The sequence below is a fragment of the Ostrea edulis genome, chromosome 5, assembly GCF_947568905.1.
Source record: "Ostrea edulis chromosome 5, xbOstEdul1.1, whole genome shotgun sequence".
NCBI lineage: Eukaryota > Metazoa > Mollusca > Bivalvia > Ostreida > Ostreidae > Ostrea > Ostrea edulis.
Genome location: NC_079168.1, coordinates 1,633,631 through 1,892,520, shown reverse-complemented (window position 1 = coordinate 1,892,520; position 258,890 = coordinate 1,633,631). Strand labels below are relative to the sequence as shown.

Below are 258,890 nucleotides of genomic sequence, written 5' to 3'. Positions count from 1 at the left end.
TAAAACCGAATAATTTCTAATATATTTTTATCTTTTATCCATTCGACTACTTACATGTCATTTACATAACACGAAGATAATACATCACAATGTGTATAAAGATACTGAGTGTCATTTTTCTCATGGAAAATGTCTCACGAATATAATACATCGGATCTCGCTGATGTTATATTAGTTGCATTCAGAATAACACTGAGGGATTTTGTAGCTTTGAACAATATTTCACACTATAACTTGATTATGAATAGGACACACAAAAATAAAGCGGCATTCAACAGCAATCAATCAATCATCATCTACAACATATATAAAGACAATTTTGTATTTCCTTCTCAGCAGTGATCTGCTGACTGTAACCCATCTCAATCTGAAGACTAGGCAGTGGCGGATCCAAAGGGAAGGTCCAGGAATGGCCCTCCCTCTTTCGTCAGAAAATTTTGCTAGAAATGGTAAAAATAACGCATTTTGAAGGTGGAGTTCCCCCTTTTGAAAACCAGAATTAATCGTAGATTCATCCCCTTTAAAAAAAAAATCCCTGGATCCACCCCTACTTGGGGCACCTAAGTTATAAAGGTGTATTTCTTTTTCTTTTTGTTTTACCTTCTATTTAAATTCATATACCGTTTTTTTTAAATGGTACAGTGAAATGATAGTTTCCACTGACTCTTATATTCTATTCTCAATTTCCATTAAAATCCCTTTTCTCGGAACCTTTTCAGCTGAGATTTCAACCTCTTCTGTTGAAACATTACCCCGTTCATTCGTCCAGACAGTTTTTATTATACTTTTAGTGAGCTTGTTTACCACGGTTCTGTATCATTCCTATTTCAGTAGTTCATCTCCAGTAAGACCGATCCGTAATCAAATCTTGTTTTCCATAGACGAGACAAACTTGAGCAGTCTTCCATTCAGATGGGACAATTTTTAACAGTGTTCCATAATATCTAAAGTCACCAATTTGTGTATTTGATAAACTACATGTACTAGCAAAACTTCTAATTCAAGCCACGCAGCCAAATCAGTGGATTAGATGTTGTATTGTATCAGTATTTGACAAGCAGCGGGTTTTTTTTTTCCTTTTGCATAATATCTATATTTCTGAGGTGTAAGTTGATATAGGTAAAATGGTTGCGTCAAATAGTTTCGATAAAACTTAGGTGAACAGTTGCAGATACCTTGCATGTTTGATTTTAAAGTAAAATAAGATTTGCGTGTTCTACCTGATAAATTTTTAAATTGCATGCTTTTCCTTTTCATTACTTTTAAAGATAATACCAAAGTATATGTGCTCATCACCACTATCAAAGGTATCATTGTGAAAAAATGAATAAAATGAAATAAAAGTGAAACACCTTTCGTCACGAATTTTCTACTAAGATTAACAAAATATAGACAAACATTCTTACGTACATCGTGTTCTCCCAAAGTTTTTATTTTATCTATTTCTTATTAACCAAAGTTAAAATTAGCTGCACGTACTTCTTTTCACATTTTGGTCACGTGGTACGACACCATATACATGTACAAATAATTTCAGCTGTCTCTGATTACGAGAAGATATATCCAAATAAAGAGATATCTTCGTATGAATTAGAGACATTTTTAATTCAGAGAGGATTCGTTCAGGGATATATGTACTGTGTACATGCAATGAGAGAGAGAGAGAGAGAAAGAGAGAGAGAGAGAGAGAGAGAGAGAGAGAGAGAGAATCAAAGTTCTGTATTTTCATAAACTCTTCAGTAATATAGGCCCACATGGAAAACTAAATGATGGAAAATTAAGCGGAAAGACGATATCTCGGATCATCGACATGCTTGTCATGTAAATCATTGATAAAAGGGATAAAAAGTTATATTTTCAGTCTCAATATCCAGGACCGACAATGGACTCAAGAACCTGAAAACAACATCTTCATGTTTAGAATAGCCGCATTAATCACGCGCCATTAAACGATGGAGAATAGGGATGGCGTTCAGTGAAATGAAAAAGAGGGTCGCGGCTTTATCCAATCTTCCTCGGAGAACGATCAATTCCTTGATTGAAACCAATCCCCCGTGAACCTTAATGAATTACAAAACGCCAATTAGAGGTGCACCAAACCTTGTTCCGTCCGAACAATAGACGCCGTAAAAGACCAAACTCTGAAATTTCATCTCTTTTGAGATTTCTTGGTAAAGATGTCATGAAAATTCGGACTTCCTGTTAGCCGTGGGTAAAATGTCCCGCGTGTTGTCAGACTTTGAGTTACAGCAGACGAGCTTTACTGAATACACGGTAAGAGTTCTTTTTTAATGATCCCAATCGTAAGAACCGTGGCTCTTTAAAATTTCTCTATTGTCAGACCTTGTATTTAGATGCTCATGTAGTATTATAAGTATTACAAGACTCTTTCATGTACATGGAAAGTAATCTCACTGAAGGGTTGCAAAAAGTGGAGAGGGTTATTGATTTTCGGAATCCCTCCGATAGAATCCTTTGATTATACGCCATGGTAATATGCAAATGTGCATTTTTCTCCAATACCTTTCTTTCTGCCTTTTACAAGATACATGGCATCGCCATCTTAGATTATCATCATCATCAACAACAACAAAACTCTTTTAAAGGAGAAAACTACCATTTGTTTAAATGAAAGAGAGTTTTCTCAAATTTGGATAGATAGAAGGCGAGAGAAGAATTGCTGCTCTTCTGAAAACAAGTCCGCTTCTCGTGGTGGTCCGCTTCTCGTGGTAGTCCCTTCTCGTGGTAGTCCGCTTCTCGTGGTAGTCCGCTGTGGAAGACAGAGGATCTCGCGGAGACAGGTGCCCCATTGATTTCACTTGGGTCGGCTTTAATACCCGATTTGCACTTGCCATTGTCCACTTCAGTTTGTCTTTCCTCTGCGTTGCCAGTTGTTTTCAGTCCGTTGAAGATCCATTCTCATGGCTTCTCATTTCCACTGCACATCTTCTGCCAATACCCAATTTTTGTACTAGACATCAAAAAGTAAAGAAGATTGAAGAATGTACTATTTCTAGATATTTTAGCCCCATCCATAGGAGCCCAAAAGGAAATGATCACAAAATTCACAAATCTTGCTCTCCTATTCCAAACGATGCATTATCATCTAGGTGAAACTTGGCCATGCAGTTTCCGAGAAGTTAACAACATTCAAAATATTACGATGGACAATAATTTCTCAGAAACGACGCCTGGCGGTTACTATGGTAATAGGTCACATGGAATGACCAAGGCGACCTAGCAAAGCAATCAAATACACAGATTTGCTTAATTACCTCCATTTCATTACAGTTTTCCTTCCTTAATACAAAAATTGTAAATATTTTTTTCTCTCACCCTGCAATTTGTACATCGAATCAATATGATTCTGAGTGAGTACCCTATTGCCTCTATCTATATGTATAGTGTGCAGGAACTCACAGGCGAGCGATTCCGACCCCGGCTCATAGTTTAGTGAACTGATTCTACTGTTCGTTCAAATTCATTTATAATGTTAATGATTTCTTGTTCTTTGAGGGACATTCATATCACCATATATTTTATATTTAAAAATGAATAGTTATATGTTTCACAATTTTTGTTTAATTAAATTCTTGTAAACAATGTTTGTTTACAATTTTTGTTTATTTAGATACTATTAAACAATTTTTGTTTATTTAGATTCTATTAAACAATTTTTGTTTATTTAGATACTAGTAAACAATATTTGACAGGGAGATATATTGGAATTCCCATCGAGGAAATTCATCCATGATGATGCATGCTGTTGATGACTCTGACTCTTGGGGTCAAGTCAAAATTGACGCTTTCGCCTAGGTATTGAAAACATTTCTTAGACTTAGCATTGTAGAGTGCATTGGTCACACCCACATTCCATTGTTTATCTTTATACAGCTTGTAATATTACTGCAGTACCTCTATTCCTTTTATTATTCTATTCATTTTGTTTTTGCTCTAAAATTGTGAAACTCGTTTTATTCTATATTTACCCCCCCCCCCTCCTAGAAACTCCATTTCCCCAAATATGATTAGTAGACCGTCTCTGTGATTTTATTATTCAAAATGTCAGACATTTCTAATTCCCGTGCACGATTCCCTCAAGCAATGTAAGAAAATATCGTCACCTTTAATAAAAGGGACTTGGACATGATTTTAACTGAAAATTTTCAAATTTCATTTTTCCATTTTTAATGTTTACAATGCTTAACTAAGGTATTTTTAATGGTCAGCAAAGTTTTGAAAGTCAGTTGTTGAGTTACAAGTGGGATACAGCACTTGCAATTCTTTGTAAACAAGGTTCGTGCCATGTTTTTGTTTACATATACATGCATAATGCTTAATAAAAATTATTGTGTTTAAAACAAAATGAGATGAAACAAACACTAGACACTGTATAATTGTGTTCAGAATGAACTAGTAATCTGCACAAAAAAAAAAAAAAAAAAAAAAAAATGCTTTAAGCGAAACTTTTACCAGTAAATGTATATTTTTAAGCTATGGTACGAGCCTTGTTTACACAACAAATAATTGTGAGCTCTGTATCTCTCTTGTAACTCGACAACTGATATTCAAACTTTTGCTGACCATTAAAAATTCCTTAGTTAAGCATTGTAGACATTAAAAATGGATTCGCCCTAATCATCGGTAATTTTAAAAACACACCCTTCGTCTCCGTTCTCAAATTGCTGGGCATCCCTCAGCAGACGAGCGGAAGAGATCATTAAAAACAGAAAATCTAAATCAAAATCCACACAGTGAAACTCTCATTTTGGCCAGGGTATCTATGATATCCCACTTACTCTCGTTCCATTTCCTGATAATGGGCTGTCAAAGAGCAAACTCGACCGATCTTTCTCGATGCTTCAATGTTTAATTTCTACTTCAAATATTTATCCTAAGCATCCTCTCAATGAACGCTCGGTATCCCGGTGCTGATTGAACGATATTGATTTGAACAGGTTGTACATGGGAAAATCACATTACCCCCATGCCAATATACTAACATTTTAAAATCCCCAAATTAGTGTAATTTCAAAAAATAAAGAAGAAATAATTTGCACATGTGATCAATATCTAATTTTCTAAAGTACCGTGCGTAGACAGAGCGTCCCTGGTGCGCTAAGGTTTGGGTTTCTGATAAATCTCTGTTTCAAAGCTGCCAACTCTGGAATACTGGCCGTGTAATAGTTTTGAAAACGAGTCTCAAAATTAGTACAACAGTATTATTTCACAATAATCTACTTAAGCTAATGACTAGAGGAATTGATTGCCCTGTGGTAAAATAATGAGTCGAAATTGAAATGTCATACGTTCCGGCGATGGAGGAATTATAACTGTCCTCTGGTTAACACGATTTATGAAATTAAAATGACGTTATGTCAATTTAATTAGTGTTGTACTACACCACCATTAAACACTCTAATCGTCCTACATGCATAGTTGCTAATTTTACCAAGCGCTATTTTAAAATTCTCGGGACAAAGGATGATGCGTGTGTGAAGTTTTTGAAATACTCTAATTTGGTCTGTCTGTTAAGCCTTATCTATTTACATATATGTACCCTATTACTTTTCTTTTGACTTTTAAATATCTTATTTACATTTATCAATATTTATTGTAACTTACGTACCATTGTACACTGTACATGTATATACAAGCCGTAACAAGGGCTGAACGAATATAAGGTGATCTTCATCTTGCTATTTTTCTTGTGATTAAATAGGTATACTGTAATTTGTATGTGATTAGACAGAAGTCTTACAATGCTGTAATTATATGTAATCAGACAGAAGAATTATAATATGGTTTACTGTAATTGTTTGTGATCAGACGGTAGACTAGTATGTATGGGATCAGACAATAGACTTGTAAGACAGTATCTATGGGATCAGACAGTAGGTTTGTAAGGCTGTGTATGGGATCAGACAGTAGGCTTGTAAGACTGTGTATGGGATCAGACAGAAGGCTTGTAAGACAGTATGTTTGGGATCAGGTGGTAGGCTTGTAAGGTAGTATGTATGGGATCAGACAGTAGGCTTGTAAGACAGTATGTTTGGGATCAGACAGTAGGCTTGTAAGACAGTATGTATGGGATCAGACTGTAGGCTTGTAAGACAGTATGTTTGGGATCAGGTGGTAGGCTTGCAAGGCAGTATGTATGGGATCAGACAGTAGACTTGTAAGACAGTATGTATGGGATCAGACAATAGGCTTGTAAGACAGTATGTTTGGGATCAGACTGTAGGCTTGTAAGACAGTATGTTTGGGATCAGGCGGTAGGCTTGTAAGACAGTATGTATGGGATCAGACGGCAGGTTTGTAGAAAGTATGTATGGGATCAGACAGTAGGCTTTTAGACAGTATGTATGGGGTCAGACTGTAGGCTTGTAAGACAGTATGTTTGGGATCAGGCGGTAGGCTTGTAAGACAGTATGTTTGGGATCAGACGGTAGGTGTGTAAGACAGTATATTTGGGATCAGGCGGTAGGCTTGTAAGACAGTATGTATGGGGTCAGACTGTAGGCTTGTAAGACAGTATGTTTGGGATCAGACGGTAGGCTTGTACGACAGTATGTTTGGGATCAGACTGTAGGCTTGTACGGCAGTATGTTTGGGATCAGGCGGTAGGCTTGTAAGACAGTAAGTTTGGGATCAGACGGTAGGCTTGTACTTGTTGTGTAACTGTGTAGGATGGCGTGTCTGTAAGACTGTATGATTTAAACTTTTAAGGTTACGTTCTTTGTAACAGGTGAACACGAAGGCCAATGAACCTCTCTTATTCTAATTTCATATTTGCACATGTTTATTATATTACGACTAAGTGAGTATTTTCACATTTATCTGAACGAAAAGCTTCTGATAATGATCTGATATACGGTAATAATGTTTCATGTAATGTGTGATGATTTAAAGTAGGAAAAATTACCCCCTAAGAGAAATCATACACCTGACTTTCAAATGAACAAATGCATTTATTTTCACTGTTCGCTAAATAAACGATTCTATCTGTAATAAACCATAACCTAATTGATTTAAAGAGAAATCGAGGGCCAGCTGTTGATGTAGACTCAATTCTCTCATCATCAACTATTCCACCGCTCACTTCTCATTCTTCTCAGCTACCTTTATTCATCGCATGGACAGCAGGTCGACATGTGTGTTTAGAAATTCTTTCGTTAATCGTTTGATAAAACAGTGAACGTTTCATGTCTAATCATATAAAAGACGGGATCTGCCATTCCGCTACCACAGTGAAAATACACAGCAAGCTACAACATTCAAAGTACGCCATTCACACCGTAAAAATTAAAAGTGTTTAGTTACACTTTAATGAAATTGAAAATCTGATTTTTACTCCAAAGGCATCCATACATACACACTTTTTAAAGATACGAAACCAACTGACTATATTGCTGCTGTATTGAAAGAAAGAAAGAAAGAAAGAGAGAGAGAGAGATTTCATTTGATCTACCACACCGTTGGTATATCTGTCTTCTGAATTACACACGTGTCGTGTTTAGATGAGAAGAATTGACAGAGAACTTGTAATATGCAGATATGTCTTTGTAGGGAGATCTACGTGATGAAGTCTTCCTTAACGTAGGAAACACCGAATACTCAATAACCTATCAAGTTAATTAAAGATAATTTCTGGGAAACTGATGAAGTCCTGCTAAGTATGGGATAACGATTCCATTACTCCGCTAATCCCGGGAAAACTCACTCACTAGACCCCGTCACTATCGGAATCAGAATGACCAGAACTCGACCACAAACCTGGTCAAAAGAACACCAATCCGTCATCCACAACCCAGAGAACGAGCCTGGAATCAATTCTAGCTAATGGAAAACTCATATTCTATGTGTTCAATGATAGTTTTTCTCTCTTCTCTTTAATATGCTCTTGTATTGTTTGAATGGAGGGCCTGTTGCCATTATGAGTATGCAAATTCCCTAGTGTCTTCTCCATTAATTTTCCGAGGCGGTTGTTAGCTTTTTGGAAAGTTTACCGCATGATTTCATTGATTGTAACAAACCCTGATTTTCTGGGTTTTTTTTCCATCGTTACCAGAATTTGCCAGTATCTATCCAAATAAAGATTGCGTCTTAATTGGTATATCTATTTCGGTATAAAAATGATTATTCCGCGGTTTGAGTATTCTTTCTGCGATGAACAGATGGGTATTCTTAGAAGTTTTAGCAATACTAAAGATGTTACAATATCTGGTTTTGGTAATCCATAAAAAAAATCCATTAAAAAGAATCGGATCAGAACTCCGTTACGATTGGTTTTGGTTTGCAAATATGGTGTAATTAATCGTATCTGACTACAAGCAGCACATACACGAGATGCTACAGAAAAATTAATATGACTTGATTCCCAAATGCTACAAAAACAACATTAAATTACGCTTTTAGGATTGTGATCAATGTTTGCTTTAACTTGAAAGACGCGTGTTTAGTGAGATCTTAACTACCGTTAAAAACGTGCAGGGAATCTATTGGTAGTCAAAGATAGCATTTATCATTTGCAAATTAATACATTTAAAAAAATATATTATATGAGGCATCCATGGGCATCGTACCTCAAGCGTTACTACTCGACCATTTCCGTGACCCTCAGCCATTTCCGTGACCCTCAGTCATTTCCGTAACCCTCAGCCATTTTCGTGACCCTCAGCCATTTTCGTAACCGAATTATCCAGTAGTTTTTTTCTCTTGCCTCTCTTGAAATCCAATTCTTTGATCTGCACATATAATTCACCAATCAAGACATTGTTTAGTGTTATAAATAAACGTATCAAAGAATCAAATTTGAATCAAAATTCAAAATAGATTAAATTCAATTTTGTATGTATAAAATTTGAATATAATAGGTTGGTATAATTAAATCGATATGTGTCATGGAAAGCCTCGTATAAAACAATATTCGATATATTTTGTACAGCGTATAATCGCAGTGCATTTCTTGTAAACAATTTCTAGCTTTCCGGAATATTTCAGATCACCGTGTTTCATGTTTAATGATAATGATTGATCAGCGTTCATAAACATTACAGAAATACTTAAAATCTTATCACAACTGTTTCCAAGTCAGTCTCATCTTAAAATCTCTGCTGGAACCTCTGTAAAGCTAACGCTTTCACTGAATCAAAGGCAGGGTAATCGTAAGTGAGCATGCGCACAGAATCGCCAGAATCCTGCTTCGAAATTCAAAATGGGACTGTTTAGAACATGACCTTCATCCGTTTTTGTAAAGAATATGTACTGTGATCCACTTAATGAATTACAGAACCAACTCAGCGCTTTTGTATAGAGAACGTTTTAGTCGAGTCTGTGTAAAGAATTCCAGTAATGAAGCTATGTAGAGAATCTCAGTAATGAGTCTGTGTAGAGAATCTCAGTAATGAGTCTGTGTAGAGATTCTCAGTAATGAGTCTGTGTAGTGAAATTCAGTAATGAGTCTGTGCAAAGAAATGCAGTAATGAGTCTGTGTAGAGAATCTCAGTAATGAGTCTGTGTAAAAATCTCAGTAATGAGTCTGTGTAGAGAATCTCAGTAATGAGTCTGTGTAGAGAATCTCAGTAATGAGTCTGTGTAGAGATTCTCAGTAATGAGTCTGTGTAGTGAAATTCAGTAATGAGTCTGTGCAAAGAAATGCAGTAATGAGTCTGTGTAGAGAATCTCAGTAATGAGTCTGTGTAAAAATCTCAGTAATGAGTCTGTGTAGAGAATCTCAGTAATGAGTCTGTGTAGAGAATCTCAGTAATGAGTCTGTGTAGAGATTCTCAGTAATGAGTCTGTGCAGAGAATTCCAGTAATGAGTCTGTGTAGAGAATCTCAGTAATGAGTCTGTGTAGAGATTCTCAGTAATGAGTCTGTGTAGAGAATCTCAGTAATGAGTCTGTGTAGAGAATCTCAGTAATGAGTCTGTGTAGAGAATCTCTCAGTATTGAGTCTATGTAGAGAATCTCAGAAATGAGTCTGTGCAGAAAATCTCAGAAATGAGTCTGTGTAGAGAGTCTCAGTAATGAGTCTGTGTAGACAATCTCAGTAAGGAGTCCGTGTAGAGAATTCAGTAATGAGTCTTTGTAGAGAATCTCAGTAAGGAGTCCGTGTAGAGAATCTCAGTAATGAGTCTGTGTAGAGAATCTCAGTAAGGAGTCCGTGTAGAGAATCTCAGTAAGGAGTCCGTGTAGAGAATCTCAGTAAGGAGTCTGTGTAGAGAATCTCAGTAATGAGTCTGTGTAGAGAATCTCAGTAATGAGTCTGTGTAGAGAGTCTCAGTAAGGAGTCCGTGTAGAGAATTCAGTAATGAGTCTGTGTAGAGAATCTCAGTAATGAGTCTGTGTAGAGAATCTCAGTAAGAAGTCCGTGTAGAGAATCTCAGTAATGAGTCTGTGTAGAGAGTCTCAGTAAGGAGTCCGTGTAGAGAATCTCAGTAAGGAGTCCGTGTAGAGAATCTCAGTAATGAGTCTGTGTAGAGAATCTCAGTAATGAGTCTGTGTAGAGAGTCTCAGTAAGGAGTCCGTGTAGAGAATCTCAGTAATGAGTCCGTGTAGAGAGTCTCAGTAAGGAGTCCGTGTAGAGAATCTCAGTAAGGAGTCCGTGTAGAGAATCTCAGTAATGAGTCTGTGTAGAGAGTCTCAGTAAGGAGTCTGTGTAGAGAATCTCAGTAAGAAGTCCGTGTAGAGAATCTCAGTAATGAGTCCGTGTAGAGAGTCTCAGTAAGGAGTCCGTGTAGAGAATCTCAGTAAGGAGTCCGTGTAGAGAATCTCAGTAATGAGTCTGTGTAGAGAATCTCAGTAATGAGTCTGTGTAGAGAGTCTCAGTAAGGAGTCCGTGTAGAGAATTCAGTAATGAGTCTGTGTAGAGAATCTCAGTAATGAGTCTGTGTAGAGAATCTCAGTAAGAAGTCCGTGTAGAGAATTCAGTAATGAGTCTGTGTAGAGAGTCTCAGTAATGAGTCTGTGTAGAGAATCTCAGTAATGAGTCCGTGTAGAGAATCTCAGTAATGAGTCCGTGTAGAGAATTCAGTAATGAGTCTGTGTAGAGAGTCTCAGTAATGAGTCTGTGTAGAGAATCTCAGTAAGGAGTCCGTGTAGAGAATTCAGTAATGAGTCTGTGTAGAGAATCTCAGTAAGGAGTCCGTGTAGAGAATCTCAGTAAGGAGTCCGTGTAGAGAATCCCAAGAATTTAACTCCTCCTTGTGAGCACAACAACTATAACTGTCTAGTTACTGGTTCAATACTTATTTCATTCGTCCAAACATAATTATATATTTATTACTTAAACCTATCCAGTTGAAAAATTTCATGTCGATTAAAATGTTGAAAGGGTTTGGAAAGGACTATATTTTGTGGCGGAAAGATTGTTTAATCAAAAAGTCCTAAATCTGCAAGATTTTACAGTTTCTGTTTCTGTTTTCTCTATAATTTATGATACAGGTAGTAAAGGCTTTCAACGAATTCAAATATTGAAAATTCATTGATTTGGTTGATATTTTTCCAAACAGAACACCAAGTTTTAAAAATGTCTATGTTAATTTACCCGAAATTTGCATAAAAATTTAGTACTTTGGTCAATAATTCAACAAAATTCATAACCCCCACTTTTAAAAGACTTTGTATGTGCAATTCTAAAATATGACAATGCTCCTATGTTCTTTTAAACTTTCAAATTCTAGATGATTAGTTTTTCCATATATTAAGTGCAAAAAGGTCATTATTTATTTCCCTTTTACGGTTAGAAGTCATGAGTATGTATTTATTTGATGTAAAACCAAAAAAAAAAAAAAAAAAATATCTTTCGAAAAAATTGACAATGTTCCAAAACTCAGGAGTGAATCCCTTTACTTTCACGGCTCTTGTGCGAGTGATTGATTGATTATATATTGTTTAACGTCCCTCACGAGAATTTTTTCACTCATATGGATACGAATGAAAATACGAGTAAGCTAAAATTCAAATGCAGCAAAAAAAAAAAGAAAAAAAAAAAAAAAAGAAAAGAGTCTAGATATAGTACCTTCATTAGTTTCTGTAAGTTTATGTAGAATAGTTACTTACTTACAATCTCTATCAATATACAGAGAGCGAATAAAAATAATTCTGGATATAGAATGACCTCAATAAGTCTGTATGGAGTTGATAAGTTAACATATTGAAAATTAGATATACTATAAAAAGACTTGTATACAAAAATATATTATGACGGTGAGATAAACATTTGTTTTAAAAGATGATACGTTTACAGTAGTATTCGTAGTGAGCATTGCCGAGCAACCTTCAGGGGCGGATCCAGGAATTGTGGTTACAGGGGGCGCCAATTTATGAGACCGCCATGAGGCCCCCAGTGGGTCAAGCGAAGTCCCCGGAAGCTCCTGGATTTTACAGATTTTATAGGGCTTGAAATATGTCTCCTATTTAGTCATTTGTACTATTTTCTATCATTTTTGATAAGGTGAAATTAATAAAATGACGCAAATCTTAAAGAAAAATTATTGCTTCTTTTATCGTTTAGTTCATTTTCCTAATCAGATACCACGATTTACCTTAAATTAAATTTTTTTAGTGGGGGTGGGTGGGGGGGGGGGTCCTCTTAAATCCGCCACTAACCTTAACAGGTTTGATTACATCGGGTAGTTGACGACTGTATAATAAGGTCACGTGACACCTGCTTGCGTTTGATTCAACTTCCGGTGATGCTGAGCACGCATGCCCCCAGTTAGTACTCCGACAAAAAAGTGCCTTTTCTAGTTACATTATTAATATTTTTTTTGTCTATTTCTGTCGTTTCAAAGGAATAAAAGAATCAGAGTAAATCTGGAAATGATGTACGCAAAATTTACGACAGCTATATGATTTTCAGATGGTTAATTTGTTTTCAGGGAAAATAAGTGATGTTTATTTTGATTACGATCTTATAATTTGTTGTTGCAGATTAAATATAGCAATACCGGAGGATCAGAAAGACTCTCCAAGTAAAACAACGTTACCCCGTCCTGCAGAGAGTGTTCCAAATTCTGCTGACATATTGCGGCATAAATCACGGCCGACATTTCTGGATTGACTCCAGTGAACGGAAAATGTTTTAACTGATAGAAATAAAGTGGAAATTCTATAAACTTCAATCCTCATCATTGAAGACATGGTCTGCTTACATCGACCGTTATGTAATTATAGCGAAGATGCATTTATCAACAAATGACTTAATGAGCTAAACGAGAGACTAAACGAAGCTTTGCCAAAAAACATCGGAAAAAACGCAAGATCACAATAAGAAGATTGTTCCTGAGTGGAAGAATTTGTCTTACTTTGTTGTACTGGTGAAGATAGCGGAATATTTTATCTTGAACTTGACAAAAGTGTCAATTGTCCCTCTGTCAAAGTTCAATGGCACATGTAAATTAAAATGTGTCTGCAGGGCAACACAAGGATATGATGCAAGATATATCTCTGAAGGTTGACTTAATGACGTGTTTCTGCGTGAAGGAGATATTTCTGTAATGACGAGGATTTCGCACACTATGCGATATGTAGAGATATCGTGCGCTATGTGATGTGTAAAGATATCGCGCGCTATGCGATACGTTTTTATCCATAAAAAGACGTGTATTTATATTTGTTTGCCTAAAAAAGATATCTTCTAAAATAAAAATAAAATATCCGTAAAACGAGAGAGATATAAAGAGATACCTTGTCTTGGTGATAGACGGTGACTTACCATACAAATCCCTCAATTCATGAAAGTACGCGATATTCAAAAGTTTTATACCGAGTTCCTATCTAATATGAGCTGGTGTGGCATGTCTGCGACATTGAACAACATTAATAATTAAGCACAGAAAAAAACCCACCCTAAAATCAACCAATAATATAAAAACCTCACACATACCAATCTACCGGTAGTTAAAATTAGATATGTGACGAATACGTGAGCGGATCTAATATCTAATTTTACAAAAGATTGTACATACACACATTGCAATATACACCGCCCCCATAATCAAAGTAAAATAAAAACTTAAGTTTTAAAGTACATTACCTATTAATTTAGATGCAGTTACATATGTGAATACCTCAAGATAGGAAAATAATATAGGCGGACATAATAGTCATGTTCATATACTCGTTACCGAAACAATTATATATTCAAAGTTGAACCGTCTCATTAATCAAACACTTATATGTGTGTACGCTTTACCGCAGCAATTCTCTTTAGAGTTGCACTGTTTCATTAATCATTAATCAGACACTTATATGTGTGTACGCTTTACCGCAGCAATTCTCTTTAGAGTTGCACTGTTTCATTAATCATTAATCAGACACTTATATGTGTGTACGCTTTACCTCAGCAATTCTCTTTAGAGTTGCACTGTTTCATTAATCATTAATCAGACACTTATATGTGTGTACGCTTTACCGCAGCAATTCTCTTTAGAGTTGCACTGTTTCATTAATCATTAATCAGACACTTATATGTGTGTACGCTTTACCTCAGCAATTCTCTTTAGAGTTGCACTGTTTCATTAATCATTAATCAGACACTTATATGTGTGTACGCTTTACCGCAGCAATTCTCTTTAGAGTTGCACTGTTTCATTAATCATTAATCAGACACTTATATGTGTGTACGCTTTACCGCAGCAATTCTCTTTAGAGTTGCACTGTTTCATTAATCATTAATCAGACACTTATATGTGTGTACGCTTTACCGCAGCAATTCTCTTTAGAGTTGCACTGTTTCATTAATCATTAATCAGACACTTATATGTGTGTACGCTTTACCGCAGCAATTCTCTTTAGAGTTGCACTGTTTCATTAATCATTAATCAGACACTTATAGAGGACACACAGGGAAACACCTTGATCTAGAAGTTTCTATGATTTTTATCAATGACATCTACACACTTATCAATAGCATGATTAACTATCTGAATTCTACAAACGTATAAATCAATTACATCGACGAACGCGACACTTCAATCACTTCAATAGTTTTTTTGTTTGTGTGGTTTTTTTTGTGTGTATGGTTTTTTTTTTTTTTTTAGAAAAGCGCGACAGAAATTAAATGAGATCAGCTTAAAAAAAAAAAAAAGGTTTGCTTTAAGTGACATTCCTGTACGTGTTAAATAACTGCAGAATTATTGTATATCACAATTCACTCCTAAATGTAAAGTGGTTTAATCATGACCTTTACGTGTTACAGTCCTGAACTTTGACCCATAAAGCGTCCTATGATCACATCCTTTATATAATTAATAATCAGTGAGATCAATTATGAGACATCAACGTTATTAAAATAAATTTCGAAAACACCATGAGGAATAATTTTGCATTTATTGATTTTTTTTATTTTTGGCAAAATCTGAAAAACAAGGAAAAAAGGTGGGAAGGTCTCGACGACAACGAAAAGGTCAATGACCTGATTCCCATTGCATCCCAGTTAAATGCGAACTACACCTTATCTATATTCCAACAGAACGGAGTCTCTGTCAGAAATGTCTAAATTTTGCCGTTTCTTTGATCAACATATTTCATTCAAATGATATGTTAATCAGACATAACACATCCTATTACGCAATTTTTGTGAACCTCAAGTTTCCTCCACCAGAGAAATAACGGGCACCTGTCGCCTTTGTTTCTCAGCTTCCTCTGATCAATAAGGTCACATAAATCCCGTTCTATAGATGTCCTCTAACTTAGAGTCTAAGGTGCACACTTTTAACTGTGATAACGATTAGATAAACATTATTTATATCCACAATTTTGCCCAAAGAATGTAAGAGAAAACAATTCCTGTAATTCACAGCTTGTTATTGCTGTACATTACATATGAAATTGTTAGAACTTGTGCCTGATCCCTTTGTAATTATATAATTATATTACAATAAAATACGTTCAAACAAAACCAAAAAGAACAAGAAAAAAGTGTTATTTATTTAATAACAAAAATTGCATGTGACATAATCTTATATAACAATGAATTGGCTGGGCTTAAATCAGAAAATTGACTTATAACTACAGATTAACTATCTATGGATGAAGATTTCATCTTGAACAGGAAGGTCCAGATCAAATGTTTTTAAATTATTCTTGATTGATGATCGATAATCTCCCCAAATTCAAGGAAAGGTTACCTTAAGGTCCACGAGACAAACAAAGAGAAAAGTTTTATAAGGTTTGATAAATATTTTTCTACTCTAGCTTAGACAATTTGCAAAATCATTTGCAAAATATTTTCAGAGTTTGAGAACATTGTAGTCTCTTTTCATTGTTTTTGAATTTAAGGACAGATTTTTTTCTCTTTCATTTTTTGTTGTTGGTGTTTTCTAAGACTTTTTAGCTCACCTGAGCCGAAGGCTCAAGTGGGCTTTTCTGATCATTTGTCCGTTGTCTGTCGTCGTCGTAAACTTTTCACATTTTCATCTTCTTCTCAAGAACCACTGGGCCAATTTCAACCAAACTTGCCAAAAAGCATCCTTGGGTGAAGGGCTTTCAAGTTTGTTCAAATGAAGGGTCATGTCCCTTTCAAAGGGAAGATAATCACAAAAATGCAAAAATAAGGTGGGGTCATTTAAAAATCTTCTTCTCAAGAACCACTGGGCCAGAAAAGCTGAAGTTTTCATGAAAGCTTCCTGACATAATGCAGATTTAAGTTTGTACAAATCATGGCCCCCGGGGGTTGGATGGGGCCACAATAGGGGATCAAAGTTTTCCATACTAATATATAGGATACATCTTTAAAAATCTTCTCAAGAACCACTGAGCCAGAAAAGCTGAGATTTACATGAAAGCTTTCTGACATATTTCAGATTTCAGTTTGTTAAAATCATGGCCCCCAGGGCAGGATGGGGTCACAAGGGGGGATAAAAGTTTTGCATACAAATATATAGGGAAAATCTTTAAATATGAGCCAAGTGACTCAGGTGAACGATGTGGCCCTTGGGCCTCTTGTTATGTCTTGATATTGTGTTGATATTGCTTTTAGTTACAGTGTATTTTACTTGATTTCAGATATTTTTTTTTTTATTTTATGCCTTTTTACTCTGATTTCAAATCTGTTTTAAACAATAAATAAAAACATTTGATTATCTAGTATGTCTTTAAATTTCAATCATTGCAAGGAAGCTCAATAAACTATAATTGTATAGACACATGCTATTTTTGTATTGTGAGCAGAATTAATATTCTCACATGATACATACTAATACCAAATGCGGGAAATATCTTATCATAGGGAGGTAATAAGAATGGCGAGATTTGTACCTGAAGGTCACAGGTGCAGTAAAGAAGTATAGCGCACTTGGTATGCAATTTCGCTTACATAAATATTTTTTTCTTGAATATCATGTTTTACAAATATTCCGCTATACAATGTCAGTTTATACTAGTCTTGTGTTTATCCAAATTACTTAATAAAGATATCTCTATGTTGATGGTATCTTTATTTGATAAGCATGAATATCACCGTAATTATATAGAGTATATAGTAGTTGCAAACTGTTGCAAAAGGCCACCCTAAACCAGAAATAAAACACTGAAATTGTTTTACTTGAGTGTGACTGTACATAAGTCCATTTGAGGAAATTTGGTTTAAGGTGGCCCTCTTGTTGAAAATAGCTAAAATATGAAAAAATCGTTCTCAAAATTTACCTTGAGACTTAGTAGCCTGTCAAACGTTAAACTTGCATGTCTGGGTGGCCTAGTGGTTTAGGTGCTCGGTAATCTTACAATTAAACTATGCATTCCGAGTTCAAGTACAATATTTTCTAAATCTATTTTGGTTTGTTTGTTGCTTTTCATCTTTTTGGGTCATCTTCTTGAGGGGTGTGTGTGTGTTATAAATGTGATTACATATATTATAACAAATATTAGTCATTTTCATCATAACTTCCAATATTTGCAAGTTACAACTTAAAGAAAGGGAATTTATTCCGAGATCACTGTGGTTCTGTTTGTTTACACTAACCTGTTACTGTGTGCACAGAATTTTCAAACCGTAATGTGGCTGACGAAAAGCTAAACAAATACTACAAGAAAAGGGGCACAAATGAACAGCATGTAAAAAGTAAAAATAGGTCAAAGGAGGAAAAGAACTCTTATACAGTTTGACTTCTCAAAAGTAAATACAAAAACTCATGTAGCAACTGTCATATGATATTTAGGCAAAGCTAAACACTCGAATTATCAACCAAAGGCAAATGAACTGATGAAATCTATTAAAGGTGCTACAACCATGCCAGAAAAAAACAGTGAACTAAGTAATGCCATATGTAAAAGTGTTGTTGTATGATATGAATGCACCTATGAAAATATTGTACTGTTCATCATTCCACATAGGAAAATGATTAATTGATTAAAGAACGACTCATATAAATGTCCGTAATGCTAAACTGCAGCAGTAATTTATCTTGGTTAACGAAACATTAAAAATATTGGCCTTATATTTAAAAATAACACGCAAGTCTATTATTGGAAACCGGTGTTTTTCCTTTAGATTTCTGAGTCGGCTGTTTCGTCAGCAAAAGCGCTATACCTCTTCTATAATACCTGGTACCTGGTAAATTGTACAATGTAGGATCGTAAGTAAAATATGATATACAATTTAGAGAGCTTTATGCTCCTGAAACACACCAAGAACCCGTATACATCAAGTGTGCATTCACTTCAAATCACGTCTCCAAATTCTTTTGGAAGTGATCGTTTAAAAGATCCCATTTTTCAACGAAAATGATTGAACTTTTATTTATGCGCATGCTACTGGATAAAACGGTGAATTTCGTGAAAAGCCCGATCACGACTAACACAAAAAGGTTACGACATCGGATATATCCGAGTTCAAAGTCGTAAAATTGGAAAAACTTCAAAGTCATGACCGGGAGAAACGGAAATACAAGAGAGGCAGAGAACCAGATACCTGTCTGTCCAGGGTTAAAGATAGATATAATTACTCTTTGTAAATTACACCTACTTATATACAGTGCAACAACAATCGTAAATTCATCTGACCTGACATTCTGCACTGAGGTCATTAATCATGGCTGATAATAACATAGAACCACCAGGAACACGAAGACTCCTGATCCAACCATTGGCTGGGCTAAATATAGACACAGGGGGCATGGGTGGGATGCTTTTACTAATGATAGTAAGATTAATTATACACAGTATAAAAGTCATCGTCAAAATGTTTATCCTACAGTATTTAAGTTGTTGTTTATTGGTTTTGAAAGTTTTTGCAGTTGGTTAATATGCATATCCTATGTGACTTTCTGTATTCCGCAGTGACAGGCATTCCAGGGCCCCATAATAGAGGGTTTTATCTTAGGCAGTGGATGTCTTATCTATTTTCACGTTAATTAGCAGCTGTTTCTGGACTGATGATGAAGATAATTTCATACTGAGTCATTTCATCTTGTGATGTGCTAAAAGAACCCAGAAACAGACATATATGTCCCTTTAATTGTCAGCGGTCCACATTTGGAGGAGGAGTGCGCTAAACAGCACTAGTTCAGGGACATTGTCTTGGAGAGCAAATATAGCAACCGCAAACGGACCAGCAACTTAGTACACTGTATTTGATATGTGAAAATCACCATATCACCATAGTTAACACGTGACATCATTTTACCGTAGATATGCGCTTTTGATCACGAATTGTGTTCCTTTATTATTTGACCTGTTTTTATATTCTCATGAAGCAGACATTCAAAAGCTTCTACATTAGAATAAATGTATCTTGCTGTGACCTTCAATTCAACATTGAAATATCATTGATATGTTGACTCGATATATCCCAGTGAACTCGAAATAAAAGACACCACAGAGTCCTCCAAACGGTGTTGGTTCTATACGCGAGAGCATGTTCTGCGTATGACCAATTCTTAAAAAGAGGAAAGCTATTAACGTATACAATGAGATTACAGGGGTTTCGACAGTCTCGTTTGAAGTCAGCATTTCGCAAATTCTATGGTCGTTATAATGATTTTATTTGCAACTACAACCTGATGTGAGGTCGAATGTTGCAACTACAACCTGATGTGAGGTCGACTACAACCTGATGTGATGTCAACTACAACCTGATGTGAGGTCAACTACAACCTGATGTGATGTCAACTACAACCTGATGTGAGGTCAACTACAACCTGATGTGAGGTCGACTACAACCTGATGTGATGTCAACTACAACCTGATGTGAGGTCAACTACAACCTGATGTGATGTCAACTACAACCTGATGTGATGTCAACTACAACCTGATGTGAGGTCGAATGTTGTCAGACGTGTTTGATACCAGTTGTTAAGCAGATTTTTACATACTGATTTTGACTACGGATTGATCCGTTTATCTGATCAAGATAGAGGGCTCACAGCGGATGTGACTGGTCAACAAGGGATGCTTACCCCTCTTAGGCACCTGATCTGACCTCTATTATCTCCAGGGGTCCGTGTTTGCTCTACTCTTAATTTGGTATTCTTTATAGAATTTAAGAGATTGATAACTGTTCGTTATCTTCACTATTTCATCATAGAAGAAATATTTACAAAGTTCAAAGCGACAAGTTATATTTATCATGTAACCATAATTAACACGTAACATTCATAATCATCTTAATTAATACGTGATATTAATCATACCAGAATCATTAAGATGTGGCATCATACCGGTATTACCGTACAGGTGAACATTTGATCATAGAAGAAATATTTACAAAATTCGGAGCAACACACAACATATCACTATAATGAACACGTAACATCATATCACTATGATTAACACATGACATTTATGTCACTATAATTAACACATGGTATTTATCATGTCACTATATATAATTAACACGTGACATTGATCATGTCACTATGATTAACTCATGACATTTATCATGTCATTATAATTAACTCGTGACGTTTATCATGTCACTATAATCAACATGTGACATTTATCATGTCACTATAATTAACTCGTGACGTTTATCATATCACTATAATCAACATGTGACATTTATGATATCACTATAATTAACATGGGACATTTATGATATCACTGTAATTAACATGTGACATTTATCATATCACTATAATCAACATGTGACATTTATCATATCGCCATGATTAACATGTGACATTTATATCATCATAGTTTACACGGGACATTTATCTTATGACATTCATTACTGATATATGCTCCCAGCTATGTATTTGATGTTTAATGCTCCCTATATGACACACTATATCTAATACGCAAGTTCCGAGATATCAACTCTTCTGTGATGGAGGTACATTCAGTATTCCGTTGAACGCTTGGGTGGGTACAAGATGTATACATATGTATGTAAATAAGGATAAAAGTTATGAAAGCGTAAATTTTGTTTATATCAGCCGTTGCTATACATTAAGCTGACCATATGAAGAATAATATTTGTTTGAATTAGGCCATTAAATTAAATATGAATTTATTATATCCTCTTCTGCACGAGTGATACTTTAATCAAAGAAAGTATTTTTATTTCAGCTTTTTTATTATCAAATAATCATAAACTTACTAAAATTGTGTGTCCTAGCAGTTTGGGTGCTTGCATGATGTCTGATAATCATCCTTTAGGCAATATATAAAGGCAGCGATAAGCATTTGTACCCATCGCGTGTGGAAGAAAGTATGTTTTGCGTCTCACTGTGCGTAAGAGTTCCACAAAGGGAAATAAGTATTGGGCAACTCGGAAAATGTGTATTGTTTGACAGTGTGTCATTTTCTCGTGCATCCGTTACTGGGCGTAAACTGAATATATTTATATAATGGCAGTGGATGACACCTCCAGCTCAAATAATGATTGTGCCTCAGCTGAAACAGAGAGTGAAATTATCACCATTCCAAGTCAAATATAGAAACTGCGTTAATTAACTACATGTAATTTCCACATCCATGAAATATAGAACTTCATAGTCACCCTCACCTTTTAGAAAATTGTGGACACTCTATTGGTTCCTGCGACAGACATTGTCAGTCTGAATAGTGAGTAAATATATTCTTTTGTTTTAACTCTGGAAACAACAATATATATATACATGTATATGACAATGACGCTTGTGTTTGTCGACAGTTTGAAATGCCTAATAGGGTCAGTTGGTGTTTCTTCAAGCACAAATCGCTTACGAAAATTCTATTTCAACTAGATACAATTCTGCAATGTGACATCGCGTTTGTCCCCACTCTATACTTGTCATCTGGGGGCTTGAATAATGGATAATATTTGATGGTGTTTCAAGTTGTACAGAACAGAAAATAAAAAGACAAACAAAAACAAAACCCTCCCAAATAAAACAAACAAACAAACAAAACAAACATACAAATCAAAACGTGATGTATGAAGAAACACTCACATGGCATCACTGCTGACATGTATCAATGCATTTACTGATTTAGTGACAAACAGATTTTTCACATTTCAGATTATTGAGATACGTGTAATCTACTTGTGCATTATCTCTCTACGTTACTTCTAATAAAAAAAAATGCCCAAGCTTTAGAAACTTAACCTCCACAGTAGTTAAAGTTATTGAGACATTTGTGTTTCTATGCTGAAAAGAAAACCGATGAACTTTAATTGCAAGTTTTGCAGATTAATACTATGTTTGCTTCGCTTCACCGACACATATACAAGTTTCTTGCAATTCAACAACAAGAACATCAATTGATTTGTCAGTTACACCATGTCTCTGTGTGTTGTAGCATCACAGTAATTAGGAGCACCCTGTCATTAATGTACCACACTAAAAACAAAGGACTCAAAATCGATCCTTGACAAACACATATACATTGTACATGTATTAACATATTTTCATCTGATGATTTGATCCTTTGTAGTCTACGCATTGTCACAGATTGCAGTACAACTGAAATTAAATTTAAAAAATTCTCAAATATTTTAGATAGTACACATATACGCAATTAAACTTCAAATTAGGCTTCACTGAATACATGACAATATTCATTGGCATTCGTCATTGTCGACGGTATCCAGCTGTTTGATTACGTAGATTGGTCAAGGAGAAATTACTTTTGTTTTTTCATAAAACAAATGAAGAGTAGACACACGTGGTTTTGTAACCACCCTCCAATTGAAAATATTCGTACACAATTAAATATGTTACTGACAAAACAAATGACATTGAAAGGCATCACCTGTATGGCATTTGTATGATGTCATTCAAAAGAAATAAAGTGCATATTTCTGGTATTGTGTCCGAAGATAATATTTAATTAAATACTGGATATTTCAAAACTACCCTGATAATCAAAGTACTGAAAGTATTGAATACTTCCACGCGTGTGGATTCTGACACTCACGTGAAATGTAGCTTTACTTTAATAGCACTTTTACCAGCAGTTTAAAATGTGCAATTCATCACAAAATTGTTAAAAAGTAAAAGAAATTACAAGAAAGCATCTTGCACGCATACAAAAATCTGACACATACTAAATAAATGTATTAATGTCAGGCAGTCATATTGACCACGAAGTGACATTTATTCACTTTTTGTCGGTGTAGTGGAAGACAAGTTAGGCTATGAAATAGAGGAAAACAGCTGAAAATTTTCTTTGAAAACGCATTTCGTATAACCATTTTCAACTCAAAAAATACACACGGATTCAAATACACTCAATATGTTTTACTTCTTTTATTTGTTTGTTGTTTTACATCCCATATGAGAATTTTTCGTTCATTTTGAGGGACGTCACCAGCTATAGGTAAACTGCCATAAATTTTGGTCAGAGACGTAGCAGTGAGTGTTCTTTATCGTATTAAACCTGTCGCGACCGGGACCTCCGATTTAAAGGTCATGTACGAAAGGCCCAGCATTTAACTTCTAACGCCAGTAGCTTGGCGAAGAAACATTCACTACTTTGTGAAACGTCATAGGTTTGATGCGGCGTCGGGATCGAGAATCGAACTTGAGTTCCCCTAACAATTAAGCTACCGCGACGAATTACTCAGTTCATAAAAATACAACAACAGATTACTACGCGACAAATTACTCTGTACATACATTAACAGATTACTACCCTGCCGAATTACTCATTACATAAAGATAACAGATTACTACGTGACGAATTACTTAGTACTAAAAAAAAACCAGATTACCTCCGCGACGAATTACTCAGTAGACGAATTACTTAGTACATACAAATAACAGATTACTACGCGACATATTACTCAATACATACAAATAAGAGATTACTACGCGACATATTACTCAGTACATACAAATAACATATTACTACGCGACGAATTACTCAGTACATACAAATAACAAATTACTACCGTGACGAATTACTTAGTACATGAAATAACAGATAATTACCGCGACGAATGACTCCGTACCCCCCCCCCCCCCCCAAAAAAACAAAACAACAACAATACAAAACAAAATAAACACCCCCAACCCCCAAAACATATTACTACAGTGATGAATTACCAGGTACATCCAAATAACAGATTATTATATATAGTACTGACTCCCTGCAATGCATGCGGTCTTCTTCAGTAACAGTCAGTGCTAGACCGGACCAGAAGTACCTATGATTCGATTAAGAATTGACTGATGCCAGTAGTTGCTTAAAGATGCCTCGGTTTTTTTGTAAGGCTTTAGTTAATCTTTTTAATTCACCCCTGTAAAACATTATACATACAGTCATAATGTCCCCATATTTATCAAAGCGTTGCTCTCTGAAACAGTCTCTAATGAATGAATAAATGAATGAATAAATATAAATATCACGATGCTCGCTGCATACTACATGTAGAAGAACCCAAGCTCTCAGATAAGAAATGTTTTCAGCTATTCTTATATGATAATCAATCGATCTACACCTACCAACGCAATACGTTTCTTTCCCTCCAGCATATTTCGCGTGGTTCTTTCAGTAAAAATAAACAATAAGTTGTGGTTATTTAAATTGTGCATAAATACAGCTGAAGAAAAATTATTTTGTCATTGTCAAATGAATTTTTGAAATGTTAATTTTTGCTCATGCAAGTCATAATTTCATAAAATAAACATGATTTAAAATGACAGTGTTTTTGCCGCTAACGAATTCAAATTCATGATCGGGTTTCTTGTCAGAGAAATTGATGGTGACGTGTATTGCTTGTACAAGCATATTTTCCTTTACAGAAATGTTTAGTTATGACAATGTAATTAGCATGATATTAATTAACACGAGTCTTAATTTCACTCTGCTATCAGACACAGACATCTTCGTTGAAGACATTGCATACTAAATACAGTCCAGGCTTCCCGGCATTACCAACCATTACATACTTGTCAGGAATGTTCTGTACGCTAATTATTACTAAATATAGAAATTCAGTCAGACCCCTAGTTTACGTTCCATCTACCACTCTGTTTCCTAACTTTGCATATAAAGTGGCGGATCTAGAGGGTGGGATGGGCTCGCAACCCTCCGTTATGGCAAGAGATTTTACCATACAAAAGATACTTCGTGCCATTTTTGGGGATGACCTGTTTTCTTTTTTAATTAATTTTTTTGGATGGAAAAAGCGTCATCTGAGTTGGTAGTCCCTTTGAAAAAATTTCGAATCCGTCATCTGTCATCAAATTTGACTTATCAAAGTCAGTCAGATTCTAAGTAATTTCAAAATTCCTAAATGAACAAATCCTATTCGTGCTGTTACTTTTTTCTTAATAGGACTTCATGTATCTCCAGTTTTCTTTGAAGCAATACTAGTTATGCAATTGTCGGAGAAAGCAGGAAAGTTATGACAGTTGGTTGATTAATATTACATTAAGGATCCAAATATATTCTGTCTGTTCATGAAACTGTGTTTGATTACGTATTCTACAATGTGTTAATTTACAAAAATCAGCATTTGTAAAATGGGACAAAATTACAAAATGTATATGAATTTAAATTGACTGACAGATCTTGGATCACGAATTAAAAATCGTTTGACTGTATTATACTGTATTATAGGTAAAACTACAAATCTTGAGAGAACTGTTCTAACGGAATTACTGAGATGACACAAACGGAAATATAACACGAAAGGTTGAAGTTACAAGAAAACAGTTACTAGTAAATCGAAACAAAATTCTCGTAAACATGACGTGCATACATGAAAAAGATATTTTAGAATTTCTGATGATACATGCATCAATCGAGAAATTGATAATTTCAAATTGTTTATATTATTGTTTTACGTCCTTTCAATCCTATTGAGAAATCACCAGCTGTAATTATGTACAACAAATGTAGACCTAAGCTCGGCGTTCAGGGTCGTAAAAGTGAGGGTTCTTTATTTTGTCAACGCCTGCCGTGATACGGGGCCTCGATTGTAAGGCCTCATCCAAAAGACCGATTCTCACTTCTACATGTCAAGCATTTGGCGAAATAGCAATCACTCTCTATTGGCGATTTTCTTCTGTTGAAATAGCAATCACTCTCTACTGGCGATTTTCTTCCGTTGAAATAGCAATCACTATCTATTGGCGATTTTCTTCCGTTGAAATAGCAATCACTATCTATTGGCGATTTTCTTCCGTTGAAATAGCAATCACTATCTATTGGCGATTTTCTTCCGTTGAAATAGCAATCACTATCTATTGGCGATTTTCTTCCGTTGAAATAGCAATCACTATCTATTGGCGATTTTCTTCCGTTGAAATAGCAATCACTATCTATTGGCGATTTTCTTCCGTTCTCGGGTTCGAACTCGAGCTACTCGAGTTGCAATCGATCCGGGAGAGAGTTTCAATTCACGACGTATTGTGACATTAGAACTTTACCCTACACTAACCCTGCCTTCTACAAGAGTTGGTGTGGTAGCAATAGGGTGGTCTTGTAATTATATTGCGCATGTGTCAGTTTTCAAACGATGGATGTGATTGTCTGGAGTATTATACACGGGAGTAAGAGAGAACATTGGAACATTTATCTTCCTAACTAGGTATGCACTCGGGTACGAACAAAAGTCGCCCTATATTTACGTTTAAGGTTTGACACGGCCAAATTACAAGCGGTATTCTAATGCACTACCCCCCCCCCCTCCCCCCCCCCCCCCCCCCCCCCCACGAAACGAACGCTCCAACTATATCAATTCACCGTGACAAAAGTGAGAAGATGGCTGAGATTTCACGTAAATATAATCAAACAACCAAACATGTTCGAAATCTATATCTATAAACTACATGTACAATGTGTTGTATGCATTTTGAAATCATCAATTAAATGTTATATAGAAAGAATATGAAATACTTACAAAGCCCAACGAACTAGATAAATGGCACACTGATTTTGACTACGAATAACTCTGTTTACCTGATCAAGATAAAGGGCTCACGTTGGGTGTGACCGATCGACAGGAGATGTTTATTCCTCCTAGGCACATGGTCCTACCTCTAGTATATCTAGGGGTCCTTGTTTGCCAACTCTCTATTTTGTATTGCTTATAGAAGTTATGAGATTTATCACTGTTCGTTATCTTCGCCTTTCATGAATGGAAAATGGGCGTGGATCTCGACTGGAAACTCAAAGAATCTCAGCCTCCAGAAAAAAGTTACAGGTCGTTCAGAGAAGTAAAGACATAAAGTGCACTGTGCTATTCTATAAGGGAAGCCTTAACCTACCCACGAAGTTACAGGTCGTTCAGATGGAAACACAGACACTGAAGACGTGTCTGTTATAGAGAAACACAATATGAAGTGTGTGCTACTATCCATGCTATAAAACAGAAATATTATATATTGTTGAAATTAATGCATTCAACAAACAAGCATTGTCGAAACTCACGGGTTTTCTCTCCGTTACAATGCATTCATTGAATGGCCGTGTAACGGAGAGAAAACCTGTGCGTTCCGATAATGATAAACAGGAAGCGATGCACTTAATAATGCAAGATTGTATCATGTGGTATGTGAATTCATTATTTACTACTCAGATAAAACTTGGTACCAAAGGGTCTGGATTAGAATTAGGAGTCGCTTGTTCACCAAACCGGAAGTATATGACCCAGTGAGAGGAACCAGGGACTTTGATTGGTCCGTTTGCATGATATGGTTTTAAACATCGAGTCCGATCTGTTACTCTCTTGTGGACCCTTGGGAGATTTAGTCAGTTTTGTAATATTGCTGTGCAGCAACCTTTATCACACTCATTTGCATGTCATTTTTATTAACGAATGAGAACAATTACATATACTAAGACACGACTCCATGATGACCCAAGTTGCTGTCTGAGCAATATAGGAAATCTGAAAACTCTAAACGATCTGAGCAATATAGGAAATCTGAAAACTCTGAACGATTGTCGAGAAACAAATTTTCGATAACATGATATGCAGGTTTCCGCTATAATTGTTATTGTCTGTGTATAATTCTTGTTCACGTGGTCGTATTTTGACGCATTTTATTAGATGCGGATAAATTTTTTCCGCGTGAACTAAAATTCAATTTATTGAGGACGCAGAGCGATGCAGAATGGGAGGAACTGCTGCGAAGATGAGATTGAAAAAGCATAAACACGGTCTGTAACACGGATATAGTGAGTGAGGAGTTTGAAAATATTGCAAGGTACGATTCGAAAATATGACATAAATGTTTTCGGAAAGATAGACAGTTATAAAAGTATGGACGTAAAAAGGTAAATCAGAGAAATCCCTCTTTGGTACCGTATAGACATCTAGTAAAGATCATTAAACAGATTAAAGCTGGTGCTGATATTGAAAAAAAGACGTAATTAATATTATCATAGATCCATCATTAAGGCTAGTCATTCGGAATGTGTTTTACTGATCGAAACACCCGATGATTGCCGTCAAACAGCGCCAGACTTGTCTCGCATGTCAATATTGTAACAGATTAATAATTCCGACGAGGAAAATCACCGCGTTGACGCCGGATATTCAGAGAACGGTCTACCCGGCAGGAAAACGTCAATGGGCGTAAACAGGAACATTAACGTGGTATTTAGAATATTATTCTGTAACTAGACCAGTTTGCCCAACAGTGTAGTTTGATTTTAAAATTCATGAGGAAAACGATACCCTTAAAGTTTGACAATGTTGAATCCAAACTAATCCGAGATTCCTCGGACTCTTACTCCCGCATTTATATTGTGACATGTGATATTACATTTATATTGTGACATGTGATATTACATTTATATTGTGACATGTGATATTACATTTATATTGTGACATGTGATATTACATTTATATTGTGACATGTGATATTACATTTATATTGTGACATGTGATATTACATTTATATTGTGGCACGTGATATTACATTTATATTGTGACATGTGATATTACATTTATATTGTGATATGTGATACTACGCATAAAATCAGGAATAACAGTCCAAGGAATCTCGGAATAAATCCAAACTTGAGCTGCCATGACAGTTCTTTCACGGTCAACCTTTGCAGTGTATATAACATATTGTAATGGCTAGCGGTCTCTGAACTTTCTGCTTTGGAGTGTGTTTGGGTTAATTTAGCGAAATCTGCCTTCCGTTTTGGGAGGTATAACCTGACAGGTTGCCTCATATCCTATAATTGCTAATCAGTCCCAGCCTGCTCGAGGGCACGTTTGATGTCAGCTTCCTGATAAACCCGGCTTTAATGAAGTTTTCTTCTAACATGTATACGAGACTTAGGGTTAAGACAAGCAGTCAGTTCTTTTCAACGACAATGATTTGATTTCCAAATCTCTCCGACTTTCTCGATTTTTAAAGTGCGGTAGTTTTTTTGCTTGATTTAACGCAATGTAAGATTCAATTAAAGCTAGCATTCATAGAATATTGCCGGTCGATGAATAATCCTATGCGCAATTTCATGCAAATTGCTTAAATAAATCTTTTATTGGGATTTAGCCACTATCCAAGGTCATCAAATAGCAGGAAAACCTCAGTCTAGTGTAACCCCTTTTAGACGATTTTCTTCTTGATGGGGGGATCTGGGTCGCTTTAATGCTTTATATGATATAAAAGGACTATCAATATCAAAGTATAATTTAGAAAATATTATTCAATTTACTACAACGTCACACGAATGGAGTACACGACGATAAAAATCATGTATCGTAATGAATGCATATGTTTAGATTTTATATTCAGCGAAACTTCATAAAATGGATTCGTATTTCAATTCGTTGGTCTCTTATTGAATTAGAATTAATTAACGGTGCCAAAACAAAACAAACAAAATAATTTTCATCACCTCTACCCCGAAACCGCCATCTTTCAATAAATGAGCAAATATTTACATGGTTGTTAATTAAAATAGAACACTTGATCAAAATTGAAAATTATAGAAAATGCATCCTTGCCAAATTAGATTGCTTTGTTAATCATGCTTTGAAAAGTAAAGAAATCTATTTGCATTCAAACTTGAAGTACATGGGTTTTTTAATACAACACTAAAGACTACATGTATTTCAAAATTTGTCCAAAAATAGATCAACACTAAGTGGACTTTTGCGAGATGGGCTGACTTTTACAGTCAACGGCTGACTTTGACACGAGCATACTATACGGAAACCTATTCGTGACATATCTGTATACATGAATAAGTGATGTACAGAAATGGTCAAGTTGTCCAAACATTATAGAGTTGTTCCGGTTCATTTCCATACTCGTACTGTTTCTAAAACAGTAAAGACTATGTGACCTAATATCCCCATGAATATTTTTGGTAACCTGATCTAATGCAATTGGTCAGCATCTGTCGTGGTGCGCCGTGCGTGAGCACTTGACCATTCTTAACGTCTTCCTGACACTGTAACTGTCATTCAGTTTTTTTCAAATCTGGTATAAAGCATCTTTGGGACAAGGGGGTATAAAGTATAAATTTCAGGACATCTGCAAGGATGGAGCAAAAAACATTACATTTGTAAGAAAATCTGGTCATGTAGAGCTGGAAGGCCTCTACCGAAATTGTAAATTTCATGATATCCGGGTAGACGTTCTGACTTCAGGACGGGGCCAAACTGTGTACTAGTATTTAGTGTTTATGTGTAAACCATTTAAAAATAGCATAGATCTTCTTCAATGCTATGCCGTGGGCCTCTTGTTAGTTAAATATTTTAGATGAAACAATTCCAGTTCCATCCTCGCCAAGTTCTGTTTTTATATGTCAGTATTGAAAAGATTAATTGGAGAAAGGGAACCAGACTTATGGTTTTCATAACGCACTAGGATTACTTTTCAATATTTACGTACTTCATATTGGATACAATGAATAAATATAAAAATCAACGGGGTTCGAATTGACTGCTACCTAACATGGCTACCTCTACAAACATAATCAATTGAAAATATGCGTTTTCGGTTCACATGCGGCTTTAATAAATGTTTGGACAGAAATACGGTATACTGGGAAAATATGTTAGGAATATTTTGATATTATGATGCAAGAATACAACGACCTACGCCGTAAATTGGAAGTTTTTATAATAGGTGGATTTGTAGCTCTCTGGTATGTCCAAATATTCCCTCAGAGAGCTACATATCTGCATTAGTGCAGATGTAATTCCGAAGTAGGGAGAGGGCTGAAATAGGTTATGCCTGCTGCTGAATCCCATTCACTTATTAGTGAATAGAAATAAAAATTCCGAATTGTAGGTACGTTTATCATGTTCTGTGTTGTATCTGTGTGTGTTTAATTGAATAAAGTTGCGTAACAACGTCATATATTTTCATGATAAATTAAAATCCAAAACTCTTGCATGATAAACTTACATTTGATTTATCATGATGCAATGACTTTTTATAATGTTTTAACAAGGTGTCAGTGCGAGTTAAAAACTTACACCCAGGTATGCATACAAAAATGAAATGAATCAATAGCCATGTGTGAAATATGTTTTGATAATTGTCAGATAAATGAAAGAAGTTCAAGTGGTTTGAAACGTAACAGGCCTACCATAATAATATTGTAACGTGCAGCGATCTGAACACGTTCGTCGTTGCTTAGAGAGAGATTCTACCATATCACTAGAAAAACTACCTCACTAGCGAGGCCGTAGAAAATCCCTACATACTGTCTGCTACACTTCCCCTGCTCAGGGAGGCTTCGTCCCGAAGCTTAGCATGGGTCTTCTCTGATTTTTGGCACCTCTTTAGCAAAAGCATCTGTCGTTCCCGACAACAACCACCGTCGCCCCAGGACGAAACCACGTGCGTATAAGGACACACAGTCCCAGAGCTCCAAACATACTCTACCTGAAGCAAGTCACTGGACAGCCAAACATCTGAGTCACTACACTGTCACCATTTTGTAACGTGCAGCGGTTTGAACACGCTCGTCTTTGCTTAATTTGCGTGATCAAGAGAAATCACTATAAAGCTAGCTCAAGAGCGAGGCAGAAGTTCCCTATATTTTGTTCAACAAATCGACATTGCATATATTTAACGATTCCGTGCTCCCGTACAATACTCAGGTTTAAATGTCCAAGTCAGTCGTTGACCGTGAAAGTCAGTCGTTCTCGCAAAAGTCCAACTAGTAGGTAATTTATTTTTTTTTTTTTATAAAAAGTGAATATTTTGTAACACAAAACTCCTGTGGTAAATTTATGGTATCTGTATGAAGCATGATATATATTGGATATTGTTTTCAGTAAAAAAAAATTGATCGTGGACTGTAGCCGGTAAAATCACTGAATTCAGTAAAACCACCGCAGTCAGTAAACCACCATAGTTAGTAAACCACCGTAGTCAGTAAAATCACCGTAGTCAGTAAAACCACCGTAGTCAGTAAAACCACCATAGTCAGTAAACCATCGTAGTCAGTAAAACCATCGTAGTCAGTAAAATCACCAGAGTCTATAAACCGCCGTAGAAAAAACCTACCATAGTCAGTAAAACCGCTGTAGTCAGTAAAAACACTTTGACCTTGCCTTACAAGTCTCAAGACCATAATCCATTTCGTATACCAGATTTCATTTCATTAATGTTTTAACTTACTCATTAGAGACGCTTATATCTAACCTTTTTTCTCGGTTTAATTAACGATAATTTTAGGGGAATCTACGTTGCATGAAGTCAATTGACGTTCCCTACCAAATGTGAGCAATTTCAGTAAAACTACATACATGTATATCATTACCGAGAACAACGCCTTCGTTTCTATGAAGTAAACCGGTCGCGATAGCTCAATGTTTAGAGCGTTCGCTTCGTGACGGTAAAGTCATGAATTCGAGCCCCATTCATGCCATGGTTGTTCCAGCCTCCCACAAATGCTCCAGGCATTTAGAAATGAGAGTCACCGGTCTCCCACAAATGCTCCAGGCATTTAGAAATGAGAGTCACCGGTCTCCCACAAATGCTCCAGGCATTTAGAAATGAGAGTCACCGGTCTCCCACAAATGCTCCAGGCATTTAGAAATGAGAGTCACCGGCCTCCCACAAATACTCCAGGCATTTAGAAATGAGAGTCACCGGTCTCCCACAAATACTCCAGGCATTTAGAAATGAGAGTCACTGGCTTTCGGACATAACCTTACAGGTTTCCCATATTGTGACAGGTGTTGGTCTAAATTTGTGATATTTCATCTGCAGTTGTTGACGTCTGAATATGAGTGAAAAATTCTCAAAGGGACGTAAAATAAACAAACAAACAAAATAATATAAAAACGTAAAATCTTAAAAAGTTTACAATGGAATACATTTACAAACTGTAGCTTACTTGTGGCGATAAGTTTACTATTTGGTTTAGTTGAGTTCCCTTCTCTAATACTTTGTGCAATGTGAAGCGGTACTCCAGCCAAGTACTGACTCTGGTGAAGTGGTACCCCAGCCAAGTACTGACTCTGGTGAAGTGGTACTCCAGCCAAGTACTGACTCTGGTGATGTGGTACCCCAGACAAGTACTGATACTGGTAAAGCGGTACCCCAGGCAAGTACTGACACAGGTTACACTCTCCGTCCCATTGATGAGTACTACTTTGGTGTGGACGTCTGTACTAATGAGTACTATGCAATCCATTATTACATAAAACAAAGTCCACAATGTGCACGACCTTGGAAAAGCCATGACATGTGTCCCGAATTTCAAATTTCAATATGACATGGCATAGACAGAATACTGAAAACAGTGGATTTTTGTTTACGTGTTTTATATGGGGATTCATTTTTTAAAAATGTATTATGATGCTAGATATCTTGGGGTTCGAAACTAATTAAAGATGTTGATATCTTCAAAATGTTCCAAGTGCGTAAATTACGTGCGCATCAATATGCCAGAAATAGGAACAACACCTGATAAATCTGATATGGGTTGAAAGTAGAGAATATGTACAATAATATTTTGAAATTGAAAACTTTTAAATTTACCTTAATTGGTTAAAAATGCATGTTTTAGTAGAAAGTAATCTAGGAAAAACTAAAACCCCTGCTAGACTTGAACCCACGATTTACAGATCGATCAGCAGGTTAACCGGATGAGCCATTTAGGTAACCAAATGTAAAAAGAATATACATATAACGCTGGTATCTATTCATTTATCTTTCGAAAGGAAGTCAGCCGTAACGATTTGGTGTTCCTACTGCCTCCACTTAAGATTCAACGGTTGTCTTATTTTTTCCCAAAAATCATGCGGTAAAATTAACAATCTTCATAATGGTAATAACCGCTTTTTTAACACAAGTATCTCTTCTTATGTCAGATGTGACATCCTTGCACTTAAAATTCATTAAATCTTAAAAGCATTGTAGATTTTGTCTTTAAACTCTCCAAACTCTATATCATCCTGAAATACATGTATACAAGAAGAAAATGTAGAGACCGGTGTCATAATTACGTATTTTCGGGTTTAAATTGCTACATGTAACCATGCAGATTTTATGGCAAACCTAATCAGGACAGAGCTGCAATCCATGGCAACCAGAATAGGATGCAGCGGCGGTCCATGACAGCCACATTAGGATACAGCGGCGGTCCATGACATCCACATTAGGATACAGCGGCGGTCCATGACATCCACATTAGGATACAGCGGCGGTCCATGACATCCACATTAGGATACAGTGGCGGTCCATGACAGCCACATTAGGATACAGCGGCGGTCCATGACATCCACATTAGGATACAGCGGCGGTCCATGACATCCACATTAGGATACAGCGGCGGTCCATGACATCCACATTAGGATACAGTGGCGGTCCATGACATCCACATTAGGATACAGCGGCGGTCCATGACATCCACATTAGGATACAGCGGCGGTCCATGACATCCACATTAGGATACAGCGGCGGTCCATGACATCCACATTAGGATACAGTGGCGGTCCATGACAGCCACATTAGGATACAGCGGCGGTCCATGACATCCACATTAGGATACAGCGGCGGTCCATGACATCCACATTAGGATACAGCGGCGGTCCATGACATCCACATTAGGATACAGCGGCGGTCCATGACATCCACATTAGGATACAGCGGCGGTCCATGACAGCCACATTAGGATACAGCGGCGGTCCATGACATCCACATTAGGATACAGCGGCGGTCCATGACATCCACATTAGGATACAGTGGCGGTCCATGACAGCCACATTAGGATACAGCGGCGGTCCATGACATCCACATTAGGATACAGCGGCGGTCCATGACATCCACATTAGGATACAGCGGCGGTCCATGACATCCACATTAGGATACAGCGGCGGTCCATGACAGCCACATTAGGATACAGCGGCGGTCCATGACATCCACATTAGGATACAGCGGTGGTCGATGGCAGCCACATTAGGATATGGGAGCTGTCCATGGCAACCGCACGGAAATACAGTGGCGGCCCTTTGTAACCATATAGACAAGAGTTTGGGACCGCTTCAAGTCATTGTCCTGGAGTGAGTTTAGGGGGTGGGGATGTTCAGACCTCCTGGAGTGAGTTTAGGGGGTGGGGATGTTCAGACCTCCTGGAGTGAGTTTAGGGGGTGGGGATGTTCAGACCTCCTGGAGTGAGTTTAGGGGGTGGGGATGTTCAGACCTCCTGGAGTGAGTTTAGGGGGTGGGGATGTTCAGACCTCCTGGAGTGAGTTTAGGGGGTGGGGATGTTCAGACCTCCTGGAGTGAGTTTAGGGGGTGGGGATGTTCAGACCTCCTGGAGTGAGTTTAGGGGGTGGGGATGTTCAGACCTCCTGGAGTGAGTTTAGGGGGTGGGGATGTTCAGACCTCCTGGAGTGAGTTTAGGGGGTGGGGATGTTCAGACCTCCTGGAGTGAGTTTAGGGGGTGGGGATGTTCAGACCTCCTGGAGTGAGTTTAGGGGGTGGGGATGTTCAGACCTCCTGGAGTGAGTTTAGGGGGTGGGGATGTTCAGACCTCCTGGAGTGAGTTTAGGGGGTGGGGATGTTCAGACCTCCTGGAGTGAGTTTAGGGGGTGGGGATGTTCAGACCTCCTGGAGTGAGTTTAGGGGGTGGGGATGTTCAGACCTCCTGGAGTGAGTTTAGGGGGTGGGGATGTTCAGACCTCCTGGAGTGAGTTTAGGGGGTGGGGATGTTCAGACCTCCTGGAGTGAGTTTAGGGGGTGGGGATGTTCAGACCTCCTGGAGTGAGTTTAGGGGGTGGGGATGTTCAGACCTCCTGGAGTGAGTTTAGGGGGTGGGGATGTTCAGACCTCCTGGAGTGAGTTTAGGGGGTGGGGATGTTCAGACCTCCTGGAGTGAGTTTAGGGGGTGGGGATGTTCAGACCTCCTGGAGTGAGTTTAGGGGGTGGGGATGTTCAGACCTCTTCGGAGGGGTGTGTGTAGGGATCATACCCTTTACGTTAATTCCCCCAAATCCATTCCTCCTACAGATTAACAAATAGATAACCTATACGCATTTACAGATAGTGTTTTGGAATATTGAATGTCTGCATCCTTGTAGGAAATAAATCTTGATGATACGATTTACGACTTTATTGAATGAAACCAAGGAAATGTGGTAAAAATTTCTGTTCCGTAAAATATCATGTAATCATGTGATAAAACACCACGCCATCTAATTCTTTTTGGCGTCTTATCGGTCCGTATTTCAAACGACTTTAATTTCACTTATTGCACACCACTGACTAGTCTAATCTGGTTTTTTGTGTTTTAGGTTGATTAGCACATCGGAAAACAGACACACGCAAACGTATGATAGACAAAACATGATTATGAGTTTTAAATTCTGTTTTGGCTTTCCCTCCCTCGAAGTTCTAGTTCAGAGGTGAAAACAGTTACGTTTACATAGCCAATCTGTGGGTAGTCCATTCTTTTTAGATTTTAAGTATTATATTATATTTAAACTACTATCTTCATTCATTATCGCTCATTTCAAAGTTCCCAATTCCAAGATATTTCAATACGTATTAGATATTGATGTGTCATCCCACTGCCGGTTACCCACGGGTGCTTGTTATCGATTCTCTCCATCATGGAGCGTGTGTGGACTCAAAACCGTGGTTTGCGACGATGCATACTTCCTTAAAACAATGAGACAAACAATTCTTGTAATGTTTAACGTTAATGTGCACATTATACCTATGAAATTGAACAAACAGGGGCTGCTTATTTTCACTTTCACTTTCACTTAAAATCATCACAGCAGTGAAATTAACAGTATGCATCTATTTCTCTGTCAGAACGGACGTTTATTTCACATACCGGGGTATGTATTTCATAAAACAAAGAATTAGCGCATGCTGTTTGAGAAAAGAAATCTTACTGTCATTACACAATGTGTCCTGGGATTTTGTGGGTACTTTCATTTTAATTTAATTTTTGTTGACAAATACTCAGAAAATTTGAAAATAATTGTCAGAAGACGTCAACAAGGTTTTCATTTTCAAATGTGAAATAAAAAAAAAATATAGCAACGCGTTGTATCTTCCGAAGAGTATGCTAGTTCAAGTTTGTTTTATTCGCTCAAACCACATCAAATGAGGCACTTCAAATAATTTTTCATGAAATGAAACAAATAACATCAGAGGAATAAAGTGCTGAATAAATAAACAATATGATGGAGAAAAGGGTAAAATGCATATAATTAAAGAATTAATATATTGTGTTAAGGAGCCCAAACCATCTCACTGATTTTATTTTTAAATGAGCATAGGCCCACACAGTTTTTTAATTGTTATAACGTTACTGGGTGACATAACTTCATGGAATTTTGTTACATTTGGTCTTATGCAGTATTTACTACGTACGTATGTAAAATATAAATGTGCTGGACAATGGGAATGATCATAAAAAGCCAGAATTATCTCCCGTAACAACAGAGAAATTACGTCTGCAGCAGATTAATTGATTTTATAGTTGTTGGTCATTTTCTCTGAAAATAGACGTGCCAAATACAGAAGTAGAGTAATAAGTTTCTGAAGTGGAACTCTTCTGTATTTGAGGTGCAAAACACCAAGCCTCTATCTTCTGACGATGTTATTTTGAGAGAATTTCGTGATTATTAGCCCAGAATCAAGAATTCGGAAGCTATCTAGACCATATATAAACTCCGATTAAGTGTCGTAATAACATCTCAGCTAATGTTTAGGGATATTGAATCTTGTATGTTGTGTTTTTAATATCCGGAATTTGAAAAGTCAAGATGTAATTTTAGACGATTCGGAGGCTGCCTCTTCCTCATAAAGAGGTTAATTTAAGATCAATTGGGATACGCCAACATTCTTGGACATTGTTATGGTTTATTCCACAAAATGTAATGATTTTAGATAACGATGGGAGGTACAGACAAACAGACAGACGCATTATAACTCCCCACTACAATCAGTAATTTTATGGTTATGCTTTGGTAACTTTTTTTGGTCGGAAGGTTTTGTAAATACATATGTACCGACACGTCCTCTGATTTGTCCACCATACTGAGTAATCGTGTTGCTCTGTGGTTCCCGGATATTGTCGTGTCGCGAGTTTTTGTTTGTATATTGCTTTACGTCACATACGAGAATTGTTCACTCATGCAGAAACGTCATCAGCTGTAGGGGAAGTCATTCAAGTTGTGATCAATGCACGGCGCTCAAGACCATATAGCAATGGGGGATTCTTCTCCGTGTCAACGCCTGTCGCGACACGTGACCTCGATTTTGAAGGTCACATCCGAAAGACCCGTGATTTTCACTTCTGCGTCTTGGCAGTTAGCAGAGGAACAGGGATGTCACTTCCGGTATCACGTTTAGGAAGATAACTTCAAGTTTGAAAGTGAAATGTTATATTTGAATATTGAAAAACAACTGATCTCTGTAAATATTGTAATGCATTTATAACATAAATATGTTTACTCTTAAAAGGGTCATATGATTTTATTCAATCAATGCTAAAGGAAATACGTAACTACCGGATGTAATGTTATTCCTGGACAAACAGGGTTTGAGACAAAACGTGGTCGAAAAGCTATGAATACTTATAGGTTATAGACTTTGTATGGGAAATTATGACGACCGAGTATTTTGGCGCGTAGACGGACCGAACTTGCTAAGTCCGTCCTCGACAAAAAACGAGGTCGTCATATTTTCCCATACAAAGTCTATAACCTTTTTATTATATAATTTCAACTAACAAATAGTTTTATTTTTAACAATTTCTTTATTGGTTTAACTAAGTAAAAGTTGAAAAACACGAAAAACTTTAAAATTAACGGCGTAGAAATTTGATTGTGGTGTAATGATTGCGGGTCGGAATGCTTCCGGGCATATATCGTGTGATATATGCCCGCTAACTTTTAAAGAAAAAAAGAAGAGATGAAATTGAAAATTTATAATAATCTGAGTTATACGCATCGATGAGTATTATTTTTATGGTGGATCAATGGCATGAGTATTGAAATTACTGGATCAAAAAGAACTTTGGGGTTGGTGACGATAAAAACAAAATTCTAGAGGTATTTTGAATCAAAGATTTGAGTAAAAACTAATTTCATTCCTTGCAGGTTTTTTAATCAGGGGGTGGTATGGTATAGGCCCCTACTAATGAACATTATTACAAACATTACCGGTTCCTGTGCTGATTCTTACTTATTTCATATGTGACATGTCTGTGTCGGGTACACACTTGATTACCTACATCTCTAGCGGGTAAGTCCTTAGTTCCTTACCAGTCGATGCCAATTGCTCAGCATAATCGACTACACAACATTACAATGAAACCATATCTAAAATATAAGGACGAAAGTTTTTTCTCGTGTTCTGTGATTTTAGAAAGTGCAAACTTATAACTAGGACTTGTGGAGTAACACGCCATCTACAAGAGTAGAAATCTCATCCAAACAGACCACGCAGAACGAATACGGAAAAGTTTGAGAAAATTGACGAACAAAATCTGTTTTGTTCCACGTTCCCGGACTCTTTTGTCAGTCAAATACTGCTACATGTATTTCATTTGATATTTTGATTTGATCAGTCGATTCGTTGAATTGGCCAAAATATTTTCCAATAATCCTCTCCAATTGCACCATTCTCTTAGACCATAAATGCGCACAGAACCAACAAAAGGTTATCCGAGGATGCAGATTAAACATAAATAATTTCTGATGCAGACAAATTGCAGGATTCTCCTGGTCTTATCAGAGAGACTTATTCATACATCATGAAGATACAGCTAGAAGTCGCGATTGATATCGAGTTAAACAGATGTATCTGATCGCTTTCTCCGGGATAGCTATTCTGTCGAAATCGAATAACTGTGTAAAGCGTTAGGATATTGAATTTGTTTTAATCATTTATGAATTTTTCAAAAAGAACACAAAATGATTAAATGAACCGATTCTTATTTAAAATACATTTTCTGAGACATTTCTAAAATGTGATGCATCTTTCGTTGATATAAGCATGCCACATTTCAAGTCGATGATTTTTGGCAAATTATTTTATGTTAAGTGTGGGTGCCACTACTTAAATGTCATGTTTGCACTTACAGTGTCAAAAGTTTAAGACATACGATGTATTTATTTAAAAATCGGTGTCTTTACAAAATTTGCAAGGAATTTCAAGAATGTAAACTTCCGATCACTATCCACTTTTTTGACAAATGCAGCACCTGTTGCGCAAAAGTATAGCATTCTTCACGCAATGTTTACCAGCGTTAAACACAGGAAGTGGCTGGATGGGAAGGGAATATTGAAAACTGGGGATAAGATAGTTGAAATCGGAAAGATGTCATTGTCGTGCGGCATACGTGAAAATTGACCGCAATGGTATGTTTATTCCGAGTCCAACTGAGTGTCGTAACCTTGCCGCTGACAGCGTGTCACACGAAGATGTGTGTACTTAGTATGCATCCCCCCCCCCCCAGAAACAAGCCACACAGCGTTACATAACATTATAAAATTTTAAATACAATAAAAATGAGGGATTTAAACACTGAAAATTAAATATATAGACTATAACAAACAATCTTATTCACTTCTTTAAAAAAAAGTGTAATTGTGTTCAAACGTGAAAATGAGAAATATCCACAACAGATATAACAATGTCGCACAACTTCACACCACAAGAAAACACTGATTCAGATTCCTCTCCAAACATCAATGAGACTTGTATTCTGTAAGAAGTGTGGAGTTATCAGATATGATAAATGTGCAGTATATCTTAATTTTCCAAAACCTTTCGCTTCCTTTGAATCTGGACAGATTTACACTTGGTAAATGGCTGTTAACATCTACCCTTTGGGATTTCTCCATTCACAACGCATCGTTTGTTTAGAGTTTGATTATTATTTTGCGACATCTGTGGAAAATGAAACGTGTTTCCAGACGGGCCCGTCATCACTGTCGCCATCCCGGGTAATCAATTGTCTAAAACGCCAAATTTAAGTGTAATAAAACCTCGCTCACATAAATCTACTGGCCAATGATAAAACACTGTCGATAATAGCATAATTTGCCATTAATATAACGTTCGATAACGTCAAGTAGTCCAGATATGGGACGACTTGATGATTACACAGCATTTTCTGGCTTCCGGTACATGCTCACGTGACTAGAATTGATGAATTGTTTCTTCTTGGTAAGAAGTTAAATTCTAGCCATTTTCAAGTTGTATTAAACCCGCTATCACAGCTAATATGAAAATATTTAGAATGTTTGTTCGAATACTACTTCCGACGTTCTCTTTTAAAGGCAGCAACTTCTTGCTCTCTACAAGATAAAAGAATACAAAAGATTTAGAAATAAAGGTTAAATCCTTTTTTTTCAACACGTGCATAGCATTCATATAATGAATATTTCGAATTGGAACTAGATATTTCACGTTCAGATATAATAATTTAGTTAACAAATTGTAGTGCATCAGGACTTATATATAAATATGTATAATTAAACATTCCCTTGACAAAACAAACAACAGTTGAATGTCACATAATCTAAAATTATCCATCATCTGAAGTGTTCGACGACCGTTAGATAAGCATTTGATACTATAGAATAATATACTGATATTCCGCGTGGATCGTCTATTGGTAGATGTAGAGAATAACTAGGTGACGCCGTGTCACCATATTTTGGAGGGGAACCTCACGAGGGAATCGTGTGGATCGAGCTGACAGATTAGAGAGCTTCCCTCGGTAGGGGGCTGCAGGTGGATGGTTTGGGGGGTCAAGGTCTGTTTGTCTACTTGTCTCAATTGACCAACATTTCTCAGGAAGCGTTTAGATTTTGCCCTTTGAGTGATAAAACGCATAATATTCGTTTTTTTAAAACAAACATCCTGACAAATGATGTTTATACTACATTGGACTTAATGAGCTTAAACCTTAGATCGGACAACTAAAAAGTTAATAGCACGTGAAATGTACACACACCGGATTATTAGAATACGTAATAGTTTCCGGATGGGTCCTGGGTATAGATACGATTCATTATACAGTCGTATTCTGGATAACAACATTAATGGGCAATGTGAACTACAGGACCATCGACAGACTGCATGCATGCTAATGTTTACCGAAGACAAGAATTAACAAATGTGTGCTTACCATCATCCCTCCTCCTCTGGTTTTTCTTTGCTAAAAACAAATAACACAAACTTTGAGTAACTATGAATCACAACAAAAACAAAATAACAAATTTACATTTCAAAGTTTGGTTGATTGATTAATCTAACGTCCCTCTCGAGAATGTTTCACTCATATGGAGACGTCACCATTGCCCGTGAAATTCAATGTTTGGTATAAAAAAAACCTCGGTATTATTGTATCAATAAGACCCTAATTAATGTATAGTGTCTCCAATTTCTTAAAAAGCTACTCTTGTTTTCGGTGGTGGATCCAGCGCCGGTGCGATGAGTGAGCGCCCCCTTTCACAAATACAATCTTTTTAAAAAGAAATATGTCAAAAACACTACAATGTATACGTCTAAATGGGGGGTGGGGGGTGGGGGGGGGATTTGTCCTGGATCCGCTAGGACTTCAAGACACACCCATCATCCATCGACTGCGACATCGTGGAGAAAGTTTCGGATCCGTCACTGGCTTCGGTGGACCATGACATGGTCTCATTGTCCTCCTCCCACAAATTCAGGTAATTTGGAATCTTGTGAACGTAATAATAAGGATCGAACTGTTTGTTTTGGGTAAGTAATCCACTCTGGTTTCCAACATGAGAAACACCGTGTTTGATTCCCCAGGTTCCCCATGGGAAAAAAGAGTTTCTACCAAGTTTCTGTCCAATGGAAACCACTACGATTCCAAGCTTTATCAAGTGGTCATAAAAAAATCCACGGAACCCAAAGAGTTCCCTCAGGAAAACCTACATATAAACTCGGAAAACCTAATGAAAATTAGTTTTCTTTTGGTTTCCACCCAAATTCCCTAGCTATGGTAACCCGAGTTTTCTTCCAGAGCCCCACTTCAGTACATTGGTAGCTAAGTGTTATGGTCATTGTTTGAAGAGCTCTGAGATTTCTGTAAACATGGCTTGAGAGTCCACTGTTTAGTGTATTCTTTGGTGTTCGAATATTAAGGTATAATTAGTAGCTTTAAGATTCTGATTATAAATAATTCGGGTTGGTGTTTGAATATTAAAATGATGCTATACAGACACACGATCGACATGAATACTGTTTGGTGTATAAATATTGAAGAATCGCTGTGAGAACTTTGTATGATTAGGATTTTCTGTTTAAATATCACTTACTGTTGAGGATCATGACCTCCACGCTGATGGTCGGCATGGCGGTCTTCGGATCAGTATAGGTGGTGCTGCGGCAGATATACCGCCCTTGGTCCTCCATCGTGGTTCTCCTGATCACTAGATCACTCAGTAGTGAAAACGGATGATCCTCATTGATCCGCTTTGTAATAACGACTCTCCCTTGCCAATGCGAGTCCCGATTGGTCACAAGATTTCCTTCAAAGAACCAATCGATAGCATCTGGAGTACCACGTGATCCGGTGGAATTACATGTCAAGGTCAAGGGATCGAATAAATTGACGATTTTGTTGTCCTTCACGTCAATGATTTCTATGGCTGAAAGATAAGGATGTGTCAGAAATGCGTAAAACGCTGTAAAAATAAAATGGTGTTCACAATAGCTTTTTTTTTTATTCATGATGCCATGAATTGCATTGGTATTGTATTCTCGATAAATTATATAATTAAAAGCTCGATTGTTCATGGTAATAGAAACTTTTAAAGAGATTCCAAACTAATCTGTATTATAGACGAATCTATAAATTTAACTGTGTACCTGGAAGCTGATATTAGTTAAATTGTGTAAAATGTTCAAATTACAAAATGGCATTAACATGGGGAAGGATTTTAATAATGGATGTCTCCAGCGGCGCCTCGTATACACTGTACACTGGTGTTTTGTTTTTTAGGACAGAGTGTTTGCATAGAATTCGTCGCACATTACAGTTAAAGTAGTAACTTATCTATCAAAGTTATTCATAATAAATGAATTATTGTCGGATGCGGCAGAATGATAGATAAATATCATGGGCTAAAATATGCGTTGTATGACTATCGCCTACTCGTCTAAAATTGACAGGAGAAACTCAGACAGAATCGAATCATTTTAACAATAAAATTATTTTCCAATCCACCTGGGATGTTCATTATCATGAAGAGAGCTGTAGCGGTAAAATTACAGGTGAACCCAGGTGTTCGGTAAAATTTAGCCAATCGTCACCTTGGATTCATGTTTGACTATTTGAGGCAGATATTTAAAAAAAAACCAAAAAACACCATGCATTATTCCATTTTCGCCCTCAAACTGTTAGAGTCCTTCAAGAATTCCTGCCACATCAAAGTGCATACCTCATACACGGCGTATTGTAAAATATAACTCAATACGCAATAAATTCTAAATTAACTAGATCTAATGAAATTTAATCGTGTGATTGATCAAAGGAGTTTTTGAGATACTTTAATCCTTTAAAACCTTTTCTCTGGGGTATTCCCTGCTTTAAGCTACACTTTTAATGTGTTTGTCAAACCAAGAAATTTCTTGTATACTTACATGGTTCCAAAACAAGTGGAGAATCTGTAATAAATAAAACAGACAAGATTAAACATGGTGAAAATGTGCTGCAAATTTGTCTGATTGCATCCCGACCGAGCGCGAGATCGAAGTAGGGGAGCGCTCAGCGTGTTGGATCAGATAAATACATCAAACACAACATTATGTAACCTCAAATAACTCTCTCTCTCTCTCTCCAACAAACGTGTATATATATATATATATATATATATATATATATATATCAATGAGTGCAATACATAGTAAATTATTGTTCGCCATTGCATTTATTATACACAAAATAATATCTGGCAAATATTTCTTAATGGAATTTTATATATTTTTCTATTTCTACATTCAATATATTTTTAAAAAATGAAAATTATGCCATACCTAGGACGTGAAGATGGACATCAAAGGTGAGCGGTACGACTGATGTCACCTGACATTCGTAGATACCGGAATCGGACGGTTGCACATGCTCAATGACGAGATTCCAGGACTGGGCTGACTTGGAATGTTTTTCATGTTTTATTCTTATATTCTTCATATCTTGAACAAAGAGTTCAGTGTCTATGGAGATGGGAAAAGGGTTTGGTTTTTTTACCCAGGCCACCTGGAAAACGTAAACAAAATTTAACAACGTTAGATAAATTCAAATTATAATTCAAAGTTGAGCCGGTGTCTAGGTCGTTGCACATAGTTACTATAGTTTGGCGCTTCTGGACAAAATGAAATCTTTCACCCAGATAGATAACATTTTACAGCTGTGAAATTTTTTAAAAGGGTAATAAGAATTTCATGCACTATAATGCGAGAAATGTTGATCTCTAAACTGATTTATATTTCGCATAATTAAATTTATAGAGAATTTTTGCTACGAAACACTATTAATATATTCCGTGTCACTCAGATCGATCGCGAACAACTTTGAATTCGGTCGCTCGGAAAAATCAAAAGCACAGTGACACTATATATAATTTAATAATGTATCGCCTGAAAATGTTACCTCGCCATAAACGGAGATATATATGTTAGATATCCTATTTTCTACAATCTACAGCTGTATGCTGCGCACGCTGATAGATTCAGCCCCGGAGGATACGGTGCTCCATGAAAGAAACTAAAGGCGATCAAATGGTTAGGCATTAACTCTTAGGATACAAGAAACAGAGAGTGTGGTAATATCATTGCAAATGTTACGATTTCATTAGAATACATAAAAAAGCTAACTTCATCTCAACCGTGACCCCAGGGTATTGTGTTTCCGCTTTCCCCGTCACGGACAGTTAAAAACCCTCCTGCTTCAACTCGGAGATCTTCGGTGCCTAATGCGGCCGCCCGATTATTTTCGGAAGTTCATTAGGCAACTGCTATGCTCATTAAAAGGCACATGCTTTTTGTTGAAACATAAGTTAGATAAGGTAATTTGTTGCAATATTTTGGAGGGGAAACGTAAATTGGGCAGTAGGGATGATCTTATATACTTAAAGCGATTTCCATCATGTTCTAGTCGAATACCAGAACAGCAGATGTACAGATCTTCGTTGTCACTGTGTCATGAACTTCGATTTCTGTACACGAGGGGTTGCAGAAACTGCTTTTTACATCCTCCACTGATACCTACTGACCTTGACCTGCATACAGACTTTAATTTGACGTCTGAGTATCGCCTTACCTATTCTGGTCGTGAGTGATGTGTTGTAACAACGAGTTTATTGCACAGTTACTGAAATATTAAGAACCTTTAACATCACAGTATCGCAATTCAGAAAAATTTACGCGCTTTGTGAAATGACAGATCTTCCTTTAAAGAATTCAGTCGAGACATATTTGTTTACAGTAGACGTAGTAAATTTTTACACCCACGAGAGATTTGTGTTTGACCGAGAGGAAAGCTAACTTTGACATTAAGTACATTGTAATCCGAACATCCATTAAAACAGGATCGTGGTATCATAAAAGAAGCTAAATTTTATCTGTGGGGAATACTGAAAAGTCACTGCAAAGGAGATCATCACGATCACCATATCCAGCTTCATTTTGCACTCATTTCTAACTATTTAAATTTATAAAATTTTATGAAGGTCTGAGTTAGTTTCAATATCGAGGTCCTCCTGATCCTGTATATGTCACATGTCGAACAAACACTCATCTACGACTACTATAACCGAACAGAGAAATCTATAGAGTTTACAGTGTACTCTAAAATCCCCAAGTTTTACCATCTTAAACGTCGTCCACGTTTTCTTCACAAAGTATTAACATGTGCCATTTATCATACAAAATCTACGTACTACTCGTACGTCAACATTCTAATCGCAGCAGTTGAAGTTTGTCCTTACTTGCATTCATTTTTGACATTAATGATCTAAGAGCATACAAAATTGAAAACAAGTTTGTCCTTGTGTTTGTGCAAGCGCTTTCTATTTCACAGTTTGTGCACGCGCCTTCTATCTCACAGTTTATGCACGCGTTTTCTATCTCACCTGTTTGGGCCCGATGTTTTCTACTTTACACGCCAACTCGGCATTTTGACCTCTGTGCACTGTGATGTTGTAACCTTGACCCGTGTCCAAAAACCTTGGAGTATCTGTATAGTGATAAGTCGGACTGCAAAACACTGGAAAAAAGAAGCAGATATTATCAACCATTAATACACACACCAACATCTGTCTCTCTCTCTCTCTCTCTCTCTCTCTCTCTCTCTCTCTCTCTCGTTTGTAAAAAGAATCCAGTATGTGATACAGTGAATATATCCAATAATAAAAGTCAAGTGACATAAAACCCGAATAACATATATATATATATATATATATATATATATATATATATATATTATAATCAGTATTTATATCTTTTTATTTTAGTCTCTATATTTCATTTTACACAAAGAAAGGTGCTTTGCACTTTGGAACTTAATTTCAAACAAAGTATGTGTCAAAGAGATTAACGATATATGTTTTGCTTGGAATAAAAGAAATTAAACCTTAAATTCTTGTACGAATAGCATAATCATTTCAGAAAGGGTCATGTCCTTTCGTAAGGTATTCGGGATTACGAAAGCCGGACGCTTTGGTTTTATGTCTTGGTTTACTTTTAGCTGGAGATGCATGGATTTGTTCGTGCGGGCGTAGAATCAACATGTTGAAAAATGTCACAAATCTCAATTAAAAGGCAATAAAATGGGCTACATTCGTGAAGAAAAACAACGAAGTCCGGAGCATTAACCACGTAATGATATGCAGGCGAGATATATTAAAATATAATTTGACAGAAATTTTCAATCACAAGTCGCATCGGAAATCAGTAAGTCAGTTTAACAAGGGCCTTAACATTCAAATTTCCTCTCATTTACAAACATTTATAGACATTATCTGACCTTAATTAATGCATTTCTGTATTTAGAGAGGTGGAAATCACACAAGGTCCATATTACAATGATTTACATTGTATTGATTTTGAATGAAATTAAACCCTGCTAAGAATGGTTTTTGCACTCGACTTTTCTCAGGCATTGTCTATCGACAAAGAATGGAAAGTTTAATGCTGTATTAATTGAATCGCACATATCAATTATGACACAACCTTGTCGTCAAAATAAATATTTCATCAGTTTCTTTTTTGTGAAAATTCTCTGTAAATTGTACGCCTCTTTTTGTTGGTACAATCACACTGAACAATTTTCGGGTTCGAAAATAAACAATGATCCGCTGGAGGACTGTGTGCGTCTCACACATCCCGACTGATGAAGATCGCAAACAACCCCATATAGACGGTTTTCATATGGTAAGAGGTTCGTGGCAAAAAAGGGATGAAAACGCTATTTATTTTCTCTATTAAATGTACATCAGTAATACACAGGGATTAGAGGACCTCTAGACTTTCACGCAGTAAAACAGATCTTCAGACGCATGTTTACTTTTGGATTTTCGCTTTATCAACCTTTTACTAAATGTGATTTCAATTTTAACTCTAGTTTGAACAGAATGTTGAAATTTTGACAAATCTTGTTATTATAATCGTCAAGCATATCCCCGGAATTACGGAAATGATTCCCGAGTCCAATATTACCGATGAAAAGAGGTTTCCAATATACTGGAATTACCGATGAAAAGAGGTTTCCAATATACTGGAATTACCGGTGAAAAGAGGTTTGTTACACGGGATAAATACAGGTATAGGCTCTGAGATTAATACGGCGTTACCTGTCGCGGTAAATACTCGCACGGCTTACTGAACTGATACAGGTACTTATACTCAGTAAATATAAAAAATAAATTGTCTCCATGAAATACTGCAAAAACCACGCTCTGGGGTCATACGATGAAGACCAAATTAAATCTTATATCATACCTCACTTTTCAGAGGGGGAAATGAAATATAACTAAAATGACATCAAATTTGAGCTGCTCTCAATTCTATGGTCCCGTAGACCTAATTTGATGTCTCCTATCAGTCCCCATGTTTTGAGTAAGACACAGAGGAACTTAGGGAGTGATAGTCGCGGCATATCTCGCAGCTTCCGTGAATCTCCATCATAATGAAATCTGAAATTGTCGACACAGGACAAGATGACGTATGCTGATGTGTTGATTCAGCAGTTGCCGAGGATCATGACTCGTTTATCGACTTTCCCTGTTTAAGGATTAACCGGGGTAATGGAACCGAATGGTCTCAACGCTGACCTCGCAAACATGAAAGTGGAGTGCCAACACCAAAGCAGTACTGAATCAGTTAACACTTTAAGTAGCGTTTTATTATTAAGCTTTTTTTTAATTAATGTACTCATTAGTGTCATTACGAAGAGTGTCAATTATTTATGGGAAATATATTTCGTGTTCAAAAGTTCGTGGCTGTGAAGACCAGCGCCCGCAGAATCTAAACAGTGCAAATTCCAGGCAAAATTCCTACAGTTGGGAAAGGGGCGTGTCGGCAATGTCGACTGTCAAAGAACCCACTGTAACGAGGAAAATAAAATACATATGTCTTGGGATTTATAAGCAGAAGGTCTCATCCAGCTATCCGCTTTTATCATTAGATAAAGATTCCGCATGTGGTTGTACCAGGAGAATTAAAGACACAATGCGAAAGTTCATATACTTCTAATCAAAACCACGGAGAATATGATTAAACAGACTTTGGCAAGCTCTTAAACAAAGGAATTCCTTCTTTGAGACCTTTGTCATACACATAACTCTAGTTATATACAAGACACAGATGGAGTATGAATATAAAAAATATATCGAATGATGTATATTTCCTCACATCATCAAGAAATATCGTCTCCATCTTATTTTTCTTCTGCGGCAACGTAATTAAATCTATCATCACTAACACCAATCTTTCTTCAGTGTAAACTCAAGCCTACCCAAACCGCTCTGGGAGGTCAAGCGAACCGCTCATATAGAACCCTCCAAATCCGAAAAATGATCAAGATCTATGGAAAGTCGTGGTTTCTCCAATAACTTTTTATTAGAAATGATATCGAATAATCTAAATGCCACATTCCGAATGGGCCTATATCCTGACAAAATTGACATATTTCGGTAATTTGAAAAACAAGTTTTTTCTCCTCTGTTCTCTCTTTGATGAATGAACAACGCATACAGATAGCCGAATATAACAACCTGCAATCAGACACTTTGTGAATTCAATTCTGTGGAACCCGTGCTGGGATAAATTTATTATGCATACTAACTTTTTGGTAGTTCAAATTTCTCCTTTTGAAATAAATTTTTATCTTTTTGTGGGATTCGCGTGTGAATTCTCTGTAGGACAAAGAACAGCATATCACACATTATAAAGTGATAGTTTAATCAAATTAAGTACCAACTTACCTCCTAAATTTAGCACAAAGATCAATGAATAAATATATTTCCATGCTTCCAATGTACATATCATTTTAATAAATCTTGTCGGGAGAATTCACAGAGGTAAAGTTTCCAGGAATAGAAACAGAAATACCCCGTCCTTGGCGGAGGGGAAAACAGACATGTTCACAATACAGCTACGGATCTCGTTCTCTGCCGGGTGCCCACCCGCCTGAAATTAAAGAAGAAAAAACCAACTGAGATAACATCAAAACCAGTAAATATAAACGTCCTCAAGAACTAGAATAAACAAAGAGTTCTGTGAGAAGACATGCTTAATCTACTTAAGGGCCTAGTGTTTACCCAGAAAGCGAGTATTTGGACTGTGCTGTATCATAAATCATATCCCCAGAAGTTAAAAAGGTCTCCCAGGGGCGTATTGAACTAATGTTACATATTTCAGAGAGATCGAACTCATCGATAGGACATAAACCGGATCATATGCAACAGTTTTTTTTCATTCAAAGAGTATTTCGTTCTTTGAGGGGGCAAGGTGTCCTCTGTTTCATGAGCCTCTTGGAGAAGACAAGTGTCTCTCGTCTAAAGAGCAAAAGTAAATTAAAGCCTAATGATAGCCTTAATGATTTCGGAATCATTGAATACCTACAGACACTATGACCCCATATTAATCCCTGCACGTGGTTTCAGAATAAAGGGATACGATTTTAAGATCTATGAGAAAGAACGAGAAAAGAATAAAAATCCATGGTCCTTACCGCGTTAGATCCAGGCCGTCTATGAGGCTCCGGGAAAATCCGTTTTTTGAATCCCACAATGTTCGTAAATAAGTTATCCCGTTCTATGCACGAATAGAATGGTGCTATGTACAGTAAGTGCTATTTGCGTGTTGATTCATAAGATACAATTTAAACAGTGCGGGAACGTTTTAATGATTGCTCTATGACTCGCGCAGGGGGCGTTCTTATGAAATGTCAATCTGCAAAAATATATTCACATAACATCGATTGTTGGACAATGTTAAAATATCGCCAGTGGACCGCTGAATATGACAGCAATAGATCTACACCTTTCTACACAGATGTTTAAATTCAATTTAACTAACATGAGAAATATTTAATCGTGTCCCAATCTTTTTGTACGCCAGCTGCCAAAGTGTTTGTACGCATGCATACAATGGGCTGACTAGTTATTAATAGGATTAAGACATTTTATGTAAACTGTAGGACGGTGATCGTACAGGTTTGATGTTTTATCACAACAACTATATCAATTACAATCACAGAACTCCGGGTACTGGTTGCTCGCCGGAATGGTGCTACATATGATTTACCTTTCGAAATTACCTGGGAAAAGAAGGCGTTGTTTCCCAGTGCACATGTAGAACATGGGACATTTTTTTTTTATATTTTTCCAATCAAGGGGCAGCATGAAAATACATACAAATGTATATCAGCAAAGAAAAAGAAGTTATTGCATGATACATAGTTAAATACTATGTCAATATTGTTAATATATAGCATATAGTGTTAAAAATATTAAGAAACTACTTCAATCGATGCATGCGTAGTAATTCGGAGAGAGAGAGAGAGAGAGAGAGAGAGAGAGAGAGAGAGAGAGAGAGAGAGAGAGAGAGAGAGAAGGGGGTGAGAGAAGAAAAACCATGCAGGATGTTAGTTAGATTAATGAAAGTCCATTTAGAGACGATTTTGTGTAAAGTTTGATTTTTAGATATTGGACGATAAGTTCTTCACGCACAGGATAGAACGAGCCTTTCCCATGAACACAGAAAAAAACCCAGTGCTTTTATCATACACACATATTTAATAAAAATACAATTTCCCTAAATATTTTACAGAGATTTTGCAACAAACGGGCACGGGGTATAGATTTATGACCCCTGCGTAAAGGTGTTTTGTATTATCGATCAGATTTTTTTTTTGTTAGTTTACTTTTTACGCAATCCTGTCACTAAATCTGTTATCTTACAAGCTGAATAAAAAAGAACGGATTCAAAATAACTCGCTCTCCCGACATGCGGTTACATTAACCTAAAAAACAGCGCCACTGCAATTGTTCAAATGGAGTTCTTAAGTCCATAAATATTGAACGTCGCCCAATATACTTACCGCAGAATATATTGATATCACTGAGAATATTTAATTTTACACCGTCTTGAGACATTTTAGTAGACTAGTCTTAAGAGTCAACAAATGCCTAATCACAGTTGAGTACGTGGAGACTTTTATTTTCTATAATCTGTACTGTGGGTCAACGAAATACTTCACGTACACGTTTACTAATATTCAAACCATAAATTTCCATATTTTAACTTCAAGGTCAGTGGATTCGTAAAACTTCAAATATCTTCATAATGTAAATTAATCATACATAAGAAAATAAATTAGACTCATAAATATACCAAATTAATCATAGACACACGATTTAAACTAAATCCACCACAGATACATAAATATACCAAATCTATCATAGATACACGAACATACCAAATCTATCATAGATACATAAATATACCAAATCAATCATAGATACATAAATATACCAAATCTATCATAGATACACGAAATATACCAAATCTATCATAGATACATAAATATATCAAATCTATCATAGATACATAAATATACCAAATCAATCACATATACATAAATATACCAAATCTATCATAGATACACGAACATACCAAATCTATCATAGATACATAAATATACCAAATCAATCATAGATACATAGATATACCAAATCTATCATAGATACATAAATATACCAAATTTATCATACATACATAAATATACCAAATCAATCATAGATACATAAATATACCAAATCAATCACATATACATAAATATACCAAATCTATCATAGATACATAAATATACCAAATTTATCATAGATACATAAATATACCAAATCTATCATAAATACATAAATATACCAAATCTATCATACATACATAAATATACCAAATCTATCATAGATACATAAATATACCAAATCTATCATAGATACATAAATATACCAAATCTATCATAGATACATAAATATACCAAATCTATCATAGATACATAAATATACCAAATGAATCATGGATACATAAATATACCAAATCTATCATAGATACATAAATATACCAAATCTATCATAGATACATAAATATACCAAATCTATCATAAATACATAAATATACCAAATCTATCATAGATACATAAATATACCAAATCTATCATAGATACATAAATATACCAAATTTATCATAGATACATAAATATACCAAATCTATCATAGATACATAAATATACCAAATTTATCATACATACATAAATATACCAAATCAATCATAGATACATAAATATACCAAATATATCATTAGATACATACATCGGTTTTTAATATGTAAAAGATACGATCGCGTTTCTAATTCACGTCAGAGTTAATTTGAAATACAACACATATCTGGAACAGGTGATGTTGGCCAAGTCAATAAACGAGTACGGTGTCAGATGACTTGCCCCTCTCAAAGTCTATAAGCATTTTGACTTGCCCCTCTCCTAAGTATATATGTATTTGAAAACTTGCCCCTCCTAAGTATATACATATTTTGACTTACCCCTCTCCTAAATGTATATGGTTTTTTACTTTTTAAAGACAGTATATCTGACATTTAACGACACTTACTACAAACTTTCTTTTTCAAAAATGAAATGTTAATTTCTATTTTATAAATAAAATGAATACAATATACCGAATGAATTGTATTTTATTCCCAGAATTTCTCAATTAATTCGGAAACAGTGTGGAAAATTTATATTAGAGTTTTATCAGGATACGTAATATATTTCAACATTTAAACATCATAGAAAATTTACAAGTCCCTTGGTGGGTTTTTTTCCCCCGGAAGTCTATTTTCAGTTAGTCGATACTTGGGACTATATACTAGGAGTTAAATATCATACGTGTATTCTAAGCATTGACATTTAACTTTTAAATGGTTATATACTTGGACTTTTAAGTCAGAATGTTGACTTTTAAAGTTATGAACACCAGGTAAATATTTTCGACTTTAAAAAAACTTCATTTTGAATTTCAAATCTACAGATATTTATTTTGACTTTGTGCTTCTATTTTGATTTTTTTTTTTCAATCTATTTAATTCATATGTATGTCATTTTACTGCAATTTATCATCTATTGACACCTTTTAAAATTCAATCAAGTCCTTGTTTCCCCTCATTTAAAAATAAAAATTGATTAAGATTCATACGCGCATTGTTTACAACTACATAGCGTTCACGAAAAAATGGCTATCATTACTAATTTGTAGAGATATCAAAGGCAAAAACATTGGACAAGTAAACATCGTGTTGCTGATACAGTCTGTGGTGGAAATGACAAATACTGAATAAATAATGGTTCCTCTTCAACATTTGGAGTCGTTTCGTGCGTTCTTTCCATCATTATGTAGAATTTTTTAAATAGCAATTTACTCTTGGGTGAGAAATCCAAATATTTACACAATATGAATGAATAATTAGCGACATCGCCACCGATAATACGGATCCTCTGTAATATTTCATTTGTATTGTTTATACCCAATCTACATAATACTCTAACTCCTCCAAACCGTCATCCAAGAATAAATTGGATTTTTTTTACTTTAAAATTTCGCAAAGTTTTCCATCTCGATATCAAATTCTCATTACTTAAGATAATATTTATATAAGAAACTCGCTTCCGTTCATCAATTTTCTTTAAATTGTTTACTCGTTTCATCTCTGTAGCTCTTGAATTCCAAATCCATTAAAACAAACCCACCAATTGGCCGTGCATGCACATCCCCATACAACAAAAATCAACATAAAAACATCTTCTTAAATTTTTCTCATCATCCTAAACACTTTTAACAGTTGACCTTGATTTCTGATTTATCGCGGTATTGTCGGCAGTCCCTTTTAACATGCAGACGGTATTTTTAACATTTAAATTAATCAGGGCTTTTACGGTCATTATCATTATTAATATGTAGGTCTTGTACGGTTAGTTATTTCTGCCTGGATTATTGACAGACTGACGATAGTTATACTTCGATTGCGTTATCGTCTTTAAAAGTACTTATGAAGCGTTTAATTTAAATAGTGCACTTATTATCTAGTCATTAAATTTATATAAGGTTCTTGTTTTGACTATAAATAGCGATAGCAGAATGAGGTGAAGAAGTTGACGAGATAGCTGAGACGGACGTCAGAGAATTGTCAAAATTTTTGCATATTATTTTCCAAAGTATGCTACAATGCCTACCATGTATTTGACGGAAACAGCTCAGAATATGAGAAGCATTTGTCACAGGACCAGGTAAATGGGTCACCAGAGACTAACACAGAATAAGTGGACATCTGTCAGCTATTTACTATCGAGGTCAACGCGAACGAATCAATGTACTCAACTTAAACGTTCATGGAATGATCGGAAAACAAAATTATCAAAACTATGTGGTTTTTTGGTCGTGCAGGATAGTAAAACGCCATTTAGAGCCATTGTGGCGTGGTTCTTCTAATTCGGCATTCCATGTCCCTGTGTATTTGTATTTCTTCTTAATGGTCATTTACTGACCGTTCAATTGAAAAAGCTTTCAAACTCGTCCGTAACAGGAGTGTTTTGATATTCACATAGCATGCTTCCAATCCACCGGGACAAAGAGGACCGTCTTATGCCGATGACCTCCTACGTGGCTAACTGTATTAAATTTTGTCGCCTTGACAACTGTGTCTCTTAAGAATTGCTTATCAAGAACGGCAAATGAGAGACTGTGCGGACAGTTTATAATTCACTACAAGTCAATAAAACGGGGGCATTGAATGCCGTAACTATATCGAACGACTGATTTAGAATAATTAAACTAATAAACCCGAATTTGTCTTTAAATAGCTGAAATTGGCACTCTCCCGCTGATACCGTCTTTGACGGCCATTTCACGGTTCGTGGGGTCCTTTGGTCACTGTCGAACCTGCTCATCACGTCTTTGAAGTCGCCCATCCTACTGACAATACTAACAACACATGCTGGTGACAAAAATGGGGGTAATCTGGGCGGGATCGAAATATCTCCTTTATGGTTGACGTAATCTTTACAATCGGTCCCCGCTATTGTTGTTGCTCACTACGATCCCGATCGATATTTGGAAGATTGTTTGATAACCTTAAACAGCATGTGCTGTTTACTTCTCAATTCATCACACTATGAGAATCTAGATCGACTCTGTGATATCAGATCTTACACTTCGCCACTACATTAGTTAAAACCTTGAACGGAATTCTTCCGCTGGGAATGCTTTATCCTCATATTGAACTATAATGACAGTAAAATAAAGCATGGCGTTATCAGAATTTTCCAAGATCGGCCTCATAGGCAAAATCGCTCTTGATACCAATAAGTGAATTGCCCTAAAAAGGATGTGCATTATAGAATTGCATCCATGCACTCGAGTGCAACATGCCTATAGGAAAATTGTCTTTGACAAGAATAAATGGTCGTATCAAATAAAAATGTAAATGCCAGAAATGAGACAAATCGACCTTAATTTCGCCTGGCATTGTTACGTCAGCCTAGGCCTGGTTTACTCGTCTGTTTACTGAAAAACACCATCACAAACGCGGCCAAATTGGTCGTGCAATTTGCTGTATATTTCTAGCCAGCCTGACTACAATATGATTCGTCTATTAAAAACCTCCACACCGATCACCTCTGTACAATAAAATGACAAGTAGTCAGTCAGTAGCATACAGTGATGTGTTCATGTGTGATACCATTCAATAACAAGAATCCGTCGTGATGTTATCCGTTCAATAACGAGATTTCGGAGTGACGTTACCCGTTCAATAACGAGATTACAGTATGACGTTACCCTACTCGGATCACCTCGGCCGATGTAGGGTACCGGAATCTGCCGAATGACGTTACCCTTTTAATAACGAGATTTCGGCAAGACGTTATCCGTTCAGCAACAAGATTCTGGCGTGACGTTATCCCAAACTTCCGCCAGAGTTCGTTTCCTCACAAAGTCTATCAATCGTAACTACTCGGCTATTTCCGTAACCGTAAATGAACCGGTGACGAGCGGAAAAAGACGAGCGCGTGATCCGATTGAAAATCTATACGTAGATGAGGCCTCAACGGGGAGTTTAGACGTTATTCCGGCGTGACGTTATCAATTCAATAGCGAGTTCCGTTATGACGTTACCGTTAATACCGAGCGAAGCTCGGACGGGCCGAAGGCCCGTCCGCGAAGCAAGGCTCTAAAGGTAACACGTATGTAAAAGAAAAAAGTCAAAATTAGCAAAAGAAAAAGAGATAATCTCTATATACGTTCACTGAAATTTTCGTGATCCATATGGGCGCCGCCATTTATTTTTTCATCACCTGCTTCAACAGTTATTCGTGTTTTATTTTGAATGCCAATAATAGAAGACTCTAACGTGCAATTCGTAATTTAAACACTCAGTTTGTTCAAAGTGAATAGTATAATTATAATTGTAACAGGTTTTAGCAAATAAATACATATAAAATCGTAATACGACTAAATAGATGAACGAGTTCATGAGTTTCTTTGAATAAGAATATACGATAAAATTACGGTTACTTTTTTACCATTTTCAATTTATTGGTTAATTTTGTTTAGTTTTAACGGCCTTTTTCATTGCATACGGAATGTATTATTGTTGTTTATAATTGTTTGCTTTGAAAAAGAGAAAAAAGTCGAGGCTAAATGTGACGTCACAATGCACAGTTTACGTCGCCTTGCGTTTTATTTCCCGCGTTCACTGAATAGGTGGATCATGTAAAACTGTTGTCCCCATATAAACTCCTTTAATATTGAGATGTTACTGGGTGTTTAGCGCAAGGAAATTTCATTCAAAATATATATTTTTAAATGAATCATAATCTACCGTACTTAACGGAATTATGATTACCACTTGGGACACTCCAATGACCATTACGTACTTGCTTCGCTCGGTCTAACGGTCACACCGTATACATATTAGCGAGCTCGCTCAAATGATTACGCAATTGAGTCACGTGGTTTGCTCTTCATCAACTGAAAAATGATGAGGACTACCCATAATGCCTCCGGAAAAATGTCGCCGTCACTGCGGTATACTTTATTGACAATCCCGTAATTTAAATAATTAGATTGTTTAGAAAGTACAATTAACGTTTTTAAATTCCAGACAAGCTTTTTCATAGCTTCAAACGTTTTGTTTTTGCTTGGTTTGAGAAGAAAAAACATTGCCGCTAATATGACGTCACAATTTGTAACTGTTTACACCAAGCGCGTTATATTTCCCGCGTTAAATGAAGGGGCGGATAAAAGTCGTGTTGCAAGATGTTAATGGCCGGGCTTCGCTCGTCTCAACGGTCACACCGTACAGCATATTAACGAAATTATGATGCAATAACAAGGTATGACATCCGTTCAATAACGAGATTTCAATGTGAGGTTGTCTGTTCAGTAACATCATGGCCTGACGTTATCCATTCAATAACAAAATTTCGGCCTGACTTTATTCGTCTAACATTTATTTTACAAATAGCATTTTCCTCCATGAACCAACCAATTTCAGCACGCGACACAATCCGTTCATATTGACCATGAACGGATCATGAACTAGTTTTTAAAGCATGTGACTGAAAATTTGAGAGCATGGTCATTTTAAAAAATGCAACATTTGTTACGGAGATCTCGCAAAGTCACACTTTGAATGTGAAGTTACGTGGATTATCATCCTAATCTTGTGGTCTCCTAGCTACAAAATACAGTGCACCATTAGGCATAATGTTTAACGAAGTGCAATGTTGATAATAGGCAGGGTAAGACGATGTGTGACGTCATGTCGACGTTTTGACGTACGGCATTATACGACTGTGACAGAGGAGATCTAAGGAGTTCGTTTTACGCAACAAAAAATTAAAAAATCTTAGTTTTTTTCATGTCAAAAAATAAGAACTGCACAAATATATTTACCAGTTTCGCATCCTTGACACGCCCCGCTATTCAGACCGAACAACGAGCCTTCGCAGTACCCAGGAGTCACTTATTCAGGATAAAATATTAAAGTTACTTTTAATGTGAAGTTTCATTTTTAAAATTTTATTCCTCAATATTAAGAAATCACTTACTCATTAAATTTGTTGAATTAACAATGCATTTTGTTCAGGCAGGCAGTCTCTGTGAATCGCTAGTCTATATGTGACTGGCCAATTTTGGGCAAGGTGTCAACAAATCCCAATAAGAATATTAGTCTGTCCCATAATACATCTATTTCTATACACCAACTCAGTGGTAGAGCGTTCGCTTCGTAACCGGGAGGGTGTGAGTTCGAGCCCCGCTTGTGCCATGGCCGCGTCAAACCCAGTAAGACGTTAGAATAGGTAGTGATTGCTCCTTCGCCAAACACTCGACATTTAGAAGTGAAAATCACAGGTCTTTCGGATATGATCTTAAAACGGAGGTTCCATGTCGCGGAAGGCGTTGGCAAGTTAAAGAACCCTCACTGCTACGGCCCTGAGCGCTAAGCATACTATAGGTCTGAATATGTGGTACTTCTTCTATAGCTGGTGACGTCTCAATAGGAGTGAAAAATTCTCGAAGAGACGTAAAACAATCCATCAATCAATATACACCAACCTCAACAAGGCCATCATCCCACAGTATACCCATCTATGGATACAATTAAATGACACCGTGTAAAGAAGATTTGATGTCGCCCACTCGGCGAAAAACAGCATACAATCAATAAATTTTATCAACTTGCACAAAAATAAAACACTGTAATACGTTTACGCTAACGGTGATATTTCCTGTAGGGCCATTACAATCAGTACTAGTTTAGGATGTGAATCTTTTTGTCGTTGCCATATTGTTATATTTACATTACCAATGTTTTTGCCTTTGATATCTTCACAAACTTTAATGAATGACAAACAGCTGTCGCGTATGGTTCTTGATAAATATTGAACGTCTATTCTACCGGCTGGAAATTCCAACAGGAATAAAAGTAGAATGTAAATATAAAGATTAAATATCAGTTTTGAAAATACATGAGGGTATGAACAGCAAGGTTATACGTCAGCATACCCTTTCTAACGCTCTTCTTGAAGTAGGCCAGCGGGAAGCATCACAGCTCATATCGCATGCATTTTCAAAAATGAAGTTTCTTTCTTTACACAGTCTTACGACATCTGTCGCCCCATATCTTCTCATAATATAGTGTCACGTGATGTTAGAAGAACCAATGAATTTTCTACTTTTTTGTCTGAGGTAGGACAAGACGTAATCTTTTCAATAGCCGATTTCTCGCGTGACTTTATCCTTTCACTTTAGTGCTTAATGCGACTCTTGTACATTAAAACCCATAAGAATAATCAGACATATAAAAAAAAACCAAACTATGGAATATGATATGAAACAGAATTGTTCCAATGATTCACTTCTTTCACCATGTAAATAAACTACATACTATATTTATTCTTCTTATTTCAGTATTTTAAAATTCAAGTAAAAATAATTTAAAAGTAAAGTTGAACAATCACGGCTTTGAACATCATTTCCAAAATATTTCTTATTTCTATTTCCCAAATTTGGTCAAAAATGCTTATTATGATCATTGAATAAGCCATTCTAGCTATTTGAGTGCATATAACTTGATATATTCAGAGATTTATAGGTTCATGTACATTGTACATGGTCATTGGAGGTTTATTGTTGTGACGTGTATCCCGAAATGTTAATTTTTTAACATTAAATACCACAATATTCAACGTCATATTAACAAAAAAGTATAGAATATATGAAAAAAAGAAAAACATTTCTAGAAAGCCTATATCCCGAAGATTATTATATACAGAAATTATCAATATCCCAGGCTAGGCCATTTTTCATGGTTCGTGGGTCATGTTTTTAAGGATGATTACGTTTTCCCTAAATCATTAGGGGAACAGAGCTTCATGAAAGGTGATGATAACGATCAGTGATCAATCTCATAACTCCTATAAGCAATACAAAACAGAGAGTTGGGCAAACACAGATCCCTGGACACACCAGAGGTGGGATCAGGTGCCTAGGAGGAGTAAGCATCCCCTGTCGACCGGTCACATCCGCCGTAAGCCGTATATCCCTTTTTTTGGTTCAACATATTTATTCAATTCTTTTAGTAAGGAATTTTACAAGTGCCCCTACATCCTAACCTGACCAGCGGGTATGGGGACTCAATGTTATTTACACAAACACTCACTTTCACACTTATAATATACTTTCATACAAAAGATAGAAGTGAAGAGAAATAAGATATATAGAGGGAAAAATTACTCTGATTGCTGAATAGATACATAAAAATAAGGAAAAATATTGCCAACATAGGCTATGTTGTTTTATTTACCCTGTGCACAATCTAAGAGTCTTAAAATTTTGGTAACAAAATCAGTAAAAATATATATTCATGCACAAATGCTGATGTACCATTTATGCCTATGATCCCTATATCCTGATCAGGTTAACTCGCCAGCGAAGATTGCTGAAGGGATTTTCTTTGCAAAATATCTAGTCACATTTTAACAGACCATCCCCCTCATTTCCAGATCATCTTGTTATATCTTAAGCAATTTTGCTTAATATTTTGAAACTCAGAGAAAAAATAGCAGTGTCCTCAAAATATCGACATAGGATTTTATAAAGTGTAACATGCATAATGAAATATACAGAATATAAAAGTACTTTATGACATGAGATAATCAACCCATCAAGCAAATTCAAATACGTGATACATACGTTACAACTAATCAAATAGAAAAAAAGGCTAGAATAAAAGACGGTTGTCAAAGATCGAGAAATCAATTTACAATTAACATTTCATATTGCATGAAACATCAAAGTAGATTTAATTCATGTCAATGGAAAATGAATGTCACAGTTTCCCTGTCAAAATTAAAAACGTTGTTAGGAAAACAGTTCTGATATCTCGCCGTACCACGGCACATTAATCACACGATAAGACATCATGGCGACTCGAGAACGGGGGTGTCGTTAATAAACATCGGGTTCGAAATTCGTGGGAGAAGGGTGGGGGAAAAATGACCGTAGTTCACGTATGGAAATAAAAGTGTCATATATCCTGTGCCATGGCCGCGTCAAACCTAAGACATTAACATAGGTAGTGATTGGTCCTTTTGCTAAATCGCCCGGCATTTAGAAGTGAGAATCACGGGTCTTTCGGATATGACCTTAAAAACGGAAGCCCCGTCTCACGATAGGCGTTGGCACGATAAAGAGAGCATATGCAACGCTTCACATCGGCGTACTTTTCATGAAGCGCGTTAGAAATGAAGTTTATTTTTTTATTACATTAGATATTTTCATTTCTGTCGGAATTCCCAGTCGTTGAAATAAACGTACTACATTTATCTGCATTCATACGCGCATTGTTCACAACCCCAAGACATACTACATTTATCTGTATTCATGTGCCCGTTGTTCACTACTGCAACGATCTCATGGGGATCCCGGTTAGAATAGGAATTTAGCACCCCTTGCTTGTCGTTAAAGGCGATGAGACCACAAAAACCGAGGTCCCGTTTCACAGAAGGTGTGATACGATAAAGAACCCTCACTGCCCAAACACCGTAAGCGCCAAGCATAGACCTAAATTTTGCAGCCCTTCACTAGCAGTGTTTACGTCTCCACATGAATGAAAAATTCCCGAGAGGGACGTTCTAAACAAATACAGTCACAATTGTGGAGAAAATGGCTATTATTATATATATCCAAGGTAAAAACAATCAGGAAGGTTGGCTCAGGGCGGCGTATATCTTTCTCAGATACTATTGGCAAATGCGATATCAAATAATTGTGTATAGTACCGATTGAAGTTTTTATCGGTCAGTAATTGGTTGATATAAAAGACTGTTAAGTACAATGCATTTTTTGTATTTCCTCATGCAGGTGAGTAATATAGCCTCTTGTTTAAAGTAAGAAAGAATGAATTGTTGATTTAATTATGATATCGTTTAATGCCTGTGTCACATTACTAGCGGGTACCGGGCGAGGTATAGGTATCGGTGGGGGACCTGTCAAGATCTAACACCGTAGGGACACATTTCCAAGTCTGCCGGGTGATTAGCTCTCCTCATATACCGCCCGCACCTCGGGCGGGACAAGGAAGGCAGCCGTATGTTTACCGGGCGGGGAGCGTATGGAATGATGGTGTTGGTGGCCGCCCGATATCCGTAAGGTTATCGGTAGGTAACCAAGAGGGGTACGTCCGGTACCCATACGGACATCGTACGGACTAGGTACCCCCGTGCGGTCACCGCTCGGACACCTGAGGGGTATCGGATGAAGCCCGGACGATGTCCGTTCTGAGAACATCCGGGTATCGTTCGGTGACCTTTGCCTTTTCATGCGTGTTAAGTGCAATTAAGGCAATTGCAAACTGGTGTATAAATACCTATCGTCATCGTCATCATCTCCAACATCATCATCGACGCTGTTGCCATCAACATCGACATGGCCAATCCTCCGAGGCATCTGAGACTGCCGTTCCTACGTCTACAACTCGCTGAAGCACGTGAGCGTTATCTTACGATGGGGTTGACATCGCCAGGATTTAACTCCGCGCTAAAAGCTGCCGGTGGGGTATACGGGCCCTGAATGGCGTGTTCTCACCGCATGGTCCCCGGCCGGACACTTTTCAGATTTTGGCATTCTCAGGCCGCTCAGAACCCGCTACCTAGTCGGATACCTAATCGCAGTGTAATGTGATACAGGTATAAAGGCCGAAGTTTTCAACCGGTCGGTTTTCCTCAGGTAAGTAAAGTGTGGGGCGGAGCTAATTTAAGGCAGGTGTGAAGCCCCGTGCCCGAGGAAACCCTGCTAGCTTGTATATACCGTCCCAAATACACAGGATGTTATCTGTGTTACCTGCATTACCTGTATGTTTTTGTAAGATTGAAAAATTCATGGTAGTCATTTTTCTTGTGCAAGTTAATCGAAACGTTGATAATTAAATCTAATGAATGAAACATGTAAAAATTAAAACTCAGTTTTATCTTATATAAATGAGAACGTTAGCCATTGAAAAATTAGGCAGACTATTCTTTATTCTAAGTTTTCTTGTATCCATTTGACTTCCTCCGTCAGATACCCGGTATCCGACGATGGGCTGCCAAACATACAGTTTCCGACGGGAGTTCCTGCGTACTGCGGTAGATTTTCTGGCAATGTACAGCTGATGTACCGATCATCGTCCCACGCCCCGTGATGACTACATATATTTATATTCCAAAACTGCTCATAAAGTTTTATTCAGTTTGAATTAGTTTTTCTGGACGGCACACCAGAATTCTCTGGTTACCAAAGTTGTCTGTGTGACTCGTCCATAACGCATGGCCTACAAAAACAGTCAGGACATTCGGATTTTCCGACAGTTCCTTCGATAACTGGTCCAGACGAAGAATTCGTTCTTCCTCTGGATCCCAATTCCAACCATTATACGCAAGAAAGAGCCCTTATAGCGGCTAACTTCTCTTCGGATAAGTTGACAGATACATCAATCTAATTAAAATTAGATGTTAGATCCGCTCGCGTACTCGCATACATATGTATGCGAATAGGCGAGCGGATCTAACATCTAATACATATGTATGCGAATAGGCGAGCGGATCTTACATCTAATTTTAATTAGATTGCAATAATTAGATGTACGTTTATCGCCATGTTTCGAGGGAAAATTACGCTTATAAATTTTCAACTGAGTGTAAACAAAATTTCATTACCGTACAATGTATTTACTCATAATTAATCTGTTTAGCATAAAATCATGTCCGTGTAAATTATATTCTAACAATCCATATTATCAATCGTACCCATTCCTAAGCATATCCTACTATATTCCATTATAATTGATGTAATTGTATGCAAAATTTACTACTATTATTGTATGACTATCTCTACATGAAAATCCCCTCTACAGTTGGGTTACGCGGTAAGCATCAAAAGATTGCACGGGCGCCTCGATCACCAGATAAGATAGATAAAGTATACACAAAGACTAGTAACTAAATGTCCATCAATTTCTAGCATCCAATGTGAAGCTCAATTTCTCCTGATTGACAAGGGTTCACAGGCCAGGTAAATTTGAAGGCGGTGCTTATTTTCACGGTCTTTAACGTCCCACTCGGGAATATTTCACTCATATGGAGACGTCTCAAATACCTGTGAAAGGCTGCAAAATTTATACCTATGCTCGGCGATTACGGCCTTTGAGCAGGGAGGGATTTTTATCGTGGCACACCTGCTGTGACACGGGGCCTCGGTTTTTGCGGTCTCATCCGAAGACCCATTTGGTCGCCTTTTGCGACAAGCAAGGGGTACCGAGGACCTTATTCTAACCCGTATCCCCACGGGATTGATTTAATGTTGCTTCGGAGATGAGACTACAGTAACAGAAAGCAACAGTTAGCTATATGTTTAACATGTAAGGTGAAGATAACGAACAGTGATCAATCTCATAACTCCTATAAGCAATACAAAATAGAGAGTTGGGCAAACACGGACCCCCGGACATACCAGAGGTGGGATCAGGTGCTTAGGAGGAGTAAGCATCCCCTGTCGACCGGTCACACCCGCCGTGAGCCCTATATCTTGATCAAGTAAACGGAGTCATTCGTAGTCAAAATCAGTGTGCCAAAAACGGCCTGACAATGTATTTAAGCCTTATATCGAAGATATTTGGAATACTAATATTTAACGTTGCATAATTTTCTCTTTCTTTCGAATTCTGCTGAGACCTTGACACCGGGCCGAAATTAAACTACTCTATTAACTATGCGACAGGCTCAATCACTGAAATCATTTTGACATTCAATGGAGGAGTACGACAAAGTGTTATCATAATTCAAGCCAAGTTCGATAAGAAAACCAATGTAGGAAACCTGTACTAGAATCAACTCAAAGAATCCCGCGGCATGTGATGCTAATATGAGGATAATCGGCTTAAACTAGACAAAACATATTAATTAGAATCAGTCACAGTGCTGTGATGCAGGAACATAATTATCATCACTCAATGGAAAGTTGATTAATATTAAATTAATATATGGAGTAATACCCGGATGATCACGATTAAAGACAACGACGAACAGATTGATGGACATTCGCCGCCATTCAGTGTAATTATCTGTGTTATTCTCCACACTGCAGATGGTTGCCATGAAGCGATGCCAATATTTAGACAAACAACATATGCAAATATATATTAGCAAGCAGGCATAAATAAATGCATAAATAAATAGTTTAAATTCTGAAAAGGACACAGTGTTATAGCCTTGTAAATATTCTGCATACTCTTTTTAATATAAGGGAATGAAAACCTTTAAGATATTGAATTTTTTAGGGTGCATTTTTTAGCAATAAAAATATTGGATTGGTGGTTGCCACAATATAGACGACTATAAAGCCTTAAGAGAATTTGGATATATTTGACACTTTCATGACCAGATTTAGTTAAATATCCATTGCTTTATCACAACGAGATACGAGACAAAACCTCTGTGCATCTTGCAATCAGGTAGATTTGTGTCAGCTTGTGAAATGTACCAAAACAGGACCCACTCAAAGATCCTCGCCCGCCTGGTATTCCTGTGATGTCTGTAGGATGTCAGATTGACTATTCTAATCAGGGTTTTTTTTCTCTCAAAGCACCAAGAAAATAGTCTAATATATTTAAATCAGATTCATATTTTAGCGTTTTGGCCAAAATCTTAGCAATCTTGAAGTACGAACTTTATAACGGCATATCAAAGATAAAAAGAAAACCCCTCCCCCTCAACCCCACCCCATAAGTTGGAGACACTTCACAGAGGATTAGGTATCCACGCCTTATTTTCCTAGAATTGGGATCTCCGCTTTTTCTGTGGTGTATAGAGTGTTCAGGCCACGGGTTAGGAGTTCCCACAATGGTCTTGGGTGTGTTTCGACATATGGAGGACGAAATCAATGTCACCATGAAAGATTTATGATTCAGATTTAAATTCGTATTACATAAAATCTGCACGTTCTCCGGGTTATTATTCTGGGTGACAAAATGAATAAATATACAAATAAATCACAATCGAAAGCTCTCGGGCGAGGCTTAGTGACGGAGGTATTACGAGTGGATTTTCTGTTTACAAAAGTTTATCTCGGAGAAAAAATATTCTAAGTCAATATAATTAAAAATGCATTGTACTTCCTTGTTATTTCCTTGCAGTAATTTCAGTATATTTAAAACAAGAGGACAGGAATGACCTTGACCTTTGTCAGTCCATCTCAAGATGAAAGAACTGCCGGGGTCTAGACAGAGAATGGGTAATTCTGTGCAGGACATTTGGTGTGTATAATGATATGTTCCATTGTGCATGCAGAGAGTGACAAAAAACCTATGTACATTTTATACATGCATTAACATTTTGCACCCAGGAGTTGGTTGTACGGGACAAGGTGGATGCCTAAGCAAATAATAAATCTCGGGCATGGAATGCCAAATGTTTCCATAATTTTAAAGATGTAAGCAACCCAGGAATACATGAATTCTAAACTAAGAAGAAATTACAAAGTGTTGTCATAGGTTTGTCACTTCTTCGCCGGACTGGCGCTGAGATCAACTAGACTTCTATAAATTGCTCTGGTAACGTTATAAATTATGCCGTGTATCAATATGATAATTATCATAATTAAATCAGTCCGGACAACATACAAACAATTCCTCTGCTAGTATATCACGTATTAATCGTTTGGCATTTCTCAATGAGAGAAAAATCACCGCTTTTTCTTTGATGGTATCAATTCTATGTAAATTCTGCAAAACAATTTGAACTAGCTGGCCTATCCTTAAAATAGTGGATCAAAAACTGAGGCAACCATTCAGGTGAATTTGGATTTGACATAACAGAGAAGGAATACGGAAACCGACAACTTGTAATTTGACGAAACCAATATCCGCTCTGTGCATCAGAGGTCGGACAAAAATAAACCAAGGGCTGGCTGATTACATGTACATTTAGTGCAAGGGAATTTTCTTAAACAAGTTGTACAATTAGAGTTTTATCTCTGATAATTAACTTCCAAAAAAGAAGAAACAGGAAAAAAATCTTTTACTTCTTTGTATTCTTTTGTTTTGTATATCATAAAATAAACATAATATGAATTTTTTAAAAATCTTCCAGACTCGACCATATCGTGGAATTTAATGAAAATACATTGAAGTTGCAGGTTCGACTGCAACACATACAGAGAGGGTTTTAAATCAAAGGACATGTATTGTTAATGCTTCCGTGATGTTCACTTGGCCACGAAATTTAACACTAGGTTCAGTACAAAACACAGTTATTTTTGTCTGCAATACCCGATATTCATGTTCGATAACTCTAAAATAATGGATTATTACATTCTTGAATATCCCTCTAATGGTCTACTAATCTACGTACATTAATCTATTCAGTGACGCTTTTTCATTAACCTAGTTTCTTTCATTCATTCTTTTTATGTTTTTACATTTCAAACCACTTTGAGAGTAACTCAAAAATATTTTGCAGAATTGGATTTGGAACTTTAAGGTTTGAAACTTTCAAAGTTTTTCACAGAAGTCAAAATAAATAAAAAGAACTCGCTAATCCGAAATGATTTTGACCGGACAGAGTAGATGAACTTACTTCAAATTTCTAACTTGGATCAATCCTGAATTGAGGTTGATCTTCGGTAAAACAAATAAAAAAAATCCAAACAAAACAACTCGTCCCAAAATCAGAATTATAAGAATTGCACAAGGTATCTGTATCATACGTGAGTAATCAACATCTGCGTGATTCGCAGGAGGCTTCTCTTACGAAATATAAAATGTCTAATTTTTTGTGTAAGTCCATACTCCGCGAATTAACTTTGAGAGGGAGAATTTCACCAAATCAAATATGAACAAGGTACAGTATCGTTATTTGGAACAGTTCTAGTTGGGGAAGACAAATAAAGGCGAACAATCAATAGGTCAATGATCGATGTTTCTTTCGGAATACGAGGCTTTTTCGGAAATTGTGGAGACATTGTAAATCAAAAAGACAAGGAAAAAATAAAATCACATAATATAAATCAAATTAACAAAACTCCTAGTTTCTTAATGGTCGATGTAAATCACGTCAGACAACAGCCACGGCAATTTTTCAGAGGAGCCTAAAATCAAGGTATTGTAATCATTCATTGTTTTTATACTAAAGCATTAGTTCAATAACAGGCAATAACCCCCAAGCACAAAAAAAACCTAAAACAAATATACAAAAAATACCAACAACAAGAGGTCCATTGGCCATATTACTCACCAGAGCAGCAGTTCCTAGTAAAAAAAACCCACCCCACCTTGGTTCAGATTTTTCTTCTCAAAGATAACCAATAAAAATTCCTTATTTAATTCTTATCTCCTCTTAAAGAGGGTATGACTCTTCATTTGAACAAACTGCAGCTAAGGATGCTTTGTGTCAAAGAAGTAGGTACAGTTTCTATAGTCATTTGGCCCAAAATATCGATTATTTCACTTGGAGCTCAAACCCTGACATTAAAATAAGGAATGGATTAGCAAACCCAAAATCTGCTCAGTTTGATCATCACAATGATTTGTGTCATATGACGAGAGCTAGAAGTTGGCATAAAATTGCAGAAATGCCATTTTCAATGAAAATATCCACAATTTCAGGTGGTTTTCCTTTCAGGAAACATACAGCGCATGCGTCGAGCAAATTCATATTGAAGTGTGTTTTTCATCTTAAAATAATGCACAATATGTATCATTTTCATTTTGCTCGACAAATGCGCACATCTTTTCCTGAGCAATAATCTGTACGACATTTGACAGTTTTCGGGCTTATTTTTAAATCAAGGCGGGAAATGTCTTATTCATGATGTCATAATGTTATTCAATTAGGAATATCATTATGATTTTGTTGACATATTATACCTGGCATATATTTTACTTTTTTAAAACACTGAATAAGGTTAATTCCAGACACATTTTATAGAGAGAAAATTTTTGGGCCTTTTTGTGTATACAATCGTACCTTGTTCTTTAGTTGAAATTGGCCAAGTGGTTCTGAATTTTGTTGTTGAAAAAGTTGTTTCTTGAGAAGATTTTTTAAGATTTTCCCTATATAGTTGTATTTAAAACTTTGATCACCCATTGTGACCCCACCCTACCCCCAGGGGCCATGGTTTTTTCAATCTTGAATCTGTACTATGTCATGAAGCTTTCATGTAAATTTCAACTTTTGTGGCCCAGTGGTTCTTGAAAAAAAGATTTTTAAATGACCCAACCCCTTTTCGTGATTATTTCCCCATTGAAAGGGGAATAGTACTTCATTTGAACAAACTTGAATCCCATTTACTCGATGATACTATGTACCAAGTTTGATTGAAATCGGCCCATTGGTTCTGAAGAAGATTTTCTTATAAATCAACATGTAAACATTTGATCCCCAATTGTGGCCTCACCCTACCCCGGGCAGGGGGACATGATCTGAACAAACTTGAATCTGAACAAACTTGAATCTACTCTATATCAGGAAACTTTCATGAAAATGTCCACTCTTCTGGCCCAGTGGTTCCTGAGAAGAGTTTTAAAGATTTTTCTTTATATATTCGCATGTAAAACTTTGATCCCATATTGTGGTCCCAACCTATGGCATGATTTCAACAAACTTGAATTTGCACTGTGTCAAGAAGTGACCCCATTCTATTTTTTCATTATTGTGACTATTTCCCATTCATTTGCCAAAACAAAAAATTAAATCCCCTTTACTCAAGAATGATTTGTACCAAGTTTGATTGAAATTGGCCAAGTAGTTCTGGAGAAAATGAAAATGTAAAAAGTTTACAACGACGACGCTAACTACAGATAACGGACAAAGGACCTCCCCACCTTAGCTGTGACATACGGTCCCCGATGATTTAGTAAAACATCAACGTTTGAATTGCCCCAAGATGTTCATTAATGTCTTAACTGAGTGGTTTTGCATTTTATTTTACTGAAAAGCTCGTTAACATTAATCTATCGACAGGGGATGTTTACTCCTCCTAGGCACCTGATCCCACCTCTGGTGTGTCCTGGGGTCCGTGTTTGCCCAACTATCTATTTTGTATTGCTTGTAGGAGTTATGAGATTGATCCCTGTTCGTTATCTTCACCTTTCATTCATCGAATGACCGGTTTTTAAAGCCTTTGTTTTTATTGAGCACAAAGTTCTCCAGATTTCTCTTTTCTATTAGAAGTCTTTTTTGTAATAAAGAAAATTATATCCAAAAGGCAAGAATGGACAATCTTGTGGTGGTGATGAAATTTATATTTAAAAAAAAAAACAACCCATAAAAATCTGCAAAAACTATGCTTTCTTTCTATCTCATTTACCTGTATTGACCTCGGGTAGAAATTCTATAGTTTTAGGGCTAAGGGTAGCCATTTAAAACTTAGTTTTGTACTCTTACCTTCCAATAGGTACACTTATTGGAGATACATCAGTGTTAAATATTTACCAAAACGAAAAATATATAAATCAATGTTGAGATGATAAAAAGGGACCACAAGTTAAGGCTAAAGTGGGGAGGTCCTTTGAACAAAAAAGCCCACATGAGTTTTCGACAAACAGACAAAAAACCAATAAGAAAAAACCCAAACAACAAAAACACAACCAAAAAAAAAAAAATCTCTGACGAAAACTAGTGATTTACTAATACCTCTGCATCGTCAATACCATTCATGTTAAACTCCATTCATTCACTCGGGTAACTGTGACCTGTGGGTATATATGGCGTGCAGCCGTAACACACACGTACAACACAGTAAGCATTGAACCTGCAATGAATGTCTATCTGGACCTCAATCTCTGATAGAAAAGATTACCCCTGATCACGTTACCGCGAATTGATGTGTCAAATTTAGCGCCTGATCAGGCCAGAAAACGGAATTTTAAATCGCCAGCTAACAAAAACCGAACTCTTCAAACAGAACCGTAAGCCTATCTCACGGGAATCAGACACAGAGAATTTCTTAGGTAAAAAAAGATCCGTTTTGTGCTTTTTGGTGCCCTTGTTATATAGAAATGCAATTCTACGTAAATAGAAATGTACCAGACATTTCTTTCAGACCTGCTGTATATTATGGGTTGTTGCACGCTGAAGTCTCTATAAAGAAAGGAAATAGTTGCACCTTTAAACATTAGCCTTTGCATTTATTCATGGGATGTAGCGTGATTAACTACAACAAGAGAAGAAAAAAATAATGTTTTGTGATTTTTTAAAGGTGTGTTTGTATGCAGAGAGCTGAATATCATATTTTTGTAGAAATATACTAGTATACTTTGTCAGTGAAATGTCGATGTGTGATGTTTTTGTGCACAAACTTTGAAAAATTAATGTAGGATTCATGAGTTAAAATGATGATACCCATGATTCAGGGTTTTAATTAATTCATGTTTTAATTAATCACGGGTACAAAAAGGATATGAACATGTAAAATTACGAGGGAATTCGCGAAATCAAATTAGTTGTAATAAAATGCATAAACAGACTTCGCCTTGTGCACAGTTTCAAACTACACACAATAAAATGTGATAATTGACCTTGGGGCGGCACTGACTATAGAGCTTCTTGAAAAGTATGCCAATGTGAATCGTTGCAATTCATACCCCTATGCATTTTCAAAAAAGGAAATTTATTTCTTATATTTACATTCCACTTTCCTTTCTGTCAGAATTCTCAGTTGTTCAAATATATATAATACATGTATCTATTAAGATTCACATGGGCGTTCTTCACAACTGCAACACATTCATGAGGAAATGGCTATCATTACTATTTGTAAAGATATCAAAGGCCAAAAAAAAAAAAAAAAAAAAAAAATGAAATGTAAATATTTAGTTATGAATACAAGTATATTTCAAAGTCATGAAGTTATACGTGTATTTGAACATCTTTGATTTTCTTTTCATGCCAGATTAGTCATGAGTACAGCTATTCTCCATAAGACATGAACATGGTTAAAATCATTTAAGACTTCTACCGTTGCTATAGTAAAAGTTTTCAATAGTTACATTTGTACGAAGCATGTTCTGACGGTTAACCAAGCAGCTTTTCCGTCGTCATTTTTGTGATAAGATATTTCTAAATTTTTAAATAAAACGAAACAATGAATGTTTCTAAAAAGATTCGGCTTTCGTTCTGCATTCGATATTTAACTAAAGAGAGGGTGGGGGTGGGGGACTGAGGTATTTAATATAACGGAGGACTTTCGTGTGTTGTTGGAATTTCAGTGTACAAATCGGAAATCGTAAGTGACGCCATCTTACACAGCTTGACTGATCCCTCAATCCCACACCCAACTTTGAGGAGACAATGCTATGATGGTTGTGTAACAATGTCAGCGGAAGTTTTGAGGAGACATTGCTATGATGGTTGTGTAACAATGTCAGCGGAAGTTTTGAGGAGACAATGCTATGATGGTTGTGTAACAATGTCAGCGGAAGTTTTGAGGAGACAATGCTATGATGGTTGTGTAACAATGTCAGCGGAAGTTTTGAGGAGACATTGCTATGATGGTTGTGTAACAATGTCAGCGGAAATATCCAGATTACAGAGAGTTAGAATAAACTTTCTGGGCACTAGATAATTTGCATATAGCAGGCCACATCGATTAAATCTTGTTATTCTAAACAACAGTAATGCTGTATCGCCGTTTGACGTGTTTCATACCAATTGTTAGGCCTTTCTTTACATACGAAATTTGGATACGGATTGCTCCGTTTACCTGGTCAAGATATAGGGCTCACGACGGGTGTAAGTCAACAGGGGATGCTTACTCCTCCTAGGCACCTGACCCCACCTCTGGAACATGTATGTTCAGGGTCCGTGTTTGCCCTGTTCATGATTTTGTATTCTTTATAGGAGTTATGGGATTGATCACTGTTCGTTATCTTCACCTTTTCATCGGATACAAGAAATGTAAGGATAATCCCCCGACTTCTTCAACGCTCTTCCGCTGTTTGGAGTACACTAGAAACAATTCACACAAAATTAATTCACATGGCCACACTACATCTGATCCTTCTTCCTGCCATTCTCCGAGATTTAATGTCTTCTTGTAGTGCTATTATAGCGGCCAATGTTAGTTTCTATAATCCGTAAACTGTGACTAACCTGATGAAATCACTGAAGGAATCACAGAATCTGCTGAATAATTGGTGATGTGATTCATAACTTAAGTAGTGTAGCGCTCATGAATATCAAATAATTACATACACGTGCAGCTAACAGATACCAGCTTAAGGCGAGCGCTGCTGCAACGCGTGAACAATATTAAATTTACTAGGTGAGGTTTTCTTTTTCCTCTTTGCCTTTTTAGGGCTTTTATAAATCCCATCATAGCTGACTTGTACTCAAAATTGTCAAAGAACTAAAGCCTTTGATTATGGTTTCCTTAATATTTAGATAAAATTTCTCCATTACTTTCCGTTAGGATCAAAGAAAATGGAGAATGCTCTCGACATGCTTACCCTGATAATCCGCCCCAACAAATCGATAGGTGGCGTACAAAATACAGGTTGTGAATCACCTGGCTTCAATCTCTTTATCTTTGTGATCCTCCAACTGTTGCTCAAGATACCAGTGGAGTCATATTCAGCTGAATGGTCATTTTCAAGCTTAAAGAATACTGAAACCTGACCTCGTACATTGGCTATTCTTCACATCCACAACAGTGACCGGGCAAATGTGTACAAGTCGATTCGCTATCTTTTTGTACAAAGATCTAAAAACAATTTGGTTTTGAAATAAACTTTATTGATTGGATCAAGATCTGAGATGCAAATTTTAAAACAATGTAGTTTTTCATACATTTACGATTACTTTTAAATTCAAAGAGGTTGTCGACAAGGAGATCCTGTTGCCCTGGATTTATTTCTTCTCTGTCTGACAAAACAAAATAAAGATACGATAGGTATATCGCTATGAATGATAAATCTGTCAATATACTGATGACACCGCACTAGTTTCTGATGTAGCTGCAATAATGTAGGGCTCTCTTCGATTTTTTGGGAGAGGGCTACAACTCCTTAGGATCTTCGTAATGATGCAGATGCGGGAGTGATTCACTACCGCAACATTTTCGATCATTCTAAACATTTGCTGGCTTTCTTTACGTAAATAAAATGGTATTATAAGTTTCTTAGTCAATATATAAATTTACGACATGCAACTCACGATTTGTGAGACTCTATTCTACCGTTTTTGACTATTTCGAAACATTTCGATTTTTCGATTCACATTGTGCGCCATGTTTGATGGAACATCCGGTTGTCAGGTTATTTGCATATGCTAAAATAAGGTAGTGTTTACATCAATGGGCGAGTATGGAGGAGAAACGATTTCGTCGGTATTGGAAATGTTTAATTTTGATATCAAGTTAAAAAAAAAAAAAAAAACGAACAGCAGAGTGTAATTTTTCTGCCACAATATGATTTTCCTTTCTTTGTCGGAATGACTCAAATAAAATTTTACATTTCGCGCTGATTGCCAATGTTTAGATTATTCAGTTGATCCACTTACGAGATCTCGCGATGACATGAATGACGGAGCAGACGAAGAATTTTGTATGTTGTACATGCTATTTAATGAGAAACACCTTTATTATACATGCTCAAGCTCTAAGTTGGTACTATTTTTGGTGTAAACAACATCGGCGGCATATACACAGAGCTTAAATTACAGGTTATTCCTAAAAATAGTTTGCACCATTACGAAGATCCTATGAAAATGTAGCTCTCCCTAAAAAAAGAAATTAAAAAAAAAAGAGGAAGAAATCTGAGACTGCTACATTATTACAGCTATTTTTAATGGTTTGCCAAGATCCTTATTTTCCGTTCTCGATACAAAATTTCAAACTGATCGGGGTTAAAGATTCAATTGTATCTCAAAAACAAAACTTCATATGGATGAGTAAAACAAATTTCAAGCCAAAGCCATCACCACTGTAAATGGAAAGAATTTTCTGTTTACTTGGAATTCATTTCTCTGTATCACTGGAAAGGGGGGGGGGGGGAAATCGCAAAAATTATACATTATCTGGACGCTTCATCTATCCGGACGATTTTCCTAAGAAGAAAGTGTCCGAATTAACAGGGGTGCACTGTCATTATGATATTCTCTTACCAAAATTTATTTATTAATTCAGCAATAAAATAAAACAATTATTGTGAAACACACATTTAAATTCAAATGAAAATCAAATTGTGACAAGGTCAGAAGTGTTGTAGTCACTCGCGATCATTCACACGTAGGCTTGGAAATGAAAACATTGACAACTTGGTGGAACTTCTGAAATGATTGTGGATTAAAAAGGTGAAGAAAAAGTGATATGTTACACCTAGACATATTTATTGCAATTAACATTAACGATGATATAAATATTGGACTTTAGGGGTGAATTTATTTCCAGTTTTTTAATATTCCCGAAGCAATGATGTTCGTTGTGATGTTTTTATTTCATGGCTTTATACTCGTATTATGAAAAATACAGAGCACTATTTACGTATGGAGAACAATATTACTTCTTAGTTCAATTCCGGTGTAAACGTTGATGATAAAAATATTTTCTTTTAATATGATATCAGAATGGTGTAAAAACATCTTATCTGATAATTGTATTTTTATATTAAAAAAACTGTTTTAAACAAAAATACATTATTTTAAAATGTGCATTACAGAACAATAGTGTTAGTACGTGTACATCCCCAAATGCCTGAAAACCTACAGCTCCTCCGGGCACAGAGGGTGTCTTCCATATTAATACCTTTTCAATTTGAAACCATTTTATCAATAAATGAAAAGCGTACAAAAAGCATATGCATAATTGTATAAACACAATGGTGATGATATTTGCAGCGATTCTTGAGGTATCACACCACTAATCTCATATATTTAAAAGAATTTTTTTTTTTGGATGCGCGATTTTTCTCATCACTTACTCTCCGTATCCATGATTAGGTAATTTTGTGTAATTTGTAGAAATAATCAATTGTTTACAAAGGGACTATTCAATGTTGGTAGCTGAGGCTATTTCCTGAGGTGCACTCCGGTTGTTTTCACACATGTGGAAAAACACGTGGATTTTTTTTTTATTTTTTTTTAAACCGTGTAGGGTTTTGTTTTTCTGGGGGTGGGCAGACGAGACAGGTAACATAGACTGCGTTATTTGGCATCAATTTAGCAAACTGAATTTTAACGATCCCCCGCTATTGTAATACATGTACATGTATATAGTGGAAATAATTTTTAAACAATATTTATTCAATAATTTGCTGGGGTTGGGCAGCAAGCTTAGTCTTCTGAGCCCTCTCCCTAATCGTGAAAACAATAACCTCTCCCTAATAGTGAAAATAATCACCGGTGTGATACCTTAAAGAGGCTCGCACCTGAGATTTGGAGTAAGGTCAATATAGTGTATTTTCGATTTCTACAGTGAAGGAGAATTAGGAAATCAAAAAGAAAAGCTGGGGTCACAATGCTTCTTATTGAGCTACAGTGTTCTATCAAATTTTTAAATTATTGGCGAAAATAATGATTTTTTATACAAAATGCGAGTAAATTTATTAATTCAAACTTTTTAAAGTATCGGTGTTCTGTTTGGAAAAATAGATCAACCAAATTAATAAATTATAACATTTGAACTAGTTCCAAGTTTTAACTACATGTACTTGTATCATAAATTATAAAACTGAAATACACGTATAGGTCTAAGGAGTATAAAAATAGAAGATATATACATAATGGATGAAACAGAAACCGTAATATTGTAGATGTAGAACTTTTTGCTTAATCAATCCATCCGCCACAAAATATAGTCCCTGCCAAACATTTTCAAAATTTAAATTGCACAAAAATTTTCAACTGGATAAGGTTCAGTAATAGATGTGTAATATGTTTGCACCAATGGGATCAATATTGAAGCAGTAAATACTTAATTGTATCACCCTGTGCATTTGTGTTCAAAAGCTTAGGAGCCAAGTTCCCTAAGCAGAATTTAGAGTTATCTCCCCATGTACGTAGCGATGTTATGTCTAACCTTTTCTGTACATTTGTTAAGATAAAAAATCCTTCCTGCCAGTTATTATCTCGAATAATTAATATAAAATAAATGAAAAAAAAAAATTGATAAAACAAAAATCGAAATTCACCATCTTTCGATGTTGAAAGTATAGATCGTGAGGAAACATGATAATTACTAATTACATATTTGATTTAATGATCTAATTCAAACAATTTCTTCTTGATATAAATTTTTAACTGCTTTAAAATATATACAAACGACTGATAGAAATAAAATTCACGCTTTCAGTTTTGACTTTCTCAGTTCGCCACCATGTTTGAAAATTTCATATAATCAGTCTCAGTTCAAAAGTCATAAGTTTTATAGATAGGTCAGATATCAATGTCATAAGGAATGTGTTGAAAAATTCTTGTCACAGGGTTTACGCCCACTAAATACTAAAGCCCCCCCCCCCCCCTTGAAAAAAAAACCAACCACCACAAACCATTATATTGACACAGACAGGGTACATAAACCCACTTTTAGTTAATCCGCAGACTTTGTGAACCGCAACATAGACGACTCAGATCGGACTAAGCAGGAATTTGCCATCTAAAAGAAATATTTTCGATATACTTAGCAGGATTCAACACTGGACTATGTACAGTCTCTTGCCTCGGTCAGGTGCCCCCTCTCGCCATGGTATGCCTACTGTTTTGTCCAAATCTGATTAAAATGAGATCTTTTACGCTCCACGATATAAATTAGATCCTTAGTATAGCGAACTACATGTAAGTGAGCGGATCAAAGGATCTAATTTTAATTAGATTGGTTTTGTCCAAGAATGTCTACGTCGAATGTAGTTTTGTTTTTATTTCTCACGGTTGTGGCCTTCAACTTCGTGATTTAATTTGACCACAGCTGAATATTAAACATTTCAATATCTGACTAGTGGTTGTTACGGCGCGGACCAGTTATACTGACGCTATTGGTGGGTTCGGGGCATCAGGAATTTTGCGGTTTCTAATTTCATATTTGTGATGAAAAAACTCAGACAAGAGGGAGGATATTGTCTATCTCAGTACACTACTATATTACACATATTTCGCAGTGCCAAACTGTGTCATAACGGAATCTGATTATAGGATTTGCTATCTCAAAGATGATAAATTATGAAATAATTTTTACTTCGTCTTTGCCAAATTTTATTTTATTTGTTTGTTTGGTTTTATACCCATTCAATTGAGATTCTTTCGCACGTTTAGAGACGTCGCCAGGTTTAAAGAAAGTGAAGACAAATCCTAGGATATCCGAGGTTTTGGATGCATCAAATAAAGTAGGATTGTACTGTGTTTAGTAGGATTGTGCTGTGTTTAGTAGGAGATTTTCTGTCATTTATCAAACAACAATGTACATCGGTCATTAATACACGCACCAATAAGAAGACATTTATGAAGGATTTCAATTTTTGTGTTATGTTTTTCCATTGAATTTTCAAGTAAAGATTTATGAAGAATGCAAAACTAAAGGTGCATGGTTTCATAGGGAACTTTTGTGGTAAATATTAGTTTTTAGCGATATTAAAACATTTACAAAGAGTTTTACAAAATTCTGTAACAATTTAGGGGTGGGCGGGCTATCTTATGTCCTTAACCTTTTGTTAGCCGCTTGTGGACATTTAATCCGAAAAACCTGCAACATTCGAGCGCTTGGTAAAGTAACAATCGCTAACTTTGATCATTCCTCGAGTCTGCTACGACTGGGGTTCTCACCCATGACTCTCCAATCACGTAGCGAGTTACTCTGAGTTGTTGAACTGTTGAGTTAGAGACAATACGTGTACCGGCCTAAATTCACGTGAAGTTTTCGAGATATTAAATATATCTTGATAATATAATACTATTTTTGTGTGATAATATCTGTGACCAATCACATCCATATTTCGAGCATTCTATCGTCTGTAAGTTGTGTTCTAATATAGAACGTCATATTTCGTGTTCTTGTTGTTTTTTTTTAACAATTGGCCGAACTTTGAAAAATAAGATACATATCTAGTAACATATACAAGCCGCGTGCTCTTTCTTTGAGAAAAAGAAAATGATACAAAAGTATGGATTTTTTCATAAAATGTATAAAACTCTGAGATAAGGCGGATATATATATGAAGTCATATTACCAGAATATTTCTATAGTTATAAAACATTATTGGAAAGCTCTGCATACATTTAGAAGGAGAAAAACAACAACCAAAAAAAAAAAAACCAAACCCAAAACTAAACAAAACCCCAACAATCCAAAACCCACAAGAAAGAATAACCATGATGAGTCATTCTAGGGGGCCAAATTGGACCTCTGAAATTGCTGCTGAACAATAGTGTTCTGACGTTACCAATGGTTATCATATTACCCATCATGCACGGGATATGTGCCTCTTTGAAATATAATATTACGAGTAAAATATCGTAAAAACTATAGCAAGTATTAAGTTTTATTTCTCAAAATCTTCGATGACTACATTGAAATGGTAGTGTTCGTTTAATCCATCTAAGACATTCGTTCCTGTCTGGTTCGAGTATGCATGGATTGATGTGCGTAATGTTCGTGTTCGAATAGAATTCCAATGTACTCACTTTAGAAAGTGTTGTGAATCCTGCCGATAAGGAATGTGTCGTGCTGCCTGGCGTGTCTCGTGTTGCATCACAGCAGGACTGGATGCCACATGTCTGTGACAAAAATTCTTTCCTGAATATGCCGTGCACTTCCTTTGTAGGATTCTGACACATCGGGCGCGACATACAGCCACCCACGGCGGGGGTAATTGCTCCTCTGCCTGCCGCTTAATTTACTTTTAACATCACGGTAGACGGACGTTTATAGACGTTTATTGGCACCCATGGCTAATTGTTATTTCTGTTAATCGTGTAAATTTAGATAAACATCTTTAACTTGAATACTATCCCTCCCACTACAATACAGGTATATACATTTGTATACAGAGTTTGTTTGATACGTCAGTGACAGATATATGAGTTTTCCTCATTGCATTTATGTTGAAAAGTGAAATTCGACATGCGTAAAAAACGAACAACAGGGATTTGACATAAAAACTTTTCTGACACAGGAAATTAAAAGCAGTCATAAAAAAGCTTAGGTACCAGTATATTCTTATAGAATTCAGTCTTTTCGTGCGACCTTGTCCTGGATTGCCTACTAGTTGGCCCTTTGACTTCGGTCAAAATCCTGACCATGGATTCTCAGAGGATGTCAGTGAACTATTAGTACTTGGTAGTTAATCTGACAAAACCATTATACAATCTACTATAGGCATTCTATAAGTACTACTAGTTATGAGATCGTAGTGGTACATGTAGTCGTATCGATGGTGAAGTACAAGAGCACCGAGTGGTGGGTTGATTATCAGTTAATGAGAGAGAGAGAGAGAGAGAGAGAGAGAGAGAGAGAGAGAGAGAGAGAGAGAAGGTTTCAGGTTTTCTAGGTTTATTGTGAAGGTTACGACTATTTTCCTTTGTAAATGTAAGTGACCGCAATATGATTTATGAAAGTCCACTTCAGATCTACTTATATAACGTCCGTGTGAAAGTTCATCATTAATCGTAAATTATTTTATTTCATACTTTAAATGAACTCATTTTCAAGGGAATAACGCTAGTTTCTTTGACAATGTTGAATGCCTTGATTATATTGTTTTCTATTGATTAGTACATTCATTTACATTTCCAATGTTGATACCTTTGATATCGTTACCAATTGTAATGGTGGCCATTTCCTCATGAATGCGATGCAGTTGTCAGCTATGCGCGTATAAATGTTGATAAATATAGTACGTCTATTTTGACGGCTGCAATTCGCTTCGCACTGACGTATTTTTCATGAAGCCCTTTACTTCGTGAAGCCCGTTCATGTGAAGCGTCGCAAATCATACTCTCATATATTATCAAAAATTAAATTCATTTCTTAGATATACAGCTTTTTAAATTTGAACCAAAGAACGAGATTCGGTTTGTTAAAGCTCTCTCTCTCTCTCTCTCTCTCTCTGTCTCTCTCTCTCACAGCATAAGGACATAAAAATAATCTCAGATTTTATTACTCCATCTCGGCAAAGGTCTTGATGATGAGAAAACACACTTCTTGGTACTAGATCAGTGAATTAATGGTGGGCGTAACTATGAAATTGCATGGCCGGTGTGTGTCAACTGCGCGTGATATAAGCTACATTGGAAGTTGTCATAATTTTTTAACAATTCTAAAAAATATGTTGAATGTATACTAGCGAGCCAATTACTTCATGCCCAGACCTAGATGCAATATTTAGTGAAGTTATATGTTAAAATTCATGACAAGAGTTAAGGGAAAACATGCCCTGTCCTCGCAAAATATTCATCCGCCAACTTAAAAGATGTGCAAACTCTCTCTCTCGCATCATTAAAATGATTTATTACAGGTAACTTTGTCCATACAAAACACTAAATCAAATATTTTCAATATGAATTAATAGCGACAATTTCGAAAGAAAAACCGGAAGCGTCTCGCCGGCTCCAACGTCTGATTTGTATGCGCAGTAGGTCAGATGAAGTGACCTAAGTATCGTATATTATAGAAAATAAATAACGATGATCTATTTTAATCTCTCGGTTATATTATAAGAAGCTGAGTTTTTGTCATACCGATGTCAATGTTTCTGTTGTTTTAATTGTTGGGTTGTAAAACTGACAGGCGCGTGCCTTTTAAGGTTACACATGTCAATGGATGTATTTGACTCAAAGGCATAAAATTGCCTTTTTTTAAAATATATAATTTTAGGTGCTTTTTGAGGTCATGAGAACTAACTGTAACTTGCACATATGAAGAAGAAAAATGTTCTGTCGAAATCGAAATATAAAAGATTAGCACTCTATACTGTTTTATTTTTTATTACTTACAATTAAATCGTGTCTTTTGGAGATTTTATAAACCAATCGACCTTTACAATGATTTAAATTTTAAAATCAATAATCTTAGTTTAAAATATTTTCCTATTTCTCGTGAAATTCAAAGGTTTACTACGGACAAATTTACCAAATGACCAAGAACTGATGTTCGCCTTTGGATAAATAGCTCGTATGTAGCTTTCAATTGAATGATCACGCACCTAGCTCACGAAAGGGAAGTCTAAAACACTAACCTGCAGGTGGATAAGAAGCAGCTATCGAATTAGCTCACATACGGTAGTTTGGAAGCTGATAAGCGGTCCACTGTACTGATAAACACACTGTCTGACATAAAAGTATAAGAGGAAGATTAAAATCCCGCATTAGACATATTAAAACAAAAGTACGTACCATCTATCCTTCTGTGTTTAGTAAACCAGAAGTGATAAAAGAATTAGATAGGTTACATGAGGAATATGGGTTGGTTCCAGCTGACAAAGCTTGTAACAACATTGTCTTTCTTGTAAGGTTCATTATTACGACTGGATTTTAAACGAACTTGGCATTAACTCCACTTTTGGTAAACGTACTTATACTCCAACTGCCCTTTCCAAACATGCAATTCTTCAAAACCATGTTTCAGTTTTAAACACATTTAATATCCCAGTCAATGGGTCGAATGAATATGAGTTACCGTACCTATACTGGATTCCTAAACTACATAAAAACTCTTACAAACAAAGATACATTACTGGATCCAGTACCAAGTCTTTGCTCCTCACGAAAATATCAACAGCTGTGAAGGAGAAACTTCAAACGTACTGTGCGACTACATATGCCAAAAGTGGTGTAAATCAAATGTGGATTCTAGAAAATTCTAAAGAACTTTTAGTAAAATTGAAATCGCAAAACTCTTCTCAAATCAAAAACATCAAAGTCTATGACTTTTCAACACTTTAAACGATCATTCCTCAGGATAAATTAAAGACTAGACTTTATTATATCATAGACAGTTGCTTCTTCAACAAAAATGGAAAACGGAAATATTCATATCTAGTGATCAGTCATCCAAAAAATTACTTTGTTAAACACCACTCTGATTCCACGCACAAGTACTCTGAAGTTGAAATAAAAATATGCTAGAGTTCCTCATTGACAATATCATCGTGGTCTTTGGTGATCAGGTCTTACAACAGTTTGTTGGAATACCCATGGGCACGAATTGTGCTCCTTTGTTAGCTGACCTGTATTCATATTCATAAGAAGCAGAATTTATTCAAAAACTTCTACGTGAGAAGAAATATTCTCTTGCTGTGGCCTTCAATTCAACATTTAGATATATCGACGACGTTTTATCTATTAACAATGATAACTTTCATTCATATGTCGATTCGATATATCCCTGTGAGCTCGAAATAAAAGACACCACAGCGTCGTCCACTTTTGCTTCATACTTAGATAGTTTATTGAAAGTAGACATGAACGGCAAACTGATAACTCAAATTTATGACAAACGGGATGATTTCAGCTTATATCTCTAAAATGATTCGATACGCAAGAGCTTGTTCTGCGTATGGTCAGTGTTTTTAAATCAAGGCAAGCTACCGACAAACAAATTGATGGTACAGGGGTTTTAACAGTCTTGTTTAAAGTCAGCATTTCGCAAATTTTATGATCGTTATAACGATCTAGTTTGTCAATACAACCTATCCTTGGGTCAAATGCTGTATGATGAGTTTCATACCGATTGTTAGACCGTTCTTGGTACACTGATTTTGACTACGGATAACTCCGTTTACCTGATCAAGATATAGGGCTTTCGGCGGGTGAGACCGGTCGACAGGGGATGCTTACTCCTTCTAGGCACCTGATCCCACCTCCGATGTGTCCAGGGGTCCGTGTTTGCCCAACTCTTAATTTTGTATTGCTGATAGGAGTTATGAGATTAATCACTGTTCGTTATCTTCACCTTTCATACATATGCGCAGATGTAATAAACTTCCCAGATGATGATGACCTCATATGATAGGCTGCCTATAGATAAAGTAGTAGTCTGTGGAGAAGTTCAGATGGCAGCCTTTCTGTGAAAACCTGCCTCAGTAATCTGTCTGTGGATAAACTCAGATATTAATAGGTCTGTGGATAAGCTCAGATAGTAATATGTCCGTGGATAAGCTCAGATAGTAATCTGTCCATGGATGAGCTCAGATAGTAATCTTCCTGTGGATAAGCTCAGATAGTAATCTGTCTGTGGATAAGCTCAGATAGTAATCTGTCCGTGAATGAGCTCAGATAGTAATCTGTCTGTGTATAAGCTTAGATAGTAATATGTCCATGGATAAGCTCAGGTAGTAATCTATATCTGTGGATAAGCTCAGATAGTAATCTGTCTGTGGATAAGCTCAGACAGCAATTTATCTATGGATAAGCTCAGATAGTAATCTGTCCGTGAATGAGCTCAGATAGTAATCTGTCTGTGGATAAGCTTAGATAGTAATATGTCCATGGATAAGCTTAGATAGTAATATGTCTGTGGATAAATCAGACAGCAATCTATCTGTGGATAAGCTCAGATAGTAAACTTCCTGTGGATAAGCTCAGATAGTAAGCTTCCTGTGGATTAGCCCAAATGGCAGTCTACTTATGGGTAAGTTATATGGTAGCTTGCCTGCAGGTAAGCTGGGTTTTTAGGCTGCCTGTGGATTAGCTCAAATCATAACTGCTTGTGAATACACTCAGATGTATGGTTGCATATTTATGCCATCACTTGTCAGATAAGTATGTCGACTTACCGCTCTACCACTGAACTACCGAGAATTACAGAAAATCGTCTGATTAAGTCAACCTCCAATAAAACTATCGATAGTGACACTCCACAGACATAGCTCTATAAGAATTAGTTATGTTGAATCTTTCAGCAGCGTTTGATGTGGTCGATTACAAAATTCATTTACTTAGACTGGAATTCTCATTCAACTTACAGGAATCCACATTGTCATTCGACAGGGGATGCTTACTCCTTCTGGGCACCTGATCCCACCTCTGGTATATTCAGGGGTCCGTGTTTGCCCAACTCTCTATTTTGTGTTCCTTATAGGAGTTATGAGATTGATCACTGTTCGTTATCTTCACTTTTCTTTTAGACAATAGGACACAACCCATCGCCATTGGATCATCAGTATCAGATGTTCCAGAACTGTCCATTGGCGTACTACAAGGTTCATTCCTTAGTCCCTGAATGTTCTCTAAACCAATAGGCCAAATATGCAATAAAATCAAATGAGTTATCAGTCATGGGAATAATACCTAGCTTTATCTTTAATCAAACCCATCAACACCTGGAGTAAAATTGGCTAAAAGACAACAACAACTGGATGAAGAGCAAGCTACCCAAACTCAACCAAGACAAAAAGTTGATCCTAGACACTAAACCAATGACCTGACAGATGCAACATCATTCACGATACAAAAACACTGAAGAGCTGAGGAATTTTGGACGGAACATTCTGCTTGGAGAAGCAGTGCAACGTTGTCGTTGGATTGAGTTTCCTTCAAATTGGTCAGATAGGCCATATTAGGTTGCTTATTACCATTGACGCGTGTAGAAGTTCTTGTGAACAATTTAGTGACACCATGCATTTATTACAAAAATGTCCTTCTCTACAGAGTCAATACCTTCATAGTTACTGTGGTTACATCCTGAACCCGGGGACGCGTGTGAATTTATACCATAAGGGAATACTCGCATGCATGGCGAAAATTGCAGCAATGAAGATTATCAATTGCATATATATATATATATATATATATATATATAAAGCACTAAATAATCACAACTAGGTACTGAAAATTTTCGCCCCAGCCCGGGGTCGAACCAGCGACGTACGGCACCCACCGCCTAGCAAGATTGTCAAACCAGTGCGTAAGTCCACTCGGCCACAACGACTTCCCTTAGGGACTTACGCACTGGTTTGACAATCTTGCTAGGCGGTGGGTGCCGTACGTCGCTGGTTCGACCCCGGGCTGGGGCGAAAATTTTCCAGTACCTAGTTGTGATTATTTAGTGCTTTATATATTAATTAATTGATTTTCACATGTATCGTTTAGATCCTAGGGGTAAACGTAAGGTTGGGTGTTATAATTGTTTGTTTGTGCTTTATATATATATATATATATATATATATATATATATATATTAGTTCTCATGGAATTTTTGTGTGTGTAAAATCATGAAGTTCTATTGTGGGCGAGTCTTGACTCTGGGACCATGATTGGAAGAAACACTGCATACGGATGTTTCAAAATGCTCTCACATATTGTTTTCTTGTTCATTTCAAAATTTGAAAATAGTTTAATTGTATATAATTTAATTCTTATTGTATCCTTGTCTCTGATTGGTCAAATTCCAATTGAGGAACACAGGTTATTTTTGTATAACCTGGTTTGGTCAGCTGGTTTGGTATGGGGACACACCCCCTTGACAACCAGATGTCGGAACTATTTTTTTCTCTCTCTCTAAACTTCTATGGAATAGAAAGTCAACGTGCACAATAAGATACTTCGGTTTGATACACATGTTGTTTTCTCGTTGTCAATATTAGCATCTAGGCCTACTTGTACGCAAATCACTTTTGTTAAACATCTTTCTCTGTATGTATGGTCGAATAATACTATTGATAGATTAAAACAAATATATTATATTCGAATTAATGATTTTCCAAGTAAGCATTACCCTGTTCATTTTGAAATACATTTCTCACTGGGGAAAAGAAGGGGGGTGCGTTGTTTCATTCCTTGATCCGTCTTTCAACAAAGCAAGCAAAAATCCATACGTCACATTTTATCACATGACGTCAGACACATTGACATGTGGATGCTGTTTGTTACTTGCTTACATATTTTCTTGTGTCGGATTTACTATTAGCGATAACATTGCATACAAGGGTAAGTTTTCATTTAGTAGAAGTTTTCACAGAGTTGAAAGCCATTTTCTGATATTTGAAGATTTATTTTGGGTAGGCCTAAACAATGCAATTTCCCGTATTTTCTCAATCTGTCGGAGATGAGCGACTTCAAAGTCGATCTCCATCTCTAAAGGGCAGCGAAATACTCATTACATGGATAGTCTACACATATTTTCTATCATGATAAACTTCACTTTCGATACAATATTTTGATAAATGGCTAGGCTCCGTAGAACTAAGATTAAAGATGGCGACCTTTGGCTTCGCAGCTAGATCTAGACGCTTCGTGTCGCTGTTGCTAAGTAAAACATTGCGCGGCTTGGTTGACTTGTATTTTTCCGAGTGTATGTACATTTTGATAAACGAAGGTTAGCATTTTTGTCTTGCATTAAATTATAAGGAATGACTTTAATTCTGGGGCAAGTTATACGAGTATAACCTGGTTTGGGTCAGTTTACGCTTTTTTATAATCCGTTTCGCGGATTATAAAGCGTAAACTGACCCAAACCAGGTTATACTCGTATAACTTGCCCCAGAATTAAAGTCATTCCTTAAATTCATATATATTTGCACTTACAATGTTTTTAATATCTTTACAGATTGCAGTGATAGCCATTTCCTTATGAACGCGATGTAATTGTGAACAATGCGCGCATGAATCTTGTTTATTATAGAACGTCTATCTTCAACGGCTGCGAATTCAATCAGAAATGAAAGTAGAATGTAAATTTTAGTTTGAAAATACACAAGAGCGTGAACTACAACATCCCAGGCCGGCATACTCTTCATGAAGTACGTAACCTTGCGTTATGAAAAGTATGCAGGTGTGAAGTGTCGCAGTTCATAAATATCTGCTTCCGTTTTGTGGATCCTGCACTATGCGGATATACCTGTGGATTTTGTTTGTGGATTGTGTTCTTCGGACTTCCAAGAAAAGATTCTAAATGAATTTTTAATACTCCCTTTAAAACATTGGAGGTTACTGGGACACTGCTCCAATCTCTTCATAACATACATGTATAATAATCTGTGGATACATCTCATACTTCAATAGACCGCCGTGGTGGTCAAGAGGCAGAGCGTTCGCCCCGCATGCGGAAGGTCGGGGTTCGAATCTCGGCCGCGACAGACATAAGTCGTTTAAACAGGTAGTGAGTTCCATCGCCAAACGCTCGGCATCAGGTGTGGATGTCACGGGTCCTCGGAAATGATCTTAAAAACGACAGGTGTGGCACGCTAAAGAACCCTCACTGCTCAAAGGCCGTAAGCGCCGAGCAAAGGCCTAAATTTGAAGCCCTTCGCCGGTCTTGGTGACGTCTCCATTTGAGTGAAAAATTACCGAGAGGGACGTTAAACAAGATGCAATCAATCAATCATACTTCCACGGAAGTAACGCTTCCAGTCCTAATTCTTTGTTTGTGTGTGTGTGTGTGTGTGGTGTAAGTATGCGTATGTGGTGTTTATGTATGTATATGGTATATGTGTGTGTATTTGGTGTGCATGTATATGTGTGCGTATAATATGTCATTATACAGTATTTTATATTCGTATAATGTGAAGAATGACGTGTTGTAATACAGTATTATATATTGTATAACTTGAAGCATGGGTTCAGAACATGATATGTCTAAATACAGTATTTTATATTTGTATACTGTGAAGCATGTCTTTTATGTGGTGTGTCGTTTACAGTATTTTATATTTGTATGATATGGAACATAATGTCATAATATGATACAGTATCCAAGTATTTGAGTATATACACGTGACCTATGAAATGTATTTCTCTTGAAGGCATATCATCACGTGACATCTAACTCGTGTACGTCACTGGTTGCAGTTCTGTAGCTTTCCCGATGATGAAAACGGTCTGACGTCCAATCTTTACAACGGGGGAGCCATGTAACAATGAAGTAGGTGACGGACCGTTCAGAATAGAAAGGGGTAGGGTTGGAAACATTCTAAATTTCTCCACAAGTATGCCCCATTTAAGCATGACTTCCGGCGAGCTTGCGTGGTAGAAATGTGTAGATCTAATCATATCTAATTCAAATAGATTTAAAAAAAAAAGCACAGTCTGTTTGCTCTTTTTATATTGTAACAAGGATAAACGAATATAAATAATGCAGGAGTCCTCCCAGTTACTACAGCTGAATCTTAATGAATGCAACCGACTGACGATTGTTATGCACTTATCAAATATTCAGTGCCCGTGTAATTCTGCATAAAACTACCCACATGCAGACAATTAACAAAGACTGCGGCCCCTTGCCGAGAAAGGAATAAGCCTATTGTTGGGTAAGGATACCTGATATTGAAGTGTCTGAGAATCCAGACAAGGTAGTGGTGTTGATTGTATTAAACCAAAAATAAATAAAAAATTAATTTGAACTTTTGTGTATTTTTCTAAATTGAAAAAAAAAAATCAATTTCATATTGTTTGCAATAAATCAATAACTGAAAAAAGAGTACATAAAAGCGTATACATAAAAATTGAGAAAAAGAAAATTTTGGCAGCTATGGGAAAAGCATCTCCAAAAGAAAGTTGATGTATTAAATTTATACTTATCTGTAAAAAAAAAAAAAATTGCATGAAGTCGTAATGTATCGTTTGTTTGTGTGTTTGCTGTTTAACTCGTATAGAGAAGCCACCAGCTGTAGGTGAAGCGCCACTAATTTTGAGCACGGACTTCCGTTTTAAAGGTCATATCCGAAAGCCCCGTGATTTTCACTTCTAACCGGCCACGTTGGCTTAGTGTTAGTGCGTTCGCTTCGTAATAAAAGAAAAAAAAAGGGGGGGGGGGAGCGTTCGCTTCGTAACCGGGAGTTCGTGAGTTCGAGCCCCACTCGTGCCATGGCCGCGTCAAACCTAAGATGTTAAATTAGGAAGTAATTGCTTCTTTGCCAAACGCTCGGCATTTAGAAGTGAGGATCACGGGGTCTTTCGGATATGACCTTAAAAACGGAGACACCGTGCCGCGACAGGCATTGGCACGCTAAAGAACCCTCACTGCTACGGCCCTGAGCACTAAGCATAGGTCTTAATCTGCACGGTACTTCGCCTACAGCTGGTGACGTCTCAATGTGAGTTCGAAATTCTCGACGAGACATAAAAACAATCGATCAATCAACCCACTTCTAAATTTTTTGAGTGACTCGGGGTCGGGAATCAAATGCTGGACCTCTCAGTTGCACAACATACAAAATAATTTTTTAAAATGTACTACCCATAGTCCTCTGTGTATCCACACAGAGACACTACGCATGTTTAATTTAAAAAAAAAAAAAAAGATACCTGGAGTTTCATATATGAATTGAATTTGCAAGATACGAAATTGGAGTATATAGAAAAAAGAAGGAAAGAAAATTTCAATAAAACATTGCATTCTCTCACCAGAGGGCGCGTTACACAAGCTTCTCTTTTGTCTGGGTCATCCAGACGTTTGTGTATACGTCGACTCCCCAGAAACATTGTTTATGTTTGTGGGGAGTCAGTCTAATTAAAGTTTGATCCTATGATCCGCTTATCTACTATCGTTACTATGGATGCGTTCAGAGCACTACCGTTGGTTGACATAACTTACCATTGGCAAAATTCTTCACCATTGGTACGACAATGGTACCAATGTTTGTCAATAGAATTTACCAATGGTAAACATTTCTGCAGACAACCTAGAGCTCTGTTAGCATTGGCAACTCTATTTATGACGTAATTCACAAAGAAACCGATTTCGTTTCATATATTTCCACTTATAAATCTTCGCAGAGATCAACTAAAGACAATTTCAGACATACCCCTGCATAGACGGAAATGGGTTTTAAAAACATCAAGTGTATGTGATATGGTATAATAATCTCCCAGTCTAACCACAGGGGCTAAGCCCGTTTGGGTTCGAATTCTGTGATACTATAAATATGCCCCTGTGAGTCTAACCATTTCGTCCGATGATCTATACAAGAGAAAATACATCTTCGCATTTATGGACCGATAACTCTTGGCTAGCGAAGATGGAGAAAATAATCTACAGGAGAAAGTAATTAGCAGTTTTTAAAAACACATATTTCTAAACACATAGATGCAAAATTATTCACAAAGATAATATGAGCGTATATCTTTGACATTTCATGCTAACTGATCAGCTAGTGGTATACCAATGGTACCATTGTTGGATTTCTCACCATCTATAACCCAAACTCGTTCAGAGTACACAAGGATCCAATCGTACCAATCACTCAAATATTTACCACTGGCAAATCGGTGATGGTACCATTGGGTTTACTCTGAACGCACCCCGCGGTAGCGATAGTAGGTGAGCTGATCAAATGATCTAATTTTAATTAAATTGGTGGGGAGTCGTGGTATACACAAACGTCGGGATGATCCAGACCAGCTTCCCTTCCGAGTAGGGCACGGAACTCTAGGTAATGAGTTATAAATATGTAACTATTCTACTTTCACTTCAAGAAAAAACATGGATTTAGACACAACTCGTGTAAAACAGAGGGCGCGCTTGACTTGTTTACACTATTGCACACCCGGTGCAGTCGGTTTACACCTTATAATCAAGTGAAATTTGGTGTGGTGTAGTATATTCAATATGGACTTTCAGCAGCTGAGGACATCCTCATTGGAGAATTAACGATTTTAATAAAAATAAATTACAAAATGAATTGTCACTAGAATTTAAAATTTTATGTTTTACAAAAATGCATATTAATGTGCATTTATAAATACCTACACATGGACATGTGTGTATACATCTGAAAAATACTAGGTCATGCTACAAAATATTTGTTGATTTTTTGGGGCGCCGAACTTGTCTCTTTCTGATTGTATGAAATATTAATCGTTTTCATTTATTCTATAAAATATATTTTAAACTCTTGTAAATGACTACATACAATACAATGGAATTATTTTCTTACAACTATACAACTAACTAAAAATACGGGAGAAAAACATTTGCAAATTTTCCGTCTCACCATTTGTAAGGCAAATTGAATTTTTCGATAAATTTACCAACATATGCCCTGTGCAGGGTGTACTTTCTAAAAGGTGTACACTAAAGAGCGCACATCTTTGCACTTAATTACGGAAAGGTGTACACTTTGTGGTCGGTGTACACAAATCAAGCGCGCCAAGAGATTGAGAATCAAATATTTGAATTAAAGTCGGAATAAGTCACTGGACTTCGTGTCTTTGCAAAGGCAAGATACATTGTGTGCTTGCTACCAACTGGCTCTGGAAAAACTGATTTTTCAGCTGATGCCATTTCTTTCCGATCTTTGGGAAAAGTAGTTCGAAGGAATTGCGTATCCCACAATGCCTGCATGGAAGAGTTTGTTTTGTGCGCAAACGAACTCTGGCGGAAGTTTGGGTTTACACGCCGTAACTACTGGGGTTCCGTGACCGATCCCATACTATATTAATTAAATTCAGAAATGTAAAGGTCATATTATACAAAACATAGCGTATAGGCGTATCTCCCCCAATGTTTTTTTTTTTCAAAGACAGATAGTTTACAAAAAAAAGTACACAGTGTATGAATACAGAGTTGACTGTCGCAAACACTATACACGTAATGTGAATACAGTCTCTCTAACAGCATACATAACACAGTCTCCCTAACAGCATACATGTACATAACACAGTCTCTCTAACAGCATACATAACTCAGTCTCTCTAACAGCATACATAACACAGTCTCTCTAACAGCATACATGTACATAACACAGTCTCTCTAACAGCATACATAACTCAGTCTCTCCAACAGCATACATAACACAGTCTCTCTAACAGCATACATAACTCAGTCTCTCTAACAGCATACATATATGCTTGGTGGTTTTTTCTTTCTTTTTTAAAGATGGATTTGTTTTCTGTTGTATGACAGTTCAAGTACATATAACAATGAAAAGGTATGAATTTGCCTGTGTTTGACATTGTACCTAAATAATGAAGCCCATCAGCAATTTAGAATAACACAGCAATGTGCATTGAGTTGTAAGTATGAATTTTAAAATGCGATCCTGTGCATTCATTGTCAAAGACCCATCCAACATCTAAATTCTAACAAGAAATTGTTTATAAAACATATATTCCCCCCTCCCGGATGCAAAATTGAACAAGAGTACCGCAAACGGTACAATATACGCCCGTTGGACAGTGAGCCTTTGACTAAATATCCGGGCAATATCTGTATCCGTAATGAAAACAAGCATTCTGAGAGTATTGCATGGCAATACATAGTCCCCTACCGGTTGCAAAAATCACTGTACCATAACAATATTCAAAGTTCATTATGTAGGTTGTGGTAAAAGGGAAAATTGGGAAACCAGGATAGGAATGGTTGGAAATCAACTACTATTCGAGCCAAGACTAGACCAAGAAAAAAGACAAATTCATAATTAGGTTTAGGTCTTTAACCAAGTCAATAAACTGTGACATGTAGATGATCATGAATAATTTAGCTATATTGTAGTATTACTATGCTAGAAGTTTTAATGAGTGTAGTATTCTTAATTCTTATCTACAGAGATAAGAAACTTGGATGTAAACTAACAATTCATGCTATTTTTCTACGTCCAAGGGCCATAACTTAATGGTAAATCAACGGACCAAGATGAAATTCAAACTTGATATGTAACTTGTTATGGCAAAGCAATGTACCATATATCAAATGAATATCTGCAAGCACAACCAAATAAAGTCTGGAAAACTGATTATTCATGCTATTTTTCTAAGTCCAAGGGCCATAACTAAGTGAAAAATCAACGGACCGAGACGAAGTTCGAACTTGATCTGTAACTTGTTATGACAAAGCGACATACCAAAGTTTAAATAAATATCTGCAAGAACAGAGAAAAAAAGTGCGGAAAACTGGACTGACTGACGGACGGAGCCCAAACCTAAAGTCCCCTCGACTTCGTGGGTAGGGAACTAACAAGCATTTTGAGAGTATTGCATAGCAACACATAGTCCCCTACCGGAGGCAAAAATTGTTAGACCGCAACAATATTGGAAGTTCATTATGAGACCAAGGTTATGGTAAAAGGGAAGATTGGGAAGGAATATTAATGGTTGGAAATCAACTACTATTCAGGTACAAAGACTAGTCCAGGAAAACTCCAAAATCAATCTGTAACTTGTTATGGCAAAGCAATCATCATGATGTACTGAATATCAAATGAATATCTGCAAGCACATTAAAAAACCCCAGAAAACTGATAATTCATGTTATTTTTTTAAGTCCAAGGACCACAACTTAGTAAAAAAATCAGCGGACCGAAAGGAAATTTGAACTTGATCTGTAACTTGTTAAGGCAAAGCAGTGTACCAAATATCAAATGAATATCTGCAAGCATAACCAAAAAAAATCCGGAAAACTGATAATTTATGCTATTTTTCTAAGTCCAAGGGCCATAACTTCAACGGACCAAAACGAAATTTGAACTTGATCTGTGCAACTTATTATATGAATATTTGCGAACACGTCAAAAAAAGTCCGGAAAACTAAATAATTCATGCTTTTTTTCTAAGTCCAAGGGCAATATCTGTATCCATAATAAAAAAAAGTCTGAAAATTGTTTGACCTACTTTTAGTCCAAAAGTTAGTCAATGATGGCTGAAAAGTAGGTCATGGATGGACCAATCCAGCTGAAATGCAAACTGAACTTGTATTCCTCCAAGAGGAAGCCTCCGACTAATTTTCAGGGCAATATCTGTATCCATAATGAAAAAAGCCCGGAAAACTATTTGACCTACTTTTAGTCCTAATGTATGTCACGGACGGTTGGACCGATCCAGCTGAAATTCAAACTTAACTTGTATTTCTCTAAAAGGAAGCTTATGTGTAAATTTCAGGGCAATATCTGTATCTGTCACGAAAAAGGTCCGGAAAACTGTTTGACCTACTTATAGCCCTAAAGTAGGTCAGCGATAGACCATTACAGCTGAAATGCACACTCACTCTTACAATTCTTGAGGGAGATATTGTGACCAAATTTCAAAGTTGTACATGCATCCATTATGGAAAAAAGTCCGGAAAACATGACCCGGGACGGACGGACAGCCAGCCAGCCGGACAGACAGCACCATAACATAATAATGATGGGCGTATAAAAAGGATTATACACATGTATCATTTAATTGATATTAGTGCCAAAACAATTAAGCAGACGAAATCTTCCTATGTTCAGAGTCGATTAACCCTTGGTCTTTGACCATGTGACCTACCGATAAACATCAATAGGGGTCATCTACTCCTTAGGAGATACCGGTGTACCAAGTTTGATGTCTGTCAAGCAGAGGGTTCTCAAGGCATTTAGTGGACAGTATCTTCCTATGCACAGTTTGACCCTTGATCTGAAGTTCGATAGGGGTCCCATTCTACGCATAACCAACCCACATATGAAATATCATTATGATCAAGTGAATGGTTCTCAAGATTTTGAGCGGACAGCATGTGGTTTAACCGACCGACAGGTGCACAAAGCAAGATGTCCCTCTTCTTTGAAAGGGGGGGGGGGATAATACTTGCAGTATATATAGAAAATACAGTTCATTCAGTACGTTTGATTGCACCCATAATTTATTTTCATCCCTACGGTGTAACAAGATTGTTTTCTATGTATAAAAAAATAACGTGTTCATTTAACAATTTTTATACAACACAGGAATATAGAATAGATTGCTTTTCACGATTTTTTTTTCTAAAATACATGTCATTTTGAAATGTGCTTTGATTCGTCAATCTTTAACTTAAAAGAATATTCTTTTTAAAAATGCGAAAAACTTTGATAATGATATACATAAAGATTTTCGTGTAACTTTGATGCAGTGAATTAAGTTACAATAACACCACGCATAAGATTGTTTTAATGACAAGCATCACTCGGTAGAGACTTTTGAAAGCTGATGATACAATATTTGAAGACTAGGGAAAGGTACATTGTGTACTAGGAGGGGATGTGAGATACTAGTGGGGTCGTGTAAATTTCAGAAATACCAAATTCAAACTCGGTTACACTAAGAATAATTCCTAAATAATATGAAATATCTTGAATTTCTAAAGTGTTTGGTACCATAGTTTGATTCCAAAACAAAACAGTCCACCACAGAAATGGCCAGCTTTGACATCAACTCAAGTCAAGACCAAGACAGTCCAACTTCTCAAACCGTTATGAGGTCAGTGCATGGACTCCAGTGTAATGGTTAGAGATCTGATTTTAATTAGACTGGACCAAGACAATATACAGTGGCGGATTTAAGGTAAATCGTGGTATCTTGTTTAGGAAACTGTACAAAATGATAAAAGAAGCAATAATTTCTTCCACTCCCGGAGAAATAAATGAAAAATCTTTTGATTTCTAGAATTACTTTACTGGGGAAACCTTTACAATTTGCGTCATTTGACTAATTTCACCTTATTAAAAATGATAAAAAATAGTACAAATGACTAAATAGGAGACATATTTCAAGCCCTATAAAATCCAGCCTCATAAAGTGGTGCCCCCCCCCCCCCCCCCCCCCCCCCGTAACCGCAAATCCTGAATTCGCCCCTGATATATGTATATAGATTTCATCTCAGTATGGGATCCTTCCTCTTAACAAAAAGTCTTGTATATCTAATGAAACACATCCCGGGGCATTACCCTAGATAATTAATAATGTACATCTAAATACAAGACATGCCTCATGTTTGTAGTTCTGAGACCTGCATCAAATACACTCCAGTATCTGCTAAAGAATATGTATCACGCACGTAGCATCGCGGACTTCGCAATCGTTTAAAATAAAATATGGGGAGAGACAAAAGAAATCCGTAACATTATGAGTTGCCCAAAAACTTCAAAATAGTACTCAAAGAGGGATAACTCTAATGTGTAACGAAAAAAATTAGGGAGCGGATCTAACAGAAGTGATCACGCTTCACTCTGCCCCACACTTAGAAATAACACTGCGCCAATATATAATTATGTATTTTGGAAAGTTATTTATTTCTGCAATTCCACAATTAAAAAAAACAACCAACTACTTAAATCATTGCTTTGCAACTTTTAAAGAGAGCATATTTCCTGAAGTTGCATTCGATCTGTCAAATTAATGAAAATGCCGCTATACGTCATCATATATAGCAATCATTTCACTAACACACATCATATCCCCCCCCCCCCACCGTTAGGGTCCCCCCAATCAGGCTGCTCCCCAGGGAACCCCCCCCCCCCCCCGAATATTTGCGATTCCCATACTCCTTGTTTTAAAAGGTTTGTCAGACGTTTCGGCCCAATTCATTTTCGTCCGAGACGTTCTTCGGCCTATTTCCTTTTCTACTCACGTCACCCATAATATTGTATTTCAGCAACATATACACTATAGTACATCGACCCAACAACATTCTGGCCCAGATGCAAGATAAAGATATTAAATAATATTCATTTGGTTTTTAGATATTTTAGTTTAATCATTAAATTGATCACCCGTTTGTGTTTTAATTACTTACATCAGCCATAATTACGTTTCATCATTAGGCCTATAGATTAGTACATTGACACTTCGGCCCGAATGTAAAAGTTTGGGCTGTTCAAATGTCCGACATTCGTTTAAAAGCACCCGTTGTACACAGGGCAAATATTTTTTTTCTCTCTTGGTCATAAAAAAAGTTATGTGAATTAAAAATATTTTATTAATCCTACCAGGCAAGAATGCACATATATTCGTAATTTTTGTAACAAGTCCATTATTTAGAGTTACCGCGACATGCAACGTACTTCGGAGTCCTGATAAAATGCAGTGGTGGATCTAGCGCCGGCGCATCCGCTCGGATTAATTCCTGTGTATTACAGATAGATCAGTTCTCAAACCTACCGTGACTTGTACCATACTCTTCCGGAATCAATGTAACTATGTATACATTGAAGCTCGGTAACAAAATGTGTACAACAGACAAGTCACCCGTTTCTCAAGTGTTGTACACAGAGGCGTCTTTTCAAAAGAATTGTTAGCCCTGATAAGGGCTGTTTGTTTTAACTGAGCTGTCCCGGGGGGTCTTTCAGAATCTCTCACTTCTTGCTGCCTTTTTTGGCTCCGGTTTTCTTGGGAGACTTGGCCTTTTTGGGCTTGGCTGCCTTGGTCTTCTTGGGCGACTTCTTGGCCGGTTTGGGCTTGGAGGCCTTTGGTTTGGCTACTTTCGCCTTCTTCGGTGAGGAAGCTTTCTTCGGCTTCTTTGCTGCCGGTTTTTTGGCTGCTTTGGGTTTCTTCACCTTGGGTTTCTTGGCGGGAGATTTGGGTTTTTTAGCCGCTGGAGGTTTCTTGGCGGCCGCCTTTTTCTCGCCCAGACTAAATCTGCCTTGGGCACCCACACCTTTGGTCTGCTTCAAGGCGCCACTCTTCACACCATTCCTTAGAGCCACTTTGACCCTCGTATTGACCTTTGCCGTGTCGTTGCCGACTTTGTTGTTGGCCTGTACATACTTGACAATGGCTTGTCGTGAGGCTCCTTTTCTCTCCTTTAGTGCTTTGATCGCAGAGACAATCATGTCGATGTATTTAGGATGGTCAGCTGGTTTCTTCGGCTTGGCTGCTGCCTTCTTCTTGGGGGTCTTCTTGGCCGGGGTGGCGGGAACATCGCTTGCGTCTGCCATGTTTTGTGTAATTTTCCTCTCGACTGTTATCTGACGAAGAATGCGGAATGAAATTTAAATCTTGTGCGCTGCTTTATATATTAGCATAGCGCGGACGTCGATGAAAGCACCCAATCAATAAACGCATCGCTGCATGGCCGACGACCTAATCTGAACAAATTGTGCTTTGGGGTGGTGTTCACGGGCAGTTTTCTAACGTCTGTGACTTTAATAAAAGTTTCAAACATCAGAATTAGATTTATCATAATCAAAAGTTTGCTTATATTAAATTTAGAATTAAAGATGACATGTTTCCCCTATAAAAATAGAAGTTTTTCCACAAGCGAAGGCAGCTAGATTTGCACATAGATGTGTGAAAAACGAGTATTAAATTAATTAGCACCTATTTCTGTTGTATGTTTTGAATCAGAAAGTAAGATATGATATCTATGTTCTTTTTTCTATGGCTGTTTTCCGCCGATTCTTCACGATTAAAAAGTATTTTCATTTTAAACATGGACTTCAAACACAAAAATCGAGCGCTCAATTTTCCTCGTTGAATTGTATACTAAAAAGACCGAAATTTTTCTTTGAGTAAAGATATATCAAATATATATATTTTTATTTGTATATTCTTTGAAATATAAATATATGTTTCTGAGTACGATTTAAGCCTATAAATGTTTGTTATTTGTGTATGAGAGAAATCTTCATCGTGCCTTGTCGGAACTCGAGTCGGAAATTGACCTCCATTTTACTAAACAACACAGTTTCTTGAGAGACGAATTTAGTCACTTGATTGAAAATGAGTGGAAAATGGACATGATATTAGATATTTTCTGCATACTAGGATGAATTCTGAATTCTTGTTTGAAGCGTGGTCGAAATAAAAGGGCTTGAAAACGAGCTGTTGACATCTCATCTAAATCCGACTATTTGTAATGGCGTCCTGGCACATTTTTTTCCCTTTCAATTATATATATGGACTGTTTTGAAGAAGAAAAAATCTAAAAATTAAAGCATTTTAAAGACATGAAATCAAGATACGTCAACTGAAGAAAAAAATAAAATAGAAAAATAAAAACATTGGAGATTTCAGTTTTTCAAGCTTACATGTAGTATTACTACATATTCAAGGGTCTTCCGAAGAACGAAATGCATAGATGTGCAGGATAATTGGAATAAACTTAACTTATCTATAACACGATAGATCAGATGTATCCACACACACACACACACACACACACACACACACACACACAAAAAAAACACCCTTCCCGTAGCAACAGGCAAACATATTCTCCACCCATAGTTCATCAATTAAGTTTCCCACTTAAAGCAACACTTGCTATATATCAAAAACAAAATGGTGGTGATATTATATAAGTGAAAGGTGACAGTCCTGTAACTTGTTAGAAATAGATTAAAATTGAAAAGGAAATAAATATATGTATAAAAAAGAAGGGAAAAAAAAAAAAAGAAATAAATAAAAGAGGGCAGTAATCATCAAAACAAAAGCATTCAATAATCTTTTGAAGTTCAGTTTGTTAGCGTTGAAATGTCGTACGCTCCCAGAAAAATCCCTCTAAAGTTGGATTGACTTGCGAATTTGTGAAGTGTTCCAAGTTGCACTCCATTCTGATATTTTGTAAGAGATGATATCAAAAAGTAACTTTTGGACATTATTCAGAAGTAAATCCCATGCGGTGGTACCGATGTCACTGTAGAATTTGATGTAAAATAACTATATATATTATAGTAATTATTCACTCGTAGGGCATCAAAGTACAAAATCTATAAAAACAATCATTAGTCTAAGAAGTACACCTGTTATATTCTATGCAGGTGATGATAACTGAAATTGTATTCTGTAATATTTATAATATCCACTGTTCTTTACCAATTGAAATGATAGTTAATTCCTCAGGAATGTGCGTATGGATATTGACAAATATAGTAGGACTATTTAACGGATGGGAATTCCGTCAGACTGATGCTACTGTACTGTACAGCGGTCCGTCGGGTAACTGTACAGCGGTCAGTCGGGTTCAACTGTACAGCGGTCAGTCGGGTTCGATCACCGGTGGCTAGATATCTCAGTTGGTAGAACACCTGACTATAGAGATTCAGGGGGGCCGGGCACAGGCACTTGTTTCTGTATATAAGTTATGACGTCTGTATACTAATAATAACACGTGTTATTATTAACGAGAACTTATATACAGAAACAAGTGTTATTATTAGTATACAGACGTCATAACTTATATACAGAAACAAGTGCCAGTGGGGCCGGGTTTGAATCCCGGTCTGGACTGTTGCATTTTCTCCCTTCCTGTTACATAACGTGTTTGAACATGAAAAGTATGACGGGCGGCGTAAACTTCGTAGTTCACACCTCTCTCTCTCTCTCGATCGAGAGAAAGAGAGGTACGTACGGGTAGGTATGTATTTTTGAAGATATTAGAGGGCGAAGCCCTCTCACGGCCCTTCGGGCGAAGCTCTCCCTATAGGTAACACGTATACATGTTTAAAAGGAAAATATAGAAAACCAATGAAAAATTAAACCATATCTATATATGGAACTTGAAATTTTTTGTCCCAAATGGCGTCGATTCGAATACTAGAGCGTGGACATGTATTTCTCCATTTTGAATCTCGTGTACCCTAGCTATGACGTCACAGCCTTTTTATAATCACTCCAAACTTCCACCAGAGTTCGTTTGCTCACAAACCAAAATTCGTAGGTGACGTAATGAGGCCTCGACGGGGAGTTTGATAATCACTCCTTTAATTTTGCATTGTGACGTCATATTCAGCGTCGGTGTTTAGCAAACTTTATACACAATGTCTCCAATGTTTATGTATTTGCTAAACACCGACGCTGAATATGACGTCACAATGCACTGTTTACATCATTTGTATAGCGTTTCCCGCGTTCTATGAATAGGCGGATCAACAATGTCTAAAGTTAGAATACTTTGATTGAGCTCTGTCCTCACACGTTAGGTGCCAATATTTCGGGATATTTCAGGGCCGTAAATTACATGGAGGCGGAGGAGGCAGCTGCCTCCTCCAACTTTTGAGCCAAAAAAAATTAAAATTTAAAGTTCATTAGAATTTATGTTGTTTCCAATAACTAAGAACATGATACCTCCCTTAAAAAGCATTCCAAATATTTCTTTTAGAATGAGTTAGTCAAGTAACATCTTAGAAGGCCCTAGAATCAAGGATTTTGCACGAAACGTGTTCAGTGTGCACAAAATGTGCTCAGCGTCTGGGGGCCGCCCAGGCCCCCGCCTAATTTCCTGCCTCCTCCAAATTGAAGGTTAATTTACGGCCCTGTATTTTTTGTCCTGTTATGGATCTAGATACTAATTATGCCAATATTTTTTGCTTCGCCCTCAAACACGGTCACGCCTATTCTCTTTAGAGAAGTCGAGAGGCATAGCCTTCATCGATGAAGGCTATGCCTCTCGACTTCTCTTTACAAGAGAATAGGTCACGCCGTAAGACATATTAGCGAGCCAGCGCAAAGCGCTGGCTCGTACTGGGAGCTCTAATGACTAGAGCGCGGGAAATAATCCGAGCTAAATCTAAGGAAAATTTTTTTACGCCAACCCCAGAAGTCCCTTGTCAAAAATGGCTGAGATCTCGCAAAAACCTTGGAATATGATTGTGAACTTACGTGGATGATCATCCTAATCTTGTGGCCTCCTAGCTCCAAAGTTCAGTGTACCATTAGGAGAAATGTTTAACGAAGTGCAATGTTTATGAAAGGCAGGATAAGATGATGTGTGACGCCATGTCTACGTTTTGACGTACGTCATAATAAGACTGACAGTGATATAAATACGCACTTGTCATTTCCATTTGTAAAAGTCATACTACCGGGACAATATTGAATATACGTAAACATTAGGCATACGTAATATGGCATCGAATACAAATTGTGTATAATCGACTGCAAACTACAAATCTGATTAAAATACTAAATTCTCAATAAATCATTCTATGTGTGAGGGAGCACAGGTACTTTTTAATCATTGGAATTCGGTCGGATTGAAAACATTTCTTAAAACTCATTGGTTTTTTTTTTTGTTTTTGTTTTTTTGGTCTTTTTTTTTTTTGTTATTGTATTTAGTTTTATTTATTTATTTATTTTTATATATATATTTTTTTTTTGGCGACTAAAAATATTGAGTGTTTGAATCCATTTCCTTTTAACATGTCCGGTAATGCAAACCACGATGACACCCCCCCCCCCTCCCTCATGATAACCAACCATGCCACTTGCTATTAACTACTGAAAAATCATTAATAATTCCAGTTTTGTGAATGTTTCCTCACAACAACAGTGGAGAGGGGCTTAAATCAATGATGTTGCAATTTTATTCAATAGTTATATGTAAATGCTGAAAAATGTCATCATTGTGTTACAACTATCTAGGATTATGTACAATATTATAAAAATTGTTCTAATTTTCTCTTCTGGAACATACCATTGCTACAAGGGGATTATCATATTTTATTTATTGAAAATTAGATAGGTGCGCATGTGGGGAGTGGTCCGCGCATATATACATGCCCAATAGCTGAATTTATCGATTTATTTTTAAATTATCATTATATTGAAATGCGTTTTATGTTCACAGGCAGTGCTGTTTAAACAGTTTTACAAACTTGAAAGGTTTGGGCATTTTTATCATACAATTAGTAATTTGAAAAAATTGAGAGTAAAAAAAAAACAAACAAGGAAAGTAGAGGCAGCCGACTGCTGAGAGCATACAGTTCAGAACAAGTCGTGCATCAAAGGTTAAGCAAGTCACAGTGAAGGCAGCAGAAATAAAATGTATATATAGAATAAAAATATTTCAATCACATTCATGTATACATGTTTTAATGATTTATAATATAAAACCCTGGGAGAAAACTAAAACGGGCTATCTGTTTCAGCTACCTAATTTCATTAATTTAATAAGTATTTGGCAAATAGATATTGTTTAAATTGAACCTGATCAAAGCATGAACATTACAAAATATGTACATACATGAAGCTGCGCTCGCTCAAACGGTAGCACCGTCAACATATTAAAAATTTCTATAGTTTCAAGAAATAAAGAAAAAATGATGTGGATTATGTCCAATGAGAATGATATGTTGCTTACCAAGCTGGACAATTTTCAATCAATATTTTCTAAACATGCAAGAAATAGTGCATGATATAACGTAAAAAAAAATTTAAAAAAAAAAAAAAAAAGGGAAAAAAAGAAAGATCCAGACGAAAACGTTATTACCTTAGTACAAGTGTACTTTGACAGGTTGTTTATTGTACGTATATCAATCACATGTGTCTTATTAGCACTTACCGTATACAGATAATCCCCAATGGCTATAATCTTCTGTTGTCAGTCTTTGTTTTCTTTATTTCTTTATGTCGACATGTTACTGCTATCAATTTCGACTTTCTTCTTTATATGTTGCCCTCAATAAATTTATTCTATTCTACATATATATCTTTCCTCACAGTAAATGCAATTTGTAAATATATACATGTAAACGATTACATGTAAACCTTTATACCCTCAAAACGAATAAAAGAAAAAAGTATTGAAAAACAATTAAAGGGGCATTATGTCATTTTCTCACCAAAATTGAATCAAATGAAAATTGTTCTATATTACATATTTCAGCAATAACACCAGTGTTTATTTATTTCAAACACTTTCTAACCTCAAAGCAGGCACATGAATATTGTCTTGTAAGACAATAATTCGTCCTTATTTCTGTACACTTTTAAATTATCTAGCGTAGTTTTATTAGGTTTATCTTGTTTTTGTACAAAATTCATTAATATATATTCCTATGCTATTGAGAGATTTTGAGGGGAAAAAAAAAGGTTTCCATCACTTTCACATATATAATTCCCTTTTAAAAAAAATCAAAACTACCCCCCACCCCCAACAACAAACTTTACAGTACTACTTTACTATATGATGTTAGGTAAATTGACTTAACTACCGCGCTAAATCCGAGGCACTTGTATATTTTTTTCTTCTAAAAATGTTGGACATGCTGTGGTTTGAAATTTTCTTTGCGCCCAAAATAAAATCGAATGAATTATGTATGACAGACCTGTGGGTGCTTAAAAATCACCGGTATGACTTATTGAATTCTCACAAACCGGAAGACTTAATTTTTGAATGGCAGCTGAGCTCAGAGCTGGGTTAGTAGGTACGTTTAAAGATAGAAGGATGCTTTCTCTAACATTTCTCAGCTACAATGGGAGATGATAAAACTTGTGAGATTCAAAACTTTGAAGCTAGTGATAAAACTAATGTGCAATTTGTCTCAATAACAGCAGGAAATTTTCCGAAGCGACGAAAGCTTCACTTGGATCGAGTGGATTGTTTTTGTCTTGCCAGGACACTTGAAGGTAGTGCCAGTCTCTCAAATCCCCTTCTGAATGATTTAAGAAGAGGCAAAAATCGACAACAGTTGCTCCCAATATACAGATCCCATAAGAAGATGAATAAATATCCAGCTGCAGGCGCCTCTGGCTTTCAATCAGCTGCTGAATTTCACAGACAAGAAACTTGTCCGGAGCTGCCCACACCCGAGGGTACAACAACACCGAAAAAGAATGCAAAGAAGTTTATACCTTCTCCAAACCAAAGAAGCCTTACTTCATTTTTTAAGAGCAGTAAAGACAAAAGTAATGGAGAGAATTGTGTCACAAAGTCAGCTGATACGCGTTCCAGTCCAGAGAACAAGTCATCAGAAATGCCTTCAACTGCTGCAATTTACATCAGTGACACTGACTCTACAAGTAGATCACCCCAAACCATGAAAGATACTCGCCCCTCAAGTAGCCAAAACAGAACACCATCAAAGATGTTTTCTCCTATTAAATTAATGGGAAATTCATCATCAATTTATGTTGCAGATACAGATTCACCCACCTCTAGTCAAAACTCAGACACTGAACAAAATAGAAAGCATGTTGATAAGGTTAATGTTGTCAAGGCATTGTTTGAAGGACAGAAGAATTTAGCCAAGAAATCTCAGCAAAAGAAGAGGAAGAGAAATAATGAAAAGAAAAGCATTCCCATCTTGTCCAAGATTCCAAAAGTTCAGACATCTTTGCATTTCACTGATACTGTGGAAATGAACTCATCAGATGATGACGTGTTGTGCACTGCTGAAGAGAGACCAGACTCAAAGTATGGTCTACTAGGACACCAGCCTGCTGAAAGAATCAATTACTTTGATAAACTTCCAGATGAATTATTGCAGAAAATATTTTGTCAACTGCCTATACTGGATCTTTGTTTGAACTGTAACAGAGTTTGCGTTCGATGGAATGAAGTTATTTCACAAGAGAAGGTGAAATTTTCTTTTTTTTTCTTTTTCAGTTAATGTAGTCTCTTCAGGGATTTTTTTTACCCCTTGAATCCAGGGGCCAGGGCCTTCAAATTTGAGAAAATTAGCGATATTTGATTGAAATTGGGGAATTTGTTTCATTCAAACATAAAATGAGAAAAACAACTTGCAAGCAAAAAGTTGACCATTTGATATTTCTTTATCAATGTAGCTGGCTTTAGCTTTAATTTCTGGTCTTTGGCAGAGAAAAAACTGTTACAAATGTTTTGGCACTGAGGTTGGATATTCTCATCAAAGCATCCATCATTCGGGAATTTTAGGTATCATTTTGGGAAAAACACCTGCTTTTCAGCATTGGGAATGGGGCTGAAGTTCTCTCCTCTACAGACCCTAAAAAGATCCCTGCTCTTTCCAAAGCTTGATGCAGGAATCTAACTAGTTCATCATATCATTATGGTCTCTACATACAGTACAGGGCTTGAAGCTATCTTTTTATGTCACCAGTCCAGCCGGACTGATGGTGTATAATTTCAACCAGTACGCAGACAAATCTACCAGTCCAACAGTTTTCCAGAAATAATTAAACATATTTCGTTAATGTTATTAAAATGAAATTTAACTCAATATGCCTCTGTCAGACAATATTGTAACACTTCAATGTGGGATTTATATTTATGAATCAGATTCTTTTGATATCTACAGATCGTAGCATGCCAAATGCGTATTTTCTTAAGTATATTTTTCAAAATGATGCTTTAGAAAATTAGCCGTCCCATCAGACTGACTAAAACAAATGTCAGTCAGTCCGCCACACTTTTAACCAGTCACAGACTGATGGGCATATGTTAATTTTTAGCCTTGCAGTACATGCTATTCTTACGGATTTTCTTACCTGTTGTAGCTAAATATGTTTGCAAAGAATTTATGTTTACAAGTTACAGCCAAGTGATTTACAATCCATGTGTTTTTATGAACTCTTTGGATAAAATGAATGATGTTTATAACGAATCAAGGTTGTTCATCCTCAACACTTTTTTGCTATAAATGTGTTTTCAAATTACTTTATAATAAGTTGAATCTCAGTTCTGACACTTGACATCTCAATACATATATGATATCTCAATATACATACGATATCTCAATATATATATGATATTTCATTATCTCAATATATATACGATATCTCAATATATATATACAATATCGTGTAAGGAAAATCTTTGGACACTGTAACAATCTTGTTATGGTTTTGTGAGCACTGGGTAATTTCTCAGTAAATCTGTTTAATTATATATACATGTATTCATTTTAATACGAAGGAAACAATTGTCAATAAAAACCTATGCGGAGAAGTACATGTATGTTTACTTAATGTAATTACTTGACCCTGTTTAACTTTCTCAGACAGCTACAGGAGTGTCAATCATGTTTTGTATTATCTCTGTGTAGTTTATGAAGTGGAAGAAAGCCTACTATAAAATGAAAAAGGATAACAGAAATTCTGAAGTTTCCAAATCTGCTGTGAGGAAGATCATGAGGGAAAATGGAATGATGAATACATCAGAGTATCTTACAGGAGTTATCAGGTAGGGAGAGGATAATGATGAATGACTGGACTTGTCAGGTAGGGAGAGGATAATGATGAATGACAGGACTTGTCAGGTAGGGAGAGGACAATGATGAATGACAGGACTTGTCAGGTAGGGAGAGGACAGTGATGAATGACTGGACTTGTCAGGTAGGGAGAGGACAATGTAATGTAGATTACGATGTAGTATAAATTACAATTACAATGTAATGTAGATTACGATGTAGTATAAATTACAATGTAGTATAAATTACGATGTAGTATAAATTACGATGTAGTATAAATTACGATGTACAATGTACTTGACAAGATAGAGGTACAGTAATTACATAAGTGTAACATTTTAAAAAGTCTCGTTTTCATTAACATGATTTAATTTGAATATTTTATTTAAGGTAAGGAGTTTTAGAGAAGATTTAACAATGAGTTTATATTATTTATCCTGACTAATTTTTCTCCCCAGATATTTCAAGTCCTTTTATTCCTTCCCCGTGTCGGTGTACAAAGACATATTGGAGAAGTTACAGCAGCATAAGAAATATGTATGGGCCAAATCTCTGATGAAGGAAAGACTGCCAGATTTGATCACAGATGAGGTAAAATAAAACAGTGGGGGGGGGGGGGGGGGGGGGGGGGGTGTACACAGTACAGGGGTAGATAGAATATGCATACATGCCAACTTTTAAAAATCCCCATGGGGGATTTTGCGCGCGACGACTTTTTTTCAAAGCTCAAAATTCACGACATTTTAGCATGAAAATAAATATTTGTCTTTTCAAATAAAATATCAATCAAATCATTGTAAATGTATCATATATTAACACAACAGCAAGTGTGTTTGACCATTAACTATATAAAAAAAAAACTTTGAAAGATATACATAGATATTTTATTAAAATCATCTAATCAGCAAAAAATCCTCTCCAACAACAAGTCACATACATATCATCAAATAATACTTAAGGTGCATCCTTATACACCATACAATAAACATTGGCTGGTCTATATATCAAAATTTAAATTAAAGCTCATGCATTTAGGTACGACTACAAAGGCAATCTTGCTTGTCTGTAAACATGGGCTTGCAGAGTCTGGTGGAATAATCTGCATTGCAACCAGAAAAGGAGTGATCTGCCCTGCTATGAAGTTTGCGAACAAAACCTTTGCACCCATGACATCTGAAATAATTACCAGGAAAAAAACACATCAAAATATTCCGTTTTACTTGTAAATTAAGGCTACTTGCTAAATATAAAATTCAGTACAGACTGCGAATTATGCATCACAAAGTCTATTTATTGAATACTACACTATATAGACTATATAATACATCGCTATAGACGGATAGATTTGGATAGTTGGAAAAAATATATATTTGATGTACCTTATTGCAATTTTTGGATGCTGTCAGCGAGAGGCAAAAATCGGGAATGTCCGATTGTTTGGTGGTGACACTATCATCGTTGTCATTCATGTTTGTGCAAAGGATATGTCAATTTGAAATTCGTCTTCCCGATTAATTACTATCAAAACATGCTTCGTACTGTCCAATAAACACCCCGACACAGGAAGACCAACCCGACACCATGCGACACAGGTAAACAGCAATGGCTGACTATTGTCCCGATTTCTGATTGGCCAGTTCAGAAGTGACGCGGGGTTTCAAATCCGGTTGGAAATGGGGGTTTGTTGTCGTAAAATGGGAGATATTTTTAGAAAATCGGGATTTCGGGGTATTTTTGCAATCCCGATCGGGATATCGGGATTTGCCTTTTCAGTTGCTTCAAATCGGGAGAATCCCGCACAAATCGGGAAAGTTGGCATGTATGGAATATGCATTAGATTAAAAAAGAAAAGAAAAAAAAGATAATCCATATTTCTGTCTTACTTTGTATAAAGAAATATAGAGTAATAACATCTTGAGTGTTGGCATTTTTTTTAGGGTTGGACAAAAAGGGTAAACTAAAAAAAATATTTAACTCAGCCACCTTGGACTCCATTATTAAATGTGTCATTTACAGAATATTTCAAGAGAATTCAGAAATACATGTAAGATAATAATCATATGGTGTTTTTAAGCTTACTGACAATGCTTATCAGTTTGAAAGAGAGAGAGAGAGGATTGCATGCTATGGTTTCATAAATTTTCATTGGCTTAATACTTCATGGATCTGTTATAAACTACTGGTTTGTTGGTATATAATATTTTGTGGAATCTTCTCTATCTTTTCATTTACGTAAGATTATAAAATTATTATTTTATTAGATATCGTACATCATAGAGAAGATTCCACAAAATTATATATCAACGAATGCTGATTTCTTGATGATATGATCATACATGTGCAAAAAAAAAAAAAAATGGAAATCATTGACAAATAAATAAAATCGCAATATAAAGATTCTGGTTCATTTTGAATAATCTTGCGTAAGAAGAATGTGAAATTTTAATGATTAAATAATATGATTATCGTTAAAGGTTCCTAATCCTTGGAGTCTAATTGTTACATTGGTGGTGATCTCCGAGACAGTCGCAGACATACAGGAAGTCATAAACTGCATGGCCCGGTCTGCGTGCCTGACAGAGGAAATCCTGGAGATGTTGTATTGCTGTGCATCCATATTGCTGGTGATGAAATTTCTGAAAAGAAATGCTGTTTGGAACGGGTAAGGGTCAAGGGAAGTAACCTATGAAACAGGTAAACAAGGAAGGTAATACTTGTCAAGGCAAATGCGTAAATACACAAAACATGGTCCTGTCTGGCTGAATAAGAGTGGAAACCATTCTCAGAACCCCTATTCAGTTTGGAAGGACTGTGTGTGTTAGGTTCCTGTTTCTTATTTTTACTACCATGTCTATATCTCTCTTACAATGTGCTGTAGTACCTCTGATAACTGAATTTCATCACAATTGTATCAGAATTCAGCTGTTTTCAAAATCATCTATGGATACAAAAGATGTCTGGAAAATTTTATTATACATGTAAATAATAATTCATGAAATACTACATGTAGTAATAAATCTAGAACATGCTGATTTAAAAGCACAGCATCGTCGCAAGTCATGGCTGAAACGTGCACTCCTCTCCCCTTTCACCCGTGGCTCTCTGCGTGACAATTTCCTTGTTTTTTTATAAATATATGACAAGAATGATGTAATCTCTTACCAATAGAAGTAAAACAGTTATAATGGATGTGGCAATGAAAATGTGTGCTTTTTGCTCTGAAATTATAGCAGTGATTTTTTTAGGCCCATTTTGGGTCCGAATTTTGGCCCTTTCCCCTCCTAAAAATTGTCAATTTTCCCCCAATTTAGCTTGCATTTTTCCCAATAATAAAATTATGAAAGGGGAAAACGTATTTGAAAAAAATATACATTCGATGTGAATTATATGCATAAGACTTAACAAAGAGTTATGGGAATGATGATTTGGATAGAATAGTTGAAAATCTTAGAAGGTTAAAGTAAATTAGATGTGTAAAATAAAGATAATATCATGTTGGATATGATTTTATAACTTTTTTATGATAAAATTGATTTTTCCCATTTGACTGAAATGTCGACAATTTTTCCCAATTTGAAAGCCTCAGGACCCTTGTAAAAATGTAGAAAAATCACTGTATAGTAACCAAAAATCCTACAGATTGATGACATCTGAACAGTTTCACGGTTTATTTCTTATATATGTCCACTTGTTCCAAAAATGGGAGGTGTGTGTGTGTTAATTTGTTAATTACCAATGCACAACAGTCGACTGACTCGTTCTCATTAGTCTCCGAATATTTCATAGGAAACATCCTGTAGCATAGAGACTTCCCACCGCCTGTACTTGGTGAAAGAATAACATCATTATTCTTCAGAATAACATCATTATTCTTCATCAAATACGCCAAGAAGTCGGCTTGTTCATGACTGTCAATGTTATACACACGTGTACACTTTGGCTTGCGACAATGAAATTACAGTGGTTTTTAACTTTCAACTAAATGTATATTTGTATATATAAATATATACACTGCAGAAACTAGTGGCATACACTCGGCTTTGTGTGATATTTTTATTATGTGATTTTTCTGGATTGACAGGATGCATTACAGACTGTTCTATGCTCTGTATTTATTTGAGAATTCGTCCATTGCTCATTATGGAGACCTGAAAGCATCAATAAGAGGAGGTCAGCAAAGCATCACTAATTACAGGTCAGTGATAATAGCTATCCACATGTGTGGTTGTCGGATAACCAGAAAAATATACCGTAAAGGGAGGGGGGATACAGTCTCAAACAGGCACCACCTAACACCACAAAAGACACAGAAACATAACCCTTAATCTATAATTACATCTATAGCCACTTAACACTCAAAGTTTTCTGTGGTAGACCCTAGTATAGCGTAACTTTTGAATACTGTGGATTCCTAAATATGCACAAGGAATTTATTATTGCGTATGTTCACGTGGTGCATCACTCACAAGGAATTTATTATTGCGTATGTTCACGTGGTGCATCACTCACAAGGAATTTATTATTGTGTATGTTCATGTGGTGCATCACTCACAAGGAATTTATTATTGCGTATGTTCACGTGGTGCATCACTCACAAGGAATTTATTATTGCGTATGTTCACGTGTTGCATCACTCACAAGGAATTTATTATTGCGTATGTTCACGTGGTGCATCACTCACAAGGAATTTATTATTGCGTATGTTCACGTGGTGCATCACTCATGAAATAAAAATACTCTTTTATTTTTCTATTGTTAAAATAGAAGTTAGAACTCTTTATTAACAGACTACACACAAATCATGTTCACGCCATGTGACATATACAAGTCATTTTGTCGTATGAAGTACCTGCGTAAAATAAGGAATTTACAGTAGTAGTTATGCTAGCATCTGGATTTGTTCCCCTATATTCTGCTACATTTATCTTGAATATTAGTTTTGCTATTGTTTGGATTTGGTTTTTTTTGTATATTGTGATGTTTATTTTGAATAGTATTTGGATTTGTTCCCTTGCAGTCGAGCAGATATGGTTGTGAAATTAACACATGAACAACTCCGAATTGTAAACCATAATATACAGTCTGGAGAAGTAATCAAGATCATCGCTTTTGCAGGTTTGTCTCCTATTTGTTCAAACATTCCTGAGATAATCGAGAAGAATGAGTGCTTTTGTGTTAGATGTGTTAATGTTTATTTCTACGTACAGGCACGGGTAAAACCACGACCCTTATTCGCTACACACAGATGCGCCCCAACATGAAGTTTCTGTTAGTTGTTTACAACAGGTAGGTCTGTGTTGGAGACCAAGTATCGCTGTGTATCGTCCTCATATATCATGTCATGTATTATCTGATGTATCATCTAATGTTTCGTTTACCCCAGCACATTTTCTTTATGTATTTTTTTTTTAGGTCTGTTTGTGACTATGCGAAAACAAAGTTTCCCCGGAATGTTGAATGCCAAACTGGACATTCCTTAGCATTCAAAACAGTCGGTAGAAAGTAAGGATAAAAGTATATAGAATCTATTGAAGCAAAATCTATAGGTCCACACCCTTTTCATCAAAACTTCCCAAGAATTTGGGAAAAGTCCTAAATTCTAACTATATGTAAAAGTGTCATTTGCATAATTCTTTAAAGACCGAGGAAATAAGCACCGCCTTCAATTTTACCTGGTCTGTAAACCCCTGTCAATCAGGAAAAATTTAGCTTCAGATTGGATGCTAGAAATTGATGGACATTTAGCTACTAATCCGTGTGTATACATTGTCTACCTCGTCTCTCGATCGAGTCGTCCGTGAAATCTTTTGATGTTTACCGCGTAGTACATGTATGTCAGCTCAATAGAGAAAGTTTTGATAAGAAAATTATGGCTTTGTATTACATCTATATTCACAAAATATAATGTATTGAGTAGAAAGTCTTACATATAATTACATCAATTATAATAAATTATGATGGGTTGTGTTTAGGAAGAGGTGCGATAGAAAATTATGGATGGTTAGAACATAATTTACATGGACATGACTTTTATGCTCAAGAGACTGTACCGACTCTCGTTTGAAATGTCGTGTTTATATATTATTATCAAAATTTTAATTATGAGTAAATACATCATTAAAATTCCGTTTATATTCAGTTGAAATTTTATCAGTGTCATTTTACGACGAAATATGGCAACAAAAGTAACCGCAACTCTATCAGAAGAGAAATTATCCGCTGTAAGGGCCCTTTTAGCACACAATGGTTGGGATTGGGATGCCGAGGAAGAAGAAGTTATATCTGAGGAAGTACCCTCTTCGCCTGGACCAGCTATTGAGGGAAATACCGGAAGAGCTGAATGTCCCGACTGTTGGTGTAGACCGTTCGCTATGGACGAGTCGCACAGACAACTTTGGTGGCCAGAAAATCCCAGTGTGCCGTCCAGAAAAAATAAATCTAACAGAAAAAACTTATTAAGAAATTCTGGACTATGTTGAGTCATCGTGGGGTGTGGGACGATGATCGTTATATCGCCAGAAAATCCGCCGCAGTACGAAGGGATTCTCGTAGGAATCTGTATGTTTGGCAGACGCACGGATACAAGAGAGACATCATGCCTGACTGTGTTACTCGTAAAGTCCGAGCATGGTATCCAAACCTTGAAAGGCAGCCTTACGTGGGGCATTTGTGGCAGTAAAGAATGGACTAGCTGTAGATAGTTTACTTTATTTCATCATGATTATAATTATGAATTTTCTGCCTAATTTTTCAATGGCTAACGTCCTCAATTACAAAATAAATTTATCGTGCTTTCACATGTTTGATTTATTAAAAAAAATTATCAATATTTTGAATAACATGCACAAGAAAAATAATTGCACTTATGATTTATCCTACGAAAACGTACAGGTAACATTCCGTGTATTCAGGAAGCTATACACAAGCTGCCATTCTTCCCTCGGGGCTTCACACTTGCTTAAAATTAGCTCCGCCCCCAACTAAACTTACCTGAGGTAAACCGACCGTTCGAAAAACTCGGTCTTTAACATACATTGTACATGTATTTCAAGAAATTGTGCCTACTTTACAAAATAGAGTAAATTTTGATTCAAAAATTTGAAATTAATTATGAGGAGGGGGGGGGGGTAAGCTTAGGCCTTTACCAGTTACACATGTATAACTTTTCAAAGTCCTTCCAGATATCAAATTAATATGCATTTTGATATTGTTTGGTGGATTTCAAACAAAAATGCTGTATCTGAAAATAGTATCAAGCAAACATCTGCTACAATAAGAAATCAATTTTATATCATCTATTTCAGATATAATGATGCTAAAAAGCTGCGTGATCTGTCGGTGTTCGCAATCACCCAGATTTTACCATCTCGTAAGGGAGACAACCTGTTTATCCGAGCTAAACTAGTGCTGGACACTCTGAAGATGTTCTTCTCTTCTGCGGACCAAAGCATCACCCTGGAGCACACTCCATCCCAGAGGATGAATGAGAATGGCTTGAAGGTCACCATTGAAGTTGAAAAACGAAATGTTAGTAGATGAAGGAAGGGATGAGGAGATATGAGAGCTTTAGAGTTCTATACGAATTATGACCTCACTTAACTGGGGGGATATTTTCTGATCAAGATTTGTCCTGGTTCTTTTCATCATTGTTTTTGCTGCTGTTCTCATCTTCATTAAGTTTTCATGCTTTCCCAGTGTTTAAAACTCGGTATAGACCATGGGTCTATGCCAAAACAAGATGACATAGACCTCATCGAATTGGCATAGACTGCAACATTGAAAAAAAAAACCACACAAATTTATTTTAAAACATTGTCATTTACTTCTTATGTACTTTGAAAGCATATTTTCTTTCCATTTCCATAACAATGTCCTCCTTTCCTCATAATGTTTATCAGAAGTCGACTTTTGAGATAACTCCATTGCTTTAAACTTAGAAAATCGGCATGGACAATTTGGTCTATCTCAATTACAATTGGCATAGACCGATGTCATTTGACATATACTTGGTCTATGGTTAATTTCGAACACTGCTTTCCACGTTAATCTTCAGAAATTCAAATGAAGGGTCATGTTTCCTCCAAGGGAGACAATTAGGAAATTGTAGATATAAGGTTTGAGCAAGCTTGAAATGTCAGAACGTATGATGTAACAGCTTCTTTATATAGTGCAGATAGAGGTTTCTTCCAATTATGAATTTTGGGGATCATGGGGAAGGTGTTACACAGTTTTACGTACTTAGACTACAATATTTGTCAAGACGGTGTGTAAGTTCTCCTCATGTAGTAAGATTTCAAGTCAAGTTTATTCAAATCATGCAACACCCACATTTCCAGATGGAATTGTTCAATTCAGAGAAAAGTTGTGGTCATTTGTAATTATTTTATTCATGGTATTTTCTGTACTTTCTGCCCCTACCCCAGGATACAGTACTGTCACAAAAAACTACCCCAGGACAAAGTGCAGTCACAAAAAGTGTACTCTACCCCAGTATAGAGTGAAGTCACAAAAAATGTGCAAAAAAGATCTATATTGGATTTCCTCTTTTAAATTTGATAATTTTCTCATTGAAAACAGCTACATAATTTGGCAAATCAATATTCAAACAGCTACATGTGTATATCAGTGCAATAGATTCAGATTGATTTTAGCCATACAGTGGAGGTCTCATGATATCTTATGAGTTTCTTAGAATTTTTACCTCACCTGAGTTTTTGCTGATACATATTTGTCTGTTGTCTTTCCGTGGTACTCTGTCAGTTTATTTTTCTAAAGCTCCTTCTACAGGACCAATAATTATGGTACAATTTCAATCAAACAAGCCACAAAGCGTCCTTGAGTAAAGTAGATTCACATTTCTACAAATGAATATTATCATATGATATTTCTAAAAAGGCAGTGTGAATCAGGTGAGCATTATAGCTCATAAACCTCTAGTTCCAACAGTCTCTATAAAGGCATATTATCATATATCTCAGGCAGTGTGACTCAGGTGAGCATTGTGGCCCATAGACCTCTAGTTCCAACAGCAGCAAAGTACAGTACAACCTGTCGACTCAGAAACCTGTGTAATCTGTTATTTATTTAATCTTTTTCACTGTGTCCACAGGGTTACGTTACGGATGCTTTGTTTCTCTGGGAAAGGATGAAGGACCTTAAGAACCCTAATGTGCCCATGTCTCACGACGGTTATCTCAAGCTGTACCAGTTGTATCGACCCCGACTTCGAAACTACGACTGCATCCTTATAGACGAAGCGCAGGACCTCACTCCAGGTAAAGTGTTCATCACAACCAAAATTTACAGGATGTATGAATTTTAAAATGTCAGTGACGGTTTTTATACGCCCGTCTAAGATGAGAATTATTAAGGGATGATGATTGTGTCCGTCCATCTATCTGTTAGCTTTTTCATGCCTGGCTCATAACTTACATGTAAATACTATGAAATTTAGAATCATCAAACTTTGTCAGCTGATACATCTTGGGAAGAGGTTGGGTCGCACTTTAAAGTTAAATCAGTGTGACCTTTAAATATGGCAAAACCCTTTTTAGACTAATGAAGGTGTGAGTTCTGGAATCAACAAACTTTGTCAGTTGCTGCATCTGTAGAGAAATGTGAATTGCAGATTAAAATCAAGTCACTGAAATTCTTAAAAATGATAAACATGTAAGAAAAGAAATATGTTCTAAGGGAGGTAATCTCTACATATGTAAGAGAGTAATGCAGTAAACATGACTTTGGTCGTCAATGCATATTTAACATAAGATGTAGAAATCAATGTTTTACTGTGGTCACCAATGCATCTTTAACATAAGATGTAGAAATTAAAGTTTAACTTTAGTCGACAATGCGTCTTTAATATAAGATGTAGAAATTAATGTTTAACTTTAGTCGACAATGCGTGTTTAACATAAGATGTAGAAATTAAAGTTTAACTTTAGTCGACAATGCGTGTTTAACATAAGATGTAGAAATCAATGTTTAACTTTAGTCGACAATGCGTCTTTAACATAAGATGTAGAAATCAATGTTTAACTTTAGTCGACAATGCGTCTTTAACATAAGATGTAGAAATCAATGTTTAACTTTAATCGATAATGCGTGTTGAACATAAGATGTAGAAATTAATGTTTAACTTTAGTCGACAATGCGTCTTTAATATAAGATGTAGAAATTAATGTTTAACTTTAGTCGACAATGCGTGTTTAACATAAGATGTAGAAATTAATGTTTAACTTTGTCTTGCGTTAATACTTGAAATCAATATGCCAGTTACTTTTGACAAGACAATATTTTACAGCTTTATCCGACTTCCTTCTGGGTCAAGAACAAGCCAAGATACTGGTAGGAGATCCCCACCAACAAATCTACTCCTTTAGAGGGGCGGTCAATGCTCTACAGCAGATCAGAGCATCGGTCATCTTCTATCTCACACAGGTAAATTATCAGGCATCGGTCATCTTCTATCTCACACAGGTAAATCATCAGGGCATCGATCATCTTCTATCTCACACAGGTAAATTATCAGGCAGCTGTCATCTTCTATCTCACACAGGTAAATTATCAGGTATCGGTCATCTATCTCACACAGGTAAATTATTAGGCATCGGTCATTTTCTATCTCACACAGGTAAATTATCAGGTATCGGTCATTTTCTATCTCACACAGGTAAATTATCAGACATCTGTCATCTTCTATCTCACACAGGTAAATTATCAGGTATTGGTCATCTTTATCTCACACAGGTAAATTATCAGGCAGCCATCATCTTCTATCTCACACAGGTAAATTATCAGGTATCGATCATCTTCTATCTCACACAGGTAAATTATCAGGTATCGGTCATCTTCTATCTCACACAGGTAAATTATCTGGTATCGGTCATCTTCTATCTCACACAGGTAAATTATCTGGTATCGGTCATCTTCTATCTCACACAGGTAAATTATCAGGTATTGGTCATTTTATGTCTCACACAGGTAAATTATCAGGCGTCAGACTTCTAGCTAACAATGGTAATCATCAGGGCACTGGTCATCTTTTATTTGTTTGTTTCTCGGAGTGTTTGCATGGTTATTGGAAATGTTCATATACCAAGATTTTCTTCAATTTTTGAAAAAATAACAGGTTGTTGAACTTAGTAAATTTTGGGAAAATATTTTACACACAGAGCTCTTTGTTTATCTATTTACCTTCTGTCACAGTTAAAAAGCTAAGACCTGTTATCTTAAATCATGTGTTTATTACAGATATTAAACATAGAATATAATGTACATGATGGAAGTATTGATTTATTTTTATATGCCTGTCTGTAGACAAGATGTATTAAGGTACAGTGACGCCTATCCATCATTTTTCAAGCTTTGAGCTTTTTTGTCCTTCACCGCAACGCAGAAGGTGACATAGAAATACCAGTGTCTGTCTGTCTGTCTGTCCCTCCCACCCACTTGACTTTGTGGACACAACTCCTCAGAGACCACTCAACAGATTTTGTTCAAATTTTGTAGGATTGTTCTTCACCATATGTAGTTGACCATATTGCACCGCCATTTTGATTTGATGAATTTTACAGGAGTTATGGGACTTTATTGAATGTGTACATGCTACACTATAGGAACACTTTGTGGACGCAACTCCTCAGAAACCGCTGTACGGATTTTGTTCAAATTTTGCAGGATTGTTAGTCACAATGTGTAGTTGATCATTTTCCCCGCAATTTTGATTCTACAAATTTTACATAAGTAATGGGACTTGTGTGCTTCAACTTTTTTGTGGTGGTGGGGGGCATATGGCTATGCATCAGTCTATGCGAAAGACGTCGGACCTGACCGATGTGCAGAGCCTCAGGTTCGATGCATCATTTTTTACACCAGACCAGTATGTCCGATGTCTCACTGTCCGGTTTTGTGCTTGACTATTTTGACGCGGAGTCATTTAAATGTTTGTTACAAGTAAAAAATATCACATAAATCCAAATATGTAAATGAATGTGATTAAAACCACATGGACCGTCTAAAGTAATATGCAGGAGGGATCCCCGGTATAGTATTACTAGTATATTAAATAAGATTTCCTTGGTTTTGCATTTTCACGTGTTTCACTTTTTTACATTAGGTTTTTCGGTCTGACAAAATTTGGTTCGGTCCGGTGTGTTCATTGATTACACAGGACCGAATGTCCAAAACACTTTCGCATGGACTGCTATGCATAGCAATCTTGTAATATTATATTGCATACAAAAGAAAGTATGTCAGAACATTATGATGGCTGATACTATCTTAAGTAAAATTTTACAACTCATGGCAATTTTGCCATGTTTGCTGATTAAAAACCCACCCTGCATATGCTTGTGATGAGCTTATCATGTACCATAGTTTAAATACTCTTGTTCAACCTCACACAGGTGCCTGCTACACATAGTTGCCAACCTCCAACATGTAAAAAGAGGGTCATGACCCTCTCTGGAAAGCAAATAAATCTGGTCATAATCCGTAACGGCATTCACTACATAATTATTAGGATTATATGTGTTATAAATATTTATATTTCCAAAATATTTACAACAGAAAACTATTGTGTATTTATTGAAGAGAAGTATTGTAAGTTTTGAATTTTTCAAGACTGATGGAAATGGCAGTATTCAAAGTTGGACACAGATTGATTTAATTTACACGATAAGAGAGCATTAAAGGTTTCATTGTTTAGTTCCGATCTGAATTCAGTGTGTATTTTCTTTACAATATTAACATCCAATGGTGGTAAAAATGACAACAGTGATTTCATGACTTGTGCCAATGTATTTTTACATAATTTTGCGTTTTGGCATGTTTTGTCAGATCATTTTTAGCTCCAGACCCAAACGTGCGCATTACACAACGGACAATAAGCTCCATGCTGTCCTCAATGACTTTTTATTCATGAATAATTTAATTCTTATCGTATCCTTGTCTCTGATTGGTCAAATTACAATTGAGGAACGCAGGTTATTTTTGTATAACCTGGTTTAGTCAGCTGGTTTGGTATGGGGACACACCCCCTTGATAACCAGAGCCGGAACTATTTTTTAGTCTCTAAATTTACATCGTAGCACTGTTTTCAGCATTCAGTGGAATAGAAAGTCAACGTGTACAAATTTTTCTTGTTGTCAATATTAGTATCTACTTGTACGCAAATCACTGTTGTAAAACATCTTTCTCTGTATGTATGTTCGAATAATAGATTAAAACAAAGATATTATATTCGAATTAATGATTTGCCAAATAAGCATTACCCTGTTCAATTTGAAATACATTTCTCACTGGGAAAAGGGGGGGGGGTTCCTCCGTGGCCAAGTGGTTAGAGCATCACGCTCAAAATCACACAGCCTCTCACCTCTGTCGGCGCGGGTTCGAATCCCGCTCACACTGGTAAGTGAGAAAGTTTCCCAGTTTACTTTCGGAAGGTCGGTGGTCTCTTCCCAGGTACATTGTATCTGGGTTCTCTCTTCCACCAATAAAAACTGGGCGCCACCATATAACTGAAAAATTGTTGAGTGTGGCGGAAAACATCAATCAATCAATCATTGCTTGATCCGTCTTTCAACAAAGCAAACAAAAATTCATACGTCACATTTTTATCATATGACGTAAGACACATTGACATGTGGATCGCGATTTGTCACTTGCTTACATATTTTCTTGTGTCGGATTTACTATTAGCGACAACGTTGCATACAAGGGTAAGTTTTCATGTAGTAGAAGTTTTTACAGAGTTAAAAGTCACAAATTATTGCATTTTCTGATATTTGAAGATTTATTTTCTCAATCTGTCGGAGATGAGCGACTTCAAAGTTGATCTCTAGCCTATCTCTAAAGGGCAGCGAAATACGCATTGCATGCATAGTTTACACATATTTTCTATCATGACAAACTTCACCTTCGATACAATATTTTGATAAATAGGCAAGGCTCCGTAGAACTAAAATTAAAGATGGCTGCCTTCAAAGATAGACGCTTCATCGTTGTTGCTAAGTGAATCATTGCGTGACACAGTTGACTTGTATTTTTCCAAGTTTATGTACATTTTAATAAACGAACGTTAGGATCTTTGTCTCTTGCATTAAATTATAAGGAATGACTTTAATTCTAGGGCAAGTTATACGAGTATAACCTGGTTTGGGTCAGTTTACGCTTTTTTATAATCTGCTTCATGTATTATAAAACATAAACTGACCCAAACCAGGTTATACTCGTATAACTTGTCCCAGGATTAAAGTAATTCCTTAAATAGTCGTTTTTCAGGAAAAAATGTTTACAATTAAAAATGAAATCATCTTGTTTTTAGTCTTTCCGATTTGGTCCAGAGATTGCTCAGGTGGCAGCCTACTGTATTGAAGAGTTGAAGCAGGAAAAGAAAACTTTGGTGGGAAATGGAATCCCAGGTAAATGAGTCGGAGCTGAGATCCTTAATCTCTTTATGATATGTCTGTGATTAGCAATTAGGATATAGGCAGGTACTAGTGAAGGGTTTATCCTAGATTTAATGTTAGCATATGAATTGTGATATGTTAATTGTATCATTATCGGACTGCGTGGATAGAAGTACACGTATTTTGATGATCTCATCAATCAGGTTCTGTGTATGGAGAAACTAGTGGACAAGTAGCGGTGTTATGTCGCTGCAACTTTACCGTGTTTTCTGAAGCCGTGAAGAAATGTTGCTACGATGGGGAAACTAACATCAGGGTGGCCTTCGTGGGGGTAAGTCAGAGGGTGACCAACCTTTTTACCATGCACAGTGTGTGAAAAAAATACATGTTCGCTTGTCATGGAGTTAAAATTGACTCAGGACAAGTGAATGTCATTATGCACTTCTCCCTGGTAACAAGTAAAAATGTTCTGGAGATGGTTTGTTTGTTTTTGTAAATGGATGACTTGTTTGTTTTTGTAGAGAGATGACTTGTTTGTTTTTGTAGAGAGATGACTTGTTTGTTTTTGCAGGGAACAGATGGTTTTGGATTTCCGATGTTACAAGATCTTTATACCCTTATGTTGTCTCCTGAAGATCGAACCAAACGTAAGAATATAAATATTATATACTCTTGCCGTTTTCAAATGTTTTTCGCTCAATATCAACTATGACATTACATTTTAATTGTAATACTCATTGTGACATCACAGTACTCTTGCGTATGTAGTCTTGTTTTATGTTGCTATGATAAATAAACATGGCTGAAGAAGACCAGTAACATGGTCAAAATATTTCAAGAAAAGTTTTTTTAAAAATATACTACACTGTATATGAAACTTTTGAGAGAAATGATCGTAAATGCATGTTGCAAACTTTGTATGGTTGTAACTGCGTTATCCAGAATGAAATATCTCTTGATGTGTGTTGGAATACTGTTTGATTTGATGATTCGATTTTATTACAGAAAAACGAACAATTGAGAACAAATTAGTGAAGAAGTTTAAAAGTTTTGCAGAGTTTGAACAGTTTGTTTTGAAGACAAATGACGTGGAGCTAATGGGGAAAATCAGAATTGTAAAAACATACCACCATAACCTTCCTGTCACGATACACAAAATCCTGGCCCACACAGTGAAAGATCTCAATACTGCTGGTATGAATCATCTGTGTTTAACATCATAAACTCTCAACCACCACAAAGCCTGAATCCTGACTTCCGTCACCAGAAATTTTGATTTTGCTGCTAGGAGGGTCCTGTTATGGAAATTCATAAACTTTAACCCTGAATGAAATTATTTTAATCAGAGGAGTAAAATATATCTCAGAATTATTATGTCAGTGCAGAAATATTGTCACTACAGTCTGCAAGAATTTTCAAATCTCTTTGATATCATATATTTCATATAAATCTAATGAAGGAAAAGATTATAAATAGATTTGAATAATCAGAATTTTAGGATCACTCTCTTTTGATATGAATTCCTCTTTATCTTTAGTATAACAAGACTTTTATGTTTCTGTTGGTAGATACACATGTGTGGACTTTGTCTACTAATTTTCTTCTCCAGACATGGTCTTCAGCACCGTCCACAAGGCTAAGGGCTTGGAGTTTAATACTGTGAAGCTGACAGACGATTTTAACATAGGGCAGGACATTGTACCGGGTGTTTTTAGTGAGAACTTTTTACATTTTTCTTCACTGAATTTACAAAGTAAAATTTCTATTAAGTACAGTGGTTAATGTTCATTGAATTAGTAAGTAGTATTATGAACAGAGTTCAGAAGTCCATGATACGGAATCACAATGCAGATATAAATCTATATCAGTGCGTTGTTTTGTGTTGCATGATTATTCCCTCCCATGTATTTTTTGCAAAAATGGTGACCCAGATTTGATGCTTTTTGAACTGCATCAAAATTGAACTCTCAGAATGCTCAGTGAGAGGAAAATAATGAAAATTTTATCAGATTAATGAAGTTTGGCTACAACAAACTATTTTTTGCTGGCCTTAGAGGTTTGTTATAATCGTATTTTACTGTACATTAAGCCTACCTTTGTTGCAAGAAATATGCTCCAGATTCTCAAACACTTCTTTCTCGTGAATATTTGTTGTTACAAACGAGTCAGATTGTTTACATATACATGTAGTGTGCACATGTTAACCAACTCATGCTTATTGCTCACCGTAAAAGCTCTTCCCCATCAGGGAAAATGAAGGCAACAATAGCTGTGAGTGATATTTGCTATTGTGAGTGATATTTGCTATTCAGTAAGTTTTCACGGGGTGTTCATTGTCCTTTAACAGGAGCAGTGCCGCCGACAAGTGCAGATGAGTATAACCTTCTGTACGTAGCCGTGACCCGAGCCAAGAGGTCACTCCTGATGACCCCCACTGTGGTCGACCTCATGAAGAGGGCAGGGGTAAGAGCTGATATTAATCAAGCCGTCTTCATGGGGGAAAAATCAGCACGTACAGAAACACTTAACACTAGAGTGTAGGGGAAATCAGCACATACAGAAACACTTGACACTAGAGTGTAGGGGAAATCAGCACATACAGAAACACTTAACACTAGAGTGTAGGGGAAATCAGCACATACAGAAACACTTAACACTAGAGTGTAGGGGAAATCAGCACATACAGAAACACTTAACACTAGAGTGTAGGGGAAATCAGCACATACAGAAACACTTAACACTAGAGTGTAGGGGAAATTAGCACATACAGAAACACTTAACACTAGAGTGTAGGGGAAATTAGCACGTACAGAAACACTTAACACTAGAGTGTAGGGGAAATCAGCACATACAGAAACACTTAACACTAGAGTGTAGGGGAAATCAACACATACAGAAACACTTAACACTAGAGTGTAGGGGAAATCAGCACATACAGAAACACTTAACACTAGAGTGTAGGGGAAATCAGCACATACAGAAACACTTAACACTAGAGTGTAGGGGAAATTAGCACATACAGAAACACTTAACACTAGAGTGTAGGGGAAATTAGCACGTACAGAAACACTTAACACTAGAGTGTAGGGGAAATCAGCACATACAGAAACACTTAACACTAGAGTGTAGGGGAAATCAACACATACAGAAACACTTAACACTAGAGTGTAGGGGAAATCAGCACATACAGAAACACTTAACACTAGAGTGTAGGGGAAATCAGCACATACAGAAACACTTAACACTAGAGTGTAGGGGAAATTAGCACATACAGAAACACTTAACACTAGAGTGTAGGGGAAATTAGCACGTACAGAAACACTTAACACTAGAGTGTAGGGGAAATCAGCACATACAGAAACACTTAACACTAGAGTGTAGGGGAAATCAACACATACAGAAACACTTAACACTAGAGTGTAGGGGAAATCAGCACATACAGAAACACTTAACACTAGAGTGTAGGGGAAATCAGCACATACAGAAACACTTAACACTAGAGTGTAGGGGAAATCAGCACATACAGAAACACTTAACACTAGAGTGTAGGGGAAATTAGCACGTACAGAAACACTTAACACTAGAGTGTAGGGGAAATCAGCACATACAGAAACACTTAACACTAGAGTGTAGGGGAAATCAGCACATACAGAAACACTTAACACTAGAGTGTAGGGGAAATCAGCACATACAGAAACACTTAACACTAGAGTGTAGGGGAAATCAGCACATACAGAAACACTTAACACTAGAGTGTAGGGGAAATCAGCACATACAGAAACACTTAATACTAGCGTGTAGGGGAAATCAGCACGTACAGAAACACTTAAAAATACAGAAACACTTAACACTAGAGTGCAAGGGAAATCAACACATACAGAAACACTTAACACTAGAGTGTAGGGGAAATCAACACATACAGAAACACTTAACACTAGCGTGTAGGGGAAATCAGCACATACAGAAACACTTAACACTAGAGTGTAGGGGAAATCAACACATACAGAAACACTTAACACTAGCGTGTAGGGGAAATCAGCACATACAGAAACACTTAAAAATACAGAAACACTTAACACTAGAGTGTAAGGGAAATCAACACATACAGAAACACTTAACACTAGAGTGTAGGGGAAATCAACACGTACAGAAACACTTAACACTAGAGTGTAGGGGAAATCAGCACATACAGAAACACTTAACACTAGAGTGTAGGGGAAATCAACACATACAGAAACACTTAACACTAGAGTGATGGGGAAATCAACACATACAGAAACACTTAACACTAGAGTGTAGGGGAAATCAGCACATACAGAAACACTTAACACTAGAGTGTAGGGGAAATCAGCACATACAGAAACACTTAACACTAGAGTGTAGGGGAAATCAGCACATACAGAAACACTTAACACTAGAGTGTAGGGGAGATCAGCACGTACAGAAACACTTAACACTAGAGTGTAGGGGAAATCAGCACATACAGAAACACTTAACACTAGAGTGTAGGGGAAATCAACACATACAGAAACACTTAACACTAGAGTGTAGGGGAAATCAGCACATACAGAAACACTTAACACTAGAGTGTAGGGGAAATCAGCACATACAGAAACACTTAACACTAGAGTGTAGGGGAAATTAGCACGTACAGAAACACTTAACACTAGAGTGTAGGGGAAATCAGCACATACAGAAACACTTAACACTAGAGTGTAGGGGAAATCAACACATACAGAAACACTTAACACTAGAGTGTAGGGGAAATCAGCACATACAGAAACACTTAACACTAGAGTGTAGGGGAAATCAGCACATACAGAAACACTTAACACTAGAGTGTAGGGGAAATTAGCACATACAGAAACACTTAACACTAGAGTGTAGGGGAAATTAGCACGTACAGAAACACTTAACACTAGAGTGTAGGGGAAATCAGCACATACAGAAACACTTAACACTAGAGTGTAGGGGAAATCAGCACATACAGAAACACTTAACACTAGAGTGTAGGGGAAATCAGCACATACAGAAACACTTAACACTAGAGTGTAGGGGAAATCAGCACATACAGAAACACTTAACACTAGAGTGTAGGGGAAATCAGCACATACAGAAACACTTAATACTAGCGTGTAGGGGAAATCAGCACGTACAGAAACACTTAAAAATACAGAAACACTTAACACTAGAGTGCAAGGGAAATCAACACATACAGAAACACTTAACACTAGAGTGTAGGGGAAATCAACACATACAGAAACACTTAACACTAGCGTGTAGGGGAAATCAGCACATACAGAAACACTTAACACTAGAGTGTAGGGGAAATCAACACATACAGAAACACTTAACACTAGCGTGTAGGGGAAATCAGCACATACAGAAACACTTAAAAATACAGAAACACTTAACACTAGAGTGTAAGGGAAATCAACACATACAGAAACACTTAACACTAGAGTGTAGGGGAAATCAACACGTACAGAAACACTTAACACTAGAGTGTAGGGGAAATCAGCACATACAGAAACACTTAACACTAGAGTGTAGGGGAAATCAACACATACAGAAACACTTAACACTAGAGTGATGGGGAAATCAACACATACAGAAACACTTAACACTAGAGTGTAGGGGAAATCAGCACATACAGAAACACTTAACACTAGAGTGTAGGGGAAATCAACACGTACAGAAACACTTAGCACTAGAGTGTAGGGGAAATCAACACATACAGAAACACTTAACACTAGAGTGTAGGGGAAATTAGCACATACAGAAACACTTAACACTAGAGTGTAGGGGAAATCAACACATACAGAAACACTTAACACTAGCGTGTAGGGGAAATCAGCACATACAGAAACACTTAACACTAGAGTGATGGGGAAATCAACACATACAGAAACACTTAACACTAGCGTGTAGGGGAAATCAACACATACAGAAACACTTAAAAATACAGAAACACTTAACACTAGAGTGTAGGGGAAATCAACACATACAGAAACACTTAACACTAGAGTGTAGGGGAAATCAACACGTACAGAAACACTTAGCACTAGAGTGTAGGGGAAATCAGCACATACAGAAACACTTAACACTAGAGTGTAGGGGAAATCAACACGTACAGAAACACTTAACACTAGAGTGTAGGGGAAATCAACACGTACAGAAACACTTAACACTAGAGTGATGGGGAAATCAGCACATACAGAAACACTTAACACTAGAGTGTAAGGGAAATCAACACATACAGAAACACTTAACACTAGAGTGTAGGGGAAATCAACACATACAGAAACACTTAACACTAGAGTGTAGGGGAAATCAACACGTACAGAAACACTTAACACTAGAGTGATGGGGAAATCAACACATACAGAAACACTTAACACTAGCGTGTAGGGGAAATCAGCACGTACAGAAACACTTAAAAATACAGAAACACTTAACACTAGAGTGTAAGGGAAATCAACACATACAGAAACACTTAACACTAGAGTGTAGGGGAGATCAGCACATACAGAAACACTTAACACTAGAGTGTAGGGGAGATCAGCACATACAGAAACACTTAACACTAGAGTGTAGTGGAGATCAGCACATACAGAAACACTTAACACTAGCGTGTAGGGGAGATCAGCACATACAGAAACACTTAAAAATACAGAAACACTTAACACTAGAGTGTAAGGGAAATCAACACATACAGAAACACTTAAAAATACAGAAACACTTAACACTAGAGTGTAGGGGAAATCAGCACATACAGAAACACTTAACACTAGAGTGTAGGGGAAATCAGCACATACAGAAACACTTAACACTAGAGTGTAGGGGAAATCAACACGTACAGAAACACTTAACACTAGCGTGTAGGGGAGATCAGCACGTACAGAAACACTTAAAAATACAGAAACACTTAACACTAGAGTGTAGGGGAAATCAGCACATACAGAAACACTTAAAAATACAGAAACACTTAACACTAGAGTGTAAGGGAAATCAACACATACAGAAACACTTAACACTAGAGTGTAGGGGAAATCAACACATACAGAAACACTTAACACTAGAGTGTAGGGGAAATCAGCACATACAGAAACACTTAACACTAGAGTGTAGGGGAAATCAACACATACAGAAACACTTAACACTAGAGTGTAGGGGAAATCAACACATACAGAAACACTTAAAAATACAGAAACACTTAACACTAGAGTGTAGGGGAAATCAGCACATACAGAAACACTTAACACTAGAGTGTAGGGGAAATCAGCACATACAGAAACACTTAACACTAGAGTGTAGGGGAAATCAGCACATACAGAAACACTTAACACTAGAGTGTAGGGGAAATCAACACATACAGAAACACTTAACACTAGAGTGTAGGGGAAATCAACACATACAGAAACACTTAAAAATACAGAAACACTTAACACTAGAGTGTAGGGGAAATCAGCACATACAGAAACACTTAACACTAGAGTGTAGGGGAAATCAGCACATACAGAAACACTTAACACTAGAGTGTAGGGGAAATCAGCACATACAGAAACACTTAACACTAGAGTGTAGGGGAAATCAACACATACAGAAACACTTAACACTAGAGTGTAGGGGAAATCAGCACATACAGAAACACTTAACACTAGAGTGTAGGGGAAATCAACACGTACAGAAACACTTAACACTAGAGTGATGGGGAAATCAGCACATACAGAAACACTTAACACTAGAGTGTAGGGGAAATCAACACATACAGAAACACTTAACACTAGAGTGTAGGTTGTCAACATTAAATGAGTTATACTTTTAATATTTAACATAAAAAATAAAAAATAATTTGTTCAAAAATCGTGAACCAGTCCCTTTAAGTAAAATTACAATTTTATGACTATGATAACAGGTATATGTGTGCTAATTGATAAAAAATTTGTTAATACCACAACATACTTATTTTATTATTTCTATTGTTACTAAGATGTATTATTTGAAGAATCAACTATCAAATATTAGATTGAACCTATAATTCTAGAGGGGTAGAATTACCTTTTAAAAGTTCATATCCAGGCCATAACTATGTAACAAAGCAAATTTGTACACTCATAATTGACAAGCTTGCATGAATTTCTGGGATTTCAATCCAATTTATGGTCGGGACAGATCCAGTTTGTGCTTGCTTTCAGTATTATATGTACTTTCGTGGATGCTATTTACATGAAGATTTCAGTTTCAATTGATTTTAAAGGTTTATTGTGTAAGTTGATTGTCGTCTTCCTTAGCTGATACGCCGTGGATTTTCTCGTGTTTTGTCTTGGTAAAAAAAATTCAGTTTGATCCACCAAGGATGAAAAGAGAAACTCCTGGAGTATCACCCTTATCTAGTGAAGAAGATATCCTTATCTAGTGAAGAAGATAGGGCAGAAAATCTCAATCTTTTTTAATACTTATTGAATCTTGTTATAAATGAAATTTGTAAAAACTATTTCCTTTTGTACAGGAGAGGTACGAATTCCCGATGTTGAGTTCATACTTAGTCGGCTCTGGCGTGTCCATGAAGTGTAAAAAGACGGATGAGGAGTTCACTCCCTTTGCTCTGACTCTGCTGAAAAAGAAAATTGTTACAGTTAGTGCTAGAAATTATTTGATGTCAATATGATATAATACAAAGAATGGAAAAATGTATTTCCTTAGCCTTTTTCCTAAATAATTTCAGTATCTATAGAAAAAAATATTGTGAAATGAAGAACAAAATGGAAGAGGCTATACACTCTTATATACATGTTTTATTGTAGAGTGAGGGAATTGTGTTTGAGGGAGGGGTGTATGGACCAAAAATTCTGGTGGAGAATGGTCACCATTTTAGAGCGTTGCTAGGAGACCCCGATCACAAAGAGACCCAGACGGCGGATGTGGAAGTGGAGGATGAAGGCTTACAGATAGTTTTTGACATTGGGATAATACCACGTGCTGTATTACCCTTATGATGGACAGTGATTAGTCAGTTTTAGAACAGAGACATTCTTGACTGCAGAATGGACTCCAGAATTTTCTGAAGTGCCAGTATCAGCTAAACTGAACAAGAATAACTCTGATGCATGGGTTACCAACAGAGTTGTTAACAGTAATACATTTGTATGTTCGTGGACACTTTGTGGAGGAGACGCGGTGTAGACTGATAATACATTTGTATGTTCGTGGACACTTTGTGGAGGAGATGCGGTGTAGACTGATAATACATCTGTATGTTCGTGGACACTTTGTGGAGGAGACGCGGTGTAGACTGATAATACATTTGTATGTTCGTGAACACTTTGTGGAGGAGACGCGGTGTAGACGAGTAATACTTGGGTTTTTTTTCATTAGAGACCAATCTGGGGACAGTGATGTAGGAAACACGTGCAATAAAATAGTCAGCATGCCATTTTGAGTAGAGATGTGCACATGACAGACACGTGTTGCTTTGTATGATGTGCTGGTGTGATAATCATGAAAAAAAATTTGTTTGAATGAATCTTAAACTTAGACTGTTGGTCATTTATTAGATTTACGGAAACTTTTACTGAAATATGCAGGTAAAAAGTTCAAGAAAAAACGGAAAACCAGAATGTGTTCATATGTAGTTTGTAAGCCTGGTTCCTTCTTGTAAAAAATTTTTTCGGATTAGTACCATATGTATATTTTTGATTAGTACCTTTTTGACTATGTCTACTATGTCTACATTTCTACATTTCTCTATGTCTACATTTCTACATGTCTACATTTCTACATGTCTACATTTCCCTATGTCTACATTTCTCTGTCTACATTTCTCTCTGTCTACATTTCTCTATGTCTACATTTCTCTATGTCTACATTTCTACATGTCTACATTTCTACATGTCTGTATTTCTACATGTATATGACTATGTCTACATTTCTCTATGTCTACATTTCTCTATGTCTACATGTCTACATTTCTCTATGTCTACATTTCTCTATGTCTACATGTCTACATTTCTCTATGTCTACATTTCTACATGTCTACATTTCTACATGTCTACATGTCTACATTTCTCTATGTCTACATGTCTACATTTCTCTATGTCTACATGTCTCTATGTCTACATTTCTCTATGTCTACATGTCTACATTTCTCTATGTCTACATTTCTACATGTCTACATTTCTCTATGTCTACATGTCTACGTGTCTACATGTCTACATTTCTCTATGTCTACATGTCTACATTTCTCTATGTCTACATGTCTACATTTCTACATGTCTACATGTCTACATTTCTACATGTCTACATGTCTACATTTCTCTATGTCTACATGTCTACATTTCTCTATGTCTACATTTCTACATGTCTACATTTCTACATGTCTACATGTCTACATGTATATGACTATGTCTACATTTCTACATGTCTACATTTCTACATGTCTACATTTCTCTATGTCCACATTTCTACATTTCTCTATGTCTACGTGTTTACATTTCTACATGTATATGACTATGTCTACATGTCTACATTTTTCTATGTCTATATTTCTACATGTCTACATTTCTACATGTATATGACTATGTCTACATTTCTCTATGTCTACATGTCTACATTTCTCTATGTCTACATTTCTACATGTCTACATTTCTCTATGTCTACATTTCTACATGTCTACATTTCTACATGTATATGACTATGTCTACATTTCTACATGTCTGCATTTCTCTATGTCTACATTTCTCTATGTCTACATTTCTACATTTCTCTATGTCTACATTTCTACATGTCTACATTTCTACATGTATATGACTATGTCTACATTTCTACATGTCTACATTTCTCTATGTCTACATTTCTCTATGTCTACATTTCTACATGTCTACATTTCTACATGTCTACATTTCTCTATGTCTACATTTCTACATGTCTACATTTCTCTATGTCTACATTTCTACATGTCTACATTTCTACATGTCTACATTTCTCTATGTCTACATTTCTCTATGTCCACATTTCTACATTTCTCTATGTCTACGTGTTTACATTTCTACATGTATATGACTATGTCTACATGTCTACATTTTTCTATGTCTATATTTCTACATGTCTACATTTCTCTATGTCTACATGTCTACATTTCTACATGTCTACATTTCTACATGTATATGACTATGTCTACATTTCTACATGTATATGATTATGTCTACATTTCTACATGTATATGATTATGTCTACATTTCTCTATGTCTACATGTCTACATTTCTCTATGTCTACATTTCTACATGTCTACATTTCCCTATGTCTACATTTCTCTGTCTACATTTCTCTATGTCTACATTTCTCTATGTCTACATGTCTACATTTCTCTATATCTATATTTCTACATGTCTACATTTCTACATGTATATGACTATGTCTACATTTCTACATGTATATGACTATGTCTACATTTCTCTATGTCTACATGTCTACATTTCTCTATGTCTACATTTCTACATGTCTACATTTCTCTATGTCTACATTTCTACATGTCTACATTTCTACATGTATATGACTATGTCTACATTTCTCTATGTCTACATTTCTCTATGTCTACATTTCTCTATGTCCACATTTCTACATGTCTACATTTCTACATGTATATGACTGTCTACATTTCTACATTTCTACATGTCTACATGTCTACATTTCTACATGTCTACATGTCTACATTTCTCTATGTCTACATTTCTACATGTCTACATTTCTACATGTCTACATTTCTACATGTCTACATTTCTACATGTCTACATTTCTCTATGTCTACATTTCTACATTTCTCTATGTCCACATTTCTACATTTCTCTATGTCTACGTGTCTACATTTCTCTATATCTATATTTCTACATGTCTACATTTCTACATGTATATGACTGTCTACATTTCTACATGTATATGACTGTCTACATTTCTACATGTATATGACTATGTCTACATTTCTCTATGTCTACATTTCTCTATGTCCACATTTCTACATGTCTACATTTCTACATGTATATGACTGTCTACATTTCTACATGTCTACATTTCTACATGTCTACATGTCTACATTTCTACATGTATACATGTCTACATTTATACATGTCTACATTTCTCTATGTCTACATTTCTCTATGTCTACATTTCTCTATGTCTACATTTCTACATGTCTACATTTCTACATGTCTACATTTCTACATGTCTACATTTCTCTATGTCTACATTTCTACATGTCTACATTTCTCTATGTCTACATTTCTACATGTCTACATTTCTCTATGTCCACATTTCTCTATGTCTACATTTCTCTATGTCTACATTTCTCTATGTCCACATTTCTCTATGTCTACATTTCTACATTTCTCTATGTCTACGTGTCTACATTTCTCTATATCTATATTTCTACATGTCTACATTTCTCTATGTCTACATGTCTACATTTCTCTATGTCTACATGTCTACATTTCTCTATGTCTACATGTCTACATTTCTCTATGTCTACATTTCTACATGTCTACATTTCTCTATGTCTACATGTCTACATTTCTCTATGTCTACATTTCTACATGTCTACATTTCTACATGTCTACATGTATATGACTATGTCTACATTTCTACATGTCTACATTTCTACATGTCTACATTTCTCTATGTCTACATTTCTCTATGTCCACATTTCTACATTTCTCTATGTCTACGTGTTTACATTTCTACATGTATATGACTATGTCTACATGTCTACATTTTTCTATGTCTACATGTCTACATTTCTACATGTATATGACTATGTCTACATTTCTACATGTATATGACTATGTCTACATTTCTCTATGTCTACATTTCTACATGTCTACATTTCTCTATGTCTACATTTCTACATGTCTACATTTCTACATGTATATGACTATGTCTACATTTCTCTATGTCTACATTTCTCTATGTCTACATTTCTACATGTCTACATTTCTCTATGTCTACATTTCTACATGTCTACATTTCTACATGTCTACATTTCTACATGTCTACATTTCTCTATGTCTACATTTCTACATGTCTACATTTCTCTATGTCTACATTTCTACATGTCTACATTTCTCTATGTCTACATTTCTCTATGTCTACATTTCTACATTTCTCTATGTCTACATTTCTCTATGTCCACATTTCTACATTTCTCTATGTCTACGTGTCTACATTTCTTTATATCTATATTTCTACATGTCTACATTTCTACATGTATATGACTATGTCTACATTTCTCTATGTCTACATTTCTACATGTCTACATTTCTCTATGTCTACATTTCTACATTTCTCTATGTCTACATGTCTACATTTCTCTATGTCTACATTTCTACATGTCTACATTTCTCTATGTCTACATTTCTCTTTGTCTACATTTCTACATTTCTCTATGTCTACATGTCTACATTTCTCTATGTCTACATTTCTACATTTCTCTATGTCTACATTTCTACATGTCTACATTTCTACATGTCTACATGTCTACATTTCTACATGTAAATGACTATGTCTACATTTCTACATGTCTACATTTCTCTATGTCTACATGTCTACATTTCTCTATGTCTACATTTCTACATGTATATGACTATGTCTTCATTTCTACGTGTATATGTTGGGACTACTTAGTTATGGAGCTTATTACATGTAGGTTCCTGGGTTGTTACAGATGTTTGACCTTGAAGTTTTAAATTGTTGGGTCGCTATGGTAATACATGTGGTTATGCAGACTGAACAGCAATATTTTGTATAATTTTACTAACTTTCATATCAAAGAGTTTTGTTAACTTTGTGTATGTGTTTTGAATTTGGAGAGGTCAAAAGACCACAACACGAAGGAAAGAGCTGCTATAAAGTAATGAAGAGGCCCATGGGCCCTTTTGGTCACCTGAGTAACATGCAGCGACCCTTTAAAAGGACTGATTCATGTATTTAGAGAAAAATATTTTGTTTCCTTTTTTATTAGCCGAGTTGCAACAAAGTTGAACTCGGCTATTGGTTTGGTGATGCGGGCGGTTGGGCGTCAACAATTGGTTTCCGGATGATAACTCGAAAAGTTTGCAATCTAATCAAATGAAACTTTGATATATTGTTGGGTACCAGGTAAGGAAGACCCCTATTGATTTTGGAAAAAAAAGGTCAAGGTCATAGTGACCGAATATAGAATGAAAATGGTTTCCGGATGATAACTCAGAAAGTTTAAATCCGAATCAAATGAAACTTTGATATATTGTTGGGTACCAGGTAAGGAAGACCCCTATTTATTTTGGAGAAAAAAGGTCAAGGTCACATTGACTGAATATAGAATGAAAATTTCAGAAATATTTGGTTTCCGGATGATAACTCAAAAAGTTTTAATCCGAATCAAATGATACTTAAAGATATTGTTATGTACCAGGTAAGGAAGACCCTACTGATTTTGGAGAAAATAGGTCAAAGGTCAAGGTCACCGTGACCAAAAATAGATTTAAAATTTCAAAAAAGTTTGGTTTCTGGAGGATAACTCAATTTTGTTTTAATTTGAATCAAATGAAACTTGGATATATTGTTGGATACCAGCAAAGCAAGGCCCCTATTGATTTTGGAGAAAAAATGTCAAAGGTCAAGGTCACAGTGACCGAAAATAGATTGAAAACTTCAGACAAATATGGTTTCTGGACAGTTAACTCGAAAAGTTTGAAACTGAAATTAGTGCTTCACAATTATAAATATGCCACATCATTCCTGACTTTACAATGTATCCCATGCAACTCGGCTCATGCACCCCTGGGTGCATGTATTGATTTTATTTTGTTAAACAATGAAATATAATTCATTTAAAGTTGGACCTTCTTAATGCAAGAATAGGATTGATTGTATATTGTTTAACACCCAGCTCAAGAATTTTTCTGCCTCCGAGATCGAAGATCAGGGGGGCATATTGTTTTTGTCCTGTCTGTAATTCTGTCATTCTGTCTGAAACTTTAACCTTGCAAATAACTTTTGAACAGTAAGTGATAGAGCTTTGATATTTCACATGAGTATTTCTTTTGACAAGACCTTTCCTTGGGTACCAACATTTTTGACCCTTGACCTTGGAGTTTGACCTACTTTATGTAAACTTTAACCTTGCTAATAACTTTTGAACAGTAAGTGATAGACCTTTGATATTTGGTCACCCTGTGACCCTTGACCTTGGAGTTTGACCTACTTTTTGAAAACTAACTTTGTTAATAACTTTTGAACAGTAAGAGCAAGAGCTTTGATATTTCACATGAGTGTTCCTTGTGACAAGACCTTTTCGTGGGTACCAACATTTTTTACCCTTTGACCTTGGAGTTTGACCTACTATTTGAAAACTTTAACCTTGCTAATAACTTTTTAAACTTTCCGTGGGTACTAAACATTTTGACCTTGACATTTGATCTACTTTAAAAAAACAACTGACATTGGACATATAACTTCTAAATGGTAAATATTAGAGCTTTCATATTGTACATGAGCATTTCTTGTGACAAAATCTTTCTACTGGTACCAAGATATTTGTCCATCTTCGGAATTGGCCATTATCAGGGGCATTCGTGTTTTGCAAACACATCTTGTTCACTCATGGAGATGTCCCCATTGCCGATGAAGGGCTGCAAAATTTAGGCCTACATTTTTTTGTATGTTTGGCACTTACGGGCTTTGAGCAGGGAGGGATCTTTATTGTGCCACACCTGCTGCAACACGGGGCCTCGGGGTTTTGCGGTCTCATATGAAGGCCTGCATAATTTAGTCGCCTCTAACCACAAGCAAGGGGTACTGAGGACCTATTCTAACCCGGATCCCCACAGGAATCAAGAATAAGAGCAATATCTTTAATAGCCTTAATTCTGTTTTTATGAACAAGACTCCAGCCTTGTTTATATTTACAAATAAACTAGTGAACAGACAATTTTGTAATTTAAAACGTCCTAATTTTGCACAGACACAAGTTTAACTTTTAAATGGCACTTTTAAACATGATTAACTGACAAGTCAACATAATTATTTGATTATCTGACAAGTCGACATAATTATCTGACAAGTGATGACAGAAATATGCCACCATACAAAAGAATTTGATTTGAACCCATCTTGACTCTCCACTCCAAGAGGCTTTATACCAAATTTGAAATGAATTAGTTCAGGAAAGTTAAGTGTGTCCTTGTTAACACATAGGACTGTGGATGATTGCATTAGATCACCTGAGTCACTTAGTTGACCTAATAAATGTATTTTGAATAGCTAGTACCTAGGGAATGTCAACCGACAAAAACACCTGCATGTACTTATGATATCTAGAGATTAGTTCTATACCTATAAAGGAATGAATTTTCCCAGTAAATTCTGATATGTTATCGCTTGCACCTTTAATATTGTTTCGTATATGAGGTGAAGTCCGTGTTTGAACTTTTAATTGAATTTATCTTGATCAGAAATCGTGAAATTATTTGAAATGAAAACTTACTGTACTATTCTTTTTACTGAACTACCTTGAAATAGCAACCAAATAAAAAAAAAAAGAGAGAGAGAGAAAAAAAGTGGTGAACAAACTTTGGCGGATCTAAGCCGGTGCGATTTTTTGAAAATGACAACTTTTTAAAAATTTACGAAATAAAATAAATCCGTAAATCGTGGTTAGGTTTATCATTGCTTGAGTTAGATCTAACAGAAGAAAGAAGTTTTGATAATTGTTGAATGTTCGTTTCTTCAGTCCGTAATTTTAGTCTCGAGTCGGCCAGCCTATGGAAATTTCCAGAACGAAAAGACCATTTGTCAGGAGTGCTGAATATTGAATTAACACCTGCAAATCTTTCTTTATAATTACAGTACTATGGAATGCCTGTCATCTTTGAATAAATTAACTCAATTTTACCTAACAACCCAGTTCCTTTCAAACAATATTTATCTTATTCCCATCGAGCGATACATATAGTGCTGTTGTACCTAGTGTTGGTAGAAGTGGCTGTTAATACTGTGACTGGTGGAAAGCTTGTCAATACTCAACAACAATCGTTATTCAACGTATTTCTAGACCTCCAACGGAGACTTGCTCGACATTTTTAACAAGATTGTTTTTATTGCTAATAAACACGAATTTTGCAATTAAATTATCAAACACAATGTTTTTGCGAATAAACGCAAAGCCTTTCAATTTCTCTTGCGAATACATGCAACATGTTTTTGCGATCAAGAGCTTTCAAGCAATATTTTGATGAGAAAATTTGGGCTGCATTTGCTGAACTAAACTATCCGCATCGCTGTGAGACGTTGGCATATCTCGAGTCCTTGTCATGATTGGTGTTAAAACTATCGTGCAGTTTTCCACATAGCAGGTGATGATTAAGCTTGTGACAGTTAACAATTTCTATACTCTACTTCTAATATATATTATTGAAATTTTGTTTTAAAAAAAATCTTTACAGCATGGACAGTTAAGATTTCATGTGATAACAAGAAAACTAAATTCGGAGATATCGCAACATACATTTGCTTCAAATTAAAAGAATCATTTTTCTCTGATCGAAGTACTCGTGTTTTAGGAGAAGGACTTGTAAGTTGTTAGAACTTGTTCTCAATCCTTTTGATTTCATCAATAAAATATGTTCAAAACAAAACGTGTCCATTACAGATCACTATATCTGAATAAGATTGAATAGAGCCCAGGTAACTATGGAGGTCTCCGAATTTCTATTAATTCTACACATGAATGATATATTGTTTAGATAGATAAAACTGTTGTTAAACAGACACAATTTCAACACTTGAACAACTCTAATTGAAATACTCGTAGTTCTACTTCATTAACTGTAATTTGAAAATTATTACATCTACAAAACTTGTGGTTGAATTACATGCAGTTTTATTCCACATGCACTGTACTGTCATATACACTGTACTGTCATGAGAGAAATCGAATCACTTTCCATACCCAATGTTTACTTGTTAAATTCCTTTTCATTCGTTAATTGACTCTCGAGGGTAGGACACCCGAGAAATAATACAGCATGTTAATTAGTTAAAAGGCGTCACTCTGCCGTGGCGATGATCGCTTTTTAAACCGATAAATTGTCAAATCACTTTTAAAACCGGCGAACTGTCCAGAGGTAGCCAGTTTAATTGTTTCGTTTAATGTTTACACCATTTACAGGATACAACCATGTTACGCCAATGGTGGGAAATTTATTCTTATAATTTGAATTACGAATTCCTTTAGTGATGCGGTGATTCAACTAACCATGGAGTCCAGCGACAGAAATTCCAAGGCCAGTGTACCTCTCTCACAAACGACCTCGGTCTCCGCCACTCTGCAAGAACAGACTCCCACTAGCACGCGTGAGCCTACACCCGCGGGACCCGTGAAATGCAGCGTGTGTACTGATCACGTGACTGCAGCCTACTTTTGCGACCAATGTCAGAAATACTACTGTAGAGATTGTCGAGGTAAACACTCTCGTGAGGTAACCGATGGCGCAAAACATAAAATGCGAGAAATTTCCACAGGACTTACAATTGATCTAAAAGCAGACGACACAATCACTGTGAAATCAACCCCTAGACTCCCTTTTCATCTACAAACAGCGGAAACGAGCCCGGAATCTGTTTCTAATTTCCGTATCAAAGAACCGCTCCCCAACATCGGACAAAGCGTGATGACCAAAGACCAGCCCAAAACTACCCCGCGTAAAGAACAGAAACAGCTGGTGCCCAAATTTCAGCGAGAGAGAAGTGAAGCCATGACTCCCAGAAGTCAGTTACGGAGATGTTTCTCGCACCCCAACAAAGACGTCCAGCTACACTGCCTGGAATGCAATAAAATCGTTTGCAGCGAGTGTATCGTAGAGGGCCACCAGAGACATCAGTTCGTCAGTATTTCAGAGGCAGGGACAAAATTACGGGGCGAGCTTCAGTCCCATATTTTGCCGGTAAAGACCTGGTACGAGTCGGACGCCAGGAATGCTTTGACAAATCTCAACTTATCGGAGGAGACATACACCAAGAAATCTAAAGAGTGCATCGAAATCGTGAACAAGAGAGCCGAACAATTACACAAAGACATCGATCGTATCAGGAACGCTCTCATCGATGACGTAGAGTCGAAAAACGCTGTTGATTTGGGTGAATACAGAATATCAAAGGAGAGCTTAGACGAACAACTGAAATCAACAGAGGAAGTGATTGGCAACATTGAAAATGCAATCAATGAAGCCGAGGACATCAGCATACTCAGATCAGAAAACGACCTCAGGTCTCTCATATCGTCCGTCGACATGAAAATTCAAACCCAAGAAGCCAAACCACCTGTATTCCTTGCAGGGTCATCAACAGATGAAAGGATCCGAGAACTGTTTGGGCATAATCACCAAGAAAAACCAGTGGCAACAATGGCATGGTCTTTGCAAGCCGAGACGCTGAAGCCGACCCGAGACCTAGATTTGATTCGCGTGTCTTCCATTCCCTGTTCGGACGGCCAGCCAATCCATACAATGGTCCCACTTGGGGAATCCGAAGTTTGGATGTCTTCCATCTCTAACCCAAAACAAATACAACTGGTTGGCGTTGACGGGTCCATGGAGAAGCCAGGCGAGTTTGATTTTGTCATCCGGGACCTAGCCATTTCTCGCAATGGGGATTTATTCATGTCCTGCTTTGACACACGCTGCATCAAGCGCCTGCGTTTGAATGGAACATTAGAAACATTTCTGAACGCCTCTCCGCTTCATCCACAGGGAATACACATGAGTAGAAGTGGCGTCTTGCTGGCTTGTCTCGTGGATTCTCCGAGTACGGACGGGAGGCAGATCCGTCCGTATAGCAAACGGCAGCTTGTGAAGATCACCAAATCAGGAAAGGTCATGAAGAGGCTGGCCTTCAGTATCGACATCCGCTTGTTTACGTCCCCTGTGAAGGTAGCCGAAACTGTCGAGGAGGAAATCTGCGTCATCGACAAAACCGCTAAAGACAGAGGCCGTGTTATCGTCTTCACTCGAAACGAGCAAGTCAAGTTTATTTACACCGGACCAGTGGGTTTGAAGATGGAGTACATGTTTTGCCCTACAGACCTGACCTGCGACATTTACGGTCACGTGATTATAACAGACGCGAATAACAACGCTATTCACATGGTTGACAAGCATGGCCAAGTGCTAAGAGTTCATCAGATCGGGAGGGATTGGATTGACGTGCCTCACTCACTAGTGGTGGACAACAAGGGCCTGATGATCGTGGGCGACTCCGCTGGCATGGTCCACGTCATCAGGTATCTCAAATAGTATCGATGTCAATATCAGAATATATCCAACGTTCATGTCGTATGTAAGCCGTGTAAAACTATGTGACTTGGTGTGTCAGTACGACTGTATAATACTTGGTGTGTCGGTACGACTCTGTAATACTTGGTGTGTCGGTTGGTACCACTGTTAGTATATCAGTACATAACTAAATTCAGATTCTTACAATAGTTTTCACAGCACGTCTCTTTCATTTAATACTGTAACGACATGTATGTAATGTATTTTTTTATGTGAAGTGACGTTTTCGTGATTCACTTTGTCAGGTTTTAATGTATAAAGAACTAACATGTAATAAATGTAGATATCTATCGTTTTTAATATCAAACAAGTATATATGACTGATCAATTATTTTTGATCTGCCATGACGACATGTCTGAGCACATTTTGAGGAAAAGTCAGTTGTAGGACAGAATGTGGCATTACAGGAAATGTACACTGCGTTCTGATTGGATGGGAAGACGAATGCATTAAACAGGAACCGTGTCTCGTGTGTTCCCTGGGAGACGATCTGTGTACTTGGGTCCACTGAGCATCTGCAAAACAAAAAGCAATCATCAAAATATTTCGTGAGAAGTTCTCAAATTCTCTGGAAATTGTTCGTCTCGCAATGAAATGTGCAAATCACCCATTCTTTATGATGACATATGTGCTCTGTGACGTTGAAATAGCTTCCGGCATTGCTTCACATGTGTCCAATCGCATTTTTGTTCCATAATCGTTGTTGTTTAAAGAAACTTTAACGTAAATGTTCTCTCCAATATTTGCAATTATAGGGTTGCCCTGAAAGAAAAAAAAAACTCCCTATATTTTTGGAATTCGTTTTTTGAAAAGCTTTCAGCTCATTTATTTATCTTTTCATTTTACCTTGATGATTATAATTGTTTTCTGAACAATTAGCCTTATCATAAAATTTCACAAGGGGTTATCTTTTCATCGGTGCATTGCCTGTATTGTAGATCCAGGTAGGTGGAGGCGGTATCATTTAACTCCGCCCCATCAGGGTAGGATATGACGACACTCATTTTAACTCCGCCCATTCAGGACAGGATATGACAACACTCATACAACTCCGCCCAATCAGGGCAGGATATGACAAACACAGTAACGCAACATACCAAGAAAGAAAGTTAACTTTGAAATTATGTAAGATTGATCTATACAGATGTTACATCAGATTGTTAACGATTTCTCACATTGATCTCGTGGAAATATTGAGGATCCGTGTAGAACTGAAGTTTGGTATCATAGTGACCACTTCCTCCTACTTGATGATGAAAGGTCGTTTGTGAAAGTGGAACCTCAGTTGGCTTGTAATGTTGAGTCACGTGTTCGTATCGGTCAAGGTCACACTTGACATCCACTCTCCAGCGGTAGCCATGAACAATGATGGGAAATGGCGTTTTAGATTCAGGGTACACCAGCTGATTCTCGTAAGACACAAACTGGTCTGATATCTTGAAAATAAAGGGAGACGATGCAAGATTTAAAACAACTCTAAGATCTTTTAAGATACTTGCATATGTACACTCTGTGAAAAGAATATTATAGATATATCCGTTTGTTAAAACACACTACCGGTACCTGAAAATGGTTAAAACACACCACCGGTAATTGACAGATGAAGGTTTTTGAAATGCATAAAAATGAACCGTTTTAGAAGTGGAACAGTTGCTGTACGACTGATCGAACACAATCGTATCATCAACCACGTGGCCAGTACAGCTTTGTTTCGAAAGGTAAATCTGGGATACTCCGGAGTCTGGATAGAGCATGCGCAGTAGGGTCATGTTCACCACAATCCTCCAGGATGTGGTGTCACACAGCACTGTTATAGCATCCTCCAGTGTTAGTGCTGCCGAAATAGAGGAAAAGGTTTTATTTATTGTTTTACGTCCCATTACAGAATCTCGCGTAAGGATGGAAAATACGATGTGTAACAATTTAGCAAACATTCGGTAGAATAAGAGCAATTTGCTTCCGGTATGAACTTCCGGTTTATAATTTACAGTATATACTATGGATACTTAAAAAAAAACCCAATAAAAATAGACAGAGAGAAATCTGCAGAACTGTAGGAAAGCTCTCTGGTGTTTCCTATGTTTATGAGACAAAACTTTCTCCGTTGCACAAGATATATTAAAACATTTCTGACCCGGTAGTGACCTTGACCTTGTACATAAGATTTATAAAACCTGTCTCGCCTGGTAGTGTCCTTGTACATAAGATTCATAAAACCTGCATGGCCTGATAATGACCTTGACTTTACTAACCTGTCAATAGGAATGAACTGTATAAAGTCTGTGACGTAAATTGTTCTCCAGCTATCCGTTATACCAAGTTATAGGGACCGACCGACCTGTGCAAAGCAGTGTATGCCTCTCCGTCTTCAAAGGGGGTACTAAAGCTGAAGGGATCCTTATAATGTTGACTGTAGTTATTATTGATTCATCACAAATACGGAACTTTATTAGGTATAACAGTGTTTGTTGAATACAATTTTAAGAAGTTTTCACGAATGTGTACAATCATGGTGGCTGAACTGTTGGACGGGCAGTATTGATATTGAAACATTCTAGAAGGACATTTAAACTGTCCTTAAAATATTATAACCATGTCTAATGCCAGGAGGAAAACCTTTCTCTGAGGAATAAGATGGCACAAGATCGAGCGCTCTAGACATTGAAGTTCGGGCATGCTAAGCGTTATATACGTACGACTCCAGTCGAGGGTAAAGCCGCGATGACCTTGACTTCCCATATCTGATGTGAATCGGACGACAAATTCCTTCCCCGCTACTACAGGAGGATCCGTGTGACTTCCGGAAAACAAAGCTAGGGTGTGGTCGCCTGGCCCCTCCGTGATCTATAAATATCGACAATATCATCATGACCAAAACAAAGAAAAAACAAACAAACCCAGAACTGCATGCAATATATAAAGCAATGAAGATATTCCTCAGACAATCGTGTTTATCAGACGAAAAGTTAATGACTATTTATGAAAAGATATTTTTCCCATGAGTTAGTGGAGAAGGCATCCCTGATATGTAAATTTTCCTGAACTTGTACTTAAGTCATATATAACGTCACGTCATACTTGTAAGGTGTCTCCAGTACTGTTGATATCGAGGTCTTTAATGGTCAGTTTGTAGATCTCGGCCGTGGTGTTCGGGGGAGTTATGGTGTACACACAGTCAGACTTGGGATAGTCCTGGGGATACCCCGTTGATGATAAATTCCCCCGTGCTGTGGTGTAGGAATCCGTGCATGCTGTATAGTAGAGGGAGGTATGATTTGCAGGACGAATTTTCTTGCGAATAAATTATGAATTGAATTGAATTGACTGTTGATGATGTTCAATATTATGAATTTTAGTGTGAACCAAAGAACAGCGACGTTAAAATCAAATCTATTGAGAACAGCAACAAAAACAAACCAAAACATTGCGCATGCGCTCCTACGTTTGAGCATCCACCAGAAGATGAATAAGAACACTGCTGAATATGCTCCTCCCATCCATCACATTGAAGATCGATCACCTTGACGACACCATGTTTACCTGTGAGATGGGCAGGTCCAGGAATGATATGTGCATGGGAATTCCTAAATGAGAAGGGATGAGTTAAATGTAATACGTTAGAGCATTCGTGATAATTAGATGAAGTAGAAATTATGTTATAAGCAAGTGGTTTTAAGAAAATACATCCTACTTAAAGCCCGCCATGCTGCATAAAACGTTGGCTTCGTTATCCGAAAGAGCAGAAGAACAAAGCTCTCCCCACGAACCGTCCTTGTACACCTGCACCCTACCGGAGAAATTCTGGGCAGAATCGACAAAACGAACTTTTAGACCACCTAAAACGAATAAATATAAAAATCGATACGGTATATATTTCAAATTCAAATTTTGAACATTTTCCCAATCACCAACCTGTGCAGTCCACACCAACAGATGTTTGCTGACAGTTCTCTTTCTGAAAATTTGCCGTACAATATCCGATGTCCGATTCATTGCCAAAACATCCCAGCGAACTTACTAGCACGGGTGCTGTCCCTTGGGGAGCGTTATAAGAAGAGAAACCTCCCGATCTACAACATAAATTATTTGAGAACGTCTCTCTCTCTCTCTCTCTCTCTCTCTCTCTCTCTCTCTCAAATTCGAAAATTAATGGTGGACGGTAAAAGCTGATGAAGTAACCTAAAGTGCATCATTTTGCAGACGACATCCGTGTTATTTTGGCTCCAGTTGTCCAGACAGAACGATCCCCATTGTCCATTGTAGAAAACTTCCAACCGACCCCGTCCTGCGGTTTTTCCGTCCGATAAACGTACATTGTGAAATCCTGCACATTAAAATTGAAATCTAGCGATCATTTTCTCGGACAATTGAAAGAGAAGTATGTGGATTTATTGACTGATAAGATACCCCTGTGGATTACCTATTGCAGTTGGTGTACATTCAACACCTACATCGTCGCTATGAGAACATGATTGGTTGCCCCACTCTTTATTCAGCCGACAGAAGGCTAGATCGTGTTCGGACCCAGTGCAGTCGGGCTCGATATCCAAAGATGTGCCATTGGATTGTCCAAACCATGCATCCACATAGACAGAGGGCGATGTACTCCTAATAAGAAACACAAATTCAAAAAATTTCTTTTTGCTGTAGGATAAATATTGACCTGTTTTCTACACCTTTCCAATAATGTATTACTACATGTCGAATTCATGTTGTGACCTCATAACTACACCTTGGATAATTATTCCCGTCCCCTCAATCTTGTCAGGACACTTAAGAGTATATAAGGGTGTATTGCTTCTTTATGTGATGAGGATCCAGATGGTTATTGAATATTTGAACCATTGCGATCCCTCTATGACTGTATGATTTGTGTAAACTTGACTACATCTTCAAAGGATGTATTTAAGTTTGTATCTTGTGGTTGCAAGGAAGATTTAATCAGCTTTTATGAATCCATAATCTCTGTTAAAAGATTGTGACGTCACCATGCTTCCAGTGACTACGTTTGAATCAAGACTGAATCTACCATTAGTTATGTAGAGAGATGTAGAGTTCGTTCATGTTTTGCAATCTTCTGAAGGAGGAATGTCTTATATATGTTCCACTTCACTGTTCATGCTCTAAAGCATCTTGGTTATCCACTTTTATCCATGGATGCTATTTAATAAATCATGTATTTGGAGAACACAATTGACCAATTCCGATAAGGAAATGAAAAACAACATCCGCACATAATGGTGGGGGAAAAGACATTAAGTAATTGCACAATTTTGTATATAACTATATTAATTTTAAGAACTGGATGTGAATTAGAGTGAAATTCTGTTATTTCTTAAAGGGAAAGGCAACCCAAAAGATTTTAACATGATAAATGATAGGATTAATTACATGTATATGACAAAGATTTGTCATACTATTCTGTTGATATACGGCCAAGATAAGCGTCAGTATTAATTTGAAAACGTTAAAAATTGAAATTCCCGCGATCTATAGAGGCTGCCATGATGTGTAACTTTTGTGTTCAAGACCACAAAAATCAATAATTTTGACGTCACACCGTCTGTTCCGGTTTTGATGAGATTCTAAGATCATCAAAGATATGCATGTGGTAGATCTTACGAATAAATAGGTTGAAGCCTTCCTGTCAAGCTGTTAATTACACTAATGTAAAGGGGAGATGTGAAATTCTCGACCCAACCAAATCATTTGAAAAGAAAAGACTATGTAAACTGTGGATCCATCATTTGCGTAATGACAATTTGAGGTTCGAAACATTTGTATGAAGAAATGTTTACCGTCTGCCTGGTCTGCGACTCGACTGAACGCCTTTTCTCAATTTCTTCTTGCGAAAAAACGGGCTCAAATCTATACGGATCAAAACTTAACTGTTCGTGACCTGTCATGTTTACAGTGCTACTGATTAAATAAATCAGAACAGACGGTGTGATGTCATAAATTAAACATCAATGGCCGCTCTCTTAGCAGCGGGTAATTTAAAATACATGATAGATTAATATTGATTTAAAGCTGTATGGTCCGAATTACAATATTTTTTTCCATCTCGTAAAAACGCTATTAAATCATCGCACGTATGTAGTTATGAGACTGATCGCACGTATGTAGTTATGAGACTGTACGACATATCATAAATTATTTCACCTGTTTTAACCCAAATAATTTGATTTTAAATCGATGTTTACAAATAACCGCGTCACTCTGCCATTTCAAGTGGCAATCACGTGACCAGTTCAAACTTTCAAATCATTGGTGGTCTTATCTGTGTAAAGCTGTGTATTTTGTTATAACAGTACTGTACCATAAGTTTAATAGAAATAAAAATATCAAATACCTCTTAGTAATTCGTTGTTTTACGCTCTTTCAGTCTTAAAACTAGACAGTTGCGTATGAGTTAAAGGACACATCGCATGTTTTTAAACTTTTTAATTTTTTCAGCAAAATTAATTCATTTCATGCCTAAAACTACTTTACATGTGTTTTAAATGAAACAGTGTGCGTAGTTTTCGAGTTTGAAAGCGATGAAATTCAAATCTTGCGATATGCATATTTTCTTCGATAGTTTACGCGCCATTATCTGTGACGTCATATGCGACCTCGAGCGAGAAGATTGATAGCCATTTCATAAACAGATTAGATTTAATTGACAAACAAACAATTATCACATTAACAGCTTGTAAATAACACTGCATTAGGGTGTTTTGTGTCGTTTAAGGGTGTACTTGCTGTCAGTAGAGAGGATTTGGACTGTGTTTTTTTTTTCAATTTTCGAAGGAAGGTATGAGGGACAAGACGTGAATAAATTTTGTCGGCACAACGACTTTGCCATTAAAAAAACCCAGTAGAATTTGTCCCTGTACTTTTTCCAATAAACACTTGGACAAAAACGTAGATAAACTGCGAGAAAATGGTTCTATCGAAGCTACGCACTGTTACATATAGGCCTACGGCATATGCTTTCCGTTCTGCTCTCCAATTCAATACACACTCGCACCAACTGACCTTCACCTTGTAACAACATATAGGCAGAACTTTGCTAGCAGTGTCTACCAACTGGTAGTTTTAAAAAAGAAATTCAAAGATAAAAGATAATTGAACTTTCAATTATAAATAATAAAATATAATATTTCCCGACTTTGAATTGAATTATAATGCTTTCATTTTTTTAAAGAACGCGTACGTGTTTACAATAACAACACGCCGCGCTCCCACTTCCTAAGTAACAACGTATTGATAACAAAAAATAATGATTAGGCGTAATAAAATTGCTTTAATGAAATAATTTAAAAGTATTGTGATTTTCACAATAAGTTTGATCATCATTATTATTATTTTCTCTCTCCGAAATGCACCCGTGACAGTATAGACCTATAGTTGCCAATGATACATAATCGTATCATAATTTAGGCCTATCTAACTTCTCCAAAAATAAATTTAATAATAATTGCACTGTTTATTTAAGAAAAGCAACAACGTTAATTACAGTTGTTTACAGAAATGGCATTACGAAATTGTGTTTAGACAGTGATCCCATGTAAACATTATTTACTCGCAAATTTATGCAGATTTCATACTCGCTTTTCTCGCTACATTTGGGTCGCTATTTGTATGCATTGGTGGCTAAAAGATATAAGACTCGGGAAATTTGTCAACATCGAAATAAATGTTATCCATGGTAAATAAATTAGGTCCCTAAAACCCGAGCATTTAAAAATATCTAACACTACTTTTACAACAAGTTGATCGACGAAGGTCGCATATGACGTCACTGTACCACGTGACTACCTATCTAATTAACTAGGCTTTTTGAAATCGGGGCGTAGATTTAAGTCCGTATTGTGGTTAATTATCGCAATACTTCAGCGAACGAACTATTACAATTAATTTCTATAAGCATAAGGAAGACAAAATGCATATAATTCTGTATACTTTGAAAACACGAGATGTGTCCTTTAATACATCATGTTGGGATTCCCCTGACGCGCTTTGGTCTATTTATAGACGTCTATTATGGGATGATTTATATATGTAGCCACTATATTTACTTTCTAAATAATATTCGCACTGTTTTCTTTTACATGCAGATGTTTTCAAGTATGTAATTAAGGGAAAGTTAATAACTTTATAAAGTAATTAATCTGCTTTGAAGTAATTATGTACAAAAATAATACATGAACATCGGGTCATACAGCTTTAATTGTTAAGCAAGGGCTTTTGTTGTTAAAGACTGTCATTTACGATATCAGTAAGTGATACTTTATTCATAAAAACAACAATGTGATTAAGGTTGCCTTTCCCTTTGAAATACAATGATGCTTTCAATAGAGTATAACTCTTAATATACCAGTAACCAAGTGACCGACACACAACGCGGGCGTCCTCTCTCGTCCAGGAATGGTCACAGACGCTGTTCCAGTGTCCGCCCTCTACAATACTCACTGTTCCTGTCGTTGAAGAAGAGGATGTTCCAACCAAAACAACGCTGTTGTTTACTGCAGTCAGATGTACATATAGGGTAATGAAAATAATATCTCAATATCACGGGAAGAGTTTTAGCTGAGAAGTTACACGTGATTATATCAATCAGCAAATACCTTGCATTTAACTTTCATCCACTGAATGATATTGGTGACCTACATATCTGTACGTACCGGAACAGGATACACCCGCGTCACGTGAGTGATCGCAGTTTACTCCCCCCGTCATGTCTGCCGGACAGGTGAAGAGACTGACCTCTGACCCGTTACACTGGACGTTTGACATGGCTACTCTTCCGGTTCCTGTTCCGAAGAATGCGCCCTGGAAGGCCGTCCCAGTGACATTTCTGAAGAGAAAATTACAGTAAATTTGTTTTGCCTGTTAGTGGGATCGTGGACTGTTCTAAATGTTGGGGATAGTCTGTTTCAATTGCCACCGGAATGATATGGCTTGTTTTCTTCTGTAAATGGGTTGGTAATGTTTTAGAAAAAGTTTCAATTGTCAGTTGAACGATATGTTATTCCCCTGTGAATGGGATAGTAAGTGTCGGGATTGTCGATCTGTTTTACCTCTTAATGTGATCAACTTTCTCCTATTAAGGGTATTGCCATTTTTTGCTTGTCATTGCCGTAATCCTTTTTCCTGTCTTAAGGATAGTCTTTTTTATCTGTCTAATGGATAATTTAGTTTTGCTTATAAAAGAAATAATCTGTTTTACCCATCAGTGGGATAATCTGTTTTACCTGTGAATGGGAGTTATAAATATTAATAGAATCATCTGATTTACTTATCAAAGGAGCACCCGCTATGTGTTCTGGCGATCCATGGGATGTATTTGTTCCCCTGTCAATGGGACAATCTGTATTACGTGTCAAAGGAATGATCTGGTTTATAGGTCAATGGGAAGATCTGCCTTATCTGTCAGAAAGGTTAAGTATGATGTATACCTGTCAAAGGGATAGATTGATTCCCAGGTGGATATTACTGAAAGGAAACTTTCTTTTACTTTTCAAAGGGATACTCTTTTTTTTCTGTAGATGGGATTGTACATTTTATCTGTTAAAGGGAAACACGTCATCTGTTTCACCTAACAATGAGATACGTGTACACGTGAAAAGCCTACCTGTCAGTGAAATTTACTCTGTTTTATTTGTCAAAGAATGATATAGGTTGTAATTCATTGGGATAATGTGTATGTTTTGATAATGTTAGAAATCTGTAGGCTGCCAATGGGATACTACGCTTACCTATAACTGAGATAACCTGGTTTACCTGTCAGTATGAATCTGCTTAATCTATTAGTGGAATAATCAGGTCATCATATCAAGAGATAATCTGCAATGTAACCCAAAATTGAATACTGTTTTCCTCTCAGTAGTAGTGGTGTGTGATTTACTTGTCAGTGGTGTGTGTTTTACTTGTCAGTGGTAGTGGTGTGTGTTTTATTTGTCAGTGGTAGTGGTGTCTGTTTTACTTGTCAGTGGTAGTGGTGTCTGTTTTACTTGTCAGTGGTAGTGGTGTGTGTTTTACTTGTCAGTGGTAGTGGATTGTGTTTTACTTGTCAGTGGTAGCAGTGTGTATTTTACTTGACAGTGGTGTGTGTTTTACTTGTCAGTGGTAGTGGTGTGTGTTTTACTTGTCAGTGGTAGTGGTGTGTGTTTTACTTGTCAGTGGTAGCGGTTTGTGTTTTACTTGTCAGTGGTAGTGGTGTGTGTTTTACTTGTCAGTGGTAGTGGTGTCTGTTTTACTTGTCAGTGGTAGTGGTGTGTGTTTTACTTGTCAGTGGTAGTGGTGTGTGTTTTACTTGTCAGTGGTAGTGGTGTGTGGTTTACTTGTCAGTGGTAGTGGTGTCTGTTTTACTTGTCAGTGGTAGCGGTGTGTGTTTTACTTGTCAGTGGTAGTTTTGTCTGTTTTACTTGTCAGTGGTAGTGGTGTGTATTTTCTTCTCAGTGGTAGTGGTGTGTGTTTTACTTGACAGTGGTGTGTGTTTTACTTGTCAGTAGTAGTGGTGTGTGTTTTACTTGTCAGTGGTAGTGGTGTGTGGTTTACTTGTCAGTGGTAGTGGTGTGTGGTTTACTTGTCAGTGGTAGTGGTGTGTGGTTTACTTGTCAGTGGTAGTGGTGTCTGTTTTACTTGACAGTAGTAGTGGTGTGTGTTTTACTTGTCAGTGGTGTGTGTTTTACTTGTCAGTGGTAGTGGTGTGTGTTTTACTTGACAGTGGTAGTGGTGTGTGTTTTACTTGACAGTGGTAGTGGATTGTGTTTTACTTGTCAGTGGTGTGTGATTTACTTGTCAGTGGTAGTGGATTGTGTTTTACTTGTCAGTGGTAGTGGTGTATGTTTTACTTGTCAGTGGTAGTGGTGTGTTTTACTTGTCAGTGGTAGTGGTGTCTGTTTTACTTGTCAGTGGTAGTGGTGTATGTTTTACTTGTCAGTGGTAGTGGTGTGATTTACTTGTCAGTGGTAGTGGTGTGTTTTACTTGTCAGTGGTAGTGGTGTGTATCTTACTTGTCAGTGGTAGTGGTGTGTTTTACTTGTCAGTGGTAGTGGTGTGTGTTTTACTTGTCAGTGGTAGTGGTGTGTGTTTTACTTGTCAGTGGTAGTGGTGTCTGTTTTACTTGTCAGTGGTAGTGGTGTGTGGTTTACTTGTCAGTGGTAGTGGTGTGTGGTTTACTTGTCAGTGGTGTGTGGTTTACTTGTCAGTGGTAGTGGTGTGTGTTTTATTTGTCAGTGGTAGTGGTGTGTGTTTTACTTGTCAGTGGTAGTGATGTCTGTTTTACTTGTCAGTGGTAGTGGTGTATGTTTTACTTGTCAGTGGTAGTGGTGTATGTTTTACTTGTCAGTGGTAGTGGTGTCTGTTTTACTTGTCAGTGGTAGTGGTGTGTATTTTCTTCTCAGTGGTAGTGGTGTGTGTTTTACTTGACAGTGGTGTGTGTTTTACTTGACAGTGGTGTGTGTTTTACTTGACAGTAGTAGTGGTGTGTGTTTTACTTGACAGTGGTAGTGGTGTGTGTTTTACTTGACAGTGGTGTGTGTTTTACTTGTCAGTAGTAGTGGTGTGTGTTTTACTTGTCAGTGGTAGTGGTGTCTGTTTTACTTGTCAGTGGTGTGTGTTTTACTTGTCAGTGGTGTGTGTTTTACTTGTCAGTGGTAGTGGTGTGTGTTTTACTTGTCAGTGGTAGTGGTGTATGTTTTACTTGTCAGTGGTAGTGGTGTGTGGTTTACTTGTCAGTGGTAGTGGTGTCTGTTTTACTTGTCAGTGGTAGTGGTGTGTGTTTTACTTGTCAGTGGTAGTGGTGTATGTTTTACTTGTCAGTGGTAGTGGTGTGTGGTTTACTTGTCAGTGGTAGTGGATTGTGTTTTACTTGTCAGTGGTGTGTGTTTTACTTGTCAGTGGTGTGTGTTTTACTTGTCAGTGGTGTGTGTTTTACTTGTCAGTGGTGTGTGTTTTACTTGACAGTGGTAGTGGTGTGTGTTTTACTTGACAGTGGTAGTGGTGTGTGTTTTACTTGTCAGTGGTAGTGGTGTATGTTTTACTTGTCAGTGGTAGTGGTGTGTGGTTTACTTGTCAGTGGTAGTGGATTGTGTTTTACTTGTCAGTGGTGTGTGTTTTACTTGTCAGTGGTGTGTGTTTTACTTGTCAGTGGTGTGTGTTTTACTTGACAGTGGTAGTGGTGTGTGATTTACTTGTCAGTGGTGTGTGATTTACTTGTCAGTGGTGTGTGTTTTACTTGTCAGTGGTAGTGGTGTATGTTTTACTTGTCAGTGGTAGTGGTGTCTGTTTTACCTGTCAGTGGTAGTGGTGTGTGTTTTACTTGTCAGTGGTAGTGGTGTGTGTTTTACTTGTCAGTGGTAGTGGTGTGTGTTTTACTTGTCAGTGGTAGTGGTGTGTGTTTTACTTGTCAGTGGTAGTGGTGTCTGTTTTACTTGTCAGTGGTAGTGGTGTGTGGTTTACTTGTCAGTGGTAGTGGTGTGTGGTTTACTTGTCAGTGGTGTGTGGTTTACTTGTCAGTGGTAGTGGTGTGTGTTTTATTTGTCAGTGGTAGTGGTGTGTGTTTTACTTGTCAGTGGTAGTGGTGTGTGTTTTACTTGTCAGTGGTAGTGGTGTGTGTTTACTTGTCAGTGGTAGTGGTGTCTGTTTTACTTGTCAGTGGTAGTGGTGTATGTTTTACTTGTCAGTGGTAGTGGTGTATGTTTTACTTGTCAGTGGTAGTGGTGTCTGTTTTACTTGTCAGTGGTAGTGGTGTGTGGTTTACTTGTCAGTGGTAGTGGTGTGTGGTTTACTTGTCAGTGGTAGTGGTGTCTGTTTTACTTGTCAGTGGTACAGGTAGCGGTGTAACATGTTTTACATATAGAGTAAGATGTTTACCTGTCGATGGGATAATCTGTCAGCATTCGACACACGGTAGTGGCGTCTCGGTTGTCCCAGTTATCATCACAAACAGTACTCCATTGGCCTTGAACTTTCACCTCAACTCGACCTTCCATTGGATGTGACCCGCCTTGCAACCTTATATCCTTTGTATCTTTTTAACAATTAATCACTGCATTAATAATTACTGCATTAATGTTGTGCTTGTAAGACATAACCTTGAATTTACCATTCTATAATAACGAAACTAATGTCATGATTTTGAGGTACATGTAGCAAAACAAAATCAATGTTAAAAAGATATTTAAGACAATTACAAATTCTCAATTTAGTACAAAGAATATAATAATCCGACTACACAATTAACTACACATTTAAAGGTAATACCGATTCAGAATAAAGGTTTAATTTATTATCATGATCAATGACATGTCTTTTGTAAAGTTTTGTTTTTCGGAAACATATTTTTAAAAAGGAAAGTGTTGCAATGTATCGGATTTTGAGCTTTCTGATAATTTCTGTATCATTCAAGAGGTTTGAAATTTATATAAACTTTATTGTAATCTTAAAGGCATTTTGAAAATATATACATTTTCATATTGATGTTTTTGCCTTTGATATCTTTACCGATTATAATGATAGCCATTTCCCTCATGAATCCGTTGCAGTTGTGCATGATAAGTGTAAAATCATGGTAAATATAATGCATCTGGGAAGTCCGCCAGAAATGAAAGTAGAATGTAGATATAAAAGATGTTCACGTTTCAAAATACATGAGGGTATGAACCGCATTGATTCCCAGTTCCGACATACTTTTCTGTCATATTGAGACGACATCAGCTTTATGTGAAGTGTCACAAATTTAGATCTATGCATGACACTCAGAGCCGTAGCAGTGAGTTGGACCTCAGTTTATAAGGTCTCATCCAAAAGACTCGTGACTCTCGCTTCTAAATGCTGAGCATTTGGCGGAGCAGTCACTACCTATGTTTAAGGATTTGCTTTTGACACAGCCAAAGTACGAGGGGGACTCCCAACTCACGACCCCCCGGTTACTAAGCAACCACTGACAACAGTGACCGGTAAATAAGTAAATTGCTTTCAATTCTAGATCTTTATAATGGGTTTTGTTAGGGATCTGTTAAAAATTGTGGAAAAAATAAAACCATTGAATTTCTCAATATGATGGAAGGTATGGACTACTACTTACGACATCGTATGCCCACATCAGTGGGAAAGAAACAGGACCTGGACAGTACACAACCACCAATGTCCGAGATACCTTCACGACAATTCGTGATACTGATCATGTGACCACTTGGACCACGTCCATAAAAGTTATCTGGCTTTATTTCAGCAACAACATCGCTGCAAATGTAGAAAGAAATGAGACGGATAAACGATAGAAAGTCTGTTCTTATTCTGAGACGGATAAACGATAGAAAGTCTGCCCTTATTCTTCGTTCTCTTTTATTCCTTTTTTAGCATCGTCGTCGTTGATGGCGAATTTTCCCCATTTTCATCTTCTCTGGACTACTTTTTAGTAACTGAACCAGTTTCATTCAAAGGTGGTATAAAGTATCATTGGGTAAAGGGGATTCAAGGGTCATATTCCATTAAAAAGAGATATTATTGTTTTTTAATTCCAAGTATTTGGGTGGTATTTTTAAAAAATAAATCTTCTTAAGAAGAACTACATCTCAAATGCCAATATTTACAATATCAACAATTGTAGATGCTTTAAGCTGACTTTGTGAAATGTATACGATATAGAATTGAAATTAGCTATAAGAAAGAACTATGTTGGAATGTTTTTGAAAAAATGGAAGTTATTCGAGCAACTTAGAATACAATAATAAAATTTTATGAATTTATAATGCTATATGTATGAATATTGTCAAGTACACAATTTAGTAAATTACATGCAAAGACTGTCATCATATGACTGTCCTATACCTTTAAACTTTGGCCTACCTTTTGTATAAGGATTATACACTATGCATATTGTATTAAACTTCTTTTCTTTTTTAAAGGTCCGGGTGTTACATGTAATCAGCCCCCCCCCCCCCCCCCCCCCCCCCCTTGGAACCAGGTGAGGTTCACAATGGATCCATTTCATGTTAAAATTATAAGATATAATGTGAAATTTTTGTTTTGTAAATGAAAGGTTGTTAAATTACGAATCGAGGAGCGAGTAATTTTCTATTTGTTGCAATAAAACTTGTTTAATCATGGCTATTTTGACTAGAAAAAGGATACAAACTTCACTGGCTATATATTTCAGTACAGTTGTGATTTGCTGTGTTCAGGTGAGTGATGTGGCCCATGGGCTTCTTGTTATAATGAAGTGACCGAATGTAAAGCATCAGAATGGCTAGAACTTACCTGTCGGGGAATCCCATCATTTTACAAATGATTTTTGTTATCCGTTGATTAAAACTATCTTTACAGACGCCTTTCCATTGACCTCCATTTTGAATTTCTAGGCGTCCCTCCCATGGTCCAGCCCCTCCCACCAATCGTAAGGGAGTAGTACCTGAAATTCCAATCGAGTAAGTAGTTACTCCTGACGAACTTTTTGACTCGCTGATATTCTGTCACAGTAGTGATTTTCAAGTCACATTCGATGCTCTCATGAAATACCCCGGTTATTTTAATAAGACTATAGCAACCAATATCAAATCTCAAAAAATAAAGTCATGTTTCCATAGCATCCAAGTCGCAAACGAAAATATATTAATATGGACTGTTTCTGGCTAGATAAGAGCAATGTTAGCAACACTAGACAGAAACGATTCTTTTAAAAAATGATGAAAATGATAATCAATGTTTTTTATAAGCAAAATCAATAACATTTACCGCATGGAATGTACATGTAATTTATTCCTATCCAAAACAGTGGGGGAATTTTATGTATTATTCGTACTTATCAAAACCAAACGAAACCAAACAAATTATATCATCCTATAATAATAATAATAATCTTTCTTTTTAGAGTCGGACAATCACCAATAAACATTCCCTATACTAGCTAGACTTGCACGGATGTTCGCGCTAGGGGGTCATTTGGAACCATTTTCTGCTTGTATCAAGTTTCCTTACAAAGTTAATACATTTTCAAGTAATGATTGACTGACCACAAGTAACGCCCACTTCGTTCCCCCTGGGACACGGGCGCTCGGTATAATTGAGTTTACTACAGGCCGCGATGTCCTCCTCCACACCTCGACAGGTTAGGTCAGATATCACTTCCGGTCCCTCTCCGTGACCAAACATTCCGCCATGGTACACCGTCACGTGACTTAAAGAGGTAAGATTTATTTTCAGTTAACAATCGGTTCCACTGACGTAAATCATACTAGAAAGACTACGGTATATGGCTTCTTTAAAGACACGCACCTGCCATCATATCCCAGACTCCGACATATCACTTTTCCCTCCGTAACAGAGAAGTTGGACGAACATATGCTTCCCCATATCCCTTTGTGTTTCACCTCGATGCGGCCCTCTGAAGCCTTAGATCCTCCAACTAATCGAATCTTATCTGAATTTGAAAATAACGACGCACTGTACCTATGCTAATTAACATAACCATAGGAAAAAAACACGTGCGGGATCGAAAATACTCACTTGACGAGTAACATCCCATAAAGACCTGATGGCCATGGTCGCACCTTGTTGAGGGAAATGGGTCTGAGTAGCAGATCATGTCTTTCAAACACTGCATGTTGGTTATCTTATAGTACGACCCGACTGTACGGCTTGAAAAATTCCCAAGATTGTATCCTCTAAAGTATATGTCAATTATTGTAGAAATGCATGATGCACCACATGCTTTAAAAAGCCTCACAGCTATATGAACCTGACTTTAAATTGACGTTACCCATATCTATATCCCATCATCTGACAGCTCATGTTGATTTGGGCGTCTGAAATTGTTTCGTCACACATTGGGTACCACGTTCCATTTTTAAGAACACTAAGAAATCCTTCGTCGGAGTTGTTTCCGCCATGAAGTCGGAAATACGGCAAAGGATCTAGATCAAAAGAAAAATGTCATTCAATTGAATAAATCTGAGCATTGAGGTAAATCTGAACACTGTCACATCCATCCATGACAAGACGCCGTTTGTTATAATATTGGTAGAACCAAAATTCAAATTAGCAATTTATCAATTTGAATTTGTACTTAACGTTTTCATGATTATAATCCTACGTGTATGTAAACTTGGGCCCTGGCCCTGAAAATCACGGTGCCAATACTTAAGAAAAGCTCAGTACTTAACGATTTCATTGATTTAGAAATGAATTTCATTTTTGAAAATATTTGAGGGTACGAACTGCGATTCGTCACGCCGGCTATTACATCAAGTACGCTGTCTTCATGTACTTTCAAAAATGAAGGTTATTTCTTATATTTACATTCATCTTTCATTTCTGTTGGAATTCCCAGTCATTAAAATAGAGACATTTTATTCATCAGTATTCATACGCGCGTGTTTACAACATGAATAAATGAATAAACATAGAAATGTAGATATACTGGAAAATACACTACATTATGTATGTACACTGATGATGTGTACAGCTTCACTTGTGTAGTTCTTAACCAGAGTTTTTATACGATTTTCTTTTGCGGAATTTTAAATCATGGATGGACTGTGTTGAGTCCAAACGCTTTGATAAAGCTAACATGGTTCTCCCACAATCATGCAAATTTCATATTTGCTTAGTGTTGTCTTCATTCATTGTTTGCTATTTTACTTCATGTTCCCATCATTTAATAGTTTGCTTCTTGTTTATGATATTCATAATGAAAACTCGCCTCTTGTCTACATGTATTGCATTTAAATTTGTCATTTGCTCCTCTGCTTTTATGTCGATCTGCTGTTTACCTACATGCACATATTTATGTTCCCCAAACAAAGTTTGGGAACATATTGTTTTTACTCTGTTTCTTATTATTATTATTAAGGTCTTCCGTCTCCTGCGGAAGACCTTACTATTATTGTTCGCGTTCTTCTTCTTCATTATTAAGGTCTTCCGTCTCCTGTGGAAGACCTTACTATTATTGTTCGCGTTCTTCTTCTTCATTATTATTATTATTATTATTAAGGTCTTCCGTCTCCTGCGGAAGACCTTACTATTATTGTTCGCGTTCTTCTTCTTCATTATTATTAAGGTCTTCCGTCTCCTGCGGAAGACCTTACTATTATTGTTCGCGTTCTTCTTCTTCATTATTATTATTATTTTCCTTGGTAGTACACGCGTTTTTCTCAGCCATTTCTTGATCGATTTTCACGAAATTTTCAGGAAAGATGTCTTTTGGTGACGAGACTTTGCTTGCAAAATTTCGTGCTTGACGTCACTTCCGGTCAGGAGTTATCTCTCTTTTAGTGACTTTTTGAAGGGCCTTGTTGTCCACACATCTCCTCCGTTAGTTTTGAAGCTAGAGTCTTGAAATTTCTACACAAGATAGAGTAAACATTTTAGAAGATTTGTGGGGGATTCGATTTTACCGGAGGCGATTTGCCTAAACGCTCGCCTGGACCTGAAAAAATGGATGCCAAAATTTTTCGCCGATTTCGGCGATTTTTGACCTTTGATCTCCAATATCTTTTTTCTTGCAAATATTTTGTTAAGACATGTAGAACAAAAGTTGTGCACATTTACGAGATCTTTTCGAAAATATCAAGATTTAGGGGCTAGCCCCTTCAATTAGGGATCTATAAGGGCTCAAAGTCTAGATCAAATATCTCAAAAATCGTTAATATTTTGGTATAAGTCAAAGAACAAAAAATGTTCATCTCAACAATCCAAATCTATTCATATAAAAATTTAGGTCATATGTTACGTAATAAGGGATTTTAAGGGCCAAAACCATAAATTTTTTACCCCTTGTATCTCGAAAACGACAAATATTTTGAAAAGCAATAAAGAACAAAAGTTGTTCAGAATGATGATCTGAACAATATGCATATTTCGTTTTTACCCTATGTGGCCCCGTTAGGGAGCTACAGTTTGGCCCCTAAAAATTACTTCTAGAAATAACTCGAGAACGGTAAAGAATTTCTAAATACTTGTTGAACAAAAAATGTTTGAAATGTCATGACCTTTCTTACGATATCAAGCAAAAGGGGCTGACCCTTTAAATTAGGGGCCCAGAAGGGTCCAAAGGTTTATGAGAATATCTCAGAAACTATTAATATTTTGTAATAAGTCATTGAAGCGGAAATGTTCATCTAAACGAGCTTGTTCTTATCAAATCAAAAAGTAGGTCATATGTTACGTAATAAGGGATTTTAAGGGCCAAAATCATAAATAATTGACGCCTCATATCTTGCAAACGACAAATATTTTGAAAAGCATTATTGAACCTAAATAATATGTACATTTCGTTTTTTCCCTATGTGGCCCCGTTAGGGAGCTACAGTTTGGCCCCATAATATTTCTTGTAGAGATAACTCGAGAACGGTAAAGAATTTCTAAATACTTGTTGAGCAAAAAATGTTTAAAATGACAAGGCCTTTCTTACGATATCAAGCAAAACGGGCTGGCCCTTTAAATTAGGGGTTCAGAAGGGTCCAAATGTTTTTGAGAATATCTCAGAAACTATTAATATTTTATAATAAGTTGTAGAAGCGGAAATGTTCATCTCAACGAGCTTGATCTTATCAAATCAAAAAGTAGGTCATATGTTACGTAATTAGAGATTTTAAGGGCCAAAATCGTAAATATTTGACGCCTCATATCTTTAAAACGACATATTTTTTGAAAAGCATTATTGAACAAAAGTTGTTCAATGTGTCATAACCTATCGATCAATATCAAAAAATGGGTCTGTGGGCCTCATGGCTCGCCTGTAGAGTCGATTTTTGTCGATATCAGTCGATTTCAAAAACTTGTAACTGGTAAATATTTTGTAAGGACATATTGAACAAAAGTTGTTCAGTTTATCGAGATCTATCGATTGATATCAAGAAATAGGCCTATGGTCCTAATGGCTCGCCTGTAGAGTCGATTTTTTGTCGATATCGGTCGATCTCAATAACTTTTTACAGGTAAATATTTTGTAAAGACATATAGAACTAAAGTTGTTGAGTCTATAGAGGGCTAACAAATGACATCAAGAAATAGGCCCACGGGCCTTATGGCTCGCCTGGAGAGTCGAATTTCAAACGAATTTCACCGCAACTTTGCTTCAGAAGCTTATGATATGAAAAATTTATTATATCTAAAGTGTCTTAAAGTCGGAAACTAAATTGGGACTCATTTGTCTTTTCTTTTTTTTTTTTTTTAACTCCGAGTGCATCAACAAATCGGACGGAAGACCTACTTGTTGCTCGCAACGAGATCGTGTCTAGTTATTATTATTATTATTCTTTTTCTCCGGTACTTTTTTGTCCGGTAGTGTTCTCAGAAACTACAAAAGCGATCGATATGAAACTTTCCAGGATGATAGTATAGCGTTTGTAGATTTGCATAGTGATAGTCATTTTGTCTGCACGTGCATGCACGCGCGTGCACGTGCATTGCAATTTTGGTACAAAAAATGGAAAATCAGAATATTGAAGGAAGCGATATAAAACCTAAATAGGATGATAGTATATCATTTGTACATATGAAAAATAATAGTTTTTTTGTCAGCACGCGCACGCATGCGCGTGCACGCGCATTACAAAATTTGTACACTAACTTTGGAATCAGTCTAACTTTTTTGTTGTTCATTGAAATGGCTTGAAATTCATATCATAGGTAGATATTGAGACCGTTAACTGATCTGCATGGTCAAAATTACCAATTTGCACGCGCATGCACGTGCGCTTCATTTTGATTGGATAATACTAAAACGTTTGTAACTATCTTATTTATGAAGCGAATGAGATGATATTCACAGCATACGTAGACAATATGTGTATCTATATATTGGTGTAACAAAAAAATGCCAACACACACGCGCATGCGCGTGCAACGGTTTTTAAATGTTCAATTTTTAAAGGACGATAACGTTTTTGTTTTTCATCAAATTCTATTGATATTAATGGTTTAGATGTGTCTTGGTACTCCTTACAAATTGCTGTGGTTAGAATTACTGCTCAGCACGTGCATGCACGTGTGCTGAATTCTGATTGGACGATTTTAAAATCGCTATAACTTCCTTATATTTGATGGAAACGTTATGAAATTCACACTGTGGGTATATGATACAAATGCCTGTTGAACGACATCAACAAAAATTCGGAATCATACACGCGTGCGCGTGTATGCGCGTGCAACGCTTTCTTTCATTTTTTGGTACTGAAATGACCATATTGAACGTACTACATGTAATTAAAGGCTAAAATAAAATGATTTTTTGTTATAGATTCACAAGAACATCACTTTTTAATTGGGGGAGGTTTGGGGAACATATGTAACGGTCCCCGTTACAATTAGAACTAGTTAAATTTTGTGTGATCCATGCTTTCTCATATGCTTTATCCTATTGCTTTACCGTTCAAATTGTGTGATCCAATATAATTGTAATTATTCCAGTTGAACCTCCTTTGATATTCTTCAGTTTTTGTTTTTGTACTGCTCTTGTCAAAACGTGAACGCATTTTGTTAACATACAATCACGTGAAACGAATTTATATAAGTGCACATGCACTTATTTTCCAGTCTCAACAATTCTAATGGTATATACTTAATCATGTTTTTGTTTCTTGGAAATAAATACAGCTAGTTTAAAATAATTTATAATTCAAGAATATGGTTCAGTTGCATTTTCGTTCTTCATATATTCTACTGTGTTAGTACTATGTACTAACGCAGTGCTAACTAAACTTATTCTATCACAACATCATATCTACTATTAACCAAGGTGGCACTCTCTCAGCATCTTTCAACATTCAAAGAGGATGTAGACAAGGTGATACTTTATCACCTTAGATGTTTCTTCTATGTGCAGAAATGTTAGCTATACAAATAAGAAAAAATGAATATAATTATGATAACAATGAAAAGAAAATTTCACAACTAGCCGATGATACATCAATTATACTTGATGGTAGCAAGGAATCTCTTCTAAAAACAATAAAAGTATTGCAACACTTGAAATGTCAGGACTAAAAGTGAATTTTTCAAAAACTAATACAGTATGGATTGGATCCAAAAAATATAATCAGGATACCCTTTCTAAAGACTTTCGTCTGAATGGGGGCGAGTTTATTCTACTTGGAATTAAAGGGGAAGGCAACCCAAAAATGTTTTACATAATAAATGATAGGATTAATGATATGATAAAAAAATGTCATACTATACTGTTGATTTACGGCCTAGATAAGCTTCAGTACTAATTTGAAAACGTTAAAAATTGAAACTCCCGCCATCTATAGAGGCTGCCATGATGTGGAACTCTTTTGTATTCAAGACCACAAAAATCAATAATCACATCGTCTGTTTCAGTTTTGATGAGATTCTAATATGTGCATGTGATATGGTAGATTTTACGAATAAATATACATGTATGTTGATACCTTCCTGTCAAGCTGTTAATTGCACTAATGCGAAGGGGATATGAAAAAAAAAAAAAAAAAAAAAAATAAAAAAAAAAATCGTAAACTGTGGATCCATCATTTGCGTGATGACAAGTTGAGGTTCGGGACATCTGTATGAAGAAACGTACATCCGTCTGCCTGGTCTGCGACTCGAATTAACGTCTTCTTTTCTCAATTCCCTCTTGCGAAAGACCGGGCTCAAATCTATACGGCTCCAAACTTAACAGTTCGTGATTTGTTTTGTTTACAGTGCTGCTGATGAAATAAACCGGAACCGACGATGTGACGTCATAAATTAAATTTCAATGGCCGCTCTCTTAGCGGCGGGTAATTTGAAATATATGATAGATTAATATTGATTTAATCGTTAAGCAAGGATTTTTGTTGTTAACTGCCATTTACGATATCAGTGGGTAATACTTTATTCATAAAAGCAACTCACGCCGGTTAGTGAGAAAGTTTCCCAGTTTACTTTCGGAAGGTCGGTGGTCTTTTCCCAGGTATATTGTATCTGGATTCTCTCTACCACCAATAAAAACTGGGCGCCAGCAGATAACTGAAAAATTGTTGAGTGTGGCGGAAAACAGCAAACAAAACAAAACAAACATAAAAGCAACAATGTGGTTAGGGTTGCCTTTCCCTTTAATTTTGATTTAGAGTTACAGAACATATCTGAACTAAATTATCAGCAAAGTTAAGCAGAATAAAATCAATCTTAAATCAATAGGAGAAAAGACAATTGAGACCAGTAGCAAAAATTACTGTAATCAAAATTCTGGTCTTACATCTATCATATTTTATGGCAATCCCAAATCCTGATGACAATTATTGTAAAGAATTATATAAATTATTCTTTTCTTTCTTGTAAAACCATTCTCAACATCGAATTGAAAAAGAACAATATGAGGATGGTGGGTTAAACATGATTGATGAAAGGTGAAGATAACGAACAGTGATCAATCGCATAACTCCTATAATCAATACAAAATAGATTGTTGGACAAACACGAACTCTTGGACACACCAGAGGTGGGATTAGGTGCCTAGGAGAAGTAAGCATCCCCCGTCGACTGGTCACACCCACCGTGGGCCCTGTATCCTGATTAGGTAAACGGAGTTATCCGTAGTCAAAATCAGTGTGCCAAGAATGGCCTAACAATCGGTATGAAACACGTCAGACAGCATATGACCCAATGATAGGTTGTATTGATGAAATGGATCGTTATAGCGACCATAGAATTTGCGAAGTGCTGACTTCAATCGAGACTGTTGAAACCCCTGCACCATCAACTTGTTGGTCAGTAGCTTGCCTCGATTTAAAAACTGACCATACGCAGAACAAGCTCTTTCTTATCGAATCAGTTGAGAGATATAAACACCATATGCAGGTGATAATGGAATATTGCTACCTAAATATGGGAAGTTGACGATGGAGAAGACGAAATCATCCCGTTTGTTATACAGTTGAGTTGTCAGTTTGCCGTTAAAGTCTACTTTCAATAAAATATCTACGTATGAAGCAGACGTGGACAACTCTATGGTGTCTTTTATTTCGAGCTCACTGGGATATATTGAATCGATATATGAATGAAAGTTATTGTTGTTAATAGATGTAAAGGCCTCTTTAAAATTGTTTTGGGTGAGACAACTCCTATTTTCAGATAGTGGTTTGCATAATTGCATACCAAATTTAGATCTGAATAAAGTTACTACATGTGGAATAGAATATGGTGGGCCCAGTTGCACGAAGATGAGTTAAGTTTAACTGACAGTTAACATTTAGTTACCACTATATAAATGTAAGAGTTAATGACAAGAGGCTGATTGCCCTTTAAAGTTACAAGTAATTGTAAACTGCAATGGTTTCAATATAGAATTCTGAACAAAATTTAACTTCAAACTCAAATACTTATTCAAAATCAAAATTAGAGATAACAAGAATTGTACATTCTGTTAAATAGAAGAAGAAACAATTGAACATTTGTTTGGAAGTGTGATAGTGTTCAACATTTCTTAAGGTGGCTCACTACACCCAGAAATAGTTTCTCAAATCAGGACGAATCGATTTAATTATAAAAGATATGATGATATACAATAAGTAGATATGTCAACAAAGCAAAATATATACAAATCTGGATGAAAACATGATTTTCAAAAAAATCATTTCAACACATATGAACAAAAGACTATGGGGGATTTGAACTCGAGATTTGCGGTTCACCAGCCCAATGCTGCTTTTTTCTTTTCCTTTCCCAGCCCAATGCTTTAACCACTGAGCTACGATGATAGACAAACAAGTCGATCGATACTAATAATTTCACAAAACATTTAAATCGCCATCTTGTGACGTGTCATACAGAGTATAAGCTTTAGTGTAGTGAGCTATCTTAAGAGAATTTGAAGGTTGTTTTAAACATAAAATCAATATTCAAATATATACGGAAATTTTCAAATAAATACTCACTTTTCAGGTACTTTGAAGTATTTTGACGTGACCATTCATTAGTACAAACTTAAGTCCCATGATAATATGGAAAGTCTACACCTGACCTTAACACTGCTTAAAGGGGCATGGGCACGAATTAAGATGAAAACTTTCTAATTTTGTTTTTCCATTTTGACATTTTGAATGTTTAGAATACTTCAATAAGGTATTTCCAGTGGTCAGTAAAAAAACAATCTAAATCTCAGTTGTCGTGATACATGGAAGATACAGAGCTCCCATTTCTTTGTTATGTAAACAAGACTCGTGTCATGTGTTTGTTTACATAGGTTAGATATACTAAGAACAGTTTCGTTTAAAACATATTTTTCAAATAATAAATTAAATCTGAACACAGTTAAACAGTTTCTAGTGTTTGACACATCTCATTTTGTTTTAAACATGCTATTTTCTATTAAGCCATCTATATGTAAACAAAAACATGGCAGAGCCTTGTTTACCTAATAAGGAATTATGAAAGCTGTATCTCGCTTGTAACTCAACGACTGATATTTAAATTTTGGTTGATAATTAGAAATATTTCAGTTAAGCTTTATAAACAATAAAATAGAAAGAAAGAAAAAACTTAAAAATTTTCAGCTCAAATTGTGTCCATGCCCCTTTAAGATGTACAAGCGTAGGAAAGCAGTTGACCTAATCATATTTTCGATAGCGTAATTAGTAAATTACCACAAGAAACCCCAGCATCTTCGGTGGCACGACAGTCATGTGTTCCCCATCCCCTGAATGTACACGCTGATATATCCGACTCGTTCCCTCCACATTGAACGTTATCCATGAGAATGTTACCGTTCCCTTGCCCAAAGTGAGCGCGGCCGTACGCTTTGGCATAGCTGCAAGGATAATTTTATTGTAAAAGTGAATCTTTATACACAAAATTATTTTCGATTCCCCATATATATGTTATATACTTACCACTCAGAATTTCATGACTGTGCATATGTAATCGCATTTTGGAAAGACTTTGCGAAATGGCAGTGTCTTTGAAAAGGGTTATAAAATCATAAAAACAATTGTTTTACTAGGCAATAATGAATAAAATTGTTTGGAAAGTTTTCTTACTTTGTTAGCAAAAAAGCATATTTATTACACTAGATCACAACACCCCCTCCCCTGAATTATTCGTTTTTACGGGAATCTAATGTTGTGCATATCCACAAATTCAAGATCTTCACAAACAGTGAACGTAATTTAACTCTGTATCATAAAAAAGACAGCTCTACTACTCTTCATCTAGGCTCCACGAACATTTAATTATTCTATTTCTTCTCAAGCCACAATTATTTACCCACACTAATATGCGCTATTCCATTGTACTCTTTATCAGCTTCACAGAATGTATTTGAATATTGAACTAAACTCACGACTTTCATTAGTTTTGTCCCCATCCCCGCCAAAGAACGCAAGTTTACAAATACGACTTTATGGCGTAGCCATTTAGATTACATAATAATTACAACATATATATATCATACATTTATACCACCTTCACACTGACGGATTTTTCTTACGAGTCCTTACGGATCTCCGACTCGTAGTCAATCGCAAGCATTCGTAAATCACTCTTCGATATCCGTTAATAACTCGTCACAACTCGCACACACTCGTAAGGATCCGTGAAAGTAGGGGCAAATTTTTGACATGTTAAAAAATTTTTCACGATTGTCCACGGATTTCATTTTCCGTAAATAACTTGTAACAATCCGTAAATATCGTAAACTGGTCGCAAAAACACGTAAATTGCTCGTAAGAATCCGTAAAAAAAAATTAACGAAACTTTGCGGTCAGTTTATGATATGTTACGGATAGTTTACGAGTTGTTTACGGATTATTACGAATGGCTAAGTGATATTTACGATTTCATTCACGTCGAGTTACAATCGATTTACGGATTGTTCAGTCATTACGAGCGCCTTATAATGGTCTATTACGTATAGACACGATTACTTTACGAGTACATACTTAAACTTTACGATTAAGGAAAGGTATAAAAGACGCAAAATCTGACAGTTTCTTTCAGTTGTTATCAAGACATCAAAAAAGTTACACATTAATGTCAGTTGTCGAATGATCATACAAAGCCAATTGCGAACACTTTTGAGTCAAAAACGTAAACAATTGTAACTAACTCCAAACTATTCGTAACAGCACGTTATCAACACGTTAACAGGTCGTGATTTACACGTAAAAGCTAAGCTAAATCGTAAATTTCCGTAATATACTCGTAACAATCCCTAAAAAGCTCGCAAAATATCGTAAATTGCTCGTATTTATATGTGTTTACTCGGAAGAAATCGTAAATGTTTGCCGTAAATGCATCGCAAAAACTCGTAATAAACTGTAAATGGCCCGTAAATACTCTTAAAACGTTCTTAAATAGCTCTTTAAAGTGTCTAAATCGTAACAATCCGTGTACTTTTAAGGATTTGTGGAATACGTAAGGATCCGTAAGAAAAATCCGTGAATGTGAAGGTACCATTAACGTTACTCCGATTTTTAATCGGACATGCATCTGATAAGAATGCCGAGGACATTTATGCTGATTTTGATATTTCAAATTTTGGTAATTTCCATATGGCCAGGCTCGCAATATTGTAGCTGTAGAATTGTAGTTCTCTGAGAAAATATTGACACAGATCAGAGAGTTACAGTGCCACCCCTTATAAAAACCCTCGATTTACGGCGCATAAAAAATGCGCACAGTTGAGGCCTCATATTGTTGTATTCTTGTATCGCCGTCTCATAAATTTAATATCAAAATATTCCTAACATATTTTCCTACTGTCCTTGTGTCCAAACATACCTTCAAATATTCATTAAAGCCTCATACGACCCCAAAACTCACAGCTTTTAATGATTTCGTTCATTGACGTAACCATCTTAGGTAGCCGGTCAATTCAAACCGTGTTGCTATTGGTATCTATTCATAATATTCGTTGCAATTTATGTTTTCTGTCTTCATTTATTATAAATACGAATAAATAATAAAGATTTTAAAAAGCTCATAGTTTATCGAAAAGTAAAATAAGCTCTTGATTATTGAAAATGCTACAAAAGCCTTGTTTGGTCCCTTATGTTCGTGTGCCAGGGATAGGGACTGGAAGAGACTAATGAAAGCCGCGTAGCCGGGAGTTTACCTATTTGAATAATTACTATTTAGCAGAACTGGGATGATTCATTTTTTAAAATATTAACTAAAATATTTGTGGGGATATTAGTTCTCATCTAGACATTACGAATTTTTTTTTTAAATATAAAATTCATATGACGGCGACACAAGAATATAGCCTCCACCGTGCGGATTTATTTGTGCGCCGTAAATGGAAGGTTTTTATAAGGGTTGGATCTGAAGCTCTCTGATTTGTCCCAATATTTTCCCAGAGAGCTACAGTTTTGCAGCTAACTTACACATTTCTGTAGCCAAGCATTCTACACACAACAGCTGCATCTTTTGACCCAAAATAGTCATCACACACCGTCCCCCACGCCCCGTGATACACCTCCACCCGTCCCTCGTGCGCCCGCATTCCGTTCACCAGACGAATACTCGTGGACGCTGCTGTAAGTAGGCATCAAAGGGTGACCAATGTCGTAAAAGATCAATATACACAGGCGGCACTGATAGTAATTTAGGTGCCAAACTGATAAGATTTTACAGTCGAATGAATCATGCGCGTTTCACGACTTTCTTAGTTGAAAATGAATTATCTGATTGTAAGATATGATAAATATTAAGTACCATTTGATAGGCATGTACATTGCAATATCGCCAGCACTCCCTGAAAGTATAACATACAAAGTACATTTAACGCTATACATTAATTATATTTGATTTTCATTAGAAAATTGAAACATTAAACATTTGTGTATGTATACCTGTCTGTCTGTACTAAATAATAAACAAAAACAATAAAATAGGTCATTTATTACATATACAATAAATGACAGTAAAGGGAACACAAACTAGGATTCAAATATAAGTAAAAGTTACATACAAGTAAAATGTACAGACAATGCATAATGACAAATTGCCACATCGCAAAATTTGCACCTGAGAACAAAAATATGTGTCATCCGACATATTATAACTAGTGAAAAATTATGGCATATTTGGCATATAAAAAATAGACCCAAACATATGTACAACTTGGAAAAAATCAGAAAAGTTTAAAAGTTCACTCCATCGTAAAAATAATGCATAAAACATATACGTCAGACGTACCACAACAAACTTCCTGTAACAAAGTGCCACGAACATTTCCACAAGGGCCGATAAAATGACTGTATTAAATAAGAATGATTTGGTTGACTCACTTAATGATAAGACGAGACACAATCTGATTAAAATAAGATCTTTGATCCGCTCCGTTATTGTTATGTCGCCACACGGAATGTCTTCAGATCTTTGTGTAGCGACATAACAATAACGGAGCGGATCAAAGATCTTATTTTAATCAGATTGGACGAGACAAGGAAAATTATGCATTGCATTCACAAGCAAGCAATGGAACAGATGATAAAGTAGGATTGTGAGGTACTGTGAGAAATTATTTGCAAGTAATGTTAACTTCAATTGAAATCGTTAAAGATATGGACAGACATTTGGGTATCAAACTCTACGAAAGTATTTTTTACGAATAAATTGCGATGCAACATACATTAAAGAAATTTGAGATGACTTTTGCTTGTTTCACCAAAGAGGAAGGTTCTAGCGTCTAAATCTAAAGGCTATAAGGTATAACTGTACTATAATCAAAATGAATATCCTATCATTTCATTAGGTCCCGGGTTCGACACCTCTTTGGAAATAGGAAGCTTGTAATTTCAATTGTGAAAAATATAGATCTTTAGTCAGCTCGAAATTTTGAGAAATTCGAAATCTGTCCTCGTAGTTTAAAAAAAATTAACTAACAATTTCGAAATCTTGTCCGTAATTTCTTAATTTCGAGATCTTTTGTCGTAATTTCGAGATGATATTTTACAAATTTCGAGAAGATCTTACATGTATCTCGTTCTTTCAAGAATTTTTCTCGTAACTGTTAGGTAATTTCTCAAAATTCCAAGACATTTTTCCGTTATTTCGAATCTTTATTCGTAATTTCGAAAAAATTAACTCGTAATTTCGAGATCTATTCTCTTCTTTTCTTCCATATATTTTGTCGTAATTTCGAGAAGATCAAATCGTAATATTTTCTCGTTATTCAAAGATCTTTTCTCGTTATCTCGAGAATGTTATCTCATAATTTCCTAATATTCTCCTGTGCTTTAGAGATAATTAAATCGAAAATTCGAGATCTTTTCTCGTAATTTCGACTACCCTTCTCCCATACAAGGGATAATTACTGGTAATTTCCCCCTTGACGCTAATAGGTTTTCGTTTGTAAGTTTGCGGACGTACCAATAGACAGTCAAATATATGATGGCATTCTATAATACGGAAGTTCCGAGTTCCCCCAAGAGTTATTTCCCTTTGTCGAACTCTTCCGTAAATTATGACGTAAAATATGATGACATTTGCTAATTACTATCGTTGTATTATTTCTTAAAAGATAACATCCAGAGTTTCTGAGACCATCATATCTCAGGGAAAAGGCAACTTTAGTGAGTTTATGAGTATTGGATAACAAAATGGCTCAAACAAATACTGTTAATTGCCATCTTTCTTTGATAAAAGCGTCACTCATGTAGAAGAGGAAACGAATAATGATTCAATAGCCAATTTGATGATCTTATTCAAACAAATTATGCTTCATATGGCCGGAATATGCATACCAGTGATTGATATAAAAAAAAAAAGTTACGCTTTCATTACATTAATCGTACGTAATCGTTATGTACAATGCCAGTCTACGATATCATGTATACATTGTGTACCCACCATACGTCATAAAATGCGAAAGAGTTCGACAAAGGGAAATAACTTTTGGGTAACTCGGAACTTGCGTATTAGAGGTCGCCTCATCAAGCTAACACTAATGTGGGTAGCACGTGACCTGTGTGTACACAATGATATGATGGTAGTTGCATCGCGAATTTTATGTCGATATGTGTATTCATATATCACAAGAAAGAATGGCGGCCAGCGTAGGTGAGAATACTCACAATCAACACACAAGCTAGTTATGATTGAATTAACATTTTTAAAAAGTCCTGGTCACGAAAGCGCTTAATGGAACATTGATGTTGCCATGTTTACATCACAACTCAACAAAACTTTATTATCAATTCTTTTTATTTATCTATCAATATTATTATTATTACTTTTTGGGGGGGCTGATTTTAATTTCTTAAAACAGAAAGTGATGAGACAATTTGGTCCATCTCAATTACATTTGGCATAGACCGGTGCCATTTGACATAGACTCAGTCTATGGTTAATTCTGAACACTGTAATCGTCTCTCATCTCCTCGTTCTCGGGATTTATTTACCTCGCCAACTCACATAATCTAATCTAAAGCGTTTTACAATAAATGGTTGTAGCGATTCCTTTCTTGGAAAGATAGCATTTTAATGCTGGAACTTGATTGCAATTGAAGTCCCCCATGCTTGTTTACTTAGTTGTTATTGTAATCCGGAAGTGACGTATGCCCTACGATATTACATTCAGAGTGAATCCCTATCTCGAGAGTCCCGTATTCATAGTCAGCGGGGGAAAATTCTGTTTAGTTTGAAAATGACATTTTTCATTTTTTGAAACAGCATTCTTTTTCGGATATTTACATCCCATATCAACCCGAGGTTTCGTGAAAATATTGTACATGCATGTATCGATGCATACGACAAAATAATATGACCTAATTTTCAGTGTTTATAAGATTCTAAAAAGTCATATACCGTACCACCAGAAGCTCCGAAATTGATTAAATCATCAACTAATGTTAATTAAGAAATAAAGTGCGCATTTTCGTGCATGGATGTTGCAGACTAACTTCCGAGGTCAAGAAGCCGAAGCTTTAATATTGTGATACCTAGTAGATTATCCTGGCATTTTATTCTACTACGGCTCAGAAATATACAGCCTATCATTTCCCTATACAGCTAAAATTTTGGAATCCTTTTTCGTAATTTTAAAAGTTTTCCTCGTAATTGTAATTGCGAGATATTTATCTCGAAATTTCTAGATCTTCTCTCTTAATTTCGAGGAAATCGACTCTTAATTTCGAGATAAATATATCGAAATTTCGAGATGAAAATATCGAAATTTCGAGATAAATATATTTCGAAACTTTGAGAGATCACCTTGATACTGACATATATCTGTCTTATTAGAGTTATCTCTCTTTGTCCCAACCGCGCTGTGACAACACACAGTTGATCACAAAACTTATTCAATGACAGGAACGCGCATATGTCGTTTAGTGTCAATGAAGATACATGGAGACACGTGTGCATGTATTTCTACATGTCATTTTTTTTAAATGAACGATTGTCCACTGATTCTATATACATTGTTCCTTTGAATCATTTCAAAATGCGAAGTCCTTCAGGTTTTGTCCGATGTCAGTGGGACTTCGTTCAAATGAAAATTTAACAGAGGTTTAGAATTCTTTATATCGATTTGCTTTATACAATCCATTTAAGACCAGACTGGCAGACCACAATCTCGACAGACCTGTTTTTTTTAAAAGTACAATCTAAAGTTTGTTATTCTGACATGGATAGTCAAGCTTCATTGCAAAATACACTAGAAGATCATTAATGACCAAAGAACAAATTGACATTTACTGAAATTCTTCCATGGTTTCTTGATCATGACCCAGGTACCTATGGATTTATGGATATATAATTAGAATTCTTTTTAAGAAGACGAAATTAATTTAAAAATACCGAGTCATATGCTATTGATACGATGTGAATTATGTCCTTTTTGTAAACGAACTTTACAACTGACGATATCCTCCCAAATGCATGCAACTTGTGATTTGTCCGTGTTTGACCTACTTTCAATTTTGTATTCTTTATTGGATTCATGAACATTGGTCACTGTTCGTTCGCTTCACCTTTTTCATCTATAAATGAAAGAAAGGGGGAAATCAGTTTGAGGAGAAAATGAAATTTTCTTTTCAATCAAAGTTTTATATGCCCCATTCATCTCTCGTAGTAAGAGGGGCCCCAACACGTTATGTAATCGATTCCTCAATCGTGGATGGCCAGAAATTGATCTTGATTGTTGAAACCGAGAAAGACATCATGTTTAGGGGTTCTTTATTGCGTAATAAACTTCTTAAATATTAAAGTTACGTTTCTCCATATCCTTCATGGCCATCATCCATTATCTTAATGAACGTTTTCAATGCTTTGAATTTGTCAATGCTGATCAGTGCATTCTTACCTTTGGTGTCTATAGCCATCTATCGATCTATCTCAGACTAAAACATTTACAGCGTACAGGAATTAACAATGAATGGGTTCAAAAAAGGGGAAGTAATTAAGGAAAAATGAAATAATGAAGTGCACCGCCACGATATATAATACACCCGTCCGATGTTTATTCATTATAATGCATGACACAAAATCATGTTAACCTTACTTGGAAGATTGTACCGATATCTTTGTTTAGTCTGAGGTAAAATCAAGATTATTCCTTGTAATGTGTCTATTGCATATTGCATTTGACTTGTCAACATATCTCTTGAATTGTATACTTTTTAAAAAACCAAACAAAACATGTATTAAGATTTTTTTTCACAGTGTATGAATTACAAATTATTTTCACAGCCTTCTTACATCATACACAATAATTAATCTTTAACTGGACAGATGTAATTTTTAGCTCTTATCAAAATGATTTCTGCATGTTCAGCTGAACTCTTTGAAACACCACGGCTTAGATAATTACTCCCCAGGGACAAATGGAATCTTAATTGGATAGCCTAATCAAAATTAAACTCATGGCTCAGACTATTATTCCCATGAGACAATTCCTCCATCTGTTGTGTGATGTGCTTGTTAATTCTGTACAAATTGTGCAGTACAATATTGCAGATATTTATATGATTCATGTTGGAAACTAATTATTCATATTAATTAGTATGTAGCTACATTTTAACAATGTGTATTTCTTGCTGTAATACATGTAATTATTGAATAGAATTACTGCATTACTCTTGCATATGTAGGAATTATCTCCTTTAGAACATTGTTTTTTCCTCGATACTTAATATTTCAAAAGTTTTAATGACCTGATTTTAAATTTCAATTTACATTTCTATACAGAATTGACAAAGTTTGTTGATTCTAGGACTCAAATCTAGAAGCCATATATGGCCATATCATCTTAATTATAGGTCACAGTGACCTTCATTTTAGGCGCGACACACCTACCGAAGATGTATTAACCTTTGATGATTCTTGGCCAATTAATTCTTTAGTTACGAATCGGGCAGGATTTTGCCATATTTGGTCATGTATCGTCTTAATCAAAGGTACATGTAACAGTGACCTAACTTTAAAGTGCGACCCCCCCCCCCCCCCCACCCAAGATGTATCAGCAGAAAAAGTTTGATTGTTCTAGGTGTCATAGTATTTAAGTTACGAGCCGAACACGAAGCGGGATAGACGGAGAGAGGGACGATCGCTATGCTATAATACATGTACGTCCCATCTTAGACGGCCGTCAAAAAGCGATATCGGACTATTGGGACCAAATATATCATTCGGTTATCATACATATCATCTTTTCTCGGTACACTGTGTGTAGGTGCGTTACACTTTTATAACATAGACGGGGGACACAAAACGTGTTTGAATATAAATATTTTCTTTGTTTTTGAAAGTGTTCAAAACAAACTCGTTCGTTTCACATGTATGGAATCGCATATGTCCTTCATTTCTGTACCTTTCACACGTTTAAATGCCAAACACATCAGAAACAGGTACGTGGACGAGAAGAGAAATGTTCATATGTTGTTCCGTCTTCTTGACTACTTTCATAGTTCTTTGAATCCTGTGCTGTAAATATTTTGTACTGCGGCTTTACTTTTTAATCATTTTTTTTTATCAATGTGTTTGAACATTCCCTGTGCCTGGTGATTTAACTTATTTAGTAATTTAGTAGGTCATGGTTATGGTAAACGACATTTCTCTTGCCCATTTCGAAAAGAAAGGGCGGACGTGGGTTGGGAAAGATAGGGCGGACGTGGGTTGGGAAAGGGACAATAAAAGTTACTTGCTTTCTCTTTTTCTGGCTCTACTGATCGTAGACAACAACAACTTACTCAGAAGAATTATCCTCATTATTCCGTTCATCTGGCGTTATTTTCCTGTATGTAATATTTCAGCACTACACTGTCCTAGATCTAATACCTCAGTACTACACTGTCCTATATGTAATATCTCAGTACTGCACTGTCCTATATGTAATATCTCAGTACTGCACTGTCCTAGATGTAATATCTCAGTCCTACACCGTTTGATCCTAGATGTAATATCTCAGTACTGCACTGTCCTACATTGTAGATGTAATATCTCAGCACTACACTGTCCTATATGTAATATCTCAGTACTACACTGTCCTATATGTAATATCTCAGTACTGCACTGTCCTATATGTAATATCTCAGTACTGCACTGTCCTATATGTAATATCTCAGCACTACAATGTCCTATATGTAATATCTCAGTACTACACTGTCCTAGATGTAATATCTCAGTCCTACACCGTTTGATCCTAGATGTAATATCTCAGTACTGCACTGTCCTACATTGTAGATGTAATATCTCAGCACTACACTGTCCTATATGTAATATCTCAGTCCTAAACTGTCCTATGAAAGGTGAAGATAACGAACATTGATCAATCTCATAACTCCTATAAGCAATACAAAATAGATAGTTGGGCAAACATGTACCCCTGGACACACAAGAAGTAGGATCAGGTGCGTAGGATGAGTAAGCATCCCCTGTCCACCGGTCACACCCGCCGTGAGCCCTATATCCTGATCAGGTAAACGGAGTTATCCGTAGTCAAAATCAATGTGCCAAGAACGGACTAACAATCGGTACGAAACACGTCAAACAGCATTTGACCCAATGATAGGTTGTATTGACGAATTAAATCATTATAACGACCATAGAATTTGCGAAATGCTGACTTCAATCGAGATTGTTGAAACCCCTGTACCATCAACTTGTTTGTCAGTGGCTTGTCTCGATTTAAAAACTGACTATACGCAGAACAAGCTCTTGCATATCGAATCAGTTGAGAGATATAAACACCATATGTAGGTGATAATGGAATATTGCTACATATATATGGGACGTTGACGATGGAGAAGCTGAAATCATCCCGTTTGTCATACAGTTAAGTTGTCAGTTTGCCATTAATGTCTACTTTCAATAAAATATCTAAGTATGAAGCAGAAGTGGACGACTCTGTCGTGCCTTTTATTTCGAGCTCACAGGGATATATCGAATCGATATATGAATGAAAGTTATTATTGTTAATAGACAAAACGTCGTCTATATATCTAAATGTCGAATCGAAAGTCACAGCAAGACATTTTTTCTTCTCAAGTAGAAGTTTTTGAATAAATTCTGCTATATGCAATACCTCAGTACTGCACTATCCTAGATTTAATATCTCAGTACTACACTGTCCTAGATGTAATATCTCAGTACTGCACGGTCCTAGATGTAATATCTCAGCACTACACTGTCCTAGATGTAATATCTCAGTACTGCACTGTCCTATATGTAATATCTCAGTACTACACTGTCCTAGATGTAATATCTCAGTACTGCACTGTCCTAGATGTAATATCTCAGCACTACACTGTCCTAGATGTAATATCTCAGTACTGCACTGTCCTAGATGTAATATCTCAGCACTACACTGTCCTAGATATAATACCTCAGTACTATACTGTCCTATATGTAATATTTCAGTACTACACTGTCCGAGATGTAATATCTCAGTACTGCATTGTCCTAGATATAATACCTCAGTACTGCACTGTTCTATATGTAATATCTCAGTACTACACTGTCCTAGATGTAATATCTCAGTACTACACTGTCTTATATGTAATATTTCAGTACTACACTGTCCTAGATGTAATATCTCAGTACTGCACTGTCCTAGATGTAATATTTCAGTACTGCACTGTCCTAGATGTAATATCTCAGTACTACACTGTCCTAGATGTGATATCTCAGTACTACTCTGTCTTATATGTAATATTTCAGTACTGCACTGTCCTAGATGTGATATCTCAGTACTACACTGTCCTAGATGTAATATTTCAGTACTGCACTGTCCTAGATGTAATATCTCTGTACTACATTGTCTTAGATGTAATATATTAATACTACACTGTCCTATATGTAATATCTCAGTACTGCACTGATCTATATGTAATATCTCAATCCTACAGTTTGATCATATATGTAATATCTCAGTACTACACTGTCCTAGATATAATATCTCAGTACTGCACTGTCCTAGATGTAATGTTCCAGTACTGCACTGCCCTATATGTAATGTCTCAGTACTACACTGTCCTAGATATAATATCTCAGGACTGCACTGTCCTAGATGTAAAATTCCAGTACTGCACTGTCCTATATGTAATATCTCAGTACTACACTGTCCTAGATGTAATATCTCAATACTACACTGTCCTAGATGTAATATCTCTGCACTACACTGTCCTATATGTAATATCTCAGTACTGTACTGTCCTATATGTAATATCTCAGTACTGCACTGTCCTATATGTAATATCTCAGTACTGCACTATCCTAGATAAAATATTTCAGTACTGCACTGTCCTAGATGTAATATCTCAGTCCTACAGTCTGATCCTATATGTAATATCTCAGTACTACACTGTCCTAGATGTAATATCTCAGTACTGCACTGTCCTAGACGTAATATTTCAGTACTGCACTGTCCAATATGTAATATCTCAGTACTACACTGTCCTAGATGTAATATCTCAGTACTACACTGTCCTAGATGTAATATCTCTGCACTACACTGTCCTATATGTAATATATCAGTACTGCACTGTCCTAGATGTAATATCTTAGTCCTACACCGTTTGATCCTAGATGTAATATCTCAGTACTACACTGTCCTATATGTAATATCTCAGTACTACACTGTCCTGCATGTAATATCTCAGTACTGCACTGTCCTATATGTAATATCTCTGTACTACACTGTCCTAGATATAATACCTCAGTACTGCACTGTCATAGATGTAATATCTCAGTCTTACTTTGTTTGATCCTAGATGTGATATCTCAGTACTACACTGTCCTAGATGTAATATCTCAGTACTGCACTGTCCTATATGTAATATCTCTGTACTACACTGTCCTAGATATAATACCTCAGTACTACACTGTCCTATATGTAATATTTCAGTATTGCACTGTCCTAGATGTAATATTTCAGTACTACACTGTCCTAGATGTAATATCTCAGTACTACACTGTCCTAGATATAATACCTCAGTACTGCACTGTTCTAGATATAATATTTCAGTACTGCACTGTCCTAGATGTAATATCTCAGTACTACACTGTCCTAGATGTGATATCTCAGTACTGCACTGTCCTAGATGTAATATCTCAGTACTGCACTGTCCTAGATGTAATATCTCAGTACTACACTGTCCTAGATATAATACCTCAGTACTGCACTGTTCTAGATATAATATTTTAGTTCTGCACTGTCCTAGATGTAATATCTCAGTACTACACTGTCCTAGATGTGATATCTCAATACTGCACTGTCCTAGATGTAATATCGCAGTACTACACTGTCCTAGATGTAATATCTCAGTACTGCACTGTCCTAGATGCAATATCTCAGTACTACACTGTCCTAGATGTAATATCTCAGTACTACACTGTCCTATATGTAATATCTCAGTACTGTACTGTCCTAGATGTAATATCTCAGTCTTGCTCTGTCTATTCCTAATATTCCTAAATATGATATACACCCCCCACCCCTCCGATATACAGGATATCTGATAATCATCTCTAAGTCTGAGCATCATCTCCTGATATATGTAAGCCTGGGCTACGTTCAGATTCATGGCAGTTAGTCTCGCTGCTAAGTTAGCCACATGTATCTAGATCTATTGATAACACTGTATGAATTACTGCTTGTTATCCCTATATTTATGTTCGTTATAGCGTTCTCTAGCACTACATGTATGTAGACACTACGAATTTGAACGCATATCTTGATTTTTATGATAATTACTATCTCTCTGATCTCCGTAGGTCTGGTCGCCACATCTTTAATATTTCTAAGACTTATCACACCCTCATATCTCTAGACATTGTCGCCACACCGGTATTTTAAGCCTAATCGCCATATCTCGATATATATCGTCCTGATCGGCATCTTTTGATCTCTCTTGGTCGGATCACCATCACGTGATTTCTATTGGCCGGATCACCATCACGTGATTTCTCTTGGTCTGATCACCAACACGTGATTTCTATTGACTTGGTCATCAACTAGCAAGATACATGTACACAGTTTATCCCCAATAATCGTATCATGAAAGATTTAAGAAAGCATTTATTTATACGATACCAATAATAATCATCCAGATAAGAAGAAGAAACTCAATAAAATTCTACATGTACCATTTACTCCATCTTGTACACCATGGTTTTGACAACTTGAAGACTATCTTAAAGAAAATCGACCCTGAGTTGTGTAGTATTTTGAATTATCTTTTGAGTTCTGTAGTATTGTGAAATATATTTATAATTTCTACATGATAACGGAATTATGAAAACATGAAAAAAAAGTATGGGATGTCATAGTGCTTGTTATTCTGCTATGATGTTAAACGTAACCTTTCTGCACTCAAAAATCTACTTTTAATCTCTCCACCCGAAATAGTCAATCATTCGTGATTGTTGGAGTCAACACAATATAAGTAACACAATTACATTGTGATCATTAGATGAATGCACACCAACGTCTTATAACACTGTACAATATACCACAAATTGTAATCATTAGATGAATGCACACCAACGTCTTATAACACTGTACAATATACCACAAATACGTACATTGTGATCATTAGATGAATGCACACCAACGTCTTATAACACTGTACAATATACCGCAAAAACGTATTTCATAAAGTTTAATATTACTCGATTGAAAATAATTAATAACGTTTTTGTACCTTAAAAAAAAATGCAACAATTTTTCAAGTTATCGTAAAGAAATTATGATTATATCAGATTTTTAGTACAGAAATTATGATTATATCAGATTTATCAAGTTACAGTAAAGAAATTATGATTATATCAGATTTCAAAGATTAATTTAGATGTATTCTCGGTCGTCGAAATTCCAATAAAGTCTTGAAGCAGAATTTAAGATGGTTGACAAAATATGAGGACAATTTTGGGTTAAACACTATGAATGCTCTCAAAACTCAATGTTCTGATTGGGGAAAAAATATACATGTTTATATCAACCAAATTCATGATTTCACGACATTTCATTCAGTTTCAAATCTTTACCGTTGGCATCACGAGCTTCACAACTGATAACACTGGTTTATGTTTAAGGGGATAGATTTTGACAACCTGCAATTAAATGAAAAGAAACGGTAAAATCGTGCCCGAATAGCTTTCTGATTTTAAAATAAATCCTTACGCCACAAAAGTAGTCCTTTCCAAACTCTTTAAATTTCAATTGACATAAAAAGTCAACGGGATAGGGTCAAGTAACAAATATACAATATATACGGATAAGCACGGTAGCTAACCGTAGGTCCCCGGAAAAAATTCCGGTCGGTGCCGGCGTAATCACGGAGCGTACGGAAGATCACGGTGTCTGCCGGTCCAATCCACGGTTGTTTCACGGAGATACCCGGATGTCCACAGATTATCACGATCTTTCTCCCTTGCGTTTATCGTGACTGTCCATGTCGTTTCTGGGAACAATCCGTGTACAAATCGTAGACATACATGTACGTGTTTTCGTACACGGAGGACCCCGGACTTTACACGGATACTTCAATGGCTAAACGGACCTCTCGGTTGATACACAGAACCTACACGGATCAATACGGAGGATTTTCATCCGGGACGATCCGGGGAGAAAATTAAACATGTTTGATTTTTTTCCCGGATTGGCTTGACGCCGGATGCATATACGGTTTGTACACGGTGATGACGGATTGTCACGGATCATCATGGATTGACGATCCGGAATGATCCGGCGGCTCTTCCGTGAATGTGTGAAATGGGGCTTTAAATTGCGCTCAAAATTTGAAGATCTTATTTCCCTAACAAAAACAGGTCGTAGTGGTTTACAGGTTAAAACGTTCTCTTCGAGGTCGGGAGGACGTGGGTTCGAGACCCGCTCATACCTTGGCTAGTGTCTGTTCCTTCACCAAAAGCTCGGCAGTTAAAAGAGAGAGTCGCGGGTTTTTCGGATGATGCCTCGGGACCGTCATTGTTGCGGCCCTGGGGCCAGTTTCACAAAACTAACTTACGACTAAGATCTAACTTAAGACATAAATTTTTCCTAAGTTCATTCCTTATCCGTTTCACAAAAAATGTCGTATCTTAGGATTTTCATAAGTTCTTTCGTAACTTTACGACAGGTAAGTAGGTGTCTTAAGTCCAAACTAATATGGCGGCGGCCTTTATTTTGCTGTGTCATCGTCAACTTAGACGAGAAAGACAATTCAGAGATGGAAAGAATCCTTTAGATTATATGAACGACATGGAGATTGTTTCAAAATTTAAACTACCACTTCATTTGATCATCGACTTATGCCAAATGATGGAAAACGATTTGAAAAGACACACTCGTAGGTCCCAATCATTGCCAACATCGTTAAAAGTCATGGCTGCCCTCAGGTTTTATGCCACGGGGAATTTCCAATTGGTGACTGCTGATCTCCACGGCATCAGTAAGTCCAACGTTTCCAGAATAGTTAGAGATGTTTCTTCTTTACTTTCAAACATGAGCCCTAACTACGTCAAGATGTCTGAAGGAGATGCAGAGGGCTTAGTGGAACTTGAAGGTTCCTTATCGAAAGTATCAACCCCACCCGAAATCCCAGAAACGCACGTGTTTCCAATTATAGCTTGGATTTTGTCCTCTATTTGAGTGATTTCTACTTCTCTGGGCAGGGGGCCACCGCCAGTTTTTCGCTGTTCTCGTCTATTCAACGCCATCTCTCTTTTCGTATCGCTCGTTAAGCAGCTCCATTTTTTTTTAGCTCATCAACTGTCCTTTCTTGGGAGGTATTAACTACGTTTACCTTTGCTGTAATTTCTTCCCATTGTCTTTTTTTAGCTGAATTTGTCACGCTGGAGTACTGTTTGGATATAACACTTCTTTTCTTTTTTCTACCTCCTCAGTTAAGATTTATATTTCTGCCGTTAAGATATTTTGATTTCTTTTTGACTGCGACATGTTTACATTTCGAGCACGGCATGGGTTGTGGGGCTCGATTTATTCGTTGAATTGGATAGTGAGTTGAACAATAAAATCATTGAAACATGACAGACCGTCAATTATTGGAAATGTGTTGAATTTCTACATGTAGTTGCAATATCGGGCTGAAACAGGTGACAGCCCCCCTCCCCCTCCCCCTCTCTGAAACTATGTACCAATGCCAAACTTAATTGCTTGTATAGTGTGTATCTAATAAGGTTTTCTATCAATTATCATTTTTTAATGATTAATTTACACAAGCCATTTATTCACTACCGGTATTTAAACTGTTAATGCAAAATCTGAAAACACTGATCACCTGTTTTGATTTACACATATTTAAGATACATCTTAGGAAAAGAGATTTCTTATGAACGTTTCGTGAAACAGTTGTGGATATTCTTAGGAAATTCGTAAGTTAGAACTTAAGAATATCTTACGACATATCTTAAGATATATCTTAGGAAAGTTTTATGAAACTGGACCCTGGTCGTCAAGTTTGTAGCACTTCGCCTACAGCTGGTGACGTCTCAATATGAGTGAGAAATTCTGAAAGGGACCCTGGCACGCATCATCGTTTTTCAAGGTGTGTGTGTGTGCGTGTGTGAGGAAAACTTGGAAGTTAACTCGTCAATGAATCTTGACAAGCCAAAAAAGGGTTTTCCTGATCTTCAAAATCCTATTCCGTAAGGTGGCATGAGGTTGGAATCATATACTATGACTGTGTCTCAAAACAAGAACCCCCAAACTTCATTTTCTGAATGAAACCCCCCGGGGGGGGGGGACGCTCACACATCGACAACTTTCAAGCTTACGCTCTTTTAGAAATAGTTGGGGGTGGGGGCACCCAATATATCTTTATTTGCATCACAAAATACAATGTAATAAAGTAAGAAATAAAAATGCTCAATGTCAAAAAAGTATTCTACGTGCCTGAAAATAAACAAAATTTTCTTAATTCTAAATAATATAATTGGAATAGAAAACAGATTTCCTATTAATCTTACATTTATCGTGTTAATGTTTGTCATGCCAACAGATTGAAGGTTTAATTAAAATCATAATGATTGGATCAGTGATCAATCTCATAAATCCTATAAAGAATACAAAGTCATGACGTCACAGACAGAGCACTCATTTGTTATGCATTGAACACAAGTCACACCATGGCCAAGTCCTGCACGAGTTCCAGCAACAGCTGTGTAACAATAGACGGAGTACAGCAAGAAATCATATCAAAGATGATTTGTGAAATAGATTACCAAATGTTTCCTGTTGTAGTACAATACTCAATACAGACTGAATCACTTCACGATGACAATGGAAATTCACGATTTACTTATATTATGAAAATACACCCACTTAGTAGTCGGAAAATGACAAAAATTCCATTTGTTAATGAAAACAGTACAGTCTTGATAAATAACTTGTCAACGTGTGACTTTAAATATCATCCTTTGATTTATTTTTCAGAAAGCTCATTTCCACTGAGGTTCTGTTGAAAGTGCTGTCAAATCCGTCTGATCGCATAAAAGGCACGAAATAGAAAAGTTTCTTCATCTCATGCCGAAAGTGACTGGCGGTTATTAGATATATAAATATGTTACAGCAATATTGAGACAGGCCAATCTCATCCACGGTTTTCTTCGCTCGGTACCACATAAAGTGGTTTTCCCACACACGGTCATGCTCGATCTGAGACAAGGAGAGGTCGAATCTACCATAATTGAATTCCCTTTGAAGAGCAAATAGTATGGTCACCGGTATAACAGTTATGATTCTGTAAAATGAAACACACATTAATGTTAAGGTGGAGGGACTAAGTTTACTTTTGTTTTGGCGGGTGGATCTATCGGGCGTGGAGTTCCCCCGACAGATAGGTAATGTGCTCTGCCGCTTTTTAGCGGCCTTGGAAGCTGCCTTCATTACCACAGAATTCAAAACAAGTGACGTCACTGGGAAGATAACAAAAACGAGGCTGTCTGAAATCCAGGACCAAACGGCATGGAATTGGTGATCCGGTCCCTGACATTCGCCCCGCTGTATTTCCCACGAAAATATCTGAGGCAAAGCTAATAAAAGAGCAAGCAGAGTGATCCCGCTGATCTCGAACGGACCGCGGTTAGTGATGGAAAATCTCTGACTTTTGAATGGGGTTATAATCGACAGAAACCGTTCGATAGTAAATCCAAGAATTAAAAGTGGACTCATATACATTGTAAACATATAGAGTACAAAGTAGAGCTGGCACCACCCGTTCACGTCGGTTGTAGGGAATCCCCATGCAAATTTCAATTCCTGTATCACATGAAGTAACAGATAAAATAAATCGGTGACAGCGAGGACGATTAGATACATCGCAGACATGTTTGTCCGGCTCACGCGTTTTGACCATATTTTGATGGTCAAAGAGTTTCCGGTTATTCCCAGACAGTACCAGAATATGGTCATGTAGCGATCGAACCAAATGGTCATTGGTGCAAATTCCGAGATGATGCAGATGTAAGATTCTACGCTGCTGTTTGTCATTGTGCACCGGAAGTCGGTTAAGTTGGCCCTCTCCGAGATGTTCTCCATTTTATAAATCTGCACTCCTGATTTACTGTAAAATATCAAAATAGAAAATCCTCAAAGTAAAAATATGCAACCCATATTAACAAGGTAAAGTGAAAATAGAATTCACTACCACAAAACCACGTGGTTTATGCTCACCTTTTAACCAAATTTCATACTAATTCACAATATTTAACCTATTTATTGATAGTCAGGCTGGGGAGAGCCGGCTATAAACGAGCTGTTACCTTAACTTTCAATGTCATACGTTCTCCTAGTATATTAATGACACAAACCGTATATCAAAATTGATTCACGTCAATACCAGCGGGATGTAGTGCGTATTCTCAAATCATAATTATATTAATTACCATCTCCAAGTCACTCCCAGTAATGCAAACAGAAATTCTGATGTTTAATCGGATGAACAGACGCCATGTGCAATTTCATCAGCTGAACATGCCTACGGTCTGGCATGTTCTGAACGTATGCTTCGAAAATATAAATCCAGAGACAAACTTATAAGTGACCAAGATAGGACGCTCTTTGGCTTGGTATTACGAACATTCGCTTTTCGTCGTTTGTTACATTAATCAGGTATAACACTTATTTACAAAATTTTACCATAACAAACAATATACATCAAATCACAGCGACCTCTATAGACACAGTGCCCTCTATAAACACAGTGCTCTGTATAATAGAGACAGTGCCCTCTGTAAACACAGTGACCTCTATAGACACATTGTCCTCTATAGACACAGAGCCTTCTATAAACACATTGTCCTATATAGACACAGTGCCCTCTATAAACACAGCGCCCTCTATAAACACAGTGCCCTCTATAGACACAGTGCCTTCGATAGATACAGTACCCTCGATATACACAGTGCCCTCTATAGACACAGCACCCTCTATAGACACAGTGCCTTCTATAGATACAGTGCACTATATAGACACAATGCCCTCTATAGACACAGTGCTGTCTATAGATACAGTGCCCACTAAACATAATGCCCTTTATACGCTGTATAAGAGATCACCCTTTATACAAACAGAAACATATCAAGAGTTCAGGTAAAGAATATTGCAATGGTAAAACATTGGACACAGTGCATTTAAAGAGAAACTACAACTCATTCTGCGCAAAAATCATGAAATGTCAATATTTCCCCAGAGCTTTCTCAAATTTTGTTGCATAGTTGAATGTATGAACTTTGCGAATATAACACTTATCTAAAGTTGAAAATTCTCGTTTTAACAACACAAAAATTAACACTTGTTGATGGCCTATACAAAGAACATTGAATCTCCTACTTTCGGTCTTCAGACGCATGCGCATTGACGGTAAACAGTACGGCATGTCGTCCAGTGAGAGAAAGTTTAGTGATAGACCCAGAATTTTGACAGATTCTGCGAGAAAAGAGGTAAAAACAGGATGAGATAAAACTCATACGTGAACAAAAATTTACGTTGAGATCAGTATGACCGTTGGAAAACCAAGAGCTATGAGAAACGCACGTGGAACTCAGTGACGGATCCAGGATTTCCGAAGGGGGGCATGTGAAAGTCAAGTATTAGCCAAAGTACTTGAAGCCATTTTGAGGGCCAGATAAAATCTGGAGTTTTACTCACAATTTGTCCCGAAAAAAGTCCTGGCCCCCTTTAAATCTGCCACTGGGACTAGTGAAAACACTGCTTTGAAAGTGTTTTTTTTTTTTATATCTGAAGACGTGACGTATTAGTTCAAAAACATTGGTAAATAGGAACAATGAAGGGCTTCTGTTAAAATAATGATTTATAATTACGTAAGAAGCAGGGAATAAGGTAAGTGTGGACCCCCTAAGGTGTATTTGAATACTTTTCTACACAACACCTTTGCTGTCATTAAAAATCACGTGATGTAAATGTGTTTCATATGAAGAAGCTTTTGAATTTCGGATGATCCTCAAAGCGCGGTTGAGAGCAAATTGATGCAGTCAAATTGTTCAAAATTGTCAGTATCGATATGATTTTTTATCATTTTATCAATGCATGTTTGAACAAGAGGTACTGTGAGCAATGCTCACTAAGAATACCCCCCTCTTACCCCAGTCTCCCAAAGGGCGTTGGTAATAGGTATAAACTACCTCTTTTCTGAGTGTAAAAAACAAATGGCATGACAAACCGAACCATATTGCTACTTCGATGTCCAGTGCGCGTGACCTTTGACCTTTTGACCCCAAAATCGATAGGGAACATCTTCATCCCATGGGTAGTCCATATATACGATATGGTGACTGTAGGTGGAAAGGATAACGCTTTAGAGCCCGGAAACCATATTGCTACTTCGATGTCCAGTGCACTTTACCTTTGACCTTTTGACCCCAAAATTGATAGGGAACATCTTCATCCCATGGGTAGTCCATATGTATGATATGGTGACTGAAGTTGGAAAGGATAACGCTTTAGAGCCCGGAAACCATATTGCTACTTCGATGTCCAGTGCGCTTGACCTTTGACCTTTTGACCCCAAAATCGATAGGGAACATCTTCATCCCATGGGTAGTCCATATGTATGATATGGTGACTGTAGGTGGAAAGGATAACGCTTTAGAGCCCGGAAACCATATTGCTACTTCGATGCGCTTGACCTTTGACCCAAAAATCGATAGGGAACATCTTCATCCCATGGGTAGTCCATATATATGATATGGTGACGGTAGGTGGAAAGGATAATGCTTTAGAGCCCGGAAACCATTGCGTCTACAGACGGACGGACGGACGGACAGACAGACGGACAACCCGATTCCAGTATACCCCCCACAACTTGTTTATTAAAATGTGGGAAATGAGCTGTAGTGTCTAAACAGATTTAAAGGGGCAGGTTCACAAATTTTGAAAAACATAGTTTTCATTTTTTATGTTAAACATTAAAAATTATAACTCATTTAATGTTGACAGCCAAAATTTTAACCTTATGAATGGAAGAATAAAAGCTATATTTTAACCTTAACTCTGTGTTATGTAAACAAAGACTCGAGTCTTTTTATGTAAACAAACAAACCAGTAAAATATTAATTTTGTAATATAAAGCATCTTAATTTTGCATAGTCACAAATTTTGATTTTTAGATGACACATCAATTTTACCTAAAGAATGCTTGAAATACGATAGATTTAATAAACTTAGATTGATATCCATTTCTTTTGAAAACTTTGTAAACAATAACATACTGCAACCTTCGTTTACAAAACAAAGAATGAACTCTCTAAAATGAGCTTCTGTGATAATGTATAACCTTAATTTTTTTATGAAACCTTTTAAACACATTAGACAGTGGATTTTGATCATTAATAGTGAAAAACAAGATTTTGGGGGAAATCGTGAATCAGTCCCTTTAATGTAATGTAATTTAGAAATGATATGTTATAAACTTTTATAATTTACACACAAAGACCGGGGTCTTAAGTAAAATACAATATTGAATTTTTTTTAAGCAGAACCGACAACAAAAGAAAGATCAAGTGAATTGACAAAGCATAAACTAGAGTGCTCGTCGACCATTACAACAAAAACTTTTATATTAATAGAAAAGAGTCGTGATATATTACTTTCAAAACTTATTTATTTCCACAAAAGAAAACCCATTCACCTGGTCAACGCCTTGCACAAGTTTTTATCTTCGCCATCTTGGTTTTGTGTAACTTCTGTAAAAGTTTAGATATTAATTAAACTTTGTTTACTGCAGATTATACGTATATCAAACTTAATACAGGAAATAATCGACTAACACAAAATTGTGTGTCAGGGTCTGGTGTGCAACGTTACTAGTTCTACAGTTAACATCGTAATGCAGGACGCCTCTCCACAGAAATTATTTTACACAACATATGAACGAAGCTCAATTTCTAATATCCATCATATGTCATGTTTTCATCTAAAGTTTGGTTTTATTTTGTAGAGATGTACATATATTTTAAAGGATTTCTTTCTCTAGTTGTATTCGTAGCTATCTTGAGTCTATCACCATTCTCTCTATATCCCTAAACTGACATTTCAGATTTCACAAATTCTTGGCCACTGAAAACGAAGGACAAAAAAATCGTTTTGCAAAATATGAGAAAGAAACGACACCGAGGAGGACAGATGAAAACATAGCCTCGACAGGCGGGACTCTCAGAGGAACCGCCATCGAGCTTGTAGAGGCAAATTGAAGGCTTTCAGAAACAGAAGATCGTTTAGAGTGGACGAGGGGTGAATTAAACGACCAAACTGCTGTGATTAATTCCTAGCACGGTATTGATGTGTTTTGTCTCGAGACCGTCTGCCACTTTACATCAAATAGGCTTGGTTTTGAGGGATCTGTTGCTTCATTTAGTACTCACAATTAAGTCGGACTAAAATTTCGAATCATTATTTGGGGATGACGATCGTCAAATTGCACAAGACATATAACAAAAACATACACAGGATTTCATTGACGGAGCATACACGTGCATCACAGGCTATGCCGGATTAAAACTAAGATTTCAGTGGTCTATAGCAAAGTATAGTGTATAATTACGGAATATAAAACAGATATTGCTCTCTCTAGTACATTGCATCATTAAAGTAAATATATATAAATCAAATGCACTTTGATAGTACAAAACGCAACCTCACTGAAGAGACATAATTTGTCGAAATGCGCATCTGGTGCATCAAAATGGGTACCGTACAAGTTTTACATTATGACCCCTGGGTCGAGGCCTCTGCTGGTGGACTATTAGTCTCTGAGGGTCTCTACAGCCCAGTAGCTAAGTACTTCGTTACTAGCTTGAAAATACGGATGTATATTTAATTGCTGTTATAAAATTTAAAAATTCATTTCAAAATTAAGGATTATCTCCCTCACGCATAGCTCTTATCCTTGAACGAATTTGACTCCATTTTTTTTGGGCACACTGTTTTTGCCTGTAATAGCTCTAAACCTTCATTGTTATTTCGGATTTCAAACATTTCGGTTGAGCATCACTGAAGAGACATAATTTGTCGAAATGCGCATCTGGTGCATCAAAATTGGTGCCGTATAAGTTTTACTCTAAGATACAATATATGTTAGTACAAAACTTGGCTAGACTTGCCCTCCAGTTTGTCTCGACATGACTGATATTGTGGGAACAGACAGGGTCAAAGGAAGGGGGTTGGCAGGAAAGGGGATGTAGAGGAGAGGGGAGATAATTCAGGGATGGAAAGGAGGGAGGGTTTCCGATGTACATGAGCCTCGTCTGAATTCGGACATATATAGAGAACATTCATACGAGCTTCACAGATAAGTACATTACATCTTTTCAGCATACCTAGACCACCCCAATGACTTTGATTTTTCAAAAATGATCTTGATAGCGACACAATGCAGAGAGGAAGTCAAAAGCAACATTACATGCATGTACTATGTAATATCACCGTGATTGAATATGAGTGAAACATTCTCGAGAGGGACGTTAAACGGTATAAAACCAACCAAACCACCGTGATTGATAGACAAGAATTTTATACTTTTTCTCGCAGTGACTCATCGTCGGAAACCCACACTTCGTTCCTCTCTCCATCACCCGTGGATCCATTCATTCCTACTCGCTTGTTCTCATGAATAATTAATGAGGCAATTTGATTGGGCGCTCATAGTACACCCTGAGCGAATTTGCCCAATCAACAAGAAGCTTTCAGCCCAATTTCTGTATACAATTGTTATGATCGCAAAGTTAAGTTAATGCTACCTTTAAAAATAGAAGAGTTCCGTTACTATAACGATTACGTTGATTGGACGATATTTTTAAACATTCATTCATGAGAAAGAGCAAGCAGGAATGAATGGACCCACGGATGATGGAGAAAGAAACGAAGGGTAATCAACTTTCGGTTTAGACACGTGTATACACAAGCCCCCAGTCTTCTCTGTTTTGTTCAGCTCAGTTTATTTCACTCAAACCATAGAACAGTACTTGAAACGTACCTAAAAACAGACAAACAGATATTCGAAGCTATGGTTTGAACAATATTTTGGGGTTTTTTTTTCACCCGATTCACGCAATGTCTTTTTGTACGTCCTCGTGCTCTTGTACCATATAGATGATATCCCTGCATAGTATCCCCAAGAAAAACGGGACCCAGGTCAGATTTTCCACCACAGAGGGAACAGTGTCCTCGTGTAGACACACACAGAGAATCGGTATCCTTTTCTCAATGGCGGAAAAATCGCTCTGGGTTAGAATTTCCCCCATTTTGTTTTAGATGATCATTAACCTTGAGTTAATATTAGTACTTCTTTCATGGGATATGCAGTCAGTGATATGATTACATATTTGCATTCTCAAACATAACAGAAACTGAATATTTCTACATATGCGTTTGTTATTCTAAAGAAGAGTACAAACGAGTCATGTCTCTGCTAACCATTGCTTCCCCCCCCCCTCGTTAAGTATTTATTTTCCAGAATCGTCTTGACAGATTAGAAATTTTTTTCCTAAATGCTTCGTCATGCCGCCATTTGAAAGAAATTTTCTGTTCAGAGAAAATAACATTTATCGTTGTGAATGAAACTCAATAATTTCCGGTCAGAAAACTAGCTCAATCTGCCTATGATTTTAATAACATCCTAACACCGTTAGTTAGAGACCCTCGTAATGGCTCCCTGGGTTGTGATGAACGAACTTATTGCCAGCGATTTTCTTGTTTCCGAATTTGCATGCATGGCAATAGTGCCAATGTTCAGATTATTCAATTCCTGGGGGCAATTTCTCGTATTTTGTTTGGCTATTTTCCATATTGATGCGAAGTTTGTTTTATATTGGATCTTTTAGTTTGTTGTCAAGTTAGGGGCAATGAGATGGACAATACATGCATCTTAAACATTTTCCTCAATGCTGTAAGTTACAAAATGTGATTGCCCTTGTGTAGAGTCAAGAAAACTAAATAAATAGCGATTAAACCCTGAATGTCAAGGAGTCAGCAGTAGAGGTTAATCTGATCAATAAATAATTAATTGTGTCTTAATTTTCATATTGAATTATATTTTTTTGGCATCACCCTGACAAATATTAACTTATTTGGCCATGGGAATATGATTTAGTTGAAGTAGGGTGAAAAATTGAAAGTGAAAGTCCAATCATTAACACGTACATCCCACCGTCAGGATCTAACGAGGGCCTTCACATTCTTCCCGTACATCCCACCGTCAGGATCTAACGAGGGCCTTCACATTCTTCACGTACATCCCACCGTCAGGATCTAACGAGGGTCTTCACATTCACTTCACGTACATCCCACCGTCAGGATCTAACGAGGGCCTTCTCATTAACACGTACATTTTGTACATCCCACCGTCAGGATCTAACGAGGGCCTTCACATTCTCTTGCTCTGGTTTTTTAACACGTTTGATTAAATACGTGACCACATTTCCATAGAAACAAGAAAAGTCTGCTTTGTATCAATTATAGTTTGATGGCAACGAATAAGGTCACATGACTATCAGACCGTGCATATAAGTCATAGATAGACAGATAGATAAATAGATGGACAGATAAATAGATAGATAGACAGACAAACAGACAGATATATATTGTAATTGTTTATTGTTTAACTCCCCTCTAGAGAATCTTTCACTCATATGGAGACGGCACCATTGCCTGTGAAGGGCTGCAGAATTTAGGTCTATGCTCGGCGCTGACGGCCTTTGTATAGGAAGGGGTCTTTATCGTGCCACACCTTCTGTGACACGGGGCCTCAGTTTCTGCGTTTTCATCCGAAGGACCGCCCCATTTAGTCGCCTCTTACGACAAGCAAGGGGTACAGAGGACCTATTTTAACACGAATCCCACGGGAAAGATAGATAGATGTGTAGCGGACAGTATAAGAGGGAACTTATACTGCTAGCTTTTCTAGTGATGTGGTAGAGTCTCTCTCTTGATCACGCAAGTTAAGCAACGGCGAGCGTGATCAGCACTTGACTGGGTGACCGCTACACGTTACAGATGTACATGAAGATATATAAATTGTACAAAAACCGTATCATGTCACATGTGTCGGAGACGGTGACAGAACTCTTTGGGTATTATTCGTGTATAGAATCGTCTCGTACATCTCTGATTAGACCTTGCTAAGAGTTTCTCCCTAAATTTGTTTTTTTTTCTCTCTCCACACACTTATCAATTTCAATATTGCTTTTCCTATTAATTCTCGACAATCTCATATAGTTAGCTGTGCGGAAGGCAATATTTCAGGAAGAATATAATGCTGCTTTTTTGTAATCAAGAATTTCACAAAAAATGCAATCAAAAATATGGGGATTTCTTCCCAAAGAGCACATTGATATTTCAGATATTCAATGTCCGTGTTTGTTGTGAAAGTACATTGATATATCAGGTATTCAATGTCCGTATTTCTCGTGAGAGTACATTGATATATCAGATATTCAATGTCCGTATTTCTCGTGAGAGTACATAAATATCTCAGATATTCAATGTCCGTATTTCTCGTGAGACTACATTGATATCTCAGATATTCAAAGCCCTTGCAGCTTCTCATTTTACATTACAGCTTCAGAATCATTTTGAATTTTCTCAGGATTTGAATTTCCATTTAAATATCACTCCTTTAAGGAGGTATGCTACACCAGAGAAATTTGATATGGATGAAAAGTGGAGGATATGTACAGCATTTTGAAATTGAAAACTTTCAAATTTACTTTATTTAGTCAAAAAGTACAGTTTAGTTGAAAGCAATCTGAGAAAATTTTAAAACCCCTGCTGGAATTGAACATGCGATCTACAGTTCAGCAGTCGACATGCTACACCTAATGAGCTACTCGGCTAGGTGAGAATTTTTAAGATGAATAGACAAATGTTGCTGATATTTATATTTTCCACCCTGTTTTAAAAGGAAATCAACCATTATGACGATGTAGAGTACCTCCTTAAATGAAGCACGGTGAAAACTCTCGAATTTTGCATATATTTTCAAATGTCAATTAGGTAGCATGTGACTTTCTCAAATTTTAAGATTGTTTACATGCATTCTGAATAAGATTTGTATATCTAATTTATTTTCTTGTTAAATATATAATACAATCTAGAGAGAGAGAATATATAATACGAGAGAGAGAGAATGATATATAGAGCACTAAAATGACCGGCGACAGAAACTAAACACGTGATCATATTTTCGAGTTATTTTAGGAAAGAAAAGATAAAGAAAATTACGTTTGGAACAACAAATGGCTTTACATGATGAATAATCATAAAAGTACTAAATTACTTAAAAAACTTCCTACATCTTAGTGTTTAAGAAGGCACTGATAGATAAAACTTTGAGTCACGTGCTCTCTCGATCAGGTGATCAACTTCGAGCGTTAATGAAACTTACAGAGAACGTTTTGTATATGATTTTATACTTTAGTAGTTTAAGTACAAATTACCCAATCCCGTGGGAATTTGCGCTCGGTGCCCCCTCCTCTCCTTAAAGAAGAGATCCCGTGGGGATCCGGATTAGGGTAGGTCCTCAGTACCCCTTGCTTCTGATAAAAAGAGTACTAAATACTGTCAGGAGAACCAGGTATACTTGTTCCTCGTGGTGAGGAAGATGCTCGCTATTTCTCAAGGTCAAAGGCCATATCTTCATGGTAAACATGAAGGAAAAACAGTACTAATACGATCATCAAACTTGGTGTAAATATTCTGCATAGTACTGGTGCCTTATGCATCCTCATGTGCCCGTATTTCGACAGTCTATGTTTTAGTTTTATACATCAAGTGAGCAATTCTGCACAAAATTTAGCTTAATCTTTTTAAGATGGAAATTCAACCAGTAATAATTATCTCTTTCCATTAGCAATGCATTGAAAATGGCAAGGTAAAACAATGGGTGCCTCCATTAACGGGTCCTAATTTCATCGGTTACGTCATCGAATCATAAAGGCCCCTTTTCCTAGAATCATCCGTCTAAGCAGACGACATGTTTTCACGTTATGTGGGGCATGGTTAAATCCATAATATGATTTTAATTAAATCTATGTATTATAAAGTGAGTAATTAAGCCAATTTCCGTGTGAAAAAGTTCAAATGAAGCGATTGCCAGGCTACCGCAACTATGATTTGCTTACAAAATTACGTAATCCCTTGCAAGAATAAACGAGGTGTATACCGTCAAAATTCGGACCCAGTAGAATCTAGCTAGGACCTTCGACCATCTGATTTTGCTTTTGAAATTGTACTTTATTAGAATGAAACCTTTCTTGAATTTGATATTCAGCAAATACATTTTACATGTAGAACCTGTTAGAAGCTGTATTTTGACTTCAAAAGTTCTGTTTGCGTTATTTTTTGACAAAGAATTTTTTTTGAATGTTAGTCCTATACCATTGATTACTGCTCTGTTACTGAGTATAATGAACGGATGTTTCTTGCAGTGTGATTGTTGCTCTTGTTAATTATTCTGTTTCTTTCCTTTGCCCCCGAAGTTTAACAATACACTAAGTATGACAATACACTAAGTATGTAAATCTTCTTGTCGCTGGTAATTTTAGTGTTTTATATGTTCATTTTGAATTTATTAATTTCAGTCTTCATAATGAAAAATAACATTTCGTTTAGTCTACAGAAATTTGATAGACAAATAAAGAAATTTCTAATATGAAAATACACAAAGCCCAGGGAAAGAGTGGCCATCTTACCTGATCAGAGAATCTCTATCTCAGGAAGAATCGGCAGACTACATTCCTCACTCTGACTGCTACAAACAGGCGCCCTGACACGAAGGTTCACATTTGACAGCAACACTACTCACTAGAATAGAGAAACAAAGACGTAGATGCTGTTAAATACGTGCCCACTAGCTTTTGTACGGCGCTTTGGGATACTTCAAGTGTCTTGTTAAATCAAACAATTGGTGCAAGATAACCTCTATAGGAAGCGATTTCTGTATGGGTATTTATTCGCGAAAGAAGATTACTTATCCTGCAGTTGATTTTTAAACTCATATTTCGGACATAAAGTGGCTGTCAAGAAAAGAGACGACATATTCTCCAGGATATTAAATCCTTATTAATTGTAATTAGCCCTTCACACAATAGCCTGGCCGTGCTTCAGATCTCGTCTTTCGCCATCATTCCTTCTGAATTAAGTCGGGAAAACACGAAGTAAACAGAGATACGATGTAACTGCGTGGTAATGTTCGGAAGAACGCCAGCCACGATGTGTGAATTCATAACTTCTTTTTAGTCCTTCTCTCACCTTAGCGATTAAATCGAAAATAAAACAAGTGGGGTCCCCCTGTTTATCACGCAGTAGGTTGCATTAGAAATATGTAGAGCGTTTGATATGAAGATTTCTGATGGCTTTGGCGAATCCCCTCCCCCTTTGTATCTGTTTAAAAACTGGATAAAGTGTATTACGTCTGTAGTTTTGATGCTTTTAGTCAAATATAAATTATTTGACCTACAAAAAGATAACAAAACTTCAATCATTACATGATGGATAGAATAAGCTAATTGGGTTAAAATGAAGAGCAAGCGTTAGTTTTCCCCCATTTTTTTAAAAAGAATAAAACACCAAATGTAAACAAAATTCTATTCTATTTCGAATTGTCTAGAGCTCATATAAAGGATACAAATATTTTCAAAATATCTTTGATGTGGAGAGAAAACTGTCGCAATATACTATGGAGAAGATATGTGCTGTGAAAGACACAATTGTCCAAACCTGTCTTGGGATTTCGCAGTGAAATATCATTTGTTTAAGTTCACTAATTAATTACCAGTTGTTAAAGGCCATCGTAAACATGCAACAAAACGTTTTCCCGATTAACCTGTACGATTCGTAATAATTGACATTCGAACTGATCACTTTTCCAGTCTGTGTAAAATTATTGATACAGCGACCCAAGTAAAAATTTCCTTTATTGTTTAATGGAATTAGGAATGGGGTTTGCATCAAACACGCCCTTTCGTTATTTTCTGTTATTATATTGATCTTTTCATTTAATTACTATTCTTTCTGTCTGATATACATACACTAATTACAAAATAATTTATATGCATTAAATCATGTTACTGAACATTGCAAAAGGGGAGATCACCAGGTAACATGTGTATGTATATATATATATATATAATATTCATATATAAATAGTGCAGATGACGGTAACATTGAACATTTTCACCTCGAGAGAACCATTGTCAACCGAGGTTCACGATAGTTTTCGAAGGAGGAAAATTTTCAATGTTACCCTCAACTACATGCACTGTTTGTTTTATTATACTGAATGTCATTCATTTATTTGTTGTTTTAATAGCTATGTCGTCTAGCAATCTTTCAGGAATCTGTGCTCAAGTCATAATCTTTACAATATCACCCGTTGTCAAGTATTGTTTCCCGATGCTAAATATTGGCACCCAGGAGCGCGTGGTTTCTGTTCTCAAAATGTTTTTTCAAATGTTTTTCGACCAGTCAGATAATTAGTATAATGTAAAAAAAAAATCAAAAAAAAAAAAAAAATCACAAACATGTAGAAATGAAGTTGGCATATACAAAATTCTCCACAAATCCAAGGTCAATTGGATTCAGTCATCCATTACGCCAGCGTACTGTATGAAAGCGTGAGGCGTTGTAGTTCATACCCTAATGTGTTTTCAATTTTTTTTTTTCATGTTCTTTTGTAATCTTTTCTGTCTTAAATTTTAGGGAGATCCCGCTGTCTGTGTGATATCACGTGCTCAACAAGTCTTTGTGTTTGTCTGGAATCTCCCTATTAGTGACGTAGATTATTGGTTGTAAGTTTATTCTATTTCTATTTTTCGTCATTAATAAATGACAATATTCATCAAAGCAGATCCATTTGTTTTTGAGGAAGTAAAAATTAACAAAGCTACGGGTCAAACTGACAAAGGTGGAACTTTTTTTTTTGGGGTATAGCATACATGCTTTATTGGTCAGGCATAGGATAAATGAAGGGCATAAAGCATGATGGCGAATATCGTCACAGTTTATGTGCATTATTTATTTCTTAAGTGTCCACCAGCAATGATATGCGCCTTACGTGTGAATTTGGGTGACATGACTTAATCGAATAGGCAATATCACTTAATGACAATAAATACCTATTATGAATAAGTGACGGTGCATTTCTTACAACAGCAAACAATGAAGCTTAAAAAGAAATATGGCTTCAGCACTAATTTCCATCAGTGAAAATAAATCATTAAAGAACGCAACCACAATACAACCAGTCTACAGTTATTTTGAATGCGTAAAGAGAGTGGGAATTATTCAGAACGATTTTCTTATAAAAACTAAAATTAAAAACTATTCTCTTATCATCCAGGTGCTTGTCGTTTCCAACTATCGCAAATACTGTATAGATGAAACGTCTTCACGATCAAGATTAATGGGCAACAACCCTGGGTAAAACATGTAGTAATCGAAACTCCTCGAATGTCTCGCGCACTCGACAGTGCACGAGACATTCGAGGAGTTCCGATTGCAAAATATAGTCGTGGGAGCAGTTGTTATTTCAAAAGTAGTTTGAATAGGTAATCAAACTATGACGTTTAACTTAGGTTTATGCACCCAGCATTAGAAGTGAAAGTCACGGATAGTACCTTTAACAAGTTCACGGTGAGCGTGGACCCTAATTGGTACGGCCAAGTCAGGCATAGGTCAAACTTTTAAGCTGGTGACGTTGCTGTATGAGTGAAAAATTCTTGAATGCGGCGTAAAACAGTAATAAAAAAATAAGACAGAACTACCGTATCTGATGACGTTACGCTTTCATTGGTTGTTGTATTATGACGCCATAATATGCCAATATTCCCCAACATCTTGAAATTATGTGAGACATACCACCTTTCAAACTTTGTTTGACTTTGCATAAAGTTTACCTTTGGAGGAATGGCCAGACAAACCATATTTCCAACAAAATTAATTTCTCCAAACAAATGGCAAATTTCAACGGACTTGCCTTATACTGTCAATACATGCAGAACAGTAAGACATGTACTAACTACATGTAGTATGATAGAGCGTAAAGCGTGACGAGCTCACTACAGTGAATACACAGGTAAGTCGTGTGGTGTGCTCCTCATCAGCTGAAAAATGATGAGCATTACCCAAAGTGCTCTGGAAAAATGTCGTTTACACTTCGTAACCTTATCGAAAAATATGAAAACTATAGCTGTACTATAGTCGGACAAACCATTTACCCTGTGACCGGACAGAGGTGTAAAAATGACGTCAATGTAATCGCAGATATATAATTAATCGTCATTCGTGTTTTCCCAAATGCCTTTAGTTATCATTTTACAGTTTGGATTGTATCAAAAAGTACTTGAATCATCCAGGATTACATGTATCGGATTTTATATTCTTACCCACAATGCTTCCTTAATTGTTACGAGGTAATTTGTGGCCGTTTCCTTTGGAGCTTTGTTTTTTCTTTAACATCTTTTCAAGCTTCTTTACTGTTTTCTTTTGCCTCCATCCAACCATGAATATCGAGAGACAATACAAATGATAAACAAATTCATAATTTCTGGTATTCCCATTAATATGTGAATAAGAACTTTGACGAGAATCATAGTTTCATATCCGTATCCGTTTCTCTTCCATCACTTCATTTCTATTTTGACAAGAGATTGATTGTGCAGCTTCTCATACATTTATATTTAAACAACAGATGTTTACAATAATGAATGGATCTAATCAAATTTATGTTCAGTGATCAATCTCACAAACCCTAGAAAGAATACAAAGTTAAGAGAAGACTAAAAACGGACCCTGGACATACCAGAGGTGGATTCAGATGTTTAGTAGGAGGAAGCACCCACTCTTGACCGGTCACATCCGCCATGAGCCCTATATCTTGATCAGATAAACGGAGTAATCAGTATGAAACACGTACGGGAGCATTCCATCTAACGTCAAGGTCGTAAATAGGTATCGAAAGTAGAATTTATGAAATGCTGATTTTAACAGAAATTCATATATATATATGGGAAAATAAAAGTTGTGACCCCTTCACTTTGCGTATAACACGTAGACATGCAATTCCTACATTTAAACACCATTAATTGAACGTTTTAGTATATGAATCGTAAATTGCTAATGTATTTAATTTACCGGTCATATTTGTCAAAAATAACACACTCCTCGCTGGAGTCTCATTGTAAGCTGAAGTAGGTAGAGGAATCATTTGGATCCTGAGAAAAGGTCCATTACGTCCTGTAATCATTAAGAACTGGTTGGAGGAGGTGTTTGTGCCCCATTATGGTGTAGAATTCCTAAGAGGTTATTGATCATCACATGCCCCCCTATGGAACGGAGAATGACGATGTTATGAGGGTCATTAATCAACATTACACAACGAGTCTATTTTCCAAATTAGAGGATATAGAAATCAATTCGCGGCGATTGGTCTGGAATTTGTCAGTATCTTTTTCTGTACAAATTCAAAGTTTTGAAACATATCACATGCAATATTATTAATTAAGATATCATTTGCGATTTATTTCACGTTTATACTTATTACAACGGCCTATACAATGTTGAATTTAAGAATAGTTTAAAGTTAATGTGAATGAAATTGAAATATTTGAAAATATACAACGCAATGTATTTTTTATGTTAAAGTATGTGATTATTATCTTGTAATGATATATTGTAAGGAACACAATAATTTAGTGAGCTTTTGTTTGTGTGTTTTACATCCTCTCAAATCTTTTTCGAAAATTCACCTATGTCTGACGCTCAGGACCATAAGGGTAGGGGGGGGGGGGCTCTTTGTCGTGCCAACGATTACCGTGATATAGCTACCCCGTTTTTAAAGTCTTATCTGTAAAACCCACATCTCTTACTTCTAAAAGCCGAGCGTATGACGGAGCAGTCACCGCCGATTTTGAGGCGGTGAAAGTTAAACCCGGTCTCGAACCCACGAGCTTCCGGTCAAAAAGTGAACGCTTTCATGAATGATTGAACCACTGCGATTGGTGCATTTCCTATGTAGAAAACTTAGTTGATGGAGAGTACTGAAAATATTGAAAAAAGATTTCAAAAAGCCAGACGCTGAATACATGTAGAATTAAGTTTTTGTCCTGAGTATACTTAAACATCTAGCAGTGGAATTTCCTTACTGAAACACATATTGACCTTGGGATGTAGACAACATTTACCATCATGAATGACGAGTTCAACAGTGTTTTCACCATACCAGATATCCTATACGTAAGTGCGACGAATGGTCATCACCAGCGATTTGAGCCGCATGATACTAAAATTGCTACCGAAACTTGATCCCCACAAAACAGGGAAGGAGTAAATATAAATATGATGGTGCATTCAGATGACAGAGGTAACCAAAGAAATTACGTAACGCCTTCAGGAGAACCATTCCCATCATATTTATCACATATTTAAACCCACGAGTTGATATCATAAAACTATTATTAATGTGATTAGCTGCTATTTCTCGCCAATCAACACCCTGTTTATAGAAGAACAGATTGATGATGCACACCTAGACGTCAACTCATTTTCACAAAACTCCACCCTGACGTCTGTTACAGCTATTAAGCCACCACTGTAGGCATAATAGTCTATTTAAATGGACTCAAACCTATTTGTCAATCTTTACATACGTATCTATAGATAAATCTCTATATACGCCAATATTTTGAACCATGAGTTTCATATTCAGTGGTGGATTTAAGGGGGGCGCAGCCGGCGCGCGCCCCCACTAAAATTTTCAAATTTAAGGTAAATCGTGGTATCTTGTTTCGAAAAATGTACTAAACAATAAAAGAAGCAATAATTTCTCCTACTCCCGGAGAAATAAATGACAAAATCTTTTGATCTCTTGAATAACTTTATTGGGATAACTTAATTTTTTCCAGAAACCCTTTAAATTTGCGTCATTCTATTAATTTCACCTTATCAAAAATAGTACATATTTCAAACCCTATAAAATCTTTAAAATCCAGGAGCTTCCGAGGGCTTCGCCCCCTGCCTCATAAAGTGGCGCTTCCAGTAACTGCAATTCCTGGATCCGCCCCTGATATTGTTGGATTTTGCATTTATTCTTCAATCAATCTTCATACACAAAGTTTTCCCGTGGGGAACCGGGTGAGAATAGGTCCTCAGTACTCTTTGCTTGGCGTAAAAAGGGACTATAATTGGGGTGGTCCTTCTGATGAGATCGCAAAAACCGAGGCCCCGTGTCACAACAGGTGTGGCTCGATAATAACCCATCCCTGCTCAATGTCCGTAAGCGCCGAGCTTATGCCTAAATTTTGCTGCCCTTCATTGGCAATGGTGACGTCTCCAAATGGCAAAAAATTCTCGTGAGGGACGTTGAATAATATACAATCAATCTTACAAAGATCTTGATAACAATATGACTATACCCTTGGTTTGTGCTCATACTGGCCTTGACCTGGTGTCAATCGTGGGTGTCAGATTTTAATCTTCGTCACTTTTCTCTCATCAGGACGGCTGTTCTACCGAACAAAAGATGTGGTATAAATGTATCTCTCTAGTGGTTCCGTAAAGTTTTATTACTTTGTGGAGAGATCCGAATTCCACAATGGCCGCTATGGGTATTGCGTTGAATGTTCTTACAGGCATGCCAGCTAAAATTGATCGGAGCTCATACATTCAGAAACCCCAATAGACATCATCAGATTTGTTCACTATCAGGCCCATCATCTTGCGAACCACACCATAATGAAAAAAGTTGTCACTGAAGACAAGAACATGCGGTCAAAGTTGTTTTAGCGCTTATCTACATTTTTCTTTTTCATGCATTTATTTATCTATATCCATTATTCTTTTATTGTATTTCTTTCAGTGGAACTGAATTATTCAATAGATCACGAAGTTTAACTAGAACAGTGAGGGTGGAGGTAAAATAGATAAAGTTACATGTAATTATATTTCTTTATCACTACTTCAAAACCATTTCGTTACCGTTCTAGAACCCCTGGACTGTCCTATCGGCTTGGCTTCTGTGGCACAGATCGTGACAGCCCAGTGTGGTTAGGATACATATCAACTACGAGGCCCGGTGGGTGTTGACTGTTCCTTCGTCAAGGCCTTTGCTTCAGGAATGAAAGTCACGTGTCTTTCAGATGAGAATTCATATACCGTGTCATAGGTAGGCGTTGACACAATAAAAACAAGAGACACACAGGCCTTATCAGTCACCCGAGTACAGTTAAAAGTATCTCTAGGTCCAAGGACTGTGGGATCTATATATATTTTCTAGTTTTGCTTATCTAAGCTAAATTCTAATATTCAGCAGCAGTATAAAACAAGATGTTCTTAAAACACAAATGCCCAAGGAAGTGTCTATACTGAAGAAAGACTTCACAAAATATACATGTAATGTGATATGTTATATTTACAGTGTTTTCTTTCGTGTGTATGGAATTTATTGTACAAAGGGGCGTGCTTTTTTTTTTTTTTTTAATTGTTATTAGTTATATTCACATACACTCGTATAAGTATAGACAAGGATCTCCCGGTACACAAAACATTCATGTGGGAGAATGGTAGGACTTTTAGTGTTATCAAATTCTATCATTATCCTGTGGGAGAACAAATCCAAATAGGACAGATAATCCCCATTATTTTCAATCCGATAATTAATCCCAGATAAAACATTTATGATTAACACTGTAGAAATGTAGGCTTTGATATCCAAAGTTTATTATTGTTCATGACCTAAGAGATCAAGTGAGTTTTGTATCTAATCAGAGTTTGCCATTCTTTTCTTCTTTCAGCTATTTTTAAAAAAAAACTTTTTTAGATGATTAATTCTTTTTAAAAAGTCTATTTTGACAGACAATCAGTGTTCGTAATTATGGTTGATGAAAACAGTAATCTTACTATCGACACAGAAATCTATAGAGATTTAATTTAAAGGAATTAATAAACACTATTATTCTAATACCAATGGAACAAGACTTCTATATCTTATTTAGATTTTTTGGTTATACATAAAGGATATGATGAGACAATGTCTGGCGCAGTTCTTTTTAATATTGCCATTAGAAAGAGAAGGAAAATGTCGGACAAAAGGAATCAGTCTGTTGTACATCGGTCATTTTCAAAACAAGGAGTTTCATATCATCGAGAAAAACTATTTAGATATAACGATTGTTCGTATGAAAAACCCATCTGAAAACCAAAAACGATTATTCGTTTCAGCTTCCAATTAAACGGTGTCTTTCATGTATATACCTTTTTATTGTATGTTCCAAGGCAGAATGTGTTTTAAGAAAGCCATTGCAATCTCATTTTTCTGTCTGATTTTCAGTTCTGTTTTCAAAGTCACAAATATTCATTCAGATTTTGAAATCCAGTTCAACTCAATAGAGTACAAAATATGATTATAGTCTTCCAAACTAAGTGTACTGGCTGTATAAAAGTGGCTTTTTCTGTGTACTACTATTTTCCTCACTTGACAAATTCCATGCCAATTTTATCCTCATTTAAAAATCTAGATCACGAAGGCTTTGATTTTGAAATTTTTCAAAGAAACCCCCCTTTTTCCTTCAGTAAAACTGGTGTCATTTGACCTTGATCCTAGTTTGTACATGTAGGTCCAAACATCCTCTTGTCATTTTGATGATCTCATGTTTCTATCAGTCCTGGTTCTAACGTTATACAAGTTTTTATAATCAAAGTCAATGGGGATACTAGTTTGTAGGTCACTACAGTCTTTTATCATTTCTGAAGATTCCATGTCTCTATCATTCCCAGTTCTAAACTTATACCAGACTTATGTTTAGGGACAGAGGTCAAGGTCACTGGAGTCACTTGACATCGATACCAATTTGTAGATCCCATCATCCTTTTATTCTGAAATTCCATCTCTTTATCAGACCTAGTTCTTACGTAATACCAAGTTTATGATCTAACGTAAGAAGTCAAGGTCACTGGAGTCACTTGACCGAGCTGCAGAACTGTAGCTCTCTGAAAAAATATTTTGACATAACAGAGAGCTACAGAACCACCCCTTATAAAAACCTTCGATTTACGGCGCACAAAAAGCTGCGCACGGTTGAGGCCTTATATCGTTGTATACAGTTCTGCAGCTACACTTGACCTTGATATTAGTCTGCAGACCTTATCATTTTCTTGTCATTTCTATTCACCGGTCTTGGTAATGTCTCCATATGAGTGAAAAATTCTCGAGCGGGACGTTAAGAAAGATACAATCAATCAATTGTCATTTCTAAAGGTCACATGTCTCCATCAATTCTAGTTCTAAAATTATATGAGTTTGTATGTTCAAAGTCAGAGGTCAATGTCACTTAAATTACGTGACCCTGATACTGTTTTGTGGATCTCATCATTTCTAAAGATCCCATATCTCTATCAGACCTGGTCCCTACGTGATACCAATTTTATGTTTTAAGGTCAAATGTCAAGGTCACTGGAGTCACTTGATACTAATTTGTAGATCTTTTCATCTTCTTATCATTTTTGAAGGTCTCATGTCTCCATCAATGCCAATTCTGAAGATTCCATGTCGCTATTAGTCCCGGTTTTAAAGTCATATCAGTATGTATGTTCAAGGTCAGAGGTCAAGTTTACTGGAGTCACTTGACTTTGATACCAATTTATAGATCTCATCATCATTTCTGAAGATCCCATGACTCTATCAGACCTGGTTCTTTAGTAAAACCAGCTTTATGCTCAAAGGTCAAGGGTCCCGTGGGGATCCGGGTTAGAATAGATCCCCAGTTCCCCTTGCTTGTCGTAGATGGCGACTAAATGGGGCGGTCTTTCGGATGGGATCGCAAAAAGCTAGGTCCCGTGTCACAGCAAGTGTGGCACGATAAAGATCCCTCCCTGCTCAAAGGCCGTAAGCGCCGAAATTTTGCAGCCTTTCACCGGCAGTGGTGACGTCTCCATATGAGTGAAATATTCTCGAGAGGGACGTTAAACAATATTCAATCAAAGGTCAAGGTCACTGAAGTCACTTGACCTTGATACTAGTTTGTAGGTCCTGTCATCCTCTTGCCATTTCTGAAGATTCCATGTCGCTATTAGTCCTGGTTTTAAATTTAAACACCTAGTATAGCCAATCCGAGAATAGATCATCAACATGGTATGTTTTTTTTTCTAGCCTTGCCCCCAATAGCAATATATACAATGTCTAGTCGTGTAAATTCTGGTAGGATAACTTTTAAAATTGCATTTATACAGCCATCACTTAAATCATGCTATATCAATCAGTGAGATGTCTGCGTATGAATTTGATTCTGTGTAGAGATGAATAAACATCGCAGGTATGACGTCATTCGTTCATCAACAGACAGCGAAAATAAGCCCCAAACGTAAATAAGTTCCATATGATTTGTTGGTTTTTTTTTCTATTCTAATGGGATGATTTCATTTACATTATTAATAAAATATCTATGGATTATATTGCGTAATGGAATCAATGCAAACACTTGCATTTCTTCTGAAAACAGCACAATTATCAGCATGTATGACACCAAATCTGGAGGGATTTATTAAAGTGAGAGCAAGGACGGTGTCAGAATAAAATGATAATGAAATTGTTGTTTCTCCATTCGATGATATTTTTTGTTTCTTTCGTGATTGAAACGTAAGCTATCTCTTCGTCAGAATTCGTACTCACTTCTAAAGATATCATCCGAGCTCGATATCATTACTGTCAGACCTTTATACCAGAGCAATTACCGATGTATCATGTCTGTTTAATAGGCCTCCTGATATTGTTATTCAGAATGAAAGCAGATTATCCCAAAAAGAAGGCAAAATACACAATAAACACACAATAATGAAATTGTAGACGATGGGATTTTAGCGGTAAATTGAAATAACGCCATCTGCTGTTAACAGATAATAAGGGGTTTTAGGAAATTCCTCGCAAGATGAAAATACGAAAACACCTAATTATTTTCAGATGAATTTCATGTTATATTTCATTGTGCTCAATTTTTATCACTGCTAGTGCTTATGGTTCTGTAGAATGTTCGTGATTTTATATTGTGTAATAGACAATGATCAATTAGCAGACGACTAGTAATGTAATTAGCAGACGACTAGTAATGGAATTAGCAGACGACTAGTAATGGAATTAGGAAACATTTGTTACAATGTCTTCATTTCCAATGTTTTTGCCTTCGATATCTCTGCCAATTATAATGATAATCATTTCCTCATGAATGCGATGTATACGTGGACAATAGCAATGTGCGTATGAATCTTGGAAAATATAGTAAATGTACATACATGTACGTCTATTTCAACGGCTGGAAATTCCGACAGAAATGGAAGTAGAGTGATTTAAACCATAAAATGTTTTCTTTGTTGTTTTATCGGGTGTTGAATGTAGCAAGCATTGCAGAAGAAGAAAAAATCATCACTCGCGTAAGTTTATGTTTATATTTCTATGCATTAAATATATATATATATATATATATATATATATATATCCAAATTGTGTTTTTAAAAAAAAATCACAGTGTCCGGTATAAAATATTAAAAGAAATAGAATAAACAGTACACAAAGTTAAAAATTTAACGCAAGCGCTTTCATTTTATAATCCTCAGGCGTTACATTTTAAAATAGTTTTGAAATGGTTTGACGTCATAAAGGCGTCCTAACATTTCACGTACATAACGACGTCATAAACGAATGAAGGGAAAAGGATTTTACGTTAAGCATATTATGACGTCATAGATAATAACAGTAAACATATTTTACAGTAAGCTATTGAGAGCCGGTTTTAAAGTCTTAATAAAGTGTCTTTCTTTTTCTCGTCGGGAAATAGTATTTTCTGTATACAGTTTATAAAACGGAAATACATTGAATTGTCCGTGGCCACACACATCTATATGTTCACTAACTTTAATTTTTCTGTATTCGGGTGCTGAAATGTGTTGTTTATGAACTCGTATACGAGTTCGCAGAGTAGTTCCAGTTTCACCGATATAATGTTTTCCACAGCCAGCACATGTTATAACATAAATTAAATTTTTGGTGGAGCACGTCATATCTGAATTTACCGTAAATTCCTTGTTGTTAAATTCGAACGAACTTCCTTCCCTTAAGTATGGGCACGTTCCGCATCGCCGATCGTCACATTTGGTAACGGTGAAAATTTTTTTGTTGGACTTTTCCTGAAAATTAGATTTACATAACAGTCTCCTAAGATTTTTCGGTTGTCTCTTGCTGTTGATAAAAGTATATTTCTTCATAATTTTCCCCATTTTTTCATCTGTTTTTAGTAGGTCGTTGAGTTGCCGAACGATAGGTGTAACATTAGAGTTCCTTGGGTTGTATGTTGTAACAAACGGTAAAATGTGTGAATTTGTTGTGGGATTGATTTTGGATTTATTGATAAGATTTTCTCTATTGAGTTCTCTGGCTTTCTTGATTCCGTCGTTTATAAGTTTGATTGGATAATTCTGTTTTTGTAAATAACTATTTAATTCCCCTAAACGTTGTTCTCTGGTAGGTTCTTCGCTAACGATGGTACATATTCTTCTGGCGAGGTTGTAAGGTATGGCACGTTTTGTGTGTCTTGGATGCGAGGACGAAAAGTGTAAATACTGGTGAGTGTCCGTGTGTTTGTAAAAAATATCTGTAATTATTTTATCCTCCTTTTTGATAACAGAAACATCCAGGAATGGTATACAAGATGTACTGTAATCCATTGTGAATTTTAAATTGATATCCAATTCGTTTAGAATGTTCTTAAATTTATTCAAATCCGTAATGTCTTTGTTCCAAATAATGAAGCAATCATCCAAGTATCTTTTCCAGTTTTGTCTTATATATAGACCGAATTGTTCATCAAATGATTTTTTAACTTTTTGGTATAATAATTCCTCTAAATAGCCGAGTGTAAGTGTGGCATATGTTGGAGCCATTTTGGTTCCCATTGCGGTACCTTTATCTTGAAGATAGTGTTTGTTGTTGAATGTGAAAACATTGTTTTGTAGTACAAGTGCTGTTGCCTCTAAAATAAAGTCTTTAGAAAAACGTTCATCTATTTGTTCTGGGTGTTTATCTATCCAATATTCTAGTGCTTGAAGTCCTAGTGGACAAGTAATATTAGTATATAAATTAACAACATCAAACGTTACTAATATTGCATTCTCGTTTACCTTATCAGGTAAGTGTCGTAAGAAATCTAAATCATCACGGACAAAACTGTTGACTTCATTACACAGAGGTTTTAATATAATGTCCAGCAAGTTACTAAGTCTTTGTGTTGGGGCGGATGGCCCCCCTACAATTTGGGCGGAATTTCAAATCCTTGGGTCTAAGACAAGTGATGTATTCACAATTTTGAAGCTGTATTGCGTGTTTTATTTCATCCGATTTGTGGACTTTGGGTAAGCCATAGAAATAGCTTTCTTTCAAATCAAAATTTGTGATAAAATCCTCTTCTTTTTCAGTAAGTGATGACGGATGTTTTTGTATAATTTTTCTAATTTTTTGTAGAATCTTTTTATTTTGACTTTCATTTATTTCCGAGTAGAACTCATCGTTGTTTAGCATATCTAATATTTTGGATTTGTAGAAATCTGAGTCCATTATTACAACTGCTCCCCCTTTGTCAGCTTCTTTGATAACAATGTTTTCATCCAATGACAATGATTTTAAAGCATTCATTTCAGTTTTCGATAGATTGTTTTTTCCGGTGTTTGAATTATCATCAATGATTGGAGTTTTTAGTAAAACATCACAAACTGTATCTAACATATTATTTCGGCCTCTCCTTGGATTAAATTTTGATTTATTTCTGAGAAGGCTTTCTTCCAGATTTTTCTCTTCATCATGTTCATCCTCCTCACCAAAGAATTCGGCCAGTCTCAATCTGCGGGTGTATTCTTTAATATCTTTAGTTAATTCTTGGGTATTATTTCTCGGTGTTGGTGTAAATTTTAAACTTTTCGATAATAAATTTATTTCGTCTTTTGTCAAATGTTTGCTAGAAAGGTTGATTACCTTTGGGTCCACGGTTTTGGTCTGATGTTCTCGAATCTCTGGCTTCCGTTCAGTTTGCCTCCGCCTAAAAAATACTGGCTGCTTTTTCTTCCAATATACGTGGTGCCATTATGTTTGAACACGTTTGTTGTTCCCGAATTTTTATAGTTTTTATAAACAGTTTGGTTTTTCGTTTTGAATCCTCTGTTGGTCTTTCTCTGGGTATCTGAGTCTGATGTCGGCCTCGATTGATACGGATGGCGTCCTGATTGTCCTGGTTGTTTTTGTTGTTGGTTGGTTACAGGACCTGTCCTTGTATTTTCTGTACTAGTGTTGTGATTTTTCCTATTACCCTCCGTTTTGAAGGAGACATTTTTCCTGGTTGCTGCAGCATAATTGACCACTTGTTCGTTGTTTCTGTTGGGTTTTCTTTTATTTGTATTCCGTTTGTTTGTTTTCTCCTTGATAACGGTTTTTCCATACTTTCTTATGTAATCTAACTGCCAAATTTCTTTGTATCGCCACCTGTCGATAGATTTCTTTTCTTCTTTTTCGCAGTCGGATTTCCACATTTCCTGCAGAATTTCTAACACTCTACCTGACGTTAAATCCTCGAGTTTTGTTTTGATATTCTCGTCGATGTTCATGACTTTCTGCTGGTTGTTGGAGGATCTCATTCGGAGAAGTTGTATTTCTCCTTTTACTCTCTCGATGGCAACGTTAGCTCTTATATCCGTTTGGTTTTCTGGTTCACCTCGGATTTCTGGAATTCTGAATTTTCTTGGTATGATAGGGGTATCTTCACTCAACCAATTTTCAAACTGATCAGCATCCTTTGCACAGTTTATCTGTTTCCAGAACAGTTGTTTTCTTAAATTTAAAGCTGTATTCCACTGGGTCTTCATTTTCTGTTTAATTTTGTTAGCTTCTTTCAGCAAAGTTATTGCCATCACTTGCTGCTGAATTGATTCAGTCGGTGTATGGTATACAGCGTGATTCCTCGAAATTTCCACACTAGAATTCACTGATTTTATGTAGGTTTCCTCATCGCTGTTGCTTACAGGAATCTCGCACACCATTAAGATATTTTTCATCTCGTCCACTTTTTTCTCAATGGATTCAATGCGATCCAACAAATCGTGAAGTAACTCATTATTATCCTTTTCCCTATGAGTCCCTTTGTGTTCTGCCATCACGGTCACTGGTGTAATATATCCAAATTGTGTTTTTAAAAAAAATCACAGTGTCCGGTATAAAATATTAAAAGAAATAGAATAAACAGTACACAAAGTTAAAAATTTAACGCAAGCGCTTTCATTTTATAATCCTCAGGCGTTACATTTTAAAATAGTTTTGAAATGGTTTGACGTCATAAAGGCGTCCTAACATTTCACGTACATAACGACGTCATAAACGAATGAAGGGAAAAGGATTTTACGTTAAGCATATTATGACGTCATAGATAATAACAGTAAACATATTTTACAGTAAGCTATTGAGAGCCGGTTTTAAAGTCTTAATAAAGTGTCTTTCTTTTTCTCGTCGGGAAATAGTATTTTCTGTATACAGTTTATAAAACGGAAATACATTGAATTGTCCGTGGCCACACACATCTATATGTTCACTAACTTTAATTTTTCTGTATTCTTAAGGGAAGGAAGTTCGTTCGAATTTAACAACAAGGAATTTACGGTAAATTCAGATATGACGTGCTCCACCAAAAATTTAATTTATGTTATAACATGTGCTGGCTGTGGAAAACATTATATCGGTGAAACTGGAACTACTCTGCGAACTCGTATACGAGTTCATAAACAACACATTTCAGCACCCGAATACAGAAAAATTAAAGTTAGTGAACATATAGATGTGTGTGGCCACGGACAATTCAATGTATTTCCGTTTTATAAACTGTATACAGAAAATACTATTTCCCGACGAGAAAAAGAAAGACACTTTATTAAGACTTTAAAACCGGCTCTCAATAGCTTACTGTAAAATATGTTTACTGTTATTATCTATGACGTCATAATATGCTTAACGTAAAATCCTTTTCCCTTCATTCGTTTATGACGTCGTTATGTACGTGAAATGTTAGGACGCCTTTATGACGTCAAACCATTTCAAAACTATTTTAAAATGTAACGCCTGAGGATTATAAAATGAAAGCGCTTGCGTTAAATTTTTAACTTTGTGTACTGTTTATTCTATTTCTTTTAATATATATATATATATATATATAAACTATTGAAATGTCATATCATTTCGTTACTTCAAACAGAACAGCCAATGCAACATTTGACCCTGACGACGCTCCATATTTGGTCATGATTACGCGGACAGGTGGTACTAAAAAACCGGATTGAACTAGTTCGAAACAAACACGTATTCATTGTTTACCATGAAATCAATGTCAGTTTCAAAAGAAATATGAGAAAAAAGATTCAGAGAAGGTAAATTCATAAAATGATATTCATTCTTGAAAATACATGAGAACAAGAACTGCAACTCTCAAAGCCAACATAATATTTAGTTATTTTTTTAAAAGTATTACAGTTCTTAAACAGCCCACTAGGCACTGATGTAAATTTTGGAACCAATTTCTGGTGTTTACTAAACCCTCCCCAAATACTAGATAATATTTTGTTAATTGTTTTTACAGAAAAGAGGTGAAAATACTTCCAGTTATTAATATTATTGGATTTCGCGTTAATACTTTTGGGATGCTGAGATTTTGTTTCTCCCAGATCTAAAGGTACATTAAAACAACTTTTGTAAAGTAAGTGCCCCACATTCCGGACAATGACACGGTTTCTAAATCTATCAAATCTCTCATTTCATTGCAAGAGAAGAAAATCTAAATATTTTTGAATAATTCATATCTTGAATGTGACCTGTTAGCACAACATAAGTGGGTTATTCGGTACCCTTAATCATATTGCATGCCTACGCCAAGATTGCTCAACCTCGTATTCAATATCGCTCCATTACCGCGCTTTATCATATCCAGTCAACTTCATTTTCATTAAAAAAGGACTAGTGTCTGTGGCATTCAATAATCAGTTTTCTCACTTTGATCTGTTTATCTACACGATATGGGACATTCAACTTCTCCTCGAGTTGTCAAGCACGCAATAACTAAGATTTACGTCAGATGCAGCCTACATGTATAAAGTTTTAAATGAGTGTCCAATCAGTGTCTAGTTACTGTCTATTGACCAGTCAGTGTCTGGTGTACATTCTGTGTCTATTGTCCAGTCAGTGTCTGGTGTACAGTCTGTGTCTGGTGTACAGTCAGTGTCTGGTGTACAGTCAGTGTCTGGTGTACAGTCAGTGTCTGGTGAACAGTAAATGTCTGGTGTACAGTCAATGTCTGGTGTACAGTCTGTGTCTATTGTACAGTCAGTGTCTGGTGTACAGTCTGTGTCTGGTGTACAGTCAGTGTCTAGTGTACAGTCAGTGTCTGGTGTACAGTCTGTGTCTGGTGTACAGTCTGTGTCTGGTGTACAGTCTGTGTCTGGTGTACAGTCAATGTCTGATGTACAGTCAGTGTCTGGTGTACAGTCTGTGTCTGGTGTACAGTCTGTGTCTGGTGTACAGTCAGTGTCTGGTGTACAGTCAATGTCTGGTGTACAGTCAATGTCTGGTGTACAGTCTGTGTCTATTGTACAGTCAGTGTCTGGTGTACAGTCTGTGTCTGGTGTACAGTCAGTGTCTAGTGTACAGTCAGTGTCTGGTGTACAGTCTGTGTCTGGTGTACAGTCTGTGTCTGGTGTACAGTCTGTGTCTGGTGTACAGTCAATGTCTGATGTACAGTCAGTGTCTGGTGTACAGTCTGTGTCTGGTGTACAGTCTGTGTCTGGTGTACAGTCAGTGTCTGGTGTACAGTCAGTGTCTGGTGTACAGTCAGTGTCTGGTGTACAGTCTGTGTCTGGTGTACAGTCTGTGTCTATTGTCCAGTAAATGTCTAGTGTACAGTCTGTGTCTGGTGTACAGTCAGTGGCTGGTGTACAGTCTGTGTCTGGTGTACAGTCAGTGTCTGGTGTACAGTCAATGTCTGGTGTACAGTCTGTGTCTGGTGTACAGTCAGTGTCTGGTGTACAGTCAGTGCCTGGTGTACAGTATGTGTCTGGTGTACAGTATGTGTCTATTGACCAGTCAGTGTCTGGTGTACAGTCTGTGTCTGGTGTACAGTCTGTGTATGGTGTACAGTCTGTGTCTGGTGTACAGTCTGTGTCTGGTGTACAGTCAGTGTCTGGTGTACAGTCAGTGTCTAGTGTACAGTCTGTGTCTATTGTTCAGTCTGTGTCTGGTGTACAGTCTGTGTCTATTGTCCAGTCAGTGTCTGGTGTACAGTCAATGTCTGGTGTACAGTCTGTGTCTGGTGTACAGTCAGTGTCTGGTGTACAGTCTGTCTGGTGTACAGTCTGTGTCTGGTGTACAGTCAGTGTCTAGTTTACAGTCAGTGTCTGGTGTACAGTCTGTGTGTGGTGTACAGTCAGTGTCTGGTGTACAGTCTGTGTCTGATGTACAGTCTGTGTCTTGTGTACAGTCTGTGTCTGGTGTACAGTCAGTGTCTAGTGTACAGTCTGTGTCTATTGTCCAGTCAGTGTCTAGTGTACAGTCTGTGTCTGGTGTACAGTCTGTGTCTGGTGTACAGTCAGTGTCTGGTGTACAGTCTGTGTCTGGTGTACAGTCTGTGTCTGGTGTACAGTCTGTGTCTATTGTCCAGTAAATGTCTATTGTCCAGTCTGTGTCTATTGTCCAGTCAGTGTCTAGTGTACAGTCAGTGTCTGGTGTACAGTCTGTGTGTGGTGTACAGTCAGTGTCTGGTGTACAGTCTGTGTCTGGTGTACAGTCTGTGTCTATTGTCCAGTCAGTGTCTGGTGTACAGTCTGTGTCTGGTGTACAGTCTGTGTCTGGTGTACATTCTGTGTCTATTGTACAGTCAGTGTCTGGTGTACAGTCAGTGTCTAGTGTACAGTCTGTGTCTGGTGTACAGTCAGTGTCTGGTGTACAGTCAGAGTCTGGTGTACAGTCTGTGTCTGGTGTACAGTCTGTGTCTGGTGTACAGTCTATGTCTGGTGTGCAGTCAGTGTCTAGTGTACAGTCTGTGTCTGGTGTACAGTCTATGTCTGGTGTGCAGTCAGTGTCTAGTGTACAGTCAGTGTCTGGTGTACAGTCAGTGTCTGGTGTACAGTATGTGTCTATTCTACAGTCTGTGTCTATTGTCCAGTCAATGTCTGGTGTACAGTCTGTGTCTGGTGTACAGTCTGTGTCTATTGTCCAGTCAGTGTCTGGTGTACAGTCTGTGTCTGGTGTACAGTCTGTGTCTGGTGTACAGTCTGTGTCTATTGTCCAGTAAATGTCTGGTGTACAGTCAGTGTCTGGTGTACAGTCTGTGTCTGGTGTACAGTCTGTGTCTGGTGTACAGTCAGTGTCTCGTGTACAGTCTGTGTCTATTGTCCAGTCAGTGTCTAGTGTACAGTCTGTGTCTGGTGTACAATCTGTGTCTGGTGTACAGTCAGTGTCTGGTGTACAGTATGTGTCTGGTGTACAGTCTGTGTCTGGTGTGCAGTCAGTGTCTAGTGTACAGTCAGTGTCTGGTGTACAGTCAGTGTCTGGTGTACAGTCTGTGTCTATTGTACAGTCTGTGTCTATTGTCCAGTCAATGTCTGGTGTACAGTCTGTGTCTGGTGTACAGTCTGTGTGTATTGTCCAGTCAGTGTCTGGTGTACAGTCTGTGTCTGGTGTACAGTCTGTGTCTGGTGTACAGTCTGTGTTTGGTGTACAGTCTGTGTCTATTGTCCAGTAAATGTCTGTTGTACAGTCAGTGTCTGGTGTACAGTCTGTGTCTGGTGTACAGTCAGTGTCTAGTGTACAGTCTGTGTCTATTGTCCAGTCAGTGTCTAGTGTACAGTCTGTGTCTGGTGTACAGTCTGTGTCTGGTGTACAGTCAGTGTCTGGTGTACAGTCTGTGTCTGGTGTACAGTCTGTGTCTGGTGTACAGTCTGTGTCTATTGTCCAGTAAATGTCTATTGTCCAGTCTGTGTCTTGTCCAGTCAGTGTCTAGTGTACAGTCAGTGTCTGGTGTAAAGTCTGTGTCTGGTGTACAGTCAGTGTCTGGTGTACAGTCTGTGTCTGGTGTACAGTCAGTGTCTGGTGTACAGTCAGTGTCTAGTCAGTGTCTGGTGTACAGTCTGTGTGTGGTGTACAGTCAGTGTCTGGTGTACAGTCTGTGTCTGGTGTACAGTCTGTGTCTATTGTCCAGTCAGTGTCTGGTGTACAGTCTGTGTCTGGTGTACAGTCTGTGTCTATTGTACAGTCAGTGTCTGGTGTACAGTCAGTGTCTAGTGTACAGTCTGTGTCTGGTGTACAGTCAGTGTCTGGTGTACAGTCAGTGTCTGGTGTACAGTCTGTGTCTATTGTCCAGTCAGTGTCTGGTGTACAGTCTGTGTCTGGTGTACAGTCAGTGTCTGGTGTACAGTCAGTGTCTATTGTCCAGTCAATGTCTGGTGTACAGTCTGTGTCTATTGTACAGTCTGTGTCTATTGTACAGTCTGTGTCTGGTGTACAGTCTGTGTCTATTGTCCAGTCAATGTCTAGTGTACAGTCTGTGTCTTTTGTCCAGTCAATGTCTAGTGTACAGTCAGTGTCTCGTCAAGATCTAGTATTCAGTCAGTATATAGATTATTAAAAAAATGTAAGTCCGTATTTTTTAAAATATACCCCCAAAAAATCATGACCAACCGAGGCGCAGCCGATTTTAAAAAATTGATAATTTTCGAGTGGTGAAAATGTTTATTGTTACTTCAACAACATGCATAATTTGTTTTATTGTATTGAATGTTATTTATGTATTAGATATATGTTACTCAACTGATTTCATACACGCGAACATGTTCTGCATATGATTAATTTGTAAATTGAGACAGACTATTGGCAAATAAGTTGATGTTTTAGGGTTTTCAACAGTCTCATTTTAAGTCAGCATTTCGCATAATAATCTTATTTGCTAATATAACCTGTCATCAGATGGTTGACTGATTACTGACTCGTTACAGACCGCTTGTTAGGTCGTTCTTTACATACACTGATTGTGACTACGGATTACTCCATTTACCTGATCAAGATATAGGGCTCACGGTGAGTGTGACCGGTAAACACAAGGAATGATTACTTATTCTAGGCACCTGATCCCGCTTCTGTTATGTCCAGGGGTCCGCGGTTGCCCTACTCTTAATTTTATATTATTTGTAAGATTTATCACTGTTCTCTGTCGTTACTTTCATATATACATGTATAAAACAATGCACAAAAATTCAGCTGAATATCTTTTTTGATAGCTAGATTTTGTCGTAAAAAGTAGCAAGAAAATTTCAACAAGGTGATATATTCATGCATTAAACAATGTACAAATCCTCAGCTGATTGTTTCATCAGAAATAGATATATAATTGATCACAAATGTTCCTTGAGACAAGTTGTGGAATAAGGTCTCACAAGGTCATTTTGGAAAGGTCAAGGTCACCCAGAATATAAAAATTCCTTATTTCAACAGTCTCTTAAACCTTTCATCAAAAATTTTGATCACAAATATTCTTTAGATACAGGGAACTATCGGACCAAGGTAATTTTTGAAATATTAAGGTCACACAGAACATATACCTTATATAAGTTCCTTATTTCAACAGTTTTTGAAAAGATATTGATCATATATCACACAAATAAGTAACAAGCAAATGGATTTTAGAGAAAGGTCACTCAAGGTCATTTCGAAAAGGTCAAGGTCGCTCAGAACATATAGGGTAGTATCTTATAATGGGAAAATGTTCCTTATTTCAACAGCTTTTGAAAAGGAATTGATATATTTTACACAAAAAGTAACAAGCTCTCAGACAAAAGTCACTCAAGGTCATTTTATAAAGGCCAAGGTCACTCACAAATTACTCCTTGTATATGGAAGATTTATTGAATATTGTTTAACGCCCCTCTTGAGAATATTTCACTGTAAGGGCTGCATATTTAGGCCTACACTCGGTGCTTATAGCCTTTGAGCAGGGAGGGATCTTTACCCTGCCACACCTGCTGTGACAGGAGCCTCAGTTTTTGCGGTCTCATCCGAAGGACCGCCCCATTTAGTCGCCTCTTATGACAAGCAAGAGAACTATTCTAACCCGGATCTCCACGGGACAATATCACTCAAAGAGTACAGGTATACCATATATGAGGAAAAAGTTCCTTATTTCAACAGTTTTTGAATTGGTATTGATCATATATCACAAAAATAAGTAACAGGCAGATGATCTTCAGAAAAATATATACAAGGTCATTTTGTATAGGTAAAGGTCACTGCCATAAATTAAGTGGCGACCGCCAGTTGGAAGAATATTAATTCTATACCCTAGCATCTACCGGCTTTCTTAAGTGTACACTTACATCCGATAGACTGAGATGAAGAAAGATATTATCAATACAAAATACATCATGGAAATGACGTTCTAATGTATCAGGTTGTAATGAGATATCTAATACTGGAGGAACAAATTCACTGCTCATACATAAAACAATGGAAATGCTTGTTAAAATCGGAAATAGCCGGAAACTTTGTCAATGATGGAATCAGGTGATGCATACGAGATTGCAATGGAGGGACACACACGCGCGTCCAATTCGCGGCCTAGCGAAGCTTCTCTAATTTGTTCTTAAGCTTAACTAAAACATTGCAGTGATATGATCATGATAAAACAGTAAGTAGGCCAAAAACATTGTAAGTATCAGCATATTGAGCGTCCTTTTCTATCGCTCCTGTAGTATTCCCATTCTGCTTTCAGGAGTTTTTACGTGACAGTTTTAAATGCGATTATAGGAATCTTTAAAGAATCTGTTTACTATTCAAAATTACATTCATGATGATACATGTATAAATTATACTTACCTTCTTAGAAATATAGAATGATTTTGATAAATAATTTAAAGATTTTGTTTTTAAAGTTCGATTTGTTGGTTTGAAATACATTGTATATGACAGTAGGTTTCAAAATTCTATCATTTTATGTAATATGTAATAATAATAATAATAATAGCCTTTGTTTATCCAGGATAACACAAATTAGCATATAGTTAGTTTCCATTGTGGTCCTGCATTAAAACATATACACAAACATAAAATTAACATCTAAAATTAGTATCTAAACATGAATACGATATAAAAGGAAAAGGGGAAAAATATAGCATAAGACACACCTACATGTAATTAGTGATCAAATTATTACCTAAATATGATGGTTCCAGTGTATTCTTTGTATCTTTATATGAGCCAGTGTATGAGAAAAGGGGTCGTATGACATAAAAATCACAAAATTAGGTTTTGTGTGTTTCTTATAGAGAAAACCCCCAGGAATCCGAATATATCAAAATCATAACTGAAAAATTTAAACTTGAATTTGGTGTTTTATTAAGACCCACTACATATTTGTTTTCCTAAACGGTAGGTAGGCTAGTGAGTTTGAAAATACTGAGAAAGTATTAGGAGTGCGGATAATCTTATCTCGCCCTAATTCTGATTAATTTTCAATAAAATGTTTCATGTATTTTGATTAGAAAATTGTTTTCATTTTATTTTTGGCTAAACAGGCAAGACCTAAAAACTCATCCAAATTTCAGCCGTGAATTATGATGTGTGGCATCAGAAGACATGGATTCCAGGCCACTTTCTTTGAAATGAATCAAAATTAGCTTATTTACTATTCGTTTCAGGAAGAATTGTCCGCATGTGTCGACGACGATAATCTAAATCTTTAATGCAGCAAATACGTTATTGTAGTTTTGATGGACACGCGTGCCCCGTTATTTCTGTTCGATTGACGTTATTTTCGTTCGAATGACGTTATTTCTGTTCGAATGACTCCCTGAAAAGTTGATTTTTTTTCGCAATTTCAAATCACCGCAATACACATGTATCTAAATTTTTTGTGACGTAAATATTCCAGAGGGGAATACGTTTCTTTGAAATTTTTAATTCTTATTTTAGCTTTTAGGTATTTCAAAATGAAAATCACATAATGTCAAAGAATGGTCGAATTTTAGGTCATCCAATGGCTGTTGAGGAACCTAAGCCTTGACTTTAAATTTTTCTCCACCATAGATAATCTTATTTGAAGCTACAAGATAACGTGTATCAGAATTTACAGACCTCATAACTGGTATTGAAGGATTCTGACAATATTCCGAAAAAACTCAAAGCACTTTCCGGTAAAATGAGAAAACCCGAGTCCAATATAAATGTGATTTGTGGATGCTTTCAACACAAATTCTTTCAATTAGGACACCTTTATGTTTCACTATAAGATTTTTACCACACGTTTGGTATTCGCGTATCTTTGATAAGTAATGAGATACAAAGGTCAGTGATATTTTTTATCTATATCCTTTACTTGTAGCAGCTGGTTCACAGAATCCAGTGAAATCTCGTACTTATTTTTAAATGTTGTATTATGATGTCTTCGCCCTCATACATGGATGTCAAAATCAAATTAATAGGAAAATGGTAAGATAAAAACATGAATTGATCCAACAAACCTTATAATTAACGAGTAGAATTATCAGTCTATAAAAGCGTTTGATAGAGGGACGGATTGGGGAATATTTCATTATGTAGCATGGTTTTACATGTATGTTATTCAGTTTTTGAAAAAAAAATTGACAGAATACTTTAATATTAGATGAAACGAGCAGAAATAAAATGTCTACATATTCTTTTAAATTTCCTAATATGCTTTTTACCACAAATGATATCTTACCTTTTTCGATTTGACAGTCCTTATCAATAAACAGTTTTGTGATTTCAAGAGAAAAAACACAATGCGCAGACAGATCGTGGAAGCAGCCTCTTAAAGATATCCCGGCATTCCGTAGCACTCTCTGAATGAACTGAGTCCGATCCCGATTAGTTCCTCGATAGACTGAGTGATTATCGCTTTTTTTTCTCTTAGAGCAGAAGATGAATAGCACTGCTTCCTAATTAAACGTAAGTTGTATTTTAAAAAAAAAAACCCAACAAAATCGTCGATGTGGGAAAACGACAAATTCCTCAGAGAATCACTGATCGAAAACCCCGCTCTCCTTTCATTCAGTGCAATTAAGCAATTAATTTAGTGTGCCTTTTTTCAGGAGCACATGGCGTCGATGTTTTAAAACGCTACACAATCAACACATTGCACGTATTTCAGACCAGGTTTCTGACAGACTGCAATGCATTCTGGTAAGAGGCGGCTGGGGCTTCAGATGAAAAAAGATTTGTGTTATTGACTTTAGCGCATTTAGACTCCTGTATTATTTTTTTCTTCTTGGAATTCGGAAATACAAACATAACTGCTGTATCAGTTACACTTTGGATAGAAAAATGCCGAAACTTTACATACATGTCATAGAAAAAATGTGTTTCTCCAAAGCCGCGCTTTTTTGTTCTGAAAGAAACCCGTTCACGAATGTTAGCCTTTTAACTAAATTTGAGTGAAATTGAGAAATTGTGTCACTTTTGACGCAAAGTACTTCCAATTACTGTAAATAACAAAGACATGTTATATAAAAATGTATTGGACATGGTCTCTGTTAGGAAATACATGTAACAGAGTATTTTTGTTTTAGATCTCTTGAGTCTATCGGGTCGGGCGTCTGCCGAAAACTTTTGAAACGGCTAAACCAATTTTAACCAGGTTTGGTATACATGTATAACATCCCACCTCTGGTATGTCCAGGGATCCGTGTTTGCCCTTCTCTTGATTTTGTATTCTTTATGGGAGTTATGAGATTGACCACTGTTCTTATCTTCACTCGTTCATCTGTGAGCGAAGGGGAACAATAATGTGAATTTCATGGACCTTATTGCCTCTATGAGGTTTGAGGGGCGTGGTCAAACCATCAAAATTAATGTTAGGTTTGAAACACACTCTTTCCTACTCCTGAACATCAAGCAATCAAACTATTAGCAGGATTATAAGAGGCCATGAGGACTTTACTAAAATTGTAAAATCCATGACCCCTGGGTTCAGAGTTCATGGCCCAGGCTGGAGCTAAGTTGGTCATATATCAAGAATGCATTATATCTTAGAAAATCTTCTTTACTTCTGGGTATCAAGGAGGCAACATGTTTGCATGATCACAATGATCTAAATAGGCATTTAACTCTCTACCAAAATTGTGAAAGTCATGACTCCAGGGTTCAGGTACATGTACCACAGTGGTGCTAGATTGGTCATATACATAACGTATTGAAAATACAATAGAAAAGTTTCTTCTTTACTGCTGGACATCAAGCAGGCAAAATGTGAAAGTGAAAATTTGAAATTGTTGAATTTTCGGGACGACCCTTCCCTTTCTCAGTACAAAGAAGTTTATTTAAAAAAACAGCAACAAAACAAAACAATGCCCCCTCCATATTTCCACACTAATTAACTAAAACTCCTTTCTACAATAAACTATATGATGGTGATACTAATCTTAACAAATGATCCAGTGAAACAAACACAAGAAATTACATGTACTTAGAAACGTGGGGAAAGAAGAGGAAAATAAACTGAAGAAAATGTGTACAAATATTATTATTTTCCATTGTTTTGTTTCTTTTATAAAATTAAGTCCTTTGTCCCGAGAAAGGGATGTAGTCGGTGAAAAGAATGATATAAGAAGCAACAGGGAAAACATGAATATTAAAGATGTACTAATATTACACCATGAATATGCAACACTTCCTGTATATTGGTATTTGTGTGTGCGGTACTCAAGTAATCGTCATTAAAAGCCACTAGGCTCTTGTTTAAAGGAATTTCTTTATATTCTTGGATATCTCTGAAATCCTGACATGGATATAAGGAATCTCGATGATAAGGAACAAAACGTATGTGCCCCCTCCAAATTTCCTCGGAATTTCTCCCCCCTGTACATTGAACAGTTGATATCAAACAATGTTAAAACAGATTCCAATCATTTCATCTTCATCAGATATCGAATAGATACAGATATCTCGTTTTTGTACACGTGTCAGAATTCGATGTTGGATAAACACATTGTATATTACACGTGTGATACATGTCAGTAATACCTGTTGAAACATCGGATATATACACGTTACATCCGTTAGGTAGATTATTTTGTTTATTTCATTCAGGTTTGAACTTATAAGTGAGTGATTAAATTTGTGTTAGATTTACGAGTATAAAACTCTTTTTTCATTTGATTCGCTGCGCTTTATCAGTGGCGGTTCCAATTGTCACGATTTTATCTCTGAAGCATTCAATCTTTCATCTTTTTAACGCAAAATGAGGGATCATCGGTTAATGTAGGGCAAGGCTTTATGACGAAAATAAGAAGAAAGGTTTCATCATCAAAGATGTCTGCCCGTCCTATAGCACTTTATCTTCGCTTTATACTAAATCATACAACGCCATGCTGTCTATATTGGAACAGATAGTTTTGACCAATAATTCGGTCCTTCAATTAGTGCGATAATAGATAAACCATTTTCGTATATTTTTATTACTTTTCGTGTAAAACTTACCAATAAAATCAACACTATCAATAATGTAATTCAGAAATTTCATTCGTGCTGAATTTCTTTCTGTGACGGCGATGACACACTAAAACAGAACTGGTAATGACACACTAAAGTAGAACCGATAATGCTACAAGTAATCCTATAGGCATTGATTGCGCCAATATCGTCATGTTAATGTAAAATAATGTACTTAATATACCCTTATTATAATCGGCACTAACACTAGGACCCACCCCCCACCCCCACCCCCGAATTCACATGAGTTGCTGGGACAGAGACAGTTCGCTTTAGAATGCCTCGCTATTGATGTTTGTCATATGAAATTGAAATACATGCTGAAGTTATAACTATTTGTTGAGATATTTTGAAATGAGGGATTGACAATTTTGATCACACCTGTAATCATATTTTGCAAATCTATCCATTGATACTGACTTCACATTGTCACCCTGCACGTATAGCTGAACATTGGAACATTGTCGATGCTGTAGACAGACTTACAAGAAGAGACCATATTGTGAGAGACCGTTTAAATCCAATAACGTATCACGATGCTTAAAATCAACTTCACACAATCTTGATTAGAAATTTTAGATCAAAATCATAGTAAATCTTTTCTATATTTCATTTAGAAATCTCTAGAGGCAAAATGTAAATCTCAAAATAGTCTCCATGCGCGTGAGTGTTGTTTTATTAGATAGAGCTGGCTTCTACTGTAATTTCTTAATCTTGGAACCATGTTTCTCTTCGGATATCTCCAGGAATCGGGATATCACGTGTTCTGTTTACCGGTGATGTTCCTCTTCGCAGCTGAAGATGGCGCGGAACTGGACGATATTCATGATAAATAGCAATGGTACTTTCTAATTAACTCTTTACGTATATTTATTTGACAAATAAATGCATTTAAATAATATCATATAGCTCTCTACCTACATACAAGACGCTAAGATCTATGTACATGAAAAAGACATGAATAGTAATATATCTTGTATCAAAACGTGATTTTTATCATTATTTACCTCTGAACGTAATGTTGGGTTTGTTTCTTCATCACATAGATCGACATCGTCATTAAATGCATTTTCAACTGATGATTTGATGCGGCAGTAAGTTATTGCAATGGAAATTGCATCCAGAGCAGAATGGGCTAGTGGAACCCCTCTAGGTTTTATCTTGTCTATTCTGTTTTTTACAACCGTTGATTTTGTTCTTGACTTGAGATTCTTTCACCGCGATTTCAGTTGGTTACAGTTACACTGGTGTAAATTGTGGTTTGAATAGAATTTTGCTGCAACTTTCACTCATTCAGCTGTTTTTAAGTAGATCTACCATTATACCATTATTTTCTTTGTTTTCAATTATATCATTTCCATACCCGATCAGTTCTTATAAAACTGATTTTTAAAAGTTGTATTTGACGACTTTGAAAATTCTTTGGTCATTATAATGATCTTAATATTTGCTAATACAACCTGTCATTACGTGTGTAAATACCAATTGTACATGTAATGCCGTTCTTTACATACTGATTTTGACTACTGAATACTCCGTTTACCTGATCAGGATAGAGGACTCGCGGCGGGTGTGACCAGTCAAGAAGGGATACTTACTCCTCCTAGGTACCTGATCCTACCTCTGATGTGTCTAGGGGCCCGTGTTTGCCTTACTTTCAATTATGTAACTATTGGTCATATAAAAGTGACGATAGAACAAAGCGCGGTTGTCCTGATATTTGATCATAGACACGCGGTAGTGCCAAACTTGCCCTGACCTGATTGTCAGAATTGTGTTGAGGTGTTTGATAAAACAAGAAAGTGTATGTACAGTGGATATATTTGTTTACATATATTCCTGAATTATACTTTCTTCAGTAACCATATGCTTTCCTGCGAAATACATCCATGAATTGAGAGATTATGCAAAAATGAACTTTGATCATCAATATTGCTGCTTCGGTAGTCTACACCCCGGTCACAACATAGTATAGCCTACACCCCGGTCACAACATAGCCTACACCCCGGTCACAACATAGCCTACGCCCCGCATTTTGGGGTATACTCGGTGATGAAGGATTTAGCTCACATAGGTTGTGATGAAAGAAATAAAGTTCGCGGTATTATTTTGAATTAGCTAAAGTAACTAATAGGCCTGTGATCTTTTGGGAAAGTGTTCATTGCTCACAATCTACATGTATCTTAAAATTTCTCTCGGTTTCTAACACGTATTCTCGTAAACATGTCTTTAAAACAGACAGGTGGAATGATATTTATTTAACGTTTAATGCTACTACAGAGAAAATGTAATAAAATAAACCCCATAATTATGTCTTGGGGTTTCTTTTAAATACCTCTTTAGAAGGTTAACAAGTTAATTAAAATCTTACAATAATTAAACACGAAATAATGATTCACATATGCTATTGATATAATATATTTTCTAACTGACCTATATCTTAAGACCATTTCAACAATTACATAGTAGATTTTATTACAAACAGCAAAGATGAAAGAATACAGTTTCTCTTTGCTTTATTCCTGTACAAGAACCTTTTATCAGTATAAAAGCAAGGACGCATCAAAGAAAATTGTAAGCCAGAGTTGATTGGGTATTAAAGATGTGTAGATATATTGATGGTGTTGGAGGAAGTGATAAAGTAATGATGTGAATTAAAGATCAGGCAGAAGAATTCGACTTTAGGAACAGCATAGTGACATGTTATTACATGTACAGTCCTATCAGATTAAGATACAAGGATTGATTTAATTGTTTTTTACGTCCTGTCGAGAATTTTCCTCTCGTATTGAGACGTCACCAGCTGTAGGTGAAGTACCATAAATTTAGGCCTATGCTTAGCGCTCAGGGCCGTAGCAGTGAGGGTTCTTTATCGTGTCAACGCCTGCCGCGACACGGGACCTCCGTGGCTAATTCTTTAAGTTAGAGAGATGTCTCTTTAAATTTTCAAAAAGAGATAAAGAGATATCCCTTTAACCTAAAGAGATATATCTCTTAAGACCCCCCCCCCCCCCCGGGTGATCATAATGACTTCTCCCTGTTGCATTGTCATAGATATGATGTAACCCTATTTTTTGATCAATCAAAATACTTCTAGTGTACAAATGGCGCAATCGGAACTCCTCGAATGTCTCGCGCACTCGACATAGATCTCGGATGTAATACGATGGCATCCATGAGCGAATTTGATGCATTGCCAGTTATTTCGAGGAGTTCCGATTGCAAATGACGGGAAAGGTTGAAGAGGTGGTTGGGGTAACATTGTCAAGTTGCCGAGAGGCGAAATCTAGTCTAGCTCGCATATTTCATCAATTTATTGTCTTTGTTTTTTGTTACCTGTATACATTTAACATGCGGTAAAAGCAAAATCTTCCCTCGGGATTGCAGCCATCAGGGTGTTGCTAAAATGCGGAACGGAACGGAATTTAAGAATTAGAATGATTAATGTAGATAAGATAATGTAGATAAGATGCTATTTCCCGCGTTTCGAAGAATAGCGGGACAACTTTGCATGATAGGAACGTATTCGAATGCCTATGCGTAGTAATACAAGCCGTAACCATAGGAAGGCCTATATAAAGTGTCGAAATCATGAGTAAGGTCATTCTAAGCCAGTCTCACGAAGTGCACGTAGCACAATTTTTTAAATTATATTTAATTATGAATAAAGTCCGATATTAACCCTTAGACGTTATTTAACAACTGCTTTCGGACACAGGTTTCCATAGTTTTTCAAATATTTTATCTATGGTTTTTCCTGGGCGGTTTTTAACGTCAATGATAGGGGGTTTCTTGACACTTTGTTATTTAATTCAGTACTTGCATAAAACTTGTTTAAGTCAGTTACCATGTAGTGTATTTGTTGTAAAGTTATTAAACGCCGGCTTCCCGACAAGCTTGCCTGGCTTACACCAAAGTTGTGTTTGTTGTCTTGTTCGCAAAAGGATTGCATTCACAGATTATATTATACCGGTAAAAATCGGGAGGGGGGGGGGATGATTCATTTTGATTAAAATCAACAATTTCGGAATTGTTTACAAGCGATAAAACAACTTTATCTTAAAATTATGCATTATAAATTGATTAAGCGAATTTAGTTAAACGTTAACTAGTATAAGAATTTACAAGGCATTTTACAAGAATTTTAAAATTTCGGCATTGACAGAGGTGTTAGCGAGCAGTGACACCTATGGGTAGAGAATGAAAAGAACACACGTGGTTTATACCCCCCTCCCCCGTGACAAAACGTCATTAACGCACATGTACATGTATTTACACACAATACCGTGTATGTGTGTACTTACAACAGGGAGTGATATGTATAAAACAATAATAATTCATGATCTTATTTAGTCAACAAGTTAAACATCTTGTGTTTGATTTATTATTTTTTAACTAACAGGAGACTTAGTAACCGCAGCACTCCAATCCTAAATAGGAAGGACTTCTGGCAGTTAATTTTTAAACTAAATACTTGTATAGCTTAACATTTGGATTACTAATTAGATGACTTTTAATTCCATTCAAGCATAAATTCTGTGTTAGCTTTTTAGCTATTTCATATATTATGAAATAAATCTGTTAATTCCTCTTACTATTGGTCGTAAACTTCACCCTAGTTAACATTGGTTTTGTTTCAATCTTTCTTTCCCGCTGTATCTCTTCAGTTTCAACACTAATCCGCAGGATATCGGTAAATGTACGAACTTTCACATAGATTCATCCCAAATGAGGCAACACTTTTTTCTTCACCGGAGTCCGCTTTAAAATTTGATGTGATACATAAATGTATATTGTACCAGGTGTAGAACTAAATTCAAATCTTAAACATATGTTGTTCAATTAAAAGCACGTTCGATTTAAGAAGGCTCTGTTTGGGGAAAATTGTTAAAAAAAATTATCTTATCTTTTACAATGTTGTTTTGGGGGTTGGAGGGTTGGTTGTGTTGTACCTTTTATTCATTGGATGGGCTTATAAAATCTTTACTTACGATGCCAGCCAGAATAAAGTAATAATAAAATAATAGAATTTGAAAGGGGTTCAATTATAATTCAAGTCTTTTTCAGTATGTTATCTTATTTATTTTTTCTTCATTTGTGAAACAACATACCGTCAAAATCTGAGGCAGGGATGACAAAGCCGGGAAAAAAGATGGTGCCAACAGGCGCTTGCTTGATATTTTTATTAAAACTTACTATGCAAATTATTAAGCAAGCGCCTGTTGGTACATTCATCTACAAAATACACCGTGTAAAAATACATAATAATGCATTAGTATGAGGTATCAATATGAAATGGTGGATTCGGAGGATGACTTCCTCTTCTCTCTGTAATTTCTGCATCCCTTGATCATAACAAGCCTTTTGATTTTGCAAAATGTTGACCTCCTCATAACATTATTGCATAATATATATTTTCCATTTTCCGTTCCGTTCCGTCTTCCGTTCCGCGTTTTAGCAACAACTCAGCCATCATGGTAAGATTTACTTTGGCGGGCTTCCGCTTTAGGGAGAATTCCTTAAGTATTCAAACTAATAAAAATATTGAAAAGAGATATCTCTTTCTCTTTGAGAGATATCTTTTTACACGATATCTTTGTCAACGATTAAAGAGATATCTCTTATCCTTTGAGAGATATCTCTCTAGGAATGTTTAGAGAAATATCTGTTTAAGTGAAGGAGATATCTCTCAAAGTAAAAGAGATATCTCTCAAAATAAAAGATATCTCTTTAAGTGAAAGAGATATCTCTTAAAGTATAAGAGATATCTCTCTAAGTGAAAGAGATATATATTAAAGTGAAAGAGATATCTCTTTTAGTGTAAGAGATATCTCTAAAAGTAAAAGAGATATCTTTCTAAGTGAAAGATATCTCTTTTTTAGAGAGATATCTCTTAACATTAAGAGATATATCTCATTTTAAAGAGATATCTCTTTAAAGTAAGAGATATCTCTTCAATTCAAAGAGATATCTTATTTTTCGAATAAATAGTAAAAGGGCTTGCCATATAGATGAGTTGTGTTTGAATTGCTGTTTTAAAAGACAGAAATACGTGAAAAGTTTCAATACTGGTACGATTTAGAAACAGAAGGGCGATACTCAAGGCTGAATCCAAGTAAACTGAGTTACACGGTGAAACACTGTTTTGGAAGACAAATTTACGCGAAAGAATCTGGAACAATACAATAATGGTACAATTTGAAAACTCAGGTCCTGTATATATTAAATAATGATTTGAAATATTAAACGTTTTCAACCGGAAAACAGCCTTTGTTATGAATTCCCTACACGGTCACAAACGAAGTGATTTCAGCAAAAAGCGTATCTACGGTATAAAGAGAGGGGCTTGAGTGAGGATTGTTGAGGTGTTCAGAGAGAGAGAGAGAGAGAGAGAGAGAGAGAGAGAGAGAGAGAGAGACTTGTGACGGTGTTCAGAGAGAAGTGTGTGACGGTGTTCATAAAGAGAAAGTTTGTGTCTGTGTTCATTGTGTTCAGACATGGAAAGTTTGTGTCTGTGTTCATACAGGGAAGTTTGTGACGGTGTTCAGACAGGGAAGTTTGTGTCTGTGTTCAGACAGGAAAGTTTGTGACGGTGTTCAGATAGACGTTTGTGGCGGTGTTCAGAGACAGGGAGGTTTGTGACGGTGTTCAGAGTTAAGTTTATGACGGTGTTCAAAATAAGTTTGTGACGGTGTTCGGAGAGGGAATCTTTGTAACGGTGTTCAGAGAGAAGTTTGTGGCGGTGTTCAGAGAGAAGTTTGTAACGGTGTTCAGAGAGAAGTTTGTAACGGTGTTCAGAGAGAAGTTTGTGGCGGTGTTCAGAGAGAAGTTGGTGGCGATGTTCAAAGAGAAGTTTGTAACTGTGTTCAGAGAGGGAACCTTTGTGACGGTGTTCAGCGAGAAGTTTGTGGCGGTGTTCAGATGGGAGGTATTAGGGGAAATTATGGCATTGGAAGACTGTTATGTATAGAGGCAGCTAAGATTAATTTTTTAAACTGGTTGAGAACCAGTATTTCTTGGAAATGGGGTGGGGGACTTATTAATGGCTAGAACTGTTCAATGAAAACCGACTTCATTAACTATCGATCAATTCCTGACATGGTTTTTATGATTTTTCTCCTTGTTTATTCTTCTTGGTTGCCTCTTTTGGTTTATTTACGGTGTTCTATATAATTCCCGTTTGATAGCTGAGGGAGGATTTTATGAGTCTTTGACAGTTTATCGGTGTAGACAGCTCTAAGCCGATTAATTAATGGGAACGATTTTCCTCCGGGATTATCTCTAAGCATGGAAAGCAATCACGTGGGGACCGAAATTATTGCATTACGTCCATATATATCACGATGTCCATCTGAGTTACGCAAAATTTCATGTTCAACACAAATACAACAAATCTGAGTATTATCAGTGGAGATTTATTTCTATATAGCAATATAGTAATAACAATATAGTAATTTTGTTTTTGAAATTTATTGCAATAATGCCATATTTATAGGTTATCAACTTATAAGGATGTTTGCTCTATATGTACCTGAATATGGATCCGGTCCCTGAATCAAATTCAATCAAACTTGGCACGCTGTCAAAATGTATTACTTCCGTCCTTGTCTTCGTAATCAATGACATTTAGTTTGGTTTCGATTTTCGCTTTTTCAAGTTTAAACAAAAGTAAGGTTTGTAAGTCTATATGATGGATATAGCATTAATCGAAAAATGCATTTCTCTCTTTCCTTCAGAAAAACTTCATTCTATAAAGTATAAAGTTTTCTCTCAATATATGTATTGGTGACCAAGAGACTTCACGTCGTGATGTATTCTCGAGAATATCAGGAGTATAATAACAGATTTCTTCATTTTATCGGACGAGGAATTAATTATTTTTTTGAGAATGGTCGAATTATTACGAAAACCAGACTTTTTCAAAAATGAGTTTAACTCTTTATAACGAGATAATTATCTCGTTATAACGAGTTACTTATTTCGTTATAATGAGTTAGTGATCTCGTTATAACGAATTAATTATCTCGTTATAATGAGTTAGCGATCTCGTTATAACGAGTTACTTATTTCGTTATAATGAGTTGGTGATCTCGTTATAACGAATTAATTACCTTGTTATAATGAGTTAGTGATCTCGTTATTACGAATTAATTATCTCGTTATAATGAGTTAGTGATCTCGTTATAATGAGTTAGTGATTTCGTTATAATGAATTAGTTACATTTATCTCGTTACAGCTGTATAACGAGTTCGTATCTGAGAAAACGTTAAAGGACCCCATCTTTCCAAAAACTCAACATAACGATTAGAAATTTTTCAAACCGTCGCGGTGGTCTAGAGGTAGAGCGTTCGTCCCGCATGCGGAAGGTCGGGGTTCGGATCCCGGCCGCGACAGACCTAACTGTTTAAAACAGGTTGTGGCAGTTCCATCGCCAAACGCTCGGCATCAGGTGTGAATGTCACAGTTCCTCGGAGATGACCTTAGAAACGGATGTCCCGTGTCACATTAGATATGACACGCTAAAGAACCCTCACTGCTCAATGGCCGTAAGCGCCGAGCAAAGGCCGAAATTTAAAGCCCTTCACCGGTATTGCTGACTTCTCCATATGAGTGAAAAATTCTCGGGAGGGACACTAAACAAGATAAAATCAATCAATCAATTCGCCAAATATAATCATAGAATCATTCATTATATCGAGTGTGAGATAAAAAAAAAAAATCCCACGGAGTGAACAAGATTCAGCATCTGGTGATTACATGAGAAAATAAATTCTCTGGATTCTAAACGATTACTTTACGATGACTACTATGTAAGATGACGAGAAAATGTTCATTTCTTACTTCAAAGAATTAAAATAAGTGATGATGTGTTTTCTTGAATTCAACAAGCCCGAGTTGTCAAGAAGTAATGTAATTATTATTTATCGTTTTGATAACTAGTCGAATTGTGCAGCAATGGTTTGTCATATTTTTTATAGTTAATTTGGTATTTGAGCGAAAAATCAGCAATGCTAGATGCATACATGTATATTATATCGAATATACTTACACATCTAATGTCAATCCACCAATAGATGATATAATCATTTGTGGAGATAGAGCAGTAGCAGGCAGATATCTGTCTGTCCGAGAAAATTATTACTAAATGTATTTCATCGTAGGCACATTGCATCGTTTTTCGAAGTAGCGGACAGCCGGAGGAAAAGTTGGAAGTTGACTTGTCTAAAATTCTTGACACGCATTAAAAATAACTTGCCCTATCTTCAAAATCTTAATTCGTGTGAGGAAAGGAAGCCAGGCTTTTCATCAGCTAAAACTGATATATTTTTAATTGAACTTTTGTCAACACAGCAAACTCAGAGGGTTTTTTTAATTTATACTTAAATTAACACTATTTCGGTTATTTCTTTATCAAAGGATTGGATGGAATGTGCTAAATGTGAATGGTAAAATAGTTTATTTTTCAAAATAATCCTTGAAAAAAAAAACACCCCACAATATTACAGACAGTGTGAATAAAATACAGTTACTTCTGCGACTTTAATGTGAAGGTCGTGGAATTAAAAATAATACTGAAGCCAATGAAATTTTATCATCATATCGACATGCATGTAACCGCATGTCTTATTCATATAGGAATATAGCAGTCTGATTAAAATCAGACCCCATATATGATAATGAGTATGGCGTCTAATTTTAATCCGACTGAGGAATATAGAAAAATAAAAAACTTCTCATTAAGAAACAAACGCCCGTCATTTTGCAATACCCGACACTAATAATCCGAAACAAGAAAAGCCACTTAAATGATTTATTTAATTGCGGAACCTCGTTAATCATTTAACAACCAATGATAATTCAAGTGTTCTGCAGCTGAAGCTGACATATATACAGTCTTGTGCAATGGACAATATCCGTTGTTCTGTGGAGTAAGTGACGTCACCATGTTCCATTAACTACAATATGTTAAAATAAGGTGTTTTTTTTTCTGTTGGTTTGACACCAGATACTCTATACAATATTAAAAGTTTCGTTCCTCAGTCTATCCAGATTTTGATATTTAATGAGAATTTTCCATCGAGACCAAATTTCTTGACCCCCTAGGTAATTTAAAAAAAATAAATTTTATTAATCTGTATGAATCATTCATGAATAGCTTTGGCAGCTTGCAGATATCTCTCTCTGAATCAGGGCACTCTAAATCTTTCAATAAAATATAAACAGTTAAAACGCATTTCTGCCGTTGCAATTCCTGCCAGCGGCATTTTTAATTTCTCGACTTCCCGTCAATTTTGGTTTCCGTCCCCACAGCATTGTTATAAGTATACGTATCATGTTTCTTGAGTCACCTCTCTTTCTTTCTTGTCTATTCGATTATATCTAGGTATTTTTAGTACTTTTTAATGACGCTTACAATTAAAAACTAAATTCCATTTTTGAAAATACGATGTACATGAGGGTATAACCACGTCGGAATTCTGCGCGAAGCGCGAAAGTATGCTGACGTGAAGAGTTGCAGTTCATGCTCTCTTCAACAATGAAATTACATTCTACTTTCATTTCTGTTGTAATGTTCCGAGCCATTGAAATATACACACTGTATCTATCTGTTTTCATACACACATTATTTGCTTTGATTGTATCTTGTTTAACGTCTCTCTCGAGAATGTTTCACTCATACAAAGACGTCAGCAAGACCGATGAAGGGCTTCAAATTTAGGCCTATTATCGGCGCTTACGGCCATTGAGCAGCAACACCTACTGTGAGCAGCAACACCTAATGTGACATCTCGCGGGGATCCGGGTAAGAATAGATCCTCAGTACCCCCTTGCTTGTCGTAAGAGGCGATTAAATGGGGCGGTCCTTCGGATGAGACCGCAAAAACCGAGGTCCCGTGTCACAGCAGGTGTGGCACGATAAAAATCCCTCCCTGCTCAATGGCCATAAGCGCCGAACATAGGCCTAAATTTTGCAGCCCTTCACCGGCAGTGGTGACGTCTCCACATGAGTGAAACATTCTCGAGAGGGACGTTAAACAATATTCAATCAATCAACCTACTGTGACACGGGACATCCGTTTTTAAGGTCATCTCCGAGGACCCGTGACATTCACACCTGATGCCGAGCGTTGGGCGATGGAACTGTCACTACCTGTATTTTCACTACCTGTTTTAAAGAAGGCCGGGGTTCGAATCCTGGTCGCGACGAACCCCGGCCTTCCGCATGCGGGACAAACGCTCTACCTCTAGACCACCGCGGCGGTCTATTGCTTTGATGAGGAAATGGCGTCCATTACAATTTGTAAAAATACCAAAGGCAAAACAATGGGACTGTAAATACATGTATTGTAATTTATCGGCAAAATCCTGTTTATTGTCAGTGTTAACGTTTGTATATCCTGACTTGAAATATAACATTATTTCATATTTATTCTAACTTTAACGGCTTAATTATATTTGGTTAATTTTTTTTTCATATATACTTGTATTTCAGATATATTTGATATACATTAGAAAATAAGACATTTACAGAAATTTTTGACAATTGTTTGTTCATGATATTAAGAGAACTGTTGCAATATGCACGTGTCTGATATGAGAACGCATCATTTCATTTCCAGCAATCACTATGAATTATGAATTCCTACGGACTCTCTCACGTTTCGTAAATGTCCTATAGTAGCTGACTAGCAGGTGAATAAAAAAAAAACAAAAACCACTCAACAATATGTTATATGAATTTAGCATAATGAAAACATCATGGTGTTGCACACGTAAGAGCATAAGAAGCTGATAGTATGAAAAGCACTCCTCACCGTTTACAATCTTAACCAGTTGTAAGCATCGGTATTTCAAACGTGACATTTGTAAAATTTAATTCTCATATTAAAGAACACATTTAATGTTGTACAGATCTTAGGATAAAAATAATGTATTTCTCTTCAAACGTTTTAATTCACTTGACTATTTTTTTGTGTCTATGATATTCAGCATACACGTGCACAGTTTTTACAAGTCATAAAATTACTGTTGCAATGATGAGACTTCACAATCGAAAGATTTTCAATGTGTTACAGAACACTGCGCCGTAGACGTATGCAAGGTGACGATAACGAACAGTGATCAACCTCATAACTCCCACAAGCAATACAAAATAGATAGTTGGGCAAACACGGACTCCTGGACACACCAGAGGTGGGGTCTGGTGTCTAGGAGGGGTAAACATCCCCTGTTTACCGGTCACACCCGCCGTGAGCCCTACATCTTGATCAGGTAAACGGAGACATCCGTAGCCAAAATCAGTGCGCCAAGAACGGCCTAACATTCGGTATGAAACTCGTCAGATATATATACTAGGGGTCAAAAAATTTCAAACGAGCTTAGTACCTGTGCACTGCGCAATGTTTGTATACTATCATATAGTGGATGAAGCACGTGCAACAAAGCTAGTAGAAAAGTTCCGTGGATATAAGCGAGAATTTATTATACGGACAAATAATTCCCGGATAAGAGTTATTATTGATGAGATATGTACATAGGTAAAGTCACTAAACTAAATGTTTTATTCGTTTTTAATATATCTGCCAATGAGTATAAAGAAATCACGGAGTCTGACATAATATATATGACATTCCGTTATAAACCATATAGCGATACAAATATTTTTCTCATTTAAAGTTGATAGAACAAAGCTAAGTCAAAAACGGAAGGCTTTTGCTCTTGAGGACGTTGGTACTCTCTTATTCAGAGCGATGTTTGCATCTCATTAGACATTCTTTTCCGAAGTTTTGAAGATCCTAATTACATTGGAAAGTGAAAAAGAATCCGGCTTGTCCCAGGAGAAAACGTTGACAGTTTAAATCTCTGTCTTCCCCTAAAAGAAACAAAGACATAAATATTCTATTGGTATCGGAGACGTCGCAGTTTTTTGCTTTTGACAGATAAACTTGATTTCAAATTTACGGCGTTTTGTTAGCGAATAGCCGGAAGTGATTGGATGTGTTTGTCCGAGTAATGAAATATGGAACCCAAAGTCCCGACAGTCAGAAAGCATGCATAGGAACGGAGCGGGAACGGTCGGCACTGTTTTGTGCCGTACGTGAGGGAATTGGTAATGTTAAGATCTTGTCGTAAAATGTAAGGCTGTTATTATTTTGATTTCTACCAACTTTTTGCCTCCCTGTTTAATCAATCTGTATCACACATCTCACGAACCGACAAAAATTTGAGAGTCGAGCTTCATAATATCGTTTTACATTCCCTGTTATATTGATTTTGACTGACGTTCTAAAATGATTTCGATATATACACCTTTTGCTTTTCTTTGACGATTTTCTAAAATTCTATTTCAAACCGCATTAGGGGCGAGGTCAAAAGGTTGATGTCGGATAAAAATCTAAATTCAAATAGTTAGGGGGAGGGGGGATAAAATCTCCCGTAAGTTTCTGTCATCCGACATTGATTACACTTTAGTGGAAAAAGAAAAGCGACTGTTAAAAACCACATAATAACATTACATTTTAATGAACATTTTAAAACTAGTTTTAAAGTACACGTTCATTTGTGAATGAACAGTAGAATGTTTTTACCTGTTAATCGATTAATTTCAACATTCATATTTAGCTTTATAGTCTATTGGGTCTAAGTGAAAACTGTGAATTTATTTTTTTGTCATACATTATACTTTTGATATCACCCTTTAAAATAAAACAAACGCCCTACATGTGGATACTTTCGCTTTCACTTAAAAGTTGGTATTTTGGAAATATCTTTATTGTAAAATATCGGGCATACCAAAATATCGTATGTAAATTAAAATCATTGTAAATCAGCTTATCTAGATTTACAATTAATGGAGAGAAAAACTAATTATTGTAAATTACCATATCTAGACTTACAGTTAATGAAAAATATCGTATGTAAATTTACAATTAATGTAAAGTACCATATGTAAATGATTAAGCTAAACAATACCAAACCATTCTTCCTTATTAATCGTTAGAAAACACAATATGTAAAACTCCTTTTTGAAAAGCAGCATTCAATTGCTGACAATATGCTATTGTATTGAAACATTACCAGCTAATATAGGAAAACAAATAATGAAAATCTTCAAATCAAGGATTAGCTGTTTTTTATGTATATACTTTGAGTCACACAAACGAATATGCAATAGAAAATAAGAGATGGTTTCATATCTCATGACAAATTCAATTTGTTTTGGTAATGAGTACAATAAATCAGATGTAGTGATAAATTAGAAGACGGGTCATGAATAAGAGTAAAATTCAAGTATGACTTTATATTGAAATCGCTAGCCCTATCAGACGGCTAGTAGAATTACATAACATCTCCCTCACAATTCTAAATTAAAGCAAAACCTCTTCCTTCTACTTCAGGTGCGACGCCAACGATCCTTAATCACATGCTGCTCCTAAGACGGTGCTTGCCAATTTTTGCCAAAATATCGGAGGACACCAAACACTTGGTTGAATGTATGGAAAATTGCAAAGCAACAAATTCAGTGTTGCATATGGTTTTCCATTCTTGTTGATTAATTTCAGCAGTTTTAATAGAAATTCTTTCTCACACCTCGTTGTAACTTTGTTGTCAAACCCGGTTTACTCATTTTCAAGAAACTTTGTCTATGTAAATCTTGACTTACGAGTAAACAAAACAAGAGATATAAAACACGTACACGTACTTGTAAGTACTTTATACTTGTAAGTACTTTATACTTGTAAGTACTTTATACTTGTAAGTACTTTGTACTTGTAAGTACTTTAGAGGTCTTCAAGTCAACCTTTGAATCTTAAACAGTATATTCATTTCGGAAATTGTGAAAAACAGACTTTCATGTATATGATTCTTTAAAACTACACGCACTCATTCAGTTCCCTTTATTCGCCCTGAAATGCAGGCTGGCTCTTTTAGTGAAGCAAAAAAAAAAAACCAAACAAACAAAAAACACCACAACAACAACAACACAAAAAACAAAACAAAACTCGTTTGTTCAGTCTCAAACAGTTATGGAATTATTAGAAGCTTATCTGACTTGTCCTTTGATATTCAGCTAGACTCATTTGATAAGTTTATTCCAACAGATCTGACGTATATACATGTGAGGTCCCGTGCAGGATATGAAAATATTCATATTTTATTGGACTTGTACACTTACGACGACGACGAAAAGTAATACCTCAAACTTTATTGAAAAGTAATTCCCCAAACCTTCTGGTGTACGGAGAGGCTGCCCGATTCCCCTTATATATAAACCATTTATACTAGAATTGTGTATTTCTTTGCAAAAGTGCTCTTAATTATGTTATAAAAACAAGTTGTGTACACCCATGAAGTCCCGGGATACGGGACTGACATGTTTCATACCAACTGTTAAGTCGTTCTTGTCACACTGATTTTACCTACGGATGACTCCGTTTACCCGATCAAGGTATAAGACTATATTTTCTACAGCTCTATAAGAGGAGAAATGAAGAAGAATTGGTTGCATATATCAGAAATATTCTTGATAGTAGTGTGCTATCCCATGGGACTAGTAAAATGCCATATTCTGAGAGACAAAATTCAGAAGACCAATTTATTTAAATGTGAAATTGTGAGAAAAATGTCATATATCGTAATTGTAAGTCAAATTTTTATTGTGCAGTTAGATTATATGTTTTTCTTTCCACTAAGATTAAGAAATATATAGACCTACTTGTAAAATATAGAAAAGCAAATCACCCCCCTCCTATTGATTATTGGTAAATGAAACCTTACTCCAAGAGAAGAACGTACAAATAAACTACCGGTATGTCTGACCATTCAGAGTCTATTCCTCACCTACATCTGGTTGTCATTATATCTCAGACTTCAGAAAAAAGAGAGTAATGTCAACAAAAAACGATAAGGTCGGCTCTCCAATTCTTCTGTCTACCAATCCTGCTTTTCCTTTTACCTCACTTTTTATTCAACAATAATTTTGGACTTTATGTAACATAATATATGTTTTGAAAGAAATGAAATGAAATAAATTTCATAAGTTCAAGGGTTTGAGTTTTCCTCTTTTCAGAGGAAATCCTCTGATTTACTCAATTTTCGAAAAAATGAAACACTCTGGATTTGATCTAAAGTGGCAGAAAAGGATATTTTTCCAGGTAGAGTGAGGTGTTTTCCTCCCATTTTGACCAGTTTTCCTCTGATTTCTGAGGAATTCAGTCACATCCCTGGAAGTTATATACTTATTCCTTGGTGTACATTTACATTTTTTGACTTTAAATCAAGTATATAGATATTGAACTGATGCTGGGGGCGGTTATCACACCTCTTCACTAAGTGCATCTATCGAAGTCTATCGCGTCTTTACAAAAAAATTCACCATTCATCTGTCGAAAAATCAATGCACCTCAAACTTCATTAAGGTGGGAATAATAAAGATCGAATAGGTATGTATTCAAAATTGACAAGCATTCAAGAAAACAAAGTTTCATTTACATAATTATGACGTCATCAAAGTGTATCAGTTCAGAAAATCAATGCAAATGACCATTTTCAAAAATTTTAATTATTTTACGTAGAAATGTTTTTCACAGATTCAATTACATTAGCATGATTATCTAAGAATATTAGCTTTGTTGTGGGTGATGCATTCTCCAACTTGAAAAAGTTTTAAAAAGAGGAAATCTATGGCAACGTACGTCGTTGAAATAAATTCAATGAGATGATTATGTGTACACGTACTTTCCTATTTATCAGTTATACTGTGGTAAAATAGTAATACATGTATTCTTATTCTCTCTCTCTCTCTCTCTCTGTATATATATATATATATATATATATATATATATATATATATATATATATATAAAATTATTAATTAATCTATTTTCGTCACAGAGAGGATGATATAACCAAATGTATACTCTATCTTCATCTCTAACCAGCATGACTTCTCTACCAGCTTACTGGCAGTACGATCAAACATTGTATATCTACACGTGAAAATACTGGGGAAATGTGGTCTTTCCGTTTGGTATTTTTTCGCTGTTGTTTTGCTTTGTTTGTTTTATCAATTGACCGATCGACCAGCCCTTTACATTCTCAGTTTTTACGGGAAACCTCGGATGCTATATCGCGTCCTCATTTATATTGGAACTCCTCAGAGAAAATTAATAGCCACATACTCATTAATTTTTTCAAAGTTAACAAATAAATCGATTTCACAAGCTTCCATTTCTGATTAAAAAGAAGAATTTATTTCACGAATTTCTGCTTATCTGAAGGAAATACCACAATTGTTTAATTTAGCATTCTTTTTTGAACGTGTGACCGAATTATTTCAAGTTAACAAGACATGTTAACGTTATTGACACGTAAATCGAATTACAAATATAGCGCCAATGACTTTGATGCGGTACATACAGGGAGATAGACGGGCCAGATTATCACGACCGTGATCATTTTTACCCGTAATCGCGGACGTCATGTTAGTGATGCGTGAAATCTAAAATACATTGTTTACGACCAGACTTTAACGGCAGTAAAACATAGATAGAAAATAATGATAATCGGCAAAACGACCCTCAACAGAGAAAGATTAATCAACCAATTGTTTCCTGGTGTTAAGCCTAGTACAATGAGAAGACAAAGTGATGAAAAACAGCAAGATAATTGTAGATCTGCTTTATTGAACGATTTGAAGTGGTGTCTATCATTCGCTTAACAAGTCGCACGAAGATATACAACATTCTAAATTGTTAGATCATTACACTACTACAGGTTTTATATTTAGGTTAAACTAATTACCTCTGAATCTTTCCTGTTGGAATCCGGGTTGAATAGGTTCTCAGTACCCCTTGCTTGTCGTAAGAGGCGACTAAATGGGGCGGTCGTTCGGATAAGACCGCAAAAACCCAGGCCCCGTATCACAGCAGGTGTGGCACGATATAAAGATCCCACCCTGCTTAAACGCCGTGCGCTCCGACCATAGGCCTACATTTTGCAGCCTTTCACCGTCGTTGGTGACGTTTCCATATGAGTGATTGATTGTTTTCCGTCCCGTCGAGAATTCTTCACTTACAATGAGACGTCACCAGCTGTATGTGAAGTACAAAAAACCTCTGCTTAGCGCTCTAGGCCGTAGCAGTGAGGGCACTTTATCATGCAAAGCCTGCCGCGACACGGGACTTCCATTCTTAAGGTCATATCCGAAAGACCCGTGATTCTCACCTCTGAATACCGAGCGTTTGGCGAAGGAGCAATCATTACCTCTTTTAAAGTCTCATGTTTGACGTGGCGGGGCTCGAACTCACGACCGCCCGGCTACGAAGTGATCGCTCTACCACTGAGCTACCGCAACCGGTCCTTCATGAGTGAAAAATCTTCGAGCGTCCCGTTAAACAATATACTTCACACAAGACAACGTCGAGGTTTTACTTACACGCCATAACCGGAAGTAGATGTACCTTTATTCAACGGATATTTTAGATACAGCTTTCGTAATACCGGTAGTTTATGCAAAAGATAATATACCTGATCAACATACAGGAGTCACAATAAGTGTGAGCGGTCGACAGGGGGTGCTTACTCTTCCTAGGCACCTGATCCCACCTCTGGTATATCCAGGGGTCTGTGTTTGCCCAACTATTTTTTTTATTTTTTTTTTTTTTGTAAACAATCTGTATATATCATAATACATGTTCAATATATGCATACCAAGGATCATGTAGGAATACAGATAGGTTTTCATCCATTGTATGTGAGAGAGAGAGAGAGAGAGAGAGAGAGAGAGAGAGAGAGAGAAAGAGAGAGAGAGTTAAGGAAAGATCAGGTTCCATCTGTTCCAATGGGTATCAAAGTTTTCGCTATCACCATTTTGGTAAAACAGGAATTTTTGTGTTTCATAAAAGAGTTTTAAGTAGGATATTGCAAAACGAATGTTCAATGATTTCTCAGTACATCTTGCTGTATAAATATAGTATTTCAACCAAAGGATAAGAGTATTTTGCATACAAAACTTTTTACCAGGGGAACCTAAAATAAAACATTTTTTCGTAAAAACTATATGAAAGTTTGTTTTATCTTCTATGTAAAGTTGAAACTCATCTAGGAATGCTTGAACACAATCACATTTCCACAGTATATGTTCTATTGTCTCTTCCTCACTGTGACAAAACGTACACATCTTACAATTTACTTTTTAAATTTTGAATAAAAACGAATTTGTTGCTAAAATTCTGTTATTTATTCTGTATTGAAACCATTGGAGTTTGCAGTGTTTAGTTATTTTAAAAGGTAATATATTGAACATTTTCCATTCTCTGTTATCAATATCCAAAAGCTGACACCATCTTATTTTACCTGCAGTCACTGAAGAGTTTTTGTTTAAAAATTCATAAAAAAAACCACTTTGATTTTTTACCCTTCAGTACATTGTAAATGTTTTTTCTAATAAAAGGATTTGGTAATCTTTTAAAACTAGTGTCTGTACCTGACTGCTTAATCCAAGTTTTTATAGCATGGATAATACTTGCATATTCCAAGAAGTTAATTTTTACATTTGGATAAGTAGCACTAAAGTTTCATAGCTAATACAAGTACCATATTCCTCAATAATATCATTAATGTGTCTGATATTATTGTCGAATAAATGTTTATTAAAATACATTTTCTTGCTAATATGGATCATAGGGTTGTAAAACAAAGGTGAATCTGCAGTAACATTAGACTCAGTACAAGTGTTCTGTAATTCGATCCAAGCCTTGAACACATATATCCAAAATTTATTTTTTAATGACTTTAAAAGTAGATTAGTGTATTCAATCCCACAGGATGTGAATTTATTTAGGTTAAAATTTGATATGAAATTACTCAACCCCCTATTTGTAGAGATAAGATGCCTTACCCAAAACAATTTCATTGAAGCTATAAATGATTTTAGATTTATCATTTTTAGACCACCATCCTCATATTTCTTGACAAGTACATCCTTCTTTACCCTGTGTGTTGAACAACCCCACACAAAGGAGAAAAATAGCTTTTCTAATTCTTTACAATAGGCAATAGATGTGTTAGGGATCTCTATTTTGTATTGCTTATACGAGTTATGAGATTGATCACTGTTCGTTATCATCACGTTTTATACATGGGTAAAAAAAATATCACCACTGCTTTTCCCTCGACACAGTATGAAATTCATTTGCTTTCATATTGTTTTACAATGTCATATCACTGGGAACTTTTACTATTTTGAGGTTTGCCTCAAAGTTCATTCACCTCAAATACATATGTTTCTAAATTTTAATATAGATGAAATAAAATACAACCTGAATTTAAAATTTCAAAAAATACGAGTACAAAATTGTTTTAAGGTAGGTTCCTAGTCCTGGACCTACTTGTGATTTCTCAAAATTTTTAGTTTAAATACTTAGATTGTTCATTTGAGGGTATGATAAAAACAAAACAATGGGGGGTTGTCAGTATAATGAGTAAATTATGGTATTTTTATTACGTGTACCCCCATTTGTCAAACGGCAATATCAGAATTCATTGAAGAAGTCCTAAAATATGTCCATAAAATTTTGTTTGAGGTATGATGCTGCAATTTTTTTCCTCAAATATGAAATAAATATGTCTAACTAAATAATTAAAAGTGAAATTTTAACACAGTTTCATGTTTTTTAATAATGGTGGTACAAAATTGAACTCAATACAGGCCCTCAGCAGTAAAAAATACGGCACTGCAACACCACTAATATGAATATTTAAAAAATTTGACTTGTGATTTTTCATTCAAACTCACATATTATGTTCAAATATGAATGCTTATCAAAATACATTTAAAAAATCTGCCCTTTCTCAGCATAATATTTTCACAGCATCTCAATTTATATTTACATTTTTGGCCAAAATAGCCATTTTGAAGATGCGCATGATTTTCACATAATAGAAGATAACAAATATATAACAAGTGCAGAATTGTTTTATTTAATTCCACAATTGCATTATTGCATATCATGATTTTTTTTAAATTTACAGATAATTTTAACATGTAATACCCCTGTATATCAATTAAATAAATATGTACCTCTGGTTTTATGTGCGAATTAGATGACAAAAAATGGAAAGAAGATTGGGGCCATATATATATATATAGTCTACTCAAATATAAGTGATTGAGTGTTATTGTATTCATTTTACTAAATTAAAAAACATCCAGGTAAATGTGAAAATACGTTTGATAATAATAGTACGTGAACCAATACCGGAGTTCAATCCGGATATGACGTCACGCTACTAGACCCCTACTTTAAATGCTATATATTCTTTGCGCAAAGCAAATATCTAATTGGGTGTTTGTTACACATATCGATGTCCTAAACTGGCATACCGGTATTTGTAGAATAAATCTACCTGTGTACTATGTAACAAGAGTGCCGCAAACGGTACAATATACGCCCGTCGGACAGTGAAATTCAACCTGGAAGCATATTGTGCACTCTGAATTGATACAACACACATTCTGAATAGAAAAGCCTTAAAGTGGGCCAGGTGCACCAATCCATCTGACATGTGAACTGATTATGTATTTCTCTAAGAGTGGGGCTGAAACAAAATACCGGTGCAATATCTATCTATGATGATAAAAAGTCCAGGAAACCATTAGATGTACTTTTAGCCCTAAAGTAGGTAATGGTGCACCAATTAAAATTAAATGTTTGAAATGTGAACTGATTAATAATATGTATTTCTCTGAAAGGGGTGTTGTGACTAAATTTCAGAGCAAATACCAATACCTGTGACCGTACCAAAACAAATCATCTGGAAAACTGTTTTACCTACTTCTATCCCTAAAGTACTGTAGGTCATAGTGCGCCAATCCAGCTGAAATGCAAACTGAACTTGTATTCCTCCGAGAGGAAGACTATGACTAAATGTCAGGGCAATATCTTTATCCGTAATGAAAAAATGTCCAGAAAACTGTTTGACCTATTTTTAGCTGAAAAGTAGGTCATGGATGGACCAACCCAGCTGAAATGCAAACTGAACTTGTATTCCTCCAAGAGGAGGCCTTTGACTAAATTTCATGGCAATATCTTATCCATAATGGAAAAAAGCCCGGAAAACTGTTTGACCTACTTTTAGTCCTAATGTAGGTTACGGACGGACCAATCCAGCTGAAATGCAAACTGAACGTGTATTCCTCTGAAAGGAATCTTATGTGTAAATTTCAGGGCAATATCTGTATCTGTAACAAACAAAAAAAGTCCGGAAAACTGTTTGACCTACTTATAGCCCTAAAGTAGGTCAAGGATGGACCAATCGAGCTGAAATGCAAACTCACTATTACAATTCTTGAGGGAGATATTGTGACCGAATTTCAAAGTTGTACATGCACCCGTTACGGAAAAAGTCCGGAAAACATGACTCCGGACGGAAGAACGGACAGCCAGCCGACCGGACGCACGGACAGCGCCATAACATAATACGTTCCGTCTAATGACAGGCGTATAAAAATGTAAAATTGCCAAATAAGTAGGTGCCATTGGAGTATTACATACCAAATAATTTGTCACCAGTTTGATTTTTCTTACTTTCGTTTTCTTGTTACCGGTTAACCGCCATCTATGAGCTGACTTTGAAAACAAGTCTACCTGTCTGCTACCTCCCGATGAGATATCAGATCGGGAACCAGTCAAGTCTGATGTCTTACGTTGTTAAATGTCAATTCAGTCTTGTAATCATTGCTGTTGGTAATTTATTTAGCTGGTCCATATATATCGGTATACTAGACCTAACCTCACAAAGAACGGACTCGAAAGAAAACTGTCTGCATACACGTACAGAATTTAGTATGAAAGGTGAAGATAACGAACAGTGATCAATCTCATAACTCTTATAAGCAATACAAAATAGAGAGTTGGGCAAACACGGACCCCTGGACTCACCTGAGGTGGGATCAGGCGCCTAGGAGGAGCAAGCACCCCTTGTCGACCGTACCTGTTTTTCCTTTTTACAACGATTGTAATGAACTGCTTCGCATATAAAACGTTGAACCCTATATTGTGGCCCAACGTACATCCGGGAAGGGGGGGGGGGGGGGGGGGCATGATACTAACAAACTTGAATCTGCACTCTGTCAGGAAGCTTTCATATAAATCTCAGCTCCTCTGGCCCAGTGGTTCTTGAGAAGAAGATTTTAAAGATTTTCCCTATTTATTCCCATGTGAAACTTTGGTCCCCTATTGTGACCCCAACCTACCCCAGGGGCCTTGATTTGAACAAATTTGAATCTGCACTATGTCAGGAAGTTTCGTGTAAGTGTCAGCTCCTCTGGCTCAGTGGTTCTTGAGAAGAAGATTTTTAAATGACCCAACCCTATTTTTGTGATTATCTCTCCTTTGAAGATGGCATAGTCCTTCATTTGAACAAACTTGAAAGCCCTTCACCCAAGGATGCTTTTGGCTAAGTTTGGTTGGAATTGGCCAAGTGGTTTTGGAGAAGATGTTGAAAATGTGAAAAGTTTACAGACGGACAGATGACGGACAACAGGCGATCAGAAAAGCTCACTTGAGCTGAAAGATACTAGTATAATTAAACCTTGCTAACGTGCCAAAGTAAAGTCATATTTCATGTAAATGTCAAAATCTACGTGATTAGTGCTATTCAGTACTTTAAACTGCTGTTATGCCAGTATGCGTCAAGTCGGAATCCACGCACCAGTCATTCAGCACTTCAGATAGGAATAACATGCTCAGTGCGAAAATAGTAGGGTATCGAATAAATAAGGAAAGAAACTAACAGGAATCATTATAATTAATGTCATTAAATATTCTGTTTCGCAAATGAGACGCGTTTATCAGTGTATTCAAACGCAGCGCGCTTTCCGTTAATATCTTATCCGTAAAATGTCATGTATATACATGATGAATTGATAAAAAAGAGGAAAAATTGATACAGAGGGTATGAAATTGATTTGGCAGCTCCAAGATCTAGATCGATTTCTATATTTTCTTAGTTTTGAAATTAATGCACGAGTTTTAAATCTTGCTCAATCTTTGAGATGAATAACTCCGTTTCAAATCCTCCTTAAAATTAAATTGAACATAACTGAAATTCCCGTCACCATGGTAAACAACCAACACTTACACAACCTCATTCAAATCTCATTGTTGTGCTGTGTATCATGAAGACTGCTTCTTTGTTGTTGTTGTTTTTTTAATCTCTAAATTTTCCAAACCCAAATTAGATTTTTGTTTAAAATACAACTCGATTGCTAACCGTGAGTACCGCTTCTTTATAAAGGACGACAGGGCAAATAGCTTGGCTGTGCCCTTTATAATGAAAGTCACCTGTGAAGCACAGGGGCACTTAGATATTACTTTTTTCATCGTCAGTTGTCTGTCTGTCACACCCTAACAGAGACAATACTTTGATATTTGGCATGTTCATTTCTTGTGTGTGGGCCATTCCTCATCGACATATCCTGAGTAACTTTGATCACGTGATGCTGTGTAGTGAGCATGAAGTACATGCAAATGACTGACTACAGATAGAAATATACACGTACACGTCTGACTACAGATAGAAATATACACGTACACGTCTGACTACAGATAGAAATATACACGTACAGGACTGACTACAGATAGAAATATACACGTACACGTCTGACTACAGATAGAAATATACACATACAGGACTGACTACAGATAGAAATATACACGTACAGGACTGACTACAGATAGAAATATACACGTACAGGACTGACTACGGATAGAAATATACACGTACACGACTGACTACAGATAGAAATATACACGTACAGGACTGACTACGGATAGAAATATACACGTACAGGACTGACTACAGATAGAAATATACACGTACACGACTGACTACAGATAGAAATATACACGTACAGGACTGACTACAGATAGAAATATACACGTACAGGACTGACTACGGATAGAAATATACACGTACACGTCTGACTACAGATAGAAATATACACATACAGGACTGACTACAGATAGAAATATACACGTACAGGACTGACTACAGATAGAAATATACACGTACAGGACTGACTACAGATAGAAATATACACATACAGGACTGACTACAGATAGAAATATACACGTACACGTCTGACTACAGATAGAAATATACACGTACACGTCTGACTACAGATAGAAATATACACGTACAGGACTGACTACAGATAGAAATATACACGTACAGGACTGACTACGGATAGAAATATACACGTACACGACTGACTACAGATAGAAATATACACGTACAGGACTGACTACGGATAGAAATATACACGTACACGACTGACTACAGATAGAAATATACACGTACAGGACTGACTACAGATAGAAATATACACATACAGGACTGACTACAGATAGAAATATACACATACAGGACTGACTACAGATAGAAATATACACGTACACGACTGACTACAGATAGAAATATACACGTACAGGACTGACTACAGATAGAAATATACACGTACAGGACTGACTACAGATGGAAATATACACGTACAGGACTGACTACAGATAGAAATATACACATACAGGACTGACTACAGATTGAAATATACACGTACACGTCTGACTACAGATAGAAATATACACGTACAGGACTGACTACAGATAGAAATATACACGTACAGGACTGACTACAGATAGAAATATACACGTACACGTCTGACTACAGATAGAAATATACACGTACACGTCTGACTACAGATAGAAATATACACATACAGGACTGACTACAGATAGAAATATACACGTACAGGACTGACTACAGATAGAAATATACACGTACAGGACTGACTACAGATAGAAATATACACATACAGGACTGACTACAGATAGAAATATACACGTACACGTCTGACTACAGATATAAATATACACGTACAGGACTGACTACGGATAGAAATATACACGTACAGGACTGACTACAGATAGAAATATACACGTACAGGACTGACTACAGATAGAAATATACACGTACAGGACTGACTACAGATAGAAATATACACGTACAGGACTGACTACAGATAGAAATATACAATGCAGTGATCACACATCCATTAATTAGAGGGGCCTCTCGGCCACAGAGGCCGAGTGGTTAGAGCATCGCGCTCAAAATCACACGGCCTCTCGCCTCTTTCGGTGCGAGTTCGAATCCCGCTCGCGCCGGTAAATGAGAAAGTTTCCCAGTTTACTTTCGGAAGGTCGGTGGTCTCTTCCCAGGAACATTGTATCTCGGTTCTCTCTTCCACCAATAAAAACTGGGCGCCACCAGATAACTGCAAAAATTGTTGAGTGTGGCGTAAAACATCAATCAATCCATTAATTAGATAAGTTTCACTGTTTTTGTCATATAACTGCCCCAATAAATGACCCTCGTAACAACTGTTAGGGATCTATCGATGACTGGATACCTTTGTAATATTAGGGGACAGAGTTCATTGTACTTATAAAACTGTGTATAATACTATAGATTAGAAATACAAATCTGACTAAAATTAACTCTAATTTGGGGTACTTCAATTTGATATGAATTTTTCAAATTTTCAGTAATTCATAAAAACTATTTATATTCACTTCAAGTCATTTCTATTTTTATTTTAACAAAAATAGTATAGAAAATGTAAAAGAATTTAAATATTTAGGGATTATACTAACAAGGAGCAGAACATTTTGTAAAGCCAAAAACCACTTATGTGAACAAGCACAAAAAGCTATGTATGGTGTGATACGAAAAATTAGACAATTTAATTTATCTGTAGAATGTCAACTTGATCTATTTGATAAAGTGGTTGTACCTGTTTTACTTTATGGATGTGAAATTTGGGGTTATGAAAATCTTGATATAATTGAACGTGTACATTTAAATTTTTTGAAAACTGTTTTTAATTTGAAAAGCTCAACTTCTAGTTATATGATATATGGAGAATCTGGGCGTTTTCTGATGTATATCAAGGTTTATTCAAGAATGATTACATACTGGGCAAAATTGTTACACACAGAAAATAAATTTGCTAATATTGTTTATAGATATTTTTGTACCCAATATGTAAAAGTTGGATATAAAAACCTTTGGATTGACTGAGTTCAAAAAATTTTAAACATGTGTGGACTTTCAAATATTTGGAATGAGCAAGGTTATTGCGTAAATGTTAAATGGTTATCTACAACAGTTAACCTGATTTTGAAAGATCAATTTATTCAGAAGTGGTCTTCTGATATTGATGACTCTTCTAAGGGCCAGGTTTATAAACTTTTCAAACATTGTTTTGGTTTAGAGAAATATGTACTTACTCTGCCTGTAAAATTAAGAAAATTATTTATGAAATTTCGCACTTCAAATCACCGATTACCCATAGAGACAGGAAGATGGCATGGTATTCCCCTGAATGAAAGACTATGTACATTTTGTAATAAAGAAGAAATAGGAGATGAATTCCATTTTATTTTACAGTGTCCAACTTTTTCACAATTAAGGAAAAAATACATACACAATTTTTTTTATGAAAGACCAAATGTTCTGAAGTTTTCTAATCTATTGTCAACTCAAGATATGAAAATATTAAGAAATCTTTGTGTTTTTATTTCTCATATTTTTGAGATTGTTTGTTGTTCTTCGTAATTGTTCTTCTGCTACCCCTTAAACGTATTACTATTATGTTTATTTATACATACATTGTATTTCATGTTTCCCTCTGGTATCTAAGAAAGCTGTATTATTCCATATATGAACCTCTGACGATTTTTCTTGCATGTACATTGCATTATATTTATTGTACCTCATGTACCGTTTAACATGGTTTGAGCGAAATAAATTGAATTGAAACTTTAATTATTTCCGATTTTTTTTATGATGGTAAGCGTCGTTCTCTAATACTGAGAGACACGATCGCGAGTGTTTGTAAAAGTGACTGTTTATAACAAACCCGGAAATTCCTTTACTGTGATTATCAGGTTTCTGTCTTTCCTAAAATTTTCAATGAAATATCCTCCAGATTTAGTTAAAAACACCGGCTGTCTCGTGCAGATTTGGATTGGAAATATTGAAATATGCTCAACATATTTATCAAGACTGTAGTTCCGTCTAACGGGGAAATGAAGTCACTCGGATTTGAAAAAAAGAAGTTATTTTTCGTCGCTTTAATTCAGGAAAAAATCTGCATGTCTTTATCGTCTACAACAATCAGTGAATATCGTTTTTAATCTCTTTTACATTTTTTTCTATGAGGTAATGGGGTAAATTTTTAACCCTTTTCTAAAATTTTGATTTCTATTTCGTTTAAGATTTTGTCAGATGAGTTGATACATTTCTAATTCGTTTCATTTTCAGAATTTCTATTATCTATGGTCTTCGGCCTAGTTCTAAAACATAAATCCGAGTTTCAGAGCATCTCCTTTGTTCATGTCTGTCTGCCTGTCTGTGATGTCGATGTTAGAATGGAATTTCGTGTTCTTGTTACAAGATTAATGCTATTGTGCACATGTGATGTTAGTATAGTTTGCTAAATTGGGGGGGGGGGGGGGGTTGTCGTGGAGTGGGCAGGGGGTTAGGACTTTTCTGATGTTAATGCTTTATATGGTCCATATCTAGTGTTTAAATAACTTCCCAATACACATCTTTCATTCATAAGTTTCAAGAGCTTGGTTTATTGTTTATTTGTTTACGTCCCGTTGAGAATGAGACATCACAAGTTGTAGGTGAAGTACCACTTTAGACCTATGCTTAGGGCCGATACAGTGAGGGTTCTTTAACGTGCCAGCGCCTGCCGTGACCTCCGTTTTTAAGGTCATAGTGATTCTCACTTTTAAATGTCAAGCGTTTGTCGAAGAAGCAATCACTACATGTTCCTATGTTTACGTCTTAGGTTCGAGCGGGACCTCCCGGTTACAAAACGAACGTTCTACAATATTTTCAAAAGATGATTTAATTTTACTACAGTTTTTAGTTTACTCAGGTGACCTATTGCAATTGGTTGTCGTCCGTCGTCGTGCGTGAATAATATAACATTTTTAACTTCTTCTTGATAACTACCAGTCCAATTCTTTTCATATTTGGCATGAAGCATATTTGGTACAAGGGGAAAATAAATTGAAAATTTCAGGACTTCAGCACCCCTGCAGGGCCGTAAATTACATGGAGGCGGAGGAGGCAGCTGCCTCTTCCAACTTTTGAGCCCAAAAAAATTAAAATTTAAAGTTCATTAGAATTTATGTTGTTTCCAATAACTAAGAACATGATACCTCCCTTAAAAAGCATTCCAAATCTTTCTTTTAGAATGAATTAGTCAAGTAACATCTTAGAAGGCCCTAGAATCAAGGATTTTGCACGAAACGTGTTCAGTGTGCACAAAATGTGCTCAGCGTCTGGGGGCCTGGGCGGCCCCCAGACCCCCGCCTAATTTCCTGCCTCCTCCAAATTGAAGGTTAATTTACGGCCCTGCCCTGGGGCCTTAGGAGCGGGGCAAAACCTGCTCAATTTTCAAAACGAAATTCTCAAGAACCGCACACGTGTAAGAAAAACTAAATGCATAGTGATGTAGAGCAGGAAGGCCTCTACCAAAACTGTAACTTTCATGATCCCAGGGGTAGGGCTTCTGACCTCAGGGCGGGGCCAAACTTGGTATATAGTGTTTATGTGTAAAGCACTTACATGTAAATAACATCTTTAGTGCTATTGATACAAAATTGAAACTCAATATATATTTAGAAAAAAAAACCCAGGTAGTCCTTTACCAAAATTGTAAATTTGATGATCCCAGGGGTAGGGGTTTTGGAGTCAGGGTGGGGCCAAAATGGTCAGTTATTAAATGTGTGAACAATATACATTTCTGACTTCTTCTTTAGTGCTATTGATACTAAATTGAAACTCAATAGATATTTAGAAAAAACAGGCAGTCGTTTACCAAAATTGTAAATTTGATGATCCCAGGGGTAGGGGTTTGGATATCAGGGTGGGGCCAAAATGGTCAGTTATTAAATGTGTGAACAATAGACATTTTTAACTTCTTCTTGATAACTATCATTCCGATTCTTTTCAAATTTGGTACGAAGCATCTTTGGGACAAGAGAAACATAAATTGTAAATTTCAGGATTTCTGTACCCCTGGGGCCTTAGGGGCGGGGCACAAATTGACCAATTTTCAAAAAATCTTCTCTACAACCGCACCTGTTTAAGAAAAACTAAATGCCTAGTGATGTAGACCAGGAAAGCCTCCACCAAAATTGTAAATATCATGATCCCCGGGGTAGGGGTTCTGACCCCAGGGCGGGGCCAAACTTACTATATACTGTTTATGTGTAAAACACTTAAATAACATCTTCTTTAAGATTTATACTAAATAGAAACTAAATGGATATAGCAAGTAGTCCTTTACCAAAATTGTTAATTTGATGATCCCCGGGGTAGGGGATTCTGGCCCCGAGGTGGAGCCAAACTTAGCATACAGTATTTATCTGTAAGTTTACTGATACTGTATAAAATCTAAATGGATTCTTAGGAATAGCAGAAAAGGATCTACAAAAATGGTAATTTTACACATCTTGTTTTATACTGTTGCTGAGCATTAGAATTTAGATTAGATATTCAGAACAGGATTTTTTTTCTTCTAGATTTGATAGCCCTTGGGAGTAGTGATATATTTTCAGTAGTACTCAAGTGACC

The 258,890-nt window shown here is 36.4% G+C and overlaps 6 protein-coding genes across 13 annotated transcripts; 2 read left to right on the top strand and 4 right to left on the bottom strand.

The window, feature by feature from the left end:
• Positions 1-41,314: 41,314 nt before the first annotated feature.
• LOC125650387 (zwei Ig domain protein zig-8-like) lies at positions 41,315-52,233 on the bottom strand. The gene is made up of 8 exons (XM_048878654.2): positions 52,053-52,233; positions 51,304-51,508; positions 47,953-48,086; positions 45,857-46,079; positions 45,464-45,487; positions 44,137-44,469; positions 42,978-43,007; positions 41,315-42,141 (listed from the first exon to the last, which is right to left on the bottom strand). The coding sequence occupies exons 2-8, from the start codon at positions 51,365-51,367 to the stop codon at positions 42,026-42,028; spliced, it is 924 nt and encodes a 307-aa protein (XP_048734611.1). The 5' UTR covers positions 51,368-51,508; positions 52,053-52,233; the 3' UTR covers positions 41,315-42,025.
• A 47,775-nt stretch (positions 52,234-100,008) lies between these two features.
• LOC125650389 (histone H1-delta-like) lies at positions 100,009-101,032 on the bottom strand. The gene has a single exon (XM_048878655.2). It carries the CDS (start codon positions 100,982-100,984, stop codon positions 100,403-100,405), a length of 582 nt encoding a protein of 193 aa, XP_048734612.2. The 5' UTR covers positions 100,985-101,032; the 3' UTR covers positions 100,009-100,402.
• A 6,112-nt stretch (positions 101,033-107,144) lies between these two features.
• Positions 107,145-133,886, top strand: LOC125651389 (F-box DNA helicase 1-like). Its single transcript, XM_056166985.1, has 19 exons — positions 107,145-108,346; positions 109,793-109,929; positions 110,395-110,527; positions 112,411-112,598; positions 114,018-114,131; positions 114,954-115,051; positions 115,144-115,222; positions 115,349-115,438; positions 117,241-117,463; positions 119,046-119,211; positions 120,240-120,376; positions 124,263-124,359; positions 124,551-124,678; positions 124,919-124,994; positions 125,353-125,541; positions 125,957-126,061; positions 126,695-126,810; positions 132,860-132,985; positions 133,155-133,886. The coding sequence occupies exons 1-19, from the start codon at positions 107,243-107,245 to the stop codon at positions 133,344-133,346; spliced, it is 3,498 nt and encodes a 1,165-aa protein (XP_056022960.1). The 5' UTR covers positions 107,145-107,242; the 3' UTR covers positions 133,347-133,886.
• A 10,147-nt stretch (positions 133,887-144,033) lies between these two features.
• Positions 144,034-144,666, top strand: LOC125651390 (uncharacterized). The gene has a single exon (XM_048879951.2). The coding sequence runs from the start codon at positions 144,034-144,036 to the stop codon at positions 144,664-144,666; it is 633 nt and encodes a 210-aa protein (XP_048735908.2).
• A 313-nt stretch (positions 144,667-144,979) lies between these two features.
• On the bottom strand, positions 144,980-186,069 carry LOC125650383 (deleted in malignant brain tumors 1 protein-like). The gene is made up of 24 exons (XM_048878641.2): positions 185,983-186,069; positions 173,354-173,393; positions 173,023-173,173; positions 170,284-170,447; positions 161,457-161,610; positions 161,204-161,361; positions 160,973-161,117; positions 160,711-160,874; positions 159,959-160,109; positions 158,784-158,941; positions 157,571-157,727; positions 153,376-153,548; positions 153,069-153,216; positions 149,127-149,314; positions 148,886-149,030; positions 148,619-148,776; positions 148,398-148,542; positions 148,124-148,290; positions 147,785-147,957; positions 147,403-147,550; positions 146,338-146,540; positions 145,882-146,142; positions 145,314-145,468; positions 144,980-145,221 (listed from the first exon to the last, which is right to left on the bottom strand). Exons 1-24 carry the CDS (start codon positions 186,067-186,069, stop codon positions 145,008-145,010), a joined length of 3,807 nt encoding a protein of 1,268 aa, XP_048734598.2. The 3' UTR covers positions 144,980-145,007.
• Positions 186,070-187,880: 1,811 nt separating this feature from the next.
• Positions 187,881-225,813, bottom strand: LOC125650385 (C-C chemokine receptor type 1-like). 8 transcript variants are annotated; one of them, XM_048878651.2, is made up of 4 exons: positions 205,796-205,957; positions 200,306-200,417; positions 193,249-193,303; positions 187,881-189,663 (listed from the first exon to the last, which is right to left on the bottom strand). In XM_048878651.2, the coding sequence occupies exon 4, from the start codon at positions 189,636-189,638 to the stop codon at positions 188,505-188,507; it is 1,134 nt and encodes a 377-aa protein (XP_048734608.2). In that variant the 5' UTR covers positions 189,639-189,663; positions 193,249-193,303; positions 200,306-200,417; positions 205,796-205,957; the 3' UTR covers positions 187,881-188,504. The 8 variants fall into 8 exon arrangements, with proteins under 8 accessions (XP_048734608.2, XP_048734607.2, XP_048734605.2 ...); XM_048878650.2 differs by lacking the exon at positions 205,796-205,957 and adding an exon at positions 200,533-200,887; XM_048878648.2 differs by lacking the exons at positions 193,249-193,303; positions 205,796-205,957 and adding an exon at positions 225,401-225,813.
• Between the last annotated feature and the right edge of the window lie 33,077 nt (positions 225,814-258,890).

Excerpts from the sequence above, each read along its gene's own strand:
- LOC125650385 (XM_048878648.2), bottom strand. The coding sequence starts at position 189,638 with ATGGAGAACATCTCGGAGAGGGCCAACTTAACCGACTTCCGGTGCACA.
- LOC125650389 (XM_048878655.2), bottom strand. The coding sequence starts at position 100,984 with ATGGCAGACGCAAGCGATGTTCCCGCCACCCCGGCCAAGAAGACCCCC.
- LOC125650383 (XM_048878641.2), bottom strand. The coding sequence starts at position 186,069 with ATGACGGTCCCGAGGCATCATCCGAAAAACCCGCGACTCTCTCTTTTA. Across the intron at positions 160,875-160,972 it reads AGTCTGGGATATGATGGCAG|TCACGTGACGGTGTACCATG; the intron begins GTGCGTGTCTTT and ends TACCTCTTTAAG. Across the intron at positions 146,143-146,337 it reads ACTGTTCCACTTCTAAAACG|ATATCAGACCAGTTTGTGTC; the intron begins GTTCATTTTTAT and ends TTTATTTTCAAG.
- LOC125651389 (XM_056166985.1), top strand. The coding sequence starts at position 107,243 with ATGGGAGATGATAAAACTTGTGAGATTCAAAACTTTGAAGCTAGTGAT. Across the intron at positions 115,052-115,143 it reads CAAGATCATCGCTTTTGCAG|GCACGGGTAAAACCACGACC; the intron begins GTTTGTCTCCTA and ends TTCTACGTACAG. Across the intron at positions 126,811-132,859 it reads ACCTCATGAAGAGGGCAGGG|GAGAGGTACGAATTCCCGAT; the intron begins GTAAGAGCTGAT and ends CCTTTTGTACAG.
- LOC125650387 (XM_048878654.2), bottom strand. The coding sequence starts at position 51,367 with ATGATATGTACATTGGAAGCATGGAAATATATTTATTCATTGATCTTT. Across the intron at positions 45,488-45,856 it reads TGTCCATCTTCACGTCCTAG|ATTCTCCACTTGTTTTGGAA; the intron begins GTATGGCATAAT and ends TATTTATTACAG. Across the intron at positions 42,142-42,977 it reads CCAGAGGAGGAGGGATGATG|AGAGCAAGAAGTTGCTGCCT; the intron begins GTAAGCACACAT and ends TTTATCTTGTAG.
- LOC125651390 (XM_048879951.2), top strand. The coding sequence starts at position 144,034 with ATGTCCTGCTTTGACACACGCTGCATCAAGCGCCTGCGTTTGAATGGA.